Genomic DNA, 288,358 nt, shown 5'->3' with positions numbered 1-288,358 from the left:
CACTAGCATCCACCAAAATATACAATTCACCATGGAAAAAGAAATAGAGGGCCAACTCCCTCTCTTAAATGTCATGGTCCTACACAAAACGGACCTCCGACTGGAACACAAGGTCTACACAAAACCCACCCACACAGACCGGTACCTACACAAAAACTCCAACCACCACCCACAACAAAAAAGAGGCATAATCAAAACACTGGTAGACCGTGCAAATCAGAACTGTGAAGCTCAGTTTCTCAGCACTGAACTCAACCATCTGAATTGGGCCCTACAGGAAAATGGCTACTCCAAAAATGAAATCACAAGAGCCATCAAACCAAGAAAACAACACCAAACTGAAGAAGAAAAACAGCCACCCACAAATAAAGTATTTCTGCCATTCATCAAAGGGGTCACGGACTACATGGGGAAACATTTGAAGAAACACAACCTACAAACAGTATTCAAGCCCACCACAAAAATACAACAAATGTTACAGTCAGCAAAGGACAGATGGGACCCCCTCACCACTGCAAGAGTATACCGGATACCTTGCAGTTGTGGCCAGGTATATATTGGGACCACAAAACATAGCATCCAGGCCAGAATCAAAGAACATGAGAGACACTGCAGACTAAAACAACCGGAAAAATCAGCAGTAGCTGAACATGCCCTGAAACAAACTGGACATGAAATTCTTTTTCAAAATATTGAAGTGATGGACAACACCAGCAATCATTATGTTAGACTGCACAGGGAAGCCATTGAAATCCACAAGCACCAGCAGAATTTCAACAAAAATAGGAAAGTCTAAAACTCAACAAAGCCTGGCTCCCAGCACTGAAAAATACAGCCTGCAAAAAGGTCAATGAACTCTACCCAGCCACAAGGACCACACAATAGACTAGCTAACAACATCCATCAATCATAGTGACACATAATCTCCCCCTTATCACAAGAATACACCCATAACAAACAAAACACTCTGATCACCATAATCACCCAATCTCCCGAAAAGGATAAAAAGTGATCCCACAGCTACAAATACTCAACTATCCCACACATGACACCAGAACACAGGCAGAGTTCTAACTCCTGTCATCTGAAGATGCTGGCCACAGAGACTGATGAAATGCTAGGAAGAAAAACCTCCAGAACATGGCCAAACAGCCCAAAAAACCTACAACCACCTTTGGATCCCAGCCATGAAAGCCTTCGAACAAACAATGTTTCGAAACTACAATTGCCCAAGCATATACCACTCTGATGCAATATGGCTCTTCTCTTTTCTGTCCTGGTACCAATTAACATGATCAAACATTTATAACTCATTTAACAATACACACACTGTTTGGATAATGTATCTATTATCCCAAGCCAGAAGATAAAACAGAAATAATTGAAAAGCTGCAACTCTAGAAAGTAGGATTTATTTTCCTTTCAAAATCATGTTGAGGGAACAGAATTACTTTAAAGAGTGTTCATGAACTTAAAGTTAGCATGGTGATAATTAAGCAGAATGTTTGGTGCTGGCCATATCACAGTTATAAAGATGGCTGAAAGAATGGAATAATCTCGTTTTCTGGTCTTATTTGATCTCTTGACTAATTATTGGAACATTTCAGTGCCAAGTATATTGCTGCTTTATGGTAGCTTCAAAGATGATAAGAAAGGGAGCAATGCAGATCTGAATTGAGTTGTAGAACAATTTTAACACAAGTTAATATTTGAACAACTTGAGAAAACCATAGTTTTGGTTTCAGTGAGCAAGCTTCACACTCACTTGCTGCAGCTTCCTTCTTCACTGTGACCATTAAAAAAAAAAATACTAATATCGCCTTTTTCCAATTTGCCATTTATTTCTGATTACATCAGCACACCAATTTCTGGTAAGTTTAAACCAAGGGTAGGTGACTTCTACAGCTCTAGAGGCCAAGAATTTACACCTGAGACACGATGTATCCTATACTAACCACTCCTGTCAAAACCAAACGTCACCAGGATGTCACTTTGATTTCAAACAATTTTTTGGGGGGGTGGGATGAATATCTTTTTTGGGTGAGGGAGGCCCTCAAAGTCACAAAAATCAGGCCCCCACTAGCTCATCCCTGGTTTAAATTATGGATGGTTAACAAAGTAGAACTATAAATCATAGTTTCATCATGGCTTGTTGAAAATATCTAGTTTAAACTAACCAACGTCCCCACTTTATTAGGGCACAACAACAAACAAATGATGATTACTTTAAGGCAGGAAATGAATGTTCCACTTCTACCTAGGCATAGACAAGATGTAAGTGTCTACAGCCTGAATGTTCCCTGCTTCTAATGTATCATATACTAATCTAGACGGACCAGTAGTTGATGTACTTCATTTAGTCTTCAGTCAAAAATATAGTCTCAGGATGATGTGCTTTGTTATGAGAATGGCTTAGTTGCACAGCATCTTTTCCATTAGATCACTGGGTTTTTTTTAGGTATTTCGGGTTTCAGGACATTGTTTGGAATCTCAGAGAATTGCTATGTTTCTCTGGATGGTGCCAGGCCTCATTGTAAAGAGTTGCGCCCATTTACTCTCTCCTCAGTCCTCTGCCTCTGCCATTTCAGAATGCTAGTGTTTACCCCCTTGTGCCATTTGGAGCAATTCAGGGAGTAAAGTACCAGCCTTGTGACTCATGAGACTTTTTGCCATGCAAGCCTGTCTTTCCAGTTCTTGGTTTCCTACCTTAGTGACATCACAATGATCCACCCCGGTCTTCTGACTTTGCAATTACAGGAAACATGATGTCACTCTACTGCCTGTGTGGTGTGTGTAAATCTGCAAGAACAGTGATCAAAAATATTGATGGTTGACAAATTTTGCTGTAACTCTAAATACCATTTTTTTCAGAGGTGGACAAACACAAGTACTCACAACAGATACTATTCTGTTCTCTTCCTCCAAAAGAATAAATAATTCAACTTTCACAACAGAAATAAACCTTCCTAGAAATGTCCCTGGATCATTGTAAAGATTCTGACTGGGTGGTAAATGAGTGTGTAGGTTCATTCTACAACATTTTTGAGCAGAGGTGGGTGACCTATGATCTTCCAGATGTTGTTGGACTGCAGCTTCTAGAAGTCCTCCTGTTTTGACTGTGCTGACTATGATGGTTGTGATACTTGCAGCAAGGGCTAGGTCTTGCCAACCATTGTTCTAGAGGTACCTCATACTCCCTAGCTCTACTTGTGTCAAATCTGCCCGTCTAATCCAATTCTGAAGCAGAACACTGATACATGACAGTGATTTGCTTGCAGGAATGTCTGTTCATCTGGAAGAAGTGAACCAAACCATATTAGATGGTCATACATTAGAGGCAAATGTCCGCTCTGCTCAATAGTGTCTACTTCATAACTCTCTGAGACTTTCATCTCCTTAATTTTTTAAAAAAAGGCAAAATTACAGTAGTCTGACAAAATACAAATTTCTTTGAGGGGGACAAAATAGCAGGCGAGGGGGGAAGTCCCAAATTTTTGGTTTTAAAGGTGGGGAGAAATTGCCACGGAGTGTGGATCTTTGGTGAGCAACTTTGATAGCTTTCAGAAGGAAGTGGTGCAGCGATCAGGATGGTGTGAGAACATCACTGGCTTCTTGCTTTTGTTTTATTTTATGTTTCTTGTTGACAGTCTGTCCTTCACCCCTTAAATTAAGTTGCTGTTCTCAGGAATGAAGGATTCTGATGCACTGCCAAGTTGAAGTCAGATTGAACTGCCAGTCCAGTTCAATCTGACTTCAACTTGACAGTAGGTCAGAATGTGGGTCACAGTCATTTTGTCTTTCACCTCAGGCGGCAGAGGGTCTTGGGCCAGCCTTGTTCACCCCTGTTATTGGTTTCATCCAGTCATAAATTCCTCCCCCCCCTCACTTTCTTTGTTTCCATGAAAGAAAGAGTGCTGTTTTTTTTAAATTGTTTTCATAAAACAGCAACAGATGTCTAAGGAATTTGTATCCTTGTTGATAATGGAACCATACACAATTTGCAGTAGGAATTTCATATAATTCTGGTCTCATAAAGCAGTCTAAAAAAAGAAGAGGGAGAAAGGGGAGGGGGATGGGAGAGGGAGGAAGGGGAGGAGAGGAGGAGGAGGAGGAGGAAATCAGCAACATACAGAATAACATTTTAGTCAACTGGACCTTCTATCCACTCATATAAGTTACAGAATATGGGGAGGGTCACCCAGTAGACTCCATGACTCAACCTGTTACTATAACCACTATACCACACTGGATTAACACATCTGATCATCTGTATTGTAAAAATCAAATCATTCACAGAACAGTCTGTTGCTTGAGAGGTTTGAAGAGGAGCTTGGCCGAAGCCTGTACAATACGGGGTGAAGGGAGATCTTGACTTAAAGTCCTTGCCCCCAGGGCTCTGGGACTTGTCAGACATGTCCTCCCAGCAGCTGCATGTAAAACATGAATGAGAAAAGCCCCCATATGTAGAAAGGTAGAATCTTTTCTCGTGAATGAATGCCACACTTGGAGCTGCTATGGTGTTATGAGTGGGTGTGAAAGCACTGGAGGTGTGGCCTCTGGAGGTAGTTTCACCTACCACCAACACCACCCTAGTGACGGGACCTTCTGAATACAATTTGCTCCATGACATAAATGCCAAGGTGAAAGTTCCACCCATCGCCAGAGAATCCGACCAGTCTAACAGTTGAATCTTCCTTCAGCGCTGTTTGTGGAACTCTTTCTTCTACCACACCTGGGGGTTGGGGAGGCGGATCAGGTTGTTTTTGGCAATGCGAGTTAGACTTCATCAAGCACAGGTCTCTGTTCTCCACCACTGGAGACTCACTAGAGCAGGTTTGTTCAACCTGCGGCCCATGGGCCACATGCGGCCCAGGTCAGCTTTTAATGTGGCCCAGTGCAATTTCTTTATTTTCAAAGAAATTCCAAAGTTTCAAGTTACACTGCCGGCACTTGCGGCCGGAATGCGGCCGGGGCACATCACAACAGTGGGGGGGGGGGGAGAGAGGGAAGGAAGGAAGGAGTGGGAAGGGAGGGGAGAGGGGGGCTGCGTGACTGCATTGTACCATCCCTGTCAATAGGTGGACCCCCTTCCGGCCCCATAATGCCACCAGAGTTGAAGCTGGCAGCCTCTGCTATCTGAGATTGCAGCTGCCAGTAAGCGCACTTGGAGCAGGGCAGTGGAGGATGGCTAGGGCTGCCCCCCCCTGTGCAGCCCAAACCAAATTTATGTGCGGCCCAAACAAAATTTTCTTCTTCTAATGTGGCCCAGGGAAGGTGAAAGGTTGGACACCCCTGCACTAGAGGCTTGCATCTGTTGTTGCCCCCTTCCACACCAGCCAGTACTTGCTGCTTGATGAGACCACCTCACTCTGCAATGTCATGGTGACAGTGATCAAGTTCTGATATTTACCCTCCACTTTCCAGAAATTTCCAAGGTGCTGAATCTTATCTTTAAGTCATGGCCAGCTCTTTGGACATCTTCTTAGGCTGATAGTTCAAGGAATATTCAGCATCCCCATGATATCGCAGTCATCAACCTCCTCTAGGTAGGGTTGACCCTACAGACAGGGGTGTAATAAGTGCAGCCATTCTGAGAACAAATATCATGTGTTGGTTGTTAGTTTCCTAAAACTCACAGGAAAATGGCAAGTACATTAGTGTTGAATGATGCCTTCTAATCTGTCAAAGCTAAAGCATATTTGTCTAGCTATTCCACTCTTTTTTCTCTAATACAAAGCCTCTTCTTTCAAGATTTCCTTTGCACGGCAGTCCTCAAAATCCCTGGGTCATTGCTAAAGTTCTTTGGAATCTAGAAAAGTTACACTAGGGATATGTTTTCTCTCTATGATCCTTCATCCTTACTGCCAACAGTTTCTCTTTGGATCGCCCTACAGACTTTCATCCAGGTATTATGGAGGTTTTTTTTTCTTTCTCTCTGTAACTGTCTATCAGCCTCCTTGACGACCCTGGTTTCCCTAAGCAATCCAAGATTTGCTTGCAAATCCTTCCTTGCATTCAAAGATACTCAGAAATGGTGGAGCCTCTCCTCGTCTGTCTTTCTTAGAGCTGAACTGGCTTTGCAATAATACATGGAAAGCATCAAAAGAAATCAAACTCATTTGTCAATTAGTAGCTCCCTTGAGAAGTCAGAAGCAGTGCACCTTGTCTGTGTGGGTGTCCAGGGCATTTTTTGACTATCTTCTTTAAAATATATAGCTATCTATAAAGGTTTTCTTACAGAATAGGATTCTGGGATCAGTCTGCCAAAGTTCAGCACTGTGAGGAGTCTTGGCATAGGAAAACTGTGGAAAATTTCAGCCTGACATTTAGATGAGAGCAGAAATTATTTAGATCCCATTTACAAGTTAGTCCCCCCCACCCCCATAAACCTTTTCTAACATTCTGATATGAAACTACTGAGATGCTGTGAGGCATGCAATATGTCAGTCTGAGAAGATCCAGCATTCTAAGCAAATTGATAATGTACATATGCCATGATGCTATATATACACACACTCAAATCATTTAGGGTTTTTAAAAATAAGACATTTGCTAAGAAGTATTATAGTGGTGAAAAATGTTTAACCTTTCATTTAAAAAAAAAAAAAGATAAATAGGCTTACAAAAAAAATTAGTGTAGTGTGCTGCCAGAACTACCCATTATGTGGCCTGAGGATCTGTTAAAATCCTAATAGCTGTGTTTGTGTGCTTTTCTTGCATTACCTGAAGCAGCGTTCTGGAGCAGTTATTTGCTGGGAAGAAGCACACGGGGCAGGAAGATTATCATCTCGTAACCCAGCCATTTCATGCTATTATCTTCTTGGGCTGCCCTTTATCTCCTTCCTTCACATTTCCAGACATAATTCAGTTGTAAACACACAGTACATGGGATCCCAGCAAATGGAGAGAAGGAAAAAAAACTCGGATCCCATTTGTTTGTTTGTTTGTTTGTTTTCCTCACCTTTCTCCTTAAAAAAAAAACACGCACAAGGCAGCTTACGTCATTGAAAGAAGGTATTTAAAGATGAAAATACAGTGGTGCCTCACAAGACGATGTTAATTTGTTCAGCAAAAAACATTGTCTTGTGAAAACATTGTCTTGAGAAACGTGGTTCCCCATTGGAATCCATTGAAATCTAATTAATGCATTCCAATGGGGAAAAATCATCTTGCGAAAATCGTCCATAGGAAAAAAAATCATCTTGCAAAACGCGGTTCCCCATTGGAACACATTGAAATCTGTTTAATATGTTCCAATGGGGAAAAAAGCATTGTTTTGCGAAAATTATCCATAGAAAACATAGTCTTGCGAAGCGCCACATTGATCGCAAAAAACAATAGTCTTGCAGATTAATCGTCCTGCAAGGCAATCGTCTTGCGAGGCACTACTGTAATGAGTATACAATGGTGGTTTACATCATTAGAAGACAATATTTAAAACTAAAAACAATGAGTATAAAGAGGCAGCTTACATAACTAAAAAAAAACAAAATTAAAGCTAAAACAACAAGTATACAAATATTAAAAATATTTGCCATCTGAGAGATGGCAAATACTAGTACTAAAGACCCAGTCAGAGCCGTAATGCATAACAGTCCATCTAAAAGTCACCCTCAGGTAACCAGTCTTTGAGGGAAATGTTGGTTGAAGAGGAAGGTCTTTTTCTGCTTGCAGAAGGACAGCAAAGATGGGGCCAGTGTGGCCTCCTGTGGGAGGGAGTTCCAAAGTCTGGGAGCCACAGCAGAGAAGGCCCTCTCTTGTGTCCCCATCAGATGCACCTAATGACAGAGTAGCGGAATTCCAGGTAAACAGAATAGTAGTTATTCTATTATTTACAATATATACAGGCAAGTTTTCAGTTCCTCAATAACGCACAGTAGTTTCCACAGAGTTTTAGTGCATATATCAGTAAACAAAGACCATTAAATAAGTTCAGTAGTTGTATACCATTTGTTCCTTCTGGCTTGCCAGAATTCCTTCTCAATACCAAGCACATAGACACAGCTTTCACCAGGATTCTCAGCAACAGGAACAAGACGATTCTTCTCCACAGATTCTCCAGCAGCATCAACAGCAACAATCCACGACAACCCACAGATTGTGTAACCTAGTGCTACTAGTTTTATCCTAGTATTGTCCAATCCTACATTTGCTTCCACAGCTGTTACAATCACTTCAGCTGAGTATGTTCAAGCTTTGCTTTACTTTACACTTCTGATTCTGACAATATTTACAGTTATATTACAAACTTGATTTAATAATTCTTTCCAGGTTATTCCCAACCTGTCACCTGTGAAGGTTGTGGGGCTGAGAAAATGCCTCTCTTGATGGTATTAACACTCAAGCAGGCTCATAATGGGGGACATGGTCTTTGTATCGAAAGAATAAGGCAAGGAAGAGTTAAAAACCTGTCCTCTAATTTTCTGTATTTTTTGCATTTTTAAAATATAAACAAAATCATACAAACGTAAAAACATCTAATAAAATATAACATTTTAAAAATATATACAATATATACACAATATATACACTACACACACATACACTATACACACACACACACACACACTATACACAATATATACCCAATCGGGACCATTTGGGAGTTACAACTCCCCCCTATGGAACCCCACCCCTTCTACTTCTCTTACGCCCAATGCAGCTATGGAGCCATTTTTCAAGGTTTCATGGGGGGGATGGATGAATGGAGAATTGGAAAAAAATTAATGCAGGGTTTACAAAAATAAAAAGCAGGGAAGTTGTTGCAGACACAGGGAGAAGAGCAGTACTGATGGCTGAAACTATATTGGATTTTCTGCCATGTACAAGAGTGATGTCACTTGTGAGATCAGAAGGGAACTGGCTTCACACAGCTGCCGCAGAGTTCACTGTGAATTCTCTTGTAATATTAAACCCACATTCACCCTCTGGCAGATGTAACTGCTACACATCATCCTCCTTTTTGCCATTTTGATCTCTGAAGGGACTTCCAGCCAGTTTGCTCAGCAGATTCTGGGGGGCCATGAGTAAATAACAAACACTGTTAAACACAATATAAAGTAAATTCTTCATCTTGAGGGGAGGATGTAGGGTGAGTAAATTATACTCAGCCATAATCCTTCTGGGAAGACGGTGGATCCTGGCTGAGTTCCTGGATTTATCCCCTGCCGCCTTCCCCATCCCCATTATGCTTGCTTGTTTGTTTTTGATAGATGTCACTGAGAGATCATGTCTTGAAACAAGATGGTTTCATTACCTGATCTTTGGCTGAAACAGGATAGGAATCTATTTTCTAATGTCTCCAGGCTCTTGTCCGGACTCATGAAAGGAAGACAAAAAGAAAAATTGGCTTAAATATCCAAGAGGGGAAGTAAGACACAACGAAGAGATTTGTTGGCTGGTTGAACCTCACGCAAAATACACCTACAAGTGTCGAGTAAATTAGATTTGAGGTTGTAATGGATATGGCAGTGTAAAGAGAAATGCAATTTGTGATGGAACATCCCAGAAGTCCTGTGCTACAGTTACAAGTCAGAGCGTATGGGGAAAAAAAATGAGTTTCTGACATTGCTGCTCCCAGAGTCCCTCAACCCATATGGCCCTGTTGGCTGAAGGATGTTGGAAATTGTGGTCCAAAAGGGATCACATGGTCCCAGGTTCTTAGTTAAAAGATGCTAGATTTGTACAGTGGACTCTCGACTTACAGACGGCTCGACTTACAGACTTTTCGAGTTACAGACTTCTCTGGCCGCAAAATTTAGATTCGACTTGCAGCCGGAGAATCGACTTACAGACCAGAAAAAAACCAAAATGGAACAAAAATAGAATAAAAACCGCTGGTTATGGGATTAATCGGTTTTCAGTCCATTGTAGGTCAATGGAGATTCGACTTACAGACTTTTCGACTTGCAGCCACCGTTCCAATACGGATTAATTCCTTAAGTAGAGGGTCCACTGTAATAGATACTTGTATATAATATTGATATATAAAAAATATAATCTATCTTATTACTTTATACTTTTTTAACTGTCTTGAAATGTTTTAATTGCTTCCACTTATTTCAAATATGATATGTATGTATTATAATGGGTTGGAGACAGCAAAATAAAGATTGATTGATTGATTGTAACAGATACAGTTTTATTGTAGATATTCAGAACACTTCAATCTCAGTGCTCAGATAAACTATGAATTTTTTTAGGATGCAGATTGGTTCAATAGCTCAGTGAGCTGGCTGTGCAACTAAAGGTTGACCGTTTGATTTTCCCTGATAGAATAAGAGTCGGTCTGTGTTGCCTGGGCAAGCTGCACAGTCCTACAACATCCCAGAAGATGGGAATGATGAAACTATTCCAGACTATACCAAGGAGATGAAGGTAGAGCAGTTAATTATTTAGATTAACACAAAGAAGTGACACGGAGTAACCTGTGGGGATTCCCCTTTCAGATAACTGCAGTAAATAGCAGCTGTGAGTACTGGGAGGGTCTTTCTATTTGCTTACTCCTAACAGAGGGCAGCAGAGGAATAAAACTGAGACATACCGCATGGAGTGAGTGGCCAGAGAGTGTGAACAGGAGTTTGAAGGGGAGATATACTAAGGAAAGGATTTGCTAAAGAATGGGACAAAAGAAAAGGAGGGAGGGAGACTAAGGAATTAAAGGCAGAGAGTTGTGTGTGCGTGTGTTTGTGTGTATTAATGGACTTCCTCAGCATCCTTCAAGGCAGAAAAAACACACGAAAGGGCACTCATAGACAAACAGAAGGAAATAAAAAGAAAACAGAAATTATAGAGGGAAGAGACGCTACAGCAATGGTGACCTTCAAAGTATGTGCAATGTTTGTGACTGAGAACAACACAGTGTACATATGCAGGGAGTGCATATTTATAGCATTGTTGTGGGGGGGAGAAGTGAATAACTGGAGCAGCAAGTGATTATGCTTAAGGCTATAAGAGAAGATGATTATTATGTTGTTACGAGAATGAAGTGGGTGATCATTGTGCAGGTTTGCTTGTTTGCACACCACCCAGAGTACAGCGAATTCAGTAATTGGAAGGTATGTTAAACAAACAAACAAAGAAATAGTAAATGGACAGAACTCTTGGGCAGCCGCCGCCAGGAGAGGCACTGGAGGTGGAAGAACAGCAAGACAAAGCAGAGGCAGAGAATGCTGAGAACAGAATAAATATAGTGGAGGAAGCACGACGGGAGCTTGGCTGTCCCATCAAGAGCATTTGGATTAATATAACTGGGGCAAAAAAACAGAAGGAACATAGCAGTTGGAGAAGGAAGAGGAGGACCTGGTAGGGAGGTGACTGGCCAGAGGGAAGGGGGTGGGGCCATCCGTTTTGCCAAAATGAAGTGCCAGATGGAAGAAAATTCAGCTCTTTGTTTCATTTTGCCAAAATGGGATGCATGAACCAAAGCATGAACCAGCCTGGTTCATGCGTTTTTTTTCGGTTCATTGTTTGGTTTTGTGCTCATCTCTACACTACACCATTAGAAGGATACAGACAAACTGGCACCAAGTTTAGAAGAAGGCAACAAGGATGATCAGGGGACTGGAAACCAAGCCTTATGAGGAAAGGCTGAAAGAATTGGGCATGCTTAGCCTTGAGAAAAGAAGACTGAGGGGAGATATGACATCACTATTCAAATACTTAAAAGATTGTCATAGAGAGTAGGGGCATGATCTGTTCTCAGTCATCCCAGAGGGCAAGATATGTAATAATGGGATCAAGTTAAAGAAAGCCAGATTTCAATTGAATATCAGGGAAAACTCCAAAACTGTTAGAGCAGTATGACAATGGAACCGATTACCTCAGAAGGTGGTGAGTACTCCAATGGTGGAGTCATTCAAAAGAAAAAATAGACAACTCTTTGTCACATATACTTTGATTTGTATTTTGGCACTGAGCAGGGGACTGGATTTGATGGCCTTATCCATTATTCAAGAATTTCAAGATTCTATAATACTTTGAAAATACTGGGAAAGGGTCTTTTGAGTGAACTCGAAAACATATAATTATCATGATGATTAGACTACACTCAGTTTTGAAAACCCTTAGTAAAGGAATATAAAACAGCTTGTTTGTTAGTCATTGTATTCCCACTGAGCCTTGGATGACTGTAATAGCTATTCAGAGAAGTGACTGGTGCAGATACCACTTTGTTCAAATAGTCTCACTTTCTGTTCTCCAGATACCTGGACTTTCAACGATGTGTTCCCAGTATTTCTGCACAGGTGTCAGACCTGCATGGAGACCACCCCCACCCCCCAGAGTAGTGTCTGCTATGTATTAGCTCCCATTCTGAGGATGCCTTTCCAGTTGAGGTTAGAATATATATTTTCGAAGGCTTTCATGGCGGGGATCTGATGGCTGTTGTAGGTTTTTCGGGCTCTTCAGCCGTGTTCTGTAGGTTTTTCTTCCTAACATTTTGCCAGTCTCTGTGGCTGGCATCTTCAGAGGACAGGAGTCAGAACTTATATTAGAAATATGTCTCAACTGGAAATGCTTTTGGCCAGGCAAGGATTTCTTTACCAGACAAAAATGCCAGCCATCATTTCCCCATTGTATTTGTTTACACTTTTTCTTTGTTCTTGCTTAAATCCATCGCACAAGGTTCTGAAAGCTCTTGTTTTGTGCAGTTTATCAATAAAATAACTGTCTGAATTGGGGTAGTGGTTGTGATATTCATCCAGTCAGTGCCAGCTCCCTTATATTAGCCTCCTTTCTTAATCCTTTAATTAGGGCAAAAGAGAGAGGAAGTTTCCCCCATGAGGGATCTTAGCCTAATGGGAAGTGTAGGAAGGAGAACTGGGTATTCCATTAAGGGGTCCATTCATCTTCTCGATAATTTAATTGCTGAAGAGGAGAACAGGACTCCTGTGCTTTTTAACTGCTGTGAAAAAGGAGACGTGTAATATGTAATAGCTGTGTAAAAGTTGTTACTTAACAGCTGTGTAAAAGTAGGGTTCATCATTATGCAAAAGTAAGGATTAATCATTGTGAAAAGTAAGAATTTGAGCAGATTTAAATCTGCTGAGACTCTAATTTTTACAGACCTGCTATCAGTGCAGGATCCTGTCCGCTTTTTCATTTGTCCACCCTGACTCTCAGCATGTCGCACAGTTAGCAACTGGCAGTTGCTGCTACAGTCCTTTGGAGGCTTCTGGGCCCATATGGCTGGTTCATGAGCTTCTCTTGTGAAATGAAGCTCCCTCTTAAAAATAAGCACTAGTAAGAATTAAGCATGCTGTAGAGATGACGCCTCTCTGAGCAAAATGTACCAGCTCCAAATAAAGAGGCAGAAACAGCTTGCTACCATCACCTTTCCCTCACACACATACAGTGGTGCCTCACTAGACGATGATAATCCGTTCCACTGAAATAGCTGTTTAGTGAAATAATTGTCTAGCGAAAAGCATTTCCCCATTGGAATGCATTGAAACCTGTTTAATGTGTTCCAATGGGGAAGAATCGCCGTTGTCTAGCGAAGATCGGCCATAGGAAAGCCACTCTGCGAATCACCGATCAGCTGTTTAAAAAGCTGTCTTGCAAAGCTTAGGTCCCGAAAACACCCATTTTGTGAGCACGGAGGGAGCCGTCGAAATCATTGTCTAGCGAAAATTGGTTTGAGAAGCAGGGACCAAACATTGTCCAGCGAAATTCCCCCATAGGAATCACTGTTTTGAGAATCGCTATAGCGGTCACAAAAAGTCAATGTCTAGCAAAAAAACCCTGTCATGCGGGGTAACTGTCTAGCGAGGCACCACTGTAATTCTAAAGAAGAGAAAGATGAAAGCCAGAAGTTCCTAATGTATATCCTATGAGCAGACCAGAGAAAAGACTTCACATCTAAGATCCTTTCTTGCTATGGCCTGCCTCTGGGAATGAGACAGTACTGCTGATTTGTCCCTGTCATGACCGTCAACTTACTCAGGACTTCCAGCTATCTCCAGCCATGTACAACTTCTTATTGATCCCTTCCTCTATCCCACCAACTCACATGGGGACAAAGTGGAAAACCCAATTAGCGAGGACCAATGCTTCCTGCATTTTATCCAAATGACTTCAGTGATGAATACCGGCGGCTCCTCCTTGTCCTCCTTCTGCCCATGCAGCTCAGTTTAAAATCAATAATGAGTCTAATATCCCAGTGCCTGTCTGTGGGATTCCCCCCCCAACTGTGATCAATTTGTCTGTTTCTGAAATTTAAAATGAATATCTTCATAGCCGATAATGTGATCTGAAACACTTATTTTGAACAGCTTCTAGGAGGACTTTCAATAAACATGCATGCAACAGTATCCCCTCTTTGAAATTGGATTAGAGAAAACAGAAGCAATGGGTAGCTACAATCTGTGAATTCTGTTCTGTAGTTTATTGGGCATTTCATTAAAATTGTGGCAGCTGTATAGCAGAAGAAACTTTCCAGAAAGAGCAGTCCATTCTCTGTAGAGGAGCATCTGTGATTAGTCAATCCATCCATCCATCAAATAAAATATATACATTTGTAGTTTTCATTGAGCCCTTTCTGTCTGCCAGTGGTCAAATATGTCATTAAAAAAAGAAGTTTTGGTTTCCCCCATCACCCTACCCCAGCGCATAACAGGTAGGAACAGGGTCTCTCTCAAGCATTCTGCAGATGCTAAGAAACATCGCAGGGAGAAAATGAAAACAGCCAAAGCTTTCCATTGGACAAAAAATGCTGCATGGGATGTCATATTTAATATTCCACAACTGAGACAGAACAACCTTCTCACCTAAAATCAGAAGTAAAATTGTGAACGTCATGGACAGTAGTGGTGCTCAGAATCAGCCACAAGACAATCACGCGGTCTATCGTTCAGTCCTTTGCAACAGTCCTGAGATATGGGATGGAGACCAATATGGTTCTTCATTTAAATAAGTATTATTTTCCTACTGTCTGCAAATGTGGTCCATGAGCCTCCTATGTGCAGAGATAGTTGACTTCAGCTTTCCCTACAGCAGATCACGTTATCTTTCCCACTATCAAATGGGCTCCTGAGATATAAATTGAAGCTGATGCGTTAATTCCAGGGAAAGATTTAGAACAGAGAACAAAACTAGTCATGCATTAGAAGAGAAGCATAGATTGCTTGTTTGTGTACCGTGGCATAGAAAGAAGGGAAGACTCAAATAATAAAGAATGCACTGGCTGTTCTCTCTAGTACATCAACAGATGTATTGCCCATCTCTCTTCACTTGATTTATTCAATCCCTGGCTCATACATGAACTCTGTCAGAGCTGCGTAAATCAGAAATGACATGACAATGTGTAACAACAACATGCTATCTCAGGGATCATGGGAGTTCTAATGCAAAAGATAACTCCTTCAGAGTCTAGTTTAGGTTCCTGGTGGAAGGATGTTATGTTTGAATATTCCTCTGTTCCTTAATAGATGCTATCCTTGAGGAGGTTTTCCTGGAAGTCTAGCTTCTCCCCATGGATATGCAGCCATGTTCAGTGTGGATGAATTGCTCAGCCAGCCAGCATCTCTCGCTCGCTGGCTGGCTTGCTCTCTGAGAATCTTTAAAATATGTATGTTCCTTGTTGGAAGAGTACTGCTGAAAAGAAAAGTGTACTTCTATGAGTGCAGCTGGAAAGCTGATGAATTTGGTAGCTGGCCAACACAAAGGAAGTGAGGATTTTGAGCATAATGGGTGATTTGGAAGGAGGGAGCAAGATTTGAGTTGGAGGAGGATTTCAGATGGTTTTTTAAGAGGCATTCATAAAAGAGAAACAGACAGGCAATCAGAAAGGAAGCAACAGGAAATGAGGATTTAAATGTTAAATATTTCAAGCATAATCTCTGTGGGCAGCATTGTCTAATATCCCTGCACAACAGAAGAAAAATGAAATAAAGCAAACGGGGGCCCCAAAGAAATAAAACATTCTATTGAATAAAAAATAAACCACCGTGGTACATGGCTTGCTAATGTCTTTTTTATTTCTGCTTCTAGCATTTGTAATGGAAGGGTTTAAAAAGACATATTTCACGGGAGGACAATGTTCCAGCTGCCTGGTGGAGAACATCAGAGGAACGGCTGTAGCTTCATAGTAGAGCACATGGCTTGCATGCACAAGGTCAAGGTCCAGACTTTGATAGCCCCAGGTAGAGCTGGGAAAGATCCGGAGTTGCAAATCTTACCTTTTAGACTGCCCTTCCCAATATAACCCACTGAACATGGCCACCATTTGCATCAGCAGGGGTAGTTCTGGGAAACCAAAAGGTCATTTTCCAAGCTAGGCCCGGATGTTGGTGGATTACAAGTCCCATTTGTCCCTAGTGAAGGGATGAAGGATGATCCTGAGGAATGATGGGAGTTGTGGTGCAACAACATCTAGAGGGACACTTTTTCCATATCTCTACATGAAAAGCGGAAGAGCATGGCCTGATTTTTAAACACCAGCAACCCTAGAGAAAAGAGGGGGAGTGCATTTTCTATGCAAGTAGCATTGACTGTAAAGAAGGCCCACAGTCATCCTTGGGATCATTAGACCCACTCTTAATTTTTACAGCACTAGCAAAGAAAGAAAGAAATGAAAAGGAGGATTTACATTGTATTGGTACATAAACGCTTCTTTTGTACTCTTTCAAAATGTACTAATACATCAGGAATATGTTTTAAGTCTTGAGGGAGCTGAATAAAATAGACATCTAAAATAGACATAGGGACACTGTCAAACTACACAAGTTTGTCATATTTTTAAAAGAGATGCTACCACAATTCGTAGAAAAAATAAAATAAAATCAGCTTCTCACAGTGCATGATTTTTCCCACTTCTTTATCTCGCATTTCATGTGCCGTGCTTTATGAAATAAGCAGTTTACACAAAATGTGGAAAACAGTGTTTTAATGCAAATCATCTCCACCTTACAGCAATTCTGGGCTTCTGAGGTATGTGAGATGTTCGAGGTGTGGTTTATCATGGCCATGCTGTCCCATGGAGTTTCCATGACCAAGCAGAGATTCGAACCCAGGCTTCATGAAAACAAGTCCAACACATTATCTGCTATGCAACATAAGTTCTCTACCACATTGTTTATTCTCTTCCAAAGAACTGCCTTATACACCTGTCTTCATTGCATACAGATGGAACTTGAAAGAAGCTGTTATGTTGCAGGGAAGATAGTTCACAAAACAGCTGCAAAGGGTTTAAATACAAAGGCTAAATGTTTGTTCTGTGAGGGCAGTTTCATGCATTTTTATCTCTCTTCTATAGTAGGAATGGCGAAATGAAGCCAAACAAGAACAAGAGCTAGGAACCTTAAAACTACATATTTTCCATATATATGCATCAATCTAACGAACAGTGAACAGATCCAACCATTTAGCAGGTGTTAATTAACCATATGTTGCTTACTCCCCCATAGTAATCCAACCAGCGTCATATCTTAAGTTAACATCACCTTGCCCAAGTTTTGAAGTGTGCCAGGTTGCAGCAAACTGGGTACAGCATCATAGACATACATTTTTTCCACTTCCATAAGCTTAGAAAATTATTCTTGTGATCAGCATTTTAAGTCCTAGATTTGTAGGTGGGGGACGTTCCCTCTCAAAATTGTTGGATTTCAACTTCCATCAATCTTAGCCAGCACAGACAAGGAAGAAACTTTGGATCAAATGCAATGTGGCTTACTTATAAATATATCAATCTAACCCAGCAAAGACCAAACACAAATAAACACTAGGTATTATACAGTGATGCCTCGCAAGACAAAAATAATTCATTCCGTGAGTCATTTCCTATTGCGAAAATTTTGTCTTGTGAATTTTCCCATAGGAATGCATTTCAATGCATTTCCCATAGGAATGCATTGGGAAAAAATTCATCTCGTGAAGCACGGCCATAGAAAAATTCGTCTTGTGAGTCACAAAAAACCCGCAAAACGTCACGAGGCATTGTCTTGCGAGGCATCACAGTATCTACCATCAAAGGAGTGATACTGGTGGCTCTTTCAGCAAAGAGATGCACTATTTTCTGAATAGCTCAGTTGCTTAAGTATCTGGTTGGGAGTTTGATTCCCCACTATGCCTCCCTGAGAGGGGCTGGACTTGATGATCCATTGGGTCCCTTCCAGCTCAGCAGTTCTAAGATTATTATTATTTGTCCATGGCGTGCACATGGATAATAGAGCCATGGTGTGTTGGGTTCTTTTTAAGGAGAAAGGTGGGATGAAAAATATTTTAAATAAATCAGAGTTCTAGACAACCAGATGGGCTTTCCCAGCTAAATTGCCTCCTCTTTTGAAATGACCTTATTTATTTATTTACCTGTTTATTTACTTGCACATTTCTAACACTCCATATCAGCAAATCTCAGGGTAGGGCCAAGTTAATAAAATCATTTTATAACAATTTAATTCAAACGTTTACTTTACTACGGTCAAACCTTTCACGCAGTGAAGATTAGTGTCCCTAATTTTATGGGATGGGAGAATTTACTCTTGATTTTAGTCTGAAATTTAATGGAACTATTCAGTGCACTGAACCCTGGAATAGATTAAGAATTTTGGATCATTCCTGTAAGAATATACAAAAAAAAAAAACCAAAGCAGATTACCATCTCTGCAAATGGCTCAATAGGGTAAATGAGTCATGGTCGCATCAGGCCCCTAATGTTCAGATGAATTTTGTTGTTGTTTAGTCATCAAGTCGTGTCCGACTCTTCGTGACCCCATGGACCAGAGCACGCCAGGCCCTCCTGTCTTCCACTGCCTCCTGGAGTTGGGTCAAATTCATGTTGGTCACTTTGATGACACTGTCCAACCATCTCATCCTCTGTCGTCCCCTTCTCCTCTTGCCTTCACATTTTCCCAACATCAGGGTCTTTTCCAGGGAGTCTTCTCTTCTCATGAGGTGGCCAAAATATTGGAGCCTCAGCTTCAGAATCTGTCCTTCTAGTGAGCAGATGAGCACTTATTCAGATGAATAAGTGGGTTTTAACTTGATGCCTAAATAAAGGCAAAGTCCATGCCACCCATCACTCTTCCTTCCTTCCTTCCTTCCTTCCTTCCTTCCTTCCTTCCTTCCTTCCTTCCTTCCTTCCTTCCTTCCTTCCTTCCTTCCTTCCTTCCTTCCTTCCTTCTTGAATTTGTTCCCTGAGAGTTATGGATTAAACTAAGAGTGACACAGAACATTTTAAATCACCACAGAGCTTTGTGTTAAATCACCTAACACAGATGTAAATTCCGGGCAGCAGAGTTGTTAATTGGATTAGTTAAAATATGTCTTAGTAATATATGCTCGTGGGGGTGGGGGACAGATTGTGCAGAAGGACTTAACTCCTAGACATGAATAATGTATTCTCAAAGCTCCTGAACAGTTCAAATCATGTAAGACAGTAGGTTGCAAGGATACAGCAGTTAGTACTTTATCTAATCACTGCTTGTCATATATTTTCAGGCATTCTCCTAGCAGAGAGTGTTGTTTATCAAGCACCTCATAGTAAACTTGGGGTCACATTTATGTTCTACATTTAGAAATGCTGCTTTATTTGGACTACAACCCCAGAATGTCCCAGCCAGCATGACTACATGGCTGTTCCAAAGAGTAACATATCAAAGCTTTTATGCTATGTAGGAAATACTTCTACAAAATACTTCAAAATAGCTCTGCTTTCCCTCAGCATTTCTCAGCTATTTCATCCTTACATGAGATCTCTCAGATCACATGATGGAATGGCAGGATGCCATGGGAACATCTCAAACCAAGGATCCCAGCAGTCATTCTCCTTTGAGCCTGGCAGACTGGCCTCTGGGTTTCAAGGGCACTCATTAGCCCGCAAGACCAATCTGCCTGAGCATTCCATCCGCTGACGCCAAGGGTGGTGGCGTCTACTGCCCCTTGCAGTTGGTGGGTTAGAAGGGCTGATGGTATGTGGAGCTATGGAATATAGGCAAAATCAGGGACACACATGGATACAGAGAGATACAACAGCAGGCAAGGAAGCATTTGCATGTATCCACAGAGAGAAGCAGGCAGGCACTCATTGAAACCCTACCTCATGCTCAGCTTTACTCCACCAGTCAGCTGAGCTGCAGAAAATGCAGCTTGGAACCCAAATAGAAATGACTCTAAATTCTGCTTCTTCTCCCTGCATCTGTTTTCTCTCTGTGTCTTTTGTCAAAATTGGGTAGTTGACATATTCACTGACACCTGTCACCTCATTTTCTTTCTTCCCCTTGATCTCTTTCTTGCACTCACAGGGAATGCAAAGAGGTTGTGAATTCAACAGAAGGGCAACACAGCTGAGGTCCTGATCCATTGGAAAGAGGCAGGCTGTACTGGGCGGGCTGGGCAATGCCTGAACCTGTGATGGGGCAATGTCCCATTTGTGCTCACCATGAATACCCCCCAAGGGCAAATTCTATGGTGTCTGTCTCTAAAGTCATTGTAGCTGGTTCTTGAGACCTAGACTGCCATTATTGCCTTGGATCTTGGTCTTGGTCTGGCCAATTTTAGGGATATACAAAGATACCCCTTTGGCCCCAAAACAGTGTTTCTAGTCTTGCAAAGCAAATCTTTTTCACAGTTTAGCTGGAGCATTGAATTGTACAGGCATTTTATGACCCTCCTCCCCAAAAGTATCTGAACACCGCTGCCAGCATGGAGCATCAGGCCACTGGGCAAAACCTCTTCTGCCATGATCTCCAAACATTCCAGATTTACAGAGTTGCCCAAGCTTGACTTTATTGAGGCCTGGTGTAGCATTCACCCTTATTATGTTAAGTAGTCATGCATATTCATGTTGCCAATGTTGCTAAGAGGCGGAGCTGAGAGATACGTAATAAAGAGGCGGAGTCAGTGAGAGTCAGAGAAGAGATCAGAGTGGAGAGATAAAGTGTGGTATTTGGGAGCTCTGAGGTGTGATTAGAGTGAAGAGGGAATAAGAACTGTGATAACCAACAGAAGGTTGAGATTAATGATAAATAAACCTTGTAGAAGTTACCTATGATTAATAATCAAACATCTGTAATCAATAAAGACATTTTATTTAAAAGATAGTGAAGTCTGGACCTGCATCTTCATCCTTCCAGAAGTAATGTTGATTTAGTGATCAACTGGTGGCAGCGGGTGAAAAGGAGTATTAGTTTGCCTTCGTGTGCTTGGAGAATCAGGCAAGGGCCACGAGGGGTGAACGCCACACCTGGGAACAGAGTACACAAAAAGATGGAGTAGTAGCAACCCCTCCAAACCCATCTGTCTAGCACTAGTCCCCTGAGCAGTTCTGTCTTTACCAGCCCCCAAGCTATATTTAATGGGGCTGGGGTCCCCACAGTCTGTTGCCAATGTAGTTTTAATATCTATCAATGCTGACTTATAATGCTGTCTTCTTGTCCCAGTCCTGAGGTCCACAACTCCTCTCGGGAGCACTGTTGCCCCCCCCTTTTTTTGCCTCTTGCAGCTCCATCATCTCCTTTGTGTCAAGAGGTGGTCCAGACACCCTGCTGTCTGCTGGGCATTCAATGAGAAGGGAGACACAGAGGAACCGAGGGGGTGTCAGGTGGAGGAATCCCTTCCACAACCTCTTCTATGGGATAGCCACATCTGCCCCAAGATGGCTGTCCAGAGGTCTTTAAACACAACCAATGCCTCTGATCTGCCCTCAATGCCCTGTAAGGAACAGGACAGGATAGGCAAAAATTACCCAGGCCCCTTCTGTTCAATACGCTAATCAAGGAATCCTGGATCCCAAATCCCTATATGGCCCCAGAGGCAACCAAAACTTCACCCTGGCCTACAGGGCAGGTGAGCAGGCTTTCTGCCAGCAGCAATGAAAAATGCCGGCATTGAGCCCTTTATGGTCTCTTTGCCCTGCTTCCAAGGCTAGTATCGCCCCAAGTCCTGCCTCCCCCTAACTGGTGAGGGTGGCACTCCCTCTTCCTTTTATTTGTTTTTCAGGAGGATCACAGAGAGGGCAATGCATCCTTATCACTGCACCCTGCTTGCGACCTAGGTCTTTCCCCCTTCCCAACAGTGAAAGTGTTTCCCCATTGATGCAATTCTTTCGAAGGGTCTAACTTTAGAAACCGTCCTACAATGGCTGCTGCTGCAAAATGCCTTAGAGGTGCTCATACAGTTTGGTCATGGAACAATTCACCTGACGCTGTGGCCGATTATCATGTTGTTGGAACTTCAGAGGACATGAAAACAATGAATGAAATTCAATTTTTAATACAAAATGAACTGACAGGTAACTTCCCAAGAGAGCCCAAGACATTCTCTAAAGCTTGCTTGCTTGATGTATCTATGTATATTTCTGTGAGTATCTCTGTGTTCAAGTAATTGCTTGTGTTTGTCTAGAATTTTCAGCGGATGAAAAAAAGCTGCTTTTGCCAGACATTCAGCGGTGGCTCTCTGCATTGGCTGTGAGAGCCCTTCCCCTCAGGAGCGTACGGTTTCTGAAGATTTAATAACTGCCAAGGATCAAAAAAGGATGATTGGTAGTATCCATATTATGACACTGAGACTGAAGGATCAATTAAATAAACATCAGCTGAAATAGGAGAAGGATTTGCATGCCACAGTATTTCTGAGAAACCTCGGGAGTGGAATTCAAAGCATGCTTTCAAAATATCTGTCAGTTGAAATTGTAAGATCTCTACAAAATTCATGTTATTTAGCACTGCATAGATTACAGGGTGAAAAGGAATATCTTGAATAATGATAACTGTTGGAGCCATGAGCAGGTTAAGGCAAACTCTCAACGTATTTCAGGATTTGCCAACACATCACACTCTACTGGTTCCAGATACTGAAGCCAAAATCCTATACTTTGTTGTTTAATCATTAAGTCCTCCGACTACTTTGTGACCCCATGGACCAGAGCACGCCAGGCCCTCCTGTCTTCCACTGCCTCCCGGAGCTGGATCAAATTCATGTTGGTTTCTTCGATGACACTGTCCTATATTTCAGATGTGCTTAAATATTCTTTTTGTTTTCCTCTTTATTAACAAGTTGGTGACTTCAAAGTGATGCTTTGTTAACATCAGTGAAGATATCTACAACTTTGTGCATCTCTTGTTGCCCAAGCAAAGATTTCTCCCATTCAGATGTCTGATTAATATGCAGATTTTCAAGAAGTGGGACCAGCACTGCAGTTTTATTTCAAAATAATTGTAAGCTCTGAAACTTTCCAGTGTTCTATGAATCAGGTTTGCTTAATATATTCTCTTAATTGTCTTTTCTTGTTCTTTCTTTCTTTCTTTCTTTCTTTCTTTCTTTCTTTCTTTCTTGCTTGCTTGCTTGCTTGCTTGCTTGCTTGCTTGCTTGCTTGCTTGCTTGCTTGCTTGCTTGCTTGCTTCCTTCCTTCCTTCCTTCCTTCCTTCCTTCCTTCCTTCCTTCCTATGGACCAAATCCTCCTGCTTATATTAATATCTTAGAGTATTTTATTCAGTGGAAAATCTGCACACATAAATATTCTATGAGCTCTACTGGCCATAATAAATATAAACGGCTCCTACTCTAATGGGCATTTTGAACAGTTAAGAAGAGTTTTGATGACATGGGATGTTATCCCAGAATTTGGCTCCCTCAGCACTTAAGCTGACACAAGATGGTGCAAAAAGAAAAATGAAAGCCAGATACATATTTTGAGCTATTCGTTTCCTTGCTTTTAGTATTCCTTTAGATGAAAGTCTGTAGAGAAAGCACAGAGGTTGGGAAAATGCTACCTGCCCTTGTGATCTTGGTTGGCATAGTATATTCTGAGATTGACCGGGGCAATTATACTCTATTGATCCCTTCTCACCATTTCACAAGTTTCAATAGTGCAAATTCTTGCTATAAGGACCAATTATCTAGATTGTTCTAAAGCAATTTGTCGCGTCCACTCATTGTCCCTTGTTTGTTCTCCCCAAACTCTCAGGTCCACCCTCTGGATGTGTTTACTCTTTTTACGCTCCCACCAGTGGATCTATAATGACTGAGCACAGGACTAGCTTATATATATATATGGAATCTCATCTGGAATAAATGCTTTGCAGCCTAGCTTAAGCCTAGGTCTGCCTGGCTTCCTCTTCAAAAAGGAAGCTTTCAGTAAGTCTGAGGACAGCTTCCTTTTTGAACAGAAACATAGGCAGAGCTAGGCCTATGCTCAGTCATAAAATGTTCCAGTTTCTTCCAAGTAAACCACATTTAGGTCTATATCTGTCAGGTAGGACTCTTAGACTAGAGAATTCTGTGATTGTAGCCCCCTCCCCCCCAAAAAAACCCTACCAGTTCCTTGGCACATCCCTATTGGTGATTGCTGATCTCCTTGTTCTTAAGAAGAAGTCAGCCAAAGCTGATAAGAATCTGTTATCTGTCCTCTCCATCATATGAGTTTCTTCAAGGACAACATAAAAAGGAGACTATATAAAGAGACTTGCCAAATTAGACTAAAGGCTGATCTAATCGTGGACATTTTGGTTCTTCAGTGTTCTCACATTGCTTTTTCCCAACGTTAGTACTGAGAAGCATCCTGCATATGAAACAAGAGTGAATATATAGCCATTCCAGCTGGTTGCCATCAACAGCCTTATGGCCCATGAACATGTCTGCTATCCATTTTAAAAAAATCCATGTTGCTGGCTATCATTTTATCTTGCAAAAGTGAGCAGTTTGCATGGCCACTTTTGTAGAAGTACTTTGTTTTCTCTCTCCTGAATCTCCCACCAGTCAGTGGATGACTCTGCATTCTACTGCTTTGAGAGACAGAGAAATAGTTCCTTCTGTCCACTTTCTCCACATGATGTCACACATCTCTATGATGTGACACCTTACCAGCATTCTCTCTAAGCTGAAAACTCCTTAAAGTTGCTGAAAAACCCTTAAGGTTATCCATGGGGAGTTGTTCATTCTAATTTCCCTTATTTCCTGTTCAGTGAACATGGTGGGCACTGGTGATGCCAACTGCATGGGGACAATAAAACTACTGCAGGCATTAATCTGACCTTTAAAGGAGCTGTCTAGGGTCCTGAACCAATTTTGGAGATAGGATTCAGTACCTATAAAGTTCCAGCTAAGAGCTAGAGTAAATTCAGGATCCCTGTGAAACCTTAATCATCAATCTCTACTAAGTGAATGTTCTAACAGCTATAATTGTGTAGATCTCTGAGGCTCAGTGCAATCCTTTAAAATGGGGTAATGGAAGGAGACCCAAACATTTCGTGGGGTCAAAGAGTAATCACGAGTCTACGTGCATGTATGCACACACAAATAGCAGTCACAGCTTTCTGAGTATTACTTATTACGGAGCCAAAGCAGCATACACAGAGAGAGAGATACACACATGAGTATTAGTATGTGGGATAGGGAAGACCAAAACCAGTTTGTTGGGTTTGTTGTCAGTGATTTACTAGCTCATAATAGTTTTTCTGTCTATACTGTTTCACTTACATCTTCTCAGTTCTGCTCAGCATCCATGACAGCCAGTCCATTCTTACCCGAATCCCACTTTGCATGCCTTTAGTTTCTGAAGTTCAGGGGGAGGGTAGTTCCAGTGATGACCTCTTCATTGCCCTAGGAGTCTCACCAAGTTCTCCCACCTCCCCCACTCCCTGCATTCTTAGTGGATGGGTGAGCTTTGCATGAAAGCCTAACCAAGATGAGGATGAAAGCCTTAATCACTATACTGTCCCAGGAAGCCAAAAGCCCAGGAAGCTTAGAGTTTTTGAATCGAAATACATACCAGTGAATTAAAAATCAGTAAGCCTAAGGACTGAACTGAAAGGATTCCCAATACAGAACAGTTCTAGATTCCCCCTTGATCTGATTTCCTTTCTTACCTTGTATTACAAACTGTTCAACAAGAGACTACTTTAGCTAGCAAAAGGTGCTTCCTCATTGCAGCATTTCTGCTGTGAGCTTGTGACCTGAAAGGCAAGTCAAAAGCAGTGCCATTAAAAAAGCCAATATTAAACGTTAGCCAGCTCTCAAAATTGTTGATTAGACCAGTGTGTAATGTGCCTGTAATTTCCCCACTGCCAAGTTGGGAAGTGAAAAATAGCCCCAGGCAGAGATGTTGTGATTTCTAATTTTGCTGGTCTCTCACTCGGCTCTTTTGTGTAACACTGTATTGCCAATTTTCTGTGTTTCTGCAAAAGTAAAACAATGGATCAGTATTCTGCATGGGCTGGCTATTTGTATACCACCCAAGAAAGAGGTCCTACAGAAGCAAAAAAGAGGACAAAATAAGTCAACAATCTGTCTAAATTTACATATACTGATTTATATGTTTAGGTGCCAAATTAAGAATATATATATTTTAGCACTGGAACAATGTTCTAGTCTCTTTGGTGAGATGGCTTTTGTATGCAATCCATGATGAGTATGCAATCCAGGTGCTCACTGTGGTGGGTGGGAAATTTCTAAGTCCCTGATCTTCCATCTTACTGTATTTTGTTTAAATCAGAATTGGGATAAATTGCCGTTGAAATGGAGGACAACTTCAAAAGAAGATTGTGTTGCAGAGTTTGGCATTTCTGGTAAAATGCCTTGTACAATGCAGTAGAATTATAGAGATTCACATAGGAGAATAATTTCAAGTTTGGCAGATAGCCCACCCCTTTTTCACTTAGCACTTAATGTCTGAGATATTTGTAAGAGAAAAAAATAATAAAAATGTTGAATTACTTACAGTTGTGAACAAATCAACAGCAAAGTAACAAACAGACTTCAACAGACTAGAGAGGGAAAGAGAACATATAGCAGAGAGGTGGGGCTCTTTGAATTCAGAGCAAGAAGGAATGATTGGTTAGATTGACAGTCATCCAGCCCATAAATATCACTCCCAGTCACTCAAACCCCAGGAAGCATGAAAGGTTGTAAAAAAAAAAACAACAAAAAAAAACCTCCAACATAATGTATTCTAGTAGCACTTGAATTAGAAGAATGTACGTCATAAAATAAGACACACCGTACTCTGCAATCCAATCACAATTCAGAATATTTAAGTGTTATACTCTTATTTTATTGCAAAGCAATCAGAACCTTATTATTCAGAGATATGTAATCCCCATCAACATTTTGAATCTTCGAGAATGTTATATATGTTATTCATTGTTGCCTACAAATATATAACTGTAAGGTTTCAGGAACCCGCCCAAGTTTCAAACCGAGGCCTTTCCTTGCCCTCTTTGAAGAAGTGAGGAACTGTACTGAGAATGAGAGAGAGAGAAAATTAGAGATGAAGGAATCGGTTGATTTTGCTTTTTTTCACACATTCAATTCCTTTTTAAGTTGCATATTGTTTCCTTCTACTTACAAAATTCATAAATTCACAGATTTGTGAATGTCGATAAATTCTTATCAAACTCAAACTGACTGAAATTCTCACCTGTCTGTACTGCTCAAATTTCATAAATACTGTGACTTTAATCCAACTGCTAATACCAGTTGGAATAGATCCACTAGAACAATTAGATTTACTTGAGTTTATCACTTGGCAATTGATTTAGTGGGCCTGGTGTAGCTGGGGCTAGCACTTTGATTTGGCCAATGATTTCTATTATGTAGACAACCATATTGTAGCTGCTTGCCATATATAGCTATTAATGATAAGCCAAATGTGTGCGGGAGCTGTGGGGTAACAATCTTTAGTTCACCACAACCATGCTTAAGGAACAAAGATTCAAACCAAGATTTGTTAGATCAATCCCTCTGCCTAGCTGTCAGATTCCATCATCTTTGCTTCCCCCACATTTGAATTTTTCAAATATCAGTTTCTTTCCTTTGGATGCATGAAGAAAAGCGAATGTTGGGAAATCCTTCTTAACCATGAACCAAATAATGTTTGCAGCCCTCATGCAGTCTAAGCATATTGTGTTATCTCTTAGAAATTAAGAATTTCATTCTATTCGATAATGGCTGGATGCACTATGCTTCCCTTCTGGAACATCAGTCTCAAAGAAGCAGAGAAACTCACCTGCCCTAGCTGGAAAACACTATGTAGCTCTTTGTTTTAATATTCTCTTCCCAAACGAACTCTTTTTTTTTTTTTTTTTTGTCCTTCAGGACGCTTCTTCAGAGGAAATGCAATTGCTTTGGTACATACCAGAATGGGGAACAGGCAGTTTTTCTACATTTCAGTTTTTCCAAAGATAGCCCATGGTGGCCGATGTTCCTTTGAGATAAACTCTATGAATGCCCCTATGGTTGATTCAGAGCTGAACCAGGAGGTGTTCAAAACACATGGTGATAATGAAGCTTTCAGAAGGAGGAAAGAGATGGATTGAATCAACATTGTCCTTAACTGAACTCTAAAGTTCATTAAACTAGTGCCAGGGTTAAAGCACAAGACAAGAACAAAATTGGTTGCAGTGTTGTCTTGGGTTGGACTAATTCATTACCACAGTGGGGCAGAATTAGAGATTGCTTCAACCTTCTTTTGTTATACACTGCTTCAATTAAGACTTCACTGGAGGAGCCATTACGTAGCTTCCCTTGTTAAATGGAGATGCTTGATCATTTCTATAAATAAATAATTGCTGGTTAATGATTGAGGAGTATGGCTGTGATAGTTGGAGTTTTATGTAGTTAAGCCTAAAATAACCCAGGGCAATAACAATGCCACCCAACCAAAATTGGTACAGCAGAACCATAGAATGATGGTGTTTCACACTGGAACACACAATCTGGAGAATTTCCGGTAAAACAGATATGGGCAAAATATAATCCTCCAGCTGGTGTTGGACTACAGTTCCCATCAACCATAGCCAGCATAGTCAATAGTGAGGAATGCTGGGAGATTCATTTCAATAACACCTAGAAGTTTGCACTTTGTTCTCATCTCCTTGCTTCTTGTAGAATAAGCAGGTCACAGTCACATAGTCCAATCCATATTTTCTCAGAAGTAAATTCTATTGTGGCTAATGAGGTTTACTTCCAAGTAACTGAGCGTACGGTTGCATTCCTAGTCTAGCGTTCCGGTTCAATGGAAGCCACCTACTAGTGCAATGAATGTTAACGAAAAGCTAGCCTACCCAAAATATAATTAATTTCCACTGAATCTCAGCTACTTAAAATATACGCGTTTAATTGGCCTGGTTTCTACTTTAAATAGAATGTTTCACTTTATATATTTTAACAAGCCATGCCAAGTTATATATAAAAAACTGGGCATCCAATTGAAACATCTTTCATTTACAGATGCCTCCCAAATGAAAATGTTAATACACTTGTAATGGGAAATGACTACAAAATTATTTGAAAGCATGGTGAATTACTCATACTTAAAGGGCTCAAACCTGAAAAGCACAGTTTTTAAAATAACAAGAGCACTATGATTTGGCCCCAATGACTCCCTTGATCACAGACAGTAAACATCTGGCTTTCAATATCTCTGCAACATTTTCCTCTGTTATTGCCCATGCTAGATGGGCTAACGGCGGCTGGTAGACCACATGTTTCTCCTTCCTACTCTGTATAGACACACCATCTGATACATAACTTAAACTAGAAACATCTGTCTGTCAAGTCTTTCACAGGATGCAAGTTGGTCCAAAATCAGGTGTGCGCTATGAGAAAATAAGAGGGAGATTGAGTATTTCAATCCTGCTGCACATGTTTTTGGTTATCCATCATAAGAGCCACTGTGAGGTGCCATCCCATATCACTGACAAACAACAGCAACAGAAAACTGGAACTTTGCGACAAGGTTCAACCTCAATTGATCCAACTGGAGTACACCTTTTGATTCAATTGTTGAATGGTGTAGCATTCTCCTTTTATTAGATCTATGGTTCTTGTTGTATTATGTAATGGTTTATGAATATCAATGTAGCTGAGAGGCGGAGTCAAGAGAGATGCTATAAAAGGCGGGGTCAGAGAGTCAGAGGGGAGATTAAGTGAGATCGAGTCAGTTAGAGAAATGTAAGAGTCAGGCAGGAGAGAAAGCCAGACAGAGTAATAGAGGAAATTTATGTGTGATTAGCTACTGAAGATATTTATGAATCTCTGTAATCAATAAACCAAAGTTTTATTTAAAAGAACTTGAAGTGTGGACCTGAATCTCTCTGAAGTAATGGTGATTTAGAGATCACCTGGTGGCAGCAAGTGTAAAAGAAGAGAGTGTTTGCCTTCGTGTGCTCTGAGGCTTGACGGTCAAGCAAGGGGCATGAGGGTGGATGTCACAAATGGTTATGGAACACACATGCAAATCCCATTGATTCCATGGGTCTAATGTAGTTGAGACTACCAATCCCATTCCAGAGGTCTGTGTTTATGAATCTCTCTGTTCGTGACAGAGGTTAATGACAAAAACAAACTGTTGTGAATCTGCAGAAGACTTGCTTTTCTCTGCTGTGCGTGGTGGACATTGTGGATAATTACAATCGGAAGAAAATTTAGAGGAAATGCAAGATGCTGGCTTGAGTTTCTTAAAGATACTGAATGTGCTCATTGTCCCGATTCCAAGAATGATTCAGCAGAACTGCAAAAAGGAGAGAAAGTGAAGGAACCTAGAGGAAAGTGTCTTTAATTAAGTTGTTTAAATCTCATCTTATGGAGATTATTTGATGCATGAAGGATTTCCTGAGCTTATTAAGCAGCTAGATTAATGGCTTCTTGAGGTTCACTGGTATCTTAGAAACAGAAAAGGCACACATTTCTTCTCCAGAGCACTGAAAAGTTACTTTTCTAATAGTGCCGCTCCCAACATTTACCAGCTGGCATACCTGATGCCAAACAGGCCAGGATTCTGTGAATTGTACTATTTTTAAAAAACCAATTTCTTTTTCATCAGTTAAATGTCAACTAGCCTTCCTGATGGTGTCATTGAATGTTACTGGTTTCTAGCCAGAGACTGGGAAGTTACCTTAAAAAGGAATTAATTCCAGATCCAAAATTAGCCCCCTCCCCAGTTAGTCAGTCATTGTTGTGGCTGCATGGTTAAATTAACTCTTTGCTTTCTCATTAAAAAGTAACTAAGATGGTTGTTTTTCAGCTAGTTTCATCATCCCAAAGTAATTAAAATGCTTCCTTTTCAGTTAGTTTTTTTTAAAAAAAAAATATGAAGTAAATTGAACAGAATCAGTTCTTAAACTTCTGTGTACCAGTCTAACCAATGCAACTGTGGTAGCTGTCCCATTACCTCACACAGAGTCAAGGGCCAAAACCCTTTTCTATACATACACTGATGGAGTGGAAAGGATGTCACCATAAGCAGCAGATTGTCACTAATTAAAGAATCTACACGTCAATTCCTGATTGCTTCAACTTCAAGATGTGTATGACCTAGAATCAATGCAGGGCTCCTTTAATTAGTTGTTGTTTTGTTTTTCGACTTATATAATGCTTCCACACTCTCTGGGTGGCTTACAACATAATTATGCAAACAATAATACACACACCCCGCCCAGTGAGCTTGGTACTCATTTTACTGGCCTTTGAAAGAAGGAAGGCTAAGTCAGCTTTGAGCTGGCTCCCTGAATCCATTGGAATTGAACACAGATCGTGAGCAGAGGCTTGACTGCAGTGCCGTTGCTTAACCATTGTGCCATGGTGACAATCCATCACTGCTGGTGATGCGTACTAGTGCAAGTAGTGGAAAAGAATTTGGATCATGGTCTCTCAAATTTGCTCTAGAGAAGCAACAACTACACAATTCTACCTTGAATAATAGGTTAGAATGCATAGTAAAAAGAGGCTGTACGAAGACCCAAGGAAAACTTAAAGACAGCGAACAGCCTAACTTTACTATTAGAGAAAATATAGAACTACAAAATGTCATCCAAGCACCAAGGCCACAATAAAAAAAAAATGTAAGGTACGCTTAAGCCTAATTGATTTCAGTGGGATTTAGGTGTACATCAGGGTGGTGACTGTGCTGTCACATCTCAGCTTGGATATCTTTGCCAGTACTATCCTGCTCAAACAAAAACGCCGCACATCATTTCTGGGAAGTAAAAAATAATGGTTGCCTTTCCTTCTGGGAAAGCGTGCTTGTCTCCGAACCCTGGGAACCTGGATTCGTTTGGTAAAACGGATTGTCAGTGGATTTGGGAGAGACAAAATGTGTCACTATTTCGCAGAGTGCACTGCACAAGATGTAGTGATACCCACTTGTTTTGATGACTTTAAAAGGGCATTAGACAAAGAGCTCAATTCAGCTGAGTCCCAATTAGAGCAGCCCCATTGAATAAATCAGGGCTCGTTAAGTCATCACTTGCATATAGACCATTGATCCATTGTGACCTCTCTCGTTGGGTGCGCTACCTAGGTTTATCCAAACTCATGATTGCTAACTCAATCAACTTAGAAATCCATTTATTTTTTTACATATGGATGCTTACATTGATCATGGAACGCCTCTTATGCCTCCAACTGGGATGGGACAAAAGATCAGACAAACTAAATGATACAGCTGGGACACCATTAGATGCTGAGCACCTTTAAGAGGTAGATGATGTCTGCTTATCCTAGCATAGCTTTTCTCACATTACCTTGTGCAATTTAACTTGCTTTTGTTTTTTGATTGGTTACCAGGTGAAGTAAACACAACCTTTATTTGCAAGTTGAATTGCTCAAGCGCAGAGCTTTGAAGGAATTTTGTGCCTGAAGGAAAAAGAGTGCATGATCAGGAAATACAATTTTCCATTAATCTAAAGAAAAAAGAAAGAGCTCTGCCTCAAAGTCCTAAAAACCAAGGCAAGGGTTCGCGCGCTGAAGGGGCGAGACAACGCCCTCGGAAGCCGCGGCGAGTTTGCTTACCCGGGGCCGGAAGTGCAGACAACGGGGCCCACGTGGTTAGATGACGCGAACCGACGCTATTTAAGATAGCGTCGGTTCGCCGCAAAGGGCTCTTTGGCGCAGGCACTTGAAGAGGAGAGTGCTGTAGGAGCTCTGGACGTGGTGGTCGGCGTTGGTTTGTTGTTGGATACGAGCGAAGGGAGGAGGTGGCTGAGAGGTCCGGGTGGGAGCGGGCGGCGGCGGGGCTGTGCTGCCGCGCCGCAGCTCCGACGATCAGCTGGGATCCCCCTTGGCCTGTTCCCTCCCCGCTTGCTCACTCTCTACCCCTGGTTCCTGGGGCTTGTCTGCTGGTCGCTGGCTGGCTGCCGCGGGGCTGCTGAGAAGCGCGCCGCGGCCCGACGATCAGCTGTGCTCCCCCCCTTTTTGTTCCTGTTTCCTCCCTGCGGGTTTAACCGCCACCCCCCAGGTCGCCTGGATTGTGCTGCTTTGTATTTGCTGGCTGCCACAGGGCTGCTGGGGAGCGCGCCGCGGCTCCGACGATCAGCGGCGGCTCCCCCCCACCCTTTATTGTTCTAGTCCTCGCCCCGCTCGCTCACTCTTCACCCCCTAGTTTTCTGGGATCTTTCCTTCCTTTCCCTGGCTGGCTGCCGCGGGGCTGCTAGTTAGCGCCGATTCGAACGGCGGTGGTTGGCGGGGATCGGAGGGGTGGGAGCGGGGTGTGGGGGGGCGGTTACGGGGGGGTGGACCGCCTGGCGGGTGCGGCGCATTGGGTGGCTTTTATTGTGATAGTGGGGGTTAGGGTCTGCACTCTCGAAGTGGCCTTGCGCCGTTGTTAAGGGAGGCGTTGGCACGCTGCTAGGGTGGTTAGGCTGCAAAGGGAAATTAAAAAGGGTCTAAGGACAGCTGGTTTGAGGTGGCGGCCATTTTGCGGAGCTTGATCGGCCGCATGGCCTACTGGCGGCGGCCATTTTAAAAAGTTGGTTTCATTTTCAAAAAAAAAAACTGAAGGGGTGTGTGGGCAGAGTTGGTTATTCTGGAGATTGATAGTGCCTACGGATCTTGAATACTGAGTGGGCTGCAGACCAACTTGTTGATACGGGCTGCAGTATAGATATATATATATCTCCACAAATACATAAAATAAATAAATAGTCATATCTTTTAATAATAGTAATAATAATAATAAATACACACATATATAAATAAATACATAAAATACACAAACAAGGACCAAGGGATAGGCATATCTTACAGGATGCCGCCTAAAAAAGGAGGTGGTAGGAAGAGAGGCAAGGAACCGGTACAGCGACCAGTGGAGATGCAGCAATCACCCTTGCAATCATCTTCTGAAGATGAATCCTGGGCTATGCTAAGGGAGTTACATTCTAAGGTGGCAAGCATGGAGGCAAAGAGATTGGAAAAAAGGGCCAATAGTGGAGATGAGGTTACGCCTCGCCGGTCTGCAAGGGAGTCAAAGGGAAAACGGAGGGCTGAATTGAAGGCTCTTACGTGTGAACTCACCAGGCATCTTGATGTAATTGAGTCTGAGCAGGGTCATGAGCGTGGAGACCGCGACGAAGGCGAAGGCACATCAAAGGAGCATGTGGATAACAGGGGCCGCAAGCGTAAGAGGACGGCGACGGCAAGCAATGTAGATGCTGGGGAAGGAACATCCTATGGATATGACCCCTATGAGGACACGGCCACATACACACCGGGGGCGGCTGAGGCTGCACGGACGGATGGAAGGGGTGAGTATGATGGAAAGCACAACACAGCAGCACAAGGGGTAGTCTGGCCGTGGGGTGATGGCCAACAGCAACCTATGGGATATCCTAACATGGGGATGTCATCCCCCATGCCATGGCCTGGTGGTTTTTGGCCACAGGTTGCCCCTCAATGGTTGGGATGGGGTATGCCTGGTACAATGCAAGATAACAATGGGTCTGCAAGAGAAGGTAGGGAGTTAAGCATGTCACGGCACCCCTCTGTACCCAATACGGGCTATAACTCAACGCCTTTCCTAGCCACGCCTTACACAGATTACAGTACTCCACTGGGAGACCATCTGACGCCAGCAATTAAGGAGCGAATCTGGAAAGGCGAGTACATTGACTTCTATGATCTTCTGAATAGGGAATATGAAGTGAAGGAGCTGGACAAGGACGATGAAAAAATTAAAGAAAAACATAGGCGGAAGAGGCCGGATAGGAATTGGAATAATTGGGTGACTGGTTTTACCATATATGCCGGGGTGTTAGTAAAGATGCAACCCTGGAAGGCTTCGGCCCTTTTCCAGTATTATGATATACTACGTAGAGCGAAGGCTGAATTTGAGGGTCAGGCATGGTTACGGTACGATGAAGCATTCCGAATGAGGAGTGCTATCAGGCCGGAACTGCGTTGGGATGAAGTGCACCCTGGGCTTTGGTTACAACACATGTCGCCTGCCAAAACGAATTTGGGTGACAGATTCGACTGTGGACACCTTAATATTAAGTTCGCAGGGAATACTGGTACCCGCCAGGGGGCGGGGCAGACGGTTCAACCCCGTCTGCCCTGCTATGAGTTTAACAATAGGGGGTCATGCAACAAGTCCCCTTGCAGGTTCAAGCATGAATGCATTACCTGTGGAGGCAAACATCCAAGGTCCAATTGCTTCAGGGCTGGGGGACAGCGACAGGGCAGGCAAGGTGGTTCCGGTAGGAAGCCCGAAGGGGGTGGCAGATCTTCGGGTAAGGGGACCAACACCAATCAGAATTGACAAATTAGAGGGGAGTTTGTTGCATTATCCCAGACAGGACGATGCAGCATATTTGCGTGACGGGTTTAGACATGGCTTTCGGATACCAGCATTGGGTACTCGAAGGGCATTTTTTGCTAGGAATTTGAGGTCGGTTGAAGGTATGGAAGAAGTGGTTTTGACAAAGATCAATAAGGAAGTGAGAGAAGGTAGGGTGTTGGGGCCGTTTGCTAGGCCTCCACTGGTTGACCTACGGGTTTCGCCTCTGGGAATCGTTCCTAAGAAACTCCCAGGGGAATTTCGGTTGATACACCATTTGTCTTATCCGGAGGGCGAGTCTGTAAACGATGCCATACCGGAGGAGCTGTGCTCAGTTAGGTACACATCATTTGATGAGGCGGTTCGAATGGTCAGATCCTGTGGCATCAATGCTGAGCTGGCCAAGGCCGATGTAAAATCGGCTTTCCGAATTTTGCCTGTCCACCCAGATGATTTTAATTTATTGGGTTTTCAGTTTCAGGGCCATTACTATGTTGACAGGGCCCTCCCTATGGGGTGTTCGATCTCGTGCGCGGCCTTCGAACGGTTCAGTACATTTTTAGAATGGCTGCTACGGCAGAAGATTGGATGTGCATTGACAGCGCATTACCTAGATGATTTTTTGTTTTGTGGACAGGCAAACACTGGTAGGTGTTCTAGGTTTTTGGAAGCTTTCCGGGAATTGGCAGCGGAGTTAGGATTGCCATTGGCAGAGGAGAAAACGGAAGGGCCGTCAACAACCCTTACCTTCTTAGGAATTGAGCTGGACACGACTCGACAGGCCTCCAGATTGCCGCAGGACAAATTAGTAAACATTAGGGAGCTGGTCAGGAGTTTCGGGGGTAGAAAGAAGGCAACATTAAGGGAGCTGCAACAGTTGGTTGGACATTTGAATTTCGCCTGTAAGGTAGTAGCGCCGGGACGGGCTTTTGTAAGGCGATTTTCCAGCGCCATGTCAGGGTTGAAGAAACCATTTCATAAAACAAGGATAACACGGGGGATGAGAGAGGATCTGCGGATATGGGAACAGTTTTTGGATCAGTTTAATGGGGTTTCCTTTTGGAGGTCGGAGATTAACCTTAGGGCAGACGTCCAGGTGAATTCCGATGCCGCCGGGGCTTTAGGGTTTGGCATTTATTTTCAGGGTAGGTGGTGTGCAGGGTTGTGGCCGGATGAATGGCATCACCTGGGTATTACCAGGGATTTGACATTTTTGGAATTCTTTCCGATAGTCGGAGCACTATGGTTATGGGCAGAAGAATGGGCCAATACTGTAGTGCGATTTTGGTGCGACAATCAGGCGGTGGTGCACATTATTAACAATTTGACATCACGTTCAGAGAGGGTCATGGAGTTAGTCAGGGCATTTACTTTGAAGGCGCTCCGCTGTAACGTTGTGGTGCATGCGCGTCATGTGCCTGGCTTAGATAACCAGATAGCTGACGCTCTTTCACGCCAACAGATCCGGCGTTTCAGGGAACTGGCACCGGAGGCCAGGGATCTGCCAGAAGTGCTTCCGGCGGAGGTCTGGCAGATTGGCGTGAGGAAGTGTCGCGAGCGATAGGTATGGCATTGGCCCCAAGGACGGGAACGAAATATAGAATGGTAGTGCAGGAGTTTTCGGAATTCAGGTGCAGGGCCCGACTGGAATTGAGGTGGCCAGCACCGGTTGAACACATACAGCAATTTATGGTGGAATTGCATAGGAAGGGTTTGGCCCCTAGTACCATTCAGGGTAAGTTGGCAGCTTTGAAATTCTATGCGAAAGCGAATGGTTGGAAGGATTGGTCAGGGGAATTTAGAATTAAGAAAATGATTGAGGGATGGTCTCGGGAGAGGGGTCGGTCAAGGGATAACAGGACTCCTATATCCCCAAGGATTTTAGAGAGTTTGGTGGACCTATGGGGAGTCATATGTAAGGATGGCTACGAAACAGTGCTTGTTCGTACAGCATCTTTAGTGGCCTTTTTTGGGGCGCTGCGAATTAGTGAGCTGGTAGCTTTGAGTAAAACAGATGAATCCCGGGCAGCGTTACAGTGGGCAGACGTAGGGATGCAGCAGGATCAGGTCACATTTCGGATTAGGAGGTCCAAAACTGACCAGCATGGGAAAGGTGGTCAAGTTAGGTTGGGTCGTTGTAGTATAGACAAATTGTGCCCAGTACGGGCGGTAAGACAATTTATTAGTGTCAGGGGAACTGCTGGTGGGTATTTCTTTCAACATGCTGACGGTACGCCCCTGTCAAAATATCAGTTTTGGAAACTCACTGATATGGCGCTGGAAAAAGTGGGGGTCCAGGGCATGCGATTTGGCACACATTCATTTAGAATAGGGGCGGCTTCGACTGCAGCGGCTATGGGTTACGATGCTGGACGAATCAAGCAGCTTGGTCGTTGGTCGTCGGGCTGTTACAATAAATATATCAGACAATTGCCTAACGTGTAGGTAGAGGTTGTTTTTTGTCTTTCAGGAGGAGTGATGCCGGAGGCACGATGGAACGTTGTGATGGTGGGTCATAGCTTCATCTATTGGGCAGCTCGATATGCTGCTGATTCCAGGTGGGGACGTGATTTAGGTTTGGGAGCCCAAGCCTCCATTACATGGAGGGGCATGCGAGGCATGCGATGGATTCAACTTGGTCGGCTTACGGCATTTGGAAGTTCGCCTCCTGACATCTTGGTGGTTCACTTGGGGGGCAATGATTTGCCCCAGGTGTCCGGTAAGGCATTGATCCTGGATATATTGCGGGATTTTGATAGGCTACATGCCTTATATCCCAGGATGAGGATCGTTTGGTCGACGATCATTCCACGCGTAAATTGGCGTGGTGCTATTAATGCGGACAGGGTAAATCATGCCCGTCGTTTAGTTAATAAGGAAGTTTGCAGAAGGGTAAGCAAACGTGGATTTGGTTCTGTGATTGGCCATCGCAGAATCTTGACATCCAAACTGGAATATTTCCGCGAAGATGGGGTCCACCTGTCCGATGCAGGTTTGGACGTTTTCTTGGATGATTTGAGAGGGGGCCTGCTGGAGGAATTTGGTTGTCTTGGTGGGCTCATGGGACATAGCCGATGCTAGTCCTCATGTGGTGGCGGGTAGTGCGGGAATAACTGGTCGTCACGGTGTTTCCCTTTTGGTAATATTTCTTAAGTAACAGTGCGTCAATGCTGACAGTTCCTGCGGATCGTGCGATTACAGGGCTGAAGGCAACTGAGGCGCTGAAACACCTTCGGACCAAAAAGTCATTAAAGGAGATGGCTGGAGGTCCGGGTGTTTTAATTAAGCCTTCCAGGTTCCACAGGTCGGTAGTACAGCTGGAACCTGGGGGCTGGGATTCACCCATTGGCATATAAGGAATTATTTGGTGTTATTTCCCCGCACTACCGCAGGTCCCCTCAATATGGATTTGGTTTCATTTGGCTTAAGGAAATTTGATTTGGCTAATAAAGTGTGGCCCATGTTTAATACCAAATGTATGTTGTCTGCGTCTTCATTTCGGGACTTGGGGAAGCAAGGGTTCGCGTGCTGAAGGGGCGAGACAACGCCCTTGGAAGCCGCGGCGAGTTTGCTTACCCGGGGCCGGAAGTGCAGACAACGGGGCCCACGTGGTTAGATGACGCGAACCGACGCTATTTAAGATAGCGTCGGTTCGCCGCAAAGGGCTCTTTGGCGCAGGCACCCGCCCGCCCAACCCTCTTTGTTCTAGTGTGTTTGGGGTCGCCCGTTTCTGGGGGCCGGATAGGAATTTTTGACCTTCATCCTGATTGGCTGTTGGATGGGGGGATTTTTCGCCTATCCCACACTGGAACGGGGGGGGACGTTGTTTTGGGGCAACGATTGTAGGTTTTCTTATATAATCCTGGTCACACTGGCGGGTGGTGCGGGAATAACTGGTCGTCACGGTGTTTCCCTTTTGGTAATATTTCTTAAGTAACAGTGCGTCAATGCTGACAGTTCCTGCGGATCGTGCGATTACAGGGCTGAAGGCAACTGAGGCGCTGAAACACCTTCGGACCAAAAAGTCATTAAAGGAGATGGCTGGAGGTCCGGGTGTTTTAATTAAGCCTTCCAGGTTCCACCGGTCGGTAGTACAGCTGGAACCTGGGGGCTGGGATTCGCCCATTGGCATATAAGGAATTATTTGGTGTTATTTCCCCGCACTACCGCAGGTCCCCTCAATATGGATTTGGTTTCATTTGGCTTAAGGAAATTTGATTTGGCTAATAAAGTGTGGCCCATGTTTAATACCAAATGTACGTTGTCTGCGTCTTCATTTCGGGACTTGGGGAAGCAAGCTCATGTGCGAGAACAGAGCCTTCCGAAAAAGCTTACTGTCAAGTCACATAGGCCTTCAAAGATTAGAAACAATACTTTAAATTGTCCATAAAAGTACTGAGTTGTTGTAGCACACAACTCCTGAGCTCCTTAGAGGCAGACTCAGATGATTTTATTATCACAGCATTCTGGATTAATAGAAATTTCTAAAGACATTTTTAAGGGGATCCTAAAGTATTGGATATCGGGTATGACTACTACTACTACTACTACTACTACTACTACTACTACTACTACTACTACTACTACTACTACTACTACCACCACCACCACCACCACCACCACCACCACCACCACCACCATCATCATCATCATCATCATCATCATCATCATCAATAATAATAATAATAATAATAATAATAATAATAAGAAGAAGAAGAAGAAGAAGAAGAAGAAGAAGAAGAAGAAGAAGAAGAAGAAGAAGAAGAAGAAGAATACAATTGGGGCATAAATCAAATATCATAAAGCGCAGTAAACACAAATACAAAACAATAAATTACAATTAAAAGCATAAAATATAAAAGACAAGAAGCATGTCAAAGCAAGTGTCATTTGGCTCTTCTTCTCCGAGAAATGTCTCCATCCTTGACAATATTGCCTACCTATTCCAGAAAGAGTAGAAAAAGTAGAACATGTTGGTATTGTTATATGCCATCAAATTGCTTTAAGCTTATGACAGCCTTCATAGGGTTCTTGATACATGTTATCGTATTTTCCCATGTATAAAATCATTAGAGGAAAAATTGAGGGTAGAGGCAGAGGCAAAGGAGCAGCCGCACTCAGCTGCCTCTCGCGGCTGTCCATTGATTGCTGCTTGCCGCCGGCGGAATGCCTCCTCCTCCTCCTCCTGCCAGGGCTCACCTCTAGCTCACGTTGCTGCCTTGTCCCCTGCCCAAAGGGAGCCTGCAAGTGGCACTGGAGGAAGCGATCTGGTGGCAGCGGCAGCAGTTAATGGGCAACAGCAAGAGGCAGCCAAGCGCAGCTGCTCCTTTGCCACCTCCTCCTCCTGCTGCCACTGCTGCCTCTGCCAGTGGATTGCCTCCTCCATCACCACTTGTGGGCTCCCTTCTGGCAGGGTACAAAGCAGCAATGTGATCGGGCGATGGAGGCAGCAATAGACGGAGACAGAGCCACCCCTCATGGTTGCTCCTCCACCTCTTGCAAGGGACAAAATTAGGGGGTTGTTGTACACATTGGGGGGGTCATATACACATAAAAATACGGTAATGGCTCCAAGAATGATTTTTCATTGCCACCTCCCCAGTGACTTTCCATTCCTGAACAGAGACCTGAACCCAAGTCCCCTGAGTTCTAGTCTGACATTCTGTTCACGGCACCATGCTGGGTTTCACATCCTGTCCAAATAGCATGTAAGCATTACCATCAACCAAAATGGATTTCTTCAAGAATGGCCACAGTTGAGATGTTCTAGCCTTAGCCATGGTAACTTACAGAACCAACGCATCCTGATATGTCCTAACCCAGTGGTCCCGAACCTTGGGCCTCCAGATGTTCTTGGACTTCAATTCCCAGAAATCCTGGCCAGCAGAAGTGGTGGTGAAGGCTTCTGGGAGTTGTAGGCCAAGAACATCTGGAGGCCCAAGGTTGAGGACCACTGTCCTAACCTATCACCTCTACATAAGGGACCAATAGAATGGCTTACACTGCTGATAAGCTTTCTGGAGAGCCAGGGGGGTATAGTGGCTAATCTTCAGAGATCCGTGTTCTTCCCTCAGCCATGAAATCCACAGTATGATTGTGGACCAGACGCTCACTCTCAATCTGACCCTGAAGAGAATTAGTTAAGAATTAGTTAAAGAACTATTTGCACCACTGTGAACATACTGTAGGACCAGCATGATATAAATATAACAAACACACTAGCTGGCCACTGTATGAAACTGGGGGCCCAAAGACACGGCCCTTTGGTTTGATCTGACTCTTCTCATATTCTTCTGAGCCAAGAAGCTCAAGCAGTAAACCTTGGGCAAGTCTATCTATAAGCCAAACCTATGCCATAAGGGGTTTTTTGGGGGGAGAAGATAAAATATTATTTAATGTGTGACATTCAGAACTCATGGGAAGAAAGCCAGAATGTGAAAGATTTTTTTTAAAAGCAACTATAGCTATCATCATGCTATTATAAGTGTGGGTGTATATATATATATATGGGCTGGCCTGTACATCCATATTCATCATTAAGTGACTACAACATCAGCTGTTGACCTGCATGGGTAATAAAGCCATCAGAAATCCAGCACTGCAGATAAAACTTATATCGGATCACTGAAGTCTTCAGATTTAATGCTTTTGAGATCAGCATTTTGAAAGCATTGGCCGCCCAGAAGTGTGTGCTCCATTATACAAAATGCCTGTTTTCATATAAAACGTTTGATTCCATTAAACACTCTGCAGAATAAGAATTTCAAGGAGCGGAAGAAATATTACATAATGGGCTCTAGCACCAAAGCTTACGCAAGATGCCATCTTTTTGTCATTTAGATGGTTAATGGCTGCTACCGAGAGATGACATTGTAAAACAAAATTGCCTTGAGAGAGAAATGACTTCTGGATGGATTTGGGTCTGATGCTATGCAATAGAAGCAACTTAGCAAAGGTGAATTGCTTTTTTTCACTCTCTCTCCCACGACTGGGTACAATTTGCACCGTCTCAACTGTTTGGTTTTCAACAGTTAGTTTGTATATTTCAGCTGCTGATTGACAAGGAATTGACTGATGGGTGACCATGCACCTGTCAATTGAGTGTCTGGAAATCAACTTCGAAGAGGCACAGAATATAATTTGGGGGGGGGGGGGGAATAATAGTAATAGTAAGGCAAGCCAATCTGATGTAGGGCTGGATTGGGATTTGCAGAGTACGCAAACCGGGGTTGACTTTGGGCAAAGTCATTCTTTCTCAGCTTGACTGACCTCACAAAGTTGTTGAGAGAGCGCAATGGGGGGGGGGACATGCATCCCATACCGGGTTCATTGGAGATAAGGAAAAAAAATGAACCCAAACAATTCACTGTCTGACTCAGCATTCACCTAATCAATGGGTCGTTTTGTTTATTTGTATATCACTCTTAAACAGTCTATTCAAAGCATTTCCATGTTCAGCTTAAACAAGCAAATCCTGCGTATAAGACACATCCTTTAGCCTCGCTAGTTCACGGCAAACCAGAAGGGCAGGGAAGAGTGAAATATCATGGGGAAAATATCCAATAAAGGCAGGGACGCTTCCAATTGTTGGCGAGAACAGGCTGCGAATATCATCTGGCCTAGACAGGAAACAGCAAATGTTTCTCCACCCATTTCTGAAAGATACCTCTGAAAAAGGTACAAACAGAGCATGGATACAACCAACTGTTCTTCCCCTCCTTCTAGATAATATATATTTAGAGGAAGAGTGGGGAAGTTGGGGGTCCTCTAGATATTGTGGAACTTCAATTTCCATCTCAGTATTAACTAGGCTGGCTAGAGTTAATGGGAGATGTAGTCCAACAACATTCGGAGAACCATTCTTGCCTCCACTTCTCATTCAGAGGCATTTTGTTTCCAAATGTTTGTCTTATCGGTTAAAACAAATTTTTGTGTACCACTTTTTGACCCTAACAAAGATCGTTTGAGCAAATTATAAAACCAAATGAACCCGAAGGCTGCCAGATCAAACAGCAGACATTTAAACAAGCAATCAAATTGAGCAAACTTGAAATCTGAAGGAGCATGTTAGAAAACATTAAAAATCAGATAGAGGGAAAATGTTTTCCTTCCCCATGTAAATGTGCTTGGGCGTGTGGTCAATCTCACTACCTTTGGGAGAAAATTTCATAATTTGTGTGCAGTTGTAGAGAAAACCCTGTGTTTTGTTCCTACTTACCAAGCCCCCTTGGCAGCAGGAGATACAACCGAGACTCTAGAGATGATTTTGACTTCTGAGGAGATTAGCAGAGGACAAAAAGGTCTTTCAGAGATCCTCACCCTATGCTATGCAATAGTTTGTGTGTAGGTGCCAACATTATGGATCATGCCTGCACACAAGTCAGAAACAAATGACATAAGACCAACGTACAGCCATCTTAAAATGCACACATATTGCACTCAACACTACTGGCAGTTTTCCAACAGTCTTCAAGGGCTGTCTCTTGTAGAGTGGATTCCAGTATTCTAATCAAGAGGGGACCAGAATTTCTTATGGAGATTTGGTTTTGCTGTCTTAACTGATGGCCGCTGAAAGAGCTACCCTTCTCAGAGACATTTCTATAATTCTATTTTTAAAGCCACCTAGGATACAGTCTACCATCATGCCTTGTGGTAAGAAAATTAACATGGAGATTTCTAATTTCAGAAGAGGAAACTGCTGTGTCCAAATGACGATGTTTCCATTAGCACGCATCATCATTTGATCAATGACATAAGCTTTGACAGAAGAAGGCTTTAACTAATATTTTACCAATGTTATGAAATTCTTAATCTCCAGATCGTTTTTAATGGATTCAAACCTTTGTCATGAAACACACATTTTTCTAATACATAGCCTGTACAAATGTTTTCAGAATGCTGAGTGGGACATCATTAACCTCAGGAACATCAGTGAGCCAACACAAAGTGACTCTTTCTTATACTCTCAGTATCTTTCATGATTGTCCTCGTCCCATATCTGACTGACTTCTGCTGTTGCTAGAACATCTAGGATTGGGACCATTAGAATTGACCTCTCAGATGAAGCTAATGGAGAGAGACAAGATTGAAAGAGAGGAGAACCACTAGAGAAGATTCCAGGGGGAAAAATGTCCCTTGTCTTTTATAATGGCCTGATTATTTATGGATTGGCAGCTCACCCAAAATTCACCCACCTTTTCTCTCTTCAGATTGCTCTGCCTCCAACTGCATCTTTGGGAACATAACATAACATTGTTATCAATATTTGAGAATGTGGAATATGATAAGATGACTAAAAAATTTATTACCAATTTGTTAACAGCAGCTAGATTAATAATAGCTAGGCAATGGAAATCAAAATCTGAATTTCGAATGGAAGAATGGTATAATGAAATATGGAATCTAGCTATAAATGATAAGCTAACTTGTAACTTAAAGGTTAAGAAAGGAGAGATGAAAAAGAATAATTTTTATGATATATGGGGCAGATTTTTGGAATATGTGTTAATGAGAGGAAAAGGGAAAGCTCCAAATCAAGAATCAATGCAGTCCTGGAGAAGAGGACAATAAAGGAAGAAGAATATAGAAAGAAGAAGAAGAGGATTATTGCAAGAGGTCTCATCTATGGTGGTGGGGAACACAGTTAATTTGTATTTTGGTTTATGTATTTTATGTTTGTTAAATTACTTTTTTTTAAAAGAGAACATGAAAAGAGCCTTTCTGCTGAAACAGACTGAAAACCCATCTAGACCAGCATTCTGTTCACACAGTGCTGAAGCAAATGCTCCACTGAGAGGTTCCACAAGCAGGACGCGAGAGCCAAAGCATTCTCCACCCTGCAGAGGTATACAGCAAAACCCTTCCTTAACACTGAAGGTACTATCAAACTATCATGGCTACTAGCAACTGAGGGATATTGCCTCCATGACTCTACCAAATCCCTTTTTTAAACCTTTTATCCCTCTTTCTTGCAGCAGCGAATTCCACTGTTTAAGCTGTGTGGAGAACTGCTTCCCTTTACTTGTCTTAAATCCCTCTGTACACAACTCTGTTAGACGACCCTGTCTTCTAGTATTATGAGACAGGGAGAAAAGTATCTCCCCATCTATTTTCTTCACTGCACCAATACTTTTCTATATCTTTCTTATGCCTCTTCCTTCCTTGCCCTAAAGAGTTACAAAGGTTACACCTTTCTTTTGCAGGTACCTTTCTTCAGTCCCTTGATCATGTTGATTGCCCACAAGTTTTTGACAGTTCTTGTTCTGAGATGATTATTTCTTTCTTCTTCTTTTTTCCCTCCTCCCACAACAAAAGCCAGCCAGAAAGTGAGAGAAGGTGTTCTTGCTCAGATAGCAAGAAACAAACAAGCAAAAAGACTGAAACACATAACCTTTGAATACTAGGCTTTACTGGAAGGCACAAATCTACCAAAGATTTCAACTCTTCAGGTCTTCAGTGTGAAATGTTTGCAACTCCTCAAATCCCCCTTGCACTTGCCCGTACATCAAGCCAGCTTTCATTCTTAATAATACTGAGGCCGTTGTCTTCATGTCACAATTTTCAAAATCAAACATTACATACTGTAAGTGCATAGCTAATTAACTCCGCAGGTTGTGTCAAGAACAGGCTGGGTCACTGATTTTTTTTTTTTTTAAACTTTACTGGGAAACCGACCTTTGCATTAGTAAGTATACTATTTAATTTAAACAAGAAACAAAACCCTCAGTTGTGGATACTTACTCAGTAGATTTTATAAAGGTCAAGCAAGAACAACTGTAGATGTGGCATTTTGCCTTTCATATTTAACAAAGTATTAATTGAATTTCCATATACACATGGGGGGATAATGCTTTTGTTTAGTTACAAGACTTAAATAAAATAAACCAACAGAACAGGTTTTTATTTTCATAGGAAAAAAATAGATTGTTTACTGACATTTTGGAAGCATGAAGCCACACTGTTTATTCTTGAGAGAGTCTGAATATTTAACTTTTGTATGGCAAATGTATGCTAAGGAATTCTATAACTAATGGCCGCTGCATCTCATGAGATATCTTCCATCTGAGTTCCAAGCATCATCCAGGATATTTTAAAGGGCACCTTCTATAAACCTCCCCCATTTCAAAACAGATGTGAAAACAGTAACAAATGGGAAAGAATAGGTTGGCCAAACAGATTCCTCTTCTACCCATCAAGTCGTTTCCTTGTTGCTTGGTGTATCTTGGCTTCCACGTTGTTTGGAATTCAAGGTATTGCTCGCTACCTTTAAAACCCTATCCAGGGTTGGGGAATCTTTGGCACTCCAGATGTATTGATTTGCAGCTCCCACAATCCTTTGCAATCAGCCATGTTGGGAACTTATGATAGTTACAGGACAAAATATCTGGTAGGCAGAAGATTCCATCTCTCTCTTCTTTATGATTTGGGTCCAGGCATCTTCATAACCAGCTGGATGGATGGATCATTAATCTTGAGCACTTGGCTGTGAGGTCAGTAGCTGGGAGTTCTTTTCCATCCTGTGTCTTGGAAGAGAAGAGCCAGCCTGTGTGTTCTTGGTCCCAGAGCACCCCAGAAGAGGGTAACACTTCTGAGTACTTTTTACCTTTAAAAAAAAACAACCTGAGAAGAGCCATGATAAGTCAATATTGACTTGAGAGCTTACAACTACTATAATATTAATAACCATCTTCTCCTGAATTAACCTGACAGATTCCTAAAATCTTCAACCGGGTACTACATAATGTACTGCTGTCATCAGTGGGTGTGGCTGGGGATGAGCATCTCTTTGTTTCTTTTGAGACATAAGTTGTGGACTTTCTTCCACTTGGAGGCTTGTACAATTCCAGTGGGCAAGGCAGAGGCAATTTCTGGGCTCTGGGGGCTGATCATTGGCCCTTGTGACATACACCATCTGCTCTAGTTCCTGGAGTCATGAAAGAAGTAAAAACAAATTAAATCCGAAATTGGTAAGATGTCCATTTCTGCAAACCTCTTAGGGGGACAAAACAAGGATGGGGGGCTCTGCCTTGTTGCAACTCCTGTAGGTTTCAAGGAACGGAAATTCTGCAATGTGAGGTTATATGTGGTCCACCGCCTGTATTTCGTTCAGTCTTGGATCGGGCCTTTTGCTTAGTTTGATTTGTTATTCCTAATTTCTTATTGTCATCTTGATATTCAGTAGATTGGTCTTCTATAGTATTCGACTTCTTGTTATTTGACGATAGTTGTACATTTTACTGCTAGAACCTGCAACTAAATGCTGTACTGCAGCTAAAACTGTGCTCACGACCTGGGGTTCAAATCCCAGGTAGCCGGCTCAAGGTTGTCTCAGCCTTCCATCCTTCCGAGGTCAGTAAAATGAGTACCCAGCTTGCTGGGGGGGGCAATGTGTAGCCTGTATAATTAAAAATTGTAAACCGCCCGGAGAGTGCTTGTAGCGCTATGGGGCGGTATATAAGTCCAATAAATAAATAAATAAATAAATAAATAAATAAATAAATAAATGCTTCGGGCAGACAGCTATGCCTTCTTACAGATCCCTCCTTCATGGGTAAGGCCCTCCTTCACTAAGCCTGATTCATGAGAACAAGACCGTGATTTAAATGTTTCCAGTACATGGGAGGGGATAGAAGACCCCGTATACAATCCTCAACTTTGCATTTTCCATGCTTCTACAGCATAATCTATCCTAAGGTGGGCAGCCATGGAGGCTGGAGGCTCCCATTTAGTAAGGACAGTGAGTTCACTTTGGGTATGATCTATCCTATTTTGGAAGGATAGTTTTCAGTACCTTGGATAGCTCCTGTAATATTCTAGCTATTACCCAGAGTAGGTTCACAACCCCCACCAAAATGAATTAATCAGTCTCTAGTGCGCAGGTACTTATGTTGTTAGCAGTTGTGTCTTACAGTCTAGCTGCTCCCTCTCAGCTGGGCAGCTCCTTTCCATTCAGCTTGCAAGCCTGTGACACCAGCCCTGCCATGTTGTCTGTTGGTGGGAACAGGATAGCAGATGCCTGCATATCTTAGGTGCCTGATCCTTGCCATTTCTGCCCCAAGGGAAAGAACAGAAACTGGAGAGAGAGGTAACTTCTAGGAGCAACAACGACAAAGTCTAGGTCATATGGGACAAAATGTTGACCCTCCAGGTGGTTTGGCTGACTACAACGACCAGCTCCACCTAACATGACTGCTGTCTGAAATATCTGAGGGGAAAAGATTCCCATTCTCAAACAGCAAAACTGAACTGAGCCTAATACCAAAGTTTCTTTTCATGGTGTGTATCTATACAGTAGCACTTTTTAAGCAAACTATTGACACATCAATGGTCCTTTTATTAAAAAAAAAAACATAAGCATTTACATTTTAACAACGTGGCATTCCTGGGTCAGAGATACCATTGGCAAATTTCAAAATGATTGTCCCTAATGCTCCCTAAAAACTATGCTGCAGTGCTGAAGACATAATCATTCAGCAAGCAGACCCCATTCCAAAAGCAGCTGGCAAAGAAAGGATTTACAAAAATCCAATAAAAAGCTTAAGGTTTTTTTTTCCCTTCCACCATGTGATAATGTTTCAAAGTAGTATGAAGGGGAAAGAGAGAAAAGAGGGAGACAGCGAGTTAGAATGTGCTTAATAGAATTAGCTGGGGAATTGGATGCTCAAATATTTCAGTCAGATTTAATGTTAATCTTGCCATGATTTACAACGTAAAGTGATCTCAGAGAATAAACACAGTTGACTTAATTCATCCCTAGAGTAACTTCATTAACTCCAGTGATGCTACTCTAGGCATAAATCTGTCCTGGGCTTCCAAGAGCAACTGTGTGTAGTTCTTCTTTTAGCTAAACTCTCTTCTTTTTGTTAAGGAACCCATTTCAGCAAGGATAAATTTGCAAAAACTTATTAATGCTCAAATGACAACAACAATGACAATGTTATGGGGAACACCAGTCTCTTACCTGAGATTTATTTCTATTGTAGAGAAACAGGGAGTCATAACTAAAGTGAGATGACTTGGGCTTTGACCCAGGATACAGAAACTTACAGGTCATTAACATTTGCTACTAGAAGTATGCAGATTTGCCCGCTGTCAGCATTTATACCACCTCCAGATGCTCCTTCCAGGAAACCCAGAACAATCAGGCTTGACTCAGAATCAATGTAGCCTTCTAAGTAGTCTTCTCATCTTTATGTTCTCTCTCTCTCCATGTAATTTCACAGGTCCAAAGCTTAACCAATAGGACAGCAAAATCCCAGGTACCTACATGGCTATTCCCAGGTGTGGAGAAAAGGACCACAGATCTTTGCTTTTCCGTCTTGTAAAGATGTTCACTAGACTGGTTGCAAATATTGACTTTTATCAGGATTCGGCATGGGTCAAGCTTCAGAAAAATGCTGACTTATGTGAAAGGCATTGTTTACAGTCATTGGTAAAGGACAGCTTTCAGCGAAGAGAAAGTTTATTAGAGTGAACTACACACAGCAACTTTCTTCAGTCTTGCTTAAACAGTGTGGAGGGCATCACACTAGCCTGTTTCCATCTCATAGTTTTGATACAGAAAAGTGACTGTATGAAGAATATTAAAAGGTAAAGGTTCCCCTTGACAATTTGTCCAGTCCTGTCCTACTCTAGGCAGCAGTGCTCATCTCCGTTTCCAAGCCATAGAGCCAGCATTTTGTCCAAAGACAATCCTCTGTGGTCACGTGGCCAGTGCGACTAGACATGGAACACCGTTTACCTTCCCACCGAGGTGGTATCTATTTATCTACTTGCATTTTTTGCATTTTGCATGCTTTCAGACCACTATGTTGGCGAGGCAGAGGAACTCGAGACCAAATTGCTAACTTGTGCTGGATTATGGAGAAAGCCAGAGAGTTCCAGAAAAATATCTACTTCTGCTTCATTGACTATGCGAAAGCCTTTGACTGTGTGGACCACAGCAAACTATGGCAAGTTCTTAAAGAAATGGGAGTGCCTGACCACTTTATCTGTCTCCTGAGAAACCTATATGTGGGACAGGAAGCAACAGTCAGAACTGGTCATGGAACAACTGAGTGGTTCAAAATTGGGAAAGGAGTACGGCAAGGCTGTATACTGTCCCCCAGCTTATTTAACTTGTATGCAGAATACATCATGCGGAAGGCTGGACTGGAAGAAGCCCAAGCCGGAATTAAGATTGCCGGAAGAAATATCAACAACCTCCGATATGCAGATGATACCACTCTGATGGCAGAAAGTGAGGAGGAATTAAAGAACCTTGTAATGAGAGTGAAAGAGGAGAGTGCAAAAAACGGTCTGAAACTCAACATCAAAAAAACTAAGATCATGGCCACTGGTCCCATCACCTCCTGGGAAATAGAAGGGGAAGATATGGAGGCAGTGTCAAATTTTATTTTCCTGGGCTCCATGATCACTGCAGATGGAGACAGCAGCCCCGAAATTAAAAGACGCCTTCTTCTTGGGAGGAAAGCGATGACAAATCTTGACAGCAGCTTGAAAAGCAGATACATCACCTTGCCAACAAAAGTCCGAATAGTCAAAGCTATGGTTTTTCCTGTCGTGATGTATGGAAGTGAGAGCTGGACCATAAAGAAAGCAGACCGCCGAAGAATTGATGCCTTTGAATTGTGGTGCTGGAGGAGGCTCTTGAGAATCCCCTGGACTGCAAGGAGAACAAACCTATCAGTTCTAAAGGAAATCAACCCTGAGTGCTCACTGGAAGGACAGATCCTGAAGCTGAGGCTCCAGTACTTTGGCCATCTCATGAGAAGAAAAGAGTCCTTGGAAAAAACCCTGATGTTAGGAAGGTGTGATGGCAAGAGGAGAAGGGGACGACCGAGGATGAGATGGCTGGACAGTGTCTGCGAAGCAACCAACATGAACCTGACACAACTCCGGGAAGCAGTAGAAGACAGGAGGGCCTGGCGTGCTCTGGTCCATGGGGTCACGAAGAGTCGTAAGATCGAATCCATGCAACGGAGTGAGCTCCCGTCGCTTGTCCCACCTCATGCCAACCTAGCAGTTCAAAAGCATGTTGTGTGTGTTTAGTCATTTAGTCGTGTCCGACTCTTCGTGACCCCATGGACCAGAGCACGCCAGGCCCTCCTGTCTTCTACTGCCTCCCGGAGTTGTGTCAGGTTCATGTTGGTTGCTTCGCAGACACTGTCCAGCCATCTCATCCTCGGTCGTCCCCTTCTCCTCTTGCCATCACACCTTCCTAACATCAAGGTTTTTTCCAAGGACTCTTTTCTTCTCATGAGATGGCCAAAGTACTGGAGCCTCAGCTTCAGGATCTGTCCTTCAAGTGAGCATTCAGGGTTGATTTCCTTTAGAACTGATAGGTTTGTTCTCCTTGCAGTCCAGGGGATTCTCAAGAGCCTCCTCCAGCACCACAATTCAAAGGCATCAATTCTTCGGCAGTCTGCTTTCTTTATGGTCCAGCTCTCACTTCCATACATCATGACAGGAAAAACCATAGCTTTGACTATTCGGACTTTTGTTGGCAAGGTGATGTCTCTGCTTTTCAAGCTGCTGTCAAGATTTGTCATCGCTTTCCTCCCAAGAAGAAGGCGCCTTTTAATTTCAGGGCTGCTGTCTCCATCTGCAGTGATCATGGAGCCCAGGAAGATAAAATTTGACACTGCCTCCATATCTTCCCCTTCTATTTCCCAGGAGGTGATGGGACCAGTGGCCATGATCTTAGTTTTTTTGATGTTGAGTTTCAGACCGTTTTTTGCACTCTCCTCTTTCACTCTCATTACAAGGTTCTTTAATTCCTCCTCACTTTCTGCCATCAGAGTGGTATCATCTGCATATCGGAGGTTGTTGATATTTCTTCCGGCAATCTTAATTCCGGCTTGGGTTTCTTCCAGTCCAGCCTTCCGCATGATGTATTCTGCATATAAGTTAAATAAGCTGAGGGACAATATACAGCCTTGCCGTACTCCTTTCCCAATTTTGAACCACTCAGTTGTTCCATGACCAGTTCTAACTGTTGCTTCCTGTCCCACATATAGGTTTCTCAGGAGATGGATAAGGTGGTCAGGCACCCCCATTTCTTTAAGAACTTGCCATAGTTTGCTGTGGTCCACACAGTCAAAGTAGGGAGCCAAGAGATAAAAGGAACAACAGGGAAGTTTGGCCTTGGAGTTCAGAACGAAGCAGGACAAAGGCTAATAGAGTTTTGTCAAGAGAATAAGCTGGTCATCACAAATACTCTTTTCCAACAACACAAGAGGCGACTCTATACATGGAAATCACCAGATGGGCAATATCGAAATCAGATTGATTATATTCTCTGCAGCCAAAGATGGAGAAGCTCTATACAGTCAGCAAAAACAAGACCTGGAGCTGACTGCGGTTCTGATCATCAGCTTCTCATAGCAAAATTCAAGCTTAGACTGAAGAGATTAGGAAAAACCACTGGGCCACTCAGGTATAATCTAAACCAAATCCCTTATGAATACACAGTGGAAGTAAAGAACAGATTTAAGGAACTAGATTTGGTGGACAGAGTGCCTGAAGAACTTTGGATAGAGGCTCGTAACATTGTCCAGGAGGCAGCAACGAAAACCATCCCAAAGAAAAGGAAATGCAAGAAAGCAAAGTGGCTGTCCAACGAGGCCTTAGAAATAGCAGAGAGGAGAAGGGAAGCAAAATGCAAGGGAGATAGGGAAAGTTACAGAAAATTGAATGCAGACTTCCAAAGAATAGCAAGGAGAGACAAGAGGGCCTTCTTAAATGAACAATGCAAAGAAATAGAGGAAGATAACAGAAAAGGAAAGACCAGAGATCTGTTCAGGAAAATTGGAGATATTAGAGGAACATTTTGCGCAAAGATGAACATGATAAAAGACAAAAATGGGAGGGACCTAACAGAAGCAGAAGACGTCAAGAAGAGGTGGCAAGAATACACAGAGGAATTATATCAGAAAGATTTGGATATCCCGGACAACCCAGACAATGTAGTTGCTGACCTTGAGCCAGACATCCTGGAGAGCGAAGTCAAGTGGGCCTTAGAAAGCCTGGCTAACAACAAGGCCAGTGGAGGTGATGGCATTCCAGTTGAACTATTTAAAATCTTGAAAGATGATGCTGTTAAGGTGCTACATTCAATATGCCAGCAAGTTTGGAAAACTCAACAGTGGCCAGAGGATTGGAAAAGATCAGTCTACATCCCAATCCCAAAGAAAGGCAGTGCCAAAGAATGCTCCAACTACCGTACAATTGCACTCATTTCACACGCTAGCAAGGTTATGCTCAAAATCCTACAAGGTAGGCTTCAGCAGTATGTGGACCGAGAACTCCCAGAAGTACAAGCTGGATTCCGAAGAGGCAGAGGAACTCAAGACCAAATTGCTAACTTGCGCTGGATTATGGAGAAAGCCAGAGAGTTCCAGAAAAATATCAAAGCATGTAAATGTGAGTAGATAAATAGGTACCACCTCGGTGGGAAGGTAATGGGATTCCGTGTCTAGTCACGCTGGCCACGTGACCACAGAAACCATCTATGGACAAACACTGGCTCTACGGCTTGTAGACGGGGATGAGCACCACCCCCTAGAGCTGGACCCGACTGGACTAAATGTCAAGAGGAACCTTCCCCTAACTACTTGGCTTTGCCTTTATTGTGACATGGTGGCACAAGGTCGCTTGTGAAATTCTGCCTCCCTGTTTCTTCACTTTCAAGGAACATTCCAAAATTGCAGGGCAAACCAGGAAGACATGTGCCTACACCTCCTTGCAGCCCTGAAAATTCTGTTTCAACAACAGAGGAAAGATGCCATCTTCACCTTTTGCTTTTGGGCCTCACAGAAGCACAATATCTATTAGAAGTAGGAACCTGGATTAGATGGACTCTCTTCCCATGGATCCAAGAGGCTAGGAACTCAGATTATGCAGGGATAATTGCCTGGTCTGATTTTCCAGAAATCTTCTAGCTCTGCTGCATGATACCAGAGATGCCAAGCACTGAACGGGGGACATCTGAATGCTTACTGCCCATTAGTAGCTTAAAAAGGAGTTGCCACACAGTCTGAAAAGTTGTGATGGAACCATGCACATAAACATGGGCATTTATTTATTTATTGCACTTGTAAACCACTCACCTATGAACATTATCCAAGAGGTACAAAGGTGTGTGTTTTTTTTAAAAAAAATACAGCAATAATGAGATAACATTTATTTTATACTACATTTCTGGAGATTTTTTGCATGTTACTGTTTTTTCTTTGTGGTCCTTCAGTTTTGAATTGTTTTGTATAAGAAATAATAGATGTAAAAGAACAAAACAGAAATACAATCCAACTGAGATTCCACAAAATTATGTAAGTTTTCAGGTTCATCAGATTTCTTCCATCAATTGGAACAGATTTCCAGACAATATTAAAGGAACATATACTAGAGGAAGAATCTCCATTTGGTTAGATCCAAGGATGGCTAGCATTAGCCAAACAGTACAAGGGCCTTATAATGTTTGACCAGTGTTTCACGGAGCTTGGTGTCAAAGTCCTGAAGACTCCACTCACAATATGTTTGGTGACATTTAATCATCTGTTATGATCCTGTCTTTTACACATAATGATTACTTAGGGGGGAAGACTGTGAAGTATAATACACAGGAGGCGGTACAGTTAGTCAAGAGTAAGTGGCTTGAAAAATTGATACTCTGAACCACTTGTGATTATCTTGGGCAAAGAGCTTTCTTTTTATTCAATTCTTCAAAAACTCTCTGGTTTATAAATGTGGGATACTGTGCTTCTATATCCACAATTCAAAATGCCAGGAAATGGCCCAATATTGCCTCACAATATTGGGCCCTCATTGCTAGCAGGAAAAAGGAAGCCAAGCTCATTTCCTCTTTTGAGCATTAGCCAAACAGTACAAGGGCCTTATAATGCTTGACCAGTGTTTCACATTGTGGTCAAGCATCCAGTTGTGAAACACTGGAAAAGGATGTTAAGCTTTACATAGCAAAGGGCAGCTTGAATGTTGACAACACTAATGGTAGCAGTCAAGATGGTCTACAGCAGTGGTTCTTAACCTTTTTGAAAGAAACGCCCCCTTGAGCCATTGAGGAAGTTATCATCACCCCCCTCCCCACGGTGATGATATTTTATTTATTTATTTATTTATTTATTTATTTATTTATTTATTTATTTATTTATTTATTTATTTATTTATCCATTTATCCATTTATCCATTTATCCATTTATTTATTTATTTATTTATTTATTTATTTATTTATTTATTTATTTATTTATTTAAGACACTTAAATGCAATGACCCCTGAAAACAAAATTCAGTTCCAAGAAAATGAAATGCCCCCCAAAAGTAACATTTAATGATTTAGTTTCAAGCGAATTGTAAGACACAAAAAGAAATATAAAAAGGGCATAAAAGCAAACTGCAATGGAGGAACTAAAAATTTAAAGACGAAAACTCTGAAACTAAATTAAGATTGGAGGAAAATATATATTCATGCACACTGTAAAAAGGCTGCAGCCATCTTCACAGGTTTGGCTTGCTCCAGCGCCCCCCTACCGCCCCCCTTCTGCTCCAGCGCCCCCACACCGCCCCTTTTCGTTCTACCGCCCCCCTGAAAAATGAAATCGCCCCCTGGGGGGCATTATCGCCCACGTTAAGAACCACTGGTCTACAGGATACCCCCTTCTGCTCACTGCAATTCACACTTCTCAAAAAAAGAAAAAGCCCTAACAATTACTTTGTGTTTGGGTAAAAAGTGATTAATTGATGGAAAAGGGAAACAGCTGCTGGGAGTCTCTTTGTGAATGGTGGTAAGCAGAAGAGGGCATCCTGTAGACTATCTTGATTGCTACCATTAGTGTTGTCAACATTCAGGCGGCCCTTTGCTATGTAAGGCTTAGCATCCTTTTCCCTGCTGGCAATCCAAGCATGATATAGGAACCAAAACTCTGCTTATATTGAGTAAGACCATTCCCACCCACAAAGCAAAAAAGCAAGTAATTTTACAGTTTAAATATTCCCTTTTTTGTTGTTCTCTATTCTTTTTCAAATATTTTTACAACCAGACACAGAATCCCTTTCCCAACACTAATTCCTGTTTGGCCATGAACAAGTTAAAAAGTTCTCCTTCTTAGAGTCAGCTCATTGGGGCCTGACTGACAGGGTCAAAAGTTCAGATTTCCCCAGACCTGCAGCTGATGTCCCATCTGAACACTTCTATCAAGAACCCAGTCTCAGTAACCCTGAAATAATGTTTACTGAAAACACTGAGGGCTGGGGAAAACAAAATTGCTCTGTGCTTTTGTAACATGGAAATACTCTGAATATGCCTTACAAACTTGTATGTGAATTCCTTGCCAATACCTGGTAAAACATTCCTTTTTTGGAGTACGGCCCCTCTATTATTTTCTTTAAAGCAAGCCTGTTGTTTGTTTTGACTCTTTAAAGAAAACCCATCTTTTCGATGGTTTCTGTGCCCATTCATTGCTCTCCAAACATCTCCCTTCCTGGCCCACAAAGCTGCAACAATGGATCTACGTTGTAACCTTCTTGCTGGTAACTCTGTTCTTCTACACATGCTCAGTTTATAACAAAATCACTGCTTTACCCTTTTGAAAGGCATCTTTCTAAATAATAATAAAAAAGCAGGTGAGATCAATCATTCTCTTTCAAGATAAGCAAAATTGGTATTTTCATTTTTTAAAAAATCTGTTATAAATCTGGGACAGTTTTGTTGTTGTTTAGTTGTTAAGTCATGTCCGACTCTTCATGACCCCATGAACCAGAGCACATCAGGCCCTCCTGTCTTCCACTGCCTCTCGAAGTTGAGTCAAAGTCATGTTGGTCGCTTCGATGACACTGTCCAACCATCTCATCCTCTGTCGTCCCCTTCGCCTCTTGCCCTCACACTTTCCCAACATCAGGGTCTTTTCCAGGGAGTCTTCTCTTCTCAGCAGATGGCCAAAGTATTGGAGCCTCAGCTTCAGGATCTGTCCTTCCAGTGAGCACTCAGGGTTGATTTCCTTTAGAATGGATAGGTTTGTTCTCTTTGCAGTCCAGGGGACTCTCAAGAGTCTCCTCCAGCACTACAGTTCAAAAGCATCAATTCTTCAGCAGTCAGCCTTCTTTATGGTCCAACTCTCACTTTCGTACATTGCTACTGGAAAAACCATAGCTTTGACTATGCGGACCTTTGTCGGCAAGGTGATGTCTCTGCTTTTTAAGATACTGTTGAGGTTTGTCATCGCTTTCCTCCCAAGGAGCAGGAGCCTTTTAGTTTTGTGGCTGCTATCACTGCTTCCATATCTTCCCCTTCTGTTTGCCAGCAGGTGATGGGACCAGTGGCCATGATCTTAGTTTTTTTGATGTTGAGCTTCAGACCATTTTTTGCACTCTCCTCTTTCACCCTCATTACAAGGTTCTTTAATTCCTCCTCACTTTCTGCTATCAGAGTGGTATCATCTGCATATCTGAGGTTGTTGATATTTCTTCCGGCAATCTTAATTCCGGCTTGGGATTCATCCAGTCCAGCCTTTCACATGATGTATTCTGCATATAAGTTAAATAAGCAGGGAGACAATATACAGCCTTGTTTCTGCATGGGGGAGGAGGTGAAAACAGCTTTACTTTTAAAAGATCATAACTTTAAAACCCATTGCCCAAACATCCCTAAATTTGGTATATAGACTAAGCAGAATGACTGCTAGACATGTGCCTTATTTGATGTTTATCCAAAGTCCAGGCTCAAATGTATAATTTTTGTTTGGCTTGACCCCATTGTTCGAATTGTAGAACGTTGTTTTATTCGTTCAGCACAAATGCATTCTTGTGCAGCAACAACAAACCAATAGGATGTATTACTGATTAATTTTTCTAGGCCAGCAAGTGGACAGTTTCCATTTTGCATGATTTCCAAGTCAGGGGGTTGTCATTAAAAGATCACTCATCCTCCTACCCCCTGTATTGTAATGGTTACATTTTGAATTAGCCTACTGTGACAAAGAAATTATGATGATATTATTGCAATTGAGGCTTCCAGTACTCAGTATGACACAGATATGCACACGTTTATATGTACACAAACACACATTTAGTTGTATGTAACGTATTTCTATATATGTATATATACATTATGTATTATAATCTTTTTCTTCTTGTTTCTCTCCTGCAATTTTTCTTTCCCATAAAAAACTGGATCAACATGAAAATAATATTCTTGTCTTTGGTCTAATTCCAAGAAATTAGTCATGTATAAGAATTATATACCCAGTAAGGTGTAATGAATAAAGTGATGGATGAAAACTCAAAGTATCTGTATTTGAATGCTTGTTTGGCCGTGGAAATGTAGGGTGCATGGTGCTGGAAGTGATAAAATTACTCAAATATCTCACTTATATTGAAAGCCATTATAATATCACTATAATTTGGTACTGACTTGATAATGCATCCCATGCACATAATGCATCAGAATAAGCACCCCATGCTAGCATTGCACTTCTTTATCTGTATCAAAGAATGTATGCAACTAGTTCTGTAGACCTGGAATAGCCATTGTGATGTGTACGAAACGGCTTCAATCCTAAATATCCTTTTCTATGGAAGTGTGTGGGATCTGGGGGATCGGTTAGATATGTCCACACGCTGCTAATGAATCTGCCCAGTCCCCAGAACTGAAGACCTGAGACCTGATTCATGCACCTTATAACCCTGTGGGAGTTGTAGGGGGTGATCACAAGAGACAGGGGCTTCTCTGTGTTGGTGCCAAGAGCAGAAATTCACCTGGCCTTATATTGTCTGCCTTTCAGCAGAAGTCTAAGATCCTGCATTCACAGGAAGAATCTTGGAGCAGGAATGCTAAAAATACATACAGTATACCAACTTTCTACAAAGTGGTTCCCTCCATCATCCTTGATCTCTGGCCATAGTGGTTGGAGATGATGGAAGATGCTCTCCAATGTCTCTGGAGGGTATGACATCAGGGAAGGGTTACTCATACAATGACCAATATGATAATGCCTACTTTCTAAATTGTGTTGGTTCCACATATGTAAAATAAAACGAATAAGCCAGTGACTACTCCGCTTATGCCAAATCTGATCATTTTGCTTTAATTTTGTCCTCTTAATTTTGATATCTTGTATGCAGGAGAGAAGGAGGTTTGGGGAGAGGGAGGAAGAAACAGAGAGAGAGAGATAGATAGATAGATAGAGAGAGAGAGAGAGAGAGAGAGAGAGAGAGAGAGAGAGAGTACTTCCTGAGATTAACATATCTACAAATGATCTGGAAAGTGTCAGGAAATTTCAGCAGGTCCAAACCTAACAGCCAGATTGTTGACTGGGACTGGTCACAGGGATCACATAATCCTCCATCCCTATAGCTGTTGATCCATTTCTAGGCACAATTCAAAGTGCTGGCTCTAACCATTTCTTAGAGTGGTATATTTTTGATCATCTTAAGTATTTCTATACTTATTGTTTTTAGCATTAAATATTGTCTTTTGATGATGTATGCCACCTTGGGTGTCTTTTGAAGGAGATAAGTGGGGTATAAACAGAAAACAAACAAACTTAAAAATATTACTTTTTGTTTGATTACAACTCCCACAATCCCTGAGTCAGTCGCTTGCTATTAAGGGATTTCTGGAGTTGTAGTCAAAGACACACATACCTTTTCCAACTTATGACCTGCTCCACAATGTCTGGATCAAAATGCTGTAAATAAATAAAGAAAGGAAAACTATTTGCTTGCTTACCTCCAGAGAGACCTTTTAGTTTGCTATGTCTGATTAGAACTGTATTTAAAAAAGGATGAAAAGCAAGCAGGGGAAAAGCAAGGGGTAAACATCCCTTCCATCTGAACAGTTGAGCGAATGGTGCTTGGTGATACCCCTCACTTGATTCCTGGGCATATTACTCCCTGTGGGTTTTCTTGTTCCCCCAAGTGAAAAGCATGGGACTTTGGTGTGTCTGGAGTGGGAGATATAGAATGTGCTGGACGGCAAGAGTTCCCTTTCTCAGCTCGACCACTGCAGGCAACTGTCTGAGTACAAGGAGGTGATTCTTCCTTGCATGCAAGGGTACTTGTACTTTGCTTGCAAGTCCTCAAAGACACCCTTAGGAGTGGTTCTCAAATGTGTCAGTAAAGATGCCATCTCGGCCGCTGTGTGAGGGTAGAGTTTAAGAGATATACCCATGAAAATTGGATGAAAAGCAAGACAGCTCATATGTATTGTGTGAGTCACATTACACCGCTGGCTTTTCCCCTCGTTAACAAAAGGACCGGACCTCTCGGAACTGTTGGGTATAAAGCACAGAGAACAGTATATGCCTGCATTGTCTCTTTCTTGCTACCTGAGTTTCTACAGAGCCTGTCACCGACCTTTCACAAGCAGTGTCCTCCAGATGGGTGAGATGACGGCTCCCATCATCCTCCAGCCGTTGGCCATGTTGGCTGAAGCAGAACCGGAGATCTGTTTTACTTATTACAAGGGCACCAGGTTGGGAGCTCCTGCTTTCAAGGGGTGTTTGAGCACAAAACTTTAAGCTGGATTTTGTAGGTCCCTGCCCGCCACCCTCTCCCAAACATGGAGGTGACTAGCTACAATTAACTAGTTACTTGTAATTAATTCCTTTCCTCATTAACCTAGGTGTAACTACAAGGAATGAAGCCCCTTTATATGGCAAGCTAATGTGTGAGGCAGAAAAGTTCATTATAGACAGGATGGGAAACCTTTTCTATGTCCATCTGTATGTTTTGGTCTCTGAACTCTCACCTTCCCTTACCACCGGGGATTCAAAGTTGGACTGATGCAAAACCAAGTAGAAGACATCTGGAGGGCCTCGCTGCCCCGCCCCATTAGAGATCGGCCCCCTGACATAGCATCCTGTTTTACTGTTTCAAGGCAAACTTTGGAGGGGGGTGTCATTCAAAATACACTCCAAGTCTGCAGTTTAGGGTTATATTGAGAAGGAGCCAGAAAAACCTCCTTAAACTTTAACAGATTCATTTAAATGCATTTAGAATACGTAAAGGTAAAGGTTCCCCTTGACATTTAGACCAGTCATGTCTAACTCTAGGGGGCGGTGCTCACCCCCGTCTCCAAGCCGTAGAGCCAGCATTTCCTCGAAGACAATCTTCCGTGGTCACGTGGCCAGCGTGACTAGACACGGAATGCTGTGACCTTCCTACCATGGTGGTACCTATTTATCTACTCGCATTTTTACATCCTTTTGAACTGGTAGGTTGGCAGGAGCTGGGAGAAGCGACAGGAGCTCCCTCTGTCACGTGGATTCAATCTTAACGATGGCTGGCCTTCTAACCTTTCAGCACAGAGGCTTCTGCGGTTTAACCTGCAGCACCTCCCTTTTGCATTTAGAATAAAAGTGAAGCAAATCCTTTTCCTTGAGATGCTTCTTTTCTATGTGCAAGCTTCTGTTAACATGCATACAGGTATGTAGGAGAGGCACTAGTTTGCTGCATTGACAGTCTGCACAAATTACAAATATCCCAATGGCAAAAATGAAAGAAAGAAAGAAAGAAAGAAAGAAAGAAAGAAAGAAAGAAAGAAAGAAAGAAAGAAAGAAAGAAAGAAAGAAAGAAAGAAAGAAAGAAAGAAAGAAAGAACAAACAAACAAACAAACAAACAAACAAACAAACAAACAAAACACTTACTGTCTTGTTTTTACCTGAAGGAGATGAATCTCAGGTGGACTTGAACATTTCTTGCCAAACTGTCACATTGAAAAAACCAAGGAAAGCAAAGAAGTTAGCAAGCATTCTTTCCTCTCCAAGTCCAGATGACACTGGGCAACCCCAAGGGGATAAGGCAACGGTCCCTAGCCTGGGATCCCCAGATATTTTTGGGCTAAAACTCGCAGAAGCTTTCACCATTAGCTGTGCTGGCCAGGATTTCTGGGAGTTGTAGTTCAAGAACAGCTAGGCGCCCAAGGTTGGGAAGCACTGGAATAAAGGAACATGAACAGAGCTAGGTGCAAGATCTCTTCCTGAAGCCAGGGAGGAGCCTAGGAGACTGCTGTTAAGCCTGTCATGAGATGGTTTCTGTAGTTTAGAATTTGTACTGAAAATGGGATATGTAGTAGTGAACAATGTAAGATGGATTCCATTTTGGTTCTCTGTAAAAATGATTTCTGCATGACAGTGTAATTTTTTCCAGAAGGATCTGGGAATGTTTTTCTGAAGGCCTGAGAAAAACATTCCTAGATAAGGAAGATGGACCTTGTTGTGGCGTGGTTGCAGACATGCTAGAACAAACAACACCTGTTACCCATGGGAAGAGAACGAGCCGAGAAGAAAGAAGATAAAGAGAGACTGTTTACCTGACTTCATGCTGTGATTGGACGACAGCGAGAGAGAGGGGAGATAAGGGATGTGCCAGCGAAGCTTGAAAAAGGAACTTTTTCACTATGGACATTATTCTTTCTCTGTTTAGACTTTGATTCATTCTTAGATAATATCCTACGGATTACCTATTTGGACTATTTTGAAAATGTAGTTTTTCTAGGTCTGTTTGCCTGCGGCTCAGTGCGGGTGAAAGACAAAGGGGAGAGATGTAGGGAATTTTAGAAGAAGGGGGGCTTTTGCCTTTTGCCTTCCCTTAAAAAGCTTTTTATATATTTTGATGGATTTTTAGTATTTTTAGTGTTTTTGTATTTTAATAGAATTATTGCCTCGTCTCTATTTTGTAACCTGCCTTGAAAATGATCATTTGCTTGCTTTTGCATCAAACTGACTTTATTTTGTGAATTTCTATATTTCTCTTAATAAAATAATAATTATAAAAATCAGTTGGTCTCTTGAACAGTGGAACAGTCTTAGATTATCCTGAGGGGGAATTTAGGCCACGTTTTGTTAATGGGACGTGGTGGCGCTGTGGGCTAAACCGCAGAAGCCTGTGCTGCAGGGTCAGAAGACCAAGCAGTCATAAGATCGAATCCACGTGACGGAGTGAGCTCCCGTCACTTGTCCCAGCTCCCGCCAACCTAGCAGTTTGAAAGCATGCAAATGCAAGTAGATAAATAGGAACCACCTCGGTGGGAAGGTAACAGCGTTCCGTGTCTAAGTCGCACTGGCCATGTGACCACGGAAAGATTGTCTTCGGACAAAACGCTGGCTCTATGGCTTGAAGAGCGGGATGAGCACCGCCCCCTCGAGTCGAACATGACTGGACAAGAAATTGTCAAGGGGAACCTTTACCTTTACCTTTTACCTTTGTTAATGAGTCCTATCCAGACTGAGCTAAGTATGTCTACTGACTACAAAGCTCATGTGATTTACTCTTTGAGTTTCCTAAGGTGGCAGAGGTGTTCTTTTTAGGGCAGACTTGTAAGCAGGGGTGTTGCTGCAGGCCTTAGCTGGTGTCCCAGGACTCAACCCAGCTACCTAAGGGTGGGCAAGCTTCTAATTACTCTCTGTCCAACCGATCAAGCATCCTTTAGAGGAGCTGGTCGCTGACAAAGCCTTCCTCCAATTCTAAGGAATTGTTCAAACTTTTTATGAGTGACCCCCCCCATGCCCCAGGGCATTAATATTTCTGCTGTGTTCCTGCTCCAGGGCATTATGGCATCTCTGCAGGGCATAGTAGGAAATTTTTGGTGACCGGCTGTTGCCCAGAATTAGCTGATGGTGCCAGATAATCCCATAGCAAGCTGTACTGAAAACCAAGTGGTGAGCATGCCTTCTAATTTTAAATATTCTTACATTCTTCCAGGTTAAAAACAAAGGACATGCAGGCTGGGGTAAGGTGGACGAGCTTTGGATTGCCATGACGAGTTTGGAGGAAATCTAACAACTGAAAGTTCGCGTTTACATAGGGAAGTCCCACTGGCCACTCTGGGATTTTTCTTGGATCAGGCAGAGCTTTGAGAGAGCCAGCTATAACCCAAACAACATCTTTCCAACATGATAGAAACTGATTTCCATGCGCTTTATAGATGATTAACAGAGTCCCAGACTCCTGCTCCGTCTGTGGTCCAAACCCCAACAGCTGGTTTGAGTTAAATAGACATGCATGCAAACAGATCCAAGGCAGAAAAACCTGAGCTTTGAATCCACTTTTGCTTTTTCTCTTGTTTTCCTTTTCATTAACGAAAGCTGGTAGAGGGAGAAGGGGGAATGGTGTATCTAAGAAAGATTTTTCAGGGTTGCAGACAAAGAGGTAGGCGTTATGACGCTTCTCATGTTGCAGTGTACTTATGCAGTGTTCATATTCACCTGTTGTTTCACGGTCTCATCCTGCTTTCAGTTAAGGTGGCCTTTAACATCACAAGAATGGTGTACCAGTGGCTGCCCCAAAGCAACTCAAATAAAAGAAGAGGGAAAAGACATGGACCTGTATTGTTGGTAAAGCTCATTATACGTGAGATGTACCATTCATTGGTTGGGTGAAGCATTCATTCCAAGAAATATCCTCAAGCTGGGGCAGGGAACTTCGGGCTTTGGGGCTGAATCTGACCCTCCTGGAATCCCAGGTCTTCAAACTTCATCCGAGAGCCATGACCTCTTTCTTAATGCAATCATCATTATGCGGTTGCCCATGTCTTGTATGGATTTCCTTCTCTGCAAAAAGTTCTAATTTTTGCTTAGGTACAATTGACAAGCACCCTGGGAAGAGCCCGACGATGTCACTGTGCCTTAGTTATTGGGAAATGGAACTAACTACAAGTAACTCTTTACTTGTAACTCAGGAGTGGGAAACTTTCAAAATTCCCAGGCTTCCCTGTATGTTAGAGAGTTACTCTTTCAGAGCCTCTAAAGCCTGTCTCTAAATCCCCACTCTTCGAATCCAAAGTGGCCAGCTGCACTCTTTATTGCAACTAGTAATTTTAGCTTATTATGGGGGGGGGGAGGAAACAGAAATGATTTAGACCCATAAGGATATCTGTTCTCAATCTGGAAAAAGCTCCTTTTACTCTAAGGATGTGACTACACAGCAAGGGAAAAACACATTCACTCGCTGTGAATTTGCACCAGTGAATTTGTGTCGTCACGGGTAAATGGAACTCTTTGCAGTTCTACTTACAGCCCTGAAGGTGACACTATTCAAAGAACTATGTCAACAGACAATGAGACAGGCTTTCTCCTGTCTTGCTTGCCTGCTTCCAACATGGGGCTTTCCTTAGTTGTTGATAAAAATAATAAAATAAAATAAAATCACAGGAGAGCTACCAAGAGAAAAGGCTTTTTTAAAAAAAGAAGTAATAGGAGAGAGTCTTTGTTGGGCAGATTGGGTGCTGGCACTGCCCCAAACCTCTATAGCATCTTAAAAAGCAGAGACATCACCTTGTCAACAAAAGTCCGAATAGTCAAATCTATGGTTTTCCCTGTAGTGATGTATGGAAGTGAGAGCTGGACCATAAAAAAGGCTGACCACCAAAGAATTGATGCTTTTGAATTCTGGTGGTGGAGGAGACTCTTGAGAGTCCCCTGGACTGCAAGGAGAACAAACCTATCCATTCTAAAGGAAATCAACCCTGAGTGCTCACTGGAAGGACAGATCCTGAAGCTGAGGCTCCAGTACTTTGGCCATCTGATGAGAAGAGAGGACTCCCTGGAAAAGCCCCTGATGTTGGGAAAGTGTGAAGGGAGGAGGAGAAGGGGACGACAGAGGATGAGATGCTTGGACAGGGTCATTGAAGCGACCAACATGAATTTGACTCAACTCCGGGAGGAAGTGGAAGACAGGAGGGCCTGGCGTGCATGGTCCATGGGGTCAAGAAGAGTTGGACACGACTAAACAACTAAACAACAACAACTGCCCCATGTGTATGTATGTTTGGAATGAAGTAAGAGGCAAGAGGTAAGATTTTTTGAGTGTGTGCACATGCACACCTCATCCTCCCATTCTGCATTGATTCATTCCATCGCATGCTTGAATCAATCTGAAAGGATTCACAGTTTTATAAAAAACAAGATGTCCCCTGGCAAGGGGGTGGGTGGGGACTCCAGGCTGATTCACATTCTCTGTTTTGCCATCTGATCAATGGGGAAAATGTGAATCAGCCTACTCCAAACCCATAGTATTTTCTGCAGGTTTGGGTAAGGGGGTAACCCTATAGCTCAGGACAGGGCAAAAGAGGATTACAGGATCGAACTGTCCATTTTGAGCTCCCTCGCCCCTCCCTTCAATTCAGGTTTGGGAGTGCAAAGTGTTAGAAGGGCCCCGGGGAGGATATTTTTCTCTCCCCATCTGGCCACATCTGGCTTCCAAACTCTAAGCATAGGTTCCTAGAAATATGGCAAATACTGCCCACCCTTCATTACCATATAAAACTGGAAATGATGAACTCACTAAGAATGTTTCCAGGACAGTGTTTTTAAAAAATGTTTTAAAACCTTGCAGCAGCATTTCCAAATTTACTGTGCCAGAGAGCACCATCTGGTGATGCCCTGACATTAATCTCGTCCTTCCTGCAGCCACCTGAGGAATCTCAAGACAAAGGGGTGTCTTCCGGGTCCCATTTTAATAGGCCTCAGCACTTTTTCTAAAACACTGCAGCAGATCAATTGGAGTTCATTATTATGCAAGATTACACAGTAAATAACCACAGCACATCAAAGTAATGCAGCAAGGAGCTGCCTTTGTGACACGGAAGGAGAGGATTTTCCACGTTAAGTCAGGCGTTATCCTTAACTTACCCCGTGGCTTGAGAGAAACAACCAATGCAGCATTTCAGCTGGAGTGTCCACTTTGGTTTTTCTTCAGCTGAAGATGTGGTGTCAGGTAGAATGTAAATCCTGGTTTGATTCCTCTTTATGCGGTAAATGAGGCAATGTGAACAAACAAACAGAAACTCATTAATGGTATCAGCCATAACAAGATGCCAGCCTTGTGCTGGCAATGGCAGACTCAGGCAGAATCCGTGCATTGCTGGGATTGGTTTTTGGTAGAGGTGGGCACGAACCAGGAAAATGGTGGTTCGTGATGTTTCGTGATGAACCCCTGGGAACATGAACCAGTTTGTGATTCCTTTTTCCAGTGCATGCTGGTGTGTGTGTGTGTGTTACATGCTCAAAGGCAGCCACCAGCTCCTGGCGGGGAAGTTGGGTTGCTGCTTCTGAGGATGGCACTGTTACCAGTAGTAGGAGCAGGTCGGTGGAGGTGACAGGGACAAAAGGAAGGAGGCAGGCAGGAATCGCCCTTTTCGCCAACGTGAACAAAATGCCCAAGGGAAAAGAACTGGGTGTTTTGTTTTGCTTCAGAAAAACAGGATTCCCCGAACTAGGTCATAAAATGAACCATGAACCAGCCCAGTTCTTTGAGTTTTTGGTTCGTGGTTCCTTTTGTCCCCATCTCTAGTTTTGAGGCATCTCTATAAAAATGTGGGTTACTGAATAATTTGTTGATGGCTGTAGTCAACATAGTAACACCAGGTATTTGTACCTTTGAGATCAATCAACCTGTCCTGTTTTGCCTGCTCTATCTATCTATCTATCTATCTATCTATCTATCTATCTATCTATCTATCTATCTATCTATCTATCTATCTATCTATCTATCTATCTATCTATCTATCTATCTATCTATCTATCTATCTATCTATCTATCTATCTATCTATCTATCTATCTATCTATCTATCTATCTATCTATCTATCTATCTATCTATCTATCTATCTCTACAGAGAACCATTAAAATTGTCCAGAATATCATCAGGCTACCAACCCCGGATGACATCTTCACATCCCGCTGTCTAAGGAAGTCACACAGCATCCTGAGAGACTCTTCCCATCCTGCTTATAACTTTTTTGAACTGTTACCATCTGGCAGAAGATATAGAACAATTAAGACTCGGACCACACGTTTTCTGAATAGTTTTTATCCCAGAGCTATAATTGCAATTAATAATGAGCTTAAAGACCACCAGTAGTGAATAATTAGTTGGACTGTGTTACTTGGCCTGCGGTGTAGATGTTTGTATTTTTAGTGGGGGACTTTTAGTGGATGGGGAGTGTTTGGGGAATTTTATGTGTGTGTATGTGTCTGGTCTCTGGGTGTCTGTGAATTTCGTTGTATGGGTATACTGTGTATATACTTACAATGACAATAAATTATTATTATTATTATTATTATTATCTATATCCCGCCCATCCAGACCAAAGTCTACTCTGGGCGGCTAACAACACTCAATAATAATAATAACAACAACAACATTAATACAATTGAAAATAGCAAATAGATTACATATTGACAGGAGGGAAGGTCTTGAGTTGGCGCTTAAAAACACCCAGTGAGGGAGCCAGACAAATTTCTGGGGGGAGATTGTTCCAGAGGCAAGGGGCCACTGCCGAGAAGGCCCACTTTCTTGTTCTTTCTCTTTGGGCCTCCCTCGGCGTTAGACCCCTCAGCCGCCCATCTTGACTAAAGCAAGTGATTTGGGTAGATGTACGTGGGAGGAGGTGTTTTGCCAGATATTGACATCCTAAACCATTTAGGGCTTTATATGTCATCATTAACACTTTGAAATCAATGTAGAAACGAACGGACAGCCAACACAGGACAGCCAGAGTAGGGGAGATATGTTGATGTTTTTTTCATCCCAGTAAGAAGTCTGGCCACCACATTCTGCAGAATTTGAAGCTTCCACATCAATCTCAAAGGTAGCCCCATTTACAGTACAACCACAGTACTAATCAGTACTCTAATTACAGTTGTCTAATCTCCAGACTACAAGCATATGGATCAGAGTGGTGAGGGCCTGCACATCAAGATAGGAATGCAGTGTATGTGTGTGTGTGTGTGTGTGTGTGTGTGTGTGTTTACTTCACAAAGAGAAAAAGACACAAGTTTTTCAGAGAGACATGAATGTGATGTGATGGTGATTTAAGTTTAGCTTGGGGTGGTTGATAAGGATCCAACTTCTAACAGACTAGTGTTCAAAACTAGAGTTCGGCGGTTCGTAACAGTTTGTTGGTTCATAAACGTTTGTCCTTCAGATGAACAAGAACTCTGTGGGCGATTTCCCTTCCCTGCCTCCTCTGGGAGATGCCCATTCAGAGAAGGAGGCAGGACAGGGAAGCCCAGCATGCCTGCACATGCTCTTGAGTGCAGGATTTGAGAAAAGCTTGAGCTTGTCAGTTGTAGAGGTGAAGTCCTTAGGGACCATTCTTTGTTCTCTTTTCTTCTACTTCAAGGTGGGCAATTAGTGTCCTTCAGGTGTGGTTGTGCGATAGTCCCCCTCATCTCTCTGCAATAGTTCTGCTGGCTAAGACTGATGGCAGCTACAGTTTGACAACTCCAGGAAGGCTGCCTGCAACCCAGCACTGCTCTTGTGTAAGATGTTAAATAACCTTCCCTTTAATGGAAGGATCCAACCTATGTCATTGTTTCCAAGATCCAACAGATGTATTCATTAAAAAGAAAACAGCTCTGTGTGTTTTGACCATTGACCTGCCTATTAAAGAAGGCGGAAGGAAATGCCATAATCATCTAGAAGAATAAATATAACAAGTTTTCCAATTAGTATCCATAAAATGCCAGTTAAATAGAAAACAGGTTAAAATTAATGTCATGGTTAATAAGATAATATATACGATGACAGCGGCTGTAATTGAAATCCTAACTGACTTTTCAACACTTATCTTATTGTTGGCAGTTTAAACAATTAAACACATACATTTCTAATTAATTTCTTTTGGACTGGTCCCCAAACTCCAAAACCTTTTCAAAACAAAAATATTAGCCTAGTCTATGAATAATGGACCTATTTAAGGAAATAATGAATTGAGGAACATCTGAATGCATATTTTAATTTTCTAAGAAATTCTTTCCCAAGCCAGTTAATCCTGCGGTCATTTATAAATATGGATGTTGCAGGGAGTTGAAAGAGGCTCAAAGCTGCAATCCTGAACATGATTACTAGAGAATAAGCTTCAATGAACACAACAGAATGTACAGGATTTCACAGGAAACATAAACAGGATGGTACTATACAGATGTTTAGATTGTACCCAGCTAGCAGTAGAATCCATACATCGGGATTAGTGGGACTGGAATGGGCAGATGCTTCTTGTGGCAGTACAAATGCTCTTGTGTTGGCACAACGGGCTTGCACTGGCTGATGTCACATCTGCTGGCACATCTGGATCTGACAGCAGTACTGTTTCCAGTTGGGAGGACAGCAAAAGGGGACTGAAAGGGGGAGATGCTGGAGAAGGGCTGTGTTAAGCCAGATGCAAACCCTTCTCAGCTCAGATTCAGAGCCTCTATGTTGGCATGAAGTTAGGCCAGGGTAAATGCTTCCAACATTTCTAGACCAGGAAGGATTCCAATTCAGCACACCTTCTGCTGGCTAAACACCCGCTCTCAGCCCTCTTAGTTACTTTGTATGGCACCCTCTGAGAGAGAATGAAGAAGTCCACAGCTGAATGGTGTGACAATCTCCTGAGATTTTTGTGGTCCTTGATGTTTTCTTGATGCTACTGTATCGGGCAAAATCAAAAGGTAAAGGTAAAGGTTCCCCTCGACAATTTTTGTCCAGTCATGTTCGACTCTAGGGGGCGGTGCTCATCCCCGTTTCCAAGCCATAGAGCCAGCGTTTGTCCGAAGACAATCTTCCGTGGTCACATGGCCAGTGCGACTCAGACACGGAACGCTGTTACCTTCCCACCGAGATGGTCCCTTTTAATCTACTCACATTTGCATACTTTCAAACCGCTAGGTTGGCGGGAGCTGGGACAAGCGACGGGAGCTCACTCCGTCGCGTGGATTCGATCTTACAACTGCTTGGTCTTCTGACCCTGCAGCACAGGCTTCTGCGGTTTAGCCCGCAGCGCCACCACATCCCTTTAAGACAAGACAAAAACAAGTGGCTCCTTAATGTCAAGCTATTATATTTTAATGTAAGCTTTCGTGGACACGTCCACTTCGTCAGACATGGAAACAGAATGAAATATTGGTCTAACAAATAAAAACTTCTAAATATTCATTGGCTCTTGGTATAGTATATATACACAGAGTTTATCATGAACATCTACATGGTGGCTAACCTGCTTAACTAGGATTTATAGTTTAGCACCGTGTCCAGTGAAGGCAAAAGAAGGCTGAGCAATAGGTCCTATGTCAACGTATCTAAAGGCACATGCTTTCTCTCTGCATGCTGTTTAAACAGAGCCCCCTGGAGCTTTGGGGATCCGAAGCAGCCTCCTAGGGGATGTATTTCATGGTTTGCTGCTTACGTAGAGCCAGGTGGAAGGAGGGAAAATACATTTCTGTCCTGAAACAAGGGGGGGCATGCATCTTCTTTTAAAGGAGAACCTTGCTTCTCAGAGATTTCTGGAAGTTGAATGATCTCCCAAAACAAAGTATCTGATCCCCACATGCCTTTTGTTAGCATGAAGAAAGGTGGGGTGGGGGGTGTCTGAAGCATGGCATAACTATGCAAAACTTTGGTAGAGAGATAATTTATTCCAGGGTCACCAAAACAGCCAACAGCTGCATAGTGCCTCTTCCTTTCCTATGCAACAAGAAGCCTTTTGGGTACCTCAGTGAAATGCGGGATATTTCCTCCTATTTTCTCTTCTGTTTGGAATGCCATTGCATAGAAACAGATGTTATAGACTGTGCTTCCTTAAAGTGGAAGCACATTAGCGTTCAAGAGACATGATCTACTGGGGATTTTTAAACAGCTGCTGAGAACATGGTTTTTCAGACATGTTTTTCTGGACCATATAAAATCTGAGCACAGTGGCTGTTTTGATGTTTATATCATCAGTTCCACCACCTTGCCTTCATATTATTTTAATTATTATAATTGATTTTCTTGGTGTATATGTGTTTATTTTTTATTTTTATAATTATTACCAGTATGTTCACTGTTTTAAATAGCTGTTCATCGTATTATAATTGTTTAATGTTGTAAACTGCCCAGAGTGGCCTTGGCAGCCAGATGGGCAGTATAAGAATCAAATAAATATATAAATTTTTAAAAAAGTAAATTTAGGCAGACTTTCATGTTTGAGAAATCAGACTTCAAAGGACTGCTGTGCTTGGGTTCTGAAGACCAACCACAAAATAAAGCAAACACTCACACACAGCCCGCCTACCTTTCCTGCTTCATTTTGTAATCTACCTTTTCTGCCACAAATTGGGGCTTTAAAAAGGACCTTTTAAAAATTCTGCATTTTAAAAACATAGTGAAATCAATTATATTAAAACAGAATGAAATTTGAAACTATTTTCAACATCACAGTTAAAAATAATTATTATTAACAAGGAAAACAATGAGACATCATTCATGGTGTTTTGATCTACAAAAGCTCATGAATTGTATGGTGATTTTTTAGTAGTCTATAAAGGTATTGCCTGCATTCATATTTTATTTTGTTTGCACCACACGGCTAACCTTTACTTTGATGGCCCTTCAGTGTCTTCCTCTTCTGATGATGGCTTACCTCTTGAGCCCTTTGCCTCCCTGACGGTCATTCTTTTCTTCTTCCTCTCTCAGTAACATAGATAATCCCAGGCAATCTGGGATCCTATAAAGAGCTGGATGGCATTATGAGCAGAGACACAGTTAACAGATGATAATTAGTGAGACATTATTTGAGAATGAGGACAATGGAAATGAAGAGGCACCAAGGGGAGATGGTTTTGGACATTGTCAGAAGTATTTACTAGAAAGCATGAATAGTTTTGGCTCAGTTTTATCAACAATAGATGCCCACTTATCAACAGCCCCATATCAATAAAGAGACTAAAGATGGGAGTAGCATCAAGTGGAGGGAGGCTTGTGTCGGGACTGGAGGTGTGGGGATCAGAACCCACAGAGCTCTATACTTGTTCTCCACATCAAGGGTGTTCTACATTAGAGAGAACAATCCTCTTCTCAAAGCCATCCTCTATTTGAAGGACTGCCCAGCTAAGTCCGGTTGAAACCGCAAGAAGAGCCACAAGAAAGAAGAGCAAAGTTCTTGAACTTGCCCATCAAGAATGAGAACTTGGATAGCTGACTCAATAGACCACAGAGGTCACCTAGTTCATGGTTTTCCCTGGTACAAAAAGATGTAGTATCCAGTCATTTCAATTATAATTATTATTTCTAAGTTTGCATCTGTGCATAAAAAGGAGCCTATGCAAATATCTGTTGTCCTTTGACCGTCTTTTTCTTTTTTTCAGCATTTATGGGAAATATGGAAGACCAACAAATCTGGGTGGCCCACAGTTCCCCACACATGAATTCCTGTGCCTGAGTCCTGGACAGCAGAGTCTGATGTTCTTAGTGCTGCGCTATGAGCCAAGAGACAGGATCTGTGAGACAGAAAGGTGGGCAAGGCCAGCAGATTGACCAAGAGCAAGCTAGAAGTAATGACCAAAGAATGTAGGGGTCTGTCAGGGCTAAGAAAGACCTTGTTCCTCAAACAAAGCAAAAGGGGAACCGTAGAGCTTTTTTATACTCCTTCCTGTCCTCAAGAATCTCATGGCCAGATTGATACCGGATACTTAGTCCTGGGCCTGCAGAGCCCTGAGGGTCTGCTAGCTGTAGTTTGGTAGCTTACCGCATAATACAATCTCACAAATCGATCCAACAACTCCTCCCGAGACATGTAAGCCTTCTGTATCCCTTTGTCTAATATGATTGTCCAGAATAAGAGATGTTCTGGGGAGGGGGGGAGTCAGAGCTTTGGAAGTTTACTTCTTGGACTACAAACCCCAGGCAGCATGGCCACTGACTGGGGAACTGTAATTCAAAACAAGTAACTTCCCTAGTGTGGGGCAGAGTGACAGAGCAGAACTCAAGAGGCCTAAGGGGCTGAATCCTTCGTCAGCCACGGAAAATCACTAGGAGAATGGAACTGGTGAGGCCCTCCTTAAATGGCTCACCTTGAAGGCTCTACTAGGGTTGCAATAAGTCAGTTCTGAGTTGACGGTACATAACAACAACTCCCCCAGGCTCCAGAAAGAACAGAACCGCAGAGAAGTGGTTTCCTTTAATAGTCTTCTAGATATTCCTAGACTGCTAGAGTAGCAGGATCTGTCAAGCAGGTACAAGTATGGCATTTCACTCCCTGGAGCAAAAGACAAAATGGCAGCCCATCTTGGCCACATACGAAAGCTGACCAGGCAGGTACTTCAATCTTGCCACAAGACAACTGAATTGCTGCCCCCGCTTGCCCCCTAAGGCCAATGGGTTGTTTTAAGATATGAGGACTGAGGTTTGGGGGATACACATGGCATTGCCCTCCAAGACATGGAAACAGGGAGGGAGGTTTGGACCAACAGCTGATGGGTTACCAGTTCCACTCCTGCCACCACCTGAAGCAATGACCTCAATCTGCTTAAAGGACGGACTGATCCTGCTCTGAAAATATAGGAGTCCTGGAGTTGTCCATGAGCATTAAAGCCCCAACACCAGCCAAAGGATAGGACAGGGAAAATGGAAAGCAGGGAGATCTGCGTTTCTTCCCTCCTGCGCTGCTTCTCCCTCACCGTGCTGCCAGATCTTCACAGATCCCCACTTGAATGTGTATACGGATTAAAAGATTACGATCTTTTGCATGTAGCAAGGGCTGTTGCTGGGCTCCTCATCAGATTAACGTTCTCCTTCTTTTGACAATTTGCTCCCTCGGTCCTTTTTGTGCTTTTTCCCTTCATCCCCTTTCATCTTGGTTATTATCGCTCTTCCTATCGCACAATCTGCAAAGCATGGTCTCCTTTTGAATTAATCAGGCTGTAGCTAATCAAAGCACTGGCATTAGCATAAAAGTTCAGTTAATTGTCTCTCTGCCACTTTATGAGGAAACAACTATCGAGAAGCTATGTAGTTCTGATTAGATGAAAGCATCTTTGGGTATTTCTTTAAAACAGGGGAGAGAAAGAGAAACCAGGAAGATACAATAGAACCAGGCCTTCTTGATTGTTATTGTCAGTTACCGGTGTTTTGCAGGGAAAGAATGGGAATAAGATAGCTACTGTTATGCTTAGAAAACAGCTCTAGTGGTTAAAGAATAGAAACAGGAAAAGTGTGCGCGTTTGTGTGTCTGTTAGCATGAAATTTTAAATCCCTGTGCATTTTGAGATGTCTGGATAGCTCAGTGGTTTAAATATCTGGCTGTGGAGTCAGAGGTTGGGAGGTTGATTCCCAGCAGGGCATCTTGCGAAGTCGAGCCAGCCCGGGTGGCCTTGGGCAAGCTGGACAGACCCAGGGCAACCCCCCCAGAAGAAGGGAAGGGCAAACCACTTCTAAGTACTCTTTACCGATAAAACACTGAGAAGGGTCACCATAAGTCAGAATGGACTTGATGGTACATAATGATGATGATGCATTTTGAGCACCATTCTTCCCTTTTCCTGTTAGCCTTTTCCCTCTTGCCGTTTGTCACTCATACAAGGCTCCTTGTTTGTTAAGTCCCTATCAGTCCATTCAAAATGTCCCCAGCAATGCCGCAACTGTAGACTATTTGAACTAGTCTTCACGGCAGGAATGTAATGGAACTCCTTTTGAAATCAGCAGACCTCCGCCATTCTCTCCTCTTCTTTCCTATCCAGAAGAGATGGACAACGAAGACTCTCTAGATGTTCCCAGGCTGCAGTCTTGCACAGCCCTGATCACTGGCTAAGATGACTAGGACCAATAGGACTTGTATGCCCCACATATCTGGAGGCTTTCAGTTAGTCATCACCGCTTAATAGTCGAGAACAATGTTCCACAATTAGATGTGTTGAACTACAAGCCCCATCACCCCCAGGAATCACCCCCTGGCCATGTTGGTCAGGGGTGATAGAATTTGCAGTTCAGCATATCGGGAGGTGCCTCAGGGGTGAAGGATAGCTAGGTTACCTGCAGTCAGTGTGTTCCCAAAATAGAGAACAGTCTCAAAATAACTGATAGTCCTCTGTTTGATGAAGTCCGCTGTCTGAAAGCTTGTCTCCCCCAAATCTGGTTAAAAGAAAAAGGCCTGTAAGAAAACAAACTATGGTTCAGTGAACAGAACAGGCACATGCTGACCATGGGGTCAGTCTTCCCCATACTGGTAAAATGGATTGTGTTTGCATTCAAAAGTTTAGTAAATGTATTCCTAAAGTTACATCTATATGTAAATCTGCATCCTTGTTTGTCTTTGGTGATGCATTTCCTTTGTGTGTTTGTAAGAGAGACAGCGAGCGAGCGAGCGAGCGAGAGAGAGAGAGAGAGAGAGAGAGAGAGAGAGAGATTTTCCTGACCTCCAAGAAAATATCCCCCCTCCCCTGTGTAATAGAGGGGAAAAAAGATCAGGCAGGAATGCTCTGTATGAGAACCCTGGTGTTATAATTATGTCCCTATTTCTCTCTGCGAAATGCTAGAGAGTGCAGAAATGTGGGCCAGATTATCAAAGTCAAGCTTCCCCTGCAGGCAAGCGGTGGCTTTTAGTTACAGTCAATGGCAACCGTCGTCATGTGTGGGAGGGAGACAAAACAGATCGGGGCGGGGGAGAGAGGGGGGAGCATGTGCAGAATAATTCCTTTGACTCTCTTCCCTTATGTATAATTATATATAAAGCCTTCAAATAGATTTGCCCTGTAATCGAGCGCAGGGAAAGTCGCCTCCAATGTCTGAGAAACATCACTGATTTATTTGTTGGGAGTTCTTCCACCAGAGTTCTGTACTGTTCTGTTTCTTCCTGGGGCTAAAATGGATTGCAACATGGCCAGAAGTCAGGAGTGATGAGAAAGGTCATCCAAAATACTAGGAGGGACAACATTTGCTTGCTCTTCTATGTGATTGAGAAAGTCCCTGCTCGGACAAACTGTCTAAGAAATGTTGGGGGAATCAGGTGTTTTTCCATAGGGTGGGTTCACACACTCACTTCTCCAAAGACGTTTCCCTCTGTTCCAAACGCCCAGGCTCCTAATTGCCAACAACGTTTGAGGTTATGGCTTTTAAAGAAAAGCTGTTGGAATCAGGTTAAGTCTCCTTGTTCAAAGAGCCTCATATGTATTCAATGAGGTGGGTATTTTAAACTGAGAGACAGTCTATATCCGTTCAGTCTAAAGCCAAGGATGGCACACTTTGGCCTCATGGATGTTCTAGAAAGAGATTCTAAAAATAATGTATTTGTGCTAAAGCTCCCAGAATCTGGGAGTTATAGTTCCCCCCCCCCAAAAAAGGGCAATATTTCAAAGCTCTGCTCTGAACACATTAGTTATGTATAAGCAACAGAAAGGAAACATGCCCTTTAGCTCAGGGAGAAAACATATACTTTGCATAGAGAAAGCCCCAGGTACTATCCTAGGCTATCTTCAGTTTCTGTGTTTCTGCTAGCTAGAAAAACCATATACGTTTTCAAAGACAAAATCCAAGTCTAGAAAAGAGATGCTCCATTACCATCTTCTAAATTTTAGGGACCTCGTGCCACAGAGAAAGATCTACACTGCAAGGCAACAGGTACAAAACAGAGGTAGGATCATTAACCTGGTGGAAACTACCTTTGGTCCCATTGCTATCCTATATATGCTGTCCTATAGATGTAGGATATGCGTAGCTATCCCATATATATCAGGGAGTATAAGGAAATAACTTCAGAACTTCCAAAGAGAAAAACAAGCTGGAATGGAAGTCTTCCTATTAAGATTGGCACCTAATCAGGAAAAATACAGGGACTGCTTTGGTGCAAGAATCAGCCGGTGAAACATTTCATGGAATGGAGCTAACATCCAGAGATTTGTTAGAGGCACCAGAGACGCAATCACCAGTAAAAAGTTGGGTCCAGGGCAGTGGAAACTCTTGAACCGAGGAGATCTGAACCTCTCTCCATGTTCGCCAGCAAAGCTCTTGGCATCTGAACCTATCTCATCCCATAATTTCAGGCCTGGACCAGCTATGAAAGCAAATCAAGCCATTGCCTGGAGGGGTGGCATGTTCTAGCACACTAATAAAGCGATGCATAAAGTTGAGTACAAGCATCTTATTTAAGCAAGACACCACAGCAGCTCTTCAGCATTGCTTGCAGGAAGGGGAAGGATCCCAGCTTCCTGGTAGAACATCAGGTGTGTGAGCAAAGGGCACCAAGTTCAGGGCCCTCTCTTCCCATTTGCCACTATGGACAGCCACTCCTAATCAGTCAGTATAGACCAGGCAGGAAGAAGTTTTGGTCCTTCAAATGCTTTGGACTCCCAGAAGCATTTGCCATCTTGGCCGAGAGTAATGAGCTGCCAGCTGTAATAGTGTGAGCTACAGTCGCAAACATCTGATATAGACAAAGCATGAGTCTGATCAGAGCCAAGGCACAGCAGTTATTTGGCCACTGAAAGATTCTGCCAGTTTTGGTTCCAAGAAGTACAGTGGTGCCTCGCTAGACGATGACAATCCGTTCCACTGAAATCGCTGTTTAGCGAAATCATTGTCTAGCAAAAAGCATTTCCCCATTGGAATGCATTGAAACCTGTTTAATGCATTCCAATGGGGAAGAATCGTCGTTGTCTAGCGAAGATCAGCCATAGGAAAGCCGCTTTGCGAACCGCCGATCAGCTGTTTGAATAGCTGTCTTGCGAAGCTTAGGTCCTGAAAACACCCATTTTGCAAGCACGAAGGGAGCTGTCAAAATCATTGTCTAGCGAAAATCGGTTTGCGAAGCAGGGACCAAACATTGTCCAGCAAAATTCCCCCACAGGAATCACAGTTTTGCGAATCGCTATAGCGATCACAAAAAGTCAATGTCTAGTGGAAAAACCTGTCATGCGGGGGTAACTGTCTAGCGAGGCATCACTGTAATGTTTCTAAGTCGTGAGTTAGATGAAGCGATCCTCTGACTTCATGGAGAGCAGCCACGGGAGGGCGCTCTTCCAGTGTATGCATAAGTTGTGCAAAAGGGAGAAAGTGCAGCAGGTGCGGGAGAAGCTGTCTCTCTCCAGATGTTGCACTAGTTTTCCCATCATCCAGACTGAGTGGTGATGATGGGAACTGGAGTCCAATGGCATCTGGAAGGCTAAAACTTCCCTGGCCTTGGTAAACTCCTTAGGCACCAGTGACTTAACACTGCCATGAGAAAAACAAACCGTCCTGTTCAGCCCCAAATCTACCAGGGTAAATGCCAATATATGCCATGAAACTTAGGCACCAGACAAAAGTGCCAGGAGGAAAACTGTAGCCTGAAAGCCCAACTTGGCTTTGCTTTACCAGAAACAAGCCATGTCTGCAGTTCAGATGGGACTTCAGGGTTAACCCCAAAGAAGTGCTTTCTTCTGTTTTGAGAATCTTTCCTGGCTTTATAATAGAGAGCCTTTCCAATATGAAAGATTCAGGATTCCAAAAGATAGGCTAAGAACAATCACATTGATTTCATATTTGGAATTATGTTGGGTGGGTTTTTTTTTTAGGGGAGTGGCCTTTTGTTTTATTGATATTTGGAGAGATTTCCCCCACCCCACCCATTTCCTTTTATTTGTGGCTGGGAGCGCCCGGCTGCCTGTCCTTCATCTGCTTAACTACCGCCTGATCTGCTGAGTTGAAGATATTGAAGTGGTAAAAGGGAGCACTGTCTCCTCGGACCCCCATAATCTGGTGTTTGGGGTTGGGCAGGTTTGATAATACCGTCCTTAGCGTGTGCGTGTGTTTTGTTTTGATTATGATAATAGTTTCCCTTTCTCAACTGTCCTGCCGATAAAGTGATAAGGATGGTGACATGATGATCAATGTGAACTTGAGGGTACTGCTGGTGCCTGCACTGCTCTGTGACTGACCAATCCAATGTTCTTGCTGGCCGCTTTTGGAGGGAAGGATCGCCTGTTCTCCCTTCTCTGTTCTTTTTCCGACAGGTTTGGCATATTCTGGAGGGCTTCATTAGCTCTAGCACCGCAAACTGGAATGAGAAATCCCGAATGGAAGAAGTCAAAAGATTGGGCTTTGCCCAAAGGGCTTTTAACCTGGAAAAAAAAATCGAAAGAGACATACACACCCCTAAGACCTAAAAATGAAAGAAATACTAACACTTTCCCCTTGGGCAACCCTAATCTTCAGTGACACCTCTCCACACAGACACACCATGAAAACTTGGTGAAGGAAAGAACTACAGCTTGAAACTCTGAAAGTTCTCTCTAGTTGGCACCTCCTAAAGTCAGTGGGGACAGGATTGCAGTTCCAGCCTGTGGGGACCCCTTCAGAAAGGCAGTGGAAGCCCCTGGCTGCCAAAGAGCTCGCTCCTTGGGAAATGTGTCCACGGATGCGACCCACGGGAGCCCGCCGGCCGCCTCTCGTCTTAGAACAGCAGAGCTGGAAGGGGCGCAAAGGATCGTCCTGACCCGCCCCTGTCCGGGAGGCACAAGTGGGGTAATCGAACTCCAGGAGACCCAAACCCCTGAGCTACAGGGGCACTGCCCCCCCACCGTCTTTGTCATTGGGGGTGGGGGTGGGAGGGAGACAAGGGGCCCAGGCCTGTCCCGAGAGAAGGGAGCGAGCTGGCAAACTGCCTCCAAGAGGGGCTGCCGCCTCCAGCGCCCCCTTGGCTTTGCCTTTGTTGACCACCTACTTACGAGGGGCATCCTTGACCCCTTTATCCTGGGGGGGGAGGGAGAGAGGGAGGAGGAGGAGGAGCGGGATCGCTTCCTCCTTATGCCTCCCGGCAGACCACCTACTCAACCCGCCGCCGCTCTCCCGTTACCTGGAGAAGCGCCGTCTCGCCTTGCCTTGCCTTGCCTTGCCTTGCCTTTGGCTTGGCTTGCCCGCCTTCCCATCCCTTTCTGCGCCTTGGTTTCTCTCTTTCTTCCCCCCCCCCCCCTCCGGCCGGCTCCATCCCTTGCGCACCTGCTACCACCGACGTGTGTGTTTTCTTCCCCCCCTTCCATCCGGCCGCCTTTTTTTTGTCTGTACCTCCCTTTTCTTCCTCCCGACCCACCCCCACCCCGCCTGCCCCCCCCACCCCAGTCCTGCTGGAGCGACGGAGGGAAGGCAACTTTAAAGGAGCCCCGTCGCCGCTGCAGCCGCCTTTAAAGGCAGCTCCGCCGGGGTGCCATCGATCGAGGCGCGTTCGCTGGGGCCGCCGCCGCCGCTGCCGCTGCCGCCGCCGGGAAGGGGGACCCGCGGCCGCCTCCTCCTCCTCCTCCTCCGAGGCGCCCGCCCGCTGCAGTGCGCGGAACCGGCCGAGGATGCGCCCAGCCCAGCCGGCGGCGGCGGCGGCGGTGGCGGTGGTGGTGGCGGCGAGAGCGGCAGCCCCGGACCAAGTTTGAGCCTTCAGAAACCCCCCAACCCCCCCCCCGAGGCGAGGGGGGCCCGGCTCGGTTCTCTTTTTCTGGAGGGGGGGCCGGTGGAGGAGAAAAAGAGAGAGAGAGAGAAAGAACGCAAGCAAGAAGGCGGGCGAGGAAGGAACGAGGAACGAGGCGCCCGTTGCTTCCACTCGCCTCTCCATCTTTTGCGTCGGAGACCGAAACGCGTGGGGGGGGGGAGGAGGAGACCGACCCAAGAGGAAGGCGTCCCTCCTTGGCGGGGGGGTGCGTGCGCGCGCGTGTGCGTGTGTGTGCCTGCCATCCCCCCGTCCCCGTCTCCTCGGAGCCTAGGAGCCCTTCCAGGTGGGGGCGAAGAAGACGAGGGGATCCCCCCAACCCCGGACCCCCCCCTCCCTCCCGCCTGCTCCCCACGCCCGCACTTTCCGCAGTCTTCGCTCTCCAGATCCGCCGCCTGACTGTTGCACGGATGATGCCCGTCTGGCCAGCGCCGTTGTAGGAATTGAGCGGCCGGAGCCCCCCCGGGAGAAGAAAAAGAGGGAGGGAAGAAAAATTTAATACAGAAGAAAGGGGGAAATATGGGGCGACCACCCGCGCCTCCAACTCTCTTCTTGGTGATGGCGGGGCTGCTGGGGGACGCGCTGGGAGGCTTCCCGAACACCATCAGCATAGGTAAGAAGACCTCGGGCGCCTGTTTCCAACGTTTACCTACATTAGAAGTAGTGTTGTTGTTGTTGTTGTTGTTGTTGTTGTTCTTAGTGAAGATCAGACCTAGGAGGTAGAAGCTGCGGGGGGGGGGGGGAAGAGAGTGCCTTGTCTTCCTAAACTCATCGGTCCAGCTTCTCTTCTCTCTCCATCCCCCCCCGCTCCGCCCCGCGCCCCAGCCTTTCTCGTTGCGAGTGTGCCTGGGGCTTTTTCTTTTTTTAAAGCCATCCCGCGGCAAATTGGTGAGGGGGGGGGGCGGCGGGTTGGAGCGCAGTACAAGGCAGTTGCTTGAAAATCTGTATTGAGGGATGGGAGAGAAACTGCATCGCCTTGCATAGATTAATAATGGATGGAGAGGGACGGAAAGCTGGATTGCTGCATCCTTATTAGCCCTATCAGTTATTAAAGGGGGGGTGTCGCCGCTTGAAGTTCCGGAATAATAATAATAATAATAATAATAATAATAATAATAATAATAATAATAATAATAATAATAATAATAATAATAATAATAATAATAATGATAGTGATAGTGATAGTGATAGTGATAGTGATAGTGATAGTAGTAGTATTCAAGGAATAATATTCATTCAGCATTTGGGGAGCTGTGTATCATGAATGGCACATAATAATAAGCGTTAGCGATCGTGCCATGCCCACTAAGGCTCATTGGCACGGGCCCCTCCGTGCCCCCATGACGCTCCCCAAACTGACAAGAGAGAACGGAAGGACCGAACTTCCAGGGCTTTTTCCTCCCCCCAGCCGGGCTGGTCGATTCGCGGAGCGCCCGGCGGTTTCGGCCTCCCGCCCGGCCGGCCGCGCTCTCCCGCATCCGCTGGCAAAAAATAAAAACTTCGTTTTGATCGTTCCCGGGTCTGGCATGCCCTGGTTTGCTGCCTTCCCTGCTACAGGCGAGAGCACGTAACTGGGCTCCCTTTCATGGAGCACGCGCCGTCTCTTCTTCAACCGGGAAGCGCTCCGACCCAAAACCTTGCCTTGCTTGGCGGCGGGGCGGGCAGGCGGGGCTGGGGGGGGGCGCGATAGGATGGAGCGGCTGGGGGGGGTGGCACAGGCCTTCGTTGGGGGTCTCTCTTCCCGGCTGGCAGAGGGGATGCAAGGAGGGGCGGGGAAGCAGAGCAAGGGAACGGCTTAAACCATCCATATCTCCTGGGCTGGCTTGGCTGGCTGCCTATGCCATCAAAGAAGCTCTGCATCCAATGTTTTCGCTCCCCCCTTCCACTTCTTTTTTTGCCAGTTCGTTTTAAAAATAGAGTTTTGTTCATTTCTCATAAAGCCTCTTCCCTCTTTTAGGTCCCCCCCCCCCCCAAAATTGCCTTGCAACTCTATTTCCCTCTACATGCTGCAGAAGGAAAGGCAGGAGGGGGGGAAACAGATGAGGCTGCTTCACCAAATCATGCTGCAAGTCGGGGTTGTGCATGAAGGCATCACAAGCAATACACGATAAAGCTGGGGGAGAAGTTTTAATCCTGGAGTTTTCCAGCATCTCCAGCTTGCTTAGGGAAGCCCCCTGGCTCTGTGCCCAAGGCCAGTCTGGAATGTAGGGAGATCTACCTCTGCAGGTAGAACATCTCACCTGTATCTCAGAAGTCCCGTTTCAGAAAAAGACGAGTGGCCACAATGGTGAGACACTTTCTGGGAGCATTTGATTCTCCCCATGTACACGTCGAAACAAGAGACATAAAATCTCTTCAGTGTGAAACACTTTCAGCTCTTGTTGGACTCTAGGAATCAAGGGGCCTGATCCTATGACTCCTCACGTCATTTTCTAGGAAGTAATGCTATTGTGTTCAATGAGGCTTGCTCCTCGTTACTTGCGCATAGGGCTCTCTCACTTGTACGTTCTGAAACTGGATGACACCACCTGCAGGAATGGAAATCTGTCCGTTTCTCCTGGAGGAATCCCCATCAAAAGCAGCAGGACTGAATTCCATAAAGTCCTGTCTCGGTCTAGGGATATTTTCTGTGATATTAAGTCACCCATGAAATTTGCTTCTGTGCAAGACAGTAATGATTTCGACACATTTCCCTGGGAGTTAGAACCACTGAACTGCAGGAGAACTTATTTCAGAGGGATGAAGCCCAATGGGGCTCAGCCTGTCTACAATTTTGAGCATGCCCAGGTGACTCTAATAGAACTGACTTCTACGAAAAGGTATTTTTAGGAACCTGCTATGACCTGCTACACACACACATGTGTAGAACAATCTCAAGGCTGTGACCCTCTGCATACTTGTTGTTTGTGCCATCAGAGAGACTTGCTCCAAAGTAAGCATAGGTAAGGTTTGGCTAAACACCTGTAAAACTACCTTTTTAGCAGCTGATTAGGAATTCCCACTGATTCTCTATGAGGCTTATTTTCAGCTCGCTGTGCGCTGAATTTCAGTTTCGCAGGGCAAAACAAAAGCAAATTGTATGTGTCTGTGTGTCTGATATGCATGCGTGCACACGTGAGCATTCAGAAGAATGTGGCTTTACTGCTGGACATTGATGGATGCTAATTGCCTCTGGCACCACATATTTCTAGACCATTTTTAAAATTACAATGCGTTTTCAAATGGTTTCTTCTCTGATACAGGGGGACTTTTCATGAGAAACACAGTCCAAGAGCACAGCGCGTTCCGTTTCGCTGTACAGTTGTACAACACAAACCAAAATTTCACAGAAAAACCTTTCCACTTGAACTACCACGTCGACCACCTGGATTCGTCCAACAGTTTTTCAGTGACGAATGCATGTGAGTAGCTAGCTTGACTTCTTCATCTTATGATAGCAGCTGCCTTTCTGTGTATCCTTTTTCTCTCTCTTGCTTCCTCTCCCCCCCCATTCCACCCCCCCAGGGGGAAAAATCCATCTTTCCATCCTAATAAACCACCCAGAGCAGCAGTTGATGTTTGGCAAGCTATATTGCAATGGCCTGGTCAGGGAAGAATGTAATTTGTCTCGCAATGCTTCTTGCATGCAGATTAGAGTCACGAGAGAGGTCCAGCTCTTAATCTTATTATGTAAATATGGACTGGTTTGATGTGATTCCTCTACATCCCAAATCTAACAGAAGTGATTCACACACACACAGAGAGAGAGAGAGAGAGAGAGAGAGAGAGAGAGAGAGAGAGAGAGAAACACACATCATTTTTTTGTTGTTTTGATCATAGTTATTGCAGGATATTTGGCAACAGTCTGGGTATAACTTGTGTGTTCTTGTGTGTGAGAGAGATGGAAGTAGGTATCATTTCACAAATAATGTCTCGCAGGAATGAAATGTGGAGGATGATGTTTAAAGTGACCTTGAAGTGCCAGGGGAAATAGCATTCCTGGGCTTCTTTCTCCCTTAAAATAGCCTTTCCTCTTGCAGAAAATGTCTTGATAAAAACTGATGAGACGGTGCAAACTGATGGATGCCTGAGGAACCGGAGGGCAGGAGGCAGAATGGTGTAGACATCTTGGCAGCTTGGAAAGAACGGAAATTAGAGCCACAAATTCATGGCTGTTTTTCCTTGCTCTTGATGCTTCGTGAAAGTGAGAAAGGAGAGGGGGGGGGGCAAGAGAGCCAATTTACAAAAAAATAACAACCCTCACACACAGAAGACATATAGTGTGGTTAATGGAAGCAGATCCAGCAGGATTCTATCTGTGGCAGCAAGACCTGTGGTATGTGCTTCAGTTTTTGTTGAGAAAGGGGACGAAAAATGCAGTACAAGAGCATCTCTTGAGGTTTACCAGCCTGGACTTCAAATCCAGGAAAGCATCTTTAAGAGGAAGAAGGGAGTGCTCATTAATTCTGCTGGAATTCTACATGGGAGGTTTTGCTGGTTTGTGGAGGCAGGCTTCCGTTATTTGCCTATAAGGTCAGCAGCCACTGCTTCAAGGAGAGCATATAGATGATGGACCAGAACCTCAGTTTATGTTCTTTCATATATTTTTTTTCAATTGGCCAGTGCCCTATTGCTAGCCTCATTAGAGTATACCACCAGTCTTTACCTAAGTGTTAATTCCATTTCTGCAGTTAAATCAATGAATCTATTCTAGTTTGGATCAGTCATGGGATACTGGCCATTGCTTTTAAATACTGTCTGTCTTTCCACCAGGAATCCTTTGAGGTAGGCTGTGAGTGACAATGGGTGACTGGTCCAGGGCTACCCAATACATTTTATGGTAAATGGTGACTGGAACCTCTGCCTTTCCTGTTCTTGGCTATTCCTATAAGGTCTACGCACCATGGTCAGTGTTGTGCCTTACTCTGTCTTTTTTATTGCTCCCTTTTTAATGTGAAGCCAAAAGACTGGAATTGCTGATCCTTGCTTTAAGGACTTTTAAAAAAAGCTGACTGCCAATCAAACAGTTCATTAAAGTTGCTACAGTAGTATTTGTGTGAAGCAAAGGTAGGCAAGTTGTGCCCTTCAAAATGTTGTTGAACTGCAGCTCCCAGCACTCCTCTTCATGGAGTATGCTGGCTAAGGCTCATGGGGGTTGCAACCCAGCAGCCTCTGGATAGTTAGCTGGCTGGGTAGCCTAGTGAGTTAGGGGTCTTCCTGCAGAGCCGGTGGGTGGAAGTTTGATTCCTCACTGGACTTCCCGGGAGAAGAGCGAGCCTGTGGGCAAGTTGCATAGCCCCAAGGTGCCCCCAGAAGAAGGGAATGGTAGACCACTTCTTATGCTCTGCCAGAAAAAAATGGGAAGGGTTGCCCGTAAGCTGGAATTGATTTCATGGTTTGTAATTATTAATAACCTCTGGAGAACTTCCCGTTGCTCACCCCAGTCTAAACCGGTGTTTATAGCTTTTAACTACTGTTTGTGAGTAGGAGAATAACAATACCTTGTAGGAAAATATTCTAGGAATATCTGCATCCTTGAACAGTTGAGAGTGCATCAGATTTTAAGGAAACCTTTCAGCATCGCACAGATCTTTATTCAATATGCCTAGCTTTGTGGATACGTCTGATTGATTTCTGTTTCGGTTTGTACAGGGTATAGGATTCAAGTTCTCCAAAGGTTCAAATGGAGGATAAGAACTTAATGACCCTCCAGCAGTTGTTGGGCTCCACCTGCCATCACCCCTCACTGTTAGCTGTGACTCCAACAGCAGCTAGAAGGCCCCACTTAAACCTGCCCTGGTTGAAATGAAATTTCTACACACTTGTTTGTAAGAGAGGTCACCCATTTCCAAAAGTCCTGTAGCTCTGGTTTTAGCAGAGCTGGTTTTGCCTGGGTGCATTATCTGAGGCTCCTGCCATTACACTCCTATTGTCCAAAAAATTAATAAAGACCTGTTTGTATCTGCAGTGGTAAACATTTCTACAGTTTGGTGCATAAGAAAATGCCAAACTGGGTTTTTTGACCAATGGGAAGTCCAGGTTGTAAATAAGACTACTTTAAGCATCTCCGCACAATTATGACAATACTCTGCATTTTGTTTTAATAATCTTCTCTTGCATGTACAACTACTAACAAATATCTGAGTAGCAATCCTTAATGAATGTAATCCCTTCAGGAGGCCTTATCTCAAAAATAGTTTCCTTTAAATGTCCATTAATACTGGTTTAGACTGAATTGTCACACTTCTGTTATATTTATGGCACTTTTGGGGTCCTACTGAGGTTCTTAATGCTCTTAATGCTGTCCCAAGATATCTGGATATCTAAGATGGACATATGACACTGTTCCTGCTTCCTGTAGTGAACAGAAAGAAACAACACAAGTGGTCATGATGGGGAGAGGGGGAATTGCAATGTACTGCTCCTCAGTGCAACCCAGATCCAAAGTGGCTGCCTTATGATGATGAACATAAGAACAGCCATGTCAGGCATGAGGTCCCTCAAGTCCATCCTGACCTGGTGCCTTCTCTACGTTATGAACCTCAACTCCCATAAGCCCTGGACAGCATGGCTTATTGTCAGCATCCCAGGACATCTGTGCACACTTACATAGATGTAAGCTTTACTGAATATAATTCTGTTTGTGAGTAAATGTAGAGTTGTACTGATGGTGTACATTGTTCTACATTAGAGGTTAGATTTCCAGCATTTCTTCCCACTCCTTTATAGTCAAGGTTCTGAAGATGCTGGTCATGTTTTTGGCATTTAGCCTTTAGAAATCCACTAGATCTGATGTACATTGTTGAACCATCCACTTACAAGTTGCTTTGCTGTAATACTGACCTGTATATATTCCTGGCCTACATCTCTCATCATCTCTGACCATGAGTATGATGGAAGTTGGGAGTCCAATATGTAGTCATAAATTGCCCACTTCTGCTTTTCTGTATAAGAACATAAGAATTCTGCTGAGGTTCAATGAAGCTTTCAACCTAGTTCAGCAGAGGATTGTGACTCTGATTTTGTGGGAGATGTGAATATGCTCCAGTTTTTAGAGTGAACCACACATGAGCTATCCATGGTGCTGAACTCAATGCCCACCAGGCTCAGAACTTTGGACAGCTCCTTTAAATTTATTTATTTATTTATCTATTTTATTTATATCCCACCTATCTGATCGGATCAGAACCACTCTAGTTCAGACTCAAGAACTGAACAAATTCAGAGACATCACACTCCACTACATCATGTTTTTGATGGCTATCTCCCACATGATCAGCCCAAATTGCTTACCACCTGCAGTGAAAAGCAAGATAATACTCTCTCTCATTCCATGCATAATAGTCACCTAGAGTGGCCACTGAAGCTTGCTTCAAAGCTGATGGTGGGAGAGTATCCTCCAACATACCCAAAGATTATGAAATAGTGTAATAGACTTAGACCATACCCATAACTCATAGCTCTCTCTTTCAACCTCATGTTGCTGTCTTCTAACATCTCACTGACTCTCTCTATGTAATGATATGACTAGTCTGAGCCAGCTGGATACAGGCCATAAACAAAACTACGGTCTCTGTCCATTTCATGAATCTGATATTTGGAGGCATGCTTCCAACAAACATGGAGGTTCTATATATATGGGTAGGTGACTGTGGCCCTCCAGATAATGTTGGAGTGCAATATTCAGAATCCTATACCTTCAGCTATGCTGGCTATGCTGGGAGTTGTAATCCAACAAACTTTGATGGTCCAGATTTGGACTACTGCATTTTATACAGCGAATAACTACCATGGTTTGCTTAAATAACCAGAGCCAAATGATGACTGTTATTTTTTTAAAAAAATCTGGTAAATTTTGATTTTGATTAATTCATTTCTTGGACAGATAGTGCTGAGCATTACATGAGAAAATGAAGGAACTTCTTTCTGTCCAAGCTCTCTGTCCCCTATTTGGTAGAGTGGCAACATCTGTGACTGGATAAATGGAGGACAGGAGGCAGAAAGGTGACCTTGTCTGGAATTAAACACTTCCATGATGATATATTGTAGCAGGGGGAATATTATTTGCGGTCTTGCCCACTGAACATTTAAGGCTTTGTAGCACCAAATAAATATCCAGAAGGCTGTTACTCTTCCCAGATCCAAAGGTAATTGTCTCTGAAAAGTGAGAATGCCTGTGCAAAGCAGAGTGCCAAGAATGACGTCTTCGTTCTCCACAAGCATATAAATATTATCAGGGCTAATCATGGCCTATCTGCTAGTAATGAACTGTGTTGTTTTAATTGTGTGTTTGATCTGCATTGGTTGATTATGTTCTTTTGTGACACGTGTGGTTTCTTTTAAACAAACGTGGCTTGAAGGCTATTCTCTGACCCTTCAAATTTTTGCAACCATTTCAGCATAAGTTACTGGGCGTTTGAAAATAGGATTTGAGGTTTATCTTAATGCACAGCTGGACTGCTGTGACCCTTTGGGTATTCTGGTCTACAACTCCCATCATCCTTAGCTAGCATACCAGCTTGGGCAATTTTGATTTCATTAGCCAACCTATTGGCCCCATGGCCATTTGGCTTTCATATGCAGACCTCAGTGTCATGGCTGAGATGAAAGTGTAATGGCCAAAATGGAAGCTCAGAAGCACCGAATAAGCTACTGGCAGAGTGACATCTGCAATCGTGTGAGGTTGTGGTCATTGTTGTGTGACATCTGGAGCTTGTCCTAATTTAGCCTCATGGAGGAACTCTGGGAATTATACTTTTAGGAAAGGAGTGGCTTGGTATCGTAGAACGTGAACTAGCCTTATCAGAATTAAGGGGGCAAAAGATAAAGAGGAAACCCAATGTCACACTGGTGATGAGACTGCCTTGAATAGTGTTTTATCTCTAAAACACTGAATTCCATGATGCTGTGTTTTTTAAAAAAAAAACATGAAGGAAAAGCATGTTCACACATTTCTTTTTGGTCTTGTTGGAAAACACCCTTTTGCATTCCATTTGAGAGCGACTTTTAAGGGTGATATCATTCTTGTTCTTCTGAAGGTCATTCAGAGAGAGACTTCTGCTTATTTTTAAATGTCTGATGGGAGAGTGAAGTCATCCTATATTTGGGGGAGAGTGTCGGATCACACTGGATCAGAACAGCTCCCATACAAATATTTCAAAACATTGTGAGGATTAACCCTTTATAAGAGATGCCTTGCCTAGCACTGTGAAAAGAATATGTCGGAAGGGTTGTGTTTAGAGCATGATGGCTGGGGGCCTGAGATGTTAACCAATAAATCTCCAGTTGGACTACAGGACCAATTCAGAAATATATTGAATCATTAAATAAAGAGGAATGTGTCATTATACCCTGGAATGATAGACCCAGAACATTGTTGGAGAGCATGTGGCCTTCCAGATGTGGTAGAAATACAGCTCCTTGACATTCTTGTCCACTGGCTATGCTGGCTAGAACCAATCAGAAATATAATCCAGGGCCACCATCTCTCATATCTACATTTGACAGAGACACTCTCATGAAGACTGCAGCATGACACCCTCTGGAGGGTCTCATGTTTCTCATCCCTGATCTAGAACTTAAAATGGTGGTGTATTTTCTGCATTTTTGAGGGTGAGGGGTAAACTTGTCTTTGTGATGTTGTTTCAAGTTCAGTGTAACCTGCTGTATATCAAAGATACCACACATTTGTCTGGAAAAATAGCAGAAGGGAACAGTGCTATATTAATGTTTAAGTCTTCAGGTGTGTCTTGTCTCAGAATATTCTCTTTCTAATATCATCATCATGCCATCTGTTTCAAGAATGGAAATAAACAGCCAGCTGCCATTTCTCCACTGAAATAAACAGGTAAATTGGGTGTTTGCAAGAGTATTTTTGTATCTGTAGGCCTTCCTTAGAAAGTAGAGAATGGCCAAGGAGGATGCCAACTGGCTTGTGCGTCTGAGCAGTGCATGAAACAAAACTGATGGAGGATAGTGAAATTGATTTCACAGGGACCACAGACCTGCTCTGGATTTGAGTCTGAACTTTACAAGACCTACCCAAGATGTTGAACCTTATCCCTCAAAGAGCAGAACCTTGGAGAGCTCCTTTAAAGTTCAGATTACAGCCAGGAGTGGATTTACTGCTGCTGTAACCCCTGACATCGAGTCCCCAGACTTCACTGGTCAGAATCAGCTAGTGAATAAGGAAGCACTGCAGAACTGAGCATGTGCACAAAATGAGACATCTTTGTCAGAGTATATTAGAACTGAGCAGCTGAAATGCATCACTCCCTCACTAGTGCGTGCGTGCCTAATTCCTTTCCCTCTCTCTTTCTCGCTTTCTGTCTCAATTTAAATTAAAATCCTAGGCGTCTGTTACAGTGTGTGTGTGTGTGTGTGTGTGTGTGTGTGTGTGTGTGTGTGTATTTAAAGTTCTGTTGCTCCCGTTCCCTCGAAATGGCACGGCTGGTGTCTCTTTTTTCCTTCTGTTCTGCACTTTGTAGTGCATTGGTACTACATTGCTCCAGCTACTGCAGTATCAGCTCATTAGTACACAGATCGCATATTCTTTCTCTCTCCCTCTCCCTCTCTCTTCTCTCTGCACTGTCATTGCAAAAAAAAAGGGGGCTGTTGTACACCTTTATGGCCAACAAATGTACTCTTGAATTACACACTGGCTGCAAGGAGCATTTAGAAAAACAAGGCTCAACTTTGACTTATGTCCTCTTCTCCTTCTGTGGAATTTTCCAAGGAAAAGCATTAGCTCTTACTACTTCCCAAGACAGAGTATTATAAGAAGAGCTGCCGGTTGTGGGGGAATCTATAAAACAGCAAAAACAAACAAGAAAAGCTTTGGTTAAAAGAGGCGGGTGATCTATAACAATGTATAGTGAACGATTCTAGCCAATTCTGTTGATGGTCACCCCTTTCTCGTGTCTCCTGTTGAACAGTTTTCTTAGATGTAATTGTCTCGGGGTACATAATCTCTACAACAAACGCTGACTTGTTCACTGTGTTTCCCACAACACTTCCTCCTTTGCCAGCCAAAGGGAAAAGAGCATAATTACCTAATTATGCTTGTTTGCTGTGTTCTGTTTGAGCTGTTTGTTTGGGTGCTTTTCCCCCAATAGGTTTTTGTTGCTTTGCTCGGTTATTCTTTCTCAATGAATTGGCTCGCAAGTGAGCATTCCGTTGGATTTTGCAGAGAAGTGAGGTGGGGTGTTTCTGATGTGGTGGCAACATTACAGGGAAGGAGGTATGTGGGGAGCATGTGAACCAAGACGAGGGGAAACAGACCCCCAGCTTTGATTAACTTGACTCCTTCCTGCCAGAATGTCCCTCTTCCATGCCCCACCACTTTCCTTGTTTGCTGCAGCTCAGCGTTTCTACCTGCCAGTGGGCAAACAGCTTGCCATCCCTGCATCTGTACTCCTTAGCCAGCTGGCAAAGGGGTGGAAGATCTCGGAGTGGTCAACGAGCCTGCTGCCAAAGATCTCTCTGTTTCAGGGCATTTCGGAAGCCAAAATGGAAGTCAGAGGGGGAAGCAGGGCAGATTGTCCAAAGTGACAGAAGGGCCTCGCTTGGTAAGACCTGGTGAAATGGAGCTAGATTTACCTCAGAAGCTAGAGAAGCCATGGTGTAGGACCTCAGAATATGAGGACCCTCTGAATAAAATGCATAGCAGTGTCATCCCTCTAAGTTCCATTTTTTGCCCAATATGCATGTCAGGAGGAATTTAATGGGGCTCCTCATAAGAGCCAGTGTGGTGAATTGGGCAGAGCATCAAAACAGGACTCAAGAAACCTGGGTTCAAATTCCTGCTAGGCCCTGGTTAGTTACTCGGGGGTGGTAATGGTGGACCACTCCTTCCATATCTTCCATACCTTAAAATTCCTGTGAGTGTCTCTAGACACCAGAAGGGATTTGACGGCACATAACAACACCGGGGCCTCTCCTTACCTGGCATAGATGAGAGCATCTATCCCCCACCCTGAACCTGGATTTTATTCCACTTTTCCTCATGATGTTGTGGTCATTCCCTCAGGGGCTGTATCTTTCATGTATTTTTGCCTTTCTCCTTTATGTGGCCCTTCCATAGGATAGGATGGCCAGAAATCCTTCAGACGTTTTACGTTTCAGTTCTTGACAGATTTCTTACCAAATCGTGGCTGAATCGCATAAGGTGCTGTGTGTTGGCTGCTAATCTGATGGTCTCCCTTTCGATCCTGGAGTGGAAATTACATCGCCTGTAAAGGCTGCTTCTGAGAGACCCCAAAACTTCTCTCCAAATTTGTTATCTGTAAATGGAGAAAAAAACTTTTGAAGGCAGCATTTTGTACCTTTTGAATAACGGGTTCCTGTTTGTCACTGAACGTGTGCGGCAAAGAGCTGGAAGACACTTAAAAAGAAATTAGAATATTTGCATCAAATTTATTTTTGTCGCTTTGGGGCCCAGATTTCAGCAGGGCAAGCCACGTAACCCGTGTCACTTCCCAGTGGGGTAAACCTGACCCCTGGACCCACTAAAGGTGGCCGCCCATGCGCCATCCTGTCCTTGATGCTGACAGGAACACCCTCAAAATCAGCAGATTTTAAATCTGGCTTGTGCATGGAGTTCCTGAGTGACCTTGGCTATCTCGTGGCTTCCCCCGGCTGTCTGTACAGGCAAGCAAGAATTCGTGTGTGGGTGTTTTGTGGATGAAAAGAACTATTTGCCTCCTATTTTTGACATTTATATATATAGCCCCTAGAACCTCATGTACTCTAGGGTTTGGCCTTTGAGCCCACTCAGCTTCTCTTGTTATGGACCATCTGCACTGTGAGAAGGAACATGAAAACTGGTGCAGTATTCATGTTATTTGAAAGTGCACCCCTAAAGAACCGGTCGAAACACTGACTTTAGCTCCTGTGATTGACTGTTTTGCACAGGAGAAAGGGGGAAAAACGGTAGAGGGGAGGGAGGCTGATATTGAGTTCTTACTTAATCAAGAAGCTTTTCAGCTTTGTGCGGTCTTCGAGACTTTTATTTGCCATTGACTTCAGGAAGAACATGACCCAAATCCACTGGGAATATTCACATGAGAGAGCTGCAGCAGGAAGCCAAATCTTTTGACAAATGCGATACAGCAGACAGCAGTTCAGATCCAAGGGAGCACGGCAGTTCCTGGCAAGCAAGAGAACAGCAGTGCACTTAGCATAAATGGCTTTTCCGAGAGGATTTAGAGCAGAGGAGAAGGAAATTGGAGTCTTGGATAAATAATGGAACCCTGTGTTAGTTCTGGACCACCATTGGCAACAATGAAGCTTGACACTGTCTGGCAAGTTTGCAAAGGCTCCGGGTAGAACCCAACTTTTCGTAGATGCTTTGCATGGATGGGACTTGTCAATGATTAATGGGAGTTCCATTAATTTAAAAGGTCTACTCTACTTAGAGCTAGTGATTGAATTTAGGCCCCTGTGGGATTGTATAATGACCACGATGAAGCAATGTTGCCAAGTTCCTTGAGATGACACTGCAGTTCTTTTCTTCAACCCCCCATTGCAGTTTTAAGGGTTGACCACAAAACAATATGTAAATCTTTATTCAAATTAACTTCAGCTGGTTAGAGCTATCTGTGTGATGGATTCTGCATCACTGTTTACTCGTGTGCTTCTTTCGAGCGGAAATAGGCCAAGCAGTGCCCTCCAGATGTTGGATTGCAATTTCAATCAGGCCTGGCCTGCATAGCCAAATAGGAGGAACGCTGGGAGTTGCAGTCCGACAGCATCTGGAGGACTCTGTTTTGCCCATCCTTCCTTTACAGTTTCATGAGCAAACGCAGCCATTCCAAGCTAGTTAGGTCTTTGCACCCAAGGACTTGCAGAAAAGAAACCTCTCAATACCACATTTGAAGAAAGATGCCAACAAACTGGAGCAACTCCAGAGGAGGGCCACAAGAAGGATCAGGGACTGGAAACCAAGCTCTGTGAACAAAGAATGAAAGAACTCAGCATGTTTCACCTTGAGAAAAGAAGACTGGGGGGGGGGGGGAGATCATTTTTCAATTACTTGAAAAGCTGTCCTAAAGAGGAGGAGCAGGATCTGTTTTCAATTTTCCCAGAGTGGAGAACATGTAATAATGGGCTGAAGCTACAAGGAGCCAGATTTAAGGTAATTATCAGGAAAAAAACATCTTAACTATTAGAGCAGTACATCAATGGAACCAATTAACTTGGGAGGTGGTGAGCATTCAAATGCTGGAAGTGTTCAAGAGAAAATTGGCCAATCACCTGTCAGATCTGCTTTGATTTGGATTCTTGGATTGAGCTGGAGGTTGGACCTGATGGCCTTAGATGCCTCTTCCAACTCAATCATTCTATGATTCTATGAACAATAGGTTGACAGCTGCTTTCCTCAGATCTGAGAACCATCCACCTGCTGGGTCTCCGTCTTGTCAGGATTCATTTATAGTTTATTGACTGCATCCAGCCCATTACTGAATCCAGGCAGTAGTTTGCTAGTGAGTATGTATCAGTATGCCTGAGAAGTTCAAAGGGGTGCTAGTCCCCTTCCATAATCTCACGTGCTGCAAAGCAAATCCAAAATATGACTTTTTTTCCTTGTAATAGGAATGGAACGTAAAGTCAACAGATAGCTGTTTGCACAAATAATTTTCCTAATCAGAGTGTTCCATGCGTAACATTTTTTATCACTTTCCCAGAACGAATATTGACTCTACATTTCTGCTATAGAAGTATAACTTCATTTATCTGAATAGTCCCAAATTAAGGGGGAGACTGAGAGTAACCAAAAAGTGTCAGAAAGTGGAAGAAAGTGTATTGCTTGAGGGTTTGGGACCAATGTAAGTTGTTCTTTGCTACTGTTCATGCTCAGTATATAATCTGATTTATTTTGAAAGTGTAAAATGCTATACATGTCTAATTAACTTTGCTTAATGTCAAAAGAACAGCAGCAATTACAGTATTAGTTGTGACTTCAGTACTGTATTGATGTTTTTGCTAAAATGCAGATTAGGTCACCCTTGGAGAAACTGTGTATAAAGGTAATTAGTGGGTTAAGGAAGTCTCCCGCATTGAGCCACCACAGGATATTTGCTTATCTCAGTGTGCGCTTAATTTAATGCTTACCAAAAGGACAGAAGAAACACCTCAAAATGTCATATTAGATGTTGGTGTACTTACAGACCTCTGGTTAGGGAGAGGAAAGTAGATTTTTTCCCCATCTTGATCTTCTAATTTGCTGATATAATTATCTCGTTGATTTACATATATTGACGGTTTTTATTTGATTGTATTTTATAATGTTTTATTCTTCTTTGTAAGCCGCCCCGAGTAGACTCTGTCTAGAGGGGCGGGGTATAAATAAATAAATAAATAAATAAATAAATAAATAAATAAATAAATAAATAAATAAATAAATAAATAAATAAATAATGAGCTCTTTGCCTACCTGTTGAAATGTAGCTCTCCCAAATAAAACCCGTGCTAAATGTACAAAGAGGCACTGTGCCCCACATAACCGGTGGGACATAGGGCCAAATAAATTGGAGATATTGGAAAGGCAAGAGTAAAGCTATCCTTAATCCATTATGTCAGAGGACAAAGAAGCAGTCTTGATCTGGAAATGGTTTCTCAAGGATGGTATGGAATGTGTGCAGCACGGCTCTATCTGGATGGAGGCCATTGCCAGCTTTCAGCCCTCGCCTCTGCCCCCAATTTTTGGGTCAATTGTATATTAACATTAGGGTTGCTCTTACAAGATCGGCTGAGATAGTCACCTTGGATGGCAAAGTGCTGGGACTGGTAAATGTTTCTTCTTCCCCATCTCAGGAATGCAGCACTCTAGACCCAGCTATGTCTTAGTGAAGAGCTCTGGGGGCTCCTCGGAGCAAAAATATGACATTTTCAAGATGCGCTGAAAAAAATCAATGAGTTTCCAAGGGACCTGTTCTAGAATGTCTCAGAGGCATTTGAGAAAGAAACGCTATGTAGAGGCCACTTAGCCCGGTGAGGGAAATGCAGATGTCAACTCCACCACCCCTTCCTCCCCCTTGTGGTATATGTAGGAGATACTGTAGCAGAGTTTTAATTTTCTGGCAAAATTCCTTTTTGCTACACATCAGAAGTACAGAGACTCACAGAGAAGAATAGCTAGAAGTGCCAGAGCATCCACCCCTTTCTTATTAACTAGCACTTAATGTCTCAATAACTCACTCTCAGACATTTGTAGGAGAAAGAATTTAAAAAGTTTCTTTATATACAGTTGCTTAGAATTACAGACTTGTCTATACTGCTTTCTTTACTGCACACATTCTTAGTAACCAACTGAACAGATCAACAGCAAACAAGCAACCTGCCACCAACTCAGGAAAGAAAGGAAAAGAACACTCAACAGAAAGGTGGGACTCTCTTTGAATTCAAAGGCTGGAAGGAACTTGCCCATTTGAAAGAGAGATGGAGACCAATGCTTTGCTTTCCACCTCAAATGCTGGGGAAGCTTGAGCTACCTGTAACCCTAAGCAAACTTACTTGGCGCCAACAGTTCTGTAGTCTACAAAAAATGCCTGGTCTGTTCTCCAACTGCTCACTGTTGATGGGCCTCTTCTATCCCTTCTTATAACTCTTTACTTTTACAACAGCCTTCAAATGAAAGATGCTATGAGATAGATGAGTGTCCACTATAAAGTAGAACACATAGGCATATCACGGCTGAGCCAAGAATTTGGAAGTTGAGTCATGGCAACTAGACCTCTTCCTTATTGGGTTGAAATGTTTCGCTGCTCACCCAAGGAGCTTCTTCAGTCTTCAGTCTGAAGAAGCTCCTTGGATGAGTAGCAAGACATTTCAACCTAATAACCTAATAAGAAAGAAGTCCAATTGCCATGACTCAACATCCAGATAAACTCACCTGGATGACTGAGAAGCTTCACAGATACTGAGCCAAGAATGTCCACACAGTTTTAAGTCAGGGTGAAAAACTGTGGCCCTCTGTACATGTTTGGACTATAATTCCCATCAGAGCTAGCCAGCATAACCAATGGTGGAGGGTGCTCAGAATTGCCATCCAGCAATTAAAGGAGGTTCACAGCTGCTCACCACTGCGACACAACCCCCAATGACATCATGAGTGCAATATTTGTGTCTGTCTGTGTTCTAAAGTGTAAGCAAGTTTGTGGGCACTTCCAGTCTTCCTTTGTAGGTCTGTTCTCTCTGCCAGTGCAAACATTTGCTATTCATGTTACATATTGGGGGACAAGCAAAGCACAGGGCTGCAGGTGTTTTGGATTGGCAGCTTCTCATATTCTGCATTATTGGCTATGTTGAACAAGGCTAACGTAGATGTTGGAAGCCTCCAAAAGCTAGAGGGTCATGCTTTGGCCGCTTCATTAGCAGGCCAACTTTTTACGTTGCAGAAGATACTGAGCACCAGTCTCTAGAACATCCCCTTTCAGAAGTTGAACTGCGAAGGCACCAAGGATTAACAGATTAATGTCTCTTAACCTCGATGCATAATGATAGTCCAAGAAGGAAAGGAAATGGTTAAAATGAACAAATTGTTAGAACTGGATTCAGAGAATCAAGCAAAAAGCAAATTATGTTTCTGTAGGCCTAATATGTTGTTACTGTCAGAAGAGGAGGCTTGCTTAATTTTTCTTCTACTGGAGCATGACTTCAGAGCAGCCCGATGAGCAATGAGAAAATCATAGTGCACCACAGCTTCCTGCTCTAATGTGATTGTAGTTGTGGGGTTGCTGGCATTACGAACTGAAAAGGATAGGTTAAGCATACCCTGAGCATGGGGGTAGGTTGGTCACTCCACTTTTGCAGAGGCCATCAATCTGCTCTGGGTTTTAGTCCGAACTTTAAAGGGGCTGTCCAATGTACTGAACCAATTTTAGGGGTGGGTTTCAGAATCTAGGATAGCTCATGGAAAGTTGCAACTAAAACCTGGGCAGATTCACTGTCCCTCCCCACAAAATTGGACTCACCTGCCTTCACTACCACATCCTACCTCTAAAGCAAATCGATCCCTCCCCAAATATTTTAAAAAAGGAAGAGGGCTGTGGGGACACCTGCTCCCAAGTTGACCTTCATCCTCCAATGAAGGCTGGGTCAGAATTATTGTGATTTTTGCTTAGTTCCCACAATGGCCGCAACACACTTGGGTACCTGATAGAGGTAGCTTAAGATGCTTTGCTGCCTGAGGCCATGAACCAAAGGAAGGCCAATGGCAGTGGGGAAGGGCCCACCACTTGAAGGCAATGGGCCCACTTAGGTTGCCTAGGACATGCTGCCTTTGTCCTCCCACAAAGGGAGAATGGCCAGGCCAGTTGGAAGATATGGCCCAGGAGGCTCCCACTGAGGCCCCCAGCTAGCATTTGCCACTTAAAGCCATTGCTTCCTTTTACCTTGTGAGCCCACCCTGGTGCTTAGTGTAAAAGAGGAGATCTTAAAGAGGAGATCCAGTGGTCTTTCCGTCTTTAAAATTCAACGAGGGCCAGCTGCAGTAGACATCTGCTGCTCCGGGTGGCAGCATCAGAGAAAGGAAAAATTGACTTCCCCACTCCCATATGGGTCAAGGCCCCCAGGAATGGTGTCAGAGGCTACCTGTTGCCTCCTTTTGCTGTGGTGCAAACATGTGGGGAGATCAACCCTGACATGGGTTTGTCCTTACATAGGGAATGAGAAAATTGCCTCCCCATCTCCTCACCACAAGATGGAGAAGTTTCTTTTGTCGACCTGAAAGAGATTTTGCACTCTTTCAACATTGGGGGTAAGACACACATTATTGAAATGCAGTAAAGGTTTTGCTGTCTTGCATGCACTAGTGAGCATCATAACAATGGATGAGATTTTTGTGCCTTTGTGGTCAATGGTCTGGTCCTTTTGTGGTTGCTGTGTATGGGCACATGCATTGAACTTCACAAAGCCACCATGTCCACCCAGGTATTGCTCCTCTGGGGGGCCACCCTGAAGAAGTCCAGGAGATCATTCCCAAGAAGTAGGGCCTTCTTCACAGTGGCACCAACACTTTGGAACCAAGTCCCCATGGAGCTGAACCTGCTTCTATGTCTCATTGCCTTTTATCAGCAAATTACACCTCTTGCAATTGTTTGTATTATTGGTGGTTGTATGTTTTTTGGGCTGTTTGGCATTGTTCTTAAAAACACAGCCAAAACAGCCCGGAAAACCTATAACAACCATCAGATCCCAGCTGTGAAAGCCTTTGAGAATACATTTTGTATCATTGTTTGTCTGTTTTTATTTTAATCTTATGGTTTGTTGTGTCTGTTACCACATTGCAAACCACCCAGAATAATGTGTTGCACTAATGGGGCGGTATGTAATTTAAAAAATAGAGAAAAAAGGCTTTTTGCGCTAAATGCAGAAGAGAGATGGGACAAGGAAGTTGTTGTGGTCTCATTCTTGCACCAGAGGCAAAAAAATCCTGTGAGGAGTGGAGAATTCTGACAGGCTGTCACAACCACAACTGAAACAGCAATTAATGTCCCTTGGCCATGACCTAGTCAGAATAACGAGGATGCTGTCAGTCAATAGTTTCTGTCTATCAGCAATGTTTTGCTAGCCATGGTCTTCCTCAGTGGGTGGTGGAAGCAGAATTAAATCCTCTCTTGATGTTATGCTTGAAGAATCCTTGGTAAATCCATTTCTGTCCAATGCCAGCTACCAACAAAACAAAACCTACAATCTTTGGTGAATTGTCACTGATTTTTCTGGTCAGTTTCACTTCACCTGGGACAGTTGATAACATCTTCGTGGATGATTAGAGAAATGACTTCTCCAGCCATTAAGACAGTATATCATTTTAAAAATAGTGTATGTGCCTCTTTCTCCTTTAGCCTCCTGTTCCAGCTGCTTCTTTTCCTTCCTCCAGCATGATTTTGCAACAACATTTTATGTCCATAAGAAATTGTGAATGGCCAAAAGAAGAAGGAATATCGAAATGAGAACGAGCAGGATATAAAGAAAAAAAAAACCCTGACTTTCGGTGTGGAAAACAACCCCCAGCCTCCAAAACCCAGACATAAACTGCACCCCAAGATTTTTGTCCTGACTAGAAAAGCCAGGTACTGTCATAATTAGAGATGGGCATAAATCAGAAAAATGGTGATTCATTTTGATTTGTGATTCATCAAGGTTAACAAATTGCGAATTACAGTTTTTTTCTGACGAATCAATGAATTGATTTGTCAATTCATTTTTTTTTACTTTAAAACCCTATAAAATGCCCCCCACAAGCACCTAAAGACCCAAAATTTGCAGGGAAGCATTCCCTAGTGCGTTTCTTCAAGCCTTACAAGTTTAGTAAAGTTTGAGTCTTGGACATCCAAGTTATACACCCACAAAGAGGACTCCCCAAGAAAATCCTGCAGGCCCTTTTTGAGGGTTTATAACTTGGACATCTGAAGCCAAATCTTCACCAAACTTAAAGGGATTGCAGAGGAGGGTCAGAGGAAGCTTCCTTTCAATTTTGGTGTCTCCAGGTTCAAGGGGGCATTTATAGCCAAACAAATTGACAAATCAAAAATCACTAAAAATTCATTGATTCATATTTGTCAGGGGCATTAGTTCTTATGAATACAAATCAACGAATCAGCAATTTTTGAATGAATTTAGTATTCATTTTCTAAATTTGTGCCCATCTCATAATCACATAACATCTGGCTTGTGCAGGCTGCTCTGGATAGAAGATTCTGCATAATCATCATTACCATGAAAAAGGTCCTATTCCTCTCTCATATTAACCAGCCACTTACTCAGTGGCCCAAAAGTTCAAAGGAGGGGCAGACAACAATTTACCAGCCAGTTTACCAAAGCTGAAGAATTTCGGACTATAGTTTTAATCAACCCCACCCCGCTGCGCAGGATCAGGGATAAGAGGCAACAACATGACACTCTTACTGGCGTACTTGCTGCAGATTCTGGAAGCTAGGGTCCAAGAGAATAATATTTCTGACTCTGAACTTAGTATATTGAATTCTGTGCTTTCGTTTATCCTCTCCTTGGGGTGATGTAAGGGCAAGGATGATGCAATAGAAAAGGCATTATTATGTACATGCATTGGCTTGTGAGTGTTATGGAGCCCATAGGACTCACTGTACACAAGATCATTCTCAGTTTCATAAGGGCTGTTGGCAGATAGTATTCAATGCATCTGTTTATTTGGAGGGGCACCCAACTCAGTTCTGAATTAAACAGACAAAGCCTTAGGGAGAGGAAAGAGAAGACTTGGGTCTGGCCATATAATGGAGCCCAGACATGCCTGGGCACCCCTAGTTTATTTATTTATTTATATTTATTTATTTATTTATTGGACTTATATACCGCCCCATAGCGCTACAAGCACTCTCCGGGCGGTTTACAATTTTTAATTATACAGGCTACACATTGCCCCCCCAGCAAGCTGGGTACTCATTTTACCGACCTCGGAAGGATGGAAGGCTGAGTCAACCTTGAGCCGGCTACCTGGGATTTGAACCCCAGGTCGTGAGCACAGCTTTAGCTGCAGTACAGCGTTTTAACCACTGCGCCACGAGGCTCTTGCTGCCAGTTGCTGCCAGGAAGGACTCAACTGGACTCAGAGGGCTGAGACAAGCATGGCAGTAGTCACATGGTCTGGTGAAGTGAGGAGGAGTGGCTGCCAGACACACCCCTACCAGCCCTAATTGGCTGGCGGGCAGTGGGGCACCCCTGCCAGCCTGGTATTGGTTGACGCGATGTGTCATTCACACAAAAGACTGTGGTGCAGGTGGAGTGAAAAAGGAGAACTTTAACCCTGGTCTTCCTGCCCAGTTTACAAGCTGAAGTAGCCGTTCTTTATTCCTATCTAAATTTACAGTCATTCTGAATTTGCACTTATAATTTTGTCAGTGCTTGAAAAACTAAAAGGATTTTTTGTTTTGGTTCGGTATTTTGCACTACAACTTTGCAACTCTTCGGGGAGATGTGCAAATATGCATTCTAGCAGGTGCTGGTACAAACTAGGAATAAAGAACAGCAAAACGCTACCTGAAACCTTTCATGCCAGCAAACACTCCAGGTTTGGAAAGGGAAAGAAATTCCCAAGGATTTGAATGCCTGATGCTTTGCATTTTGCTCCCCTTTTAAGTCAAAGCTTTCTTTTGAGAACAGATCCAGCCTTGTCAGGTTCCTCAGAAAAGCTTTATAGTGCAAGCTGTGATCCATCCGGTTCCCTGGAGCTATGAAGCCAGCATGACAAAGAAGAGGGTGAACCTGGAACATCCATCCCCTAAAAAGGGCCTCATTTTCTACTCTAATTAGGAATACAGTGGTGCCTTGCTAGACAGTTACCCCTGCATGACAGTTTTTTCACTAGACATTGGCTAGTGATTACTATGGGGGAATTTCGCTGGACAATGTTTGCTCCCTGCTTCGCAAAGATTTTCGCTGGGCGATGATTTTGACAGCTCCCTCCATGCTTGCAAAACAGGTGTTTTTGGGACCTAAGCTTCGCAAGACAGCAATTTAAACAGCTGATCGGCGGTTCGCAAAGCGGCTTTCCTATGGCCGATCTTCGCTAGACAATGACGATTCTTCCCCATTGGAACGCATTAAACAGGTTTCAATGCATTCCAATGGAGAAATGCTTTTCGCTAGACAATGATTTCGCTAAACAGTGATTTCAGTAGAATGGATTATTATTGTCTAGCAAGGCACCACTGTAGTTAAGAGCTGACGTTCTGTTCTCCCTTTCACCATTGATTAGTCTGGGCACCAAAAGCAAGCTGGCATGAAGAGAGGATGTGCTGCAGGCTGTGATGCTCACATGATTATTTGGGAGGCTGGGAGGGCACCGGGCGGGTGAGAATCTCCAATTAGAGACATCGGATCCTTACAGCACATCCAAAGGTCCGATGGTTCCCCCAGTGGCTGACCTGAAAAACCTGGGGGAATCTTTCTTAGCAGGCAAAAAAGACCTGACATCCACTTCAAGCGACACATAGTCATTCACTTTGTTGTTGTTGTTGTGTTCTGTCAATTCAATTATGACTTATGGTGACACATTACAGGGTTTTCTAGATACAGAGTACTCATAAATAGTTCACCTTTCCCTTCTTCTGGGGGTGTCCTGGGACTGTGCAGCTTGCCCAAAGCTACACAGGCTGGCTCTTCTGGGATGCATAGTGGGGGATTCAAACTCCAAACCACGGGCTCCGCAGCCAGATACCTAACTCACTGAGCTATACGAGTATCCATAATTCTCTCTCATTACTAACTTTGCAGGGAGAGACCTCACTGGTACAGATACTTTGCAGTCTGGGGTGTAATGATACGTTTTGAATTGTTGGCTTTCACCCTGGCATTCATTTGTAACAACACCTGCCTATCTCTAAGGTAGACTCTTCCAATTTAAAAAGTGAATGAATTTTGCACAGTAGCATTATCACGTCAAGCACTAGCATGAAGCAGAGTGTCCATCAAAGAAAAAGGAAATAATTCTTTTTTTTAATCCTTTTCCTTTTTCCAGACTGCCATTACCTGAAAGTGTAAGATTCTGGAGAGAGTTCCCCCTTTTTTAATAGCATATTTTGGTCTCTGATCCTTAGAGTCCAAGGCACAGGGCATATCGATGCTATTATCACTATCATTATCATGACCGTCCTTAACACTATTCGGCCAAATAATAAGTATAAAGCCTTCGTTTTTCAACTGATCTCCGCAGTTCAGGTTCTGACTTCGGGGGAGAGCAGGGAGATGCATTGAAACTGCTGATTATCTGGAAACTTTGCCAGTTGTTTGAAAGATCCTGTATTGATTTATATTTATAGTGCCCTTCATTTTGCGCTGGCACTCGTACAACGCCACTGTTATTGGGATATGAACCAATGCCTTGAGTTATGTCTTCCTTCCAGGCTACAAATACAAGCTTTCTTTTATGACAGCTTCAGTCGCGGCTGCATTAGAGAACCGTTGATAGCTCAAGAGTACTCTGGGATGCTTAAAAGGAAAGGATAATAGGGCATTTCTGCTTTAAGAATCAAAAGATTACTATAATGCTTTCAAAAAGAGGCAGAGTCAAGAAACAGAGCGATTCTTTTCCTAATATAAAACCCCAAAGAGCAGTTGCTGGCTGGTATAAATAAATATCTGCTCTATAGGCTTAATAAGGGCAAAAGAAGTGGACATAGCCACTTTTCCCAGACTTTAGTTTTAGTTATGGGCTTAAAGAAAGGGCGACCGACTTGTGGACTTTTAGATGTCGGATCCTTCTCTTCTGGCCATGTGAGGTGGGGCTGATGGTATTTGGAGTCCAACAATACCTGGAGGACTACAAGTTACCCATCCCTGGTTTAAGCCCGTTATCTTTGATATTTACAGTTCTCAGCACTGTATTTAAACTTGTCTGCAACCAGCAAATAAAACTGTTTTTTTTTTTGCGTACATTACCAAGTTTTAATGTGTCTTCATCTACAGCTTTTGCCTCTTGCTGGTACTTCCAGGTACTCTCATATAATAAAATTCATTCCTGTTAAGGTTGGTCTAAAGAGAGACAATGACTTTCTGTCTTCACTGTTCAGAACATAATAGCTTTTACAAAGCTTTTACAAAGCTGTTCTTACCAGTTACAAAGAGTCAATGTGCTTATTTTGCATACATTTAAACATTAATTCAATTGCTATAGTCTTCACCTGTTGCATTTCTTTAACATCGCCCCTCTTTCTTTACATCAGTGAGAAATGAGCATAACCTTTCATGAATCTGATCAGTTTGACATTAGTCTTGGAGAGCTTATGTTGGAACAGATTGGTATGGCTTTTAAGATGCCCCCAAGCTGCTTGGTATTATTCTCTCTTTTTTTAAAGTAGAATCCTGTCTCCATAAACAAAAGTCACTGTGAAAGAAGGAAAAGAATGTTCTTGGATGCAATAGTCTTAATGAAAGTCTGTTCTCACTTGTCAAGATTTATGATAAGAAGAAACAAATGTTGTTTTGAGAACCCGCACACTTATTAGCTTTATTGGCATTTTGGAGAAATGAAGTGTGCACTGGCCAAAATCCTGTCACAGTCACACCACTCACGTTAATAGACATGAACAGTTTGGCTTTTACTCTGCTTGTGCAAGGAAATGTCCAGGACCTCCTTATGCAAACATAATCCAGCTATTCAGCATAGCATTCTCCATTTGCATAAAGGCAATGCTTGTGCAAGTTGGAAAACCCACATTTCTGCACTGGTGGAGCTTAAATTCTGCCAGCTCTCATCAGGATTCTGGTCAATGTTAACATTATGAAATGCAAATAAATAAAGGTACACATAACTAGAAAGAATGGAAAAACATGTCCCCAAATGTTGAAGTCAATGGGGTAAAATTCATAAATTAGGTAAAATTTGAATATTAGGGAAAATGTATTTAGAAATGCACATGTATCTCTACATGGACAAGGAGAAAGGGGAATTTAGAAAAATGCATTATTTGAATGTAAGCTTGAGAGATTTTCACATCTTTAGCAGTTGTTGATGATGATACAGTGATGACTACCAGTTTAAATCAAAGTGAGATCCCATTTCAGTCTCAGCCCATCAGCCGAAAAACAAAGAAAGAATATGGATGTGAATTTCTTAGTCTCCCATTCTTGGAAAGAAGGAGGGCGGATAACCCCTGTTTTCTCTTTGTAGAATGATTTCCCTGTGCAAGATTTTTTTTCCCCTAAGGAATCTTACAGAAAACCTTTTGTAATCTCTCAGATGTTTTGTAGTTATTGTTGTCTGGGGAGAAAAATGACAAATTGCACAAGATTATTACAGTTCCTGTTCAGTACAACAGCTTTCCTGCACAAGATTCATCCAGAAGGGACCGACGAAATGCTATGCTGTACATGATCGTTGCACATCCTGAGCAGAATGGTATCTATCCTGCGCAGGTTGCACAGGAAAAGACATGAAAGAACGGGGCGTGTTTAGCCGTGAGAAGAGAAAACTGAGGGGAGATCTGATACCACTTTTCAAATGCTTGAAAGGCTGTTATAAAGAGAAGGGGCAAGATCTGTTCTTGATCATTCCAGAGTGCAGGACACATAATAATGGACTCAAGTTATAGAAAGCCAGATTTAAGATGACCGTCAGGAAAAAAACTTCCTAACTGTTAGAGCAGTATGGCAATGGAACCAATTCCTTTGAGAGGTGGTGAGTGCTCCAATACTAGAGGCATTCAAGAGAAAACTGGACAACCTTCTGCCAGATCTACTTCGATTTGGGTTCCTGCATTGAGCAGGGGCTTGGACTCAATGGCTTTATAGGCTTTTTCCAACTCAGCTATTCTATGATTCTATGATTAAATTGTGCAGAATTTGTCAATATCCTATTCAAAACAACAGTCCCCCAAAAAGGGCAGAGCAGGTGGAATAACACTAAAATCTCATTTTCATTGGAAGCTCGTGGATCATAGAATCATAAAATCATAGAAAAGTGAAGTTGGAAGGGGCCTACAAGGCCATCAATTCCAACCCCCTGATCAATGCAGGAATGCAATCAAAGCATATCTGCCAAGTGATTATCTAAGTTTTTCTTGAATGCCTCCATTTCTTGGAGTGCTCACCAACTCCTGAAGTAACTGGCTCCACTATCATGCTTCTCTAAAAATTAGGAAGTTTTTTTTTTCTAATAGTCAACCAAAATCTGGCTTCCTTTAACTTGAGCCCATTGTTGCATGTCCTGCACTCTGGAATGATCAAGAACAGATCCTGCCCCTTCTCTGTATGACAGCCTTTCAAATATTTGAAAAGTGCTATCATATCATCCCTCAGTCTTCTTTTCTCAATGCTAAACATGCCCAATTCTTTTAGTTTTTCCTCATAAGGCTTGGTTTCAAGCCCCCTGACCATCCTTGTGGCCCTCCTCTGAACTTGTTCCAATTTGTTTGCATCCTTCTTGAAGTGCGGTGTCCAGAATTGGACACAACACTCAAGGTGAGGCCTAACCATTGCTGAATAGAGGGGGACTAGCACTTTGTGGGATTTGGAAACTATATGTCCATTAATGCAGCTTAAAATAGCATTTGCCTTTTTTGTAACCATCACACTGTTGGCTCAAATTTAGCTTGTGATCTACAACAACTCCAAGATCCTTCTTGCTCATAGTTTTGCTGAGCCAGGTATCCCCCATCTTGTAACTGTGAGATTGGTTTCTTTTTCTGAGGTGCAGTATTTTGCACTTATCCCTGCTGAATTTCATTCTGTTGCTTTCGGCCCAGTGCTGCATCCTATCAAGGTCATTTTGAATGTTGTTCCTGTCTTCTAGGGTACTCACTATTCCACCCAATTTGGTATCATCTGCAAATTTGACAAGCATCCCCTGCAGCCCTTCATCCATGTCATTAAGAAAAATATTGAAGAGCACTGGGCCCAGGACTGAACCTTGGGGTACCCCACTTGTTACCTCCTCCCAGTTAGAGAAGGACCCTCTGAGTACAATTCTGTAGCCAATTGTGTATCCACCTGACACTTGATCTATCCAGCCCACATCTACTGTAGCTAACATGCTAATCAGGGTATCATGGGGCACTTTGTCAAAAGCTTTGCAGAAGTCAAGATATGCTATGTCTACAGCACTCCCTCTGTTTACTCTTATTTATTCGGTTTACCCTCTTATTTTGATCAGGTGACCTGATCAAAAAACAAGATCAAATTAGTTTGGCAGGATTTATTCTTGACAAATCCATGTTGGCTTCTAGTTATTACGGCCTTGCTTTCTAGGTGCTTGCACAATGACTGCTTTACAATCTGTTCCAGAATTTTGCCTGGGATCGATGTCAGGCTGACTGGCCTGTAGTTCCCAGGTTCCTCTTTCTTTTGCCCTTTTGCATGATGCCATCTTAGTGAGGGGTCATCACGTGCCAAGACTCTGAAAATCACCAAGAATAAGAGGGATTGCAACTAGAGATGGGCACAAACCAAACCGTGATCCAGAAAAACCATCAAACTGGGTTGGTTCGCAGTTCAGTTTGTGATCTGATTCGGGGATCCCATTTTGATGAAGCAAAATGAGATGCTGAACTTTTCCCCCCCTTTGGTGTTTCATTTGCTGCAGCAAAAGGGGATAGCTGCCTGCCCCTTTCCTGTTGCCCCAGTCAACTCCTTACCTACTCCTGCCATCCCCACTACCTCCACTGCCACCGTCATCCACAGAGGTAGCAGGCCTGGCTTTCCTGCCAAGAGTTGGCCGCTGCCTTTGTACAATGGCACAGTGGCAGAGCAGACATAGGCAGCAGGAGCAGGTAGATACCTCTCCCAGGTATGAACTGGAAAAACAAACTGCAGACCACATTTTCAGGGGTTCATGGTGGTTTGTGGTTAGCCACAAACCATCACGAACCACCAATTTTCCAGTTTGTGCCCATCTCTAGATGCAACTATGTGTCACATTCCTTGGAGAGAAAACATAATGTGTGGACTTCAAGCATGTATAATCTGCTTTGGTATTGACTTTTCTTTACTGGAACCTCAATATCTAATAGCCAAAGACAGCCATGCCAGGCTCAGATTCCCACCCCCACCCCGCCCCAAGTGCTTTGAATAAATGTATGTCATCTTCCTCCTTACACAGTTAGAAGGTAGTAGAAGATGGAGCCATTTCTTTGATGCCTCAGCTGTTGACTTTGGTGCAACTTCTGTGTATTCTTGATTTAGAGAACATGAAGTTCACATTGTTGTAAACTGAAGAACCTCTTTCACTCCATGTTCAAATTAAGGTTTCGGGTTTTCAGAGGTCACATGACAGTGACCAGTGAGGCCAAATGTAGAAGTATGGAATTTCTTTTAAAAAAAATCAATTTATTTTAGGTTAAAACTCTTACTGCCAAATAAATAACTCTAACCACTAAGTCTTTCAGTATTTCCATATAGGAAATAAATGAATATTTAAAAAATCTGGGAAGCCACCAAAGGAAGGTGTCATGGAAAAGAAAGCATGTTCCTCAGAGGGCCAGACTGCAGGCCTCAGATTTTCCCCATTCCTCCTAAGGTAGCTATATGATAAACATCTATGCCTGGTTTCTGAAAGTGGAATACATTTCATTGACAACATCCTGCCTAAATTAGAGATGAGGAACAAGTGGCTCATCAGATGACATCATCCCCCGTGCTATTGGCTGTGCTGGGAAGGGCTGATGGAGTTGTAGAGCTAGCGTTTGTCTGAAGACAATCTTCCGTGGTCATGTAGTCAGCGTGACTAGACACGGGACACTGTTACCTTCCCACCGTGGTGGTACCTATTTATCTACTCGCATTTTGCATTTTCCATGCTTTCGAACTGCTAGGTTGGCAGGAGCTGGAACAAGTGATGGGAGCTCCCTCCGTTGCGTGGATTCAATCTTACGACTGCAAGTCTTCTGACCTTGCAGCACAGAGGCTTCTGAGGTTTAACCTGCAGTGCCACCATCTCCCGGTTGCTTTATAAAAAGGACTACTTTTTCTGTTGGCTTCTTTGGGCATCTCAAAAAGGTCCAATAGTCTGGAGTGACCTTACCATTTAAACATTAGTTTTAGAAATATGGGTTCCTCTTTTGTGAAAGTTTCGGTCTCTTTATGATAACTCATGTGACAGTTAAAACAAATAGAATGGACTTTTTAGCAAGTCAGGGGACAAAACAAGGATGTCCTATGTCACCAATGTTATTTGCATTTGCAATTGAACCACTGGAGTTTTTTTTTCTTAGAGAAGACTTAAAGAGAAAGCTATAAATGGGAAATCAAATCTAATTAATTTATTTGCTGACAGTCTAGATATGGTACCTGCTAACCTTGTTATTAATATTCCTTGTGTTTTGGAGCTATTAATATGTTTGGAATTAATTTCATGTTAAAAATAAGGAGATCTAAATATAAAAAAATACTGGGTAGTGATATGTCAAGCTGGGGGAGTTGCCACTATTTTGGTTAGAGCTTATGCTGCTGATGAGTCTCATGATGTTGATGGATCTTATAGAAAGCTTATAACCAGCCCATTGGAATTTTTTGCTTCACGCATGTGCCACTTTTCCCAAGCTTCTGCAACAAGAAGTTGAGTCAAGATGCTGGCAGCCCATTCCCTTCCATTGGGGGGGGGGGCAACATACAGAATGAGTTGATGTTTTTCTCATGGGAAAAGTACTGCACTGACGCTCACCTGCTAATATCAGCTTGTATACCAGAGGTTCCAGTGACCATTGCTTTTGTCATATTCCTCTTAGAGGTGACAAAAACAAGAAGGATTTTTGGAAGTGTGTCAGCCATTCAGCGAGGGATGGTGCATACGTGGCTTCTCAGATGTTCCTGAACTAAATCTCTCACCAACTAGGGTCGATGGAAGTTGGTGTTCATCATCATCTACAGCAGAGGTCCCCAACCCCCAGCCCGTGACCCTGTGCTGGTCTGTATCCTGAGCTGAACCGGGCCACGGAGGCAAAACTCACACACACACACACACACACACACACACACACACACACACACACACACACACACACACACACACACACACACACACACACACACACACACACACACACACCCCTGCACAGCCCCTTAGCACCTGCACGTGCATGCCAGCACCTGCGCAACCACTCCCCCATCCTTTTGTACATGCACCCTCATGAGCATCACGCCACTGTTTATGCATGTGCACGAGCACCTGCACACTTGCACAAGCACCCTCCTGCTCCTTCATGCATGTGCATGAGCGCATGTTTTTATGCATGCGCGTGAGGGAGTGCCCCGCCTTCCCCAGCCAGTCCATGGGATTAAAAAGGTTGGGGACCCCTGATCTACAGCAACCATTTTCAATAGGGGCCCATACCGACCCCTGGGGAGCCCTAGGACATTTGAGGGAGGGCACAGATTCATCAGTTCATGTGGTGCTCTTGTTTGCATACAACCAAAGTTTTCCTTGTTTGATCGGTGGCCCAGGAACCTGAGAAGCACACCAAAAAAGGTTGTGACCAAAATAGAAAAGTGGTGAACTGCTGATCTAGAGTGTTACAAGCTCCTTACCTCTGTCCTGAATAATTTCCCCGGATTCTGTTTCCTAGCTCCAGAAGGAAGGGTAAAACAGTGATGTGAATCTGCAAAAGTCCGCTATCTTTTAAAGCTTCCAGGTAAATTTAGTCACCTCTCTGAATTCTGAAGGAGAGTAGGGAAAGCTACTGTGGCCAATTTTGCTCAACCAACCATGGAAAGTTTTCTATCCTTCATTCTGTCATTTGTTTAATGGTGTGTGCATCCATTTCCGAGTCTTTTCAGTTACCTGCTTCTGCCTTGCTTTGTGCTGAATTCTCCAGGGAGATGCTCAGCAGATGGATGTTTGCCTGCTGTTTCTGTGCCCTTCTCTTCTACAATCTGTGGTGCTACATCACCATCTTCAAGAACATGCCTCCTGATCATCAACTGAGGTGGTGGGCGCCAAGAGAAATGGGACCAAAAGAGAACTCCTTAGAAATGAGATGAGTCATTACAACATGCTTGAGTGAACCCTCAGGGATGTTGGCCAAAATCCAACTGAAATTCCCTAAATGCTTAAGGGCATTTGTCACATGCTTTTTGCATTTCCTGGCCTGTCCATTGCACAGTTGGGAACACAATCAACTAGAAGAGAACTTGGCACACTAGGGGCAGCTGAGAAAACTGCATTGCTTGTATTACTGACCTTAAGCAATAGTGTATGCCGACAGAATTCAAGCCGCAGAAGTATAAATGCTGGGGAGGGGGGAATTAAGTGATCCTTCCCCTCCTAAATAATAAACAAACAAACAAATCCTAGTGTGGAGGAACAAAGAAAAAAATTGGGAATGAAATATTCTGATTTAACTTCATACAGTATAGCTGCATAGTACCTTGTTGTAGACCATGGTCCATGCATGGATGAGCCAACAACAGAATAAATAAATAAATAAATAAATAAATAAATGAATAAATAAATAAATAAATAAATAAATAAATGATCAAGAACAGAACAGAGCACTAGTACTTGGACAAATGCTGGGAACCTATGGATAATCAGCCAATAATCTACATTAATAGATTGTGATGTTTTTTTGGTTGTATTTAATCGTATTTGATCTTAGTCAATCTGTCATTGAGCTTGCTTTTACTAATAGTGCTTAGATGGGTGGGATATGAATGCAACAAACAAATACTTGTTTTCATTAAGCCTTAGGATGATTGTAAATTGCATTGACCACTATCTGGTAGTGGAAAGGTGTGATTAGAAATATATTGGCCAGAATCCTGCAGGGTTTGCACACCTTATGGCTGCTTTGTGCAGCTAAATGATGAGATGCCAGGGTGTGGCTAGGATGCTGGCCAAGATATAATTATAATAATTATGTCCTTGGTGCTTCACTCCTCATTTCAAAGAAGTCAACTGTTCCAACAAATGGAGCAAGCCCTTTAAAAATCCAGGTATAGCACTTAATGATGCTCCTGATTAAGCTATAAAATCCTCCCAGTTGCTCTAGAATAGGTCCTATAAGCAGAGTCGCTGGCCATAGTACTGAAGCCAAGACAAATGTCTCTGGGTCAGAACCTGTGATGCTGTCCAAGGTGCTGAATCTTATTTATTTATTTATTTATTTACAATATTTTTTAGCCGCACCATTGCCAATGGCTTCTGGGCGGCGTACAACATTAAAACCTAAAAACATTAAAAACATTTTAAGAAACAGTATAAAATACCATATATTAAAATATTTCTTAAAACAATTAAAACATTAAAAATAATTAATTAAAATGCTGTGTGTTCTGACTCTGAACCTTACCTTATAACCTCCCACCAGAGTGGCTTCTTGCTTGAGTAAGAAAGGGGAATCCTCAATTGATGACCACTTATCAAATTATCTGCTATGGGAAAAAACCCATGAAGCAAGCAAACTGACTTGTTTTTCTGATTTTCTGTAATTGCATGTTCTTCTCTTTTTTTGCCTGACCAGATTGCCATGCAAGTAATTAATTTTTAGTATGTTAAAAATGTTGTGCAGAAAAGCTCAGCTGATTGCCTGTATTATCTGCATGTATACTTCTGATGTTCTGTTTTCAGTATTCCATAGTTTAACCTGAACAAGTAATGAAATCATGAAAAATATTGGTCTTCTCACCTGTGTTATGCCCACAACTGTAATGTTTTAAAGCTGTTCTTTTCTCTTACAACATTTTTGGGAAAACAAGGCCATCCTTACCACCCCAGCTACTCACATCAGCACTTACAGATTGCAGCAGCTGTACAGGAAACATTCATTGGGTGTAATTATCATTACCAAATGCCAGTGCATCTTCTGATCATCTCTTCTTAGTTGTTACCAGGGTTTTCCCAACTGAAATTATGCAGCATTTTCACACAAATGGGATATTTTGAATAGATAAATACATCCCTGGTCCTCGTAAACTAGATGGGCTGAGAACAGGAAAACAGCTGGTGTGCAGCTTCACTTCAATTAACACAGGCCTGCAGAGTTCACTGTTCGACAGTGAGGTTCCCCTGATTTGTGATATACTTCCAAAGCTAACCTCGTGACTGCAGTTAAAACACATTCCCTTGAAAAGGGCTGGAAAAATCTGCCTCCAAACACCAACCCTGTTCCAAAGCTCAGCTTACTTTAAAGGGTGTAAACTTCAAGTTAGCTATAGTTAATAATAACTGTGTGTCATCAAATTCATTCTGACTTATGATGACCCTTTTCAGGGGTTTTTTAGGTAAAGAGTACTCAGAAGTGTCTTACCCTTTCCCTCCTCTAGAGGCAACTTTGGGACGATGCAGCTTGCCCAAGGCCACCCAGGCTGGCTCTTCTAGGATGCACAACTCTCAAACTCTGTCTCCACAGCCAGATACCTAACTCATTGATCCATCCAGTCAGCCTGCTAGCCATCATTATACACTGGCTCCCATTCATAATTGTGCTCCTCATAACCTTGGGTATGTTTGTATGTGTTTGAGACAGACAGCCAGACAAAGGAACAGACTGACAGGGATCAGCGTTTGGAAGTGATACATCACAAATTGTTGCTGTGGGGAGGTGACAGGAAAGTAGCACAATGATTTTTCAAAAGCAACAAGGACACTGCTGAAACCATCACAAATGATGATACTAAATAAGCATGATTTTTAGTGCAATGACACTGAATGGATAACATTTGCTTGTTACTCCTAAGAAGTTGCTACTGGATGGCTTGTTTTGGGTGAAATTTTTGGCATTTTAAATTTTCAAATGTGTTTCTTTTTTTAAAAAAAGTAAAAATTAGAAGTCACACGTTTTCAATGTGTAAGTAACACATCACTCTGTAAATGGTAGCAACACGTAATGAGTTATTCTGAAACCATAGCAAGCACTGCATAATGGAGTGTGTGTCTTCAGCAGAAAGAAAGAGAGAGAGGTAGAGAGAGATATATAAAGTTTTTTTCCCATTCTGTCTGGTGCAATTGGGAAGCAACGAATGATACTTTGTATTTAAGATCCAAATTGTTCGGGCTATTTTGCTTTGCCTTCTAAAATGCAAATCCATTTTCCCATTGGTGTTTTAAAAAATGGAATAGATATAAAGCTGTGCTCCCACTCATTTTACTTTCATATCAACCCAGGACAAATGTAGAACGAAAAGAGCACTTGAATCATTGCATCGGGATGACCATATTTAATCGCTTTTAAAAAAAATAAAGCTATATTTTGTATATTCTGGGTGGCTCTAGAACAGACGTGGAGTTGAAACCAATGTTTTATTGTGGTGCCACTAGTGTACACAGTGTTTTACGGAGTAGTAGATGCACAAATAAAAAGATCCCCAAGGAGAGACGAGAGAGGATCGGAGAAGGAAGACATAACAAGGGGAAAAAATGAGTAAATCCTGTCACGTACATGCCAGCTTGGCCTGTTTTGTCGATGAGGATTAACAGGTACAAAAGAGCAATGAAAAATTCATTTCATTTTTGAGGCCTATTTGTTTCATCTTTTTTTTATTGCTACCTTTGTTTCCTCTTTACATTTGTTTGTTTTGCTCATTAATTTCAGTTCAATGAAGGATCAACTTGCATTCACTTGCCTATACTTTTGGTGTGTCAGAGTCACATAAAATGTGCAGGTGCACCTGCAGTAACTCCCCTGGGGAATTTTATACATGTCAAATTTCTGACAAAGAGATTTGAGTGCTCTTTTCATTCTATATTTGTTCTATGTTGATGTGAAAGTAAAATGAATAGGGGTGCAGTTTGATACCTATTTCATTTTTGATTGTTTAAATGAATGTACATCCTTATTAAGAAGAACAGGCTTATTTTGAGTGAACTGCTCTATTTACTGGACTGGGTATTAAAATCTGAAACCTCTTACATTTGACAATAGTAGCGAGCAAGTGGTAAGGTGGTCAGGTGACCTGTCTTACACTGGACACTCCTCTATTTGAGGGTCTGCTAAGTGACAGTACTCTTTTGGAGGTGTTTGCTATTAAAAAGAACATCTCATACTTAAAAGTAAAAAAAAATGCAATGAAGGGATCTTAGGCACCTTGGGACTGCTTTTGCACATCTGGGCAGTAGACTTAGCAGGTGCAAAGGTCACTTGGGAGATGTCTTAAATCATCCTTAAATTAGGGGGGAAATCATATTACGATGTGCAGTTTTATACAAATCAGTGACTGTTTTCGATCATTCCGGAGTTCAGAAATGTAATAACGGGCTCAAGATACAAGAAGCCAGATTTAAGATGACTATCAGGAAAAATTTCTTAACTGTTAGAGCAGTATGACAAAGGAATGAGTTTCTTCAGGAAGTGGTGAGTGTTCCAGTCCTGGAGGCATTCGAGAGAAAATTGGACAACCCTCTGTCAGATATTGCTTTGTTTTGTATTCCTGCATTGAGCAAGGGGTTGGGCTTGATGGCATTATAGGCTCCTTCCAATTCAATGATTCTGTTATTCTATTATTATTTCTCTTTGTAGGTTATAAGGAGATTCAAAGAAAGGCATCAGCACATCTGTTGTCTGGAAGATGAGGTCCAGAGATATAAAAATATGTGAAGAAAACTGGACAGCATTGTTTAAAGGCTTAAGAAATGTTGGGGCAGTAGAAGAGAGTAGAGTTGGAAGAGTGATGGGCACTGTTGAGAAGGACTGAATGCTGACCTAATTTGTAAAGAAGATGTCATAGAAAGTACCATGAGTGGGCGGGCAAAGACTCTAGGATGAGACAGATGTTGCGAAGTGGGGAGAGAAAGGGAATTTGGCCTAAATAAATGATACGCTGCAGAGAATGTGAGCAGATTCTGTGCCTTTCAGCATTTCTAGGTGAAATGACAGATGTCACTAGGAATGAGAGGCAGAAAGAGAGGATGTTTGTTATGAACACAGAAACATCCCTTGTGAAGGTCTTTCTCTGTCGATGTTCTCTCTCTCTCTCTCTCTCTCTCTCTCTCTCTCTCTCTCTCTCTCTCTGTCTTGCACACATCTGCTGAGCTTTACAAATCACACATGCTGTACACTGTTGACCATAGTAGTGATCAAATACGGCTCAACCACAGGTGACTGGTTTACAAGCAGCCTTGTGTTCATAGGACTGCGCTGGGTCGAAAGAAAAATAAGCCTACTGACTGATCTATCAGAATGTTCTGTTGCATTTACCCTTGCTTTTTCTGGTTGTAATTTTTTTAGAATCTGTGCCAGCCCTATCATTTTGTAGAGTGAGGCGGTCACCCCAAAGGTGATGACAGCAGCAGCAGCTGCAGAGGGAGCAGGAACAGAAGGACAGTAGCCCTTCCACTGTCTTTGAGAGCAGAGCTGTCTCTTGCAAATGGGTTCCTTACATCCACTAAGCTACCCTGAAGTCCTTTTACGTAGCTGAAGATGCCGTCCTGTCAAGAGCGTTTATATCAGATTCATCCGGTAGTCTGTTTGGCTTCTGAAGTTGGAATGCATATCATTTTGACCTTGCATAAATCAGAGATGTACCACGTCAGCTGGATTGTAAGGTCATCATCCCTCATATTATTAGCTATGGTGTTTAGGGATGATGGGAGTTGTACTCCAACAACATGTGGAAGGCCACAAATTGCCCACCTTGGCACAAATGCTTTACAGAAGGGACAGGCCACATGTGATCCTCCAGATGTTGTTAGATTGCAGTGCCCGACATTCTTTGCTCTCATAGGCAATAGCCAGGGGTGCAGAAAATTTCAATTCCTAAACGTCTGGAAGGGCACAGAAAAATGGCATCTGGTTTATTGCTCTGTTATCCCTGCTCTAGCAATGTGATGCCAGGGATCAGGGAGATGAACTCCTCTGCCTTGTCTTGCACCTGCATTTCTCCCCAGGGTGCTGCTGATTAAACAGGAAGTTGAGAAGAGTGCTGTCATCTTTCTCCATGTAAGCAAAACCAAACCTTTGTTCAATACCAGCGCTTAAGTTTTGACAACTGTGTGTGTATGTGTAGCTGTCTCAGTGCATACACCCCGGATGTATTCTTCTGCAGAGATACAAAGACTTCTTGAAATATTGGCTTGATTGCATTCTGGAGTGATCTGATTGCTTTCTGATTGCCTTCTTCCTGATTGCCTTCTTAGTTAATAATAAGCATAGGCTTTAGTGTCCTTGTGCTATGGGAGCAGCTCTTTCTTTTGACATGTTTCTAATATGATTTGTTTGCTTGTTTATTTATTGTTAATGCCTCACCTTTCTCTCAGTGCAGGACCTGAGGTATCTCAAGAATGAACAGTAACAGTGCAGTTAAAAACCACAGTAATGCACCATGTCATACACATGTAACAAGTGAAGGCTGGTAACTCCAGCTCCAACTTCATTAAGATGGTGAATCTGCTTTGGGTTCTAGCTTAAACTTTGCAGGACCTATTCAAGTTGCTTAGAATGATCTCCGTAATAGGATTGAGCACCTGAGAGAGCACCAATGAAGTTTTAGCAGACTCAGCACCCCAACAATATCAGAGTAACCCCCTTCCACTTTGTGGGCCTACTCTCAGGGATGAATTGTACAGTACAAGGTGGACACAAAGTCCTCAACTACCTACACCAGTGGTCCCCAACCGCAGCCCTCCAGATGTTCTTAGACTTCAACTCCCAGAAATCTTGGCCAACAGAGGTGGTGGTGAAGGCTTCGGGAGTTGTAGTCCAAGAACATCAGAAGGCCCAAGTTTGGGGATCACTGGTATGTAGGACTCTTGAGCCACAGAGTATTTGTATGCCTAGCTTATATGTACCTAAGTGCTTTTATACCTAGCTTAGTGGGTTGGGGCACTGCAGAGTTCCAATCCCCACTGTGTCTGCTAGGACAGTGGTCCCCAACCTTGGGTCCATGATTCATGCCAGGAAATGACCCAATATTGCTGCACAATATTTTGCTTGCATTGCCAGCAGCAAAAAGATGCCAGTTTTTACATAGCAAAAGGCAGCCTGAATGTTGACGACACTCATGGCAGCAATCAAGATGGTCTACAACATTCCCGTAGTGTCAGGTGTTGAGGTGGTAATTTGTAGTTGCTTAATCTTTATCCCACAGCCATTTATTCCTGTCCTGTCTTTTAAGTCAATTTCACCTTCCAATCAAGGCTTCCTTCTCTTCACAATTAGGAATGGAGCAGAAATGGCACAAGTGAACTTGCCAGTAGGGAAGAATTGTTGAATGTAAGAAGCATGTGGTCACCTGGTCTCAGGCTTTGACTCTGAACCTCAGTGAATGATATCGTACTTGCCTGGTAGTCCTTGGGCAAAGGGCTCAGCATGACTTGTGCCCACTTCACATTTCCCTTTACAAATGTCCAACACCACTCTCAGACTTCGTATCCCCTAGCAAACATATATTTGTGTGACAGTCCCATGCTGAAGTTCTACGTAGCTGTGCATTAAATCTAGTAACAATTCAGAGTCTACATCCAGGGTTACAATTAGGTAATCTTGGACTCTGTATTGCCCACCAATGCCAGGGTGGGCATCACTGTTCATTCTCTTTCAATTGCATGACCTCTTTTCAGTACTGGTGTTGTAGCTTGAAAGGCTCAGGACGTGGTGCTTGGCTAGCTGGAGTGTGAAGGAGCGTGGATTCGTTCCCAGAGACTCATACTGCATTATCAAAGCAGGTGACAATCGCTCTGTGTGTGTGTGTGTGAAGGAGAATCCTTTCTGTTCCTTGAACTGGTGTTTCCTGGGAAATGAGCTGCCTTCTTGTTCCTCATCTAAAGAGACACTTCACTTAATCTGTTAATCTACCTGTAAAGCTGCTCTATCCCAGTTTGTCAAACAAGGATGCTTGAAGCATGTCAAGGCCTAACATGCATTAAAATCTAAACTGCCCAAACAGCTTACGCATCCTGGGTGAGAGGGAGAAGAAAGCCTTTTCAATGACACACCATTTAAAGGTCTGGTTCGTGCAAGGATTTGCATTATATACCACGTGCATAGATACGGAGTTTTCCCCGCAGCTAAAACTAGGACTGAGTTTGCTGCCCTTTGAGTTGTTATTCTCATGAACCTCTCGGGCCTTCAGTGGTGAAACAGGCATCCCTGCTTGTCCTCCACTCAGACAGGCCAGTCCCAGGATCAATACAGGCAAAAGCATGAACAACAAGTAGGGTGGTTGCGCAAGGAGAGTCCAGAAGCAGAAGGCAAAAGGGAGATAAGACAAAGTCCTGCTCTTCAGTCAGGTAAACTAGGAGAGGCAGCACAGAAGCTAAGATCTAGCAGCAGTAGCAAACAAGCATCATTTGTGACATTCACATGGATATCAATGCCAACCCTCTTGAAATTGGACTGAGAAATAGAGATAACTCAACCATCGACACTAAACCTCAGGTACAGCCACCAACTCAGTGAAATATTCAAAAGCAGGCTTGGCTCATCTTCTGCCTTCTTCCTCCAAGACAGTTTGCATACTTCCCCCTAATGCCCTTTAAATTATAGCATATATGCTTTTGACCTTGCCGTTTACATCTAGGCTCCTTGGCTTTCCGCTTAATTTCTGCTAGGGGTGTAAACTCTTGCTTGTCTCATCCTTGGAAATGATAATGAGAAAGTGCTACATCCTTATCAGTAAGGATGACGAGGAATTTGCAGGCCTTCTGGATACTGCGCAGTGGTGAGAATGATGTGTTTGTGAAAACTGCCAAATTGCTTGGCTTGTAAAAATCCCGGACAAACGCTGCTCTGCTACAAGGATCTGAAGACTTGGATGAGTTGGTTACATCTCTAGAGAAAACCGGTCAGTTCTTATGTACTTGCTATATCTGTGTATGTCCTTTGCTTCTCAGTGAGAAAGGATTAGGCTTTGTATCAATCACTGCAACCTTAAATATTGTACAGGAGGAGCTCCTGAGCTTGTTTTTGGTTGGCAGGATGGATTGTTAAAGGTCTTGAAATTCCTGGTTCAGGTGTCTTGTGAAGCTGAACCAGCCGGAATGGACAGGGACTAGGAATCCAGTTGGTGTTCTTCACATCCCTAGTCCTTTCAACTCACAGATATACAGACACAAATACATCTATATAACAGATCTACATAAATCTTGCACTCCTCCCTCTGTGTCTTTGCTGCCCCACCCCCCGAAAAAATAAGCTAAGGTAAGAGCGGTTGGTTAAGAAGAGAGTCCAAGACTGAGAGTTTATTCCCACCATTATCAACAGGTTCATATCACACAGCATCACTTTGGCACCACAAGACGGTGAAGGTTAGACAAAGATTGGTGTGTGTATTTGTGTGTGTGTAGAGAGAGAGAGGGAGACTTTTCCAAAGCCACCTACTGAGCATCTTGGCATAAACAGGATATGAATCTAGCCCATTCGGGTTCAAGAACAACTTTTGTTTGTTCACACGTAAGTACACATATTTGTACTCAGTCTTGTCTGAAAAAGGGAAATGCATTTAGAGAACAAAAATGACTTATTCTTTTTGCAATCAGATCTCCATTGTACAGACTCACACACACACAAGTCTTTTCGGCGTGTTTGTTACTCAGCAGCCCACCAGACATCTCTTTCGCTATGTGCCAATTAACTGAGCTTGATAAATACTGATTATGCATAATTTACATTGAAGATACTTTTCTTTTCCCATGAATGTGTCTGCTTTTTAAAGAACAGCTTTAACAGAGCATGGATTGTCCAGTCTTATTACGTAAAGAGAGGCACTTTTTGAATAAGGAGATTGTGGGCTTAAAGGATCTTCTCTCGCTTGCAAAGGATCCTTGATGAGCCCCACAAAAAGACTGGACTCTTTTTCTCTCTCGGTGAAAGAAACCTTAGCTTCCTACGTCAAAAATATAGCAAGATATTTTCTTGATGAGTGATTCAACACCCCCACCCCCACCCCATTTTAAGTGGCAAGGAATTATTGTGAAGATGAGGCCAAAAAAATCAACATACTTGGAATGTTTACTCATGGTTTTCTGAGGAGAATTCTCCAATCTTGGTTGGAGGTGCATGCATCATAGCAATCTCAATATGTACTACTATAGTTGTTGTTCCATGCTGTCAATTCAAACTCTGGTGACCCTATGAATGAACAATCTTCAAAATATCCTGTCTTTAACAGCCCTGCTCAGCTCTTTTAAAGTCAAGCCTTTAGGGAGTTAGCCCATCTTCTCTTTCCCTGCTGCCTTCCACCTTTCTCAGCATTATTGTCTTTTCCAGAGAAATGTGACTTCTCAGGATATGCCCAGATCATGAGTTTTGTCATTTTTGGCTTTCAGAGATAGTTCAGGCTTAATTAATCTAGGGACCACTTGTTCATCTTTCTGTCAATGGCAGGATACCTGTATTGGTATAATATTGGTTTGAAATTACAGCTTTACATTCCATAAATTTTGGATGAAATTCTGGGCCAAAGAATGTCTGAGGAAATCTGGCCACTGAGGGTGAATGTGTACACTACATATAACCCAACATCAGAGCTAGATCTATATCAGTGTTAAAGAAAAGTAACTAAGGCAATTCTCCGTGCCCAGGAAATCATGCTTAAAACAGAAGGGGTTCGAATAGCAACTGCAAAATAGGGGTTTTTGGGGGTTCGAATAGCAACTGAAAAATAGAAAGTATCAATTTGTAAAACCCTGCGAGGTAAGAAAAGCTTCTGTTGTGACCATCACAATCAGCGACAAAGGGATTCCTGCTTCTGATGATGGATTATCTCTAATTTATAATCTGGCCTTCAAATTATGTCTCGGAGCTTAACTTTGATTTGCTGCCCTTTCCTTTTAGTGAGGTGATTATAAAATCATGAACTTTTAAAGAAGGGAAATCTTGATTTCTGCCCATCAGCGAAGAAGTCATTAAGCAAAGAAGTACTTTATTAATCAGAAGCACCTTTCTGTAACGTGTATTAGCCCACTGCATCGCCAATTACCCACCTCAAGAGGCAACTTCTTACTTGGATTCAGAAGCAGCATGTGGTGTTACCATTGTGATATTCAGTACACTGCCATTATCGTTGGCCTTCAGTTATTTAAGGTGGGCAAGTTATGAGTGTGTTTTGCTTTCAGTTTGAAAATAAGGGTCTTGCACCACTCAGAAATGCATTCCTTCAACCACTGCAACGTTCAGGAAGCATGAGTGACCAATGCCCAGAACTTTCTGGAATACTTAGAGCAATCCATTAACAAAGGAATGGTCTGAGCTGAGATGTGCAACTCTGGAGGATCTGAGAGATGAGGATTCAGCACAGATTATATCAGCCCTGGAAATTACATTAAAATATAAATATCAGAACGAAATATTATTAGAAACCCATTTTTGTTTCATTTTTGGGTGAGTTTGGCCTTTTTTTTCTGGGACCACCACATTTTCTTGCAAAATCATAGCTTCTGGGGGCTTCCAGGATCAGGAGATGTTATCTATCTGCAGAAATGTTTAGGGCCTGGGGGAGTGGCTTTTGCTCCATGCCTACACATGACCCATCCATGCTCCGGCGGTTCTAGAAAGTACAGACAGCTGCCTCCCCACTCTTCTTGAACTGTGTACCAGCTGGAGAAGGAAAGACATAGTCTCACAATGCTCTAAATGTTGTCGCGCCCTTATATTGACATTTAAAATAAACACAACACATGTATATACAGTGTCCATCTTAAATAATTAAAAGTAAGCAATAGCACAGCTGGAAAATTGCAACAGAACTTCAGCCCACTGTACAGGATTAAAAGTTGGCAGTAGAGATGTGCATGAACCACTGCCAGTTCATTTATCAGCTGTTCAGTGGTTCCAAGCCCTGCCTCCTCCAGCAGGTGCCCATTCAGAGGTAGTGCCTAGGGGAGGCAGGTCCTGGAAGCTAGCTTGCTGCCTCTAAGTGGGTGCCCACTAGAGGAGGTGGGGCTTTGAAGCCCCAAACACCAGCTCGGCAATCAATGAATTGGGATGAACCACCAAATCGGCAATTCGTGCCCATCTCTAATTGACAGTAATAGAAATATAATAGTGGCATTACATGTTCATCAGGGGGTGTGGGGCATCGTGTCACCAGTACGCTGATGACACACAGCTCTACATCTCTTTTACTCCAACTTCAGTGGATGCCGTCCAGTCCCTCCAGCGCTGCCTGGAGACCGTACTGGAATAGATGCAGTCAAATGGACTGAGGCTGAACCCGGACAAGACGGAGGTCTTAAGGGTGGGTGGCCCTCCCATCAGCGGCATAGGTGACTCCCTTTCTTTTGGAGGGACGACCCTTGCCGCAAAGAGTGAGGTCCGCAGCTTGGGGATACATCTGGACCCGGCGCTAACCATGGAAACCCAGGTGGCGTCCGGGGTCCGTTCTGCCTATTTTCATCTATGGCGGATTGCCCAGCTGCGGCCATATCTTGATCGGGGGGTCCTCACTATTTGGCAGATCGCCTCCTCCCACCCAGATCTACCCGAGTCACCCAACATAGCCAGCAGGGATGGCTGAGGGGACTAACGCCAAGGGAGGCCCGGAAGGAGAAAACAAGAAACCGGGCCTTCTCGGTGGTCGCCCCTTGGCTGTGGAACACACTTCCCACTGAAATTCGGCTGGCACCCTCGCTGGGTGTGTTCAAAAACCAACTAAAAACTTGGTTATTCAGACAGGCCTTCCCCCCAGTCACCTAAGTTCTTTTCTTTCCTTTTTTCTGGTTCTTAATTTTGCCATCTTGGATAGTATTAATTATAATAATTGCACTATGCTAGTTATTTTTTTACATTGTTTAATGTGTTTTAATTTTTGTAAGCCACCCCGAGTAGACGTTGTCTAGAGGGGCGGGGTAAAAATTGAATAAATAAATAAATAAATAAATAAATAAATAAATAAATAAATAAATAAATAAATAAATAAATAAATAAATGTTGCATTATAAAAGCAGCAGGTAACTGGGTTGTTTCATCCCCATTGTTTGTTTATTGCCCATCATTTCTCACAAAAGTCATAAGAAGCAGTGTCAACAGCCATTTTTCACAAATTGTTCCTGAACTCTGATTTGGGTGTATGACAGAATTAAAATTCTGGCTAGTATCCTCCTGGCTTTTGCAAGGTTTGCATAACTTGCCACAGCTAACTGCAACACGCTGACAAAGGACCAGGGCGCATTTCTGTTGTGCAGTCCGGCACTCAGCCAGACACACAGCTGAGACACATCCCTGAGCCCTATGAATTAGCCACCATTAACAGAAAAATGTTATAGAAACCGTATGCAAACACCAGTAGGAATCTGCCTTGAAATTCTCTCTAGCACCAGTCCACCTGCAATAGATATCCTGGAATTGATCTTTAGAATACAAACAAGCATGGCATTGCATCTTAGTAGCCTTTGAAGGAAATAAGCCTACAGTAGTCCATTAGATCTCTAGGTCTGGCAGGTGCCTGACATTGCATGTTGTTTTTTAATTTCCTTTCCCCACCCATGCTCTACAATTCTTGTTGAAATGTTTGCTTATATTTAAGGTATTGATCTGGCACACGGCGTACGTTGCAGTCCGGGGCAAAAACGAGAGCAAGATTAATAATGCAACTGAAAGAGAAATCACTTGGTGTAGAAGCAAGAAACAGACAACAGCTGGGCAATTTTAATTGACCCAGCAGCCCTTTAGAAAACATGGATAATGTTTTTGAAGCAAAGAGATAGATCGCTGCTTGCCCTTGGTATTTGCAAGGAGTGAAGAAAGATTAGCAAGCTGTCTGGGCAGTCCCAAAATATATATTTTTTTCTTCCTGAGACAAAGGATAAATCTTCTTGTTCCATGATATTTTACCATGAAGCAAAGAACTACTCATTCTACCTTTCCCCATTTATTATTTTACTTTATTGTTTCCTTTACACTTTATACTTTACCTTTTTCTACTTTATTATTTCTGAGATAAGCTGTGTTCTCCCTCTCTGCTCAATCTAAGTAGAATTTGTTCAGTCAGAAAATATATTCTAGCTTGAGAGCACCGCTGCTAGTTATGCAGGCTGGCCCATGATGGGGCATTTGAATAACAACTCTTTAACTGGAAGTCAAGTCATGGTGACTGGACTTCTTTCTTGTTAGGTTGAAAGGTTTCACTACTCATCCAAATAGCTTCTTCAGTCTGAGGAGAGTTGGTAGGAGACCCCAAATATATCCTCCACGTTGGTTTCACTGACAACAGAAGTGGAATTTTCACTCACCTCAAGTCCCTTGTCCATCTAACAACCCTATTCTGATCAAGGGGAAGTGAAACCAATGTGGATGATTTATCAGGGGTCTCCTACCAACTCTCCTCAGACTGAAGAAGCTACTTGGATAAGTAGCAAAGCATTTCAACCTAATAAGAAAGAGGTCCTGTTGCAGTGACTCAACTTCCAGATAATCTCACCTGGAGGACTGAGAATTTTCAGATATAACAACTCATTAATTAGCTGCAATTGACTAGTGCAGTTTACACAATTGCACTTTTGCTGATATAAACTGCTGATACAATAGCGCTTAACCAACCAGATATTTGCTAATGTTCAACCCCCGCCATGTCTTTATTATTTTATTTTAATGTCTTATTGATATTGTTTTAGTTGTCTATATTGTATTGGCTATTTTATATTACTGTCCTGTTATTGTATTGTTTTGTCTTTGTATTTTTGTTTTATTGTACGGTGTAAATCACCCAGAGTGGCCTGGGTTGCCAGATGGGCAGTATAGAAATCAAATCAAATTAAATCAATCAATCAATCAATCAATCAATCAATCAATCAATCAATCAATCAATCAATCAATCAATCAATCAATCAATCAATCAATCTCCAGTAGATTTCTGGCTACTGACAATACTATAGTTAAGATTTGCCATGTTACAGAGGGCTGACTGAAGTCTCAAAGGCATTCCTCTGCTTCCTCAGGTCTCCAGGAAGGGAGACAAAACACAGCTGCCAACCCATATCTCCTTTCCATACCCGGATTGCCATATTACCCTATTAGCTGGCTATCACCAGATACTGGACCCATTCACCCGGCTTCCCCTTGTGGTCATTTCTACAACCACCTGGACCAAAAGCAATGCTGGCAACTCTCCCAAAGACCTTCTCTGCCCTCACTTTATGCCATTACATGGCAGCCTTTTTGGAATGGCAGTCTCTGGAATTAGACTCTGGAGACCTGAACCACAGCCTCTAGAATTCCAGTAAGCAGATGCCCAAAAACCATCAGACCGTCCAACTAACTGGATTCTCAGATCCATCACGATGCTCCAGTCTTGGCAGAAACTGTCTATAACATCTTGACCTAGCCTTGTGGGTTGGTAAAGCTATTAATCTGCATGCTATTCTCTTCCTTTTCTAATTGGAGCATCATCCTTTGAAGACCTTGGAAGTTAATATGACCTGTCTGCTGGCTGTCAGCAAGAACTTTGTGCTTGAAGAGAATGGAAAATTAGATGTAGCTGCTTCAGCCTTTCCCTGGTGTTTGGCACAATGTGGCATGGCTGTCACTGAGCTGAAAACCGTAATCTCCTTGTCAACCTACCTGAAATTTGGCAGCATTCCTAATTAGAAGGCCTACTAATTAATAACCATGGGAAAAACATCTCAAAGCCTGGTATTAGACAAAAGATCCTCTGATAAAATATTTGATTCCAGAGTTTAAAAACAAACACCCTCATCATTACTTGAAAAAAAAAATCTCTGCTGGTCAGCTAACTGGGAATACAACTGAGATGAAGAAGTGAAATTGATTCGGTGCCAAAACGTAGACGCAGCAAATGCTCCTCCTTGGATCCAGCCATCATTCCAGGCATGGTCCTGCTGGTTTCCTCAGCTAAATTCATGGGTGACGCAGGGAGCTGGCTGGGATGAAGAACATGACAGAGGGCGCTTGGGAAGTGTTGTGTTGGCAGCATTTTTCATCTCGTGTTGAAGCCAAGCATGGCAAACAAGTCATCTGGAAAATTCCCTCACAGCATTCAGGAACTCTTCGGATTCCTTAACATCGCATTTGTGGTAAAATAGTAACTGCTTAAAAATATAACTGCAAAAGAGAAGATTTGGGGGGTGGGAATGCTAATGTGAAGCCAGAGCATTAAAAAAAGCTAATGTGAACCCAAAGCCTTTAAAAAAAGCTAATGTGAAGCCAGAGCATTAAAAATTGAAGCATAAAATGGCAGACAATTAGAATAGCTCAAGTAGCTGCGTTCATCCTTTATCTCGGTTTATAAAAGAAGGACACTGTTTGCATGCCTTCAAAAATGCAGCCAGTCTCTTTCAGAATGACGACTCAATTAGCCAAGAGTTACCAGGGACCTCTCTTCTCCCCAAATAATCAAATGGTTTAATTCCCAAGCCTGGAAATGAAGCACATAAGCTGTTTTATGGCACGGTGCAACTCTGATAACTGGATAGAGTTGTACGCCAGCCAGACACAGCCACCATTTACTCCAGAGGCAAACGTCCATCCTATTTTGCGCCTGCATATTTTTAAAAATAGGCTTGGATGAAGCTGCTGTCTACAGATGCCAGCTTGGTTGTCTGCTTCATTGCTCGTCATCCTTTTGCATTTTATGCCTCAGCAACCATTATCAGGGAATCTGGATCGTGCTGTGATGGAAGCATGAAGCCACCCCCACCGCCTGGAAGACATTCATATATTTATTGGCATCATGGTACTGTATTCCTCCTGTACTCCAAGTTGGTAGAATTGTGATATGAAAGTACATGAGTTGTCCATAGTTTGCTACAGGTGTGCCCAAACGTGATGAGTGGATAATCTGTGGCGGGTAGGGTTGGTGGGAGGTGGTGAAAAGAGCTTGGGTGTGCAAATGATTAGTAATGTTTATGAAAATGTGACATCCCATCCACTCTGCTAGTGTCCCACCAGTGGCACATTTATCACTGACTGTCAACCTAACCCTACCCCTATGTGGTAGAAAGGTAAAGGTTCCCCTTGACATTTAGTCAGTCGTGTCCAACTCTAGGGGGCGGTGCTCATCCCCATTTCCAAGCTGTAGAGCTAGCGTTTGTCTGAAGACAGTTTTCTGTTGTCACGTGGTGAGCGCGACTTAGACCTGGAACACTGTTTACCTTCCCACCGAAGTGGTCCCTATTTATGTACTCGTATTTGCATGCTTTCGAACTGCTAGGTTGGCGAGGAGCTGGGAGAAAGCGACGGGAGCTCACTCCGTCGCGTGGATTTGATCTTACGACTGCTGGTCTTCTGACCCTGCAGCACAAAGGCTACTGCGGTTTAGCCCACAGCGCCACCATGTCACCAAGAGTCTAAATGTCGGATGTGTACCAACACTCTGATCAGGACACTCTACTCTTCACTTTGTCCTCTGTTAGAGAGTCCTCCATACTGAGGTGATGGAGTCGCTAAGTTATGTCTCTTGTACTTCTATCTGCTGTAGTAGGCAAAACGTAGCACTTCTGTATGGCTTGTCATTATGAGACCAAGCCTAAGCAAGGCTGAGGCTCATACAGGCTTGTACAATCCTTCCATCTCCAGTATTGTGGCAAGAGGTTGAGAATCCTCAACTAGAAGGACCACAGTTTGCTGTACACAAAATCCAATTGTTTATCTCAGCCAGAGGGGGCTACTAAGGCAACATTTATGAACATCTGAGTGGCTCAATGATTGTGTTCTAGTCAAAATTAACTTATGTTTAACCCCAAGTTTTCCAAATCAAGAAAGTATTGCTCATCTTAAGAATGGTTTCTTTAAGTGAGCCAGCCTCACTCCACAGTTTCAGAAGGTGGCTTGTCTCAACAAAGCAAATTAAGGTTCATCGTGGTTTAGTGTTTGGATATAGTTCTAGATTGCTTAGTCTAATAACACTAAAGTGTGGTTAGTCTACAAGAGAGCAAAAATGCCCAGTACCTTCTTTGCTCTTGTACCAGGGAAGGGCAGGGAAAAAACCTGAAACTGACCTTTGTGCCCACATGGAATGCCAATCCAAAAGGGAGCCACATTTAGTCCTCCAGAATCCCCCACACCCAGAAGAACTTTTAAATGGCTCAAAGAGTCTCCTTTTACCAGCTGGGGTGCCATGTTCTGAAAGCCCCTCAACACCCACTCCTCTCCATTCATTTAAAAACTTTTATTTAAATATTTCTGGTCATTAGAGCGCACAAGGAGGCTTTCTCTTGTTGAAAACAATCCATTGTTCTATGTGCAACATGGGAGGGTGAGAGCATCACAGGAGCAGATGTGATGTTCCATTTCTAAGGAGGAGCATTTGTGGTTCCTGTACCTCTGAGGATTGCATATCATCATTCCCTGGATAGGCAGCTGCTCATCAACATTTCATTTCCTATGTTTCCCTGGAGAAGCTGAAATGAAAACTAGGGACTTACGTCACGGCAAAGCTTGTCCTTTGTAAATGAACTATGGCTTTTTGCCTGAGTGGTTAAAACTAGATGGATGGTCAATCAGACAATGGACAAAAAAAAAAAAAGATTATTAAGGAGCTGCAGTCTTTATATGGAATCTATCCATTCTAATTTGGATATTATTTTATGTATTTGTTTTTTGAAAGCTAAGTGTAAATTGAGACCAAAATTTTGCAGACTATCTCCCTCCCCACCTCCCACAGCCTCAGGAAGAAGTGGGGGAGGAACCATCACCTAGAGGAGTTGGAGTGACCAAAACACAGATGTTGCTTTGAAAATAGTTGTGATATCCCCGTGTTTCCCAAGTCAAGGGCAGAGATGGAACGAAATGAATGAGAGAGCTAGACAGAGAGTCTAAACGGCTTTTGTTCAAATTTGGCAGGTTACAGACTAAAGTACCAATTTCATGCATGAGCATTCTTCCCCCAAACTTTTGCATAATGTTTAGCTTCTCGGGCAATCAGCTAGAATAAAGACAGCATCTATGGCTCACAGTTGGCATAAATTTGGGCTTTATGAGCGGAGTTCAGGAATGAAACAGCAAACAAATCCTGGCACAGTTCCTATCCAACCCTACTCCCCCTTTTTGGATATACTTTCATTTACGAAAAACTGTTGCCATTCAACTCTTCTGCCCCCAAGGCCCTCAAGGCGGCTTGCAAGAATTAAAACCTGCATCATCAGCAGCAGCAAAACTGCATAGGAAAACATCAGCTGAATAAACAGCCTATTCATTCACCAAATTCAGGCTTTCCAAATGTATTCACTATTTATTTATTTAAAATAATTTTATCCCACCTTCCTCTTTTAAAAGAAGCCACGTTGGCTGTTGGCATCATGGAAGGTGGTGGCAAACAAGTTTCTCCAAGGAAGGCAGGGTGCAACAGAGTGCTACTCTCAGGGCACCGTGTGGCTGGCCCATTGCCTGTTTCATGGTACCCGTGTTTCAGGGATGTTAGTTCTTGGGATGTACAGGTTTAGAGTGTTAGTCTAAGACTCATGAGACTCAGCTTCAAAACCCCACTTGACTATGAAACTTATTAAGTGATGTTGGGTTGGCCAACACTGACCCTACCACACAGGTTTATTATGAAGATGAAGTGGGGAGGAGAAGTGCATGTGCACTGCCTTGAATGGTAGGATATGAATGTAGAAAATTAGCATCCTTGCTGTCCTCATCACCATCATCATCATCATAATCTCCATTGTCCTTATAACCTTCAACCCAACAGCTTTGGAATATAAGTCATGTGCTGAGTGGGGTTGATAAGGGTTGATAAGACCTTATCATTTGGCAGCCCAGGGGTTCTCCGTGATGTAAAGCTGCCTGCTGGTCAGAAGCATATGGTTCGCTTCTTGTCCTTTGAGATAATTGAAAGTTACAGAATTCTATTCTCAAGAATCATTATTAGAAAGATTCCTAAAGAGATTTCCTAGAAGAATGGAACCACATTTTCTAGAATCTTTCCTAGTCCCCCTTCCCCTTTCTGTTTGAGTCAAAAGTCATAGTCACCATAAATAAACTAAATTAAAGGTGTGACTATATAGCAGGAAAAATATGTATTGATCCATTGCCATTCGCACATGTGTGCTTTCCATCGGTGGAATCGTTCCAGCCAGGCAGGCACAATTTGCACGGGACCAGCAGGGACAGAAGCAGAGAGCTTGGATTACATGGAATTCCAGCAGCAGAAGTGGGAAATAATAATTAGTATTTTCCACTTCCAAAAATATATTTATTTACTGTTCTCCTAGGTGCCATAGCAATAGTGTATTCCAATGCTGAAGTGAAACCATCTCTTCTTCTTCTTCTTCTTCTTCTTCTTCTTCTTCTTCTTCTTCTTCTTCTTCTTCTTCTTCTTCTTCTTCTTCTTCTTCTTCTTCTTTAAACAAGTTTGGGGGCAAGGAATGCTGAGGTGAGGGAAACTGGCCACCCCACAAGCACCCTTTTGCATCAGATCACACAATCAAACTAGGCAAAAAAAGTGGAGAAAAGTGATGTCAACCTGATCAGAACACATTTAAACCACCCTTGCTGGATGAACAAGAAAAGAAGATTCCCCACTCAGAGGAGACAATACCACAATGGGCTTCCCCACATTGAACTCTTATGTCATGTAGTCACTGGATTTTCATTCAATTTCATCAGTGCCCATAGTAGAAATGATGGGTAAATGACCCTTGCAGTCGCCCCCTAACCTCCTAAGTTGTTATTACACTTCCAGCAAATAGGGGGCATCATTTATAATGATTTTTTAGTTCATTAAAATAATCACACAGTGCCACCAGGGTCTGCTTTCCCCTAACTGTGATGTTTTGGAGGATGTGGGACTTTTATGTTATGGGAAATAGAGTCCAGAAACATTTTGGAGGTCACAGGTTTCATGGCCACAATTTCCCAGGAAGGAAAATAGCTCCTCTTGGCTTTCGCTACAATGCAGTGCCCTTAAATGTGATCTCAGATGGGCTCCTGTGACATTCCTTTTAAGAAAAAGGGCAAAATAAAAAAAAAGGGATCGGTCTCTTGGTTTCATATTTTTTTTGACATCCTTTGATATAAATATTAAACGTGAAGCGAGTAAAAATGGAAAGCTTTTCTAAGGAGCAGTAATTATTAAGGAGATGAGCCTGCTGGGCCCAGAATGTCTTTAAAGAAAATTTTATTGCTGTTTGTTCCACCACGACTTAACCAAAACTGCTTATTTAACAACCTTTTTATGAGCTTCCTCTTCTGTCCATGACATACTTCAAGCGGAGAGGAGAAGTGCATTAACACACTGCTCTTCCATTTTCTTTCTTTTTCCCAAACAAAGTGGAGACAGAGGGGTGGCCAGGAGGAGGGCAATAACCTGTGTTTTCAATTCATGCAAGTGGAAATAAAGCACGCCAAATGAAGGAGAAATGGAAGCATAGTGGGCTGAAGAGTGAAATGAAGTATTGTAGTGAGTTCTAAGAATAGGCTTGTGAGAACATCCTTTTAAGAAGATACTGGCTTTCTCTGCTGTTCGGTCGGTTTTAACATGCAAGCTCATTTGGTTGGTGGCGCTGAGCTGTTTTTCATAGGCATTCATTCTGATCAACATCAGAACTGGTTTTCGAAGCAAGCCAGATGTGTTTCCTGCAACCTGCAGCCTTCTATTTATATGATATAGTATAAAGCAACTATTTGAAATACACCTGTGCCTTTGGAGCTCCACATATATGTGTGTTGGGTGTTGCTGAAATCACAACCTGAAGCTCTTCCATATGTTTTGCTTCCTCTCACCATTAATCACGTCACCTGAGGTTTCTAGGAACTAATGTTCATAAACATGTGGAGGACAGAAAGGTAATGATGATGATAATCTGAAATATGCTGACATTTGAACTTGACAAATGATGAAATGTAGATTAAATTTGGACTTGACAAATGAGCAGTTCTCTGTATACAATGTGACAATATCCAAAAATTAGAGAGAACTCAGCTAAAAAAATATTGTGATATAAAATCAATATCAATTTATGGCAATTTTAAATACCTTGGAATACTAGGAACAGATAATATCCTGCATACAAAAGTTAGAGATTTAACACAAAAGGAGTACATGAAAAGACTGCAGAAAAATTTAAAAATGAAATTAAATGATGGAAATACAAGCCATAAATACATGGGCAGTTCCAGTGGTTAAGTATCCAGATGGAATAGTAGACTGAACCCAAAGTGAATTAGAAAAATTTGATTGAAAAACATGGAAATTAATGAACATGCATCATATACTATACCCAAAAAATGATGCAGATGAATTTTATTTAATGCAGAATTAAAGAATAATGAAGTTGATGGAGTGTAAAAATCCATTTGAGTCCAACGCTTTGCTCAATAAAAATCAAAGGATATCTGCCAAGTGTTTGTCTAACTTTTTCTTAAATGCTTCCCATTTTGGACCACTCACCCCCTCTCTAGGCAATTGGTTTCATTGTCATACTGCTCTAACAGTTAGGAAGTTTTTCCTGATGTTCAACCACAATCTGGCTTCCTGTTACTCGATCTCATTGTTGCATGTCCTGCACTCTGGGATAATCAGATCCTGCCCCTCCTCTGTATAACAGTCTTTCAAATATTTGAAAAGTGCTATCATATCACCCCTCAGTCTTCTTTTCTCAAGGCTAAACATGCTCAATTCTTCCAGTCTTTCCTTAGAGAGTTTGGTTTCCAGCCCCCTGATCATCCTTGTCACCCTCCTCTGAACTTGTTCCAATTTGTCAGCATCCTTCTTGAAGTATGGACACAGTACTCAAAATGAGTTCTAACCTGTGTCAAATAGAGAGGAACTAGTACTTGATTTGGAGACTCTGCTAATGCAGCCTAAAATGGCATTTGCCCTTTTTTGCAGCCACATCACACTTTTGGCTAATATTCAGCATGCAATCTACAATTCTGAGGTCCTTCTTGTTCATAGTATTTCTGAGCAATACTCAGCAATACCATCTTGTAACTGCGGGCTTTGGCGGCTCTTTTCCTAGTATTTTTCCAAGTTTATCCTTGCTGAATTTCATTCTGTTGTTTTCAGTCCAGTGCTCAAGCCTATCTAGATCATTTTGAATTTTAGTGTCAGCTATTCCACCCAGTTTTGTGTCATTTGATTAGCATTCTCTGCACCCCCAATCCAGGTTATTAATAAAAATGTTGAGGAGCACTGGGCCCGGGACTGAGTCCTGGGTACCCCACTTGTTACCACCTCCAAGTTAGAGAAGGACCCATTAATCATCACCCTTTGAGTGCGATTCTGTAGCCAATTGTGTATCCACCTGACACTTGATCTATCCAGCCCACACCTAGTTAGTTTACTAATCAGAATATCATGAGCTTTGCTGAAGTCAAGATATACTATGTCTACAGCATTCCCTCTGTCTATCAGATGTTACCCAATCAAAAAAATGAGATCAGATTAATCAGGCAGGATTTGTTCTTAACAAATATGTATTGGCTCCTAGTTATTAGTGCATTATCTTCTAGGTGCTTGCATAGTGACTACTTTATAATCTGTTCCCGAATTTTACCTGAGATTGACGTCAGGCTGACTGGTCTGTAGTTCCCAGGCTCCTCGTTTTTGTCCTATGGGAAAAGACTGAGCTAAAATAGGAATTGAGCACTTCTGCCTTTTCTTTGTCTTCTGTTATCATTTTTCCATCTCCATTGAGTAGTTGAGCCACTGTTTCTTTCCTTTGTCTTTTGCTACGCATATACCTGAAGAATGCTTTTTTTTGTTGGCTCTCTTGCTAACCTCAGCTCATTCTCAGCCTTTGCCCTATCCCTTCAATTCCTTGCTACTTGTCTGTACTCTTCCTTTGTGACCTGGTCTTCCTTGCACTTCCTGCACCTGTCTTTTCTGGTTTTCAGGTCTCCCATGAGCTTTTTGCTGTCTCCCATCTTTTTTTTTTTCTTGTTGGAATTGCTTGTAGGTATGCTTTTAAAATTTCTTCTTTCAGTCCTTAAATTTCCTTCCCAGAGCTTCAAAGTCTGATGTGATCACTTCAAAGTTGCTCTTGGCTGTGCATCCACCTGGATGAGAAGGAAAGGATATGTATCTGTGGATTTTATGAATCATTTCTGTGACATCTCTAATCTGTGCTCCAGGGAGACAGCATATACCTGGCAGGTCCATGGATCTTCCCAGGATATTTAAGTTTCAACCTCATGCAGTGGGGAGTCTCCTATTACAACTTCTCTTTGTCTTTCTGTATGGTGTGGGTTCAGTGCCTCTGCTTGGCTGAGTTTCAGTCCCTCTTATATATTCCTGAGAGGTCTCCTCTTTAACATTGTCTGCTTACTGTCTGCCAGACTCCTAATCAAGAACCTGAAAGTGGTTTTGCAGTTCCACTAGTGAAGATAGTGTTCGCCTTCTTTTGCTCCTAACTATGATTCTTTTCCACGGTGCTTCCTCCATTGTGTTTGCTCTCTCCTTGGCATTCTCTTCCTCTGCCTTCCCTTGTTGCTTTTCCACCTCCAGTGCTTCCATTGACTGCTGCTGCTCAAGAGTTCTGTCATTGTATACTTTTATAATCTTATACCCTTAAGTGTGACTACTTGCTGCCCCCTTTCCTTTATTTTGTTTGGAGATTGTGGATTACTAAAAATGCAGTAGGTAGTAGAGGAAGAAAAAAGATGCCCAAATGATTAGGTTAGCAGAAGCAGAGAAAAATCATTTAAAGCTGTGAAAATGCAAAACATATTGAAAATAATAGAAACAAAGGATGAATATAAGAAACAACAATCTGAAAATTAAATGAACAGCTGGGAAAACAAACCATTGCTTGGACAATATCTGATGGAAAAGATGATAATAATTTAACTTAGGCATAGCTAAAACTGGGAACTAAGAAAGAAAGAAAGAAAGAAAGAAAGAAAGAAAGAAAGAAAGAAAGAAAGAAAGAAAGAAAGAAAGAAAGAAAGAAAGAAAGAAAGAAAGAAAGAAAGAAAGAAAGAAAGAAAGAAAGAAAGAAAGAAAGGCTTGATCTTTGCTGCACAAGAACAAGCACTTGAAGCTTAACGCCATGAAAGCTAACATTCAAGAAGTTAGTGTAAACAACAAATGTCAAATCTGCCAGAAAAAAAGATGAAACTCTGCAACACCCCATCTGTGAATGTCCAGAGAATGCACAGATTATGAAGTTTCACATGATAGAATGGCAAACCTAAGACACTGATTGTTATGTAAAAAAAAAAAAAATCTGCCAAGAATCCGTCAGAATATCAGGTAGAAAAAGCATGAGGGGGAAAAAAAGTCAAGATCTCATAGGACTTTTGCATTCAAATGGACAGAGACTCCAGACATAACAGTAATAAAGAACAAATGTCTGGATAATTTGATATTGCAATGTCAGTGCTGAAGATAAAGAATCGGAAAAATTAATAACATACAGAGACCTAGCAATAGAAATAAGTTACTTATGAATGAAACACATTTCAGTGGACCCCATAGTCAATGGGTCATTGGAAAGAATGCCACAGAATTTTATAAAATAAAAGAAAATTTTATAAAATCACCTGCAGATCTCTGAAATAAGACCATCAGAGTTGCAAAGACTGGCAGTATTATATATAAAAGTTAATTTTAAAGGTGCCACCATGTTTTTGTCTAGTTTTTTTATCTTTTTGTTTCTATTTTGCTTTTACCTGTAATGATATTTAATGGGTATTTGGGGTTTTGGTTAAATTTGTCTCCCTTATAATTGTATAAAAACAAAGACTGTGTATTGTATTTTCGAACCATCATTGTTAGTCCAGCTCCTGTCAAGGAGGCACAATGAGGAATCGAACTCCCAACCTCTGGCTCTACAGCCAGAGACGTAGTACTCACACAAAAGAGCTGTTGAGTTTCATGGAACCTACCATTGTTTCCACATGATGGTGCAGTCCTTGGAGATGAAGGGCTGAACGGTGTTTCCATATCTTGGATTAAGACTCATTGAACATTGTGAATAAGTGTTCAGAGGATTGCTCTAGAACCAAAATCGTCAAGGCAGTTGGGTTGCTTAACATGGTGTGATGTGATGTTAAGACATTTCTTCAATGTGCTCTCCTAATCCTAGTGTGCTAAACTCTGAAGCATCTCTAGTCCTGGTTTTGTTTATGGCTCAAGGTCAGAGCAGATCTAGCCTTAATCTGACAACTGCAATTAATCTTCATAGTGTTTGTTATTGTAAAGTCAACCGAGGCAAATCCTGAGCAGCTCCAAGATCATGAGAAGGAAGAGAGAAAGTGTCATTTTCCTTGCTACTCTCCTCACCTAAATCATCCCTTCTAAACTTGTCATTTGACTTTGTTCCAGTAGTGTCTATGGCAGTTAACATAACATTTCTGTTTCCTTTTCTTGAAGGAGCGTCTCCAAGTGTCCCTGGACTACATCACCCATCATTCCTACCCAGTACGCTTGCAGGTTTGGAATGAAGGGAGCTCTAGTTTAAGAACATCTAGGCTTTGCAAGTTGGCGTCTACACTTTTGTGACCCTTTCTGCATTCAGAGCACCAAGCAAACCCCTTGTAGACTCATAAACCCCCTACTTCGGCATTTTGAGTGTGCCTTTGATACACGTAATAAGAAAAGCATGCTGTAGTTGCTTGCAGAGCACAAAAAACAACAGTCCAAACTGCTATCCCTGTACCTCCCCTCCCACATGGCCAACATCAGCTCAACCATGAAAAAAATGGGATTCCATTTCATCCTGACCGGCTGCACAGATACAGCAGCCCCCCCCATTCTTCAGACCCTCCCTTGTTTTATGTTGAAAGAGATAATTAAGGGGGCAGGGGAAGCACCTGTGCTGGGCACCCACTTTCAGAACGCCTGAATTAGGGCCATAGGATCAGAGAATTGTAGAGATGGAAGGAAACCCATCTAGTCCAACTCATGTCAATGCAGCAAATTGATAGCCAAAGCATCCTTGACAGATGGCCATCCACACGGGGTTTAAAATCTTCCCGTGCAAATGGATCCAGTGCTTTCCAAGGCAGTCTGTTTCCAGGCTGAACGAAGTTTCTATCAGGCTTTTACCTCTGCCTTTAAATTCATAACTGTATTTTTTCCTGATCATTTGTACCGTGTTCTTCATTGTAGTCATGGCATTTTTGTAGTGTGTTTGTTTCACTGTCATTTGATGGGGCTGTTGAGAGCTAAGAGGTATAATTTAAAATGAAAGACAGGATATTAAACTTTCCTTTATATATATATATATATATAATGATTGCAAACAAGATGTGAGTTAAATGACCCAGTTGTGAACAAATCAACAATCTCCGAAAATATGGAGGTCTTCAGTTTTTGATGTTCAAGATTTAACCTGGGTTCAAATGCAAACATTCAAGTGTCTATTAGAGCAGTCCAGTGGAATCAATGGCATTAACAAGTCCCATTCAGTGCACAGGAAGATCGGACACTGTCATCTAGCCCAGTTTTGATAACTCTGACTAGCAACCAGGGATGTTGGCAAGTCTTTGGGTCCAAGTCCCAAGTCTGAGTCTGAGTCTGAGTCTTCGGTACCAAGTCTCAAGTCCAAGTCTTTGGTATCAAGTCCCAAGTCCAATCTTTGGTACCAAGTACCAAGTGCAAGTCTTTTGTACGAAGTCCCAAGTCCGAGTCTGAGTCTTTAGTGCCAAGTCCCAAGACCAAGACCTTGGTATCAAGTTCCAAGTCCAAGTCTTTGAGTCCAAGTCCCAAGTTCAAGTCTGAGTCCTCGATACCAAGTCCGGAGTCCCAAGCCCCAAGCCCGAGTCTCTATTAAAACCAAGCTGTTGTCCTCAGAAAAAAGGGAGAGGATGGGTGCATTCTGAGTTATGTGTGAAGTCACTTAAAAAAAACTTCGAGTCGAGTTTGAGTTGAATTACTGATGTGACTTAAGCTCAGCTTGACAGCAAGTCTGGTGATTCGAGTCCCTGGCCGTGCTACCAACACCTCTCTGGGGCAACCTCAGGAGGTTTGGGGAACAGATTTTTCCAGCAGGATGCCACTGGGCTCAGAAAGGGCTGTTTGAGGCGGCACACATGCATGCATGCATGCATGCACGCACGCACGCACGCACGCACGCATCTACTGTATCTATCTGTCTATCTCTCTCTGTCTCTGTCTCTCTCTCTCTCTCATCTATCTATCTATCTATCTATCTATCTATCTATCTATCTATCTATCTATCTATCTATCTATCTATCTATCTATCGTGTATGTGTGTGTATGTATTTATATGTATGTGTTTGTATATATGTATGACTTTAAGCAAATAGCTAGATAGATACCTTGTTCTATATTTTCTACAGATATATAAGGGGGCTTGAGATGGTTTTGGAGCCTGCAAACCTGCCCCTGAAGCCCAGCCACTTCCTCAAATCTCTGTTGGGATCCTTGCCTAGCTATGCACAGAGATCTTAGGCATTGGGTGGTTATCTCCCATCCATGGACTAATCAAGCCTGACTCTCCTTGGCTAAAGAAACCTGATGAGCTGGGTGCACTAGATGGTGAATAACAATTAGATTTAGCCCGTACTGTGCCATGAAGTCCTGAAACATTGGTTCTCTCCCCTGGAAGTGATGGCTAGAAAGCCTACTGGGCAGAGATGCTTTCTCCTTGCTTCCCCCACTGCATTGTCTTCTTCCACTCTTACTGTTTTGCCTGTAAGCAAAACTGCCTGCACAGTTGTTTGTTCTTGATATTTTTATGTTTTGTCTTTTGTTTACATTGATGAAAATTCCTATACATATATTTTCCTTCTGGCATAGATATATGTGTAGCTATGGATTTAATGCTCCTGTCAGACCTCAGGGAAGAAACAAATGTTAGCGTTCTAGCTGATTTCATATCTTCTTTCATGCTGCCGAGGCTGCTGTTAATATTTTGCTTCATATTTAAATCCAGTATTCATTCCCTGAGTTAAGGCAATATATATCAACTCTTCAGCTCATCTCCCCCTGGTCCAAATATGTTTCCATCATCTTCTGCTTGGTTTCTGTTCACAATACCTCATCTCTCTGTTCCTGGCTGGATTTTTTTAATGGGTTGGTATTGTTTCATTTGAGTTTCTTGTGCATGGTAATGAAAAAGGTGCTGTTGTCGTAGTTCGCCTCCTTGGAACAGCTGTTTAAGAAGCTACCTCTGATGCTGTGTCAAGGAGCTATTGCACAGAATCTTCCCTCTTTCTAAGATTGCTTTAGCAGGCTTTACAGATTCTACGTATTATGATTTGCAGAAGTAACAAATACTCTTGAGGTAGTACTTGGGAGTGCAATAGTGTGTCTAAAGGTTACAGCATTTGTCTCATGCAATGGCTCCTCTATGAATCTTGTGTTGTAAAATATATCATCACATTAAAAATGGTTGGTTTCCAAACACCAGTGAAGTTATAGACAGTAAAGCATCTTTCAACCAGCCACAATTAGATCTTTAAAAATCAGTGCAAGTATCCATCTGCTTGTGTATATCAAATGCAAGAATTTATGAATTCTGTTAGTCTGTTCTGAATCCGTATGTATGTATGTATGTATGTATGTATGTATGTATGTATGTATGTATGTATGTATGTATGTATGTATGTATGTATGTATGTATGTATGTATGTATGTATGTATGTATGTATGTATGTATGTATGTATGTATACCAGATTGCAGGGATGGGGGACTCACTTAAGTTGAGCTTAAGTGACACTCATGATTTGATTTGTGAACCCTCCCACCCTTCCCTTTTTTGGGGGGGGGAAGAAAAAAATGGTTTTCATAGGGACTTGGAACTTGGGATTACAGACTTGTCAAAATCCCTGTCCTATTAGTTATATAGGGCAGTGGTCCCCAACCTTGGGCCTCCAGATGTTCTTGGACTACAACTCCCAGAAGCCTTCACTACCAACTCTGCTGGCCAGGAGTTCTGGGAGTTGAAGTCCAAGAACATCTGGAGGCCCAAGGTTGGGGACCACTGACATAGGGTGTTTTGTTTTGTTTGCAGAGGTAACAAATGCATGGGCCATTCCATTCTAGAATATGATCTTTGCTACTTGCATTTTTCTGAAATAAAGACCATCATTACTTGCTTGGTTGTTAGCTAGTTGTCAAGGCAACATCTTTATCTTTATCTGCTTGCTGTTCTAGTTCTTCTTGGCTGCCTCTCGTTTGTAACCATTTTCTTCTTCTCTTTCTTAGTCTGTTCACAGTTTTCCAGGGGAGTCTATGCTATCTTTGGATTCTACGACCAGATGTCGATGAACACCCTGACATCGTTTTGCGGGGCACTGCACACCTCTTTCATCACGCCCAGTTTCTCGACGGATGCTGACGTGCAGTTTGTCATTCAAATGCGGCCAGCCCTGAAAGGAGCGATCTTGAGCCTTCTAACGTATTACAACTGGGAAAAGTTTGTATACCTGTATGACACAGAAAGAGGTAGGAAACGTTATTTCCAAAGTTCTCATCTTGCTCTTTGCTTACCACTCCTAGATAAGGTGAAGAGTAGACTTGAATTGAAATGTCTCATTTCATTATCAAGTTACATTAAGGATTGGCAACTGACAGCCCTCTGGCTTAATCGGGCCATGAGCAATGCAGTCTGGCTCTTCCAGTTGTGGCAATCAACACAGGAGGTGAGGGAGGAATGGACTCCATTTTGTTTAGTGGTTCAACAGAGTTTCATGTGCCTTTCCAGTGAATACTCATAACAATATTTATAGAGTAGTGTGAAGTATGATCAGCTCATAGCTGCTCTGTGTTATAGCATATCTCTGTGTTTTGCATACACTTCACAAACATAAGATTACAGTAGAACTGTGGTATCCATGAGGGATCAATTGCAAGGATCCCCATGGACGTAAAAAAAAAATGCAGTAGTACTATATTGAACACTATACATTGCATGATTTCTAGGGCAGAACTGGCAAAATATGGCCCGCGAGCCGCTCCTATCCGGCCCGCGGACAGTTTTGAACATCAAAACCATTTATAGCTTTTTGCCTAAAGTTGATCAGTTGCTTATCTTTAACATCCCGCAAAAAAAAACTCTTTAGTATTTGTGAAGATTAACAAGTTTAAAATAAAAACAATCATAACATCACTGTTTTATTTTATTTTTAAATAAAGTTGGTTTGGCCCCCGAACACAGTTCAGATTTTTCATGTTCCCCACTCCTATAGAAATTAATTGCCCAACCCTGCTCTAGGGGGCAGTTCTACCCTGGAAATACATGTAAATGCTTATTTCTGGGTTGTTGTTGTTTTTATTTAGTATTCAGGCAGGCAGATAAGTGAATCAGCAGATTCTAATGTTGTGGAGAGTCTTATTGTATATAGAAAAGCTGTGCCTGGATTGCAGACTGAGGGATGGTCACTTCACTGAATACTCTTTGGTACAAAATACTTTAGCACATAAAAGCCTGGCACACCAAGGGGAGCGATTCCAGCACCTTAAATGAAACAAAATCCAAAATTCACAGGTGAAAAATGCTCTTATGAGGGACAACCACAAATTCACAAAATCTGAAAGCTTTTGGGTCCTCTAGAAGGCTTCATCAACGTAGATAATTTTAAAATCAGGGGAGGGGGTGGAAAGTGCCTGAAGTGACATAAAATATCTGGCAAAAAAAATTGTGGGAGAATTCTTTCCTTTCTCCCCTCGGTTTTTTGAACAGTCTGATCAGGTGAATGGTTCTAGAGAACTTGAAATCTCACACATTTTGTGATTTCATAGCTTTTCCTGTTCAAGGCACTTCCCGCCACTGTATATCTGTCCGTTCTTCTTTATGACTTTAATTTAATCAGTGAGTTACTATTTATGGCTACAGGTATTTTTCATCCCTTGAAACACTGAATTTTAAAAGCAGGGAAGGGCGGTTCCCCCCCCCCCCCCTTCTATTTCTACTATTTACATAAAGCATGCTGTGTAGCAGCTCTATAAATGTTATGGACAGTTGCAAGAATTTGATACCACCTTAACTGTCATGACTGTGTCACTCTGTCTGAATCTGGTTATTTGCAATTTAGTTTCTGTACTGGAGAGCAATATTGTTGTTTTAGGCGAATGCTAAGTATTTTCTTGAACTGCAAGACCCAGAATTCCATTGGATGGATCCAAGGCAGTTAATGTGAAAACAAACTTCTATAACTCTGTAATAAAGTTGCACTTATAACAGTAAACAGGATACGATGCAAAATGAGATGTAATGCTCTGTTTAGTGGTGGGTGGTGTTAAATATGTGGAGCTTCTGTGGAGCTGGAAAATGTCGTGACATTGGCCTCAGTTAGCTAATCACTTGACCTGAATCAATTTGGCAGGATTCAAAATTAATTGCTTCTAAGTAAATGCAGGCTGGCTATTCAGAGGGTTGAAACCACCACGTGGCTCCAGACAGAATAGAACTGGCTTTGAGCCACCCTATTTTTAGCTGGAGAATATAATCTGTTCTGATTCTGTTATGTCTCTGTTGTAGTCTCTGTTCAATCTACGCAATTACATATCACATCATATACATCGTAGTGCAATATGTATAATGTGCCTACAAACACCAACTTTTTATCACTGCTTTGATGTTTACCAGTGAAATAAAAGCCAGGCAGGTAATATTAGGCAGTAAGTGCTGGACCTCAAGATCCATGCTTCTTTAATTCTTGATGTGATAATCAAATGCTGGACTTTGCCCCCTCTGCTTACCTGAAAAATAACGATATAGTTTCTGCTGGTTTCAGCTAGAGTTTTTGCATTTGCCAAGGCCAATGGTTACAGAAACGATAGTAATGAGGGTTGCAAAAAGCTGTAACACCTACTGCCATGTTGTATGGACTTTTAAAGAAAAAGCATGGGATGAATTCTTTGCTCAACGAGCCAGTGTTTCTATGTTAGCTGTGTGCATGTGTGTGCACTTAATTTCAACACACTAGATTTTTGCACAGTTTGTGCAAATTGCAGAAAACCTCAACAAGAAAATTAAAGTGGTAGTCCCTCATTCTTGTGGTGGACTCAAGGAATTGCCTGGTTTGGAAACTGTGTGTCATAATGACTCATTGTGTTGAGACAACCTAAACCACTCAGAGATACCCAGTATAGTGGTGTGGGTAGAGTGACAGAATAAGAGTTGGGAGATTTGGGTTTGAATCTTCACTTGGCCATGGAAACACACTGAGGGTGTGGAACTGGTAAAACCACTCCTTAAATATTTCACTTACCTTGAAAGCCCTATTAGGGTTGCTATAAGTTCCGACTTGATGGCACATAACATAACGTACCCTAGAATAGAAGTTCTGAAGCTTTGGTCCTCCAGACATTTTGAACTTCAAAGAGAGCTTCTGGTTTTGGAAATGAACTCTCAAACACCTGGGAAATCAAAGGTGCTGCAGCTGGAACATCTGTACAGGAAAGCCTCCATGTATGTCTCTCACTGGCAGGACAGGATGGTCAGGGAACTCAGAGCCAGTCTTACCATTAGACATGGAGTGGCAGCTGGCTCAGGCAGCAAATTTTAGGTGGTACAAAAGGGGTGTTTGATATTTGATTTGTTATTATTTGATTTTTACTGCCAAAAATGGGGAGAGGTATTTGCAGGCTTTTCTGTCTTAGGCTGCCAAAATAGCTAGTGCTGACATTGTTGCTTTGCAGCCTGACTTGGGTAGGTGGAAAAAGGTACCATTTATTACTTGCTTGCCTTAGGTGGTTAAATGCCCTGGATCAGCTTTTAATATCATAGAGACATTAGAGCTATATTTGGGGGCTCTCTCTTTCCTTTGACTTTCCAACCACCTATTCAAAATGGCAACATGTATTCCGTCCATTCCGGGAAAGGGAGCATGTGCCTGAGAAATTCAGAGCGATGCAATTTTATTTTGCTTTGAAGACAGGAGCAAACGGAAATTTGGGGACCAGCCGTTGCTGTCTGAGAAACAGACCCTCATCAATCCCATTTTCTCGAGAATTGTAACTATGTTTGACAGCACTGGAAACCTTCAGCAGTTTGGGCGGCCGTTACGATGAGCCTTCAAATAAAAAGAGCATTTTGGGAACCTCCCGGTAATCATACGCAATGATTGCTTGAATCTGATAGTGAAATGAAAGAATTCACAGATGTCACTGCCAAGAATCCCAGTGAAATTAGGGGCAGAAGCGGGGGGGGGGGGGGAGAGAAACTGGTACTGTCATGTTTTTAAATAATTTGTACCATCAATTCCTTGCTGCTTCAGGGCATAAAAAGTACTGGGAGACTGTGCAGAGCAATTTTCTGTCAGTTCTTAAGATGCATTATCATTTAAACACCTCCTCTCTTTCTGTGTAAATATTATTAGCTTACTAGGCAGTCATCAGAATCGGAAAACTGGGGAGAAATTGCTGGCTGTTGAGCTGTTTTATCCTGGCTTGGAGATTGAGTTACTGGGGAAATTATACTTCCTAGCAATTTTTTTCAAAAAAAGAAAATTAAACTGTAGTTTGATTAATGCAAGAAATCCAACAAGTTTTAAACTTTGTGTTTGCTGTTGGGAAGCTGTGTAGCCTCTTACAATCAAAAATGGATTGATGTCGGCTTTGTGTTTTATTATGAGGTTCTTACAAGCGGGGGCTTGCACTATCCATGTTGTATTGTTATCCATTTGGAAATGTCATACTCCACCCTTTAATTATAAAGGCTTCTAAAGCACCCAAAGCATGCTGCTTATATACCACCCCATAGCTCTTAAAGCACTTTCTGGGTGGTATACAGTTTAATTGTGCAGGCTACACATTGCCCGCCCGCCAAACCCCCCTCCCCATGAACTGGGTACTAAGTCTACCAACCTTGGAAGGATGGAAGGCTATGAACCTCAAGCCGGCTACCTAAGATTGAACTAGGATTGTGAGCAAAGTTTTGGCAGCAGTATTGGCAGCTTAACCACTGTAGCATGAGGCTCCATACCAAGCTGAGTAGGATGATTAAAGTTTATCAATGTCAGTTTTACACATATCACGTAAAGGAAAAAAAGGATGTGGTGGGAGGAGGAGGAGGAGGCAAGTTTTGTTTCAGTTTAGTTGTGTGTTGTAAAGTTCTTTCTAACTTATGGCAATCGTGTTAAGGTGTTCAAACTATGTGAGATGTTTAAAGAGTAGCCTATACTTGCCACCACATTCCTGGGAATTGTCATGCCAAAAGAAGAATTTGAACCCAGATCCAGCACAGTACCTGCTGTGCAACACGAGTTCAGGAGTTCCATGCTACAGTTCTTCAAAAGAGCAGCTAGAAGGCAACGGGCAAGACAGCCTGCTGCAAAGACTGCTACAAGGTGGTTAGCTAGTCTCCCAGAAGACATGCTGGAATGGAAGAGGTCTGTTTTAATTCCTCTGTTTTGCAGCCTGCTGGAATGGGTGCTGCTGGGTAACCACAGACAGCAGATCACAATCAGCTCATCTCAAATGATTAAGGGTCACGATAGCATAATCTAATGGGCAGCATCCTGTTGGCAACGACAGAGCATAATACTCTGTGTTGTAGGAGATCGGCAGCTTTTAGACCAACACAGTGCAGCTTCCATGTGTGCAAAGGAGAAACGAATCCTCTCTTGCACAACAGGGAAAGAAGACCCACATGTGCAATGGATCATTGCGAGTGCAAGAGGGGGAAAGACAATTGATCATGAAGCTTGGATTCATAAGTTTGAATCATCCTTTGGGGTGGCCAAGAAGAAAAAAACAGAAGGGGCGCTGCTCTGCAGTCCTGATCTTACATTGCAAATGAAAGGAATCTCAGCCCTGGGGACAAACCTGACCCACTGGTTTCCCCCAGGGGATTCACACTCTTGGAACAATCAGAGTTCAGAAACAGCTGTTTTAAAAGTTTATTTTTGTCCGGAAAGGATGCAGTGGCCAGCCTGCCTGGCAGGTTTATTGCAGGCTCAGAAGCTTAAGCAGATAATTCTATGTAACATGTGCATTGGTGGCTCATCAAACAGGGCAGTCAATGTCCCCAGTTTTAGCACCTAAAGCTTTAGCAGCTGCATCCGATGTTTGTCTTGATTTATCACAGTTTGTACAGGCCGAGTCTGCTTCGCCTCTTGCATGAAGCAATATACTCAAATTCAGACTGTGTTAGTTATGGAGAAGTTGTTGGGCAGGGTGATTAGTGACTACAGTTTTGTATGTGGGGAATACTTTCTCAGTTTTAGTCTGAACTTTAGAGGAGCTATCCAGGGTGCTGCTCAGCCCCATCCCCAAATAGGTTCTGGAGGAGATTCACTGTCATACCTGCAGTTGCTGGGGATGGGCAGCCGTGGCTCTCCAGATGTTCCTGGACTATAGCTCCCTTTCTCTCTAGCTAGGATAGTCAGTGGTGAAGGATGCTGTTATTGACAGTTCTAAAACATCCCAAGGGCTATAAGTGTCCAATTGTCATGATCAAGTAAGAAAGTGTGAAAAATACCTTGGGGGTCATGTAGAGAAACCACACCCTGGTTAAGGTTAAATAGGACTGCAAACAATTTGAGAGAAATGAAAGGAAGGCAGCACTGACAATACTCATGTTTTTATTTATTTATTTATTCGATTTTTACCCCGCCCTTTTAGACAATATCTACTCGTTTTTGGAAGTCTGACCACTCAAGAGTCAGAACCATGCACTGCTTATAAGAAGGACCGTATTTTAATATATTCCATTGAAATATTAATCAGACCATAAATATGCATGCATGAGCTACTCATCCAGAATAGGATACGGCATTTTTAATTATCATGGTATATGTGGATGTGTAAATAATTTAAGTAAAGGGTACTTTGTTCGCTCTGAAATTTCAAACTTATCTTTATAACACTTTGAGCAACAACCTCGCGTGCATCCGAAATGAGATGTTGTGTTTGTAGATATGTTGCATCTCTCTGGGCTGGCCTCATTTCAGTTTGTTTCATAGTGATATGCCTCACCTTGCTGAGTCAGCTTCAGAAAGGAGAAAGAACTCATGCAGTCAGTAAAGGCAGGTGTGGAAGGGGAAATTCAGTGTCCAGTGGTCAGTGTTCCAGATGTTTTGGAGTATCGGAGGGAGGGGTTGAAAAGATTAGAACAAATATATAGCCAGCATTTCAAGGCTGTCTGTATGCATATTGCAAATAACTGGACACCAGGGAGAGACTGTCTGGGAGTTATGCATGCTGTGTGTATTGCCAGCAGAGTCTTTGTGAAGGGGAATGTCAAAGTTGACCTCCACCTTCTATCCATGCTGCCTATCCAGATTCTTGGAATCTTTGCCAAATACATGGACAATGGCCTCACCTCTGCCCAAAGCTGGTTGATCTATTCAGATTGAACTCATAACTCATACCTGTCTACAAATGAGAGTATGCTTATGATAATACAACCCTGGCACTTGCTGCTTGAAATATCATAAAGTATATAGAACAACAGGAGTGAAGGGATCCTTGTTAGAATGAAATCCCAATTCTGCTTGATGCATGGAACACAGGTATTAGCGTTTACCCAATAGATGACCATCTAACTTTTCTCTGAAGATACCCAACATAGAAGTACCAATCGCCTTCTATGTACCATACATTTCGCTCCATAAGACGCACCTTTCCATAAGACGCATCAATTTTTTAGGAGAAGAAAACAGGAAAATATAATCTGTTTTCTTCGCTCCATAAGACGCACAGACTTTCCACCCCCGTGTTTTGTGGGGAAAAAGTGTGTCTTATGGTGCAAAAAATACGGTAATTGAGTATCTTATCACACCATCTTACTGCCCAGAAGCTTCTCCTAATGTTCTACTGATGTTACTGATGCAAGGGAGTGATCAGAACTTGGAACGAACATGTTAAAACAGAGGTGGCAGCTACACATGCCCATAATGGACCTTGTGGATTCCATTCTGATAAAGAATCTGGAATACAGCTCTGCTGTTAGGCCCAGATCTTTCTGCACTTTCAGTGGAAGGGCAGCATGTCCATGGTAGCCCATGAGCAGGAGTGTGTTTGTGGAAGAAAGGGGTGGGTGGCATAAACAAGAGTAGACAGCTGTGAAGCTTCCAAGAGCCATACCTCCCACTTTTTGCAAAACCAGACATGTCCAGAGGTTGACTTTCTGTTTACTTAGTTTTATCAAAAAGGCTGTTTCTGAACCCTGAACTATGTGGGAAGCTTGCTGTGAATCGTGCCCTTAGGGGCTCCTAGTGACACAATTCTTCATTTGGTGGCTTTTTTCCCTTGGTCATGGGGTGTTCTAGGGGCCCTGTGTTAAGGGAACCTGGAAAAGTATAATAGGTTTACCATGAAATAGCGCTGACCTTTTTGAGATGTTTTATAGATTCTGCCTGAACTCCACTGAGGGCTTCTTATTCAGAGCTGAACAAGTGCTTAGCAGCTTAACATGGAGATAACATTTTTCAAGACCAGTCTGAGTCTATCGTTCACCACCATGTACAATACAGGGAGATGTTCCTTAGATACTTCTCCCATATATAATAGCATGGAGATGAATTCCTAGCATTTCTGTGTGCAAACACTGGAGCAGCTGCTTTTTCCATCTATCAAAGTGAAGGAGAATGGATAAAACTGGCAGTGCTTCATTCAGACTGCTTAATGTAGGAGTTGCTACTGTTAAAAATGGAACAGGCAGGCTGGTCAATTTCATCAGTCACTATATTATTTAGATGCCAAAAGCAATAGCTTGGACAGAAATGAGGGGAGATGAAATGAACATTTGCCATTAAGCATGGCAGGAGGCCCAATCTACTTCAGAGAGCTACTTATATACTAGCATTTTAAGAGAAGGATTTAGTGCTTTAAATGCTTCCCTATTGGATGCCTGGTGATTTTAACATGGTGCCGATTACCTGCTCAATCAGACTAAGGTGCTTTTATAGTTCAGGAATGCTGTTAACAGCACTCAGAACAATCTGAACAATTGATATGGAAAATAATATCAGAGAGTGAAAACAGAGGGCAGGAGAGAACAATCTCTCTATTCTCATCATAGAGAGATTTCTCTGCACTGAGATTTTTTTTTCCCCCAGCGAAACCTCCCAAGATTTCTCAGAAGTAGGATGGTAGTCTTTTTCTAGAAGAAATTTATCAATTATTAGTTACTTATTTATGTCATCTCTATGCCTGCTTTCTCCAGTAAAAGGACTTAAGGAGGTTCAGAATAGTTAAAATACAAGTGAAGATCTTATAAAAATGACAATAAATTATTAAATTTAAAAACTTTTATAGTGTTCCAAATTAAAATGTTTTTTATATTAAAACATCAACAGCCTTTTAAAAACACACTTAAAATACTAGACCTAAAATCACAGAAGCATCCAGCTTAAGTGCCCTATATCAGTGGTCTCCAACCTTGGGCCTCCAGATGTTCTTGGACTTCAACTCCCAGAAATCCTGGCCAGCAGAGGTGGTGGTGAAGACTTCTGGGAGTTGTAGTCCAAGAACATCAGAAGGCCCAAGTTTGGGGATCACTGGTATATAGGACTCTTGAGCCACAGAGTATTTGTATGCCTAGCTTATATGTACATAAGTGCTTTTATACCTAGCTAAGTGGTTTGGGGCACTGCAGAGTTTCAGTCCCCACTGTGTCTGCTAGAACAGTGGTCCCCAACCTTGGGTCTCCTAATGTTCTTGGACTACAATTCCCAGAAGCCTTCACTACTACCTCTGCTGGCCAGGATTTCTGGGAGTTGAAGTCCAAGAACATCTGGAGAACCAAGGTTGGAGACCACTGCCCTACATAATTGGAAAAAAAACTGCTTGAAAAGAAATGTCTTTACTTGTTGCCAGAAGGACAAGAGATTCAGGGCCAACCAAACCTCCCAAAGGGGCCATTCCACCACCTGAGAGCAGCCATAGAGAAGGCCTTCTCTTGTGTTTCCTCCAGGCATAGCTGAGATGACAACGGGGCTGACAGAAAGGCCTTCCCTGAAGAGCTTAGGAGCCAGGAAGTCTCATAGATAGCCTATACCCAGACCACATAGGATTTTATAGGTCATAACCAGCACTTTGAACTGGGCGTGGAAACAGACAGGCAGCCAGTGGATCTGTTGCTTCCTGTAACCACCGCCAGTAGTCACTATCTCCTGAGGCAATTGGTTCCATTGTCATACTGCTCATACAGTTGGGAAGTTTTCCTGATATTCATCCAAATACAATTCCAGTGGAGAAAGGATTTACTGTAAAGGTTATTAAGCTGCACTGAGTTGGGCAATATCTTGTGTAGAATAATAAACAGCAGGGGGGAAATGAGACTGTGGTCTTGTTTCTCATAGCAATCTAGGAAATCTTTCTGGTGCAGAGGAAACTCAGTGTGGAGTTCCAGTATTCTAAGATTTAGGGGGAAATCACTGAAAACAGTACATGTTTTGAATAATGTTGCAGAGTTTTGAATTTCTGGCAAAGTATTCTTTTTGCTACCCAACAGAAGTACAGAAATCCACAGAGGAGAATAAGTTCAGGTTCCCCAGACAGTCCACCTCTTTCTCATTAACTGGCACTTAAAGTCTCAACAGTTCACTCTGAGACATTTGCAGGAGGAAGAATTTTTTTAAAAAAAATCTCTTTAGTTAAAGTTGCTTGAAATTATAAACCTACATATACTGCTTTCTTTACTCCACACATACTAGTAACCAACCAAACAGATCAACAGCAGCAAACAACTGCCACCAAGCAATGAAAGAAAGGGCCAGAACACTTAGCAGAGGGGTGAGTCTCTCTTTGAATTTCAAAAGCCAGAAGGAATGACTGGTTAGTGCTGGATAAATAGACAATTACCCCAGTCCAGAAAAGTCTCTTGCGGTCACTCAAACAATAGACTGCAGGTGACGTTATAAATAAAACATCATCAAGTCCTTGTCACATTCATATTCCCAGACATGCTTCTCCTCCCTTGCACTCAATATCTGCCATGATTTTTGATTGTAGGAGCAAAGCTAGCCACCGACTGACGAGTCACCCAGTGGGTTCTTCTAGTTTCATTTTTATGTACCTGGACAGCCAGTGCCTTTCTAGGATCAAAAACTCAAGTTCTCCTACCCATACCTGAAAATTAATTTGGGGCCTTTTCTATTAATTTGCTCTGGAGGGACGTGGTGGCGCTGCGGGTTAAACCACAGAAGCCTCTGTGCTGCAGGGTCAGAAGACCTGCCGTCGTAAGATCGAACCCATGCAACGGAGTGAGCTCCCATCGCTTGTCCCGTCTCCCACCAACCTAGCAGTTCGAAAGCATGCAAAATGCAAAGCTGCAAGTAGATAAATAGGTACCACCTCATCAGGAAGGTAAACGACGTTCCGTGTCTAGTCACCCTGGCCATGTGACCACAGAGGATTCTCTGCAGACAAATGCTGGCTCTATGGGTTGGAAACAGAGATGAACACCACCCCCTAGAGTCAGACACAACTGGACAAATTGTCAAGGGGAACCTTTACCTTTTTACTATTAATTTGAGACTTGAAAAGCAGATGCTCTTCCACTGAACTACAGGTCTCTCTTTCTCTTTATTTCTGGCTCAGAGCTATGTTAGACCACATGTGGAGAAAACTGGAGGCAGTGGCCCACTCCAAATGCTGCTCCTGGAAACCCACGGCCAGCATGACCCACGATTATGCTAGCTAGGGATTCTGGGACTTGTGTTCCAAAAAAACCAAAACTGAAAACCAACCAAGTTACAGGAACTGAAAAAGGAGGAGGCGGGGGAGTACCATCACTTCATGCAGCCTTCACCCTCTTGATGTTAAAGTGTGTGACTTGGCCCAAGTTTGCTGACGATTCCTCATGCCGAACAAAAGCATATGCGGCTGTTGTTATTGTAATCATAATTATTACTCTGTCATTTGCTTCTCAAAATTAATGCAATGGATTCAACGGCTTTCTTTTACTTGTTTAATTATCCATGTCATGTTTTCTGGCAAAGCATTAATTCCCCTTGTGGGTGACTCAAATGTTTTATAAAGCAGAGAAGAAAAAGAAGCGGGGGAGGGGGAGAAATACAAACTTCATAAAACCTTCACTCATCTGGGGGCTGCAATGATCTCATTTTGAGTTAATTTTAAACCAATTCTTACAGTATTCTCACTTACAGAGATGGATTTCATTTGACGTTCCAATTAAACATTTAAAACTTACTCTTCCTCCTCCTATATATATCTGTACCTTTTCAGGGCTACTATTTTGTTGGTGCAGATAGGATCACTCTGTTTTGATTTGGCCCCGATGTATGTGATCACTGGGATCAAACTAAAGCAGCTGCCTAACTGTCCCATTTGCTGGAGCTGCTTAACAGTCTTGCGAAATGGGAACTTTCATGGTCACTCCCCTGCAGAGGGGAAGGAAGAGGAAGTTTTCCATTTCTTTTTGATTGTTGCTAATGCAGCCACAATGCTTTGAAAAGCATCTTAGTAGATCACTGATGCACTGTGTTGCTTACCAACAATTAAGAACTGGAAAATGTACTCTCTCTTCCTCTCTGCAAAGGAGCGGAAGGAAGCTTTCAATTTCTCCAGAACATTAAGTGTCTTAAGCAAAGCATGGAGGAGGAAATAGGATAGTTTTGTTTTGTTTCTCTTTAAAGGGAGAGAAGATTGGTCCAGATTGTGCTAAATAGGGTTGCTTGATGTGCCATGTGGTTGATCCTCGCATGGGAATGTGAAGATTTCCCCAAATGACATACCATAGCAAAAAGCAACCTGCTCAGTATGATTCAAACCAGCTCTTGGTCCCCAGATGTTCTTGGACTACAACTCCCAGAAATCCTGACCAGCACATCTAGTGGTGCAGGCTTCCAGGAGTTTTAGTTGAAGAACATCTGGAGACGTAAGGTTGGGAACCTGTGATCTAGACCAATTCAGGCCAGGATAATTGAGTTCCAACCTTGATCTCTTTGCAAACATGCACTTGAGTAAACAGTTATATTCCTGGCCAAAAATATACAGTACATGTAATTTTTTAAAATTCCTCCCCACAAAGTGTCTAAGGGCAAATCATACAGCAGTCTCAGGTGTTAAACCATGATCTGTATTAGACCAAAACTTCAAGTAACATTGTTGGGGTGTGATTGAATGCTACTTCTGAGTCATTGGAATACTTTCTGACATGCTGCTGGAAGAAAGAAAAAGAAGGCAGGAATCCTTTTGCTATTATGTAAGTTTTGTGTAACTTGCCATGGCTAATTACAGCTTATTGGTGAGGTGCTGAGTGCATCTCAGTTGTGCAACTGGCCACAGGATCAGGCACAGGACTCAGACATGGCATGGCACCTTGTCTGTTGACTATAATTTGCCACAGCAAATTATGCAAACCTTACACAATCACTGGCTGAAATAATCCACAAGCACGGAAAATAACGAAAGACAGGTTTGCCTAAACTGTGCTACTCCTGAGAATGATTTTTTTTCAAAATTCTACTAGTTCAGGGAACAGGGCATAAAGCAGTGGCAAAGGGTAAGATGTTAACAGAACCAAGTACAACTTCTGTGTTCTTAATGCTGAAATTAAGGAAAGATCTAAATATAATGAAAATTCAGGTTAGCCTATTTCCTTTGCGTTGAAATGAGAGGTCCTAGTTCTCTAAATATTCTCCAGAGGGTTGCAAATTCTCCAATTATTCAAGAAGGGGCAAAGAAAATCTCAGCTCTGGTGTGAACCAGTTCAGTGTTTTCCATACATGGTGCAAGAAATCAGCCGAAAACACCCAAGTCGGCCTGTGAAAACTTGCAGCAAACATCTCTGCCTGGTTCAGAGTGTAGTGATGCCCAGGAGCCAGGATTGTAACTAAAGAAAACCTAAACTCCAGCTCTGTTTTCTTAGACCCTTGGGGGGGAGCATATTTGTACTGGGCTCATAAATCTGGAGTTTAGCGAACGGGAATTCAACTGCAAGGGCCGGCCACATGGATAAAAAAGAGAGACCCTCATGGGAAGGTTAAAGGAGTCCAAGCACCAGTTCTTAAGGGTTCTGAAGGCGCCTGCTGACTGTATGTCACAAAGTCTTTAGTATCTTCTTTGCCGCACAAGTCAGCCGATGCTATTGCTACTGTACTGCACTCGCTGTCGGCTGTAATGTTCCAGGAACTTGAGACATATTTTCCAGGCATATTGAATGCAGCCGTTGTATAGAGGCAGCTCGCTTTCCTACCCCTCGGATCAACCCCCATCACTGCCGGCCAACAGGGATAGCCTAAGCCATTTTGTTGCCGGAGGCAAAGCATTTGACATTCCCACTATGGATGTGCATGGTGAAAAATTTCATTTTGTTGGGTAGGATCTCTTATCCCCTGCTCAGGGCCAGTCACACTTGTTGAAAAACAACCCTGACAGTTGCTTTGTGTTTGGGTGAGAAGTGGTTATCAAAAAAGCAGTCAGCTTCTGGGATTTTCCCTTGCATGGTGTCATTTTGTGAATGGTAGTGAGCATAAGAGGGTATCCTATAGACCATCTTGACTGCTGCCATGGGTGTGGTCAATATTTAGGCTGCCCTTTGCTGTGTAAAGCTTGAATATTTTCCGCTGCAGAAAATGTTGGCATGATATTGCACAGCAATATTGGGCCATTTCCTGGCTTCTTGAATCATGGGTACGGAAGCACTGTCTCCCATATTCATTAACTAGAGGGTTTTTGAAGAATTGAATTATTAACACAGCTCATTGGGAACACATAGGTCCATGCTGCCTTCTCACAACTTCTTAGATAGCCAGCCTGCCAACCAATCAAACATCCAGGCTTTTCATTTGGCTGCTTTTGTATGTGTGCACATGAGGGCTGGGATTAGAGGCAAAGCAAGGCAACAGACAGAGTGGGTCCCTGCTTATCTGCAGCAGCAGCATATCAGGCAGATGCCAATGTGCTGGTAAGAGAAAGACCTGGTTAGGGTGGAGAGAGGAGGTAGAGGGGAGACTGTATCTCCAAAGAGATGCTCGTCTTTTAAAAAATACACCATGCACTTTATGGCTTGCCCAGACAGTGCTTCACTATTTGGCAGTGGGAGGAATTCCAGGAGGCTATGATTTAGCTCACTGCACAGCAAAGAGAGAGGACATTGGTGCTGAAAGTATTCTTCAAGCCATGGCATTCTGATTGGCTGCCAAAAGCAGCCGTCACAACGCCATTTGATTGAACATTTCCTGGGACATTTAACAGAGGTTGGATGAAAGAAAGGACAAATGAAAGAGAGGAAAATGAAAGAAAAACAAAGTTTTCCTTCAGTCCTCTTTTGTTCAAGCAAAGTATCAATTGTTAAGATGCTTGATTCTGGGACTCAGTGAAAAACCAGGAGAATGCAGAGGGGGGAGGGAAGCATCTTGCATCTTTTTTTTTCATTCATTTCCAATTTAAAGTCCCACCCCTATTCCCCTACTTCCTTTTCATGAATGGAAGTCGCCTGGATTGTGAGGGTTGAATCAGGGCACCTGGTGACTCAAGGTCAGTGAGAGTGATGGCACCTCTCTGGTTTTAGTCTGAACTTTGCAAGAACTATCCCTGGTGCTGAAATCTGGCTCCAAGCTAGGTTCAGCTCCTTGGACAGCTCCTGTAAAGTTCAGGCTGAAACCCAAAGCAAATTTCCTAACCTTGTGAAACAGGAGTCATCCACCACCACTAAAGGCATGCATCCTGTAATGCAATGCAGCCAATGTCTTTCATAATGCAATTATTTTTAAGTTACAAAGCATGAAATTCAAATTGTCAGCGCATATATGATTGCTGCCTTGAGGCTGCTATGGCTTATTTATGCACCCTCCTTCATCTTCCACTACCCCGCCTTCCAAATATATCTATCCTGAAAATCTGTCTTTCTTGGAAATAATATCAAAAGTATAGTCTTTTTCTACCCACCCTCCTGATCTACATTCCTTCAAGGCAACCATTAGCATGCCAGAAACACGTGAAGGGGAAAAATAGGTTAGGAAACAGAAGAAAGTAGCACATGATACATAAATGAGAGATTTTATGATGTTGTTGTTTAGGAAGAGGAGGGGGAATCCTCAAGAGAACAGCTGTTCTTTCAGGACAAGTTGTCAGTACGGCTTGTTGGCTGGCAGGCAATGAACGTGCACTAGACTTTTTTGCCTTTAATGAGAATGTGGCCTAATTGTGTGGCAAGCTTAGCCCGTGCAGGCAACACATACACTCCCGATCAATAGTGTGTCTCCCGTGTAAGCAATTTCTGTCAGGTGAAATGAAGGTGAAGCTTTTGCCTTGGTGTAGGAAGGGTATGTTAAGAATGCTGATCAGCTGGAGGTTTGGGGCTGATGGGATGAATTTATTTCTTCGCATAGGGCATAGTTAATTTGGAGGTATTGCTGATCTTGGCTTCATCATGGCCTAAAAGGAGGCTAGACAATTTCGTGAAGGACAAGACTATTCATAGCTTATTCTGAGTACATGCTGTCTTGGTCATCAGCTGATTCTGAAGCAGGGTCACTAGAGAATAATGCCAGAAGACATGCATTAACCTCACATTCCCTGTATGGGCTCCTAGGGCATAGGGTGGGAAAAGCTCACATTCAGTCCCCTAAGATCCTAAATGTAGCACCCAAGAAATTCAGCAGAATGCAAAGAGTTATACACGGCAAAGTGTTATATACTGCATGCCTCCTAGAGGGCATAAAGAATTTATATATAACTCTCTTTATGCTGTCTAGGAAGCACTGGAGCATTTCTGTTTATGTTTGGCCCACCTTAGGTTGCTGCCTCCCCATAACCGCTCCCCATTTTTTAAACAATGACCACTAGAAGATGTGGAGGGTTATTTTCATTAAAAGAAAAGAGAAAGATTAAGAGATTGAGAGACTGAGAGAGAGAGAGAGAGAGAGAGCCTTTTTAAAGAAAAATATTTTGAGGTGGTCAGAGTGCAGAAATGGCTAAGGTTCAGAATGGGGATAGGATGATCTCTAGAAGTTCTCCTAAGCTGCCTTTGGCTAGTGTCTCTCAACCAGTAGACCATTTACACTAATGGAGCACAGATGTAGTGTAAACAGTATGTAGGACTCTTGCTTAAACTTGCCATGACCCACAGACCTTTCCTGCTATGGTTATACATATGCTTTGGGCATTCTTGTAGTAACTTGGGTCAGATTTGTTGTGCCGACCATCTAACATCACTAACATAGCATAATGATGTCCTTTTAATAGCTATCACAGTGCAGCTCGGTCCCCTGACCAAGCAACTAGGGGGCTGTAAAACAGGTTGAGAACCACTGTCTTAAGAAACTGGTTCTCCAGTGGGAGAATGAAGTGCTGGACTGAAAAGGTGTTTGATCTGATCCAGATGTGCTTTAAATGATTGTTTTGCTCATTATTTTTTAAATAGGGGCACTAAGATTAATCAATATAAAGTAGAGGAACCTCTTCTTTGTTACATCCCGATACATCCCTGTTTGGGATCATTTGTTTGTTTAGTCGTTTAGTCATGTCCGACTCTTCGTGACCCCATGGACAAGAGCACACCAGACTCTCCTGTTTGGGATCATAGTCCCTCCAATATCATCAAGCATAATAATCTGACATTCCATATGGACTGAATCATCCAAATATCCTTCTATTGTTCTTGGTCATAAATCCTTGCTTATTTGATCCTATCTCAGCAGCCCTTTTCTCTCCTGTGAGAGAACTTCTCCTGAATTTGATTCTGAGTTTCTAAATACAGTTTGTCTCTGTGTGTAATCCTTGCAACAAATTTACACAAATCAGGAAAACAGCTCTTAGACTCTGTAGAAATTGAACATTTTAAAGCCTTTGATGAGTTATTTGCCCCCTTCTTTAATAAGCAGACCATTCTTCTGTGCTTGTTTTGGGTATGTTTTTGCTTCTGATGAGAGAAGAAACTACTTTTGGACATTTCCTGGAAAACTATGGAGACCTTAATGGGAGAAAAAAAATATGCATTAAGCCCCAAATTCAATTTGTCTGTGCTAGAGGAGACCCATTGATTCACATGCCTAATAGTGAGTGTACAGTTAAGCAAATCCCACTGATCCAATGGGTTTGTTCCAGTTTGGACTATGGTTTGGGTTTAGGCCTAAAAGTCTACCAAAATCTAATCAAGATATTTCCCAGCTGTTGTAGGAAAGAAATCATAGGAGGCTCTCATAGAGCATGCCAAGCCCTTTTCCAAGGCACTCAGGCCCATAGGTAGCCAACAGTGCAAGGAGAGCTGCCAACTGTGGAGGTAGTACAAGAAACTAGGCTCAAGGAGGACAGATGAGTATCGTATCTACAGCTCCAGCAACAGGCACCAAATAGAAATCCACCCAAAGGAGCCATGATAAGGTTTTCAGGACCATGGACAGATCATTGGGTAAAAACTGCTTGGTTCAGCTTTGCCCTCACATAAAATGTCTTACACTAAAATGTAGTGTGCAAATACACATGCATACACACTCACTCATACTTTCTCACTCTTTCTTGCTCTTGCTCTCATATGAAGATATTTCTGAGGGGAGGCTTGAAATTAGTTGGTGGGTTGTCTCATCAAGTCAAGACGGTCTAAACTGATGAGATCTAAGAACTTCATCAGTGTTTTTCACCTATCCAATATAGAACAAGTTAGGGATCTATTTTCTTGGCCTATTGGAGCATGCAATGGAGTTCACTGTCCACTGTTTTTTTAAATTGAAAAATGACTTTAACTAGAAAAAGTCAAGTTAATTTAAAAATCCCTCCCATGCTCTTTAATGACACAGTTGTATTTTTATTTTTAGGCTATGGGGCACCCCGAGGGGATATCAAGTATGGCCAAATTTCCCTCTATGACCTGTAGAAGGCACAAGGGACTTTCCAAGCAAATGTTTTCCTCAAAGCTATTAGAGGTCTCGGCAATGTTACAATATTTCCCTAAAAATGACAGTAGCATCAAGCTTGGACAGTTGGCTGTTAAAGCAATATGGCAATGGAACCAGTTACCTCAGCATGCGGCGAGTGCTCTAATTCTGGAAGCATTCAAGATAAAATTGAACATCCATCTGTCAGACCAGGTATGATTTTGATTCCTGCCTTGAGCAAGGGGTTGGAATAGATGGCCTTAGAGGCCCCTTCCAGCTCAATTATTCTATGGCTCTAGACTCTAACTTTTGATTCAAACAGCCAATAAGAACAAAGGATCAGCTATGGGGCAGCCTGAGACAGATGGAAGTTCTACCAGTTTTTAACTAAGTTCACTGAGTTTAGAAGGTGGCGGTTATGCTACTGTAGAACATTCCTGGATATCACAAATTGATAGGGCTCATTTCGGTTGGGCTTTCTGCAAGGATGTGGGACTGAGACTGATCTGATTGCCTCAGTAGCGCAATGAACTGGATCAGCATTTGTGACCTTATGAGTTCTGGATCTTTGAGTGGCTTTCAGTATCTCTAACCATGACAGTCTAACAACCATGAGGATGGGTATAAAGGACACTCATCTATCTGACTCTCGGGAAATACAACATTTTATAACATGGTAGTGTCATGGGAATTCCCCCCTCCCCCGCCCCGAAAAATAGCTCCTGCCCTGCTGGCTTAATGAGAATACAAAGAGAACCATAGCAAATCAGACCAAAGGTTTATCTGGTCCCGCATTCTGTTCAGGCCGAAGGCCCAAAGAGAATCCGAAAAGCTGGTCATGAGTGCAGTAATATCCACCCAGTCATGTTCCCCAGCCAGGTTTAGAGTTGAATGTCTTTCATCTTGGAGGCCATATGTTTTAATTCAATTCTTCTGACAGGACATGGCTTGATATCACTTGACAATGCCATGCCTGTGTTACCAGCAGAAAAAGAATGCCAACCTTTACAAAGCAAGGGGCAGCTTTAATGTTGACAACACCAGTGGCAGCAGTCAAGATGGTCTGCAGGATACCCTCTTGTGCTTGCTACCGTTCACATTTGTCAAAGATTAGTCAATGCAATTGCTTTATGTTTGGGTGAGAAGTGGTTGATTGATGAACGAAGGAGTCAGCTTCTGAGATTTCCCCTTGTTTTGTGTCACTTTGTGAGCACTGACATGCATAAACTCTGTTTTATTGAACAATTGCATTTCCTACCTTGTTAAAATGAATGTTTAAATATACCTAAACCACACAAAAATTCTGACAGAAACTTCCTTCCTGTAGAATTATCCAGTGCTAGAGGATGAACACATGATCTGTACTATAGTTTTGGGGAGAGGACAGAAGCAAAAACAGCTGGGACGTGGCTTCACTCCCTCTTCACTCCCATATTCTGAAGGGCTGTTTTTTAGCTTGGTCTGAGTAAATGAAACACATACAATGGAGAAACATACACACCTTTTAACCTCTCACATGAGCTAGTGTGCCATGCTGACTCTAGGGCTTTATACCATATCTCTGGGTCCTTTCTTGGCTGCTCCAAACACAACTGGAAAGTGAAATGGGATGTTGCTTCTCATCAGAGTTCAGGACCCTTAAAAGCAGTGGGCAAAAGCCTGATCTGTTGCTGCACTTCACAATGGTGCATTGCACAAGTGGCTTGGTATTCGAGAAGCTTGGAGAAAGTGGTCTCCAATGTGTCCTTAATTCACACAGAAGCACTATTGTTTTAAACAAGTGCTATCCACAGTCTCGGCTTGCTCAGCATAGATTAAACAGAAGTAAGGAGCAATGTGTCAACACTCTACTGGTGTTGAAGAAAATGCTGCCCATTATTTTGAATAAGAAGCAGTACTCCACCTTCAAATAGGGGTCAGCATCAACATAGTAGGCCATGGATTGGCCCCAGTCTCTTGAGTGCTGCTGGATTAGTCAGCCTGGCACACAACTGTAAAAATCTCTTCTCCTTGTCCTCTAATCTGAAAGGGGGGCACTTTCAGTAAGTAACATTATTGCATGCCGTCCTCTACACACCCCATACACAAGGTCCGCTTTTCCTGTAAGCCTTAGCTCTTCCAGGCAATGAGGTTACCAACTTCTAAAAACAAATTAGTGTACAAATTGAAAACTGATGAAAATCAATAGTATAAATGAAGACTCTTGATTATTTAAACTGAAGCTTTAAGGCACTAAATGCTCTTGATTTGCCTTCTCCTTCAATCAATGCTTGTGTTTGCATTGAATCTTGAGTTCAGTCAATCCATCCCAAAGGGGGTGATTCAAGTCTTTATGCAAAATCTTGATCATTAAAGAAGAAAAACACTGTCATGTTTTTCCAGCTTAATGGGCAAAAGTAATGGGACTGTTGCTGGTGTTCCCTAGCAATGGCTTTTGGCTACTTTGCTGAATGCTAACATCTTGGGTGTATCTGCATTATAGGCTTGAAGTAATTGGATATCACCGTGAATCGGATATCACCGTAATCGGATATCACCTGGGCATTGTAATTTGGTGAGGGACTTAGAATTCTCTGTTAAAAGAGCTCTACTACTTTAGTCCAGGAAGGTACATTACAGCTATAAAGTAACTCAGGAAATGAAATATCCTGGGATTCCATTGGATGGAGCCATGAATGATAATTAAAGAGGTATCAAACGGCTGTAAATGTGTATCAAGGCTGGAAAGAGTATTTGCAAGATTCCTTTTTCCTAATCTATTTTGTCTGTCTCAGCAAATACATCTCAACAAGGAATATTAGCGTCCTGTGAAGCTGCTCTTCTAGGCAGCTGTGAGACAGTTATATTTCTACTCCTGGTCTCTGTAATTTTGGGCAAAATGTTTTTACTATTCTTTCCTTTTTATAAATAGAGCACATACCATATGTATGCGGAGCAAGCATGGGAACGCTGGCTGGTTGTCAAGACAAACACAGGCAACCCATCTAGTGCTTCCCATTCTTAAAGGAAGCATCAGTCATCCTAATTTTGGGTGCTTTTGTGCCCCAAATGGGCAATTCCTGTGCAAAATGTCATTTTCACTAATCCAAAAACACTTGAGAGTGCCGGAAATTCATTACCATGCTCACTATGAAAAAACTTGCTACTAATTATTGTCCTCATGTTAAGGTGTTAAAACAAGGAAAGATTTACATTCCAGTTGTATAGCATACAGATACATTCTTTGATGAAAGGAGAAAATGATTATGTTTCTATTGCACAAGGATTTTTATGCATAACCCTATCCACACCCTAAATTAATGTACTGATGTCTCATCAAGTCTCAGCACTATCTCCCCTTGCTTGTAGATATTGTCTCCATGTGCATCTATATCAAGACTAGCTTTAACATTAGAAAGAGTGGGGTAATCATCTCAGGTCACAGATGCTGAAGGACAATGAGGGTAGACTCCAGCATTTTACATGTTTTGCCAAGATTCCCAGCTGTTATGCTCTGTTAGAGACAGAGCTATGTGTGATCTGCAATGTACACTGGTCTCCATCAACTAATCTGGTATTTCAAGTCCGGCTAAGAGGACTATCATATAGTCATTGTTGAAGTAAGGTTCAGTTGCCAGTCCAGATGGCTTTTTCTCATGGAAGGAGGTAAGTAACTTATTGTTCTTTGATTCCAGGAGCAAAATCAGGTTGGCCCTGATCCATACTTATAGACATCAAAGCAAAAGCAAAGCGTGCTGCTTATATACCACCCCATAGTGCTTCAAGCACTCTCTGGGCGGTTTATAAGTTCATTATGCAGGCTACACATTGCCCCCCCAGCGAGCTGGGTACTCATTTTACCAACCTCGGAAGGATAGAAGGCCGAGTCAACCTTGAGCCGGCTACCTGGGATTGAACCCCAGGTCATGAGCACAGTTTTGGCTGCAGTACAGCGGTTTAACCCCTGCGCCACGAGGCTTTGTATAATCTCCTTCCATATTAGATCGCCTTCCATAAAACAGCAAAGGGATAAATCCATAAAATTGTCAGCAATACATGATGCAGAAAGGGGCCTTGGTAGTTATTTTTGCATGACAGGACCAATACTGTATGCATGTCTCTGTGGAAGCTTAAATCATATCTGAGGAATCAAATGTTCTTGGACTTAGTTCCCATCAGCCCCAGTCAACATGGCCAGTGGTCAGGGTGATGGATGTCTGGTCCAACAAGATCAATGGTTTAAGTCTCTGGCTGTGGAGCCAGAGGTTGGGAGTTCGATTCCCCATCTGGGCCTCCCTGACAGGGGCTGGACTCAATGATTCAAAGCAGTGTTCCCCAACCTTGGGCCTCCAGATGTTTTTGGACTACAACTCCCAGAAGCCTTCACCACCACCTCTGCTGGCCAGGATTTCTGGGAGTTGAAGTCTAAGAACATCTGGAGGCCCATGGTTGGGGACCACTGATTCAAAGGATCCCTTCCAGCTCGGCAGTTCTAAGATCTGCGTGGTAGCAACTCCCTCGTCTCCTGCTGCTGAAAGGTTATACAGTTCTCAATAAAAGCGGCCCTATAACTCCAGCTTTAATAAATCTCAGCTCAAAAGAAAAGTTACGCTAAAGTGAAAGGCAAACAATGGCGGAATAATTTGATATACTCCCTGGAGTATGTGCTGGCATTATATTTCAGTGCTGTAACATCTGCAAGCAAATAATTAGAATCCTTTTAAATGTTCTCTTCCCCCTTTCAGGCATCTGTGCTGTGGCTTACAGGCATGACTGACCCACTTTGGGTCTTCGCCTGCCTCCCCCCCCCCTTTTTACCCAAATATAAATATCCTAGTGAGGCAATGTTATAATAAAATCACCTCCTTTCCCTGTGAAATAAGTAGGAAAAGATAACTAGCAGTTTAAGCCTTCCTGGAAATGGGCAATTTGAGTGGAATGTTAATACCCTTGCTGACCTGCAGCGTTCTGTTTTTGGATTTGTTAAATATTTTAACTACACATTTTTGATCATTATTGATACACTGGGGACAGGGATGTAAAACCTGATTTGGTCTGTTTTCCTTTGGAAAATATAACACCTCTTTTAAAAAATTTTTCAAGACAAACTGCTATTAGATAACGGGCTTTAGAGGGAAAACTCAAAAGGAAATTGAACATTCTCATGAGGGCTTTTGCTAATTTCTGAAAAATGTGGAGTATTGAAAAATGTGGCAAATGCTGCCTTCAATAAAAAATAGCAGAGGATTGGTGGGTTGTATCTTTTTTTTTTACCAGTTAGCCCATCCTGTTGTGTGTCTGCATGTATTCTTAGCTTCACATGGGAAAAAGAAACTACTTCTATAAACATCAAGAGTATTAGCTACAGTATATTTTATACAAACTATAGAAATCATAACAGGAAACAAAGGTTTAGTCTATGATGATGATGATGATGATGATGATGATGATGATGATGATGATGATGATGATGATGATGATGTGCTGCACAGTCAGAAGACCTGCAGTCATAAGAATCCACATGACGGAGTGAGCCCCTGTTGCTTGTCCCAGCACCCGCCAACCTAGCAGTTCGAAAGAATGCAAAATGCAAAAATGCGAGTAGATAAATACCGTATTTTTTGCTCCATAAGACGCACCAATTTTTTAGGAGAAGAAAACAGGAAAATATAATCTGTTTTCTTCGTTCCATAAGACGCACAGACTTTTCACCCCCCTGTTTTGTGGGAAAAAAGTGTGTCTTATGGTGCGAAAAATACGGTAGGTACCACCTCGGTGGGAAGATAAACGGCATTCCGTATCTAAATTACAGAACTACAAAAACAGCAGTATTAGGAATAGCATACATAGTGTGTCAATATTTAACAGATACTTAGGTTTTTGGTTAAAACTTCTACAGTACGCATATTATATAATACCAGTCAGTTTTTTTATAATTTTGACTGTGCCTGTAGATGATGATGATGATGATGATGATGATGATGATGATGATGATGATGATGATGATGATGATGATGATGATAATAATAATAATAATAATAATAATAATAATAATAATAATAATAATAATAATAATAATAATAATAATAATAATAATAATAATAATAGTGCCCCCTTAACAACTTATTTACATTTTAGAGTATTTTAATTGCTATTTGATTGTCTCTTCTTTTAAAAAAATGTACACCTCCATGTGCATAGTGAGGCACAATATTATATTTCAGTTACAAAGCTGATCAGCAGGTGGTAAATATGTTCACAAGCATTGGTAATTGGCTTTTTCCCAGGCATTTTTTCTGCCACTGTGTGGTGTTTTTTTTTAAACGATTAGTCACATCTTTTATTGAAAATATACAAAGCAAAATATTTTGGGTGTCCTTAGATACTTTCAGAATACGCACATATATATTACAATGTAGATATCATTGAGTAAATGGCAAAATACATATTTATTCACATTTGATGATAAAGGTTAAGCATCAAGAACCTTTTGACAAACTAGAAAAGGCAATTCAGCCAGTCAAATATTTGACTTTTCTAGGACATTTATCTAAGACATGCTAAGCTAACATACTTTTATTTATGAAGAATATGAATTTCCATTCCTGGCTTGATTAGCATAATCTTCTGCGATTGTTTCTTCAAAGGAATAATATTTATCGTTATTTAAACTCAGCAATTTCAGAGCTTGTTTTTTGAAAGGCAAATAGTCATTCAGAATTTCTCAAGCTTGAGTAACAAGAAAGCAATTTGCACTGCAAGTCATGTTAAGATTCTCATGCACATTTGAAATTATATTTATTCATTCCATTTGCTACATTTTTATTTTATTTATAACATATCTGTGCACTCTTCTGCTCAGTATGGCATTCACAGTCACTTTCCCCCTTATCTCTTAACTCTTTTTAATACCACTGGAAGGTAAATTCCAACTTTACATAGCAAAGGGCAGCCTGAAAGTTGATGACACCATTGCCAGCAGTCAAGATGGCGCTTGTTCAAAAACAGCCCTGATAATGGCTTTTTGTTTGGGTGAGATGTGGCTAACTGATTAAAACCAGAGTCAAATTCTAAGATTTTCCCCTGTTTGGTGTTCCTTTGTGAATGGTAATGAGTACAAGAGGGTAACCTTGATAGTTGCCATTGGTGTAGTCAACATTCAGCCTGCCCTTTGCCATGTGAAGCTTGGCGTCCTTTTTCCTGCTGGCAACGTGGGAATGAAATTGCTCAACAATATCAGGCCATTTCCTGGCATTTAAAAATGTGGATACAGAAGTGCAATATCCCGCACCCATAAACTGGAAGTTTTTTGTTTTAAGAATTGAATTTCCTGGCCTTTTAAAATGGAAATGTAATTATAGATACACAACCCACAAATCCCAAGAGCAATTTCACTCACGTAGAATTACCCAGTGCCAGAAGATGATCATATGATAATTACTGAAGGTTGCAGAACCAAGAACAGCTGGGATGTGGCCGTAGTCCCTCTGCCCTAAAATATTTTTAAGGCCTGTTTTGGACTTAATGAAATTGTGATGCACAGTCGTGAGTGAGCGCAGGACATACAACAGAGAAACGTACACACCTTTTACTTTCTCAGGTACACTAGAGGTTATTGCTTAGGAATGCAGTCTACAGGTTATCCAAGGAGAACTGGAGGTCAGATCAAAAGAAAATGTGCATTACCACCCAGTGGTAGGTTGGTGACACCGATATTGAGGTGGTGGGGTGTGTCAGAGAGAGTAAATCCACTCTGGACTTTGGACCTAGCATTTTATGTGCTATCAAATATCCTGGATCTTAGTTGGGCATGTATCAGAACAGGATGTTAGAATATCGCAAGATATAACATTCTACCCACTGTGGGTTAATATCCTTAAAGACCTCACCTGTCCCTTATAATTAATGAGGCTCTATAAGGCTTTGTCTCTCTCCCTCCCCTTTAACCTTCTATGGTGCTGACTGACCAAGTGAGGCAGAGTCCGTGTGTGCTTGCCTGAGTTTGTGGGCATTGCCTGAGTTGCAGCTGCATTTAATGCCCTTATGCAAATATCTGATTCTGAGTTTCATACTTGTATATTACTCAGTTTACCACAATCTTTTGCAAGTCAGAAAGCCATACTTGAGTGTACTGCAAAAGTGGACCTGGATTATACAATTGCCTACTTGAGAGACTCTGGACTTAAAAGGGCAATATAGATAACATGCCTGAAAAAATGCCTGTATTAAAAATGAGACCTGATCCTAAAGAAAGATGATGTTACATATGTTCAAAGATTGGGCACATTGCTAAACATTGCAGATTTAAAGATGCAAGAGCTCAAATGCCCAGAGGTGCACGTGTTTGTATTGAAAGAGCGGCCACTAGTGCCCCGAGGATGTTATAGCAGTCATGGACATTTTAGACCACCAAAAGGCAGATCAAGTATAAGATACAAGCAAAGATTCAATGATGATAAAAATGCTCATAATAATAACTAAGTGTTCCAAACATCTGATTACCAAGACATTTCCTTCTTGATAATGGCAATTTCATACTGTACATATTTGTCGAGTTTGAGAAAGCTTCAGTCAGCTTGATACAGAGAACAGACCAAAGATATCACAAGGAAACCAGCAAAGATTAAATGTGTTTGGAACTGGAACAGTACCTTTAAAGGTCCTCACTTCTAAAAATGAGGTGGTGAACCTTACATTAACAAATGTTGCTTTAGTCCCTGAAGCCTCAAATAATCTTATTGATTGGACTAGAGGAAAGGAAACTATTGTGGCCCAATCTTCAGCAGAAGCAGAATGTATATCAGCAGCAAATGCATGTAATGAGTTGGAATGGATCTTTAATCTCTTAAAGGATATTGGGATTGATGAACCTATACCCATGATGATGTTTGAGGACAATCAAGCGTGTATCACAATATGTAAACCAGAAAGTACAAAAGCAGGAGCAGAACTATAGGACTAAAATGTCAGCTTGTGAAGGATTTATACCAGAAAGGATTTATTGATATCAAATATTGCCCTACTAATGAAATGGTGGTGGATATTTTGACAAAACCACTGACGAAAGAGAAATTTGTATATCTTCGTGAAATGTTAAATATGCTTGATGTAAATACCAACAGAATTGATCCTGGTTGATGTTATTGATTATGTAGCCCAAATGTATTTATGTTACATCTTGAGAAGGGGTGTTGGCATATTGCAAGATACAACATTCTACCCACTGTGGGATAATATCCTTAAAGACCTCAGCTGTCCCTTTGTCTCTCTCCCTCCCCTTCACTCTTCGATGGTGCTGATTGACTGAGCGAGGCAGAGACCGTATGTGCTTGCCTGACTTTGTGGGCGTTGCCTGAGCTTAATTCCCTTTACTGTTTGGTATGTTTTGTAATGTAGTTTTAGTACTTTTATTATTTTCTTAGGATGACCTGTTTACCCTTTTCCTAAAAGAACTATATAAAGATTATTAATTATATTTTGTCTCAGTGTCTCAAAGCCTTTTTTTTCCAACACAGGATGCCAAGGCACATCCTTAGGTGTCATCATTAGGACTGTTTCCCATCTCAAAAGAAATAAACAAAATATGGTCCGCAAGTGGGCCATGGATCCGCTGGTGCTGACAGGAGTTGCAGTTCAATGACATCTGAAGGGCTGCGGGTCCCTCATCTCTACTTGGTGATAGCAAAATTCCTGAAGCCAGTCCTCAAGGCATGGGCTGGAGTTGAAGAGATGCTAGCCAGAAAAGTCCGATTTAAATTACTTGTGCTTCTTCACACTGATGTACTCAATGTCTGTCAAAAAGATTTTCATGCTGTGAAAGAGAGGTGCTGCTATGGGCCACTGGCTTTATCTGATGTCTCATTACTTCTGCTGCATTCAGGATGATTGTTAGTGTGCAATCTGATCACACACACACACACATAAACACACAGAGAGAGACTGAGAGAGAGAGAGAGCAGAGCGCAGATAAGATAGACAGCCAGGGCTGCCAGAAGTAGAATCACATCTGAGCAAAGGAACTTTTCAATAGAAAATACTTTCCTTTCTTTTTCTAACCCCTCCTTTGCCTCACTTGCTTTTGAAAAGACAGATTCACAGAGGCTTTTAGAGTCCTATTAAACTAGGTAAAAGTCCTCTTTTATCTGTGTTTGTGGTGTTATCAGAAGAAATATTGGTCTCAGAGGAGGTGGTGCATGATAGCAGACAAAATGTAGTGTTTATTTTGTGCTTTGTCAGTGAGATATCAGTTTTGCTTCAGTTTTATGTGAGTCTAAAAGATGGGGGGGGCCAAGAGCTCTTGAGCCATTGCTAACCAACGCATGAAAAGTCTGAATCATTCTCACGAGACTCTCAAAATGCTTAGATAAGATGTTTGAATGCACAATCCATACAGCTCTTCTGGAATGCTGAACACTTGATTTGCCCTCCATTGGTATAACAATTTTGTGCGTTTTTGTTCCAACATAGCTATTGTTATCCATAAATCTTCAAGACCTTACGATGGCATATCTGTTGTTTTTGCTTTAGTAGGCTGGGCCAAAAATGCCCTCCTTCATGGAAGCTATTCGTTTTCTGTGAAAAAGGAGTCATTTCAGAGACCCACAGGGGGGAATTAATGGCCAAAAACTTGTTATCTAATGTAGTAAATCATACTAGAATAGGCCCATATAAGTTGATTGATTCAATTGATTAAAATAGGCCCACTCTAATTGTGACATACTATAGCATAGTAAGTTAGAGTAAAAGTCGGCCATGTGAATCAATGAAATTTACAAAGGAAGGGACTCATTGAATTCTCATTGATTCAATGGGGCTTATTCTAATGCAATTGGGGATGCTATGCAACAGGAGTTTGGCCAATCTGTCTTAAAGTCAGCGGACAACTTGCTGTCGATACCCAGAGGTAAGAGTTACTAAAGAGGAGCCCAGGCAGAGCCTGCCCAGGGAACCTGTTGAGACATTTCAGCATCCCCTGGGCAATGCCAGTGCCCTGTTAGCTGATCCTGCCAATCTGAAAGCACCATTGGATTGATTCTGATACAAATAAAGAAGTGTTACTAAAACCACTGACCCCAATCCTGTTCTGCAGCTACACAAAATGTGTACCTTTTAGAGGCAAAGGTAACAAATATCTGTAGACATTATCTGTTGCATGCTGAGTAGTGTGATCATGTCTATGGAGATTTCTTAACTTACAGAGATTTTTTCCCCAAAAGGTAGGCCTTTGGTATAACTATGCAACTGGATTCGAGCCATTCTTTCTTTACAATGCTGAAATAAAAGCTGTTGGTATCACATCAAGCAGTGGCAGAACTGCAGGAAGCAACAGGAACCTCACAGAGTACAAATGAGAATCCTGGTAAAAAAGATGGAGGTTTCTACATGTATTTCATTAACTGCATGGAGAAGTACTCAGCAAATCTCCCTGGTCATCACCAAGGGCCCAGAGACCTAAAAAATAGAGGTAGATTGTATGATGATGTTCGGACTATTGACAATACATGTACTGTACACAATGCAAAGCCTCTTAGGCATATGAATGCATTTCATAACCGCCCCGAGTAGACATGGTCTAGAGGGGTGGGGTATAAATTTAATAAATATAAATTTAATAAATAAATAAATAAATAAATAAATAAATAAATAAATAAATAAATAAATAAATAAATAAATAAATAAATAAATAAATAAAATTTCTCACATCTTACACCCAAACAGAGCTAGTAGAATCTATCTCTCCACTATTTAAATCCATAGAAGACTGGCTATTTCTTTCTTTCTTTCTTTCTTTCTTTCTTTCTTTCTTTCTTTCTTTCTTTCTTTCTTTCTTTCTTTCTTTCTTTCTTTCTTTCTTTCTTTCTTTTGCTCTTAGAGCACTCAGAGCAGTTAGCAGTTTTATGACTGAGAAGCAATTTCAATTTAAAAGTAGCAATTAAAGTAACATTTCAACCTAAACAGCAGCAAAGTAATGCATTAAGCCCTAAGTGCAATTCCTTTTTTGTGCTGCAGGAGACTCGTTGATTCACATGCCTAATAGTGAGTGTACAGTTAAGCAAATCCCATTGATCCAATGGGTTTGCTTCAGTTTGGACTATGGTTTGGGTTTAGGCCTAAAAGTCTACCAAAATCTAATCAAGATATTTCCCAGCTGCTGTAGGAAAGAAATCATAGGAGGCTCTCATACAGCGTGTCAAGCCCTTTTCCAAGGCACTCAGGCCCATAGGTAGCCAACAGTGCAAGGAGGGCTGCCAACTGTGGGGGCAGTACAAGAAACTAGGCTCAAGGAGGACAGATGACTATCATATCTACAGCTCCAGCAACAGGCACCAAATAGGTTTTCAGGACCATGGACAGATCATTGGGAACAAAGGGCTTAGTTCAGATTTGCATGCTCTCTCTCTCTCTCTCTCTTTCTCTCTCTCTCTCTCTCTCTCTCTCTCTCTCTCTCTCTCACACACACACACACACACACACACACACACACACACACACACACTTCATGGCAGTGAAAGCTGATGACTCTCAATTCTCAGTGGTGATGAATAAAATCTGGTTTTCGTCCAAACTTTACAAGAGCTATTCAAGGAGCTGAAACGTTAATGTTCTGACAAGAACTCGGAGTAGATTCATCATCCTCATGAAATTGCAGTCGGCAACCTTAACTGCCTCATGTTTATTCCATAACTAAATTAAGGCAAAGAACCTTGAACTCTGCTTCTGAAAGTTTCTCTCTGAAATTTTCTGCATTTTTTAAAAATGTTGTTACTAAGAGTTTGAAAAAGAATTTCAAAAAACAGCACTGGAAAAAGACTTCCGATGCATCAACAAATTCTAAGGGATAAGATGTATACTATTAAACACAAACACAAGCAATAAAATGCTTTTTGCCTCTTTCTCTTTTAGATTAAAACATGGCATAAATTTCCCTTTAATTGCTCTCTGAGTTTTCAGTTATCAAATGCCTCATTTATAAGCTTCTAAGTAACTGCATCGTGTACCTGTTTATTCTCTGGCACGAGGAGCAGAATCGTAATAGTGTCTCAAACGTAACAGCCATCTTCATAAAATATGATGTTAAGGAAAGCTGAGCTCATTGTACTATACATATGTAAATGCCTCATGTTCAGTTGTCTCGGGGGAGGGGAGAACCAGACAGTATTCCCAAGCACAGCACGCATTAATTGTATGGCAATAAAGTGCACACGTACGAAGTTGAGAACATTCAGGCAGCATAAAACAATGAAAGCCAGGACATCATTAAGTGAAGCAGAAAAAGCCCTACTTAAAAGTTATATTTAAAATATGCATCACTGGGGAAGCAGTCTGGAAATGAAGTCTTTTTTACAAAGAGCATAGAGGGCAGGCAACCTAGTCCAGCGATCAATTAATGGATCACAAGAGCCAGATCCAACGTTAAATTTCCTTAACATTGAAAATATTGCCACCTGCTGATTCTTGAACATTCACAACTCACATTGTCAGGATGTAAATCCTCCCTTGTCTCACTCTCTTCTCCAAGAAAGAGACACTCCTCTCCCTGTGAGAGGAGATGTTGGTTTCTAAAAGACTTTTCTTTGTCACCTTATTGTCCTTTCTCCCTTATTAAGTGGAGACGTCTCTGGCAGAAAGGGTCATAGAAAGGCTGGGTGTCTTGGTGAAGAAGGAGTTAAGGTTTATTGGCTGAAATCCTATTGCACATAAATGTATGCTCATGCAAGATCATGATGTCATTGGTAGATTTTTATCAGTCAATAAAAAGTTTCCTGTTCCACTCTCTCTAAGGTCCAAGTCTCCCTCAGGAAGCCTTCTGATCTGGAGAAGACCTTAGGAACCTCAGGATTAGTAGGGTACAGCCTTCGGTGTCCAAAAATTAGCACTGGTGGTCCTGATCCCAGTGGCAGGACCATCAGTGGTCATTTTCAGGCCTTAACATCCACCTCCCCCATCCCAAGGATCACAATGTCTTCTCCAGGTCAAAAGGGATCTTGAGGGATCCCTAGAACCTGAGGGGGTGGAACTGTGGTTATGTGCTGTCAAGTTGGAACTCATTTAGAGTGACCCTAATAGGAGTTTCCATGGAAGTGGTTTAATCGACCCCAATGAACTTCCATGGCTGTGGAGACTCAAACCCAATCCTCTTGAGTTCTAGTCTGTCACTCTGGTCAGTACACTACACTCAGTGAAATAAGAACCTTTTAATAAATAATATAAAATAATAAAATAATAAATGTATGTCTGCACAAGCTGGTGACATCGTAAGCTTGTGGAGACATAAGTTTATGCAATAGGATTTCAGATGTTAAAAATTGCTCTTTAAAAAGGATGACAAAGAGGAAGAAGAAGAACACAGGGCTCTTCCCTAATTAAACAAAACATTTGTTAGCATTTCTGAATAAGCAACCTAGCAATGAAACCAACCAAACATCTCGACAGATGCTAAGTTACTCAAAATCATGAGACTTTCTTAGTTTCTTGCCTGCTGCAGTTCTTGGGCCCTTTTATGATTCAGGATCAAACAAAGAGAGAGTCCCAAACATGTCCAGCCAGCAGTTTAAATATCTCTGAATGAACTTGATTGGCTAATACCTGTAAGCCAGCAGCAAAAGCATTGCTGACATTACTATCTGCATCATGATGTTAATACTTTTCTTGCATGATGCCACCCTAAAACACGAAGCACAAGTACTTGTTTTGTGGCCCATTAACCAATCCATTACCTTGACAGTCTCAATGAAAAATTTCCATGTTGTGAGAATGAATGGATGCCAATCTTGGCAAACGACGGCAGTTGCTGCTTTGGTTCATGGACTTTTAAAGAGTTTGAGTCACTTTGAGCTGCCAGAACCCTTCTGTACTTGCTGCATGTGTGCTTTTGCACATTTTCCACAGAATTTTGAGATCTTGATTTTTTTTGGGGGGGAAGCCTTTTATTTCACTCTCATGCTGGGTGTGAAGAATCTCACCAGGGCTTGAAAATCTTCCATCATGATATATTGAGATGTCCTGAAGAATTTCAATCACATGGCCAATATGGTCTTTGAAGACATGTATTTGTAAGCTATCCTATACCATACAAATTATCTGCTGGTATACCAAGAGTAACAGAGGGAGCCAGACTACCTCAGCTGGAGAGTAGCTACTCTAAACTACGGCTACACAGCATCTAGAAATGTAAGAGCCACACCCTCATTGAATCTTGGTGAGCATCATCTGCTTCCCACTCCTTTTCTTTCCTGAAGAGCTCTTCTTGAATTATTTAGAAGTTATTCTGGGGTATTCGTATGCAGCTTTGTCACATTTTGCTCCACCAAAACAACTGAACCATGCATGCCTCCCAAAAATGAATCTTAGAAAAAAATAATTATAATAAATGTAGAATCAACCAACCAACCAACCAACCAACCAACCAACCAACCAACCAACCAACCAACCAACCAACCAACCAACCAACCAACCAACCAACCAACCAACCAACCAACCAACCAACCAACCAACCAACCAACCAACCAAACAACCAACCAAACAACCAAAGAACCAAAGAACCAACCAACCAACCAACCAACCAACCAACCAACCAACCAACCAACCAACCAACCAACCAACCAACCAACCAACCAACCAACCAACCAACCAACCAACCAACCAAACAACCAAACAACCAAAGAACCAAAGAACCAAAGAACCAACCAACCAACCAACCAACCAACCAACCAACCAACCAACCAACCAACCAACCAACCAACCAACCAACCAACCAACCAACCAACCAACCAACCAACCAACCAACCAACCAACCAACCAACCAACCAACTGCACTAGTCTAAGTCAGACCAAGCTCCAGCCCTGTGGACGAAATGGGGAGAGACACTATTAGAGATATGGCAGAAATATGTTCAATACACACACACACACACACACACACACACACAGACACACACATGTGAGCTTCCAGCTTGGTGATAGCATGGAGTTTGCACTTATTTTATTTTTTGTCAAGTTAACCCAATATTTTTAAAAATAATATCAAATTTGTGATATTAGAGGAAAAGGGGATGCAAAAATGCATATATTCAAGAAAAACATATTGAAAAATATTTGATTAGAAAATTTGTTACAAAATGTGTATATTCTTCAAAAGTCCACAAAAACACATGCACTATGAAACAAATATTTGCAAGAAGGAATAGGTGCCTGCATACATGACCATGTTCCACAGGAGAAAATATTTCTTTTGCATGAGGGTGAAAAGATCAGTGCTGTTTTTGTCAGGCAGCACCATTTGCAAAAAAAAAAAAAAAAGAGTCACAAGTTGTGTTTTAAAAGTTGGCATATTTTTGCACAAAACATATTGCTTAAAAATTCAAGATTTTTTGCAAAATGGAGTCAGTGGATTTTTCAGAAAGAATTCTCAAAACATGAAAAATGCATGAAAACAGTCTTACAGCCTTACCTAACCTAAGGAAAAGTTTGGAATTTTTTCATTCTTACCTGGGAGAAAGAACTAAGCAAAGTTAATAATCCATGATCCCCGAGCATTCTTGCTGTTCAGTGAGCTCTATGGACGTTTTCCTTCCCTCCCCTATTAAGTTTCTGTTCCTGTAAAGTTTTTTTTAACTCCTGCATACCTGGAGTTGTCTCCAAAGCGTTTCGCTACTTCCCTCTTGCACAGGGGAGAAACATGATTTTGAGAAGCTGATTAATATACATGATGCTCCTTGAATAAAGCTATGTGTTGAGTCATTAAGTAAGACACCAAAGCAATTCAAAGCTGCACCTCCTCCCCAAAACATATAAGCTCCCATACAGATAGTCTTCAAGGAAGAGATTAGTCTCCAGCTGCTCTACAATTGGCTCTCAGTGGTCTTTTCCAAGTCCATCTATCTCCCAGTCCTAGTCATTCACAAAAAAATGAATTGCCCACTTGCAAGCATACATTTCCAACTGTGCCTCTCTTTGTTCATTTCATGCTGCCTTCCTGCTCTGTTGAAAACCACCAAATGCATTGCTATTACCTTAATGTGAGTTTCAAAAGAGTTATTTAGTATGATTACATTCTACCATTTTTATACAGATTTTTTTTAAAAGGACTACCAGTAAAATTGCATCTCCACATTACATGCCTTGAATGATTGCAACCAATATTTAATTGGTAGTTCCCTTTTATGCAGAGATTCAGGATGTGATAATTGTGGTCCAGTCGATATCTCCCAAGCACTCCTGGTTCTGCTCTGTTTAGTCCTGAAGGTTTGAAACCCAAGACTAAAGTCACCTCTTGTGCTGGAGGTGGTCAGCTGTACATTCAGCTAGAATGAGCAAGCTTTGGAGATGGTTCTTCACATCTCAAGACCTTTCAGGGACCTTTGTAATGTCTTGCCAAGTTGGCTTGAACTTACAGTAACCCTAATAGGGCTTTCAAGATAAGTAAGATAGCTAGGAAACATTTTCTACCACTTCCATCCCCCCCACTCCGTGAGCTTCCATGGCTGTGCAAGGATTTGAATGTGGGTCTCCTGAGTTCTAGTCCATCACTCTATCCACTACAACATATTGAGTAATTAGGGGCTATACCAGTAGCCAAACTCAAAGCAGAAGTGACTGGTACATAAAGCCAGTCAGTAGTCCAGACAAGACTGAATCCACCAAACTGGATCTATTGATAGTTAGTCAACACTTACATAAATCTCACTGATCCAATTAATCTACTCTCATTGAGCTTCTTGATCAGACAGGGTTGAAAACCCCACACAGAATCATTAATCCAAATTCCGAGATTTAAGTCATGTGACAGAAGCAGCTACCTTGTTAAACTGTAAATAATAATCTTAAAGAAGGAATGGATATTCTTTAAAAACAACCACCACACATTTTTCCTGCCCATTGCCAATATTATGAGCCTGTAAACCACTTCTGATTGACAGCAACGTATGAATTAATATATGAATTAACGTAAGATCGAATCCACGTGATGGAGTGAGTTCCGATCAAATCCAGGCAATTGAGTGAGCTCCCGTCGCTTTGTCCAAGCTCCTGCCAACCTAGCAGTTCAAAATCATGTAAATGCGAGTAGATAAATAGGTACCACATTGGTGGGAAGGTCATGGCGTTCCATGTCTAGTCGCGCTGGCCATGTGACCACGGAAAAACACCGGCTCTATGGCTTGGAAAAGGGGATGAGCACCGCCCCCTAGAGTTGGACACGACTGGACTAAATGTCAAGGGGAACCTTTACCTTTACTTGTGAGTTAATGATCTCCAAAATGTATTAGCATTAAGAGCCCTGCTCAGGTCTTGGAATCTAAAGGCTCTGGCTTCCAGTGAGTCTTGGCATCCTTTCCTTTATCTTGTTGAGAAAAAGGAAACGGAACTAAGCACTTCTGTTTTGCGGAGGAGGCATTGACTTACTTTGCTAAGCAAACAGGGTTTCAGCCAGATCGTATGCGTAGTGCTTCTCAGGGTCTTAAGCAGAGTTCCCTCCCAAGATATGCTGCCAGATGCTTTTAACTCTGAAATGGACAAAGTGTGGCCCTCCAGCTGGAGCGCAGCCTCCATCAACCCCATTGGCAGCTGCAGTCCAACAACCAATTGGAGGGCCAAACATCTCCCGTCCTTGTTTTAAGAGGAAATGCAAAAGACTGGATCTGAATCTTCTGCTTGTGATGCATGTGCTGTGGCATAACCACTGCTGGCTTAAAAAATAAAAAAGGCACTCCAGAATTAGGTCTAGGACTAGGGTCAGGGCAATTGATTCTGTTATTTGTACCTCTGGTATTAATAGGTCACAATCCTTGCACCGGATGTTTGCCCAGAGACATTGATGCCATTTTATTTTTCATACTCTTTGTAATTTCAAAATTTAAAAAAAAATGTTGACAACAAAACAAAGGTGGGGAGGGAGAGAAGATTCACATGAAGCATCACTGGCATTGAATTCTTTTGTAATCTTCCAGACATTGAAAAGGTGCGTAGAACTACAGTAGTTCAAACTAGAGTTGAGCAAACTGCTGCTGGCTCTCTTAAACTAAAATTATTTTAGTTTAATAATTTTAATAATTTAATTTAATAGTTTTAATTTAATTTAATAATTTTAGCTGAATAACAGATGCAAATCCATTCATTTCCCAGAAGGGATTTGGGGAATAAATAAGGGATACCCACTCTATGTTTTCAGTTTCCAGTATGCCATATACAAAGTCACTTCCAGTTTTGATTTGACGTGTGCACTAATTGGACAACTGAGCAAAAATTTGATTTAATTAGAGGTGTTTGAGAATTGCGGGGCAGCAGCAGGGCGGAGCAAAGAGATGTTTTATCTCTCCAGGGTGGAACAACACTGAGATAGATTCTTCACAACTCATTTGCCATGTTTAAGTTTCAGAAGACAGTGAGCAGTCTGTATGGAGGAAAATAAAATTAAACCTAATACAGTAAACTAAACTCCTTGTGGAAACAGGGGATAACAGCAAGACTGAAGCACTAGAGAGGGTTCAGACTGAGACCACCATTGTGTGCGAGGGTGTATTCATGTTCAAGAATATATTTTTCTTTGTTCTCTCACTCAGCTTAGCTTAATAAACTTTACTGAAATATTGTTTCTATATTAGGATTGATCCTCTCTGTGTGTGAGATTGTGAAAGAATTATTGCTGTATGGGCCTTGAGTGAATAGGTCACGCCATTAGGGCACTGCGTAGCCCTTCCGCATTATACCTTTTTGTGTTCCCACCCCATTTTCAGGGATGGATTTTATTAAACAAACAAACAACCGAGAGATCCAGAAACACAGAGGTCATGTCAACCATGCAGCAGGTTTGAATGTTTCCTAAAGGACATGGGGCAAGTCACCTTTGAATTGTTTCCCCTCTATTCTGGTGCAGAGTGGATTGGGAGCTGTTGCACGCCCTAGTTTTGACTAAAGACCATTTCAGGGGCCCCAAAAGGTGTAAAAATTGTTGTAAAATTGAGAATCATGCTGCCCGGAGTCTTCTAAGGTATGGTTGATTTTGTTTTGCAAGGAAAGGCTCTGGGGAGTCTACACATCCTACCTAGGATCCTTGGTAAACTGCGTGTCACCTATGAATTTTGCACTTTCCATCATGACGCTGTGCCTTCCACTAAATGCACAAAAGGACCTGGAAGGGACTAGAAGGTGTGATCTCACCTCTTCCTTCCCCTGTTTACTGACCCCATTTTTAGGTGTGGAGCTATGTTTTCCTTCTGGATCCTGATCCACTGATTGGGAGTGTGTTAGGGGCTTTCAGTACAATAGGAAGGGTTGTGGAAACTTTAAAGATATTTATCCAATGTTTTATGGTCAATCTTTATATCTAAACAACTCTGCCAAACCAAATGAATTACTGTAAGCAGGACGGTAATGATAACTGGATTTCTCCTGTACACAAGAGACTTCTGTGGTTACTAACTGATGTGGATAGTTGTTTTTGGTTTTTATGTTGACACTAACCTCTCTCCTTTCCTTTCTCTCTAGGATTCTCCATTTTGCAAGCAATTATGGAAGCCGCTGTACAGAATAATTGGCAGGTGACGGCTCGATCCATGGGAAGCATAAAGGATGTTCAGGAGTTTAAGGCAATCATTGAGGAAATGGACAAGCGCCAGGAAAAAAGATACCTGATCGACTGTGAAGTAGAAAGAATAAACACCATTTTGGAACAGGTCTGTGGTGGGCAAGCAACTTTGTTTTCAGCGATGCACATAACATTACATCATAGAACTAGAGATGATGAGTACTGGCTACAGGACGTGCTAGCTGAGGGTGTGGCTGTCAGATCTTCTACTGGGGATTGCCAGAGCTTGAGAAGTTCCTTTTTAAATACTCTTCATCATAACTCCCAGAGTGCCTCAGCTAGTGTGGGAGTTCTAGTCCAAAAGGGGCAGAAGGAGGTTTTTAGCATGGAGCATACAGCAATATCATTATGCATTCAGATGAGTGAACAGACCCATCTCTCCTTCCTTCCTTCCTTCCTTCCTTCCTTCCTTCCTTCCTTCCTTCCTTCCTTCCTTCCTTCCTTCCTTCCTTCCTTCCTTCCGTTCTCTTTCTTTCTTTCTTTCTTTCTTTCTTTCTTTCTTTCTTTCTTTCTTTCTTTCTTTCTTTCTTTCTTTCTTCTTCTTCTTCTTGGGGCCTATGCATTATTTGACATAGTGAAGGCCAATCTCAAAGTTCTCCAAGGATTATCCTTTGCTTTGTTTTTGTTTTTTGTTGTGGTGTATACGTTGTTTAGATGCAAGCAAGGTTTGCCTCTTCTCTTCCATGTACCCCGGTCTGAAAAACGGGCAATGGCCTGGCCTAATTCCAAAGTAAGCTGGAGGAGTCCAAGACAGAATCACAGAGTAAATAATGAGTAGCCACAAGTCAATTCCCAGGAAAGGCAAAGTCACATTATATAAAGAGTCAGCAAACAAGGAATGTAGAGTTGAAGGAACAAAGTCAGGATCACAATAGGTCAAGTCCTACAAGACTGCTGGTTGAGTAAAAGGGAGAGAAGTAAGATGCAAAGTCTGGCATCAGGTTAAGATCTGATGCCATGACGGACAAATGTAGTAGGTATGTCACCAACATAAGGAGCTAAGAAATGTCAGGCACAGATATATTGCTTCCAGCAGCAACACCTTCCAGCTACAGTCAGTGCTGGCTCCTATCCTAGGGCACAGCAATAGAGGAACAGAAGTTACTACATGTGGAGTCCCCCGAGATATTCTCTCCCACACTCTGGCCAGAATGGTCATTCTGCATGGCCATTCCTGAGGTCTTGATTTGGATTTGGATTCTGCTGAAAAGTCCTCTTTCCCTGAATGGGGTAGATCACACATCACTCCTAGAAGGCCCAACTCTTCCTGGACCAGGGTTTCAAATAGGTCCTCAGAGGATCTACTTTATTCAGACTGTGTCCTTAACCCATGAGAACGTCTTCATCAAGGGACAGGTCCTACAGTACATGAAAGCAGGCTGTGTGTCGCACCTTGGGTCTCTGTCACAGATACCAGCCTGAGACTGCCTGATCTGATGGCCTAACCCAGTGGTTCTTAACCTTAGGTTACTCAGGTGTTTTTGAACTGCAACTCCCAGAAACCTCAGCCAGCACAGCTGGTGGTGAAGACTTCTGGGAGGTGCAGTCCAAAAACACCTGAGTAACCCAAGGTTAAGAACCACTGGCCTAACCTGTGTTGTTAGCATCTCGGCATGAATTGTCTCCAAGTGCACATTCCCTGCAGAATGTGTAGATCAAGACTATTGTACCTAACATTATATTGATTTATGCGTGTTTATGTAGAATATAATATATAACCCACCAACCACGTCCACTCCCTTGATACTCCTTTTCATTCCCTCTCCACCAACACACCCCAAATATTAAGTGGCCACTGAGTATGTTCTGTCCTTCTTTGGTTGTTTTGTCAGGGATTTTCCTCTTTAGCTTTTTATTTCCAAAATATCATTCCTGAGTCTATAAAACCTGGGCTTCTCTCAAGCCTTATGACGCTTCCCTCTTGTATCTTAGTAATCTTATTTGGCTATCTACCCATCACTAGCAGCTGAGCTACACGTGCGTGTTATGTTTGTTTTCTTTAAAATAGATAGAAGAAACTACTGGCGTGTTCATATGAGCCTTTTCACACACAAAAAGCTGGCTTTCTGACAACTTAAAAGTCCCTGAATTGAAATTATTTATATATAACTTAAATATTATAAACATCTAGGTAGGGAAATAACTCTCTTGTGAAGTACTAGGCAGGCTGATGTTGCTAAATACCTAATAGCTATTTGGTTATTAATAGTAACAGCTAAGAGCAATTTTTATCTCTTGGAATTAAATCAAATGTAACATTTTCCATTCCGTTGTAAATATATTTTTCTAGAAGAGAAGTCATGCTGAGTTCAGGAGGGCTTTTGTTCCCTGGAAGATTCTGAGGACTGTAGTCTCACAACACATTAGCATATTCTTCTCAGCACAATTTTTTGTTATTGACTGATGGCAACGCTGGCCTCCCCACCATAAACAAATTGGAAGCCGTGCGGCCGACGTGAATCGGTTTTGACAGCGTTCAGTTCCAATCAAGCCTCGAGTTAAATCCAGTTGGGCAAATGGCTCACTTGGGTCATATCCTGCTAACGTTAAGGTTGGGGAAAACGTTGCAACAAAGCTGGAAGATTAGATTGTCTTACAAAAAAGGGGGGAAGCAACATTCTTTGTATTTAAGCATTCTAATTCTAACTGAATATTCTATGGAGTGTCCAGGAGCCTTTTGTGGTATAGCAGGCGGCTAGTTTTTCTCCCATATTTTTCTCATTCTTCAAAGAGGAATAAACAACATTCTTCTTAGAGGAACAATCCTGAGCATAGAATATAGTCAGAATCCAGATGGATAGTTATGAACTTAACCCACGTATACAGCACAGGCTAGTTGATAACTCGGTGATTTAAGTATCTGGCTGCAGATCCAGAGGTTGGAAATTCACTTTCCCGCTATACCTCCTGGGAGAAGAGACAGCCTGTGTAGCCTTGGGCAAGCTGCGCAGTCCCAGGGCACCCCCAGAAGAAAGGAAGGGTAAATCACTTCTAGGTACTCTTCGCCTAGAAAACATTGAAAAGGATTGCTTTAAGTCGGGATCAGCTCGATGACACACAATGATTTTTATTTTATACAGCACAGGAAGCCCCCAAATGATTTGGGAGAACAATTATCATTTTAAAAGGCGAAAACCTAATGTGTTAAATAAGAGCCAGTGTGTTGTGGGGGTTATAGCGCTGGCTTAGGACTCAGGAGAGAAGTGTTCAAATGCTCCTTGGCTGTCACACTCATCTTGGGCCGGTCAGAGTCTCCAAATAAGATTTATCTCACACGGTTGTTCTGAAGATAAAGTGGAAATGGGAAGAAACGTATATGCCACTTTGAGCTGATTGTAGGAAAGATGTGATATAAGTTTAACAGATAGACAAATAAGTAACTTAGAAGTGGGGCATCTTTGGCCCAAGAACGTGATGTCACAAGGATGTCCCCATTAGGCCCAGGGAAAATCTCAAATATCCTATACCTAAAATGTCACTCTCTGCACATTTCCAAAGAAAAATATTCTCTATAAAAGAATATTAGATTTTCTCTTAAAAGAAAGGACTTCAGGGGTTCATCTGGCTCTCAAAGCTACACATTCATAACTATAGTATTTCCAAAAAAGCAGCCATGTTTATCCACTACCACATTAACGAAGGCCTAACTTCCATTGACTAGAGCCACTTGGCCAGCGTGTGGCCCTTCAGGCATTCCTGGAGGCCAACTACTATCAAAAAAGGAACGTGTGCTGCTTATATACCACTCTATAGTGCTTAAAGCATTCTCTGGACAGTTTACAATTTTTTTAATTAGGCTACACATTGACAAACACACATATCAGCAATTTACTAAGCTCAGAAGGATGGAAGGCTGAGTTAACCTTGAGCCAACTATCTGAACCCATTGAGTTTGAACTCAATGAGCAGAGTTTTGACTGCAGTATTGCAATTTAACTGAAGGCTCTTTACTATCTCTCCTCATCTCTTCTGCCAAACCTCCTTATATCCGCTGACTCTGCCCCTCCACTCCTCTTATAGGCTCATGCAAATGAGATCCTGAATATGAGTGACAGGAGTGACGTGGGGCAATCGTCACAGTAAGAAAATGTGAATTAGCCATGATGTGATTCAAATTCAACATACTTGGTTTGGACCCAAACCCCATTAGATCCCACTAAAATCAGTGTAAAAAAGTTGGTCATGACTGAGTCCCACTAATTTCAACTCATTAACTTAAGGGTGGAGATAATATCTTCCTTCATCATGGATGGACCATTCTGTGTAAGGCAGAGAAGGCAAGTGGAAGGAGTGGGTGGGTTTGCAGGACTTAAAGTCACAAAATGATCTAATTCTCCACACAACATATGAACTTGTCACTCAAAGTCATTACCATAAGAAATGATGGGAGTTATTTCAACTTTTATTCACCTGGTTAACACACACACACACACACACACACACACACACACACACACTGAGTGTATGCTAAGTGAATTCTGGGATATTTCTGTATCCATGGGAATGCAGTTAGCAATAGGTTTGGGGTTTAGCGTACAAGGCTTGTAGTCTCTCAGTCTACTAAATACTTTCCTCACAACCAACGGACAACCAGAAGACATCATTTGTACTGCTAGACATCATTGTTTTCTGGAAATTAGCAGGATACTTTCTTTAATCCAGATACATCAATTTGGCCTGGACCAAAAAAATCTCAATGACTAAAAGCGACCTATTTGAAAGGATAGTGCTTGTTCTAGCCATCTCATTTTGTGGTTGATGATGATTTAAAAAAAAAAAGAGGCTCAACGGTGATGGGAAGACTATATATAGCAGGTGGCTGAAATTTGGTGACATTGTTTAGTTCATCTCCCTAATGAATTCTATCTCCCCCATTAAGAGGAATCAGAGTAAATCTCTGTACTAACTCCAGGCTGGCATAGCTGACCCAGGTTCATAGAATCAGAATGGCCTTTGCATCCATCAGATCCAGAACTTTCTACCCCACTATGCCCAATTCCAGGGCTTTGCTACACCAGCATCCACTGATAAGAAGACTGCTGAGTAATTTCCTCATCCCTCTTCCATGCTGGCTGGAAGATTCTGGAAGCCATCATCGAGAAAGACTAACTTTTTCGAAGCTTTGATCCAGATGTCATTGGCTTCCAGCTTGAATCACCCTTCACCATTGGTTAAGGCTGATAGAAGTTGCAGGTCAGCAATATCTGGATGGCCATGATTTCCCAAAGCCATTCTAACATAGCTGTGCATGCAACCCACTTACTTGTTAGGAATTTTATCCTAGGTTTGTAGCACCTCCTTATTATCATCTGTAAAATTTGGGAAGATGTGCCACTGGGGTACTGGCTCTCAAGGAGCCACTTTGTTTCACGGCATTTCTTATTGGAGAGATACCGTATTTTTCTGTGTATAAGATGGCCCCATGTATAAGACACCCACCACTTTTCTAATCCAAAATTAAGAAATCTAAGTGGGTCTTAGCAAGTGCAGGGGAAAGGGATCAAAGTGCTGCAGGATCACTTTGATCCCTCCTTTCCCCTCCACTTGTTTTGTTCTCTCTTCAGCTTACTTCCATGTATAAGACGACCCTCAATTTTTTGTCTAAGGATTTTAAACAAAAGTATAGTCTTATACACGGAAAAATACAGTAAATCTCAGAGGGAGTGATTCAGGAAGAGAAGAAAAATAAATTTTATTGTGTTGCTGACTTACCTGTGCCCCTCTTCTTGCTTCTCCTACCCTGGGACCAGGCTCACTGACTCAGTGCAGAGTTACTGGTATATATGTTGTTTCATTTAGCAGTGTGACTGGACATCTCATATCTTATCAACTGGCCACAGCAGATCACACGTACCTGATGAAAACACCAGTAGGATTCTGGCCATTGTCTCAGTTAGATGGAGACCAAGGTGATTCTGTGGTCCCACAAACTAATTGTGGCCAAAGATACAAAACCTTTTTCTCCACCTTTATTTTTTTCTTTGTGTCATTCTTGTCACCTATTTCTCCTTCCTTTGGTAGAACATAAAATAACTTTATTTTCCTGGAGCTGAGAGCAATTTCATTCTGGAAGTCTTTTCAGCAGGCTGCTATATACTTTTAAGAGCCAATAATTCAGGTCTGAGGAGGGGGGAATGGCTTTGCTTTTGGTGAGAGGTTAACACATCTTATTTCAAGCCAGAGTGCCTTTCTGTCCATTTAGACTCAAATCCCCAAAAGAGAATTAAGGAAGAGCCTGTTCAAGATCAAAATGTTGAAACACTGCAAAGAGTTTACTTATTCCAGAGACTCTGTGTTGTATTTATTGAGAAGAAGCTGCTTTTCAAATGCAATCTTAAAGGTTAGGCTGAGAGGCAATTTTAGGATTAAATAAAAGCATTCACCAAACAATATCTAAGCAACCACTGTAGAGAATATAAATTCCATGTTTCCCATCTGTTGGTCAAATTGCTCAAAGTCATTCTTTTTCTTTGGTTCATTTGTTCTTTCTTTTAAATGCAATGGAAAGCGTGCTTAGCCAAGTTCCTTTCAGAGGGCATGCAGGACATTTTCTTGACCTTTTCAGATGTGATTTTGAGATTAATAAGAAAATGGTGGCTTTGGCACTAGGGTGGAAAAACCTATGAAGGATCTGCCAGTGGCAAAGGGAGCAGGCACGCTGGCCATGGACCGAAGTCCACCATTCAAGAAAGGGCCATCTTGGCAGTTTCTGGTCCATCTTACCCCTCTGGCTGGCTGGTGCTCCCTATTTAGCGAACATGAATAGAGATGGGCACAAACCAGCCATTTGGTGATTCAGCATCGTTTGTTTACCGGCCGCACAGCTGATCCGCCGTTCAGTGCCCCACCCCCTTCATCAGGCCGCCACTCAACAGCAGGATCCTGCCCAATCTCCTCCAGGTGCTGCTGCCTAGTGGGCACCCACTAGAGGGGCAAGGCATTGAACTGTGGATCAGCTGTGCAGCCAGTAAACAAACCACACCGAATTGCTGAACCACCCGTTTGTGCCCATCCCTAAACAGGAATAATAATAATAATAATAATAATAATAATAAGAAAAAACATTTGCATGTCTTGTTCTCACTTTCTCTAGTGATGAGGACCACACGGAGAAGACAATGGGTAGTGGTAATAAAGTAACAAGGTCAGGTCCACACATGATCATGCACTCAATTGTGCAACTGAGGTGCTCCGCAGCACCTCCTCAATTAGCTGCAATTAGCCAAAGCATATTATGCAAATCTTACATAAGCACCACCAGGAGTTACAAAATCAGGTCGTTGTGTTTTGTTATGTTTTTAAACTGTTAAGTCCAGGGCTGTGAAGAAGCCTTGCTAAATTTGTCATTTTCTCTCTTTTTTTAATTTTTGTTTTATTATCATTATAATTTATAAAATCCATCCATGCTGATTTAACATCGTGCCACCTGGGTATAGCTTATAATCATTTGTTAAAACAACTACAATACACATTACGCTCCTAATCTATACAACATCCTTCTAACCATTGATAGAACAAGTCCCATGTTTAATTATATTTTGTATCTTCTTTCCCCTTGATTTTCAGTGTTAGTCTATCCATTTCGGCGCAGTCCAATATCTTTTTGATTATTTCTTGATCTGTAGGTGTTTCTTCATTTTTCCAGTACTGTGCAAATATAATCCTTGTGGCTGTTAAAATATGCAGTATTAAATATACATTTTGTTTATCAATACTGTCTGGTGATATACCTAACAGAAAGAGCTCTGGCCTAAAATCTACATTCTTTTTGATTATTTTAACAATCCATGTATGTATTTTGTTCCAAAGATTTTTTGCTTTATCACAAGTCCACCAGAGATGATAATAAGTTCCAGTTTTTAATGACATTTCCAGCATTTACTTGACCTATTAGAATATATTGTAGCCAATCTATCAGCTAAATTTGTCATTTTCAGTGAGACAGCATCCCTTGACATGTCAAGATAGCCTGCGAAGAATTTGTTAACCCCTGAGTTGTCTCTTGTCTCCATTGCCAAATACAAACAAGCACATTTTTACCATCAAGGTTTCCTTAACATGCATGAAATGTCACTGTTTAAAATTAGCATCCTTTCTCCTTGCAGAGGAAAGGACATTCAGAAGTACTGGCTGATTGATCCAAAAGACATAGACAACCCAATCAATGCTTCTAAAGTTTCAAAGTCCCTGTACTGAGGTAGCAGACATCATAATTTAGCTATGCAATTTGTGCAACAAAATTTTTCTGACACAGACACAGACTCTTGCCAGGGCTGACAAAATATCATGCTGTCTCACCAGAGAGGAGAAAGCATAGATAGTTTCTCATTTTGTGGACCAGAATGACACAGGTGAGAACTTGCTTTTGTAAGAATTCTGACTAGTGGAAGCTGGCAGATCCAATGTCAGTGGAGCAGTGAATCCACTCCACATTTTAGTCTGAACCTTGAAGGAGCTATCCCAGGTGCTGATAACCTTTTGAGGATAGAGTTCAACACTTTGGACAGCTCCTGAATATTTTGGACTGGAACCTGGCATGGATTCACCGTGCTCCTGACATTGGACCACCAGCCTCCATGGAATCCGTCCCAATTCTTTTCCATCCCTCTCCACAAGTTGTCCACAGTGGGCTCATTTCCTGAATAGCTCCATGTCTTAAATGTTGCTACTGACATTAATGCACTCTCTCTCCCAATGGGCCCAGTCTACAGAGTAGCCCGCAACAGTGACAAGCTGATAATAGGTGGCTGTATTTTCTTCTTACCATAGTTCTTGTTTATATGTGTGGCCTGGCAGGCTACACTAGGAAACCCAGGGTTGGCAGTAGTGCCCTCTACTGGACTGTGGGTTTCAACAGGCGCCCAGCAATACCAGCCCCTGACACCAGCTCCATTATCTGCTTCTTCTCTGGGTTTTACAAGACAACGTCTTCCTTCTGACCCTAACGTGTGTTTTTCTTCACCTTGGAAAAGAGGATCCGGCCTTCTGTTCAGCTTGTAGGTACCTTAATTTCTACATCTGTCTCTCATCTACATGCATTGGGGTGGAAACTCCATTCACAACCCAAGATGTTCCTTAATTAGTTTCCAAGGCAACCTGCATTTAAAAAGAAAGAGATATAGAGAACTATATCAACTCAAACAAAACTGAAGAAAAAACACAGTATCAAATGGAAGAGAAATGATCTAAGAATAGTGCTTTTCCAAACAGGAATTATGCTTATACCAGAAAATATTCCTGGAAGGAGCAAACTCCAAGCAACTGCATGATGGCCATGCTTCCCGTTTTACAGACATCTCTTTCAAGCTTTCTCCTGCTTGAATGGCCCTTTAGTTCAACGTTTGCCTAGGAAAAGAACTAGAAAGGGTGAGAATGGAATAGAATAGGGCACACCAGGGGGCTTGAAGTAATGTATCAACAGTGAGCAGCTGGGCAGCAGTCTGAGAAGGCACATAGGCCGTGCAATCACAATTTCTCTGTTATGGTGAGTAGCGATATGAAGAATATTCACTAATTTTTTAACTCTCATCAGTCTAGACTCTCTTAACGCAATGAGACTTCTCAACATGCTGTTTTTAAAACCCACAGTATTCTTTACCTCCAGTATGAAAGCAACACAAATACCTCTGTCTTCTTTCTTTCCTTCTTTCTTTCTTTCTTTCTTTCTTTCTTTCTTTCTTTCTTTCTTTCTTTCTTTCTTTCTTTCTTTCTTTCTTTCTTTCTTTCTTTCTTTCTTTCTTCCTTCCTTCCTTCCTTCCTTCCTTCCTTCCTTCCTTCCTTCCTTTCTTTCTTTCTTTCTTTCTTTCTTTCTTTCTTTCTTTCTTTGTGGGTTAAGATCTCTGTAATTTGTATGGCATCTCTTTGCACAAAACTAAAGTCCTTTCCCGATGAGAAGCAAAACACACACACGCAGGGCGAGTACAGAAGAAGTGGGTGGTTGTTCACAAAGAAAAAACAATCCTTCCTGTGCTTCTTATTCTTAAAGTCTATGCTACAAAGTGATCACTATCATTGTTTTGTGCATTTTGCATTCTTTGTACAAGATTCATTCTTACAAATGCAAAACCTTTTGTTGAGAATTTCACATCTTGCCCTCTGATTGAGAAAAAAAAATAATATGCTCTCCTTTTTGTACATGAGAACAAGAGAAGTGAGCGTTTACATAGCACATTGATTTACATTTACATTATGATAAATAAAGTTGTAATTCACAATTGGAGTTGGCCCATTGAATTAATGACAGTTACATTGGTATTGACTTACCAAATCCCTCTGATTCTTAATATTTTAGATATCTTAGAACCGCAGGGCTTGAAGGAACCCTATGGATCATCATTAGAAAGGCACAGTAGGGAATCTAATCCTGCCTAAACCAGTGAGCTCTCCAACAATTAATGGGCCTGTTCTTGTTCTGCCTTGTTGCTGGGTTTCAACGAATATGTCTAAATTGGCAATATCAAAAATCTAGCATAAGCAGAATTTATGTCTATCTAGGTTCTCTTTCATTTTCCTCTTTTGGGGGTGCATTCCCTCTCTTTTCACAATGTAAGTCTCCATTTTCTAGTCATCATATTGTCCTGTTCATCAAATTGTTCATAGCACTTGTTTTCCACCCAACCACCAGTTGAGGGCAAAAAGATGGATTATGGGGTGTTATGTTTGTCACCATTGTGATAACCTTATGAAGTGGAATGGGATGAGGGATGATGAATTGCACAAAGCATGTCATGGTGGCTGAGATTTGTACCAAATCCTGTTTCTAGACAAGTCCCAGCTTTTATTCTTTATTTTATATTATTTTATTTTGCATTTGTATCCCTTCCAGGGGGTGCTTGCAAGGAAAAATTGGCTTCCATTTTGGACCTCCTTCCCTGCCATCTTGAAGGCAAAATTCACTGCCAAACAATGCTTTAAAAAGACAGAGTGAGAAAAAGAGCGAGAGAACTGCTTGGAGCATTAGGATTTCAAGGTTGTGAGAGCTGTAGTCCAGAAGAGTAACTTTTCCAACTTCTCCAGGAGATAAAATGTGCACTTGGTGTCCCTTCTCTTTTTGTGGTGAAAAAAGATCTCAAAGTAGATACATCTTCCCGCATCCCATTTTAATGGACTCGGACTGATTTCTGGCTGCAGCCTAAGAATAAGTGACTCTCCCAGTCCATGATTCTTTGGGCCAAATTTCCTTAGTAGACCCTTCTATTTACCTGGACCATCTCTTCAGTATCCTTCCTGTCTGGACCCATCCGACACAATCGTTCAGTGAATGGTGCATCCCTGTCTCCTCATTCACTGTTTTCATGTCCAGACAATTTAATTCCCTTTGGAATGGAAGAAACAAAGATGGTGGCCAAAAAAATTTGCCATGGTGAAGGCACAGCATCACAGCCTGAGTGTATCCTTGTGTTCACATCCATCTCATGGATTTCTTACAGGCAATGGGTTGGCTACCATATCAAGAAAATGCCATACTAGACAGGCCTTTGACCAATACAGGTCTTTTAAAGTTTTTATCCTGCCACCAATGCTGAACAGTGAACATTTGGAATAAAGAAGGTTTAAAACCACTGGGTCTCAGGAACGGTCAAAAGTAAAAAGAGGCCCAGGACAAACGCTGGCGGTGAGAAAGGACAGCAGAACTTGCTCATCAAGAAAGTAAACACTAAATAGGCGGCTGCACCAGACACATAAGTAATGCCTTACAACCTCCCTCACTTAGATGAGATGTACTGGGGTTTTATTTAATTCCTCCCCCCAGTAATTCTGAATACAAGAGTGTGATGTAGTAAATACAGTGTCAGACTAAGACTCAGGAGACCTGCTTTCAAATCTCCCTTGGTCTAGAAAATCTAATTGGGGTTGGCAATGGTACATTCCTTGAACATATCCCGTACCTCAAAAACTCACTAGAGTCACCATATGTTGGAAGTTATTTGATGGCACAAAACAACATGATATTCAATATAATTCATTTATACATACCTATTAGTATGTGCTAATTTTATACTAAATGGCATCTTCTTTTGATCTCTGATTAGTTAATGCATTTCTTCCCAAAGGATAAGGAAGCAGGACCACACCAAACACTTGTGGGTGCGCAGCGTTGGTACCAACATTGTGATGGTTAGTTATCTCCAGAAAATAGAGATTGTAGAATCCACCAGATATATGTCAGGACAGAAATGGTCCAACTGGATTTCCCCCCCTCCCCCCATCTTTTTTCTCTCTTCTTTAAAAAGAATGTTCAAAATAGGCATGTTGTTCTTCAGATGAATCAGGGGTATTTGTGTTGTTATGAAGTGACTGCAGGATGGAGGAAGGTGCCATTGTTCACTTCCAGCAGGGAGCAACACCACGATTGACATTTTTTAAAAAAGAGATGTGGGAAATTGTAGATACAGAAGGATGAAACATGTCCTAAAGTAATGGTTCCCAGTCTTGGGTAACCCAGGAGTTCTTGGACTCCAGATTCCAGAAGTCTTCACCACTACCTGTGCTGGCCAGGATTTCTTGGAATAGTAGTCTAAGAACGTGCGGGTAACCCAAGGCTGTGAACTATTGTCCTAAAAGATACAGTGGGGTCTCTACTTAAGAACGTCTCTACTTAAGAACAATCCAACTTAAGAACAGCTCCATTTGCTAAATTTTGCTTCTACTTGAGAACAGAAATCCAAGATAAGAACAGGGGAAAAAAAACCTTTCCTGCTCTTTTTTTAAGGTCATCTTAGGTTAAAAAAAATTCTCCCCCTAGTGGTAGAGTACGTATTAACCAGCTTTGCATTAGTTCCTATGGGAACTAATGCTTCAATGTACGAACGCACCTCTACATAACAAAAAAACAGCCAGAACGGATTAATTGGTTTTCAGTCCATTCCTATGGGAAATTCTGCTTCAACTTAAGAACGTTTCAACTTAAGAACACCATTCCAAAACGGATTAAGTTCTTAATTAAAGGTTCCACTGTAGCTTCTATGGACGGAAAAGAGCAGATACTGATTAAATGGTTTTCAGTGCATTCCTATGGGAAATGCAGATTCAACATAAGAACTTTTCAACTTGAGAACCACCTTCCAATACGGATTAAGTTCTTAAGTAGAGACCCCACTGTACTTAATGCCACAGTCCCATCTGTGGGGTTTGTTGCTCAGACACAGGCCAGAATCTTCTTGGTACAATGAAAGCCATGTAAGCTTCCAGATCAGTGCACTGAGACGGGGATGGGAGCCAGTGATCCAGTGGACATTTTGACTATTAATGTCTCACACACACACACACACACACACACACACACACACACACACACACACACACACACACACACACACACACACACACACACACACACACACACACACACACACACACACACACACAATCCCTAGGCTCCCGAGGACAGAGGATGATGACATCCTCCTCCTTGCATGGTGTGAAGTTGCAGAAGACGACTGTGGCCATAAAGTATTAATGCTAAGAGTCTAAAACCAGTGGAACGCTGGCAGAGTAGAAATCGCCACCCAAGCAGTTGTATTGGATGACGCCACTGTACAAGTACATTGCTTGCCCCATCTCTTGTGCCACTGCCTGCTCAGCTTCTTGCACACCACCCATGCAACAAAACGGGTTTCGAATGCCACTGCCATGTTTGAACTCTGAAAAGTCCGGGACCTGCAATGACCCATGGTTGGGCTCACACCAAAAGTTGTCTGTGTGTCCCTCTTGCACAATCAGGTTGAGCAGAACTACTGCATGTAAGGCAATAGACAAAATCTTTCCACAGTTGTTGTACCTCTGTTGACAATTCCCCATCCAGCTTCTGAGGCAAAAAGAAACAGCCCAAAAAGTATAAAGAATTGACAGGATTCATATGGTCTCTTCCTGTATTTCTGCTTCGTGGAAATGGATTATCAAGTTCATTTTCATCCGTAGTGCTGATGCCTAGATACCTGATTTGTTCTGATCTGTTTGCTTCCTTTTCCATTCTGATTCTGTTAATGTTTGCTAAGGCTTATGCACCGTTAGCTCTAGGCTAGGAAGATGTGCTGAATTTTAAAGGTGCTATTAGGATTTAATTAAGACATTTTCCCTCCATGAAGCATGGATTTCTCTGCATAGGGGGGAAAAAATGAACTTCTCCTGAAAATGCTGTATTTTCTAAAACAGGAGTCGTTGTCTCACAGTGATCTTACAACTGCACATAGCTCTTGGAGTTTCTGCAGGTAATCGATTAGATATCACAGAAACCATACAGAGCGTTGGCTGCTCTATGATGTGAAGCCCTCAAGCCAAAGCAGAGTCAGATCTGGCAATGGCAGGGCAGGGAGGTGGACAGATGTGACCAAAAGAGAGGATGGAGTAAACAGGCAGTTTGAGGGTATGGGCTGTGTGGTGCTGGGAAACCACCCTGAAATCTCAGGTGACTAGTGGATGATGCTGGAGAATTACTCTGTGTCCTCCTTTACAAAGGACAGTCTTCAGTTTCAAGCAGTGTGGCTGGTGACTCCAATTTCAGAGGTGCAGTGAGTCCACCGTGGGTTTTAATCTGCGTTTTACAGATGCCGTTTGAGGTTCCAAACCATTTGGGATGAAAGGTTCTGCACCTTCAATTGCTCCTATAAACTGTACACTGAAACCTGGAGCAGGTTCATAGCATTTTGAGAAACGGGGTCCGCGGTCACTGCTGATGTGAAGATTTCAAGGTGACCTCCAGAACTGGCCTTGCCATTAGTTTATAAAAAGATAAGATCACCTTTTAGAGGATAGAAATCATAGCAGTGCGTACAGCCCTCCAAGATCCAGGGATACATGTGTATGGCCTTTGAATTTTTTTTGTGGTTCTGCCCCACCACCTTCAGGTGAGGGCTAACCAGAATTGATGACTTCAGCAGCAGCCCATCCAATCTGAAAGGACCAATTCTGCTCAGAGGAGTTGTTCTGCATAGCTCTGCTGAGCTAGGAACTTCCAAAACCCTTGGCACTTCAGTAGGAGTAAGCAAGAAAACTGTCAGCCAGAAAGCTTTTAGATAATCAGGGACTAAAGGTGATCACGTGGCTTATGTTTTATAGGTCCAGCTTTTCTCCAGCTTTAAAGCATGAATCCAGACACTGTGCAAGACAAGCCAATGTTTATGTTTATATCCTGCACACGAAATCCAAAAGATAAAATATTAGGAATGGAATCTCTTTGTCTTAACAAAATAAAATGTTGGGGGGGGGGGACATTGTTTTTAGAAGGGAAGGGAATCCCATTGCATTTTTTAAATAACTAAAGCCGTTTTATGTTCTTCCACTAAAAGGGCTGATATTTACATACCACCTAAGAAAGAAGACATTCCTTATGCACAGGCATCCAAAAGATGAGACCCAAAAAGTGTAAAGGACTATTAAGCAGGAGACCATATAAAATTTGGCTAGGGAGTGAATGCTTGAACATTCCTTAAGTGCCTTTCCGTGAGCACAGCACTGTCACTAGTATTAGAGAAATTACTGACCTAGGTTACCATTTCCTTTTATCAATAATTGGCCTGTACTGACTGGTAGGACGCAGTGTTTGTTTAGCAAACCCAGCATCTTAGGAAAAAGATGAACAGCTTCGTTTAAAGTTCTTAACAACACATGACTCATTCCTTAAAAACTCATGGAGATTTCTCCATGGAAACTCACCTACGTCATGATGTTCTTCTGCACCAGCAATTTCTAACAATCCCACTCATATTTCTAGTAAATTCCTCTGGCATTTAGTAAACTTGCAGGTGAAGATGTGAATCCATCCAAGGTGTTGCAAATGGGCACAAAATCCAAACGTTGGGCGTGTTTTCTTGTGCATGTGTGTGCAAAGCCAACACTTGCACCCCACAGGTGTCAGGGGATGGCTAGAGAATGAAACATTTGGTGATCCGCAGGGATGGGAATTCAAGGATTCCCAATCCTATAATTCGTCAGGAACCCAGCAGGCCAAATTATGGAACCAAGAGGCCGACTGACCATGTAGAGACAACTTCCTTGGGAACTCATTCCCCACCCCTGATGCATCTTTATGAGTCACAAGAAAGCCTCACAACGCCCACAGGGTAATTTTCTAACAGTTGGTTGTTGTGGGTTTTTCGGGCTCTTTGGCCATGTTTTGAAGGTTGTTCTTCCTAACATTTCACCAGTCTCTGTGGCCAGCATCTTCAGAGGACTGAAGTAGGAACTCTGTCCATGCTCTGTTGCTGTTTGTTGGATAGTATTTATAGCTGTGGGAACAGCTTTTTGCCTTTTTTCAGGAGATAGGGTGATCAGCATGTTTTTGTTGTGACGAGGGAGGAGGGGGAGAGGGAGAGATTATCGGTCACTGTGACTGATGGGTGTCGTTAGCTGGTCTTTTTTGTGCAATGATCTCAGCCCTTGTGGCTGAGTAAGAGTTTGTTGACCTTTTGCAGGCTGTATTTTTCGGTATTGGAAGCCAGGCCATGTTTAGTTTTAGGCCATCTTCTTTCCTGTTGAAGTTTTGTTTATGTTTATGGATTTCAATGGCTTCCCTGTGCAGTCTAACATACAGATTGCTGGTGTTGTCCAGTACTTCAGTATTTTGAAATAGAATTTCATGTCCAGCTTGTTTTAGGGCATGTTCAGCTACTGCTGATTTTTCCAGTTGTTTTAGTCTGCAGTGTCTCTCATGTTCTTTGATTCTGGTGTGAATGCTGCGTTTTGTGGTCCCGATATATACCTGTCCACAACTGCAAGGTATCTGGTATACTCCTGCAGTGGTAAGGGGGTCCCTTCTGTCCTTTGCTGACTGTAACATTTGTTGTATTTTTGTGGTGGGCTTGACTACTGTTTGTAGGTTGTGTTTTTTCAAAAGTTTCCCCATGCGGTCCGTGACCCCTTTGATGTATGGCAGAAATACTTTATTTGTGGGTGGCTGTTTTTCTTCTTCAGTTTGGTGTTGTTTTCTTGGTTTGATGGCTCTTGTGATTTCATTTTTGGAGTAGCCATTTGCCTGTAGGGCCCAATTCAGATGGCTGAGTTCAGTGCTGAGAAACTGAGCTTCACAGTTCCCACAACAACCATTAGATCCCGGCTGTGAAAGCCTTCGCGAATACAATTTTCTAACAGTTTGAAGAAGTGGAAGGAGAGCGCATGGGGGTGATGAAGCTGCTCTATATCTTGCCAGTTTGAGGGCTCCCTATCTCATAATTCAGCCTCACAAGCTCCCACTGATTTGTGGGATTGGTAGTCCTTGAATTTCAAGAACCCAAGAATCCCTTCTCATCACATTCCTAGTGTGTAGCATTGCTCTGCGTATAATGGGGGGGGTCACCCATATACGTAGTCCCCTTCCTATGCAGTCCACGTGGAATTCATTCTGGCTTTTTATTCATCTTACTGTAATGTTCTTCTGCAAACTCATACATCTTCTTTTCTTTCTTTACAGGTTGCTATGCTTAATAAAAATTCCAGGAGTTATCACTACATGCTTGCAAACCTGGTAAGAGTTATTACTATAAGATGTGCATACTTAAAAAGGAAATTCAACACAGCTGGGAGAAAGAATCCACTGACATCTAAGTTTTTCTTAATTAGCCCAAGCAGAATGCTTGGAGAAGTTTCTAAGAGGCTTCCAACTTGTACTATAGCCCCCAAAATGGATGCAGGTGCATAACTATTTTAACATTTCATCTCTCATGAACATGACAAACTGGTACTTAAAGGAAATTTCATGAGTTCACACGGAACATGTGCAGAATTGTGGGCATCCCTAACATAGTTCTTGAGATCCTGCTTTCCTCTTCCCTCCACCTCTCTTTTTCCTTGTATGTCATGCCTTACATTTTAGATTGTGAGCTGGGAGCAGGGACTGTCAATGGCCTCTTATCTTGTGAGCCAGATTGGGAGCCTTTTAGAGCCAGAAGTCAAGCGTTCATTTCCCTACTGGATCTCCTTGACAGGAGCTGGACTGGATGATCCAAAGGGTCCCTTTGAGCTCCGCAATTCTAAGATGATTATCATTGCTTCGTCATTGAAGAGCAATAACATCATCAGAGCCCAGGTGTCATAATTGCCACTGGTGCTCAGTGGCTGCCTATCAGCTTGCCTGAAAGATGCTTTCTAGCCCTAATCATTCAAACTTTATGCATCACTTGTATTTCCTTTTAAATTATAGAGTTGATAATCCAAATCTCTTTTTAACAATACAGACTCAGTGTGGGAAGATACAACATTATGCATGGCTAAGTTACTGTTGTTTTGAACAGTAGAAGTTAATCCGTAATTCTATCTAGTCAAGTTGCCAGACTGTTTAACAATTCCTTTGTGCAATTATGACAGCACATCTAAGGCCTATTCCGGAGAGACAATGCGAGGGAGAGGGAGAGGGAGACCGGACTTATCCTCCGTAACAAAGTGTGGCATGCCCTAGGTCTATCTATTTTTAAAGCTCATTTTATAACAGTTTTCTTCAAGTGTTTCTTATTATAGTGTTATTTTGTTTTATTTTATTTTCAAAAGTTGGCACTCTGCTTTGTGTGGAAGAGGATGTGAACACTTTTGGTCCTGCAGTGACTGCCCCTGAGTCTCTTTTGTGAGTCAATGGCTCTTTCTTAAGACTCACATGTTCTCTATGACAATTCCCCTTGGCTGAAACTGAATACAGTGTCTTTTTTTTTCTTTGTAAAGACACAAGTGGTAGAGGATTAATTTTTTAACACTGCAACACTAAACAAATAGACAGGTGTTTTTTCTCCTTGTACAGCCAACTCAATGTAATCACTGTACAGTGTGAATACCCAAATGGACTCCCCTCCTTGGAACTTGATAACTGTTGTTGTCTTATGCCTGCTGGCTTCTTATTCCACCCAAAGCTGCCTTTAAGCCTGTTGTGGCATTTTTAGCCTTGTCCATATTGGATTTATTAATACAAGGGTAGGCAATGTGTTAGTACACTCCAGATGTTTTGGACTAGCTATGATACGGTGGATGTTGTTGACTCTGATGCTGCAGAAGTGAGGAATGGCCTCTGGGTTTCAGTCTGAACTTTACAGACATTGTTCAAGATACTGAAGAGTGTCCTAAAAGAAGTTCAGCACCCTGGAGAGCTCTTTCAACATTTGGACAAAAAACAAAAGCACACTCATCATGTTGTAATGCTTGTTCTCAGTCTGAAAAAAATAAGATTCTTCAGACCAAGGTTAAGCTGGTCCAGTACCAACATTTCCATTTTTGCATAATAGAGGAGGATGTGGAACATGTTTAATTCATTACAGTGATGCCTTGACTTACTAACTTAATTGGTTCAGGAAGACGGGTGTAAGTCAAAATGGTCATACGTTCAAGCACCATTTCCCATTAAAATGCATTGAAATGCAATTAATCCATTCTGGCTGAAGAAAAAAATCACCAAAAAAACCCTGCAAGACTCATTGGAAACACGATTAATCCCTTCCGGCAGAAGGGAGGGGGAAAGAAAAGCAATCAAGCATGCAAGACCCATTGGAAATGCATAGAAAACGGAGCAGATCGGAAATGCACAGAGAACAAAGGGAGCAGTTCTGAAATGCACAGAAAACAAACAGAACAGTTCAGAAATGCACAAAGAACAAAGGGAGCAGTTTGGAAATGCAAAGAGAACAAAGGAAAAAGCAAGGGAAGCATGCAAAACCTATCAGAAATGGGGGGAATCCAAAAAGCAACCAAACCCCCCAAGACCCATCTGAAATGGGGGGGGACCAAAACCAAACAAACTTCCAAGACCCATTGGAAATTAGAAAAAACACTCCAAAAAGCAACCAAACCCCCCAAGACCCATTGGAAATGGGGAGAACCAAAAAACAAAGAAACCACCCAAGACCCATCAAAGCACAGAAACATAACCCCCCCAGTCCAAAACCATGCTGCAAAAACACCCAGAACAGTTTTTAAAAAGCAGAAAACAGCACCTTACCTTAGCCTGAAGCCTCCCTGCAAACACACACACGCTCACTCAGAAGCAGAAGCCAGGCAGTCCCAAGCCTCCTCCGATCGCACACTCTCTAACTGCTGGGGCAAAAGAGCTACAAAGAAGCAGCCTCGTTGCCACCTACAGTTAGAAATTTGAATTTCCCACCTTTTTTCCCTGCCTTTTTCTGTTCATAAGTGAAAGCTCTGGCAGCAAGTCAAAGCAAAATTTTGCGGCCGGAGCTGGTCGTAACTCGAAATGGTCGTAAGTAGGAACGTTCATATGCCGAGACACCAATGTATTTTCCTATTTGAAAGTCTGAACCAAGTGATGACCGCACCAATCAGTTAAAAGAGTTAAAATATATACTATAGAGTGTCCTGTTCACTTCGGGGTGGAGAGCATGTGTTTGGATGCTCCTTGACCAGCAAGAGGAAAAATCATTTGCCTTCTTTTCCCAGGGTTTTACAGACATTTCAGTGGATAAAGTGGTGCAAGGAGGTGCCAACGTAACTGGATTTCAGATTATTAATAATGAAAACCCGATGGTTCAGCAGTTCATGCAGCGTTGGGTGAGACTTGATGAACGAGAATTCCCAGAAGCCAAAAATTCTCCTCTAAAGGTAAGTGCTGTAGACGAGTGGCAGAACTGGGACAGGGATTTCATGAAAGTATAGCTTTCTGAGCCCTGGATATTCCAACACTGTGGCTGCAATTCTGTTGAGTGGGTTCCTCCTGTGTAATAGGAGTGATATCATCATTGGGTCAGCTTGCCACTGATTAAAAACTTCCTTTCTTGATTTTCAGGTCCATACAACTTTGTCACATTGTGTTTGAGCTGTGTGCACCCTAAATTGAGAAAGAGAGTATTTAATCAGCAGCAACGGGATTTTCACCTATGTTTTAATAGTAAAGCACATCCTTTGTCTGGAGAGCATTGCCAGTCCAGTTCCTGGATGTCCAGGGAGAGGAGTCATGTTCGAAATTCTGGATGGGGCTTAGTAGACAATGCTGAGGTAGGAAAGAAAGGGGGAGACTCTACCTGAAAACACAGAATTCCTGGTCACATGACAAGTGCCCATATGTAGAGGACATTCTCCTCTTTACAATGACATCTTCCACATGAGGACAACAATGATGGAAATTGTAGGGGGTAGAACAATTTCATCTTCAAGCGTTTTCTTGAAGTAGATGACTGAATATCTGCACAAGGCTATAGTAAGCATGGATGGATTAACTTGGCTCTGATATTTCTGTGGCTGTAATAGAGGGGATCTAGTTTATTACATCGAAGAAGTCAAGAACACTCTCTTGCACATGGTGAAGCATAGAAGCATGCCTTCCCTCTAGACATATTTGGTCTGTTTCCAGGTCGCTTAATGTCCAAGTGGGATTTGTACATAAATTCCAACACATACTGGTCCAGGTCACCTGACCGATTCCTGGATTTTCTAGGTGGTAGTGTAGCGGCAAAGTGTTGGTGCTATCATCATAGACCCCATAGCCACACAGATCGCGAGGAAAATCCAACAATGGAGGCAAGTATGGTACAGGTTGAAGTACATGCGTTCATCATTGCAAAATCCACAGCCATGGCCGAAACGAGAGCCCCAAAGTTCAGATGGCTGTGTTTGTCCAGATCAACAAAACATTTCTTACAGTTTTCATCTCCATCAGGAGCAGGCCTTTTATAAAGCTAAGGAGTCTTAATTGCCCAATCAATGCTATGGGAAATTGCCCACTCTCCAGTACTTTGCAGTGTAATAAGGATAGCTCACCACAATATATTGTCGCTGAGAAAAATCTCACACCCACCCACCACGGAGAGTACTGCAATTAAGATCAGAAGAGACAGAAAGCCCAAGAAGGGTGTCGTTGATGATGTCATTGTTTCTGCTAGTCAAAAAATCCCAGTGCGCTGATCACCACGGTCTGGTTCCACTATAAAACTGGGCAGTTCTCCTCAAGGGCCTTTGGTGGGGAGGTTAACCCAGTCGAACAGGGACTGGTGTAAATCAACTTCTCTACTTCCAGCTGTGCCTGAATTCTACCATAGATAAAAGCACTGACATGTATTTGGAGTTTATTTTAGGGCTAAGGTTTGTTCGCTCGTTTTTAAATAATTTCTGCCGGAAAAATAGTGCTGCTCTAATTTTCACCGTACATTAATGTTGGATACTACTCAGGAATTACACTAATATTTAGCACAGATGTGCTCCTCCTTTGTAAAATTTCTGTAGTTTTTAACCCAAAAAGTCAAACTTCTAATTTAAAAAATTAAAACTGATGTACCACATTTTTCATTAGGACATAAAACTGGCTAGAAATTAAAGCCCTGGTGTTTTAATTTATTCAGTATTTCATCAACTTTTTTTCCTTTTTCCCTTTCTGGCTTTCTTCGCATGCTTGTGCATTTGTTAGTAGAATATGAATAAAACAGAAAATTAGATTTGTCTCCTGGCATGAGTTGGAAGGAATTGCATTAAAGTTGCTCAGAAAGTAGGCAAAGAGCTAGTCAGGAAGAAAATAACAATGAAGGCTAACCCAAGACATTTTTCTGCAAAAGATGCTGTTTGCGCGCGCACACACATCCATTTGATAAATGGATTATGGCCAATCTTGGTATCTATGTTTGTTAAATATGAAAATCCTGTTTGTTTTAAAATTCTGTAAGGATCAGGATATAGACTGCAAAAGGGAAAAAAAGCACACACATAGAATTTGTACAGAAGATAAGCAAATGTCTAGCTGCAAAAAAAAAACCTGTCCCATATTCTGAAATAAATATCATTCATGGTTTTTTTTAAAAAAAACATTTGCAGATGTTACCCTTTCTTTGAACAGGAACATTTATCAGATTTATAACCTCAATAAGAACTGTAATATTGCACCACATGAGAAAGCGGGGAAAAGGATTTTGTTTTGTTTTGTGTTGTTTCTTTTTGTAAAGGAAATATATATATATAAACAGATTTATTGCTGGCTATGTATTTGAGTTAATAGGAAATACAGTCCAGAGAGACATAATTCAAGGCTGCTGTGCTTTTAACATCAGATAGTCTGTATCGTCTAGCGTGCTGTATGACAAAGAAAACTACAAATGGAAGGAACAGAAAGCATTATGTATTTTAAAATGATTTAGTGAAGCTTATGTCAGTTTGTTTATAAATATATATGCATAGGTGTGCACAAGAGACAAATTTCATATCATCAAAATATTCTCCATACACAGCAGGTTAAATCAAGCAGTATAGACCCATTGATTGGATCAAACTTGTTAAGTCAATACAGACATAAGTGCAGTTGATTTAATGAATATACACTAGTTAAAACTAACAGTCGGATTTAGCCATGGGAGTTTTGCAATGGTACCCTGAACAGTATACCCCATGATTGTAGGATCGATTGGCTTTTTATTAGCATCCTGAGGTCCTCTTAACAGAGCTAGGTTGAATTAAGAAGCAGAATGTCTTGGCTTACACAAATTTTTGACTGGCACTCAAATTTCCCCTGAGCGCGAGTGTTTTAGCACCCATCCCATTCTTACCAGCGAGGGCGGTTCAGAGGCTGTTTTAAAAATTGACCCAATAAATAGGTCACAACAGCAGGTAGTGCCAAAGAATAACGGTTAGATCCGTCCCGAAGAAGGCACCTAGAGAGTGCTAAGCCCCCTCCTCTCAGAAGGGCAGCAGCAGAGGTCTAGTTGAGAGGAGGGGAAGCTAGGGACCCCAGAGGATGAGGAGCAGCTAGAGTTTGTAGACCCAGATGGGGCAAATCTAGGGGACCACAGCTATGGGATACACAGAAGCGTGCTCTGTGGTAAGACGGCATGCTTTCGTTGTAGGAACTTGATTGGTGGTCTGGACCGGAAGGTCAAGGTTGAGTCCAGTTACAGACCAGTTTGATGCAGTATGGTAGGCCTCCTTGTAAAAAGGGAATGTTTGGGTTAAAAATAAGTTAATAAAGTTGTGGCCCTAGTTATTCCATATATCTGTGTCTGTCTCGTTATTCTGGACTGTGCGGGCAACGGTATGACTAAGGAAATCAGCGGTATAAAATGGGAGAGGAAGCATTTTTTGCAGACGCAACTTCTAAAAGCATAATAGAAATGAGAGGTCCTCCAGAAAGATGATAGGGATGAAAGAGGCATGTGGACCTCCTGCTGTGTGTGGCATTCCAGAATTTCAGAGCGGTGACAGAACAAGTCTAGTGTCTCACTCATGGTGACTATACACACCTGGTTTTTAAAAAGAACCCAGCTAGAATATCACTGGCTCTGATGCAGGTACTAGAATACAGTGTTTCAAAAACTCTCTCTTTTGTCTTTTCTTTAGTATACATCTGCGTTGACCCATGATGCCATACTAGTCATCGCCGAAGCTTTTCGGTACCTTCGGAGGCAGCGTGTTGACGTCTCCCGAAGAGGTAGTGCTGGAGATTGCTTAGCAAACCCAGCTGTGCCTTGGAGTCAAGGAATAGATATTGAAAGAGCTTTGAAAATGGTAAGGATCAAAGCTGCTACAATGCTCTGTAGTCTTAGGGTAGCTCAGTATATACAGTGGTGCCTCACATAACAAGCGCACCGTTTAACGACGAATCCGCATGACGATCTATTTTTTGTGATCGCTAATGCGATCGCATTGCGATGTTTAGATAGGGAAAACATCGCATTGCGATGATCAGTAAGCGTTTCACTTACCGATTTTTGCATTGAGATGTTTTTAGAACAGCTGATCGGCGGTTCCAAAATGGCTGGCGGGTAACCAAAAAGGCTGCCGCAAGCATTTTCGTGCATTACCCTCACTTACCGAGGTGGCGAAATTGGCGGCACTATGGAGGATCTTCGCTCAACGGTGAGTTTTCGCCCCATAGGAACGCATTAAACTGAGTTTAATGCGTTCCTATGGGGTTTTCCTATCCGTATAGCGATGTTTCCGGATAGCGACGATTAATCCGGAACGGATTAACGTTGCTATGCGGAGCACCACTGTAGATCGTGAAGATGAGATGTACGGATTAGGGTGTTGGGAAGAGGCTGAGACTAAAAATGTGCATGTACCTTAGCTTAAAGTAGTTACCACTGGTAACAAAATCTTCTCAGAGGCATTTCATCATTTTAAAATGGAAACGATGATGGTGGGAAAAAAGGGAAACCACCAGATGATGGTATCAAGCCAGTATTGACTTAGATGGAGTCATAGTTTGACTCTGTATAAAAGAACAGCCAGTGACCACAGCCTGGCTGGAAGTACATGAAACAACAAAGGAGACTGCTCAACATTATAGCTTACTGCTTTTAGGGCAGACCTTACTTGTTTCCATTTGTTTTGATGGGGTTGTTGAAAAACAAGGGAAATGTGGCCATTGAAAGAGGTACTCAAACTACAGGAAGCCAGATTTAGGCTGAATATCAGGAAAAACCTCTTAACTGCTAAAACTGCATGACAAAGGAAACAATTAGTGTGGGAAGTAGTGAACACTCCAATGCTGGAGGCATTCAAGAGAAAATTGGACAATGATCTATCAGATCTGCTTTGATTTGGATCCCTGCATTGAGCAGGGAGGTTGGACATAATGGCCTCACAGGGCCCTTCCAACTCAATTATTCTATGATCCTACTATGACATGGTGATACCACTACAGGAGAAACACGCTGGAAAGATCAAGTGCTGGAATGAAACTGTTTCCATTGGATCCAAAAAAGAAATTCAAAATCTGTAGATGTATTATCTCTTATTCCTTTCTCTATCAATATGTTGCCATTTATAATTGTTAAGGTTCAAGTGCAAGGAATGACAGGAAATATCCAATTTGACACCTATGGACGTAGGACTAATTACACAATCGATGTGTATGAAATGAGAACTGGCGGGCCACGGAAGGTAAGTCCAAACTGGATAAATGTGTATGCACTGTGACAAGCTGGTTCTTTTGCTGCCCATAGTTAATGAAGGAAAAGATGGAGCCATTGAATGACAATGACAGAAATATCAGGAGATACGGTTTGGTGTGGAAGGGAGTTGAGGTTTAAAACACCTGGATAGCCAGAGGTTGGGAAGAACTGGTGCAAGCAAATGGTAATAGAGTCATTTTTTTTTCCCTGGAACCTAGAGATTTGTAATAGGGACGTGGTGGCGCTGCGGGCTAAACTGCAGAAGCCTGTGCTGCAGGGTCAGAAGACCAAGCAGTCATAAGATCGAATCCACGCGATGGAGTGAGCTCCCGTCGCTTGTCCCAGCTCCCGCCAACCTAGCGGTTCGAAAGCATGTAAATGCAAGTAGATAAATAGGGACCACCTCGGTGGGAAGGTAACGGCGTTCCGTGTCTAAGTTGCACTGGCCATGTGACCACAGAAGATTGTCTTCGGACAAAATGCTGGCTCTATGGCTTGGAAACGGGAATGAGCACCGCCCCCTAGAGTCGAACACGACTGGACAAAAATTGTCAAGGGGAACCTTTACCTTTTAGAGATTTGTAATGTATGGCATAAGTGGGAGGAAATATTTTTGAGGCCGGTGTTTTGTTCATATATTTACATACGTGCAGAGCCCCAAATGTAGAATCTGACATGGGAAGGTTCTGGTTATTTACAACCAGACGCACAACTGGCATCTCATCCGATGACCATGACAGCTTCCACGGGAGGTCCACATGGGCAAATATTGAATTGGAGACTGGTCAAGATATCTCTGAACAGATATTCCCCTAATGATATTTTAGTGGGGAGCAGATAGCCTTCTGTCTGGGATGTCCAAGGGCTTGTATTAAACACTAGGTGGCCAACAATAGCCCAGCAACTGAAGGGTTATGTGATAATGAGAGATGGAGAGGGGGAATGAATGTGTGGAAGAAATATATACCCCGTCCCACATCAAAGAACTGACATCTAGAAATGTTCTCCTGCCAGAGCACCCCGACTGGTTTCAAAAAGTTCGGAAATGTGTTTGTTGGAGGAGCATAGTGAGTGGCTATGCTGGTTTGGACATCCTGGGTGTAGCAGTACAGCCTGGTCCCTTTTTCTAGGCTGATTACACCATTATGCAAAACAGCTCAGTCAATTGGCAGAATTGTCATTATCCCCAGAACTGCTCACTGGCTCGCTTGAATGGGCAGTGAACTGTTTTAACAAGGTATCAATATTTAATTTGGCTGTGTTCTCTTTAATTACAGGCTGGTTACTGGAATGAATATGAGAGATTTGTCCCGGCAATAGATCCGAGTGTCTCCAATGACACCTCCTCTGTGGAGAACAGGACCATCGTGGTAACCACTATACTTGTAAGTTCTGCGGTCATTTGTAATTAACTATTTTTTTAAAGAAAAACTGTTTTTTTTTCCTTCCATGTCATACATAACTTGATAAACCTCCAGCTTTGTTTATAAACCCCTTGTTTTGTTATTCTCTCCGTAAACCAAACAGCCCATATGTGTTCGTTTACCTTGTATTAGAAAGTACCCCTGTAATATTTATTTAGCTAAGTATCAAGTTTTATCAGTAGAGGGTTCATAGAGGGATGTGCCTGGGGTTGGGCGCTTTCCTGTCCAAGATCTCCACCCACATCTTGCAATTTAGAACATTTTAAAAAGATGGTTCTTTGTCAAACTGGAGGGGAAAAACTTTTGATTCCTTTTATTCTCGTCCCGTGACATATCACAGGAAGCGCCCTACGTGATGCGCAAGCAGAGCCCTGATCAGAAAGAAGGGAATGAGAAATACGAAGGCTACTGTGTTGACCTAGCTCACGAAATCGCTAAGCATGTTGGGATCAAATACGTGCTCTCTATCGTTCCCGATGGGAAATATGGTGCAAAGGACCCTGATACTAAAATGTGGAACGGCATGGTGGGTGAGCTGGTCTATGGGGTAAGTTCATGCATACTTTTCGGTTTTGTTCATATGAAAAAAATGACCAAACTAAGTCAGGCAGCCAGAGCAGGACTGAGACATTCTGGCCCTCTAAATGGCATCGATGCCAAGCTTAAGAGACCCCACAGCAGTGGAGACTGGGGACTCTGATTTCACTGGGGCAGGAGTGGTGATGATGGCAAAACCACTGCAGGTTTTAGTCTGAACTAGAGATGGACACAAATTTTTAAAAAATAACCAAATTCATTCAAAAATCATTAATTCATCAGTTCATATTCAAACAAATCAATGCCCCTGACAAATACGAATCCATTAATTTTACTGATTTTTACATTTGTCTATTTGTTTGGCTATAAGATGCCACCCCAGGAACCTAGAGTCACCAAAGTTTCAGGAAATGTTCCCCTCTCCTCTAGAATCTCTCCATGTTTGGGGAAGATTGGTTTTCAGATGCTCAAGTTATGCACCCATGAAGAGGGTCGCCCCAGGAAAGTTTCCCCCAGGCATCCAGAGACACCAAAATTACAGAGAAGCTTCTACTGACTCCCCTCTACAATCTCTCCAAATTTGGTGAATATTAGGTTCCACCAAGCCAGCTGCTAACTGGCACTTTTCTGGGGGTATATAACTTGGATATCTGAAACCCAGATTTCAACAACCTTGAAGGGATTGTAGAAGAGAGTCAGGAGAAGCTTCTCTCTGATTTTGGTGTTTTTAGGTGCTTGGGGGGAACTTTCCTGGGGGGGGAATCCTTGTGCATATATAACTCGAATGTCTAAAATCCAAACTTCATCGAACTTGCTGGGATTGTAGAGAGCGTCAGGCGATGCTTCCCTGTGAATTTGGTGTCTCTAGGTGCTTGGAGAGCCATTTTATAGGGTAAAAAAATGATAAATTGATCCATCAATTCGCCAGAAAAAGATATGTAAGTTCATAATTCATGATTTGTTGACCTTGATGAATCATGAATCGAAATGAGTGACCTTTTTTTTATTTGTGCCCATCTCTAGTCTGAACTTTCAGGAGGCTTATCCAAGATCCTGAACTTACTGTGAAGATAGAGTTCAAAATCTGACTAGCTCCTTTAAAATCTGGACTAAAATATTGGACCAACTCCTTCTGCATGAAATTGGATTATTGTGGTGGCATTCTTTCTTTCTTACAGGCAGATGCTCACTCCAGTTCCTTTGGGGCAGCCATGAGTATTACAATAGTACATCACTGATATCATGTTGCCATATTCACCAAATTAATTCTTTGACACAAAGCTTACTCCTTTTTGTTCCTATGAGTTCTCGTTGTCATGCAGATGATATTTGTGACAATATTTTGGCTGTCGTAAAAGCAAGTGGTAAAGGAGCTGGCACAAAAAGTGAGAGAACTATCCATGCATGGGGGGGGCTACAACTCCCAAAGTATCTCCAGTTTGTAGGCAAAAAGGACCACCTAGCTGGACTGCAGAAGTATCCATCCACATTCACCCCCTAAGTATCACCAGGTAGAGCTAGGACATAAGCTTGCTTGAAAATCCTGGATAGGCCATACAGCTGATCAGAACTGACAAGCCAAGCCTAAATGGACCAAGAGCGTAACTCCAGATGATGCAACTTCCTGCCTTCCTCTTCTTCCAACCTAGCTAAGGGATTCTGGGAGTTGTCTTCCAAAAGAGTAACTTCTTCCCTGTCTGTTTCCCCAATTGCGCCCCAAAAATGAGAGTCTCTTTCTCCTCCCCCTTGATTATTTGCTTGCCATCTGAAACCTTCCTTAGCCTCCTCATTCAAAGCAGAGGGTTTCCTGCCTCCTTGTGTGTATAAAATGAAACAATATTCTGCCAAGTGAGGGTGGGAATTGCAGCCGTGTTCAGGGAGCACCTCTGGGACTGTGTGCAACACATTGGAACAGCAGCCTTGGGAGCCTGTATCAATCCCAGAAGAAGACGGGAGAATTCTGAACATTGCCAGGTTTCCTCCAAAAAAAAAGGCTTGCAGTTCTGCACAGAGGTTGGAGTCAACGGTAAATTCTTCACCGCCACTGGATGCATTTGCTATAAGAAGCTAAGACTATATTGATAGGAGAGGTTAGGTTTGGCTAGAGCCGAGCTCCCAGGGCATGGAGCATTTAATTGCACAACACTCTGAAACTCAACATCAAAAAAACTAAGATCATGGCCACTGGTCCCATCACCTCCTAGCAAATAGAAGGGGAAGATATGGAGGCAGTGACAGATTTTAATTTCCTGGGCTCCATGATCACTGCAGATGGCAACAGCAGCCACGAAATTAAAAGATGCTGAGAAACCTCGGCAGCATCTTTAAAAGCAGAGACATTATCTTGCTGACAAAAGTCTGCATAGCCAAAGCTATGGTTTTTCCAGTAGTGATGTATGGAACTGAGAGCTGGACCATAAAGAAGGGTGACTGCCAAAGAGCGGATGCTTTTGAATTGTGGTGCTGGAGGAGGCTCTTGAGAGTCCCCTGGACTGCAAGGAGAACAAACCTATCCATTCTGAAGGAAATCAATCCCGAGTGCTCACTGGAAGGACGGATCCTGAAGCTGAGGCTGCAATACTTTGGCCATCTGATGAGAAGAGAAGACTCCTTGGAAAAGACCTTGATGTTGGGGAAAGAGGGAAGGCAAGAGGAGAAGGAGACGACAGAGGATGAGATGGTTGGACAGTGTCATCGAAGCAACCAATATGAATTTGACACAACTCCGGGAGGCAGTGGAGGATGGGGGGGGCTGGTGTGCTCTGGTCCATGGGGTCACGAAGAGTTGGACATGACTAAAACATGACTAAACAAAAACACTCCATCCACAGACTAAAGCAGGACAGTCAGGTTATGAACAGCTCAAATTAGGGGCTTGTGACTTTTATGAAAAAAATCTCCTCCATATTTTTGGTTCTGCAACCGAAGAGCTGGCCCTTCTCCAGTTAATGGGTATATACAAGGGGAAACAGGTGAGGAGGGTTTTTTTCAAAGTGTGGAAGCAGCTACAGGAAGGTGGGAGAAGGGTTAAGCGTACCTCCTATTTCTACTTCCGTGCAAGCTACATCCTCTGCACCACATCACTTCACCATTGGTGTGCCATGCCCTGGGTTCTGCTGACAGATGGGTAATTTGTGTCCTTAAATGTCGGGACCATCAGTGCTCCACTGTTTCTCACATTCAGGCAGCCCAAAGTCAGGAGCATTTGCTGACACAGGTTTTTGCTTTGATAAAGATGGGGTGGCGGGGGCAGAGAGAGGGGGGAGCTAGCAAATATTAGAGAAGCCAGTGTACTTCCCGTGATGAGGAAAGGTGGCCCCTTTAACCTTGACCAAAATTATGCTTGGAGGCATATTTTTGCTTGTTTTGCATAATTCATTCTCTTCCTCCTTGTCCTTGAGAAAAGGAGGGGGGGTGCATCATCACTGAAGGTCATCTCTGATTACTGGAATTCATGTAACAGCCTCTGGTCTCTGAGATTTAAACAAGCACTTCTGCACATATTTTCAGAACTGTCCTCACATGCATAAAAGCTAGGAAGTTTGCTTCCTTATTTCAAAAGGAGCCGAATTGCTTAGAAGCTTGGTTCTGAATTATGCACAAAAATTGCAAACAGAATTATACACCACATCCAAGTAGCCCTACTTGTGTGGTCTTTCTGTTCTCGCAGGGGATGGAGGGAAAGATGCACGGCCATCTGTGTGGATGGGATAGGAGGCCCAGTAAGAGAAAAAATTGTAGGGCATTTTGAAGAAGAGACGGCCTCTGGAATTGCTCATTATGTCTTTCATTTACAGAACAACTTCATTTTCTCCCTGGAGCTTAGAAAGTCAATTGCAAAAGCCATGAGCGGTGACTGCCATGTTTCTCCCTATGCCCACCCCCATGGGTCTTGTTCAGAAAAAAATGATTGCCACATTTTGTATGCATGGTATTTAATTTTGACTGCCCTCGCTAGCAGGGCCTGAGAGTAAGATCTGAAGGAAGCTTAGGCTATTGTGAAGCCACTTTTCCCCAGCAACGGCTGAGCTGAAGAGCTCCATAATTCATGATCTCAGCTTTTGTTTGTCCATTATGTACTTAACTGTCACAGCAAACAAGTTAGTTGCTACAAAATAGGCGAGACAGTCTAGCCAATGTACATTCCTGCTGTGCCTTCTCCTGATGTGACTTGAGCGGTGAGAGAGCTACAGCGGGGTGCATCCTTCTAAACAATGACATCAGAAATGTTAGACTCTTTTCCAGAGGAACATTGCAAATTTAGCCAACTCAAACAATCATCCCTGGGAATCTAGATATATCTGACTCTTATCTCTCAGCCGTTGGCACTTCCAGGAGGCATGATGGCCATTGCAGGCCAGTATATTTCAAAGGCACCACACTGGGAAAGAATGTGCTCAAGACAGAAGAAGCCATTTCTCTTCTCTGCGGAAGGAAGGAATGAGCAGCATTTGTATGATTGACTAGATTTATCTTACTTAGGATCACAAGAAGAGCCTTGCTGGATTAGACCAGACTTTTTTTTTCCATTGTTAGAAGAAACATCCTCAGGAAGTCCACAAGCGGGATTTGATGACAGTCGTCCCACTATCCCCTGCGGGTGTTGCCCTAACAACTTGCAGTCAGTGGCATGCTGCTTTTGAGAAGTTATAACCGGTGGCTCTTGATAGGCATCACCATAGTCTTGTTTGAAAAGTCTCTGCAATATAGGCCATCACCTCTGAACAATGAAATTCATAGATGAATTATGCTTTGCTGTTTGTTTCAGCCAACTCACCCTTTAACTTGTTGGTAGGAATGTATAAAATACTCACTAAATGCTTTGGTCATGTCAACTTAGGCCAAGGGTAGGCAACATGGTGTTTGGACCACATTCAGCCCCTGAAGATATTTCCAAGGGGTAAAAATGGTTTAGAAGTATGTATATTTGCTTTATAAATCTCAGTTTTTGCTCAAGGAGACCTTCAGGAGTGGATATAGGGTACTGTCTCTTTTTTTAACTTTTAATTTGTTAAAAAAAAGGTTTTTGTTTATATTTTGGCACCAAAGGACTTAGCAGGTCCCTTAAGGAAATTCACTTCAAAACATATGACTTTCCCTTAGCAGTGCACAGACCTAGTCTGTATGCCAGTCCAACAGGTAGAGATGCAATTCAACAGGTAGAGATGCAATTCAAATATGGGCCGGCCAGCGTCCTGCTGTCTTCAGGACCACGCAACCTCGGGGCTTGGGACTCGCCTGTTTTATGGACTGAGGGTGCGGTTGGACCCCAAATGCAAATCTGATTCTGCACTATGGCAGGCCCCTCAAATTCTTCGACAGGTGACATTGATTATATTGGGTAATAACAAAGTGTGGCCCATAATTTATCCATAACACCTGTCTCGCCTCTTTATTCTGGGGTGGGCGGGCGAATGGGAAAGAGGGAGTGGCACAGACCATAATGAATCTGTCCCGTTACTTTTCAAGTGGACCAAAATCTCTTCCCATTTATTTCCAAGGTATGTGAAATTCTCCCAGGTGCAGCAAGAAGGTTGCACAAAAAAGTCACTTTGGTCAAACAAGTCTATCTATAAACCTGGGAGTTTATAGGGTCTGACACTCACAACGCTTTTACCGCCTGAGGTGAAACAGCAAATGGCAGACACAGAGACACAAAGCATGATATACTTTACCTGATATGGGTAGATTTATTTTCATATTTGAGCCAGAAAATCCAATAAACACTTCTCACTTAACAGTAAAACAAATTAAATTGCAAGTGACTTCCATTTTAAGACACCCAACATTCAGCCAGTCACCTTACCCTGCTCAGTGGTAGACCCTGCCTTGATGTGGCCTCAATTGGAATGAAACCAAGCCACTTCCCTCACAATCCTGACCCTCTAGCAGGTCCTGTTCACAGCATTAAATAAATGCCAAAGACCTAGAAAACCTGATTCTTAAAAACCTTGTTTCATAAGCGCCTTTCATTTTGAGTTGTCTTTTCTTCCCTAGTGACTTCCTGCTTCTTTTGACACCTTTTGAATGATTGTTTCAATATTAAATCTGTGTCAGCTTCAGGAATAACCTCATTTTAATCCTATTTTGGTGCCTCTGTGCCTTGGGCCCCTTCCTGCTTTGAATGATGGTACATGTCATTGTGTTTCTCAGTTTTCACTCTACCGTTGGTCTTTATCCAAAACTGCAACCAAACCGAAGCGAGCAATATCCAAACTGACGCCATGTCAAAAAAAATTGTATTACAATAAAATATGGGATGTCACCCGTTTTAAAAAGAAGAAGAAAAGCAGGGGGCAGGAAGGTCTGTGGCAGTGCAGAGAAATGTAAGAAGGTGGTATTAACTAAAGAATTCACTCTCCTGAATTTTTTAAAAAGAGAATTTAATCCTTATGACACCAAAAATAATCTCCAAAAATGGTTTTAAGGAATGTCTACTGGGATCTTTGATGTTAGTGAGGTTTCAGAATAAGATTTCCATACATGTCACGGTGTATGGACAACAGTGCTGGTCTTTATCGGATTTTGTGATGGCGTATCAGGAAAGTAATTCAAGGTATCCTGGATTTCCAAAATCATGCTAGGGTCATTGAGGTAGCATATGAAGCATATTAAGGGATCCATAGACATGTCAGGTAGCGGGAAAATGACTGAGGTAGCAAATGTGAAATTTAAGAAATTTTGCGATTTATGGAATTGCTAAGGTAATACACGTGAAGAATAGGAGGATCCCTAAAATATGTGAGATAATGTAAGGATTGTTGAGGTATAAAATGACTGAGGTAATAGAAGCATCGTGATTTGATAATTTGTGGTAGCCAGTGCTTTGTGTGTTCTGGAGAATCCTCATGTTTCTTGGGAGCTCTCCTTATTGAGGAAATAAGCGATGATGGGCAACTGGCTCAGACAGGAAAGCGGGTTTTCTGCTAGCACGATGCCTTAAGTAGTAGCTATTGACTAATTTCTCAGGGCAGTGACACTGCTCTGGGTTTTAGCTTGAATTTTGCAGGAGCAATCCATGAGCGCTTAACCTGTTGGAATGGTGGGGTTCAGCGCCTTGAATAGGTCTTGTGAATTTCACACTAAAACCCAGAACACAATCATTGCTCCCTTGAAATGGGAGCCATCAGTCTCCACTGCACCGACACACTGCCATGTTCAGGACTTGGTCTTGAGGACCTTCACTTAAGTTCATGTGGGCGAAACCCAAGACGCCAGGTTTACACACCACGCAAAACGAACTTGCTCTCTGGAACTCAGGTTGGAATCCTGGCAAGAAGCGAGGGTTCTGGAGAGATGTTCAAAGTTAATGGTCTTTTCTACAGAAGGGGTTAGGATTAGGATGTTTCGGAACTCCAACCCTACAAAAGCAAGCCGCCCGGGGAAAATATTTCCCCAAAGGTTGAAATATTGAAAGCCAATAAGCAAAGGGACGTGGTGGCGCTGTGGGCTAAACCGCAGAAGCCTGTGCTGCAGGGTCAGAAGACCAGCAATCGTAAGATCGAATCCACGCAACGGAGTGAGCTCCCGTCGCTTGTCCCAGCTCCCGCCAACCTAGCAGTTTGAAAGCATTCAAATCCAAGTAGATAAATAGGGACCACCTCGGTGGGAAGGTAACAGCATTCCGTGTCTAAGTCGCACTGGCCATGTGACCACGGAAGATTGTCTTCGGACAAACACTGGCCCTATGGCTTGGAAACGGGGATGAGCACCGCCCCCTAGAGTCGAACACGTCTGGACAAAAATTGTCAAGGGGAACCTTTACCTTTACCTTAATAAGCAAAGGAGTAGAATGTCTCTCTGAGATTCACAGATTTAAACAACAGCAAAAGATAACTAAGATGCCTTTCTGTAATTCTTTTTTTGTCTTTTCAGAGAGCAGATATAGCTGTGGCTCCGCTGACAATAACCTTGGTCCGAGAAGAAGTCATAGACTTTTCCAAGCCCTTTATGAGCCTGGGCATCTCGATCATGATCAAGAAGCCCCAGAAATCAAAACCTGGTGTCTTCTCCTTTCTGGATCCTTTGGCCTATGAGATTTGGATGTGTATAGTGTTTGCGTACATTGGAGTCAGTGTGGTCCTCTTTCTAGTCAGCAGATTCAGCCCTTACGAATGGCATTTGGAGGACAATCAGGAAGAGCCACGAGACCCACAGAACCCTCCTGACCCTCCAAATGAGTTTGGAATATTTAACAGCCTTTGGTTTTCCCTGGGTGCCTTTATGCAGCAAGGATGCGATATTTCTCCAAGGTTTGTTTTGGTTTTTTTCCCTCTTTCACATCATGCTTCCATCACCTACTTGCATTTTATGGTCGTTGGCTGATGCCATGGTGCATATATGTTTCTTCCTCAAATTTTTTTCCCCCAAAATTTTCTTTTGACATCCCATACAATGCTAAGTTTGCTCCATCGAGTTATAATTGTTTGCTAGCAATCAAAACCCTCCCACAATGAAAAAAAGGGGCGAGAGAGGTTGTGAACCAGGCATTGGCTTTCAATGCCAGCCATTCATTCATGCACTGCTGCCAGAACTTATATACACCATGTTGAGACTGTAAAATGCATCAGGTTTTTACATTTGTCATTAATGCTTGGAGGGTTACCGTGTTTTTGCTGCATATCTCATTTTACGGTCATCTTCTTGGTGCATATAACACTTCTATGTTCTCCTTCGCTAACTAAAATGTATTGTTTGAAAAGTCACATGCAACAGCATTTTAAACATCTCAGCTTTCTGCCACCATTCAAGCTAACCTTTTAAGTCCTGCATTGTACTTGCTTTCCCATCTTTTCGCTTGTGTCTTTGTTTGCTTCTCTTCACCTTTTTAACTGTCACCCATATGGTTAACACCCAGTTACTTGACGTCTGCTCTCTCCTCCATATTTGCCTTCTAAGAATTGTCATATGTTGTGCTCAGTGAATGTTGTTCTGTGAAATTAATTTGTTGAAGTCTTCTTGATACTGGTTCAATAACCGTAACAAGTGTAGTGTGAAGACCCTTGGAGTATCGTGGGATTGAGTGCAGGCGATATGGAACTAACAGGGAACCGTAGAATAACATGGAACAGCAAAATGTGTGTGCCCTCCTTGTTTAAATCCATACTACTTAATTTAATTGTATATTCTTAATAAGACAAGGCAAGTAACACTTCCTTCATGCCCCTATGGTCAAAGTGATCTCATGAGATAACAAATACAACATGGATCTAGGCATAAATGGGGTTGGGGTGTTGTCCTTGAGTGCATTCAGGTTTCTGGGTTCCAAAACAGATGAGGTTGGCAGCTTTGCCATTGTGAGGCAGATAACATTACAGTGGTGCCTCGCTTAACGATTGCCTCGCTTAATGAGGAAATCACTTGACGATTAGGTTTTTGCGATCGCAAAAAAAGGGATCGCAGAACGATGTTTTAAATGGGCTTTTTTCACTTCCCAACGATCGGTTCCCTGCTTCGGGAACCGATTTTCGCATTACGACAATCTAAAAACAGCTGATCGTCAGGTTTCAAAATGGCCACCAGGTGTACAAAATGGCCTCCTGCTGTTTTCTAGGATGGATTCCTCGATTTACAGGCAGCAAAAATGGCCGCCCCTATGGAGGATCTTCACTGGACTGTGAGTTTTCAGCCCATTGGAACGCATTGAAGGGTTTTCAGTGCGTTTCAGTGGGCTTTTTTATTTCGCTTAACGAGGATTTCGTTCTACAGCGAGTTTGCTGGAACGGATTATCCTCGTTAAGCGAGGCACCACTGTACTTGAACAGGAACGATGTATGATTACTCTCTAAAGTCTTCCTTTGCTTGACAAGTTATAACTTAGCTTGCTTTTGCCCGGTCATCAGAAGGAAATGACGGACTTTGTGCCTTGGTTTTTCAAACCAACTTTGAAAAGCTGAAGGGAGGAAAGTCAACTCTACTTCTAATTGCAAAGTTTTCCACTCCTGTTGTTTTAGCCCCTCTATGAAGTCTACCTGAAACTGTTAAAAAGGTTCATAGCTGACTGCCAGCAGGGGCAAATAACTGCTTCTGATAGTGGTGGGAATACATAACTCTCCTGAGTGCCTCTGATGGAACTCTTGGCTCCAGTTCAACTGTGATGTGTCATGGGTCCATCTTGTCTAGCACAGCCCTTTTTTGAAGTGGCAGTCACGCTCCATGATCTCAGGCATCTGTTGCCGCTAGTCCTCCAACTTAAGACCCTTTTAACTGGATTAACCTAGGAACTTTTTAAATGCAAAGCTGTTATTATCCCTCAGATGTCCAGGTTCAAGAACTATATAGGATAGAAACTGGCTTATTTAAAATACTGAAAGTCCTGAATGATCCTTGCGGATCCTTCTCCCCACTGGCCACAGCTATAATCAGGCCCATGTTCTTTTGTTGGCACACTGCAAACCGTCTCTTCTGAGTTCACAGAGAGCAATTTATTTAAGAGTTCTTCTTGTAGCACATCATGACAATCTTGCTCATAAACTCGGTGCTGTTGGATGCTATTACCCTTTTAAATCTATTTGTAATATTCATTTTTATCAAGCTTGAGTTTTACCTTGCTCAGTTGGACTGAATTATGCAAAAGCCAAAAGCTTTTTAACATAAATTGTTACAACATGTTGATAAAGTCTATTGGAACCCATAAATCTATATAGGTTTATAACCATGACACTGGGGCGGTGTTGGAACAAAATGATAGTGTTTCGATGTACACATTAATTTCTGTGAAAAGTAAGAAATATCATTTGTATGTGTATCATTGCAAACATATATAGTACATATTTACATTAAACATGCACCTGTAGTAGATATTTAACATAAAGATACTTGATCCTCATATTTGTCTGGTCACCATAGTAAAAATCATGTCTGCATTCAGATGTAACAGTAAACTATGGTTTGTCATAACATGAGCAAGCTTCACAACTTATGTGCTTTCTCTTCCCATCTGTTCCTTTCATAAATATGCAAAGAAGAGGCTTTGAGACTTTTGCTATAGTTTAGTATTATGCCCAAACCAAGACAAACTGTAATTAGTTTAAATATGAATTATTGAAATAAACCTTGGTTTATGAAACCAGTTTGTTTCAATAAACCATAGTTAGAGTAAACCAGAGTTTAGTGTTCAGCAGTGACAATAAACTATAGTTAATAGAAAATGGAAATAAAATGTTCCAATCGTTTCCTTTTTGTAGTCAGGGAAGAGAAGAGGGAATGCTAGCTGACAACTCCAAGTCTTGCATACCTAAAAGTAAAACAGTTTATCCATACAGTATTTCCAAAGTTTGGGCCAGATGACATAGTATAACATATCATAGTGGTCAATTTCTTCTCATTTTCCTATTAGTAGCATTTAGAGGCATATCCAATCTTTCCAACAATGTAGATCATAACAGCAGATTTAAGCATTAGACTATTCCAATTAAATCAGTGAGATTGGATTCACACAAACAAATGGCTGTCATTGATATCCAAACCACATAATGTGACTAGCGGATTGTGTAGCATTATCTGTGAGAGTTCATCTTTTTCCAAATGTCTGTCGTGATATCCTCTTGTATATGAATAGCTGTTAGCCTCCTTCTTGTGTGTATCTGCTTTGAAGTTTAATCCCAAATCCAGTAGTGTAACTCTGCTTTTTTCCTTGCTATTAAGGTATTGTGTAGTGATAGCATTTAAACTGCTGTTGATTGTGTGGTTTTAACCCATTAAAGACCGGGAAAATAAGCAAGAGACATCACATGGAAAGCTTTTGGCATTATATATATCTGACATCGGGAAACTCCTAAGGATTTGCTGTATGTTCAATGATATCTGTTATTCATATATATATATGAATAACAGATATCATTGAACATACAGTGAACTCTTAGGAGTTCCCCAGTGTCAGAGATTTTAATTTTCCTTTCTAGAATCCAAAAGATCCCAAACTTCAGTATTGGCCAGCCCATGTAATGGGAACATCAGAAAGTCTACTCACAATTTAAAATTATGAATGATTTTTTTAAAAAAAGACAATTTAGGCCATGTCTTTTGTCCCAAAGGACTCTTAAGGCAGTTTATTCTCATAATTGATCAGTTAGCCAATATAGTCAAATTATTAGACTACTATGAGGCCGAACTAGAAGTAAATTGGGAGATCTATGAACTAGATTCATAGTTTATATGTTTATTTAATAGCAGTTGCAGGATGGGACATTATTTATGGACCATGGAACTCCACTGGGATGGTTTTCCAATTAAAATATTTCTCGCCCTTGCAAACACACACATTCTTACACCTCCATAGAATCTGCTATTTACTCTTGTTTGCTAGCTATAACACTCAAGGAGAGACATTTGATTAAGGGCCATGAAAGGGTTAAATAAACCCTGCTCTCCCAAGCATCGCAGTTCCGGTTCAAGGTGAGACTACCAGAAGCCATTATTAAGAGTTATCTATTTTCAAAGAACTAAAGAAGACCCAATTATGGATTTCTTACTAGCTTGGCCCTTAATAGATTAGCAGTTGCAGCCTAACTGCATCTTAATAAAAGAAATTGTTATCCAGAAAAAATATTATTTAAGTAGAAGACAATTGGGATTTATGCCAGCTTCAGTGTAATTGCATAAATCATGACAGCAAATAACTGCTTCTTAACAAGTTGCTGCTCAAATTCATGATTGTGTGACAGTCACGTAATCTAGCACACAACCAGAAATGAGCGCTGCAACCTGATAATCAGGCCCAATTCCTTGACATGGTTTACTCAGTTACATTTCTCCCAGTGTAAAACTCCAAAAGGATTCTGGCTTATAAACTGGTAGCATCTAAATTAGTGTAAGAACCAATATAGATGATACATAACTCGTATGGTCATTTGCTTAAAATGCACTTGCGGATATTAAATGTGACATTCTAAATATAGATATTTTGGCCAGTCACTTTTTTAAAATTCCTATCGTGCCCAGCCAGTCTACTTTATGAGATCTATAAAAGGAGCATAAAAGCACATAACGACTTATACAGAATACCACTGGCTGATTTCCCATTGCCACAGAGAAAAGCCCCTAAAAAAGCAAAACAGATATTTGTTTCTTTAGCAGTTGGAACTACTGGCTAGAAGACCTGAGCCATACATGCAATAGTTTTCCAAACTCTCATACAATTTCTGTGGATTCAGGACACTAGGGGTGGGATTTGGTGGGTATATTAGACTTCAGAGGCTGTAATTCTGCCTTCTGGGTATGCTATTTGACTTCAGGCACCTAAATGTGGGTCCCCTGGAAGAGAAGGTCTAAACTGGAAAGCCTTGCAACTTAACTAGGGCAGAAACAAGAAGCTTAGATCAAGCTAGGCCTAGCTAAGCCTCAACATCTTCCTGTTTATGCTTTTTTTCTCCCAGGCAAGCCCCATTTCGGTGTCTGTAATTCCAGAATGATGGATTATAGAATTTGTAGCCCATGAAATCTGAAAACCCCATCCCTACTGGCCACTATACTGTATATATTTCTCCCCAGAGATGTATTTTATTTTATTTTTTCTGGGCTCCATCTTGCAATGTATAGGCTAGATATTATTCTGCAATTCTCTACTCCCGCTTTTCTTGAAACACATCTACGGAATGAAAAGAAGTATTCATGTTAGGTGGACAAGAATTATGAGAATGGCCTCAGAGTGAGTCTTCCAAATATTAGGATCACTCACCTGCCTTTGCGTGGAACATAAAGAGCTATTTAAATCCATAACAGGTAAGCATTTGGTGCTGATATTTCTAAGGATTGGTCATTTGTCTGCATTGTGTGAAAACTTCACTGTTTTTCTCGGCATAGCTCAGTGTTTCTGTTGCTGTGTCCTTTCTCTGCCCCTTTAGCAGGTCTTCTCCTGGCAGATTTAACAGTTCTGTGGACAGATCTCGGTAGTTAGCTGGCAGAAGAGGTTCCACTAGCAAAAGGAGATTGTCTTGTGCCGAATTCTGACTCCCTGACAGTCAAAACAACTTTGAGTTAGTACTGCACTGTTAGAAGCCAAACACTGAGGACATGATGGGGAAGAACCATTCGTTTATTTGTTATATTATATGTAAACTGCCCAGAGTAGACCCATTCTAGATGGGCGATATATAAATCTAATAAAAAAATAAGTAACCAAGTCTTCCATTTTTTAAAAGCAGCCATAGTGATCTTGACTGAAAAGATAAATGAGATATTTTGTCCTCAAGCTGTTTTCCTAGTATACATCTCTCCCCAAAAAAAGCTTTTAGCCCTCCTAGGGAAGAAATATGGACACAACACACAAGTATCTGTATTTATTCTCCACAGCCTATGACTTAATCACAGATAGATCTCACATGTCACATTGGTTTTAGTTATAATTGTGCTGTAATCATTTTGCCCTTTCATATAGCCTTCATTTTCTGCTGCCTTGCAGTGAAGTTCTCCTAATCAGGAAAATGATTCTTATTGTGAACCTTGGAGGAAATCAAAATGGATCCCTTGCTTACATAGGTGAACTGTGTGTCATACGGTGAATTAAAGTAAAACAAAGAAAATATGTTAATGTTCTGGCTGGATCAATAAACTTATGTCTAAATTTGAGGGGCGTGGGATTCTAAAGGTATGCATAGGGATGAGAAAAGTTACTTCTTCCCCTCTCTCACAGCTCCCAGGTTATGACAGCCATTAAAGCTGAGGATGCTGAATTAGCTTTCCCTTCTTTAATACACTCTGTGTCTTCAGCAGATATAACGTGATCCTCTCAGTTTGGGAACTAGAGGTGGGGGCTTCATATTCATACAGATCTCACTGGCACAGATGGCCGGCTTGATGAACACCCACAGACCCAGACCCTGCTGGACCACTGATCATGTGGCATTCATGGCCAGTGTCATCTTCTGCACCCCGATCACCACAGTAGCTTGGCAGTGCCACAGCCCCACCTCCCTGCCCGCCCAGACACTCCACGGCTGGGCAGGGAGACCCTTCCTCTTGCCCCCTAGATAGAGTGACTGGGTGAATAGGGAGGTGGGGCCGTGGCAGCCAAGCTACTACCGTGATTGGGGTGCAGAAGATGATGCCAGCCACATGCACCATATGCCATGTGGTAAGTGGTATGTTCTGGGGGTGGGTGTTCATCAAAGGAGCCACCTGTGCCTGTGGGCTTTCTATTCGTATTCATATACGAATGTGAAGCCCTTGTCTCTAATGGGGACAAAGATAGGAAATGCTACCATCAGTCGTCTTCCAGTTGTGATTGAAAAAGTTACTTCCCCATCTCTGTGTATACCCAAAGATTTGTCCATGATCAGTGTGTTTTCCACATTTTTCATCAGCAAACACACGTATGTATGCACATAACACATATGAATGGTGTATCACGGGCTACTTAGAAAACTGTATCATTTTCCAAAAGTGTTTACCACAGAGAAGTCCAGACAACCTTCCCTTGGGACCATCTCTTGAATCGGCACCTCTCGGCTATTTCTGTTGGCCTCTATAGAAACCCTTGTGGTCTTCCAGAAACATTTCCCTGATTTCAGTAAGAGTCAGTGAGATTATACGGTCTCTCAAGTAGAATGCTCAAGTCTAGAATAAAGACAGAAATTCACACTGTTCACAGTGAAGTTCGAGCCTATGTCTATTTATAGAGATCCGTAAAGAGAATGTAACATTTGCATTCTAATGCTTCTGTTTTGTTCATGTTGCTAACTTGCTATTATTTCAACTCCATGCACCTGCTCAGATTTGCCTCTCAAGGTATGCATATATGCTCTTTGATTTTATGCTAACAATGGAAGATCTTTCCTTCACAAAGCTGCTCATAATTGCCCATGATTTTGTGTTGAATTTCACATGGGTGGAGTTGTACCTTTGCTTTTCTGTTGGAGACAGGACAGTGAAGGGGCCGGGGATGTCCTGCAACACGGGAATGCTATTGATTGTTTTTAGAATCAAAGTGTTCTAGAAGAATATTTGTGTTTCTTCTTTCACACTATTTTGTGATTGGCCAAAGTCCTGTTGCTTTGTGCAAGTCAAATTGTAACGCTCAATCTGTTTTTCCTTGGTAAACAATTGTTCTGCTGTGTTTCTCGGAGTTCATGAACACATGCATTAAGTCAGCTTTTGCTAAGCAGCAGGAATTTGGCCACTGTATCCCTTTTGTGCCTTCAGTCTCTTCTATGCAAAGTACGTAATTTGCAATTTGAGAGATTTGTGATTTTAGGAAAATCGTTAGCTGCTCTTTGCTCCTGTAAGGATGAACCATGAATAACGAATATTTGTGTTAGTGGTAGTAGTAATGCAAAGTGGCAGATATATATCCAAACCAACATTCAAGTACCTCACCTGTCATGGACACCTTGGCAAGAGCAGTCTGGCATTTCATAATCTCCATAAGAACTGGAAAGATACATTGGAACAAATTTGTTAGGTCATTTACTACAGCTCGTCGTCATGCGTCTTCTGTCCAGGCCTCAGTTTAGTTGTTCTGAAAGTGAAGAGTTCTGATTTGGTGGCTTCTTTCTTCCATCTGCTAGGGTAGAGGAGTAGTTAAGACGGTCTCTTCAAATTCAGTGGGTTTCCAGAATGCCTGGTGGTGCCACTATTTGAAGTACCTCTTGGGTGAATGAAGGCATAAATCCAATAGCAGAACTTTGTCCAATGCCATCTGTTACAAATTCCTTAAGGGCCTTTTGTTTAATCTGGAAGACCCGCTCTGGTTTACTGGGAGGAAGGGACAGTTTGCAGCCTGCATAATTAATTGTAAACCGCCCAGAGAATGCGGTGTTATGGGGTAGCACTCTTTGCTTTTTGCTTTAGAAAGCAGAATGAGGGAAACCCTAAAATAAAAGACAGAGTTTTCCAGGTGACTGTCATCTTATGGTGGAATTAATTATGTATCTCTTATTTACTAAAAGGGTGGGGAGTGGGGGCATGCACCCCGACCGCTAGCTTCAGCATGATACAGTATGACCCCCGTATTGGCAGAGAATCACCTCCTCCCAGATGCTGAAAAAGGCAGATTATAGTGAATTCTATATATAGCATGGTCTCTGGCTCCATCTCGTAGCCTGTTCTGGTCGTAACATTGTGGAAATATATTTCACTAGGGAATGCTAAAAAAATAGCCTGGTCTCTGGCTCCCTCTAGTGGCCACGTCTGATAACTTCATCTTTAGAAATATATTTCCGGGGATTTTTCTTTTAATATTTTCAGGCCGTGGATTAATGAATCAATGGATACTGATCCTGTGAATACAAGGGTCCTACTGTATATGTTTCTTCATAAAGAACATCTTTGTATGTAGATTCCTATGTGCAAAGGCTTCCAACCAATCCCCATCGTGCAGGGTTCCTGGCGGTGTAAAAACCATCATACAGAGTTTTTCATTCGCAGACTTCTGTTGGCAACTTTGGGTGGTGTCGGGAACCATTTCCACTGCATGGATCCACAACTGGCCTCACGATCTGTTACTTTCAAAACCAGAAGTGGACTGGTCTCAGGGGTTTCATTAAACTTTTTTTTAAAATTTGTTCATCTTACAGCAACTGGACTTTTTATAATTTATGATTGCATTTTTATAAGCTTACTAGAGAGGAAGTTGTTATTTAAATGCCTTCAGTTCTCCTCATTAACAATGCTGGATGAAATAGAAATCAACCAGACTTTAGACTGCTAAATGGGAATATGCATGTTTTGGAACAGTGGGTTTTGGACAGGAAAATTCTAATTAGCATAAAATATATCAGAATGTCTCTTCATGTTACTACACATCAGACTTGGATTCTCAAAGCTCAGTCAGAACCAATCAGGAAGGCTTGCTAACACTTTTTTTTTAAAGCACAGCTTAGTTCTATAAATATATTACATATTTATTTGCTTAGTTCTGCATGACAAATCTGTTAGTTTGCTTTTTCAAGTCTTGCAGGAATAAAGCTTAAGTAAATATAATCAGGGCCATCAATGTGGATCACTTTAAAAGTGGGTTACACCCATTTTTGGAATGCAAGGCTACTCTGGTGGCTGCCGAACATGATCACTGTGTCCCCAAAACAGCTAGCTGGATTAGACAAGCTGTCTCTCAATACAAGGAGGCCCTTGCTTTTGCATTCATGTGGTTGGCCATTGCGGGAAAGGCAGGCCTTTGGGTCATGTCCTTAATCACATTCTCAACAAATAGGTTGGACAAAAATATAGTTGGGCAAGATCCATCATGTTTGAGGGTTTTCTTCAGAGTGCTTCTCTTCTGCTTTTTCCCTTGCCAACTTTCCGTTTGTCCTATTTTGACCAAGCGTCAATCCCTTTTTTTGATCAGAACTTTGCTATCCTTCCCACCTCACCTGTTTCCCTTAAAACACAGCAGTTAGCCTGGTTGGCCGAGACGGGAACCCACGACAAGCCATTGTCCATCTAATCCAGACTTAGCTTCTCTGGCTGATCACAGCTCTCCAACATTTCAGGATCAAACAAAGCATTACAGCAAACTTGGATCTCTAGATATTAGGGGATCTCAGTTCCCAGAAACCCAAGCCAGCATGAACTAGGGATTCTGGGTTTTGTGATTCAGTGTTATCTGGGAGTCCAAGGTTAGGAACCACTGAATTAAGGCAAATGTGTGTTCTCTGTGATTAACGTGTTTTCCCCTCAACCAAGTGCCACAACAAGTGGTTCTATTTTGCCACTTGAAGGAGCACCTGTTTGAAATAGATGCTAAATGTACCATTTATTTTTTCACCCTGACAAGGGTAACACACAAGTGAGAATGAGAAAGAATTTCCTTTGGTTCATTTTTTTATAACAGCTTTTCAAAATTCACAAAATGTCTTCATAAATTAGGAGAAGACAAGACTGACTGCCGTGCTGATCTGAGCAGAAGGCTTTAAGAGCTTGGCTGACAAAACGTTGGCGTCAAATCCATATTCATTCATATTTGGGGTGCAGAATTATAGTGGCCAAGTAGTTTTGCCAACTCCAACAGACACTCCGTCTTGAACAATTGCATAACAAGCAAGTACAAAGTGATCTTCTCTACTTCTCGAGAGAACCAGGAGAGAGAAATATTCTGGCTGAGGATAATCTGGAAGTGATTAGCAAAGAATCTTTTCCCATGTCTGAAATAGCTGTACTTAATTTTGGTTGGTGCAGAAGTTGAGAATTTACTTAGGCTTGTTTTTCAATCAAAACATACCCAAATGTGCAAATTTCTTCATAAATCTTACGGAAAGTACTTGAATTCTAGAGAAACTGAATGAATAAAAAGAAATTAAATAGAGAGAGATGCCCATCCCCAGTTCTGCTGTTTGCGAATGTTTAACATGAGGTGCCACAGAATGAGGATGGGTGTTTCAATAAAGCCTGTGCTTTATCTACTAGTGAATTACACATCCATCAAAGGCACTCACCTATACCATAGGATCTGAGATCCTGTTAGTTACACCCACCAGAGTAACTTTCATTAGCCAATTGCCATATGTTGAGAAGTCAGCACAGGCATTTGCTATCACACATCAATCACATAACTCAGAAATGCCTACCCTGACATCCAAATCTGGGACAATTCACTGCTGAAAGTTACCTAACTGCTGAAAATGCACAACAGGATTCTTGCCAATATCCGTGGATGAAGAACATTGTTAGGAAAGTGAGAGATCAAATGAATTTTGTATTAGGGAAATAGTCTCTTCCAGTTTACCTCAAAGCCAACTGTGAGAGTATGGTGAACGGCATGGGAAAATTAAAACTTTCCCTGTATCCGGCCCCTGTTCTGAAACTGTTGCTTGCTTTTGAGAAGAAATGCCCCCTCCGTTGGCTCTCAAAGCCATTTCTTCCCAACGCAAATCCCAGCGTCAGAGGAGAGAGCTTCCTTGTGGTTCTGATTGGTGAGGAAAAGGTTGATTTCTACCTCCACACCCACTGGGGCCCCAGTTAACTCCCGCTCTGCTCTGCTCTTTACCCTCCATGCACCCAGTGAACACTGGGGTTTTTTTCAAAAAAAAAAAAATCAAAACCCAGCATGATAATGTACATTTAACATCACAGGTAATTTGGTCCTCAGGGAAAGAATTCAGAAGTTTAGGAGGAAACTAGTTTGTTTCTGACATCTGTGATCTTGACGCCTCTAAGGGGATATGGTGTGTTTGTGTGTGTTTTGTGTGTGAGAGAGAAAGTGAGAGAGATTATGCAATCATTAAGCAAGGTGGGCTGGCTCCTTCAGGTAGCTGATTCAAAAAAGCCGAGAAACTGTTGGCTGTTTAATATGTTGTCATTCTATTGCCATTGTACAGATTCAGTTTGTTGCCTTCAACAGCCAAAATAATTTGGCTAGCTTCAGGCTGTATAGAAGGTGGCACTTAATGCTTCGTCTCAGGCTGCAAAATGTCTTGGGACAGCCACAGGAGAGAGAGGAAGAGAGAGGAGGAAGGGAAAGAGATGGATCACAAAACAATAATCCTTGCTTCCAGTTCCTTGTGTACTAGCTGTACATACATGGTAGGCGTAGACATTTTATGACTGAAGTGGAAAGGCGCACCTGCTTAATTTTCTTTGAGATGTCCCAGTCTAAGTCCACAAACTGCCCATGATTTTAGGTGAACAAGAAGCAATGGAGAGCTCTCCACCATGAGATTACCTGCAAAGAATGAGGCAGGGAGGAATACGGAAGAGGAACCATCATTTGACCTTCAAGGCTTGAGTTCTAAAGTTTTCTGGGTACTGGGCATTCTGAAGCCTTGTTTCTCATGAAACATCCAGCAAAGGGCCCATATAAATATGAGCTGTATCTTGTTAATTTATCTAGGATGTGTAGTGATAAAAAAAAAAGAAATAGGGGAGTCTTAGTCTTACTAGAGATGCAGGTGGCACCATGGGTTCAGCCGCTGAGCCACTGGGCTGTCAATCAAAAGGTCAGAAGTTTGAACCCAAGTGACAGAGTGAGCCGTTGCTTGTCCCAGCTTCTGTCAACCTAGCAGTTCGAAAGCATGCAAATGTGAGTAGATGAATAGGTACCACCACGGTGGGAAGGTAACAGCATTCCATGTCTAGTCATGCCAGCCACATGACCACAGAAAGTGCTTACGGACAAACGCTGGCTCTTCGGCTTAGAAACAGAGATGAGCACCAGCCGCTAGAGTCAGACACAACTGGACTTAACTGTCAAGGGGAACATTTACCTTTACTTTTACCTTTACCTTTACTAGGCTGACACTTGCCTGTACCAGGAAGAATAAGGGACAATGTCTGAGAAGTCCATACTTGCAGAGCTGGATGACAGATTACTGCTTTGTACATTATGCTAGCCGGAGAACTCAGGAAGCTGGAGTCAGTGGATGGGGATTTGATTCCCAACCATGTCTTGTAGAAGAGCCAGCTTGTGTAGCTTTGAGCAAGCTGCACTGTCCCAGATCACTAAAGAGAAGATTTTTTGATTTCCTGGACTATGAATCCTATAGTTCCCCTGTCTGGGAGTTCTCCCTGGTTTAAACAAATCTCACATGCACCTAAGTGTGGCAAACTCAAGAGAAATGACCACAGCTTAGAAAGCTTTGAAGCTCAGCTTTGCCTGACTCTGTTTAACTTTCTGTTCAGAAAGATAGCTCCCAGCTAGCACTTGGGTGGGAACAGGAAACTTGGATGGAGCCAGCCTTAATTAAGCTTCAAAGCCTTCCAGTTAAGCCTTTTCTCCAAGTGAGCCACAATTAGGTGTCTCTGAGGTGTGATAGAAGATAGAAGTCTTAGAATTGCCAATTATGAGATTTTTAGTCCAAGAAATAAAAAAAAATCAATCCTTATTGTGCACTTCCGCAAGAAGAGAATGGTAAGCTGTTTACAACTACTCCCTACCTGGAATATTTCAGAAAAGGTTTCAATAAATAGGAATGGGCTTGATGGGATGCAGTTATTACTATTACAGTGGTACAGACGGGCACTCCGTTTAACGACGAATCTGCATTACGATGAGGTTTTTGCGATTGCAAAAGCGATTGCAAAATGAGGTTTTGAATGGGGGAATTTCTCTGCACGATGATCAGTTCCCTGTTTCGGGAACCGATTTTCGCTTCCCGATGATCAAAACAGCTGATCATCGGATTTTCAAAATGGCCGCCGGGTGCTCAAAATGGCTCCCCGCTGTGTTTAGGAGCCATTTTTCACTGCACAGGCACCCGAAAATGGCCGCCCCTATGGAGGATCTTCGCTGGACGGTGAGTTCTTAGCCGATTGGAACGCATTAACCAGGTTTTAATGCGTTTCAATGGCTTTTTTATTTTCGCTTTATGACATTTTCGTTCTACAGCGATTTTGTTGGAACGAATTAATGTTATAATGCGATGCACCACTGTATTAGGAATGGATGTCACAGCTGTTTCTGTTCTCTGGAAATGTTTACCAACTCATCAGGTGTGACTTATATTACTACCAGGATGTTGGGGCAATATGGAGCCACACCATTCTTCTTGAGTGGCACTGTAAAAGCTTTTAAAATTTTCTCTCCTCACATGCATTAAAGGCTTTTTAAAGATGGTTGAGAGACAGATGCAATGAATTGGCAGCCTGTTTCAACACCATCACTGGAGTTTGTCTTTCTTTCTTCCCTTCCAACAGGATGTGATTCTCTTCCCCAAAGAAGACTGAAGACTGATTTGTAACTATTATAACCACACTTCTTGTCTGTTAGATCTCTCTCAGGGCGAATTGTTGGAGGTGTCTGGTGGTTCTTCACTCTCATCATTATCTCCTCCTACACTGCCAACCTCGCTGCCTTCCTCACAGTGGAAAGGATGGTGTCTCCTATAGAAAGTGCTGAAGACTTGGCAAAGCAGACTGAAATAGCCTACGGAACTTTGGATTCAGGGTCTACCAAAGAATTTTTTAGAGTAAGTTTCAATCCTTTCAATCCTTTTTCAATCCTTTCTGTCCAAAAGGGAAAGTGATGTTATAAAAGGACTGTATCATAGGATAAGCATGGGATCCTGGAGTTGTAAGGGGTCTCTAAGGCCTGGAAAAGCCCCTGATGTTGGGAAAGTGTGAAGGCAAGAGGAGAAAGGGATGACAGAGGATGAGATGGTTAGACAGTGTCATTGAAGCGACCAACATGAATTTGACCCAACTCCAGGAGGCAGTGGAAAACAGGAGGGCCTGGGGTGCTCTGGTCCATGGGGTCACGAAGAGTCGGACATGACTTAACGACTAAACAACAACAACAAGGCCATTGAGTCCAACCTCCTGCTCAGTGCATGAAATCCAAATCAGAGAGATGGCTGTCTAACATTCTCTTGAATGTGTCCACTGTTGGAAGGCTTATCACTTCCTGAGGTGATCGCCAAAAAGCCTATTGAGCTTTTTATATTGGTATAACACAACTGGTATAAATCTTGTTGGCAAATTGCCACGAGTTAATATGTCAGCATAAATCATGGGATTTTTAGATATATACACTGAGATTCAGCATGGGAGAAAGTGGATGGGACTTGCTAAGCTCCATGGGAAGAAGAACTCAGGTTTGGCCCCTAAGTCTGCTGGGAAGAAAGATTTCATTCATGGGGAGATCACTTACCAACAAGAAGATCTCCCCTGCAGCTGAGCACACCACTTGGGCCTCGAGTTAAACACATGATGCCTGCAACCTTCTTCCCTCCCAAGGGTTGGAAGGCCATCTCACCTTGGGCTCAACTCTTGAGCCTCCATCATCCATAGGTTGAGGCTCTCGGGTCCCCAAGGGATCTGGACCTGCACACTCTGGTTCCTGGATCCAGGATTTCCAAAGTCCTCTACCTCATCAGGCTTTGGAGTCTCCAGTTCTTCAGGCTCATTCTTGCTGAAAGCCCCCTCTGCTGAGATAATGACACTGCTCTGGACTTTAACCCAAATGTTGAAGGAGCTTTCCAAGGTACTGAACCTATATCAGAATCTTGGAGAACATCTCTAAAATTCATAGTAACATGTGGAGTAGGTTTGCTGCTTCTTTGACATTATAGGCACCAGCATCCCCTGCCTGGAAAGAACTCTGTAATTTCTTTTCCTCCAAATCATCTATTTTTTAAAAATTACAGCTTTGTTTGAAATGAAGAAAAGAGTGTTTGGGGACATCAACACAAGCTCAAGCTAGACAATAGGTTGACGCTGTTTTTTTAGAAGGTACTCCCCAATTGATCAAAGGAATCTCTTTGTCCTGCATGATTTTCCTCTCCTCCATCACAGAATAGCATTCTTCTCTTTGTGATTGGCCAGTGGAAGGTAATTGTTGTTCTTTAGTCATTAAGTCGTGTCTGACTCTTCATGACCCCATGGACCAGAGCACACCAGGCCCTCCTGTCTTCCATTGCTTCCCAGAGGTGGTAGTGGAAGGTAAACACAAGTGTAATTAGCAAGTTTGATTATGGAGGCACACATTTCTGGGGAAATTCCATTGTGGAAGCTAAAAGAAGTGAATTGTGAATAGCAGACATGTCTCCTTTGACACATACAGCTGGACAGAGCTCCCTTGGCTAGGTTCTAGCAATGAAATCTGATGTGCTTGGTTCGTGTGTCAGAATCTCTAGCCCTTTGTTGTTTCTAGGTGAGAAGTGTTCAGTACATTGCATTTTTTTTTGTTTTTTCATTAAGTATTACTCATTGATGGCCCTTTTTGTTAAGGCATGAGGACAATTATGCATTTGAAATTGGACTTGCACCAAAAATTCATCTTGTATGAACAGATGGTAATGAATTTCCCCCTCTTCTGAGCTGGGCATGATCCAGCCAGCAACATTTTTTTAAAAAATAGCATTAGCTCTTTCTCTAGGCGTTGTGATGGGCTGATGGCACTCAAATGCTGCAGGTCAGATGTTCTTCTTCCCAAAGAGCCAAAACCAAAGGCAGACCCTGAATTCTCATGGTCTGATCTTTTCATTTGAGCACGAAGGGAGAGGCCAGCCTTGGGGTTCTAAACAACTACCTACTGCCTACAACTTCCCAGTCAGAAATTATCTCAGAAATGAAGAAGTCAATTGCTCTCAGGGCTTTGATGAGCAGAGTGACTTACTTGCAGCAGTATAGCGCCGTGAACATGATACACTGTAGAGCAATAAGATGTGTCAACTTTCATGCTAATTTCTGAGAGCTTCTCTCCCAGTGGGATGGCAAACTGAAAAATACATCTCTCTTTGCAACCTGTCAGCCAATGGGATGCTGCGAAAACATTTCTTCCCCTTTCCTTTAACAGGTCAAAGGGGATAGAAAGCAAGAGCTTCTAGACGACGATGATGATAATGATGCACTGCTTTTTGATACCATTAGAACAGTGGTTCCCACCCTTTTGCAAGTCGTGAACCCCTTTTATAATAGCCACGTAATCCGTGACATCCCCTGCCATATTTGCATTAAAAAGGCCATCTTCGTCTGTCCCCAATATGGCGGCACCATTGTTGATGCTGCTGATGCTCTTGCTCGCCCTCCTACAGCCCCTGCCCTTGAATCCACCACCACTACTCCAAAACTGGGGAAAGAACAGGCTGGGGGGAGGATAAAGGCAGGGAGAAGAGAAGGAAGAGGATTTCAGAAATGGACCAAGGGGTAGGAGGACATTGCAGTATCTAGGGGATGGGTAAAAACCTTCACGCAAAGAGGATCCCCCCTCAGAAACCGGAAGAAAGCTTTCCCTGAAGGGGGAAAAATCTTTCTTTGTGGTCACCCTCCTGAGGGTTTGCTCTGTGTTGGGGGGAAGGGTCTTAGTTTTCCTTTTCCTCCCCTTCTGTAGGCTCTCCAGAAGTCACATATTGTAGTTAAAATCCCTTTCTGGTGGAAACGGCAGCAATTATCTTTATGGTGTTTTTGTTTGTTTGTTTGTTTGTTTGTTTGGTAAAACTAGTCCCCATCATCCCTTCTCAGAAAGTAGAAGCTTCTTTCTCCCCCGAAAGGGCCTGTTTCTTATGCACTAATTTTACTATCCCAGTCTAAAAGGCGAAGGAAGAAATTATTCGACAAGGGCTACAACACAAATAATCCGACCTCCGACATTCACACACACACACACACACACACACACACACACACACACACAGAAAACACTTTGTGAGCGCCCTTGGGGATCATGACCCCTAGGTTAGAAAAAAAACTGCATTAGAAGAATCTGTGGTTTCTAATGCATTCTATGATTTAATTTGCCTTTAATTTCCTTTAAAGATATATTGATCACTGCCTTGAGTGCTTTTTTTTGTAATAGGAAGATGGAATGTAAATGCCATAGCAAACAAATAAGTAGCAAGCTTCAGAGACGCATAATGGGAGAACATTTTATACACAACACTTTAAAGAAGAAAACAAAACTCAAATTTAATTTAAGGGTTCACTATCTTCAGCCCTCAGAGCCCCATCTGGGATTGACTGGGTTCACATTGATGCACACAGTCACACTGACACACAGACATGCGCGCGCGCGCGTGCACACACACACACACACACACACACACAGAGAGAGAATGGGTGCATAGAGTATGCCTTGAAGAGAGATGCAAGTGGTTTGACTCCTGCTTTCATTTATTTTAGTTGTTTTATTTATTTATTTATTTATTTATTTATTTATTTATTTATTTATTCATTCATTCATTCATTCATTCATTCATTCATTCATTCATTCTATTTATATCCCACCTATCTGGTCAGTTACGACCACTCTATTCAAGTTATCTTCACAAATCGCAGTGATCTTTGTAACCCTGCTTAAAATAAACTGGGATACCCAACCCCTTTTGAAAAATGGGTATTTTGGGTGGTTAAATGATACCTGTGGGTTATTTGAATTGAGAGTTGCACTTCCTGGAAGCATCCATTAAAAATAAATGCAACATTATTTTCTGAGGAGAAACTTGTTGGCTTCGAGCTGGGACGGTCTGGGGCCCAGAAGCCATAAAACAGCCTTAGGGCCCGCCTGGACCCCCTGAACTGTACTTTGCCCACCCCCTGGACTTTCTTTCCAGCGCTGTCATTACAAGGCACAAAGGCTGACAAAGGCCTTTGTGCCATATATAAGCATTGAAAAGAACTAGTTGAGATGAAGCAATTCTTATTTAAATAACCCGCAGGCTTTTAAAGTGAATTTAAAAGGAAGCCCTTTCTTGGTGGCAATTAAGAGGAACAAAAACGATGGAAGACCTTCTTGGAGAAATGACTTGGACTAAATAAAGGTAGTCCTTTCTCAGAATGAAATCTTTCATCTGCCGTATCTTTGAAGCAAATCTCCAGGCAGAGGGGGAACAACTGCTTTCAACTTTAAATCCTGCCACTGGGACTTCATCTGAGGTCTGACAAGCTCCCTTGAACATATATAAAATGAAAATCCCCAATTCATATCAAAAATAATTGTGTCAGTTCTGACTTTCAGTGACCCTTTTCAGTGCTCTCTAGGCAAAGAGTACTTAGAAGCGGTTTGCCCTTCCCGTCTTCTGGTCTCCCTCCCTGGGACTATGCAGCTTGCACATAGAGCCACCCGGGCTGGCTCTATGTCACAGGAGGCCCAGTGAGGCATTGACCACCCAACCTCTGGCTCCACAGCCAGGGACATAACTCACGGAGCTATCCAGCCGACTCTCTTTTGTTCATATTTGGGCCTAAATAATCCTGACTGCAAAACTGGTTTTGCACAAGGCAGGGAGGAACGCTTGAATTGCAAAGAGAGAAAAGAGCTGCCGCAGAGCGCCCGCTAAGGGGTTAACACCGGAGTTCAGAACATCTTGCTAGAGCAAAGCGGCCAGGGCTTCAGGGAAAGCCACGGCTCACATTTTCGATGTTCTACTTTGGGGAGAACAACTCCTTGGTAATAATAATACTGACATTCCCCCAAGATAGCTCGGACACGATATTCTTTTTTTTTTCTTTCATTCCTTCCTGCCCAACTTACTGTACTGCTTTATGTAACACCACTGTCTCACATAAAAGGCGCCTGTTAGAAAAGAATATATAGCTTCTCATTAAGCATGCAGGGTGCAGCCAAGGAAACAATTCGATTAATTGACTGAAGACCTTTGTGATCGATTCAAAAGGTGTCTCCAATCAATTGGTCAGCAGCAGATACCTTTAAAAATAGAAACTGCTTATAACACAAATGCTTGGAGAAAACTTCAGATGGTGGGTAGAGAAGACCAAATGATTTAAAACAATTTTAAACCATTTTAAGATGACCCCCACATCCAAAATTAAAGATCAAGTATACATACATACATACATACAGTGGTGCCTCGCTTAACGAGTGCACCGTTTAACGAAAAATCCGTATAGCGATCCCTTTTTTGGGATCGCTATACGGATCAGCCCCAATCGCCGCACTCGCTTTGCGACGATTGGGGCTCCGGCGGCCATTTTGGAGCCACCGAACAGCTGATCGGCGGCTCCAAAATGGCCGCCGCATGACCCGAAATGGCCCCTATCAGCGTTTTCGCGCCCTCCCCTTGCTTAGGGAGGTCGCGAAAACGCTGCGGGGGGGCATTTCGGGCCATCCGCGGCCATTAAAATGGCCGCCGGAGCGAAAACATTGCTGGAGGGGGTAAGTTTACACACTTATTGGAACGCATTAAACTAAGTTTAATGCGTTCCAATAGGTTTTCCTGCCCCGCACAGCGATGTTTTCGTATAGTGAAAACATACGCTATACGGGGCACCACTGTACATACATACATACATACATACATACATACATACATACATACATACATACATACATACATACATACATACATACATACATACATACATACATACATACATACATACATACATACATACATACGTGTGTGTGATTCAGTGTATTGTGCTCAGCTCTTTCAAACTCAAGGCCATGGCTTCATTTATTGAGGAAATCTATCTCTCGTTTGGTCTTCCTCTTTTCCTGCTGCCTTGTTTCTAAACCTTGTTGTATTTTCTAATTTTTGTCAGCATTGTTGTATTTTCCAGTGAGTTTTATCCTCCCTCTCCTAAGATTTCCAAAGGACAAGAGCCTCAGTTTAATCATTTTTTGCTTCTAAGGCATGTTCAAGTTTGATTTGATCTTTCAGGCTCAGATATTGACTCAGTTGTGGGTTGATTTCATCCTCTGGGTCTTAGGCTTTTGATCCAAACACATTTTTAAAATGTTTTTACCGTGTTTTCCCCAAAATAAGACAGGGTCTTATATTAATTTTTGCTCCAAAAACGCATTAGGGCTTATTTTCAGGGAATGTTTTAATTTTTGCATGTACAACAATCTACATTTATTCAAATACAGTCATGTCATCTTCTTTTGGTTGCTGCACTGTGGTGGAGGGCGGGGTTTTTTCACTTAACTCAAGTTTGTTTTGGGGATAGGGCTTATATTACGAGCATCCTGAAAATTCATACTAGGGCTTATTTTCAGGTGAGGTCTTACCGTATTTTCGTGGAAACAGGGTAATATTTTCTTACTGTGGATAAGTGAATCAGCAGATACTCAAGGACGGCATACTGCATATCTGGTCATCCAGATCATGGAATTCATTCTCAAATGTCTGGATCTCTCATTTAGACATGCTCAGAAGCACCCTTGTCATTTTCATTTTCTTGCTGCTGCTGCTAGAATTCACATTAACTTTTCAATGAGACTTACTACCCAGTCTGACTGCCAACCACATTCTGTTTTGCAACAGTTGCTGATGGTCCTCCTCTTTGAACTCATGGAACATCATAAGGGCTTCCCTCAAGGACTCAACCTTTTGCCCTGAAATCTTAAGGAACAAGGTGCTGTTCATTGGCTATCTTACTAGCAACAGTATTGCCACCGACCCCACACAAACACTAATTCTCTCGAAATACGTCCACGAAAAGGGATTAGAACACGACTGAATAGGACTTTTCTATCATGTGCACACAGCCACAGCATAAACTGGAAGAGAGAGGGGGGGAAATCACAACAGAATGGTGTTAATACTCACTGAAATAATAGCAAGGTTTAAGTCTGTAACAAAAGGAAAATAAAGCAATCTGAACAAGTCTCCCTGAGACTCTAAAATCTCTCTTGTGTATCACCCACAGCCCCAGGTTTTGACCATAGTAAAAAATATCTCAGGACTACTGAGGGATACAGACCTCACTATTTATTTATCTATCAATTATTTTCATTGATATGCCATTCTCATGCCCAAAGAAACTCAAAACGGTGCACATGCTGCTCCGTATATAACAAACAAAAGAATCAAATAATAAAATACTGATAAAAATGCAAGTTAAAATTAGCAAACATCTAAAGCTTGGGGGACAACGTTGTCTTGCGTGCATTACCATATAAGAAACGCTTGTCTCATAAAGGACGGAATAGCATTCAAAGCCTTGCAGCAACAATTCCACTTGACATCCCCTCCTGAATCCCTGCCAGAATGTCATACTGAGAATTCCAAAGCATGGGGGCAGCGACACATAAAGATCTCTTCCTAATCATTTTAAACTGGACAGCATTAACTTTTGGCATGTTTAGAAGAGCAGTTTCAAAAGACCTCCAAAAGGCTCAGGGTAGATGCAGTCCAGATAACTGAGCAACATTGTCTTGTTTCTGGTTATGGGGTACCTTTGTTTTGCAGTGGGACAAAGGAAAATGGAGAGTTGCAGCCATTTGCTAATCCTCAGAGGTTTGTTGATATCCTGCATAAAGTTAACATGTGTGTGGCTAAAGCAGTTTCTCAGCGATTAATACTGTACAGTATGACACACACACACACACCCATATCTGCAGGATCAGTGTTCATTGATTCACTTATCTGAAAAATATTAAAAACATTAGAAGAAGAATTCCCAGAAATACAGATTTCTAATGATGAAGGTACCAGAACTGGCCACTAGAGGAAGTCAGAGACTATGCTATGTATAGTATTTGCTATAATCTGCATTTTGCAGCATCCGCGGGGGAGCTTGGAACCAATCCTCCATCAATATGGGGGTCCTACTTTATTTACAATGCTTAGTACAACCTTCCTCTGAAAACCTTCTTCCACACAGCTCCTGGTATCCCAGGACTGCTTTTGCATCCACATAATGGAACTCAGACTCCCTTTTTCATGGCTTGGGGACTCCCTAATCGTCCTCACAGTAAAAGAAATCAGAGCTGCAGCGGGAGGGAACAGAAAGGATTGGGTGATTTAATCTGCTGTTGTTGTTTAGTCATTCAGTCGGGTCCGACTCTTTGTGACCCCAAGCACACCAGGCCCTCCTGTATTCCACTGCCTCCTGGAATTGGGTCAAATTCATGTTGGTCGCTTCAGTGACACTGTCCAACCATCTCGTCCTCTGTCGTCCCCTTCTCCGCTTGCGTGATGACATCACCAGCAGAAGAACATTGCTGGTAATTAAAGAGTTCCTGCTTTGATCCCAGGGCCTGCAATCACCTCACCTTCAATCAGTCTCATTGTAACGGAGCCAGGGGATCAGCAGGACGGAAGCAGGAACTTTTTGCCTACTGTTATCTTCCTCTTCTATTCACAACATCACATTTATGCAAGCATAATTTCTGGAACAGGATCCTGGGCAATGACATGAAACGAATAAAAATTTGAATCAGTTTCACACCAGCCTCATCTGCAATCCTTCAGTGTGCCTCTGATCAACCTCCAATTCATTTCGACCTAAGTGACCTGTTCGTGTCTTAAACTCTCTCTCTCACTCTCTCTCTCTCTCTCTTTCTCTTTTCCCTTCCACAGCGATCCAGAATAGCTGTCTATGAGAAAATGTGGTCCTACATGAAGTCAGCAGAACCGTCTGTGTTTGCCAAAACAACAGCGGATGGAGTAGCCCGCGTGAGGAAATCAAAGGGGAAGTTTGCCTTCCTGCTCGAATCGACCATGAATGAGTACATTGAACAACGAAAGCCCTGTGACACAATGAAAGTTGGTGGGAACCTGGATTCCAAAGGCTATGGTGTAGCAACTCCCAAAGGCTCAGCATTAAGGTGGGTGGAATAATATAACAATATCCATGTTGTTATAGTATTCCACCTACCCTGATGTATTGTGTTGTCTTTTTCTTTCTTGTGGATTTGAGGTAAACTTAAAAAGTTTTCAAAAAAACAAATCTTTCAGTATTCCGTGGAGTTAAAGAAGACGGTAAATTATTGTTTCATTGACCTTAATGCATCCATTTATTTTTTTTTCCTTAATGTTCTCTCCACGTTGTCCTTTCTGATTGTTTGTTGCTGTTTATTTCATTTTTTTTTTAATTTTACTGTCCAGTGGCTTTTTTTCAGTTTAAATGGTAAAAGCCCAAGTTTAAAGCCGCCATATGTGACAAGTATTAATTGCATGATGTGGTCTTCTCGTTACCATTATTATTATTATTATTATTATTATTATTATTATTATTATTATTATTATTATTATTATTATTATTATTATTATTATTATTATTATTATTATTATCAACTCCTCCTCCTCTTTTTCTTTTTTTCCTTACAAGACAATTTTCCCCATCCCGCACACTTCAGTTTTTTTTAAGCAAGAGTTTATCTGTCCTCCATGCCACCTTCCACTACTTAACCCTGTTCTTTGCTGTTACAAACACATTATTTTCTATAGCTTCACCTCCCTGTGAAAAGAAACCAAACCAAACCAGAATACCAAAACAAACCAAAAAAAATTTCTATTTATATCTATATAATATTTTTTTTCCCCTTTCTGGCCAATTTGTCCTCCTTGTGCTCCTTTCTTTATACGTTTGAACAACTTTCACCACACCATCTCTGCATTATTCTTACGAGTTATGTTTTATCGTTTCAAGAAATGCTGTTAACCTGGCAGTATTAAAACTGAATGAGCAAGGCCTCTTGGACAAATTGAAAAACAAATGGTGGTACGACAAAGGAGAGTGCGGCAGCGGGGGAGGTGACTCCAAGGTCAGCCTCAATGTCACCACAATCGGGTACCTTAGACAAGAGTAATCGGCAAAGCTGTTATTTGATGCATCAGGGGGGAAAAAACCAACACTCAACCACAAGATGAGAAAACATCTCAAAACCTGTCACTGACGAGTGACTTGCTTGTCCAGTAGCTTGTTCGTTTGAGGGGCGGGGTCTTCTTTTGGGGGGAGAAGGAGTTTTATTTCCTTCCTTCCTTCCTTCCTTCCTTCCTTCCTTCCTTCCTTCCTTCCTTCCTTCCTTCCTTCCTTCCTTCCTTCTCTCTCACCCTTCCTTCCTTCCTTCCTTCCTTCCTTCCTTCCTTCCTTCCTTCCTTCCTTCCTTCCTTCCTTCCTTCCTTCTCTCTCACCCTTCCTTCCTTCCTTCCTTCCTTCCTTCCTTCCTTCCTTCCTTCCTTCCTTCCTTCCTTCCTTCCTTCCTTCCTTCCTTCCTTCCTTCCTTCCTTCCTTCCTTCCTTCCTTCCTTCCTTCCTTCCTTCCTTCCTTCCTTCCTAACAGTTTACAATTTGCAATCCAGCCTGAGCCCTTAATTAACTAACAGAGAGAACAAGGATGAGAGAGGGGATTTGCTCGCTAGAGTTCTGTTCATTGGTCAAGAAGGACCCAAGATGTTCTGATGCTAGCCCAAGGTGTTGTTTTGCTTTGTTTTGGATTTTTTATGGTTTCTATCCCTTCCGCAATGGACCCTGAAATCTCACCTCTGAAACAAAGCTTTGGAATAATGGGTTAGACTTAATGCATTAACATTAAAAATCTTTACTTTGGTGTTAAGAGGTGGAACAAACTCACCAATGCACATTTGAAAGTAGCCCTTTTAAACTTTTTTTGCATTACCTTCAAAATATTGTTTTTGAAAGGTTAGATCATCTTTCCTGCTTAGCCCTAAAGTAACAATTTGAGCATTGACTTGTTAAATCTAATTCACTATTTCTAAGCTCTGCTCTGAAGGTTGGGTGTTCCCCAGTATGTTGAGTGAAGAGCCCGTGTAGAAACAGAATGGTTCAAAAGGGACAAACTCACTGTGCATACCTGCCAACATATGTTTGGAGTGTGTCCAGCATGCTTTGGATCCCAGCTAGGACTGTTAATTTTAAGCTGTTCATTCGCATTGAGTATGGTGTGAGAGGCTGACTATTTGGAAAACCAAGTGATTGCTTATCTAGGGCTAGATCCAACATTGATCATTCCTAGAATGGATCCATTAAAATAAATATTTTTGTTAGCTGAAAATTTTGGTTTTGATACATCTACTGTGTGTCCAATGGATGCTGCATTTAGCCCTTGGGATTATCATTTTGTTTTTAAGGATTCCTTAAAAAATATAAACTGTCTTTTCCTTTTTGAAAACCCTTAGTGAGAATTATTTGCATGAAGTCATATATTAGATGCATTTAACTTTAGGAGACTGGATGTATTTATTTTTTTAAGAACAGATCTTGTAGATGCAGTTGCTGATTATTCCACTGATAGTTATATAATGTTCGTGTTAAATATGGATTTCTAGTGTGGTGTAGTGGTAGAGTGATGGGCTAGGACTCTGGAGAACAGGGTTGGAATCCCCAGAAAGCCATGGAAACTCACTTAAGGAGTAGAACTGGTAAAAGCACTCCTTGAATATCTCACATACCTTGAAAAACTTGTTAGGTTGCTGTAAGTTGGTTCCAGCTTGACGGCACAGGACATGCACACAATGTTGATTTAACTTAGAAATTGATAAGGCTGGTGGAGTGGCCTCCTTAAGAAGGCAACCTCAGATGTTGTCACAGATTGGTGCATAGCTTGCAATGTTACTTTGTAAAGTAATTGGTTTTAGTTCCTGGGACAAAGTAGTTAATTGTCATTATAGTTACCAATTGGACAAAATGACTCTTTCTATTTCTAATAGAACTTAAAATAGTTTTCATAGCTTTGTTAGAATTCTGAATGTGACCAAGCACTGTCTTGTTGTTCAAAGCAAACAAAGTGACCTAGGTCAAAATTTAAAAATAAACAGAAATACAGATTTTAAACATTTGCGAAATTTGGAAAAGACTGTAGATCCTAGTGTCCTCTGAATTAGCCAAATACCAAGAGCAACAGTGTGCGAAGACCTGGCCTGATCCAACCCAACCAACAGGGATACCAGAAGAATTAAGAAGAGATTATTTTTAACTTGAAACTTATACTAAAAATCTCACTTTGAAATTCCAAGGCCCTTTATTCCTCAAAGAACCTGTTGCTCAAAGAGCAGAAATTCTCCTTCTATAAAACAGATTGTAAAGGTTTATTTTTAAAAAGTCCCAAAGACTTTTGATGATGATGATGATGATAATGAAAACAACAAAAGACAGCACTCCACTGTCTTTCTCTTTCCTTCCCCCCATGCACCTCTCCCACTGCTAGTAATTAAGGCTACAATCCTATCGATTCTCCTGGGGACTCAGTCCCATTGACATCAATAGTACTCATGTGATAAAAATAGCAAAAGCTTAATATTTACATCCAAAAAGGCATGAAAGAATCACCCTTATTGGGAAAAGGAGTTAATTAAATTAACTTTCAGTCTCCGGAGATGACATAAAAGTAAATAGCAACTGGGCAGAACTCCCTGAGGAGAGTTGCTAATAAAACTGCAAATATTTGTGTCTTTTAACAACAGGTCCCAGATTTCCTCAGAACAATCTATTAATTTTTTTTTAAAAAAAATGAAAACCAAGTCCTCAGAGCTTGGACTCCACAGTTGTGGTTCCTTAGATGTTGTTTTTTTTAAAAAAAACAACCATCAAGCCATGTCTTATGTCCTAACCTCTTACATGGAGTATCTAGTGTGACCTTCCATCCGGCCACTGCTCCCCAGATCATTTGTCATATTAGAAGGTCAACCATCCTCATTCAACTGGGTCAAGAAACAAGGATGATGAGTGTTGTATTCACATTTTGAGCTCATCAGGTTGGGGTTGGTTAGTGTAGGATGTCAAACATTAGCACATTTTAATTCTTTGTGCTGTACAGGAAAGGACATGTAACTTATCCAGACTTTTGTCAAATGTAAGACAACAACTAGGAGAGGGTTTTGTGGCCATTGATGTCATTCACTGAAATCTAATATTCCCAAAAGATTCTGTTACATTTTCTAGATTGCTGTATTTATTTTTTTTCCTTCATGCAATCCAATCTACTCCCTTTTTTAAGGGACAATTTTTTTAAAAAAAAAAGGGTAATTGCTTTTTGTATTTAATCAACCCACTGGTGGCATGATTATGGATGAGGAAGTGTGTAGGCAGTTAACACAGCTCCCTCCCACATTACTTTGTCAGAGATGCTTTTATCAACACAGCAAGTGGAGTAATCATTTCCTTTAATCATATTTAGATAACAGGGGGAAAATAGCACTGTGTCATAATTAAAACAAAGGAGGCTTTCAGTATTCCAGTCGTTACCTCCAGGAATAACAAGCTGGGGAGGGGAAAGATATCAAAATATATTTTCCAACATCTGAGCTTAAAGCTTTATATGGTATTCCAAACATGGATATAATGTCAGCTATGCAAGCGTGCGCAATATTTAATTTCCTGCTTGCTCATACTGTTATGTTATAAAAACTGCCCAGTGGAAGAGGTACCTCGTGAAGCCACCGGTGGAACAGATCCCAGTCTATCTCAATTGCTCTGTAAAAGAGACACTGTTGGCCCTTCATAATTCACAAACTTTTTCCATGGCTAATGGTATCAGTAGCTATGCTCCCCGTTCAGACAGAGTAGTTCTCTGAAGACTGGCTGGAAATCAACAGTGCAAGATGGATATTGAACTGTTGTTCTGTTAAGAGACTGCCTGGAAGAATAGGATTGTCCAGTGTTCAGCTTAAGCAAGTTAATTTGTTTGGACTCTAACTCACTGGGGGGCTTCCATAACAAGTGCACAGGCTAGCCTAACAGGGAATCCTGGGAGTTGTAGTCCACAGAGGCAATGTCTTCAAATCTAGCTATTGTTGGAAACTAGATGCTGGGATAGATATGTGTTTGATATAGCAGGGCTGTTCTTGTCTTCTTAGCATTTGTATGAAGGATATAGTAGGGCAAGGTTGTATTTCCTGGTTTGTATTTGTTCTGGCATCCATCTGAAGTCAGGTGCTGTGCATTCATGTCAAGCTGAGAAATATCTCAGTATAACAGAGAAAGGCAACTAGAGGTATAAGGCTATAGGTAACAGTGTTCAGTTGTAGACCTTCAAAGGTGGTGGGTTCTTCTACACTGGAAGCAAAAAGCTATCTGGGGTGCTGTTACTGCATTCTGCATTGCACAGCCTACATTGAGCAGGGCTTCCATGTTCCAAATGATGGGGAGAAAGAGAGAAATTGTGACCCTACAGGTTGAGTGACTTTAAAAGGCAGACCCAAATGAAATCTCCCTGTGTACCATCAGGCCACCCTGAACATGCTGGATTTCATACAGTTTTGGAAACTGAACAAGATCACACCTGCTCAATACTTGGATGGGGAGCCACTGGGGAATATTGGAGATGGCCAGGAAAGGTCCAATAGAAAACTACAGCCTATCAGTATAATACTATCAAGTATAATACTTGATAATACTAGGCTAGATGGACCAATTGTCTGACTCATTGTAAGTCAGCTTTCTTTACTATGGGAAAGCACATTCGCTCAGGTCCTCTGTATGGGGCCCATGCAGAAGGACCTGGGATCAAATCTCAGTGCCTCAAGGTAGGGCTGGAGAAACATATGTCTGAAACCCTGAAGAGCTGCCACCAGTTCATGTAAACAATAGTGGGATGGAGGGGCTAATGCAGTGGTTCCAATGCCTTAGGTAACCCCGGTGTTCTTGGACTGCAGCTCCCAGAAACCCTGGCCAGCACAGCTGGTGGTGATGGCTTCTGGGAGTTGCAGTCCAAGGACACCTGAGTTACTCAAGGTTGGGAACCACTAGACTAATGGTTTGACATAGTATTTTGATCCTATATATGTTTTCATCTTCCATGAACATCTCTAGTGTTTTCATAGAGTCCTCTACGTTCACATTCAGTTTGACTATTTAGGGCAATTATTGACTCAAATTAATTAGGCAATGGAAGATCGGTGGGTGTTCAAATGTAAATGAGGACACAAACAACCAACCAATGGGTATGTCCAAGGATCTGAGTGCGATGAAGCAGTTCTTTGTATATCGTTATTTGTTCTGGTTGAAAAAAAAATTCAGCTGTTTATGGGATATCAACCTGTCCCATTTATTCATCATGTAAAATTTAACTGGAAATACGACATTTGCTTTCCTCTCTGGAACTTGCAAATTGCTCCCGTTTGTTTGCTTGTTTGCTTGCTTTTGAGCACAAAGCTGCTCTTAAGAACCGACAGTCGTTTTCATTTCTAAACCTCCATCATTCAGGTCATGTCACTGGGGAATATAATATGGGTCGAGCCAGTTGTTTGCACCAGATGCACAGACTTCCTCCTGCACATACTTCCTCCTGGAGGAATTAGCAGAAGCTCAAGAGCAGGGTGCTAGTGGTGTGTGTGTGTGTGTGTGTGTGTGTGTGTGTGTGTGTGTTTGTGTTATGTTTTTCCTCTTAAAAAGAATTAAAAAATAAAGAACTAGGGTTTTTCCCTCCCAAGAGAGGGTTTTTGCCCCTCTTGGAGCATGACACGATCCATGAACATCTTTGGCTGATGCCTGTAGCTTTTGTTCAAAATAGCCTCTCTCCCAAAAGTGACATTTTTATGCCCATTTAATATTCCAATCTGTAATGTTTTCATAAGCCAACACTTTAAAAGCATCCATTCCCTGTCATGAAGTAAGACAGTTCAATTGCAGTTATTCAAGAGAGGATTTTTTTCTTTTATTTTGGGAGGTTGTTTCTTCGTCCTGAGATTGTGTATCCTTCAAGGAAATGCTCCAGGGCAGCCTTCAAGACTGCCTATAAGAGGCAGGAAGGGCTGGCCAACCCCCCCCCCTCCTTCATGCTGACTTCAGTCTCCTGAGGTGACTTAGGAAGCATCCAGAGGAAGTGGTTGTGGTTGTTGTTGTTGTCCAGCTTCCCCCCTGCCTTATTTATAGAATTAAAAAAGGAAAGAGGATTCAGACTTCATTGTTTTCCATTTATAACCCTGGCTGGCTTACTCAACTGTCAGCTAGGTAATGGGAAAAGCTCTCCAGAGGGATAGCCATATTACAAGGCGATCCTAAATCAAAGATACACTGACTACAATGGCTTTGGAATGGCCAGAAGCCCCTTGTGGTAACATGACTGCCCTTGTGCTGACAGGATCCATCTGAGTTGGCTTTCCTCAGACTGTGACTGCTCTGCATGTGAAAACCAGCCAGAAGAAGAGTGAGCAAAGGGGGCAGAGAAGAGACAGGCGGACGGAGAAGTTGAGCCACCCAATATCCAAACTTCCTTGAGCCCTGGGAAGCAGCCACTGTCATATATAGAGCTGCAAACAAAGACAAGCCTAGGGCCTTTTCGGCTTCTCTAGGCCAAGGAGGTGTTTGGCTCCAGGACAGCTTCACCTTGCCTTGCATCAGCTGAACTGGCCCTTGGCCATCTTAGGATGGCACCATAAGTGTGCAGTCTATTGTAGTGAAACCAACAAAGTGTCCTGTAGTACCTTAAAGACTTATGTACAAGAACATGCCCTGCCTTAAAGACGTGGGCATCTGTAGCTCGCAAAAGCTTATCGGGTTGGGGGGGAGTGCTAGTCTTTGAGATTCTTGGTTGAGAAACCTTGAAGACAGGGTGGAATGAAACCAAATACCATTGTTTATTGCTGTGGCAACCAGGATTAGAATAAGATGTCAACCCTCTAGTGGGCAGGAAGAAGATAAGATGCCACAAGATTCTTTGCTGATATTTGCTGAAATGCATATTTTAATGAGGCAGAAATGTAACAAATACATGATATGTTTTAGTCTTCTGACTGGTAGTGCTAAGCAGTCCTGCGTAAAAAAGGGCAACATCAGTTTTAAGTCCCAGCTAGAATAGACCCCTTGAATTAAAAAAAATGCTTTTTCATTAACACTAAATCCCATTAATTCAAGGGTTTTACTCTTACTGGAGCTAACATTGCATTTAGTCCATTGAAATGAATGTGACTTGTGAAGTACATGTCATGAAAATTCTATTGGATTCAATGGGTCTACTTGAGCTAGAGCTCTAGATGAATTTACCCAACATTTTATAATTCCCAGCTTGATTATCATTTTATGGGGGAAAGGAGGGATTATCTATCAAATACAGTGCTGCCTCGCAAGACAATTGCCTCACGGATGATTAATCCGCAAGACGATTGGTTTTTGCGATCGCTGTGGCGCTTCGCAAGACGATGTTTTCTATGGACGATTTTTGCAAGATGACACTTTTTCCCATTGGAACACTTTAAATAGATTTAAATGCATTCCAATGGGGAACCGCATTTCGCAAGACAATGTTTTCTATGGACGATTTTCGCAAGACGATTTTTTCCCATTGGAACGCATTAATTAGATTTCAATGCATTCCATTGGGGAACTGTGTTTCACAAGATGATGTTTTCACAAGATGATGTTTTTCGCGGAATGAATTAACATCGTCTTGCGAGGCACCACTGTAAATAAGTAATATTGGGTCTATTTAGAGTTAGTCTGGTCTCAGTGGGCCGGCAAATGCTAGGCATCATCCAGATCTGCCTATGAAATCTGTAGCACTGTATTGCCATTATCTATCTATCTATCTATCTATCTATCTATCTATCTATCTATCTATCTATCTATCTATCTATCTATCTATCTATCTATCTATCTATCTATCTATCTATCTATCTATCTATCTATCTATCTATCTATCTATCTATCTATCTATCTATCTATCTATCTATCTATCTATCTATCATCTATCTGTCTGTCTCCGTCTGTCTGTCTGTCTGTCTGTCTGTCTGTCTGTCTGTCTATTCGGACTTTTGTTGGCAATGTGATATCTCTGCTTTTTAAGATGCTGTCAAGGTTTGTCATCGCTTTCCTCCCAAGAAGCAGGCATATTTTAATTTCAGGGCTGCAGTCTCCATCTGCAGTGATCATGGAGCCCAAGAAAGTAAAATCTGTCACTGCCTCCATATCTTCCCCTTCTATGTCCCAGGAGGTGATGGGACCAGTGGCCATGATCTTAGTTTTTTTGATGTTGAGTTTGAAGCCGTTTTTTGCACTCTCCTCTTTCACCCTCATTACCAGGTTCTTTAATTCCTCCTTATTTTCTGCCATCAGAGTGGTATCATCTGCATATCGGAGGTTGTTGATATTTCTTCCGGCAATCTTAATTCTGGCTTGGGATTCCTCCAGTCCAGCCTTCCGCATGATGTATTCTGCATATAAGTTAAATATGCTGGGGCACAATATACATCCTTGTCGTACTCCTTTCCCAATTTTGAACCAATCAGTTGTTCCATATCCAGTTCTAACTGTTGCTTCCTGTCCCACATATAGGTTTATCAGGAGATAGATAAGGTGGTCAGGCACTCCCATTTCTTTAAGGACTTGCCATAGTTTGCTGTGGTCCTCTCAGTCAAAGGCCTTTGCATAGTCAATGAAGTAGAAGTAGATATTTTTCTGGAACTCTCTGGCTTTCTCTATAATCCAGCGCAGGTTAGCAATTTGGTCTCTAGTTCCTCTGCCTCTTCGGAATCCAGCTTGTACTTCTGGGAGTTCTCGGTCCACATACTGCTGAAGCCTACCTTGTAGGATTTTGAGCATAACCTTGCTAGCGTGTGAAATGAGTGCAATTGTATGGTAGTTGGAGCATTCTTTGGCACTGCCCTTCTTTGGGATGTGGACTGATCTTTTCCAATCCTCTGGCCACTGCTGAGTTTTCCAAACTTGCTGGCATATTGAATGTAGCACCTTAACAGCATCAACTTTTAAGATTTTAAATAGTTCAACTGGAACTGTCGGACACGACTGGACTGAAAATGGCAAGGGCATCTTTTGCCTTTATCTTTATGTATGTGTGAAATGTTGCTTATACATGAGTGATATATAGGTGATGCCAAAAGAAGTGGGACTTGCCAAAATCACCTGCTCCTGATTGAAAACATGCAATATATGCGTGTATGGTATTCTTTTCATCCGAGACATAAGCCTTTCCTTTCCTTTTTTTTTTTTTTAGCTGATCATCTCTAATTTCAGACAGGTTTTTGTTAAAGTCTTAAAACAGAAAAACCAATTTAAGTCACATCATTGTACATGTGTCCCTGTGGGTGTTCAGAGAATTAGGGAAACTTGCCTACTGCTGTAATTCCCACAAATCCATCTAGGCTTAGTAAAGAATGAATGACAAAGTCCTTCATATCTAGATTGATAAGAAGAAGAATAACACTCTTGATTAGCTTTCTGTCTTTGATGAAAACGTTACAAAAGCTTTTCTAGACACCTTTTAACTTCTGGTTCATTGCTTTTCTCATGGGTTAGTTTGGGCAGCTGCTGTGAGGGAAACTTATTTTCTGTGTTGTTGTTTTTTTGTTTGGGGGAGGGTTGCTTAATTTTTTTGGTTTTTTAGCATATTTTTGGTTTATTTTTGTGAGCAACAATTTATGAAGTGCTAACTTACTACTGTGAACCCAAAAAGAGAATCAGATTATCCCATGATGAGCTCTCTTACCTTCAGTGTGACCTGGAAACAACGCTTTGATAAGTGGTAAATTAGTTCTCTGCATTTACGTGTGTTATTCATAAACAGTGGCCAGTATCCTGTTCGATGTTTATGCATGTGGAACTCCAATTGCAGAAGCTGCTATGGAGAGATGACAGTTTGTGCCTGGGCAAACACTGCCAGCACCTTGTCAGGTCACCACAGCAGTTTCTGTAGCTGGAGATCTGTGGAGATGTAAATCTTGAAAAGGGTATTGGCCCATGTGTGACGCTAGATATCCTTAACATTCAACAGGATGATGGGAACAATATTCTACTCCCTTGCTGTTCCCCAGAATTTACTGAAGGTAGCCATTTCAAAAATTACCCTTAGATGTTGTGGGTTTTTTTCTTTTGCGATACCTAAATTGTGATGAAAAACATGTCGCATTTGACCATATGTATGAGCAAATTCAACCAGTTATCAAGTGGCCCCTCCAATGTGGTCATAGGGTTTTGCTCATTAGATTGCCATTGTGCTTGTGTGACTTTGTCTTAAAAGAAATGATGTAAATTCAAGACTTTTTGGTCTTTCAAAAAAGACAGGCAAATCTCTTAGCTGAATTAGTGGAAACTTGTTAATTTACTTAACGGGAACCTGATGTTGTTGATGACTTGATGAACCTGATATTTTACTGAATAGCATCTTTGTTAGTATGTTGCTTATAGACAAGTGTGAATCCTTGCAGATTAACAGCACCTGTAAGTCATGTGACAAAGTGATATTTATGGTTGGCTAAAAGACTAGGGTAAGTATATGACTTATGTATTATGGTTCTCTGTTCTCTCCTCTTAATTAATTCTTAATTGGTAATAATATAACCATTGTCACAAGCATTCCTTTTGTATTCCCTACAGTTTCCCATATTGTTTTCCTTTCTGTTGTCTTCCATTTCTGTCAAGGTCAAAAGTATAACACTCAAACAAATACCAGAATGTTAAAACACATCCTGGTATTTGGCATCTGTGGTGGTCTGTCACAGCTAGCTTCCAAACTTGTTCCATATCTCTTCAGAGGATGAGAATAAATCATTGTTTTCACTCATTGTGAAGTAAACAGAGAAAAATGAGTCCAGGCAACATTAACTTGACTTCATTTATCCACATTGCTTCTGTGCATTAAAAATCATTTAGAGTTGTTAAATACATGTAACTTTGGAGAAATCACTGGCATGCGGCATCAAAACATAATTCTTTCATCTATGAGCAAAACTGTAAGTACAAATGCTTAGAAATACATGAAGACTGAAAATACTTACATGAGAAGTATAATCAGTACAGTGGTGCCTCGCTTAGCGATGGCTCCATTGAGCGATGAAATCGCTTTGTGATGGACTTTTGGCCATCGCTGGAGCGATCGCTTAGCGATGTCCTGTATGGCTAAAATTCGCTTTGTGATGATTGTGGGGAAGTGATCATGGCAAAATGAACTTTTTAAAACAGCTGATCGGTGGTTCCAAAATGGCCGCCGCAAAAAACAAAATGGCCGCCACTGTTTTGCCTCGTTGTAGAGGTACCCAAAATGGCCACCGCTATGGAGGAATTTCGCTTTAAGGTAAGTTTTTAGCCCATAGGAACGTATTTAACGCGTTTTAATACGTTCCTATGGGCTTTTTTAAATCGCTTAGTGATTAAATCACTTAGCGATGTTTTTTCTGGAATGGATTAACATCCATAAGTGAGGCACCACTGTGTTTCAATTGTAAATTTTAGCTTCAAAAATTACATATAAGAACTTAAATCTTATTTCAGTACAAGAGCTTATATCCTTGAGAGTACATCTTTTTAAAAAGTAAAAATCTATAATAGTAGTTTCTTAGCCTTTTACATATTTGAACACACATGTGAAAAATACTAAGTTTTCTGTATGCTCACCCAGTCATCTGCCAGTTTAAATCTGCTAAGGAAAATCCATAATTTTTGTGTGTTGCCTTTGTGCTGCTGTATCTCTGCAGCTGCCATTGTCTTTTTTTCCTCCCTCTAGTTTCTCGATTCCCCTTGGTTTGGCTTGGCTTCATTGTGGCTAAGCTGCTTTAGCTGACTCCTGGCTGTCTGTCTGCCAGCTTGTGTATGTTACACCAGCCTTTTTATAGCCATTGATGTTTCTATATCCTTATCTATTGCTTATATTTTCCTTCTAACCTAGCATATTCCAGTACTAGAAGACTAGTACAAAATCTCATAGATTCTACTATCCATGCAAACATTTGCTTACAAAGGGAAACAATAACATACTTCCTTATCTTCATTCTGTCCCTAGCTAGCAGACTCATTGCATTTTGTCTTTGAGTCTGCTTTGGTAGCAAAACACCATACATTCTCTATGGGAGTTGCTACAATTGCAAACCTCATGTAGTTTTCCATATGCTCTGCTGTTTATGCAGATAACATGGAACTAAATAGAATTTCATTCATTACTCTCCAGTGACCTCCAATGGGCATTCAGTACCTTGCTGCTTAAACAGGGGTCAGTTTGTTTTTCATTTTCAAGGTTACATCTTTGTCCTGAAATAACCTCTATCGGGAACCACATAAATGTTCAAGGCTCCATGTTATACAGTGGTGCCTTGCATTACAACGTTAATTCATTCCAGCGAAATCGCTGTAGAACGAAAACATCATAATGCAAAAATAAAAAGCCCATTGAAATGTTTTAAAACCCGTTTAATGTGTTCCAATGGGCTGGAAACTCACTGTCCATCGAAGATCGTCCATAGGGCGGCCATTTTCGGTGCCTGTACAGTGAGGTATCCATCCAAGAAAACAGCAGGGAGCCATTTTATTTACCCGGCTGCCATTTTGAAACCGCCGGTCAGCTGGAGGAAAATTGTCGTTTTGCGAAGAATCGGTTCCTGAAGCAGGGAACCGATCATCGCAAAGTGAAAAAGCCCCATTCAGACCATCGTTTTGCGATCGCAATTGCAATCGTAAAAAGATCATGGTAATACTGTTTCTTCGTAATGCGGGGCAATTTTAAAGCGAGGCATCACTCTACAAACATTTCACATTTCCAGGGTTACATTTCTTATACCCGTAATCATATAATACTTTATTTGTACAAAATTCAAAGTTTGACAGTTTCTGCCCTGTATAGGTGAGTGTGAGGAAAACTTGCTTATAGGTTTTATCTGTTGCTCAACAGTCCAGTTTTGCTTTATTGACATTCCCCTCTTTGCAAGTGTGAAAATGTTTTAATTATTGTTTTATTTGAGTGTTCAGTAGTCCAGCAGTTCTCAGATGTATCCCTTATACTACTTCTGTGATGCCTCTGTTGTAGCAGTTTCTGGAGCTGAGTAGCACAGTGAAAAATCTGCCATGACGTGTCAGACTTTCCAGAAGATGTTGTTGACTGTAGAGCAATAGGGGAGAGGTTTTGGGGAGTTTATTAACAAAATTTATCAATGTATCTTGATGGAGCTTGAACCATCTGGACAATATACTGACAGTATTGGAATAGTGATTTGTTTTAGAAAAAGCGACAAACACGTGAGTCAACCCTTTATCAAGGTTATTAGTTGTCTAGGAAAAAGAGGTGTGCACACTCCAGTTCAACAGATGACACAAGGCAGCTCATTTTCCCAATTATCTCTTTCCAGAGTCAGAGCTGGAGGGTCAGGAAGGAGGCAGAGGATGGAGGAAAGACTGAATATGTTCCCTTGCAAATTGAATTCAAGTGACAAGCGTCAAGTTGAGCCACAAAGATCAGATCTGGACAAATAGTTTTCCTGAGCATTTTAACCAGAAATGCAAGATGGGTTCATAACAAAGCTTCATCACATTTCCTTATTACAGGACATACGGCATTTTCAAGGAATACTTAATGAAAAGAAATGGTGTTAAGGTTGTGCTTTTCAAACTCAATTTAGAGAAAGCAACAACCTTATTTCCAAAAGTAAATTCGTTAATGAGGAACACTCATGCTGGAGTGAAGATGATCTGCAGTTCCCTAACAAGATCTAGATTATCCACAGGCAGGGGAAAATGATAGTGCTTGTGTGCAGGAGATATATACATATAACTTCTCAATACTCGATACTGAGATATATATCTCAGAATTCTCAAGGTCATCTAATAATAATTCCATTTTATGACAACCCTTTACAGGATTTTCTAGGTATAGAGTATTGAGGAGAAGTTTACCATTCCCTTCTCTGGGGTGTTCTGAGATCATGCAACTTGACCAAGCTGTCTTTTCTTTTACAATGGTGGTTCCCAACCTTGGGTAACTTAAGTGTACTTGGACTGTAATTCCCAGAAACCCATGGAGGTTAATTTTTGCTCTGTGCCTCCTGTGAGTAAAGCCAGCCTATGTACCCTTGGGGAATCCAAGGGTACAGTCCCAGGGCACCACAAGAAGAAAATGGTAAAATCACTTCTAAATACCTAGAAAACTCCGGAATGAGTTACTGTAAGTCGGATTCCAAAATGTCTCTTGTATGGAGAATTAGTGCAGGGAAATAGCCCCAGAGGGAGACCACAGCTGCGATACAAGGATATCTGCAAGCGGGATCTGAAAGCCTTAGGAATAGACCTCAACAGATGGGAAACTTTGACATCTGAGCATTCAGTCTGGAGGCAGGCGGGGCATCATGGACTCTCCCAATTTGAAGAGACCCTTGTCCAGCAGGCTGAGGCAAAGAGGCAGTCCCAGAAGCAGCAAAATCACGGAGCTGGACAGGGGACAGATTTTATTTGTCTTCAGTGTGGAAGGGATTGTCACTCTCGAATTGGCCTTTTCAGCCACACTAGATGCTGCTCCAAGTCCACGTTACCATAGGCTCTCGAGACTGAAGGATGCCTAAGAAGTCAGAATTGACTTCATGGCACATGATTATTATTACACTTCTTATTTCTCAGCAATGCTGGTTCATGGGGGGGGGGGGGGGAGAGACCAAAGTCAAAGCCTAAATGTTAGAAATCAAGTCTTAAAAATTTGTAGATAAGATGCCCTGATTTCTGAATTACAGGAAGCAAATTAGCAGCTATTGTCAATTGTCTTGATCTTGCTTCCATATGCTTTTAATTTCTTGTTTTATTATATAGCGATTTTTGTTCTTTCTGTTCTTTTGAGGTTGTTGATGGAACTCCCAATTTCTATAAGCTATGTTTTTCTTTGTTACTTATTCAGACATATAATATCTGGCTTATTAAAATCAACTGTTTTACCTGTGATGACTTACTTGTCCCAGCATACTAGTAAGGTTTCATGTTCTAAAACTAGGGGTAGCTGGAATTTATAATCTGGAGGGAAAGATGTGAATAATCCATGCAATTTAGGGGACTGCTGAAAAAATGATCTTTGCTACTTGGTTATGTTTCACATATAATTTGTTAATGCTAGCATAGGGCTTCCAGGTATGACAGGCCCTTCATATATCACTCTACACCTTCCTTCATAATTCTTTTCAGATAGTATTTAGTACAGATAATGTGGTCTTCAGTTGCACATATGAATCCCTCCGTTTTAGTCTGATGATAGCCTAATTTAAGAACAGGTTCAATTATCGCTTGTTGACATCATCATCCAGGAGGTAACTGAGTGCCATCTATATAACTATTTCTAAAGCTATGCATCTCTGCACTGTGGGAATTTCCTTAATGTTGGTTTGTTCTCACTTGCAGGTTGCAATAATGTTAGTTCTTTATTGTTTTCACTATCATGTGATGATAGTGCTCCCTTGGAAGTAGTTTTGAAGTTTGATTGTTTGATCCACATGGAGGTTATTGAGGTTTCATTTGAGAAACCTGTAACTGTTCTGAGAAATAATTGGTGTAAGCATCTTGTAAACTGTGAGCAAATGGATCAATGTTTTTTAGGATTTGAACAATCACCAGAGGTAGGTTATTCCTTTTGTGAAGGGGACCATAGGTGGCAGGGAGTTTTAAGCTTCACATTTATGTTGTTGTAGATTAATAATCTGAATTTAATCCACCTGCAGTACCCAGCTTGCTGGGGGGGGCAATGTGTAGCCTGCATAATTAAATTGTAAACCGCCCAGAGAGTGCTTGAAACGTTATGGGGCGGTATATAAGCAGCACACTTTGCTTTTTTTTATTCTTAATCCATTTTAATCCTAAACAGAGAAAACCCATTGAATCAGAAGGACTTACAGATGTGTTGATTTACCCAAGTATCATAGACTCAAAGAGTCTACTCTAGTAGGATTAATAATAATTTAGACCTATGCTTCCCAATGTGATCTATGTGTGTTAATGCACACTATAAAATGTATTCTGTGTAAACCATACTAAGAAAAAAATAAATTCCTTTTCAAGGAAGATGTGACCATAGGACAGAGAGAACAATATTTTCATAGACGTTAATGGAAAGATTTACAAGATCAGATCACCTCTGGCTTTATCAAATGCTCCTTTAGAGACACACATGTTTGTATCCATCTTGCTTATTGTGTGTTTTATCCTGGCAGGCTGCATTTCTGTTTTGAGAGGGGGGAAATAATCCTGTGGGGGTGGGGAAGAGAAGAATGTGTTCCTTTCCATCAAGCGAATATCAGAGATCAAAGGCTAAATTTGCACACTTGAAAGCAACTGAATAAGAAATGTTTTCAGTTGCTCGGAAGGAGACTAATTACAGAAACAAATATATTAATGGCAGTGGAAGCGGACGCCTGATGCGATGCCTTGATGCCACATTCTGAGCTCATCAAGGAGATTTAACACTCCAACAACTAATTTTCAAAGGTTACAAAAATAACCAGCCATTAATTGTCTCCAGTTTCCTATTGAATGTCTTCTAAGATTGGGATTAAACCTCAGCAGATTGCTTTAGGTTTCTCATTTGATGGCAATAATCTAGAGAACAGATACTTATCAGCTTATCCACTTGATTACCTCTATAGAAAATATAACATAGAAAAAGGAAATAGATAGGTGGTTGGTGGCTAACATCTGCATCTTTAGCTCTGTTGTTGGCACGATCTACAACACAAAACAATGTATGTGCTAGAAATCCACAAAGCAGTTACCTGCCATCTTCTTGTTTCTCTCCTACTGTAGGATGGGCGTTATCATGGCTCTCCTAATCTTGCATACAGCCGCGCTAAACAAAAATCTTGTGTTGCATCCTTCGCCACCTCCAAGTGCTTCAGCCTGTAAGGATGCTCCCAGTGCTTATTTTCCCATTTATTTTACCTTGAAAGATCAGCTGTAACAATCAGCTGTTGTTTCTCGTGACATAATCAAAAGACCTGTGTTCCTGCATTTGTGAGTGTTATGATTTCTTGGTCTTTACTCATCTGTGGTGATCACACTCCTGACCAAAGTAATTCTTTGCCTCCTGTGACAAATCCACCGTTCACATTGTTCTTTCTTCTTTGCCCCTTCCAGTGCTGTTGGATGAACGGCAGATTATGATTGTAGACTGCTCCGTAGCACCATCAGGTTGGCAGGGCTTGTACTTAAGGAGGACCCCAACATGAAGGCAGCTGGGTCAGTCTTACAACAAATGAGGAACAGGTCTCAATGGCTCTGAATTGTCTATTCCAGACCAAACCATCCTCATTTTCTTTGCATTGCCAGAGGGCCAGTGTGCAACAATGTGCCGTTCCTAGAAAAATCATTTTCCCTCTTAGCTAAAGTGAAGACTACAACAAAGCTCAAACAATAGGAGTACCTGAGAGGGTGGCAGGTGATGATATAGCATCTGCTAATCAGAAGGTTTCAAGGCTTTGACCCTGTGAGTTCTAACACTGGTCCATTCTCAGTGTTACCATTTTTTATACAGGAACATCTCAAATCCAGAACTATCCTTCTCCCCAGTCAGCTTTACAATACACTTTGATCTGGATTCCTGCGTTGAGCAGGGGATTGGACCCGGTACCTTACAGGGCCCTTCCACCTGCATTATTCTATAAGTCTATGTTTCTAAGTCAGGAAAATTGTATGATAAAAAGCCTTCTCTAGGAGCATCTCTACGTTCATTCAAGATGTCTGTCAGCCTTGTCAACAGCTGCTTTCTGGACCCAATTAAGGGTGCAAGTTTTAATCAGGGAAGTCCTAAACATTACAAACCTGCCCAGCTTTAAGGAACTTTAGGAGAGGCGTTGTCAAGAAATACCAACACTTATGGAGGCTCACTATGATGCAGGAAAGGGCTTTACCCTGAGTCCCCCCCCCAGATGATGAAAAACATGTTTCTCAAAGCTACTAATAATCTCTACCATTTTGAGTAAGGATATGATCAAGCTAAGATTTATAGATTGAGCCATGATTTTATGATAATATATGTTTGCTATTGACTTTTATTTCTGGTGTTTAAAGTAGCTGTGGAATTTCAGGGCTGCTGGTGGCTTGGCAGACCTGAATCCGATCACACAATTCTGGGATAGATGGGCAAATAATCTTGCTCTTTTGGAAATCCTTCCCTTAAGGGGAGAAGTCTGGAAAAAGCAAAGCCTTCTCAACCCTCCATGACAGCCGTCAGTCATTTACTTCTGTGCTATAGAAGCATCAAGGAGAAGAAATTATGAGTAGTGAGCTATACGTTAATTACAATGTTTGCATGGACTGGCACTTCTCCTTAGCAAATCATTGAGTGTGTTTATGTGTAAAATAGTGACTCATTCTGTCTGAAGGGTGGCGGTGTGTGTTTTGGCTTTGCTTCAGCACACGCCTTAGCTGCACAGCCCCATTTTGCTAACAATGGCCTTAAGAATAACATTTACATTGCATCTCATTAGCATGAGGGGTGGAACACAGATTAGCCCACCATGAAACAGTCATCTAAGAATCCTTTCTTTTCTGTTTAGAAGTCATTATTGTCCATGTTGGCGTCCCCATAATTAGCCACAGCTCCATCCATTGCTTAGAAAGAACACAATTTGTATAAATTGCAGTGCCTGGGATTTGTTAAAAGTGTCCTGGCTGATGGCCCTGAGTCTCTGGCAGCCGAGGACTCTTGAACCCCATCACCCCTAGGCATGTTTAAAATTGCAGCCTATTCCATGGTGCTCTTTCTTAATGCACCCAGCTAGTTACAGGAATCTTTTCAAAGTAGCTAATCCCAGAACAACTCAGTGTTTATATAGGTGAAGGAAACAATCCTCCCAGATCAGCCTTCATTTAGAGAAGATCTCAAGGCAAAAAATGCATCTTAGAAAGCAAACTTGTATATACAGTGGTGTCTCGCAAGACGAATTTAATTCGTTCCGCGGGTAATGTTGCCTTGCGAAAAATTTTGTCTTGCGAAATGCGTTTTTCCATAGGAATGTACTGAAATTTAAATCTCCCAGAATTCTCAGGCCAGAATTTTGATCCCTAGGCAGAAGAGGCCAACAGGTGTGGCTGATAATAGTGTATATTTTACACTCCTATCCTTAAAGATTCCTCATAATATCTCCACTGTTTATCAGTGTATATAGATAGAGGTGTAGAACACTTAACAGCTTGCTGTCCTATTCCCAGTATTAAGCATGTGAGTTTGTCATTTGATTATGGGCATGCAGGATCAAGAAGCACACCTGACTGGGAGGACAAAATGAATCTTACAGTAAGCCTGGTCGTTGATTATGGTTCCTGGCTTGGACAGCTTTTGGAGGTGGTTGGATAAGTACATGAAGGAGGGAAGCACTATCAACAGCTGCTAATGTGCGATTCTAATGGAAGCCCAAAGTGAAGAGGCTGCTCGCCTTGGAATGCCAGTTGTTGGAAGGAAGAGATAATTGTTTTTCAATCTTGTTGGTGACTATTCTAGAAATCTCTGGTACAGTGGAGGGGCAGTGACTCAATTTGGGGCTTTAGTCAAAACGTTAAGGAGCTACCTATGGTGCTGAACCTATCTCAGGAGGTTCAGCTATAAAAGCCCAAGTGGCCTCACTATCCCTGGCAAGTAGAGTCACCAGCATCCATTCCTAGCTAATGGCCATTGCTTCAAACAAGGTTTTCCACTAGATTGATCATGGGTCTGCCCTGGATCTTGGATAAGTTTGATGGTTGTTTTTTTTTTGTTGTTGTTGTTGTTGTTGTTTTTGTAAAGACAACTCAGATTCCAAGCCAGGGGAGGGGAGGATTAGAAATTGTAATCTTTGATTTGATCTGCATTGCATGTCACCCGTCCCCCAATATGCTCCCTGGTGTGCACATTCGAATGAAGTATTTGTTTCAGATTTTAAGCAACCTGAGATTTCCCCATCATAAGGCAAGCGCAGGAATGTTGGGGAGTTAACTTTCTGAAAATGAATCATTACAGATGTAACATCAAGATCTCAGCAGCCGTTGCATTTCTTAGAAATTTAACTATTATTTTCATATTATTCGAAACTAGCCAAAAATTTTAATGTTAGTTCCTATTTAAAAAAACTCAGAATGCTACAAGCCATGGGCTTGCCTTTCGCTACACACCTGAATAATGAGGACACACAGAGATTCTATAGATTCTGTACACTTTAAAAACATGTACAATTATACAACAAAAGAAGTGAGCTTGTCCTTCCTTAAACTGCAGTTGTAACGAAGCTTAGTTCACTTTAATTATCACAGAAAGGAATTCATCAGAGCTTTGATTCGTTTTCAGACCACAGCTCCCAAAACCCTTCAGCCAGCGTGGCCACGGTCTGAGAGATTTACAACCCATGACTTTTCTAAGCTTTTCTTTTTATTTCTTTTTATTTTCTTGTTCTTTTTACTTCACATTTCTGGTTAGAGATAGGCACGAACCCTCAGTTTGGTGGTTTGCGCTGGTTCGTTTTTCAGCCGAACAGGTGTTTCGGCGCTTCCCAACCTCGCCCCATCTAGCAAGTGCCCGCTCAGAGACAGCGACCCAACTTCCCTGCCCTGCCTCCTTCAGGTGCTGTCTCTGAGTGAGCACCTGCCAGAGAAGGAGGGGCGGGGAAGCACCCAACACCTGTTCGGCTAAAAAAACGAACCAGCACAAACCACCGAACTGGAGTCTTGCTCAGACAGCAGGGAATTATGGCTTCCCATTGCGAGATGGAACAATAGCTCAGCTTTCCTTGCCTACATCTGCTGGTCTTTCACCGTCACCAGCAGATTGTGTATAGAGCCACACACACCTTGGTGCACAAAAAAACAACAAAGACCCACCTGGTTTCTGACATACCATCTGAGGCTGGTGAAGGGACCTCATGATTTCCCTGCCAAGGTGAGGATTACAAGCTTTCTCTCTCTCTCTCCTGGGGCACATCTCTGCAATGCAGCAGATATCTACAGCCGGAGGAGTAGACAATTCCCTGGACTGATCCTTAATTAGATTACAATAATTGCTGTGGAATGCTAATTCAGAGGCATGTGGTAGATACTGTGTGTGTTGAATGAAGCAAGGCAGCAGTAATAACGTGGGCAGCAAAGTCCTGCTTGCCCTTCTGACAGAAAGGATTTGGTATTGCTAACCTGCCTTTCTTTGGAAATTGTTGCAGGATTGGGCAGGAGAAGAATGAGACGCCACTGTTCAATGCACTGAGGCAACCACAGCAGTGCATATGTTCCAGCATCCTTTCCCCAGAAACCGCCCTGTTTTCCCTCACACTCTCAGATAGGAATTGGTCTCCTTTTTTGTTTATTATTATTCAGCATCTTCTGTCTTTCAGGATGCAGCCATATTCTCCAGGTGTGCTGCAAGCACAATATTTTAGATTGGAGAAGGTGGACACCGGATCCAAAATGGCTTCTTTTTAATTCTATGTTCTCAAATCTCCCTGCCGGCATGGCAGTCCATAAAAGTCACTTTCCCAAGCTTTACCTCTGGGCTGTGGGCATTTCAGTGCTCTCGGGTTATCAGTTGGCGTTCTTGTTCTCCCTGGACCTCTCTCTCTCAGTGGCCTCTGGTGCCAAAGGACTGACTTTTCATAAAATGGGAGCATCATAGGCATGCCCATTTGCTCCTGGAAAAAGTAACTTCAGAACACTGGAGGAAGTTATTAGAAAAAGAAGAGAGTATCCAAGCAGCAATTAGCTCTGCCTGTTTTGAGACAGTAGCAAAAATGTCTCACGGGACATCTCAGTGTACCTTAGGATGACCATGTGCATCAGGGTGTGGGAGAAACTCAGAACCTCATAGATGAGGACCCATCCATGCACAACTGGAGCTACAGTAGGATGGTATAAATTGGACCAATGATTTGCAGATGGCCTGAGATCTGACAGCTTATTCCCATAACTCTTCGGCTTCTGTTGTTTTCTAGTTCTGTTCAATGTGATATGAGACAAATGGGACAGTGTGCTTTTAAAAATCACATCATTATTTGGTTGATTCTGTGAAAAGAGCTGGCAAAGTAGGAGAAAGGGACCTCGGTCTGAGCCTCCCCTGTTGCCTCAGCAGTTTGGACTGTGCAGAGAGATCTTGGGCTTTATTGCCGGGTTCCACTCTCACTTGACTTCTCCTTTGGTGCTAGCAGGTTGCCCTCTTGGATTCCATTTCTTCAAATCTCCGGGTGTGTTTAATTTAGTCTGTTCTAATTTCATTCATGCTGGATGCAACATGAAAGACCCACAAGGGTGTCGCTGTGCCCCCTAGGTGACCAATGGCTTATTGCTCCACCTCTCCGAGTAATAATTGTGTGACATCCAAGACTCACCAAAGGGACACAAATGGAACCTCTCTGAAGAATATAATATCTTGGAAGAATACAAGGGCTGTGGGCACATTCAGGGGCCCTCTAAGCAATGTGCTCCCTGTTCGTTGATCCTTCCACTCTGGAAGACGTACCACTGGATTGCATCCGGCATGAATGAAGAAGGAAATGGACCAACAGAATTGCAAAAATCCCTCTGGTTTGGTCCAATATTTTGGACATTTACTCAAAAGCAGCACACCTCCTTGATACGTTCTTCCAGCAGCAATGTAGAAACCGCATTTGTCCCTCTTTTGAAACTGCTCTGCACTTAAAATAGTTATAGATCCGAACTATCTTAACTGTTCAGTTTGGGATGCGGAGTGGGAGGCAGATAAACGAGGAAAAGAAGAAGTGTATGTATGTATGTATGTATGTATGTATGTATGTATGTATGTATGTATGTATGTATGTATGTATGTATGTATGTATTTATTTATTTATTTATTTATTTATTTATTTATTTATTTATTTATTTATTTATTTATTTATTTATTTATTTATTTACAGTGGTGCCTCGCATAGCAACGATAATCGGTGCAGCAAAAATCGCTGCAAAGCGATTTCATCGCTATGCAATTTTAAAAAGCCCATAGGAATGCATTGAAACCCCTTCAATGTGTTCCTATGGGCTTCAGACTCACCTTTAAACGAAAATCCTCCATACGGTGGCCATTTTCACTGCCCAGTAAGCGAGGAATCCATCCCAGAAAACAGCGGACGGCCATTTTTTTACCTGGTGGCCATTTTGGAACCGCTGATCAGCTGTTAAAAATCATCGCTTTGCGATGATCGGTAAGTGAAACAGGGTACCGATAATCGCAAAGCAATTTTTCCCTATTTGAAACATTGCAATGCAATCACAAAAGCGATTGCAAAATCTTCATCGCTATGCAATTTCATCGTTAAACGGGGGCCCCGTTAAGCGAGGCACCACTGTATTTATTTATTTATTTGTCGTATTGACTAGTAGAGAAGGGCATCAATTCTTTCTGTTAGTTAAATAAGAAAGCTTTATTGGATGCAAACGATCTATTTTTTTCTCCCCCACCCCCCCCAAAAAAAATCTGTTGCAAAGCTACTGCAAGCTGATTAACATTACAGACAAAAAAAAGAGGTTAAAACACTGGGGAGAATTGAGCAATCTTGTTTCCATGGAGTTTATTTAACAGTGTGTGCCGATTACTCAAAGCGATATGGGCAGGACCTGGTGATCTAGTGTTGCTCTAGAATTTTAACTTTCTAAGGGGTTTGATCCAGTATGCCTACAGTATGAGATATCTCTATCTATATATTTTACGTTTGCGGCGACCAGGAACCCTGCTTTATCGCTTTGTATAGTTTTAAAGTAGTTTAAAGCTTGAATAACATAAAATAACATAATATAATGTTATTTATGTTATTTCCCACGTGAAGAACTCCTGTAAACCTTGCAGTATTGAAACTCAGTGAACAAGGCATCTTAGACAAGCTGAAAAACAAATGGTGGTACGATAAGGGTGAATGTGGCGCCAAGGACTCTGGAAGTAAGGTCAGTCCCTGAAGGTCTCTTTGTACTGATTAGCAATCAGATCTCTCTCTCTGTCTCTCTTTTTTTTTTTTGACCCACTGTTTTATTTATACCAGAATGCCTTCCGAAGTGAATGATTGACATTTAGATTTAAGGAAACAAAACCAAGAAAAGGGACATAATCACATATCTATAGAACTACATATATATATATCTATAATTTTTTAAGAATCTAAAATTTAAAAAGGAGAAATCCATTAAAATCAGAAAAAGCAATTGCCCGTGTTCCTTCTAAGCTTTGCAGCTGCGCAGTTGCACAGTGCTGTATTGGTGCCATGTACCCACCGTTAGCGTTGCTGCTCATTTGATGCTGGCTGTGGTCAGAAGGTTGCGCCCAGCATGGGTGGAAAATTAGAGGGAATGTTGGCAATTGCCTTTTTCTTTTGTGATATCAAAGACATTAGTTTTAAGCACCTTTTCTTAACCTACTGCATTTCCCCCCCACACAACATTTGCAGATAATAGTCAATCACAGTAAGAGGAATCCTCATAATCTCCAACTGGTTTCTCCACTTCAGTATCTCTCAATTTACAGAAGGCCCATTTGTGACTTTAGCCTTCAGGTCTTTGTTTTCTAAAAGATTTGCAAAGTATGTAAACGGTATGACAACATTTCATAAGGTCTCAAGAGAAAGGTGCTTCTTTTTTCAAACCATAGATGTGTGAGTATAAAAGACAGAGTTTTCGAGAGAACATCACATTAACAAGCATGAAACATCCTTTTTTTTAAAAAACCCAAAGAAAGTTTGGAGGGATTTTTAAAAAAAAAAAAAAATCAATATAGCCGTACACTGTTTTATTGCTGGTTCATTCCATAAATTCTGGGCATTCAATTTTTTTTCATTTTTTTTTTTAATGATTCTTCATCAAGCCATTTTGCTACTGTATTACTACATCCCATACCAGAGACTTTGGCACATGCATACTTTAATTTTCTTTTTTATGGTATGGCTCTCAGCTTATAGTCACAAGCCACACACACAAATTATGTTGCTAGGATGGTGGGTGAGAAATGAACCCCTCTGATAACTTCTCCTGTGGAACTTCCATAAACTTGAAGTGGATGTTTTACGGGCAAGAAGTGATGACAAGGGTTTCCATCCATAGATGCTTTTTCTTCTTGATTTGGGAGAAAACATTCTGCTTACCTGCTGTGAAGAAACATGGAGATGTATATAATAGAACAACTTTAAAAAAAAAGAATGAAACGCCAGGACACTACTCTATACAATTTTGGATGCAATGCAATCTTTCTCAGGCACAAAGCATAGCTTGATGTTCAGCTCCCATTGCAAACAAATGGGATCCCAACACCATCTTCTGCTTGTACCTTTGAAAAATTACAGTGATAAACACCATAATGAGGGATTATTGGATGCTTTTTTAAAAAACCCAAACAAAGCTCTCTTTTCTGGTCCTACTGAAGTCAATGGAGAAATTCTGATTCCAGCAGGACTAGAAATTGAGCTAGCCACTAGATGAACTTTGGGCCGATGGACGTTTAAATGCACCATTGCAGGAGCAGCCTCTTAACAATTCAAATGCTTTGAAGCAAAAAGTGAAATAATTCAAGACATATTAGGACAGTTAAAGCCCAGTGTTTTCGAATGCCTTCATTCTCTCTGGCTGAAACTCAACTAATTTGGAAGGGGATCTTGGGGGAGCTTGGGGATTGTTTATGTTCTGTCTCCAAATTGCTTAGCTGTTTTGCAACCATTTCCAGATTTTTGGTCAGGTGAGGCTCAACCTGCAACTTTTTAAAGAATCCACTTCAAATTTCTGCCACAGATTGGTCTGGAATCCAGATTGACATCAACTACTCAGGCCTTGCCTACATAAGAGAGCTGTGTTGATTGTAGGTTACATCAAGTGTGAAACCAGGACAAGCCCCATGTCTGGATGCTGCTTTTTCTTCTCTCTGTCAAAATGGTTTCTTAGTTTTGCCTTTTGCGGTTGTTTTCTTCTGGCTGCTTCAAATTCTAAAACCACTGAATTAGCAGAGGCTCGTCAGCTTCTGTGGGGTTGATCCAGCAATGTCAACGTTGTTGGGAGTTTAACACTCAGGGGTCTGAAGTACAAAAGTGGTATCTCTTCTCTGGGACCTGAACTGGCTTGACCCACTTGATTTGACTTCTTGTCCAGCAATAACCAGCACAACTTTCTCATGTTGACAAGCCATCTGATTTTCTTTGTGTCACAGCTCAAAAGCATAAGGATTCATACAATTGAGAAACCCATACAAGCAGGTAATCCAATTCAGCAGCAAAATGGTTATGATGGTGTCTCAAACAGACAGAGAAATTTATTATTATTATTATTATTATTATTATTATTATTATTATTATTATTATTATTATTATTATTATTATTATTATTATTATTATTATTATTATTATTATTATTATTATTATTATTATTACTTTCTTTTTTTTCTTCAGTCAAAAAACTACTCTTGACAATTGCCTTGATGGCACACCTCAGAGAGTTACAGACTGATTTTTATTTTATTTTATTTTTTACAGCTAGCTTTTAAAAATTGTTTCTTTGTTCATTTGTTCCTTCAACCCTGGAAGCTCACCATGAAAGCTTTAACTCAGCCTGAAAGAAACTGATCAACCTTTCAAACATGGTTGTTGCTTCATAGAATGCCAGGGAAAAGAATGAAAAAAATTCAGGTTATTTTTCCTCTACTTTCTCTAAGATCAACAACATGTTCCTTTCTAATCATGATAGTCGATATCTTTTAAAAGCAGCCTTTTGTACAGCCACTCTGCTTTCTTCGGTCCCATTCTAGTGGGAAAAACTCAGTATTTTTGGTCACAGTGATATTCAGTGTGTATCTTTGTGGAGTCAGTTACACATTGAATACCAGTGTACTAAGGATCTTTCTTCCTTCCTCCCCCAGACTTTGTTAGCTCCAACTGGGGGGGGGGGCGGGAAGGAAGATAACCCGTTATTTTGTGGGATGCTCTTGTCTAAAATCTTTTTTTTTTTCTGTCATGGGCCATGATTTGTGAGATGAATCTGTCAAGAATGTTTTTATTCACCTGGTATCTCTGCTGCTGATGCAAAGAGTTCTAAGCTGCAAAAAGTAGCGAGGGTGAAGAGCTGAAGTTCACCACGAGGTCTTCCAGAGTAGACACCTCTTAATCGTGCAAAGTAACATAATTATCCGTCTGTTTCTTGCTTGCCCCTTGCAAAGCTAACCAACTGGTTCGTTTTTCGTAGGACAAGACGAGTGCTCTAAGCCTGAGCAATGTGGCCGGGGTTTTCTATATCCTTGTCGGTGGCCTTGGCCTCGCCATGACAGTGGCCTTGATAGAGTTCTGTTACAAGTCTCGGGCTGAGACCAAACGAATGAAACTCACAAAGAACACACAAAATTTTAAGCCTGCTCCTGCACCCAATACTCAGAATTATGCAACGTACAGAGAAGGCTACAACGTGTATGGAACAGAAAGTGTTAAGATCTAGTGGTTCGGCTGAAGGTCTAGTAAGCAAATCAAATGGTTTATATTTTTGGTGTTCTCTGTGGTGGTGTGTTTTGGTGTTGTGTTCCCTAGCGTGGAATAGGATCTCAAGACTGTGTACATCAGAACTGGGACACAATACAGCTGATGTCTTTTTGACATGAGTTGCAGCAACACCATTTTTTTTCAAAAATTCACAGATGGTTCAGTTTTCCTTAGATCAGTTGCCACTTTGTCTTTTCCTTGGAGTGCGAGAACAGCTTCAATGGCAACCGCGGTGACAACCACATTTTCTGCTGCCTGAGGAATATAATTCATATAAACCTCTTTCCCCCCCCCCCACTCCCAAACCAGTGCTTACCATGTAGAGCGACATTCCAAATCTATTGAGGGCTGGGTCATTACCAAAGTGCCAGCCTTACAGATGAAGCTTGTTTGCCTCTTGAGAGTGGAGGCTAGTGTGTCTCTAATTTCAGTGGGGCAAGGAATTCACTCTGTGTTTCAGTACAGGCTTTAAGGGAACTATCCAAGACAGTGACCACTAGCACCAACGTCTTGGATAGCTCCTTAAAAGTTCAGATGAAAATCTATTTTGGATTCCACGCCCCTGCAAAACCAGCCTCCGCTGCCTCTGGATGACCCATTAGCAAACAAAATGTGCAAGCTTATTTGCAACTCGAGGAAGCCTCGTGGAAGACTAAACAAACATCCTTTATTGCTCACGAAAGCTCTTCAAGTTGCAAAGCTGTGATTTTATATAATTTTACCCAAACATCAATTTGCTTTCAACATAGTCTCCAACAAATACTTTAACATGGAAAGCATTCGTTTTATAAATCTCCTGCTCTGTTACTTGTTACAGACAGTGGCATTATTATAAGCAATAAGGTGTTTATTGAAAAAAATAATGTTGCAATAATTAGTTACAGAGGTTGCATTTGATGCCCCTTGGCAGAGACCCCATGATGTGTTTCATAAGGCAGCCACCTCCTTTTCTCTCTTGGTAGGATTGGCCCTGATAAGCTTAATCTTAAGCATTTTAGGCTTTGCCCTAAATATTGAACACATCAGCCTTACACACAATTTCCCCCCCCACACCTTTCATTTATTAAAGGCAGCTGTGATGAACTCAGGTAAGTGCTTTTCACAAGCAAAGCTTTTGGTGGGTGGGGTGGACAGGACAAATTTCTATGATACGACAGTGTGATTTATTTAAGCCAAAAAAACCTCTGGGATAGACAGGCAGACAGACAGACAGACAGACTGAGGATGTAGAGATGGTAAGGAAAATGAGAGCTTTGTTGTAAAAGAAAAGACAAAATCCCAACCTATTTGATGAAAGGAGCAAATCTGACGCATTGCTTTCTAACAGGTACCATATTTTTCCGTGTATAAGATGCCCCATGTATAAGACGCCCCCCCTTTTCCAATCCAAAATTAAGAAATCTAAGTGGGGAAAGCAAGTGCAGGGGAAAAGGATTAAAGTGCTGCAGGAATGCTTTGATCCCTGCTTTCCCCTCGACTTGTTTTTGTTCTTTCCTCAGCTTACTTCCATGTATAAGACAACCCTCAATTTTTAGTCTAAAGATTTTAGACAAAAGTATAATCTTATACAAAGAAAAATACAGTATGTTTTAAGCTGGTGCCCCAACTGGATATGAAAGGTCATAGCTGTCCTGTAAGTCTCGTTTACTGGCAGTCATAGGTTCAGGTAACCTAGTTTTTTTCAGAATCCGAGAACTAAAAAACCAGAGAAAAAATAATCCTGGTAAGCCTGGCAAAAAGGACAAATTGTAACTGGGTAGACTGATCTCTTCTTACTGTGCAACGATCTCCCTTATGTGCCATCCCATTACACATAGTTAAGGTTTATTCAACTGGCCAGATCTCTCTTCATAGATTGTCTATTCTCTCTTTCTCTGCGTGTGTGTGTAAAGGCAAATTGTGAAGCCCTCTCTGTCTTCAGCTTCATTCCAATATATTAATTAGATGTGCTAACTTTATACAGTACAATCAAACAGTCTTTACATGGTCTTAGGTTTATCTACTCCCATCCACACCACCCTGAATGTATGAAATGTCATCCAGTTTCAGAAGATAAGCAGAGTCAGATCTGGATAGTATTTGGATGGGAGACCAACATGGAATACGAGGAATTTTTGGTAGGTCTAGGAAAGGAGCCTTCTTGATACCATAGAGAGCTGATGCCAGTCAGAGTTGACAAAACTGGTCTGACTCAGTATAAGGCAACTTCCTAAATTCCTATTCTCCCTCTCTTTGCCTCTAACTGGAGAAAGAGATCCAACAGGGCCAGCACTAGTATTAAACAGAGTGAGGCAATTGCTGGTGAGAAGGGCAGTGGTGTGCTGGTGAATATGGAAACGGAAACACTCATCATGGCATTCTCCATAGCTAGCCCCCAAATAAGATAAGCCCAAAAATGCAGGTACCTGGAACAGATAAGGAATTGATCTTTTGGAAATCTGACAGAGACATCTGCAGGCAATAAGCTGAAATGTACTTTAAAAAGGAGTATCAGACAAGAAACAAAACAAAAGAAAGAGGAAGGAGGAGAAGACATTGTGGTACCTTAAAAACTAACTGTTATATTTTAATGTGGGTTTTCATGAACCAAGTCTACTTCCTCAGATACAGGCATGAGACTACTGTACAGTGGTGCCTCGCATAGCGAGGTTAATCCGTTCCGGATTAACCTTCGCTATGCGAAAACATCACTAAACGGGAATAAAAAAGCCATAGAAACGCATTGAACTTCGTTCAGTGCGTTCTTATGGCTTGAAAACTCACCATTAAGTGATGTTGTCCCATAGCGCCGCTATTTTCGCGCCCTCGGTAAGCGAGGGCAGGGCCCGAAAATGCAGCGCGGACCTTCCGGCGGCCATTTTGGAACCACCGATCAGCTGTTCTCCCGGCTTCGTTATGCGATATCGCAAAGCGAAAAACCTCCATAGGGGCCATCGCTGAGCGAATGCTCCAGCGATGGCCCAGAGCGCCTCGTTAAGCGATTTCATTGCTCAGCGAGGAGGCACCACTGTATATGGTAAATATTCATACAGTTTGACTTGGGCCCAAAACAAAGAGATAGTAGTTGATTAGTCAACACAAATTGCAAATTATGTGGATCAGTGTGGCATTTCACGCATAGTAACATTTAAGACCCCTGTTTGATAGTCATTTCTTTTCCTTTGAAGCTCTGCTCTGTTAACAGTGGCAATAGTTAGTGGGCAAAGGAACCCAGGCATTCTGCAGAAGAAAAATTACAGGACAAGTATCCACTTGGAGATAGCTGAGATAAAATATATATACAGTACATATGCTTGATACCCATCTCAGTAGATTAAATATGAGCCAGGAGTTCTTCAACCACCACCAATATAATTCACCACATTTATTATGTTGCTATTTGCTGATATTTTCCATAGCCTGTGTTCCTTGCCAACTAGCCACAGCCATCTTTCCAGAACAAGCTTTAAAGGTAAAGTCAGGAATTCCTAACTCACTACTATATATGTTCTAGAACCTGGGGTTCCTTTAGCTACAATTATGGGCAAATTTAAGGAAAAGAACTGAATATCAAACAGGAGTTCTAAGTCATTACTTGGTGTGAAATCTCGCATTTAGTCACACAGTTTGCAACATGTATCTCCTAACCAACCATTGTTTCTTTATTTAGGAGAATGTATACATGTATGAATATTTGCCATGTAGTCTCCCTCTTACGTCTGAGGAAGTGGCCTTGGTTCACAAAAGCTCACATTAAAATATAGCAGTTAGGCTTTAAGGTGCCACATTTTATTTTATTTTATTTTTTCTTTTGGTTGTTTCTTGTCTGATGTGCACAGGCTAACATGGCTACCACTCTGAAAAGTTTAAAAATGAAAGAAACAAAGGTGAGAAAAGTAAATACCATATTTTTCCCTCCATAAGACGCACCTCTCCATAAGACGCACCAAATTTTTAGAAGAAAACAGGAAAAAATCTGTTTTCTTCACTCCATAAGACGCACAGACTTTCCACCCCCCTGTTTTGTGGGAAAAAAGTGTGTCTTATAGTGTGAAAAATACGGTAGTTTGTGGAAATTCAAAGCAGAATGTGAGATCCAGAAGTCTGTTCCTTCCAGTGCCAAATCCATTGGTTTCTTTTAACTAGAGTAGATTAATTAGATCAGTGTGACGTATGCAAATATTAACTTAGAAAACAACAGTTTGATGTAGGCCTGTGAGCCCAATAGAATCCGATTCCTTTTAAACTCTCAATTTGAAGCTCTTTCCCACATGATCCTCTGCCACCTAAATACAAAGGATCATGGGTAGAGACAGACTAATCCTGTAGCCTTGTCCACACTTAACTGGGAGTAAGTCCTGTTGAATGTATGGGGGGTTATTTTTGAGTAGGCATGTACAGACTTCACTGGAACCTAATTCAGTTTCATTTCCATGGATTTCAGTGAAATTTAAGATCAGTCAACTTAGTCTGGATCCAACTTTATATTTTTATTCTGATATGGGTAGGTAGCATTACTTACCAGCTTTTTTTTCCCACCCTCTGAACCTACATAATATTTCAATGTAAGAGACTACATTTTTTCTTATAATGCTGATGTTCTCTTTCCATTTGTTACTTTTCGGTAGTTACTGGTGTAATTTCTTCTTCAAGAGAAACGTTCATCAGCCAGAATCCTATTGGTTAGTTATGTCAACGTAAGTGCAGTGGTGTAAATTGGAACGGTCAGTTCCCATTGGATAGTAGATCATTCCTTGTATCCATCATCTCTCTCCAGCCATGTGCACTGGCACACAATGAGGGATACAAGCAGCAATTCAATAACTGGTGGCAATTTTGTTGCTGCAATTTATGGAACTGCACTTACAACAGTGTCACAGTGATAAGATTCTGGCAGTCTTATTTTTGAGCAGATGAAAGAAAATGTGTTCAATAGTATTCATTCCAGAAAACATGTTTCTATTGGACGAAAGAAACCTTTTGAATCCAACCCATGGTACAAAATCCTGTTTGCAGAATTACGCTGGTGTAAACTAGATCCAGTTGTTGAAAATAATTCATTTAAATTGAGAGCCTTGGAAATGGGGGGGAGAGAAATTCAGAATCAAAAATAGCTGCTGCCAGATCATCACTGCTGGGATTTTGGACTGCTGGTGGTGACCCACGACCAATTTGTGGCTCTTTAAGCCCTCCCTTGTCTCAAGGATCTCAAAGGCTTCCTTGAGGCAAAAGGAAGCCTTAGGGAGCCTTTGAAGTGGGGGGGGGAGATAGGTAGCTTTCAATTAATGTCAATCAGTTCTTTTCAGATCTGGTTTACACCAGCACAACTACATGAACAGGATTTTGCGAATTGCATCATTCACTAGACTTACCCTGGCCCTCATTCCCTCTGCAGCCTACTATCTGCATCTCTTAAAGGCGGGCTGGAAAAAACTTCCACAGATTTAGGAATTTCACGCTCCTTGCTTTGGGCATCAAAGGGGTACCTCTGCCTTCAGCACCAATAGAACGTCCGCATGCATGCCCTAAAACACTGGTTCTTAACCTTTGTTACTCAGATGTTTTTGGACTTCAACTCCCAGAAGCCTTCACCATCAGCTCTGCTGGCTGAGGTTTCTGGGAGTTGCAGTTCAAAAACACCTGAGTAACAAAGGTTAAGAACCACTGCCCTAAAAGAACGAAGCAAAACTTTTGATGTGAAAGCTGCCTCGTATACTTTAGAGGTCATGAGGGTAATTTTACCAGGTTTTCAGCCCTTCTGGCCTCTTTTAGTTCTCAGGGGGGCTTTTTTTGAGAGCCAGAAATGATCAGAAGTCAATTCCAGTAGTTTTTTTAAAAGCCCCCCCCCGCACCACTAAAAGAGGTTGGTGCAGAAAAAGGGTGAAATGGCTCCCATGCTTCCAGAGGGTGTCAGGGGCCTCTTCTTATCAAAGCATTTGGTAGGTGTAGAGCAGTGGTCCCCAACCTTGGGTAACCCAGGTATTCTTGGACTGCAATTCCCACAAGCCTTCACCACCAACTATGGTGGTTGGGGTTTCTGGGAATTGCAGTTCGAGAACACCTGGTTTACCCAGGATTCAGAACTGCTGGTGTAGAGCAGTGGTCCCCAACCTTGGGCCTCCAGATGTTTTTGGACTGCAACCTCCAGAAGCCTTCACCACCATCTCTGTTGGCCAGGATTTCTGGGAGTTGAAGTCCAAGAACATCTGGAGGCCCAAGGTTGGGGACCACTGGTGTAGAGGACAACCCAGGGGACCAATCCAGTCCACAGACAGCACTTGACTCTCCCTTGATTTAGTCAAATCATGTGATGTCATGTATTTTCAGGACAGAGGGTGAATGCTTCTCATGCCTTCAGATAAATTCTGTCCTTTATCCCAGTGGTCCCCAACCTTGGGCCTCCAGATGTTCTTGGACTACAACTCCCAGAAGCCTTCAGCACCACCTCTGCTGGCCAGGATTTCTGGGAGTTGAAGTTCAAGAACATCTGGAGGCCCAAGGTTGGGGACCACTGCCCTATCCCACTTTGTCCTTCCTTGCGCCTTTGCGACAATCCCCTTTCTGGTGGGACGCAACTGAAGTATGTGCAATCTCGTTACAGATCCCATGCTTACATTGGCACGCCAGAGGAGGAGCGACCAAGAAACCTGGGCAATCCAGTGTTCCTGACCGCCTGAGCCAATTTCACTTCGTCCTGGGTGTCGGGCCTGGCACATTATTGACGACGGTGCAATGAACTTTTCATAGGAATTTTTTTTTTCCTTCAGTGCCTTACAGGAGATTCTTAAGACTCAAAAACAATGCAAACCATCAGAAAAAAAAAATTCTCGCTTTGCTTGAAAACAAAACAACAACAACAAGAAAATGGACTGCTAATGACAGTATTCTAATAAGGAGGGAGAGAGAAAGAGGAAATATTCTTGTAAAAATAATTTTAACAAAAGTTCAACAGAAGCCATTCTTTGATACCACTGCACAGTCTATGGGCATAATTCTTTTGAAAAAGGAACATAAGATTTTCAAGTTCCCCCTTTCCATTGTTAAACTATTAAGCTGTTCTTAATATTATGCCTCAGAATACTATAGCTCATATTTCTAGAACAGCTTGTTACCTAACTCTGTGATTTAGGATGATACAGCTTCCTTTCCTTTCCTTCCAGATGGTGAACGTTCTCCTTTACCATCACAACTCTAGATCCTGCCTCAGATTTTAAGAAAATGCATATATCAGCTGCAAACCTATGAATGTAACATATAAAAGCTGGAAGGGAAGTTATGCCAACAGAGAATCATGCATCTTCCCTATTAAGGGAAGACATGGTGTATCTTATGAAGGAAAGCCTTCAAGAAGAAAATGCAAGCCAGGCCAGTGTTATTATAAGTGCTTTCTTTTCAATATATATAATAAATAGCATCCAGGATTTAACTGAGATGAAGAGACTGCTCACGACTGGGTTCCCTGTCATATAGCTCTGGATCTCTTCTTGCATTTTTAAAATGAGACTAAACAAAGCAGTGTTGAATATCTCATGATAACAGTACGGAAAAGACAACAGCCCTCACAATGCAGTGTCTGAATCCCTGGTTCTTTCTCATTTTTTCAACGTAGTCTTTTTCTTTTCTTCTTTTCTGTAAATTAAAAATGAAATCTAGCACTGTGCTCAGACAAAGCTTTGTGACTCGCGGCCTCGCTATGTAAACGAAAAGAGGATGGTACCTCATATGAGACCGGTAGGTCCAGCTTATAACAAAACGCTCTAGCATTACAGTTGCTGGTACTTACTATATTCTCTCTGCTGCTGTTGACCATCAATTCATCACTACTTATCAAGAACAGTCAAGATAGCTAGGATACATCTTTAGTTTCATGGAGAATATAATGCATTCCAAAACATACTGCTCAAGACGAAAAGTCTGCATTACTGCCTTACAGCTTTTCAGATGTAGGATGTGTTCCTGACCAGAATCCTACCAGAAATCTACTGAAGTTGGAGGTGTCAGAGCATAGGTTTGGAAGGCGGGCAGTCCCGAGTTCAGTGGCTGGCATGTCTTAATTCAATAGATCTCAGGTTGCATAGGTGGAAAGATTTCTGAGCTTGGAATCTTGGAACAGCAGCTGCCAGTCAGAGTTCGACACGCTAGACTAAGGCAGGGCAGTGGTTCCATCATAGAAGGTAGCTTCCTACATCCATAGCTGCATCTTTTCTATATCTATATATGAAACTCCCATTCTCATTTACCAAATAGATTTTTAAAAATGCAAAATTAAGGAATCATCTACATACTAATTACCTCTAATATGACAATATGTGCAATTTGGTAGCTCAGCAAGATTTCATTTCATAAATAACATACTGGATATTAAATAAAAATTTGTGGGGGAAAGGAAGATAACGAATGCTATATATTTTTTTCTTTAAAATAGAAAAGAAGAAAATGTTTGAAAAAGGTCACTGACAATATATTTGATAGCTCATTAAGACAAACTTATAAAGGTCACCAGTGATATATTTGATAGTTCATTAAATCAAGTATAATATAGTGATAAAGAGGAGAGAACACACACACACACACACATATACATTTGGACAAGATGTAACATAAAAAGGGAACTTCTCCTGTAGAACAAATTGCTGCTCATGTTTTTACAGAGATATTAAGCAAAAAGAAGCTGTTCATTTTTTCCTGAAACTGTGATTTTAAATTCCTGAATGCTATAATATTCCAGCAGAAGGAAATGCAAAGCTGTGCAAAATATGTTGTATTTAACTTTTCAAAAAAATGGGGGGAGAGGTGTTTTCTTAAAAGCTGTACAAAGAGAAATGTATGTTTATCAAATGAAGATAATTTTTTCAGAATGAAGGCTTCACGTCAGTGAAGGGTTTGGTAAATGGGGTGTTATTTTTTAAAATGTGCATGTTAATTTTAAAAAAAATGTCAACTGCTTTAAAAAAATCCTGCTCCTACCTTCAAGCTATGGAAGTTCAGCAGTAGCCACTTCAGAATCTCTATTTTTATGTTTTTCTCCTTTTTTTCTTTCCTCTAAAAAACAAACCGACAAATCTTTTTAGGTTGTATCTTTCTTGGTTGTTAAAATTGCACTTCAGTGAACAGAAGGAAAACAAAAACAAAAAACCTTGCCAAACGAACTCATGGCTGTCAAATTGTAAACTGCATGTGTGGGCATCAATTACTGAGCCTCATTTTAATGAGGCCTTGTACAAAGAATTTTAATACATTTTGTAAATAAAATTGTAAAGAAAACAAAATAAAAAAAAGTTCTTGATTCTGAGCTTTTGACTAAATCGGACAATTGCATACATGGCTACTTTCGTGTTGGGTTTTCAAGATGTCAGAAGAGTTTAAGGGCCTACGGTACTAATCTGGAATCATACCTACATAGGCATAGGAACAGTCAACAGTCCCTCCTCAAGGAAAGTCTTACTTTCACCATATAATTCACCAACACGGACCTCCCAGTCTTTACTTTCTGTTCATGACAGTGGTAACTGGTGGTGCTCCTTGAGGGATACGTGCCAGCGTCTTGGATAGCTCTTGTAAAACTTAGCCGGGATTCACAGCACCTTTCAAATTGAAGCTAACAGCCACCACTGCTTCATTACATGTCTTGGCTTGGATTTTCTTTAGCAAAAAGCCTGCGGTGAGTCCAAAGGCGATCTTTTAATTAAAGCACAGGCATGTACGACACTTGTGCCTGAACTGTGCCCTAAGCAGCTTGCCGCTTCATGTACGCACAGGCGTACAGTATTTCGAAGCTTCTAATAAACTATTTCATTCCCCTCTTGTAGTATATCAAGAAGAGAAATGTTTCAGGTTTTCAAAGACGAATTATGAATTACAAATAACCTCTCATTAGATGAAGGGATTCCTTTATTGCATACGGATTACCACTGTGACAGCCGGAGCTTTTCTCTCCTCCTGTATCTTGCACATTAGCTTGTTTTGTTTTGCACTGGGTCATCAGAAGGTAAGTAGAGGCTTCTTTGGCAATTGTGATTCTTCAGAAACAAGGGTCCACTTCAATCAAGGGACTGGAATGCTAGTGTGATTTCAGCTCTAATGATGGCTTATCTCTAAGACTAGGGTGGGGAACTATGGAAGGTCAGGGAGCCAAATCCCACCCACTCACCCAAAATCTCCTGAAAGTCATAAAGACTAAAGAAGAGAGAAAGGGGGGGAAGCATACCTGAAGAAGTGATAAAGACTGGGTTTGGTTGTTACACATTGCAGGTACATTTGTGTGAGAGCTATTCAAAGTTTTTATGAAGCTTCTAGGAATTGTGAATCCCTGCTCTTAGAAGTCTCCAAGAACTACAGTTTGCTTTTTTTTTCCTTCTCCCCGGAGAGAATCATGCTCTGAGTCCAATGAGTGAGTGAATCTGAAAAGCAGTATTCAGTAGCACATGTGGTCCTCAGCCATATCTTGCTCACTCCTACTCTAAGTTACAGCTTTGGCCCTAAATCTGTAGAATACTGCTTTTATAGGGCACAGGAATGCACCACACCACATGCAAACAAGAGGTGGCTCTGTAGTTTAGTAACAGAAAATGTGCTTCACATGTTAAAGTCCTCCAGCTCAATCTCTATCATTGCAAGCATGTGGTGGGACAAGGATACACGCATACACATTCATAAGATCTTGCCAGCTTAGCAATTAGTGACAGAACAGGAGTTGATGTCCAATTCCAGTCATGTGATAAAGTACACCCTCTTTGAATTCTATGGTTTTATGTATCAATTCATAATAAAAATCATCTGGTGCTTAGCAGGTCTGAAATTAGGTAAATACAACATCAGATGAAGAACACATGATATATTACACTGTGTCATGGTTTATTTAACAAAAATAAAGCCAAAATGGAGAAATGTGAAAAACTACGTACACTCTTAACAGCCTCCATAGGAATTAAGAGGCTGTGTAGCAGCCAGGTGCTGCTAACCAAATTGCTGACTATCAGCAAGTGTGATCACCTCTATAAAAGCTGAAGTTTTAGCAGTTTGGTGTTCTGAAGTATTCAGGTATGTATTAAGACAACACCAAGGAGGAAACACATAGCAATTTGTAGCAATGATTGTAGAGAAGTAATTGTTGCTGCCCATCCATCTGGGAAGGGTTGTAAGGCCATTTCCAAACAATTTAGGATCCATCATTCTACAGTGAGGAAGACTATTCACAAGTGGAAAGCATTCAAGGCAGTTGCCAATCTTTCCAGGAGTGGACATCCAACGAAATTCAGATTGTGCAATGCTCAGAGCAGTTGCAAAAAAACAACAACAAAAAAACAAACTTCAAAAGTTACATCTCAGACACTACAGGCCTCAGTTACCATGTTAAATGTTAAAGTTCATGGAAGTACAATTAGAAAAAGACTGAACAACTTGCCTTTGTAACAACTTCCCAGTGGAGATCTGCCTGGCTCCCTCTCTGGGTGTTTTCAGGAATAAACTTAAAACCTGGCTATTTGGGCAGGCTTTCCCTCTTGCTGTATCTTAATTTCTTATACTTTCACCACCATGGATCTCTAATATATGTTTTTTTGGTTTTAAATTTGTAAACCACCCAGAGTAGACCTTTGGTCTAGATGGGTGGGATAGAAATCCAATAAATAAATAAATAAATAAATAAAAATGAACAATGGTTTGTATGGTTTGTTTGGAAGGGTTATCAGGAGAAAGCCTCTTCTCTCTAAAAAGAACATGGCAGCTTGGCGTAGGCTGGCAAAGCTGCATCTGAACAAACCACAAGACTTCTGGAACAACGTCCTTTGGACAGACGAGACCAAAGTGGAGATGTTTGACCATAAAGCACAGTGCCACATTTGGAAAAACCAAACACAACATATATATCAACTGTCAAACACGGTGGTAGAAGGGTGATGATTTGAGCTTGTTTTGTAGCCATAAGACCTGGGCACATTTCAGTCATTGAGTAGACCATGTATACCAAAGTATTCTAGAGTCAAATGGAAGGCCATCTGTCTGACAGCTAAAGCTTGGCCGAAATTGGGTCATACAACAGGACAATGATCCAAAGCACACCACCAAATCTCCAACAGAATGACTGACAATTAAAAGAATCAAGGTGTTGCAATGGCCCAGTCAAAGTCCAGACCTCAACCCGATTAGAATGCTATGGTGGAACCTAAAGAGAGCTGTCCATAAACAAATGTCTCTAAATCTCAATGAACTGAAGCAACCTTGTGAAGCGGCATGGGCCAAAATTCCTCCATAACTATGCGAGAGGCTGATAAAGTCATACAGAAAATGATTACTTCAAATTATTGAATTATTATTCAATTTTTCACTCATTGCTTCTCCAATTTGGCTTTATTTTTGTAAAAGAAATCATGACACAGTGTAATATGCCATGTGTTATTGTTCATCTGGGGTTGTATTTACCTATTTTTCAGACCTGCTAAGGACCAGATGACACCCAGCTCTACATCTCCTTTTCACCAACTGCAGGTGATGCCGTCCTGTCCCTCCAGCACTGCCTGGAGGCTGTACTGCAATGGATGCAGGAGAATGGGCTGAGGCTGAATCTGGACAAGACGGAGGTTCTGAGGGTGGGTGGCCCCGTGGTTGGCGGCTTGGGTGACTCTCTCACGTTTGGGGGGGTGACCCTGGCCATGAAGAGTGGGGTCTGCAGCCTAGGCGTACATCTGGACCCAACGCTCACCATGGAAACGCAGGTGGCGTCGGTAGTCCGCACCGCTTTTTTCCACCTCTGGCAGATCGCCCAGCTGCAGCCCTATCTCAACACGGGGGCCCTCACTACCTTGGTGCATGCGCTCATAATCTCAGGAGTAGACCACTGTAACGCGCTTTACATGGGGCTGCCTTTGAGGCTGATGCGGGAACTTCAGGTGGTGCAGAATGCGGTGGCCAGACTCCTCACTGGAGTGAGAAAATACCAAAATATTTCTCCAACTCTGACTGCATTGCATTGGCTGCCCATTCGTTTCCACGTTGACTTCAAAGTCTTAATGCTTACTTACAAGACCCTAAACAGTTTAGGACCTTGATATTTGGCAGAACGCCTGCTCCCACCAAGGTCTACCCGGATCACCCGCGCGAGTCAAATCAATCAATCAATCAATCAATCAATCAATCAATCAATCAATCAATCAATCAATCAATCAATCAATGAACAAATAAATAAATAAATAATTGGAGCTAACTAATGATGGGCTCGGAGTGTTTCTCAGTCATGTGCCTGGGCCCATCCTTAGCTGTCTATCAAAGATGCTATGCACAACCAGTCACTGCAAGTTATGCAGACCTTATGCCCCACATCCATAGGATTCTAGCCATTATTCCTTGAGAGCTGTTGTTGTTTTTGCTGTATTGGACTAACATGGTATCCCCTCTGGGCATTTTTCAAACTGTTGCCTTCCCTTGCATTCGCTTGTTCTCACATATGGGGACAAGTTCACATTTCTCCTTAAATATAAAAAGATTTTTCGGGGGGAGGGGGAGAGAAGGTTAAATCCATGACAATCACATTTCTAAAATGTGCTGTCTACCTACGCTCAGCTATGTGCAGTGAGGTAGATCTATTTATGTCCTGAACATTTCATGCAATACCTATTATACCCGAAGATGCATATTAGGCAAGAAAATTATATTCCTTGTTAGTGACTTTCTTTCGTGCTTAGAATGGAGTCAGAATGGGGTGGGGAGCATTGCGTTTCTCCCCACTAACAACCCTCCAAGCAGAATGTGCCTCCTTTTCTCCCCCTGTTGGAAGCATTGCAGGGGGAAAAGCAAGCAAAACAAACCGCATGCTGGTGATTGATATCCTAACCACCTATAGCACATGTCAACAATTTTCAGCATGCCATGGAGAAATGGGCTGTAATTTTTTGGACATTTCACACCATGAGAGCTATAGAAGTGTGAAGGAAATTGTAATGACAGACTAATACATAATGTCCTCACTGTGCTGAGCAGCCCTCTGTGGGGAGATTCTAGCTGCAAGCTGTTGCACGAGGAAGGAAACGAGAGAAATGGTTCATTCACATTAATCTGAATTATTCCAAAGGGAAGCCTGACCATTGATGCATAGGCTGCACAAAGGAGACCTCTCCCCCACCTCTAACAAGTATTTAGCACCAGACTTATTTATTTATTTATTTATTTATTTATTTATTTATTTATTTATTTTATTTTATTTTATTTTATTTTATTTTATTTTATTTTATTTTATTTTATTTCTATCCCGCCTATCTGATTGTATTCGACCACTCTAGGCAGCTTACAATAAAAACAATGATATAATTTTTACAACATTACAACTAGAACATAATGAAGAAAGAGAACAAAATAGGAAAAAATCATCAAGGGTTTTCTGTTGGGAAGGCCTGCCTATACATCAGTGTTTTTAGTTGTTTCTTAAAAATGCCCAGCGAGGGAGCTGCGCGAATCTCAGGGGGTAAGTTGTTCCAAAGGCGAGGAGCCACCGCCGAGAAGGCCTGATTTCTGGTCTTTTCCTTTCGGGCCTCTCTCGGCGTTAGGCTCCTCAGCCTCACCTCCTGGCTCGCACGAGTGACACGGGTAGATCTTGGTGGGAGAAGGCGTTCCGCCAAGTATCGAGGTCCTAAACTGTTTAGGGCTTTATGGGTAAGCATTAACACTTTGAAATCGATGCGGAATCGGATGGGCAGCCAATGCAATGCGGCCAGAGTGGGTGAGATATGTTGGTATCTTCTCAGTCTACTAAGTAGTCTGGCCGCCGCATTCTGCACCACCTGTAGTTTCCGCAGCAGTCTCAAAGGTAGCCCCACGTAGAGCGCATTACAGACTTACTAATTGGCTGATTTTGGCATGACCAGATAGTGTAATTTCATGCAATACTGAAGTTCAAATTTGGGGTGTAGTTAAAAAGAAAACAATACCTAGTGGCTGAAATCCAGGAGTAAGTCACAATTAGAGTAGGCCCGTTGACTCAATACCTTGGTGTTAAGTCACCACAACCCCACTGATTCAATGGGCCTACTCCAGTTACAACGTACTGCTGGATTTCAGCCATTAGATCGCAAGATACATGCTAAGGCTCAGCAACATTTGGCATGTAAAGCATTATCTCACATCTCCAGCATTTGAAAGTTAGTTGTACACATTAGGAAAAGGGTATTTTTAAAAATCAACTAAAAACATTGATGTTTCGGCAGGCCTTCCCCTCAGCCAATCACTAATTTCCGATTTCCCCTCTCTTCCCTCTTCCTAGTGTTTCTCCCACCTGTCTAAAGATCTCCCTTTTTATATAGAATTGCTTTTAATTATATTGTTATATTTTGTTGTAAGCCGCCTAGATTGGTCTTAATCGACTAGATAGGCGGGATATAAATAAAATAAATAAAATAATAATAATAATAAATAAAAGCGTGGAAATGATAAATTATGGCAAAATGACACCCTGGTATGCAAGCAGTAAAAATGATGCAGTCTTGCATATTATGGTTGCCACAGTTTAGAGCTTCATGCATTCACACTTTGGGTGAGGGGAGGTCTTCGTATTGGGAAGAATGTACTCAATGAATGGATTAGAATCACTGCATGATGGAAAGAGAGTCAAAGGTCATCTAATCCAAATCTCTGTTAGTAGAAGAATCTGCAGTTAAAGAATCACTAATAAATAGTCATCTCACCTTTAACAACCTTTGGCTAAGGATACTCCATTGTGTTAGAGTCAAGTATGTTCCAACAATTCTCTGCCATGTTCCCTGGGCCCTTCATGAACAGAAGGGGCCTCAAGGTGCTCTTGCAGAAGCAGCATAAGATCCAGATAACCAGTGTGGTCTTGTTGAGTCCCTTTGTTGGCACTGCTAATTTATAGCACTTCTGCCCTTTCCAGCTTGTGGTCTTACCTGGTGTCTGTACCAATCAGCAGGGTCAGGTCTAGAAGTGGTTCCACTCACCCTCCCAGGTTTCCACACCCAGTCTCCATTTGGGCACCTTACCCCAGCCAAGTCAAGCCTCTGCACTTCTGGGCACCTCAAGGGCAGCAGACCTTTAGAGCATTGGTCCCCAACCTTGGGCCTCCAGCTGTTCTTAGACTACAACTCCCAGAAGCCTTCACCACCACCTCTGCTGGCCAGGATTTCTGGGAATTGAAGTCCAAGAACATCTGGAGGTCCAAGGTTGGGGGCCACTGCTTTAGAGTGTCGGATTGTTGAGTTGTCAGGTCAGGAGACTTCAGCACTGATGCCTGTTCTGCCTTCAGGTAGGACGGTCCGTTCTTCTCTCCAACTCAACAAGGGTATAGCCTGGCACTGAGTGCAAGATATGATACCAAGAGAGGTCCATTCAGACTTTTGGTCTTCTGCCTTTCCCACAGTCACCTTCCTCTTCCTCCTCCTCCCACTGGCACCATCTTCATTTTATACTGAGCAGTCCACCTTCCATGTGATCCCTTCACATGGTGGACATGCATTGCTCCCCCAACTCCTCCATGTGCTCTCCACACACAGCAGGCCCCCAGGGTGGCAACAACAGGGTCTCATGAGCAGTGGGACAAGCCTGGGCTGCTCCATCAGCTCCATCACAGTCTTACTGACCACATCAAATCTATGGAGTGGTTAAAGTGGAAATCACTTCTGCCCTAGGTCACCTTCTCCAGCTTAGATCTTCACCTGAAGAAGTCTCATACAAAGGTATTCCATTACAAAATACTGGCCCTCATAATAATCAAGTGCCATCAATCCAATTCCAACCTATAGTGACCTTTTGTCGTTAGTGTCACTTGGCAAGGTTTTCTACGTATAGTGTACTCAAAACTTGTTTCTCCTTCCCTTCTTCTGCAGGAATGCTGGATGGTGTGACTATCCCAAGATGACCCAGGCCGGCTCTTCTTCTACAGGCTAAGCGGGGAATTGAACTCTCCAACCTTGGCTCCACAGCCAGATGCTCCAGCCCGTTGAGCTATCCAGCCAGGCTACCAGAAAGCATTTATTGTGATTTAAAAAAAAAAAAAGGCTTCAACACTTGATCACGCCCTGGCTATGCTGCCGGACTGAAGGATAGCCCTACTCATTCTGCTGGCATATGAGAACTGTCCTTAGTCTCATGGTGCTGATTTAGTTGTGGCTCAGTTAAAGTCCTATTGCTTTCTCAGATTTCATCACAGACACAATTCGGATGGGCCGAGGGCAGTTTAAATAGAATTGATGCTCTATGCACAGTGCAAGCTGTTCTCTAAAAGACGCAAAGGCTTCTTCTTTGGCTTAGTGGCCTTTGAGACAGATAGAATAAGATCTTCAGGGTGGAGGGGGAAAGTATATGTAGCGACCCATTTGTACTGTGAGTTTGCACTTACTAGTTTGGGAGCAAATTTAACACATCTCATGGGCAGCTCATGTGAAGGTACGCTTTCACCTAGAAATCTTTCACCCCATATATCTTTCAAAGATGCTTGTGAATCCTGCTCCAATGCTTGCATCTCATCTACAATATGGATCTGACATATGCACACTCCTGCAGCTAATGGCAATGCCGTCTCTTTCATAATGACCCACAGATGATGAAAAGTGCCCACCACACTTTGTATTACATTGCATTGCATTCTATTGCACTGTGTTGTGTTGCTTTTTATTGCATTGTGTTGCATTGCACTGCATTTGCAAGCCATCTTATTCTCAGTACTGAGACCCCAGGCAGTTTATACAGTATGGATAAAAGACAATATAATTAAAATACAGGAAGTTACAAATGCTAAAACAGAATTAAATTCAATGTATTATTAAAATATGGTTAAAATTACATAACATCTTTTAATCAACATATTACTGATAGTTTATATTAAAGAGAGAGTGAGAAGCAACGCCGTCAGTTAAAACCCTGGGGTCTTAAGGCTGTTATTCGCCAATGGCCTGCTAAATGAAAAAAGTCTTTGACTATCTGTAGAAAGACAGCCAGGAGGAGGCAGTAATAGCTTATTTCCTAAATGCAAGATATGAAAGCATAAGTGCTTCGAAGTCTACTTCTGGCTTTAGAAAATAGGTAACCTTTGGAGATAAAAAGCTGCAGGACGAGGTTAAAAAGGAATAGCTAACTCAGGGATGTTTCTAGAAATAGCCATTCAACTTGGAGGGGGCAGAAAAAGCACAAAGTGGGCTTGCAGGCATAGCCTGGGGGCAGGGGGCTCCTGCAGCCCCAGGGCCACACTTTGCCCCCCCCCCCGGACTTCAGACAAGAGTGGCAAGGCAATTGTGCTGTTAGTTATCTACATCCGACCCAATCTAAGGCATCGTATTCAGCAAGGCTATTCAGAGAAAACAAA

The 288,358-nt window shown here is 42.0% G+C and overlaps 1 protein-coding gene across 6 annotated transcripts; it reads left to right on the top strand.

The window, feature by feature from the left end:
• Positions 1-82,025: 82,025 nt before the first annotated feature.
• On the top strand, positions 82,026-279,349 carry GRIA3 (glutamate ionotropic receptor AMPA type subunit 3). Of its 6 annotated transcripts, none has more exons than XR_013538679.1 (17): positions 82,026-82,291; positions 84,921-85,079; positions 143,072-143,311; positions 182,062-182,249; positions 199,569-199,622; positions 202,529-202,690; positions 206,402-206,569; positions 207,845-207,949; positions 209,238-209,345; positions 209,725-209,931; positions 217,797-218,173; positions 232,561-232,759; positions 241,556-241,803; positions 242,628-242,742; positions 266,410-266,524; positions 269,792-270,056; positions 276,659-279,349. XR_013538679.1 is itself a non-coding variant. In XM_072981225.2 (16 exons), the coding sequence occupies exons 1-15, from the start codon at positions 82,198-82,200 to the stop codon at positions 270,035-270,037; spliced, it is 2,571 nt and encodes an 856-aa protein (XP_072837326.1). In that variant the 5' UTR covers positions 82,026-82,197; the 3' UTR covers positions 270,038-270,056; positions 276,659-279,349. The 6 variants fall into 6 exon arrangements, 4 of the variants coding, with proteins under 4 accessions (XP_072837326.1, XP_072837327.1, XP_072837324.1 ...); XR_013538680.1 differs by having other exon boundaries at positions 241,556-241,704; positions 276,659-278,287; XM_072981225.2 differs by lacking the exon at positions 242,628-242,742 and having other exon boundaries at positions 241,556-241,704.
• The last annotated feature ends 9,009 nt before the right edge of the window (positions 279,350-288,358 follow it).

Source organism: Pogona vitticeps, chromosome 11 (assembly GCF_051106095.1).
Source record: "Pogona vitticeps strain Pit_001003342236 chromosome 11, PviZW2.1, whole genome shotgun sequence".
NCBI lineage: Eukaryota > Metazoa > Chordata > Lepidosauria > Squamata > Agamidae > Pogona > Pogona vitticeps.
The sequence above is the reverse complement of the archived record's forward strand: the minus strand, read 5'-3'. Positions and strand labels throughout refer to the sequence as shown.

Coding starts and splice junctions, on each gene's coding strand:
- GRIA3 (XM_072981223.2), top strand. CDS start 82,198: ATGGGGCGACCACCCGCGCCTCCAACTCTCTTCTTGGTGATGGCGGGG. Junction 199,623..202,528: donor ACTACATGCTTGCAAACCTG/GTAAGAGTTATT, acceptor TTCTTTTCCCAG/GGTTTTACAGACATTTCAGT. Junction 207,950..209,237: donor GAACTGGCGGGCCACGGAAG/GTAAGTCCAAAC, acceptor CTTTAATTACAG/GCTGGTTACTGGAATGAATA.